This window comes from Macaca fascicularis, chromosome 19, assembly GCF_037993035.2.
Source record: "Macaca fascicularis isolate 582-1 chromosome 19, T2T-MFA8v1.1".
Taxonomy (NCBI): Eukaryota; Metazoa; Chordata; class Mammalia; order Primates; family Cercopithecidae; genus Macaca; species Macaca fascicularis.
The window spans coordinates 16,802,273-17,026,751 of NC_088393.1; the positions used below are offsets into that span (position 1 = coordinate 16,802,273).

The 224,479-nt window shown below is 51.1% G+C and overlaps 7 protein-coding genes across 45 annotated transcripts; 2 read left to right on the forward strand and 5 right to left on the reverse strand.

Moving 5' to 3' along the window:
* Positions 1-10,552: 10,552 nt before the first annotated feature.
* CALR3 (calreticulin 3) lies at positions 10,553-32,025 on the reverse strand. The gene is made up of 9 exons (XM_045379170.3): positions 31,880-32,025; positions 31,592-31,693; positions 25,730-25,933; positions 18,332-18,426; positions 16,791-16,976; positions 14,628-14,735; positions 14,400-14,531; positions 12,244-12,336; positions 10,553-10,769 (listed from the first exon to the last, which is right to left on the reverse strand). Exons 1-9 carry the CDS (start codon positions 31,968-31,970, stop codon positions 10,626-10,628), a joined length of 1,155 nt encoding a protein of 384 aa, XP_045235105.2. The 5' UTR covers positions 31,971-32,025; the 3' UTR covers positions 10,553-10,625.
* Positions 32,026-32,234: 209 nt separating this feature from the next.
* C19H19orf44 (chromosome 19 C19orf44 homolog) lies at positions 32,235-56,047 on the forward strand. Of its 37 annotated transcripts, none has more exons than XR_012428527.1 (9): positions 32,235-32,327; positions 33,772-34,531; positions 36,474-36,789; positions 40,494-40,567; positions 44,225-44,714; positions 47,822-47,917; positions 49,300-49,766; positions 51,818-51,928; positions 54,780-56,047. XR_012428527.1 is itself a non-coding variant. In XM_074026301.1 (9 exons), exons 6-8 carry the CDS (start codon positions 47,830-47,832, stop codon positions 51,887-51,889), a joined length of 327 nt encoding a protein of 108 aa, XP_073882402.1. In that variant the 5' UTR covers positions 32,235-32,327; positions 33,772-34,531; positions 36,474-36,789; positions 40,494-40,567; positions 44,225-44,714; positions 47,818-47,829; the 3' UTR covers positions 51,890-51,928; positions 54,780-56,047. The 37 variants fall into 37 exon arrangements, 22 of the variants coding, with proteins under 22 accessions (XP_073882402.1, XP_073882389.1, XP_073882403.1 ...); XR_012428531.1 differs by having other exon boundaries at positions 32,235-32,306; positions 47,818-48,084; XR_012428523.1 differs by having other exon boundaries at positions 32,235-32,306; positions 47,818-47,917.
* Positions 52,614-78,043, reverse strand: CHERP (calcium homeostasis endoplasmic reticulum protein). Of its 2 annotated transcripts, none has more exons than XM_005588331.4 (17): positions 77,960-78,043; positions 77,476-77,649; positions 70,508-70,692; positions 68,059-68,196; positions 67,751-67,902; positions 65,917-66,028; positions 65,733-65,822; positions 64,784-65,036; positions 63,748-63,923; positions 60,920-61,355; positions 57,396-57,634; positions 56,198-56,331; positions 55,504-55,590; positions 55,053-55,196; positions 54,835-54,951; positions 54,303-54,397; positions 52,614-54,077 (listed from the first exon to the last, which is right to left on the reverse strand). In XM_005588331.4, the coding sequence occupies exons 1-17, from the start codon at positions 77,982-77,984 to the stop codon at positions 53,884-53,886; spliced, it is 2,751 nt and encodes a 916-aa protein (XP_005588388.3). In that variant the 5' UTR covers positions 77,985-78,043; the 3' UTR covers positions 52,614-53,883. The 2 variants fall into 2 exon arrangements, with proteins under 2 accessions (XP_005588388.3, XP_015296096.3); XM_015440610.3 differs by having other exon boundaries at positions 65,917-66,061.
* Positions 78,044-86,449: 8,406 nt separating this feature from the next.
* SLC35E1 (solute carrier family 35 member E1) lies at positions 86,450-106,245 on the reverse strand. Its single transcript, XM_015440617.4, has 6 exons — positions 105,762-106,245; positions 105,328-105,398; positions 101,842-101,979; positions 100,005-100,130; positions 90,657-90,902; positions 86,450-89,450 (listed from the first exon to the last, which is right to left on the reverse strand). The coding sequence occupies exons 1-6, from the start codon at positions 106,180-106,182 to the stop codon at positions 89,220-89,222; spliced, it is 1,233 nt and encodes a 410-aa protein (XP_015296103.2). The 5' UTR covers positions 106,183-106,245; the 3' UTR covers positions 86,450-89,219.
* Positions 106,246-109,014: 2,769 nt separating this feature from the next.
* MED26 (mediator complex subunit 26) lies at positions 109,015-162,662 on the reverse strand. Its single transcript, XM_015440527.4, has 3 exons — positions 162,334-162,662; positions 112,447-112,521; positions 109,015-111,784 (listed from the first exon to the last, which is right to left on the reverse strand). Exons 1-3 carry the CDS (start codon positions 162,403-162,405, stop codon positions 110,129-110,131), a joined length of 1,803 nt encoding a protein of 600 aa, XP_015296013.1. The 5' UTR covers positions 162,406-162,662; the 3' UTR covers positions 109,015-110,128.
* Positions 162,663-181,199: 18,537 nt separating this feature from the next.
* On the reverse strand, positions 181,200-195,188 carry SMIM7 (small integral membrane protein 7). The gene is made up of 5 exons (XM_005588340.5): positions 195,120-195,188; positions 194,994-195,035; positions 194,436-194,488; positions 189,101-189,191; positions 181,200-181,892 (listed from the first exon to the last, which is right to left on the reverse strand). The coding sequence occupies exons 1-5, from the start codon at positions 195,143-195,145 to the stop codon at positions 181,877-181,879; spliced, it is 228 nt and encodes a 75-aa protein (XP_005588397.1). The 5' UTR covers positions 195,146-195,188; the 3' UTR covers positions 181,200-181,876.
* A 968-nt stretch (positions 195,189-196,156) lies between these two features.
* Positions 196,157-221,310, forward strand: TMEM38A (transmembrane protein 38A). 2 transcript variants are annotated; one of them, XM_045379173.2, is made up of 6 exons: positions 196,157-196,355; positions 211,270-211,426; positions 211,683-211,867; positions 213,684-213,771; positions 217,556-217,673; positions 219,452-221,310. In XM_045379173.2, exons 1-6 carry the CDS (start codon positions 196,232-196,234, stop codon positions 219,677-219,679), a joined length of 900 nt encoding a protein of 299 aa, XP_045235108.2. In that variant the 5' UTR covers positions 196,157-196,231; the 3' UTR covers positions 219,680-221,310. The 2 variants fall into 2 exon arrangements, with proteins under 2 accessions (XP_045235108.2, XP_073882406.1); XM_074026305.1 differs by lacking the exon at positions 217,556-217,673.
* Positions 221,311-224,479: the final 3,169 nt, after the last annotated feature.

Here is a 224,479-nt window from a genome sequence, read left to right on the forward strand (position 1 = left end):
ATCCCTCCAGCCCATGCCGAGGCCTGGTTCTCTGTTAGGGAGGCCGTCCCCCTGCCAGTGCGCCTGGGGAGGCGGTTGCCCACCCCGCGGAGCGTCGGGACCGTCACCCTGCCTCGCAAGGCGCCCTGTTCCTAGGATCGCAGTGTGTGTGTTCTAATCTGGGGGACCCGCACCCTGCCCCCCTCACCCTGCCCCGCAAGGCGTCCTGTTCCTAGGATAGCTCTGTGTGTGTGTGTGTGTGTGTGTGTGTGTGTGTGTGTGTGTGTGTGTGTGTGTGTGTGTGTGTGTGTGTGTGTGTTGTAGTCTGGGGAACCCGCACCCTGCCCCGCAAGGCGTCCTATTTCTAGAATAGCTGTTTGTGTAATGTTTTATAATCTGGGTCTGCCCGTTAGGGTTTTGACTAAGCTCAGGCGCAGGACTTCACCTCTCTGTGCCGCTGCAGCACCCACAGTGCCAGGTGCCAGGCATGATTCCCCTGCTGCTCTGTGTGTCCTGGCAAGTGGTTGAATTTGCCTCTCTGGGCCCTTAGGCCCCTCTTCTGAAAAGAGAGAATGGTAATACGTGTTTGTTATTGTTACACATCTATGTCCCTCACTGCCCGGCACAGAGCAGCCGGCACCTGATGCTTGCTGGAGTATGGTTATTAGAGGAAAAGCACTATTCTAGAGGACTTTTTCTTTTATTTTACTTTATTTTGTCTCACTCTGTCAACCAGGCTGGAGTGCAGTGGCACGATCTCGGCTCACTGCAACCTCGCCTCTCAGGTTCAAGTGATTCTCATACCTCAGCCTCCTGAGTAGCGGGTATTACAGGCATGCACCACCATGCCCGGCTAATTTTTGTATTTATATTTTTATTTTATTTTTGAGACGGAGTCTTGCTCTGTCGCCCAGGCTGGAGTGCAATGGCGTGATTTCCACTCACTGCAACCTCTGCTTCCCAGGTTCAAGCAATTCTCCTCTCTCAGCCTCCCTAGTAGCTGGGATTACAGGCACCCGCCAACATGCTTGGCTAACTTTTGTATTTTTAGTAGAGACGGTTTCACCATGTTGGCCAGGCTGGTCTCAAACTCCTGACCTCAGGTGATCCGCCTGCCTTAGCCTCCCAAAGTGCTGGGATTACAGGTGTGAGCCACTGCGCCTGGCCATATTTTTGTGTTTGTAATAGAGATGGGGTTTCACCATGTTGGCCAGGCTGGTCTTGAACTCCTGACCTCAAGCAGTCTGCCTGCCTCGGCCTTCCAAAGTGCTGGAATTACAGGGCATTTATTTATTCAAATGCTCCAGCCTGGGTGACAGAGCAAGACCCTGTCTCAAAAAATAAAATAAATAAAATAAAGATACATTACCTTCCATTGGCTGTGGGCACCCAGCACATACACCTCCAGGGCCAATTTCTACATACAGAGTGAAGAAGGAAGTCCGATTAGGCAACTTGACCACAGCAGCACGGGGTTTCTTCAGGGAAGATTGGCCTCTCCTTATCAGGCATCCTATGATGGTGGCACAGTGTGTCTGGCCTGGCACCAGTTCCCAGCAAGCAAGGCAGAAGGCCGGCAATCTCAGGGGTGAGGACGCAGCCTTCTGTCCATCTCCTCCTGTCTGGTGTTTCACAAGCAGCTGCTCCAGCATCTTCAATGATTCAGGGTAACTCCTGCCACTCAGATGAGCACTGCACGCTTTATGATTCATTCAACAACCATTCACCTGCCAAACACGTGTTGAGCACTCTACCTTGGGCCAGACCCGTGGCCTAGACACAGGTGAACTAATTGTGCATCAGGTCAACACACTCTGTACCCCCAGTTGACAGTCTAGAGCAGGGAGCTGTCTCATCCTGAAACTGTGTTAGAACCACCCTATAAGGGCTTGTTAAACACAAACTGGGGTTCTTAGGCTAATTGGTAGCTCTAGGTGAGACTTGAGATGTTTACTTCATTTTTTTGTTGTTGTTTGTTTTTGAGACAGAGTCTCGCTATGTCACCCAGGCTGAAGTGCAATGCCATGATCTTGGCTCACTGCAACCTCCGCCTCCCAGGTTCAAGTGATTCTCGTGCCTCAGCCTCCCAAGTAGCTGGAATTACAGGCATGTACCACCATGCCTGGCTAATTTTTGTGTTTTTAGTAGAATGGGGTTTCACCATGTTGGCCAGACTGGTCTCCATCTCCTGACCTCAAGTGATCCACCCGCCTTGGCTTCCCAAAGTGCTGGGATTACAGGCGTGAGCCACTGCGCCTGGCCACGTGATTTGTTAGAAATCTAAACATCGTGGCCAGGCCCGGTGGCTCACGCCTGTAATCCCAGCACCTTGGGAGGCCGGGCAGGCGGATCATGAGGTCAGGATATCAAGACCATCCTGGCTAACACGGTGAAACCCCCTCTCTACTAAAAAATACAAAAAATTAACCGAGCATGGTGGTGGGCACCTGTAGTCCCAGCTATTCGGGAGGCTGAGGCAGAAGAATGGCATGAACCCGGGAGGCGGAGCCTGCAGTGAACCGAGATCAGGTGACAGAGTGAGACTCCATCTCAAAAAAAAAAAAGAACAATGTATAGCCAATCAACAGCTTAGGTTATTGCATATAAATCCTCAATAAACACTTTAGGAACTGCCACTTCTTTTTCCTTTAAGAACCCACTTGTGGGCCAGGCACAGTGGCTCATACCTGTAACCCCAGCACTTTGGGAGACCAAGGTGGGCAGATCACCTGAGGTCAGAAGTTCCAGACCAGCCTGGCCAACATGGCGAAACCCCATCTCTACTGAAAGTACAAAAATTAGCCAGGCGTGGTGGCAGGCGCCTGTAATCCCAGCTACTCAGGAGGCTGAGGCAGGAAAAGCTTGAACTCAGGTGGCAGAGGTTGCAGTGAACCGAGTTTGCAACACTGCACTCCAGCCTGGGCAACAAGAGTGAGACTCTGTCTCGAAAAATAAATACATAAATAAATAAATAAAATAAGATGGCCAGGCACAGTAGCTCACACTTGTAATCCCAGCACTTTGGGAGGCTGAGGTGGGTGGATCATTTGAAGACCAGCCTGGCCAACATGGTGAAACCCTGTCTCTACTAAAAATACAAAACAATTAGCTGGGTATGGTGGTGGGTGCCTGTAATCCCAGCTACTCAAGAGGCTGAGGCAGGAGAATCGCTCGAGTCCAGGAGGCAGAGGTTTCAGTGAGCCGAGATCACACAATCCAGCCTGGGCAACAAAAGTGAAACTCTGTCTCAAAAATAAATAAATAAATAAATAAGACACAAACCCACTTGTGGCCAGGTGCAGTGGCTTACACCTGTAATCCCAGCACTTTGGGAGGCCGAGGGGAATTATGAGTTCAGGAGTTGGAGACCAGCCTGGCCAATATGGTGAAACATCAATATGGTGAAACCCCATCTCTACAAAAAAAAATACAAACATTGGCCAAGTGTGGTGGTGCACGCCTGTAGTCCCAGTTACTTGGGAGGCTGAGGTCAGAAAATCACTTGAACTCGGGAGGTGGAGGTTGCAGTGAGCTGAGATTGCGCCACTGCATTCCAGCCTGGGTCAAAGAGTGAGACTCTGTCTCAAAACAAAGTCAAAAACAAAAAGAACCCACTTGTAACTTGCTAATCAAAGCATATATTCAGGGCAACTTGAATCTATGTCTCCTGGGCTGCAATCCTCAACCTTGGCCCAAACTCTCTACTTATATTAACTTTGCCTCAGCTTCTTTTGTTACATCAACAGAGTAATGAAGGTTTTTAACTGTCTTGAGTGCTTTATCAGTACGTATTCCATAAGGAAAAGAGAAGTACTTCTAAGTACTTCAAACAGAGGATATTGAATACAGGGGATTGAGCCAAGCTCTGTGGCTCACGCCTATAATCCCAGCCCTTTGGGAGGCTGAGACAGGTGGATTGAGACCAGCCTGGCCAACATGGAGAAACCCCACCTCTACTAAAAATACAAAAATTAACCCAGTGTGGTGGCGGGGGCCTGTAATTACACCTGTAATCCCAGTTTCTCAGGAGGCTGAAGCAAGAGAATTGCTTGAACCTGGGAGGGGAAGGTTGCAGTGAGCTGAGAAATCACCGTTGCACTCCAGCCTAGGTGACAGAGTGAGACTCTGTCTCTAAAAAATAAATAAAGAAAAATAAATGAATACACAAACGAATACAGGGTATAAAAGTGTTGGAAGTACTGGAAGAACAAATATAGTATAAAAGTGTTGGAATACTGGAAAAACAAAAGGGGAAGTAAGTTTACCTAAAGATTCGTAACTATATGAGGCTGCTAGCCCCTCTAGGGCTGAAAGATTAAAGCAGGGGAGGTGGCTGGGCATGGTGGCTCACGCCTGTAATCCCAGCACTTTGGGAGGCCAAGGCGGGTGGATCACCTGAGGTCAGAAGTTCGAGACCAGCCTGGCCAACGTAGTGAAACCCCGTGTCTACTAAGAATACAAAAATTAGACAGTCGTGGTGGTGGGCGCCTGTAATCCCAGCTACTTGGGAGGCTGAGGCATGAGAATCACTTGAACCTGAGAGGCGGAGGTTACAGTGAGCTGAGGTCACGCCATTGCACTCCAGCTTGGATGACAAGAGCGAAGCTCCGTCTCAATAAATAATAAATAAATAAAGCACAGGAGGACCCATAACCCACAATCACTGTGCCTCCAGAAGGAACCCAGATGTGTTCACCCTTCCTAACCACAGTTGCTTCCACCATGATTGCTAAAGTCACAGCTGTTGTTGTCACCACCACCTAAGCCACTGGCAGAAGTCTGAAAAAAATGGTTTCTCCTCTCTTTCTGCCTTCCAACTTTGTTCTGATAAAGCATGATAGGAACGTTGCCAATCGGCAACAGCATCCAGGAAATGTAGCATTCAGGCTTGAAGCGCCAGTATCAGAGAGTCTAGAAGGGTGGTGGCCATAGAAACTCTCCAGCATCATCTTGTAAAAATAACCCACACTTGGCCAGGCGCAGAGGCTCACACCTGTAATTCCAGCACTTTGGAAGACCGAGGCAGGCAGTTCATGAGGTCGGGAATTCGAGACCAGCCTGGCCAACATGGTGAAACCCCATCTCTACTAAAAATACAAAAATTAGCCGGGCGTGGTGGCGGGCACCTGTAATCCCAGCTACTCGGGACGTTGAGGCAGGAGAATCGCTTGAACCTGGGAGGGGGAGGTTGCAGTGAGCCAAGATCGCACCATTGCACTCCAGCCTGGGCAACAAGAGCAAAACTCCATCTCAGAAGAAAAAAAAATTTAAAAAAAAAGGCCAGGAGGCCGGGCGCGGTGGCTCAAGCCTGTAATCCCAGCACTTTGGGAGGCCGAGATGGGCGGATCACGAGGCCAGGAGATCGAGACCATCCTGGCTAACACAGTGAAACCCCGTCTCTACTAAAAAAATACAAAAAACTAGCCGGGCGAGGTGGCGGGCGCCTATAGTCCCAGCTACTCGGGAGGCTGAGGCAGGAGAATGACGTAAACCCGGGAGGCGGAGCTTGCAGTGAGCTGAGATCCGGCCACTGTACTCCAGCCCGGGCGACAGAGTGAGACTCTGTCTCAAAAAAAAAAAAAAAAAAAAAAAAAGGCCAGGAGTGGTGACTCATGCCTGTAATCCCAGCACTTTGGGAGGCCGAGGCAGGCAGATCATGAGGTCAGGAGATCGAGACCATCATGGCTAACATGGTGAAACCCCATCTCTACTAAAAATACAAAAAATTAGCCAGGCATGGCAGTGGGCACCTGTAGTCCCAGCTACTTGGGAGGCTGAGGCAGGAGAGTGGCGTGAACCCGGGAGGCGGAGCTAGCAGTGAGTCAAGATCACGCCACTGCACTCCAGCCTAGGCAACAGAGAGAGACTCCGTCTCAAAAACAAAAAAAAACAAAAATCCAAACTTAATCATACACTTTTGAACCCTAAGAATTACGTTGAGTCTTGAAGAAAATGGGACTGTGTGATCTGAGCCATGCAGCATGTAACTACAACTTCTGCTTATAGATTATAGATAAACTCTCCTGTTCTTGCTCTGTAAATTGATTTAAAAAGACTAAATGGCATCAGCATTAAGATCTCCCTTTTAGATTGCTGACCTTTCCTCTATTATAATCTTGCACCTAAATCAGACCAGATAGTGCAAAAGACCCCGTGACTGTTACGTCCTCTATGTGAATGTTAAATACACCCTTCCCAAAAAGACTACTGCCTTGACTAATCAGATTACTGTTAACCATGTACTCGCATTGTGTGAAATATGTGGAAACTCTGTCAAGCTTCCCAAACCTTACCTGTATAAATGATCCCCCAACTTCCTCACTTTGGAGTGCTGATTTCCATTCTTTGGAATCTGTGTTTCAGGGTGGCCGTCCTCAAACTTTGGGCTAAACTAAACTCGACATTTAACCATATTTCCTGAATTTATTTATTTAGGGTTGACATTTTGATGATCCAGATGGGATCTGAAATGGAGTTCCAGTGACCTTGCCACTTTTGACAATCAGAGCCTTTGTACTGTAACCGCAAAGGGGTCTTGATCCAGACCCTGAGAGGGTTCTTGGATCTCACTCAAGAAAGAAGTAAAGCAGGCAAGTCCATACAGTAGAGTGAAAGCCAGTTTATTAGGAAAGTAAAGGAATAATGGAATGCCTACTTCATAGAGCAGCCCCAAGGGCTGCTGGGTTTTTTGTTGTTGTTGTTGTTTTTGAGATGGACTTTCACTCTTGTTGCCCAGGCTGGAGTACAATGGTGGGATCTCGGCTCATCACAACCTCTGCCTCCCGGGTTCAAGCGATTCTCCTGCCTCAGCCTCCTGAATAGCTGGGATTACAGGCATGCACCACCACGCCCGGATAATTTTGTATTTTTAGTAGAGATGGGGTTTCCCCATATTGGTCAGGCTGGTCTTGAACTCCCAACCCCAGGTGATCCACCCGCCTCGGCCTCCCAAAGTGCTGGAATTACAGGCTTGAGCCACTGCGCCTGGCCACGTTTCTCATTTTTATGGTTATTTCTTGATGATAAGGTAAACAAGAGGTGGATTATTCATACCTTCCCTTTTTATTTATTTATTTTTATTTTTATTTTTTGAGACGGAGTCTCTCTCTGTTGCTCAGGCTGCGGTACAGTGGCGCGATCTCGGCTCACTGCAAGCTCCGCCTCCCGGGTTCATGCCATTCTCTTGCCTCAGCCTCCCGAGTAGCTGGGACTACAGGTGCCTGCCACCATGCCCAGCTAATTTTTTGTATTTTTAGTACAGATGGGGTTTCACCGTGTTAGCCAGGATCGTCTTGATCTTCTGACCTCATGATCCGCCCACCTCAACCTCCCAAAGTGCTGGGATTACAGACGTCAGCCACCGCGCCTGGCCCATGCCTTCCCTGTTTAGACTGCCATATATGGTAACTTCCTGATGTTGCCATGATCTTTGTAAGCTGTCATGGCGCTGGTGGCAGTGTAGCAGTGAGGACCACCAGAGGTCACTCCCATCACCGTCTTGGTTTTGGTGGGTTTTAGCCGGCTTCTTTACTGCAACCTGTTTTATCAGCAAGGTCTTTAGTGCTGACCTCCTATCTCATCATGTGACTAAGAATGCCTTAATCGCCTGGGAATGCAGCCCAGTAGGTCTCAGCCTTATTTTACTCAGCCCCTATTCAAGATGGAGTTGCTCTGGCAGCTACCTGATTTATGAATTGTTCTTTGCTCAATTACACGCCATGAAATTTAATATGTCCAGAGTTCTCCCTTTAACAAAGTTTAAAGTGAAGAAACTTTAGAATGAAATAAGATTAAAAAGTCATTTCTTGGTCCCACCAGCCACATTTCAAGGGCTCAACAGCAGCAGGTGACCAGGCATGGTAGCTCACGCCTGTGATCCCAACACTTTGGGTGGCCAAGGCAGGTGGATCACCTGAGGTCAGGAGTTCCAGATCAGCCTGGCCAACATGGCGAAACCCCGTCTCTCCTAAAAATACAAAATTCAGCCGGGCGTGGTGGCGCATGCCCGTACTCCCAGCTGCTTGGGAGGCTAAGACATGAGAATCGCTTGAACCCGGGAGGCAGAGGTTGCAGTGAGCCGTAATTGCACCACTGCACTCCAGCCTGGGTGACAGAGCAAGACTCTGTTTCAAAAAAAAAAAAAAAAAAAAGGCTGGGCGCGGTGGCTCAAGCCTGTAATCCCAGCACTTTGGGAGGCCGAGATGGGCGGATCACGAGGTCAGGAGATCGAGACCATCCTGGCTAACACGGTGAAACCCTATCTTTACTAAAAAAAAAAATACAAAAAACTAGCCGGGCGAGGTGGCGGGCGCCTGTAGTCCCAGCTACTCGGGAGGCTGAGGCAGGAGAATGGCGTAAACCCGGGAGGCGGAGCTTGCAGTGAGCTGAGATCTGGCCACTGCACTCCAGCCTGGGCGACAGAGCGAGACTCTGTCTCAAAAAAAAAAAAAAAAAAGCAACAAGTGAGAAATTCTCTTGGACACTCAGACAACTCTGCTCCCAATGAATCTTCAGAGGCTGAGCCAGTCTCACTCATTGTTTTTTGTCTTTTTAGCTCCATTTGATTTTATTTTTAGAGACAGGGTCTCTCTCTGTCACTCAGGCTGGAGTGCAGTGGCACAATCATAGCCCACTGCAGCTTTGACCCCCTGGACTCAAGTGATCCTCCCATCTCAGCCTCCCAAGTAGCTGGGATCACAGTCATGTGCCTCCATGCCCAGCTAATTACAAATTTTTTTTTTTTTTAGAGACGAGGTCTCTATGTTGCCCATGCTGGTCTCAAACTCCTGTTCTGAAGTGATCCTCCCTCCTTGGCCTCCCAAATAGCTGGGATTAAAGGCACAGGCCACCACACCTGGCCTGACTCATCTTTGTACAGTAATTGGTGCCAGCACTTTCTCTCTAGGCCTGCTTCTGATTCTTTTCACACTAACTTCTCACCCTGTTCAGAGATGTAAGAGGTAGGCAGTGTTTGCCACCCTTGCATTAGGAGGGAGTCTTTAGTTTCTCAGGGTAATACTCTATCCCTAATAATTGGTGAAGGTTGATGTAGCCATCATCAGAAAAAATCCAGGCACAAAGGTCTGCCAACATTGACCACAGTGAAAGCAAAACTGCAGAACTTCACTTCTCAGGCAGGCTTTTGAAACTGATCAACTTTCTTTTTTTTTCTTTCTTTCTTTTTTTTTCTTTTTTTCTTAGGTAGGGTCTCATTCCGTCACCCAGGCTGCAGTGCAGTGGCGCAATCTCAGCTCACTGCAATCTCCACCTCCCAAGCTCAGGTGATCCTCCCATCTCGGCCTCCTGAATAGCTGGGACCACAGGTGTGCACCACCAAACCCAGCTAATTTTTAGTATTTTTTGTAGAGGCAGAATTTTGCCACATTGCCCAGGCTGGTCTTGAACTCCTGGATTCAAGCAATTTACACACCTCTGTCTCCCAAAGTGTTGGGAGTACAGGTGTGAGCTACTGCACCCGGCCCACACTGGTCAACTCTCAATATTCTGCATATAAATTACAATTTATCTGGCTTATTCATAACATCACTAGATTCCAAATTTCTGGTGTCATAAATTTGATTACTTTCATCACGAGTTTCAGCATGATTCTGGGTCTCTTCCAGAAGAAGACTGGGCCAGAAGCAGCGGCTCACACCTGTAAGCCCAGAGCTTTGCGACGCCAAGGTGGGAGCATGGCTTGAGTCCAGGAGTTCAGGACCAGCCTGGGCAACATGTGAGACTCCCATTCCTATAAAAATTAAATTAAAAAACAAAAAATATGGCTGGCTGCAGTGGCTCATGCCTATAATCCCAGCACTTTGGGAGGCCAAGGTAGGCAGATCACGAGGTCAGAAGATCGATACCATCCTGGCTAATACCATGAAACCCCATCTCTACTAAAAATACAAAAAATTAGCCGGGTGTGGTGGCGCACGCCACCAGGCTGGTTCACCATGTTGGCCAGGCTGGTCTTGAACTCTGAGCTCAAGTGATCCGCCCATCTCAGTCTCCCAAAGTGATGGGATTATAGGTGTGAGGCACACTTCCTGGTCAACTTTTATTTTCTAAAAAGACTACGGGAGTTAAGAAAAGGGAATCGCCGGGCGCAGTGGCTCACGCCTGTCATCCCAGCACTTTGGGAGGCCGAGGCAGGTGGATCACCTGAGGTCGGGAGTTCAAGACCAGCCTGACCAACATGGAGAAACCCCGTCTCTACTAAAAATACAAAATTAGCCGGGGTGGTGGCGCGTGCCTGTAATCCCAGCTACTCAGGAGGCTGAGGCAGGAGAATGGCTTGAACCCAGGAGGCGGAGGTTGCGGTGAGTTGAGATCGCGCCATTGCACTCCAGCCTGGGCAAAAAGAGTGAAACTCTGTCTCAAAAAAAAAAAAAGAAAAGAAAAAAAGAAAAGGGAATCATGGTTTTGGCCAGACCCTTGCTGGCCTCTGGTTTTTAGCGCGTAAAATTGTCAAGAGGAAACTTCTCAGTGCAACGGTGTCACCGAGGAGATGCAACCAACCCCACCAAGAAGCGTGAAACACTTTTCAAAGAAAATTGGACAAAGTGCCATGTAGACATTTGAGTTTGAAACATAGATTAAAGTAGCAATGAGGTTTTACCAGTCATCCTTATATCCAATGGGGATGACTAAAGTTCATTCCTTCTGTGAAATCGATTGAAGTAATGTTCGCGCCCGTTCATTTTTCCCGACAGCAGCTCTTCCTCCTCTTCCTCGCGGGCCTTCTTCATTTCCTCCTTGGCCTGTATGGCATCCATCTCCCTTTCTGGACCCTGGAGAAAGAAACAAAAAACATAAGCCCCACCGGGCATGGTGGCTCAGGCCTGTAATCCCAGCACTTTGGGAGGCCAAGGCGGATGGATCACGAGGTCAGGAGTTCGAGATCAGCCTGGCCAAGATGGTGAAACCCTGTCTCTATTAAAAGTACAAAAATTGGCCGGGTGCGGTGGCTCAAGCCTGTAATCCCAGCACTTTGGGAGGCCGAGACGGGCGGATCACGAGGTCAGGAGATCGAGACCATCCTGGCTAACACGGTGAAACCCCGTCTCTACTAAAAAAAATACAAAAAACTAGCCGGGCGAGGTGGCGGGCGCCTGTAGTCCCAGCTACTCGGGAGGCTGAGGCAGGAGAATGGCGTAAACCCGGGAGGCGGAGCTTACAGTGAGCCGAGATCGCGCCACTGCACTCCAGCCTGGGTGACAGAGCCAGACTCTGTCTCAAAAAAAAAAAAAAAAAAAAAAAAAAAGTACAAAAATTAGCTGGGCATGGTGGTGTGTAGCTGTGGTCCCAGCTGCTCGGGAGGCTGAGGTGAGAGGATCACTTGAACCCAGGAGGCAGAGGTTGCAGTGAGCCAAGATCGCGCCACTGTACTCCAGCCTGAGTGACAGAGCAAGACTAAGTCTTGGGGAAAAAAAAAAAAAAAGCCCCAGAGATTATGCTTCCATGTGGCCAAATGCATGTCAGTACTCAGGCGGTCCCTGCCTTCTAGAAGCTGCCTCACCACCTGGGATAGGCTGAATAAGAACAGCCTGTAAAGATTTCATGTCCTGGCCGGGTATGGTGGCTCAAGCCTGTAATCCCAGGACTTTGGGAGACTGAGGCAGGCGGATCACGAGGTCAAGAGATCGAGACCATCCTGGCCAATATGGTGAAACCCCATCTCTACTAAAAATACAAAAAGTAGTTGGGTGTGGTGGTGCGTGCCTATAGTCCCAGCTACTCATGAGGCTGAGGCAGGAGAATTGCTTGAACCCAGGAGGGGGAGGTTGCAGTAAGCCAAGATCACGCCACTGTACTTCAGCCTGGAAACAGAGCGAGACTCCGTCTCAAAAAAAAAAAAAAGATTTCATGTCCTAATCCCTGGAACCTGTCAATATTAACCTTATATGGGGCCAGGCGCGGTGGCTCACACCTGTAATCCCAGCACTTTGGAAGGCCAAGGCAGGTGGACCACCTGAGGTCAGGACTTCGAGACCAGCCTGAGCAATATGGTGAAACCCCCTCTCTACTAAAAATATACAAATTAGCCAGACGTGGTGGCATGTGCTTGTAGTCCCAGCTACTCGGGAGTCTGAGGCAGGAGAATCGCTTGAACCCGGGAGGTGGAGGTTGCAGTGAGCCAAGATCACGCCACTGCACTACGTACAGCCTGGGTGACAGAGCTGGACTTCATCCCAAAAAAACAAGAAAAAAAAGTTTACACAAATAAATTAGTGATGTAGGAAGAGTTAATCACATGCTTCATACCTTGGTTTCGCCCCAGGTGGCCTTGCCAAAATTATCTGCATACTCTTCATCATCTGTGATCAGAAAGTTATCGAAAATAGTTCCAGATCTCACCTGCAGATGAAAATAAGGCCTTCATTTTTATGCTTTTACTCTTTATTATTTGTTTATTTTTCATTTCTTTTTTCCTTTGGAAATATATGAAGCTCAGGTGACATTTTTTATTTTTTAGAGATGGGGTCTTGCTATGTTGCCTAGGCTGGATTTGAACTTCTGGGCTTGGCCAGGCGTAGTGGCTCACACCTGTAATCCCAGCACTTTGGGAGGCTGAGGCAGGTGAATCAGTTGAGGTCAGGAGTTCAAGACCAGCCTGGCCAACATGGTGAACCCTGTCTCTACTAAAAATACAAAAATTACCAGGTGTGGCGGTGCATGCCTGTAGTCCCAGCTACTCGGGAGGCTGAGGTGGGAGGATCACTTGAACCTGGGAGGCAGGGGCTGCGGTGATCTGAGATCGTGCCACTGTACTCCCACCTGGGTGACAGAGTGAGACTCTGTCTCAAAGAAAAAAAAAAAAGAACTTCCGGGCTCATGTGATCATCCCATCTCAGCCTCCCCAGTAGCTGTGACTACTACAGGCGTGAGCCATACTGTCCCTGGCTACTAGGCCTTTATTATTGATGTGACAAAAAGAAACAGATGTATTTTGTTCAGTACAGTGTACCGTAACAGCAATTAGAATAGTAGATAGTGCTGGCCGGGCGCGGTGGCTCAAGCCTGTAATCCCAGCACTTTGGGAGGCTGAGGCGGGTGGATCACGAGGTCAGGAGATCGAGACTATCCTGGCTAACATGGTGAAACCCCGTCTCTACTAAAAATACAAAAAAAACTAGCCGGGCGTGGTGGCGGGCGCCTGTAGTCTCAGCTACTTGGGAGGCTGAGGCGGGAGAATGGCGTGAACCCGGGAGGCGGAGCTTGCAGTGAGCCGAGATCACGCCACTGCACTCCAGCCTGGGAGACACAGCGAGACCCCGTCTCAAAAAAAAAAAAAAAAAAAAAAATAAGAATAGTAGGTGGTGCTTAAATCTATTTCTAGAATATCCTTTCCCTCTAGGGCACTGGTTCCTCAAACTTGGCTACACATTAGGATCACTAAAACTTTTTTTTTTTTTTTGAGACTTAGTGTCGCTGTTCTTTTTTTTTTTTTTTTTTTTTTTTTGAGATGGAGTCTCGTTCTGTTGCCCAGGCTGGAGTGCAGTGGCACGATCTCAGCTCACTGTAAGCTCCGCCTCCCGGGTTCACACCATTCTCCTGCCTCAGCCTCCTGAGTAGCTGGGACTACAGGCACCCGCCACCACGCCCAGCTAATTTTTTGCATTTTTAGTAGAGACAGGGTTTCACCGTGTTAGGATGGTCTCGATCTCCTGACCTCATGATCCGCCCGCCTCGGCCTCCCAAAGTGCTGGGATTACAGGCATGAGCCACCGCGCCCGGCCCTTTTTTTTTTTTTTTTTTTTAAAAACAAAGTCTCGCTCTGTTGCACAGGCTGGAGTGCTGTGGCGCGATCTTGGCTCACTGCAACCTCCACTTCCTGGGTTCAAGTGATTCCTCCCAGGTTCAAGTGATTCTCATGCCTCAGTCTCCTGAGTAGCTGGGACTACAAGCACGCGCCACCACACCCGGCTAATTTTTGTATTTTTAGTAGAGATGGACTTTCACTATGTTGCCCAGGCTGGTCTCAAATACCTGAGCTCAGGCAGTCTGCCCGCCTCGGCCTCCCATAGTGCTGGGATTACAGGCGTGAGCCACCATGCCTGGCTGGGATCACCAAAGCATTTAAAAACAACAACAACAACAACAACAACAACTCTCAGCACTTTGGGAGGCTGAGGTGGAAGGATTACTTGAGCCTAGAAGTTCCAAACCAGCCTGGACAACACAGTGAGACCCCCATCTCTTAAAAAAAACTCTGGGTATGGTGGCTTGTGTCTGTAGTCCTAGCTACTTGGGAGGCTGAGGTGGGAGGATTGCTTGGGCCCAGTTTGAGGCTCCAGTGAGCTAGAATCGTGCCTAGGTGACAGAATAAGACCCTGTCTCAAAAAAACAAAACAAAACAAAACACACACACACACACACACACACACACACACACTAAAGTAAATTTAAAACCAAATGACCTGCCAAAGCTCCAGGCCAATGGCACCAATGTTCTCAAATTCCGAGAGGTCATACTGTGTCAAATAGTTGGTATTCTTCATTTTATGGTGGAGCCAGATGTCTTTATCAATACCTTCTGGTTTCAGGCCATCCTGCATCAGAAAAACCATATGAGGTGGTCTCAATGACATGGGCAGGGGAGGGGCATCCCTGGGGCATCCCTGGCATCATGCAAAGAGGCCACACACCTGGTACGGGGGCTTCTGGAGCATCGACGCCGGCCAGTCCCCATCCAGTTCACCATTCCAGTCGCTCTGCTTGCTGGCACTGGTGTCCAGAAAATGCTTCTCCCAGTCCTTCAAAGACATGTAAGGAAAAAGTAAAATCATTCAGATGCTCATATATTTGCTGTTGTTGCTTCTGTTTTTGTTTCTTGAGACTAGGTTTTGCTCTTGCCCAGACTGGAGTGAGGTAGCGCAATCATGGCTCACTGCAGCCTCAATCTCCTGGGCTCCAGTGATCCTCCTGCCTCAGCCTCCCAAGTAGCTGAGACTACAGGTGCTCGCCATCATACCTCGCTACTATTTTTTTTTTTTTTTGAGATGGAGTCTCGCTCTGTAGCCCAGGCTGGAGTGCAGTGGCCAGATCTCAGCTCACTGCAAGCTCCACCCCCCGGGTTTACGCCATTCTCCTGCCTCAGCCTCCCGAGTAGCTGGGACTACAGGCACCCACCACCTCGCCCGGCTAGTTTTTGTATTTTATTTTTAGTAGAGACGGGGTTTCACTGTATTAGCCAGGATGGTCTCGATCTCCTGACCTCGTGATCCGCCCGTCTCAGCCTCCCAAAGTGCTGGGATTACAGGCTTGAGCCACCGCGCCCAGCCCCTGGCTACTATTTTTATGTTTTGTACAGTCAGGGTCTCCCTCTGTTGCCCAGGCTGGTCTCGAACTCCTGGGCTCAAGTTATCCTCCTGCCTTGACCTCCGAACTGCTGGTATTACAGGCATGAGCCACCGCACCCAACCAGATGCTCAGATTTGAGAAAGGAAATTATTAGATGCCAAGTGGCAGGCACAGGCTGGTGACCCCTGTCCCAGTGTCCCTTTCCCTTCTTCAATTTGGTCGTCAGGAGGCCAAGTGCTTGGTGCTTCCAATGCCACTGAGGACTTCAGGGCAATACCACACTGCCTAGATTTTTCTCCCTAACCTGCCATATGACTTTAGCCCTTTCCTCCATGCTATGGAGAGGAGCAGTGGTGTGGAAAACTTCAAGTAGTGGCTAGAGTGAAAATGATGGTGCAAAAAGCGATGACAATGGCCAGATGTGGTGGCTCACGCCTGTCATCCCAGCACTTTGGGAGGCCGAAGTGGGCAGATGACTTGAGGTCGGGAGTTTGAGACCAGCCTGGCCAACATGGTGAAACCCCGTCTCTACTAAAAATACAAAAATTAGCCAGGGGTGGTGGCGGGTGCCTGTAATCCCAGCTACTCAGGAGGCTGAGGCAGGAGAATCACTTCAACCTGGGAGGCAGATGTTGCCGTGAACTGAGATTGTGCCACTGTACTCCAGCCTGGGCAACAAGAGTGAAGCTCCGTCTCAAATAAATAAATAAATAAATACTCTTTTTTTTTTTTTTTTTTTTTTTTTGAGACGGAGTCTTGGTCTGTCGCCCAGGCTGGGGTGCAGTGGCACAATCTCGGCTCACTGCAACCTCCACCTCCTGGGTTCACGCCATTCTCCTGCCTCAGCCTCCCGAGCAGCTGGGACTATAGGCGCTTGCCACTACGCCCGGCTAATTTTTTGTATTCTTTAGTAGAGACGGGGTTTCACTGTGTTAGCCAGGATGGTCTCGATGTCCTGACCTTGTGATCCGCCCGCCTCCGGCCTCCCAAAGTGCTGGGATTACAGGCGTGAGCCACCGCGCCCAGCCAACTCTTTTTTTTTTTTTTTTTGAGACAGAGTTTCGCTCTGTCGCTCAGGCTGGAGTGCAGTGGCGCGATCTCGGCTCACTGCAAGCTCCGCCTCCCGGGTTCACACCATTCTCCTGCCTCAGCCTCCTGAGTAGCTGGGACTACAGGCGCCCGCCACTGCGCCCGGCTAATTTTTTGTATTTTTAGTAGAGACAGGGTTTCACCGTGGTCTCGATCTCCTGACCTTGTGATCTGCCCGCCTCGGCCTCCCAAAGTGCTGGGATTACAGGCGTGAGCCACTGCGCCCGGCAATAAATACCCTTTTACGATACCTTCAGATGTGTAGCAATGTGGCTGGTCTGCAGTGTGTGCTCTGGGGAGGCCATTTGGTGCTACAATATTGCCATCGTGGCTACCAGCCATGCAGCAATGGTCCAGTAACTGGGTACTTACAAACTATATTTGTGCACTTTCTAGAGTTGCCCAGGAAAAATTCACACCTGGGCTTTGTTGTCTTTAGTCTGCTCCCAATCCTTCGATTCTGCCGGGGATGTTTCCTTCTTCAGTGATGTTAAGTTCCAGTCGTACTCTATGCTGCCGGATTCAATTGACTGACCATCAATTTTCACGTCGTAAGAAAGATCTGGTCTTAAAATTAGAGTGTAGAGGTGTGTGAAGCCATCAACCTGCACATTTTAGGGGGAAAAGTGTAAGAATTAAACCCTCAATTTCTTTTTTTTTTTTTTTTTGAGATGGAGTTTCACTCTGTTGCCCAGGTTGGAGTGCAGTGGCTCAATCTCAGCTCATTACAACCTCCACCTCCTGAGTTCAAGCGATTCTACTACCTCAGTCTCCTGAGAAGCTGGGATTACAGGCACCCACCACCATACCCCACTAATTTTTGTATTTTTAGTAGAGATGGTTTCACCATGTTAGCTAGGCTGGTCTCAAACTCCTGATCTCAGGTGATCCACCCGCCTCGGCCTCCCAAAGTGCTGGGATTACAGGCATGAGCCACCGCGCCTGACCAACCCTCCATGCTTTAATGCAAGTCTAAATATGCAGCTTATTTTTATTTGTTTATGTATGTATGTATGTATTTATTTATTTATTTTTGAGACGGAGTCTCGCTCTATCACCCAGGCTGGAGTGCAGTGGCTTGATCTCGGCTCACTGCAAGCTCCACCTCCCGGGTTCACGCCATTCTCCTGCCTCAGCCTCCCAAGTAGCTGGGACTACAGGCGCCCACCACCGCGCCCGGCTAATTTTTTGTATTTTTAGTAGAGGTGGGGTTTCACTGGGTTAGCCAGGATGGTCTCGATCTCCTGACCTCGTGATCCACCTGCCTCGGCCTCCCAAAGTGCTGGGATTACAGGCATGAGCCACCACACCCAGCCTATTTATTTTTTTGAGACAGGGTCTTGCTCTGTCACCCAGGCTGGAGTGCAGTGGTACAATCATAGCTCACTGCAGCCTTGACCTCCTGGGCTCAATTGATCCTCCCACCTCAGCCTTCCAAGTAGCTGGGACCACAGGTTTCTGGCACTTTACCTGGCTAATTTTTGTATCCTTTGTAGTGACAGGGTTTTGCCATGTTGCCCAGGCTGGTCTTGAACTCCTTGGCTCAAGCAATCCTCTTGCCTCAGCCTCCCAAAGTGCTGGGATTACAGGTGTGAGCCTCTGCACCCAGCCATTTCTCCAGAATGTTTTCTCCATCCTGAATATTTCATTCATTAATGAGGATGGATGTGGTTGAAATGTGACTGTACTATTGTAACCCTCATAGGGCAAATGATGACATGTCATAGTTCACAGAAAAAATGAGAGTGCCCTTCTGATGGGGTAAAAACTTCAGGAAACCAGTTAAAGGAGACAAGTCTCTCCGATGGCCCCCTACACTGGAAACCGGAAACAGGAGGTATGTTTACAAAGACCCATCCTTGGCTCAGTTAAGTATTTTACTATCAAAACTAATTTCTCTAAACTTAATTATCATCAGGCAAGAGTTAACACTCATTTATTTGAATACAAGAGCAGTTACCTTACACCTGATCAGTTTCTTGTTTTCGTGATACTGATTCTTGAAATGTAAAATAACATGAACTTTCTTGATATCAAATCCACAAATATCGGGTCCTACAAAAAAAAAAAAAAGAAATTAGCCGCTCTCAATTTCTTTCCATAATGCATCACCATAGAATAACCAACCCACAACCATTCTTTTTTTTTTTTTTTTTGAGACACCCACCCAGGCGGGAGTGCAGTGATGTGATCTTGGCTCACAGCAACCTCTGCCTCCCGGGTTAAAGCGATTCTCCTGCCTCAGCCTCCCGAGTAGCTGGGACTACAGGCGCACACCACCATGCCCAGCTAATGTTTGTATTTTTAGTAGAGATGGAGTTTCACCATGCTGGCCAGGCTGGTCTCAAACTCCTGACCTTGTGATCCACCCGCCTCAGCCTCCCAAAGTGCTAGGATTACGGGCTTGAACCACTGTGCACGGCCCATTCTTCTTAAATATAATCAGATACAATCTGATAATCAGATATTCACACTAAGTTATTTATTTATTTATTTGAGACAGAGTCTCGCTCTGTCGCCCAGGCTGGAGTGCAGTGGTGGGATCTTGGCTCACTGCAATCTCCGCCTCCCGGGTTTAAGTGATTCTTCTGCGTCAAGCTTCTGAGTAGCGTAGCTGCGATTACAGTTATGCACCACCAGGCCCAGCCAATTTTTGTGTTTTTAGTAGAGACGGGGTTTTGCCATGTTGGCTAGGCTGGTCTCGAACTCCTGACCTCAGGTGATTTGCCCGCCTTGGCCTCCCAAAGGGCTGAGATTATAGGTGTGAGCCACCACATCTGGTCACATGTGTGAATATCTTATTACGATTAAAGGACAATGTCCTGGCTTTCCACTCACTTTTTGAGTGTGTTCTGTAGCTTATTTAAATATTCAAAGTGGCCTGCTAATCCTAGCACTTTGGGAGGCCAAGGTAGGGGGAAGACTTGAGGCCAGGAGTTTGAGATCAGCCTGGCCAACATGGTAAAACCCATCTCTACTAAAAATACAAAAATTAACCAGGAGTGGTGGCATGTGCCTGTAGTCCCAGGTACTTGGGAGGCTGAGGTGAAAGGATCACTTGAACCTGGGAGGTTGAGGTTGCAGTGAGCTGAGACTGGGCCACTGCACTGCAGCCTGGGTGACCAAGCAAGACTACGTCTCAATTAAAAAAAAAAAAAAAAAAAGTAGGCTGGGCGTGGTGGCTTACGGCTGTAATCCCAGAACTTTAGGAGGCCGAGGTGGGTGGATCACGAGGTCAGGAGTTCGAGACCAGCCTGACCAAGATGGTGAAACCCCATCTCTACTAAAAATACAAAAATTAGCCAGGCATGGTGGCACGTGCCTGTAATCTCAGCTACTCAGGAGGCTGAGGCAAGAGAATGCCTTGAACCTGGGAGACGGAGGTTGCGGTGAGCCGAGATCACACCAGTGCACTCCAGCCTGGGTGACAGAGTGAGACTCCATCTCAAAAAATAAAAATAAAATGCTATGGAATGTGAAATATTTGTATGAAAGTCAACTTGTGGCCGGGCGCGGTGGCTCAAGCCTGTAATCCCAGCACTTTGGGAGGCCGAGACGGGCGGATCACGAGGTCAGGAGATCGAGACCATCCTGGCTAACACGGTGAAACCCCGTCTCTACTAAAAAATACAAAAAACTAGCCGGGCGAGGTGGCGGGCGCCTGTAGTCCCGGCTACTCGGGAGGCTGAGGCAGGAGAATGGCGTAAAAACCCGGGAGGCAGAGCTTGCAGTGAGCTGAGATCCAGCCACTGCACTCCAGCCTGGGCGACACAGCGAGACTCCGTCTCAAAAAAAAAAAAAAAAAAAAAAAGAAAGTCAACTTGTTCAAAATTGAGACATGCAATTTATTTTTCTTCAACATTGGTCAGAGTTTTCGTCTCGATTCGTAAGTACCTACGCACTTTGAATTTTTTTTTTTTTTTTTGAGACAGTCTCACTGTCACCCAGGCTAGAGTGCAGTGGTGTGATCTCAGCTCACTGCAACCTCTGCATCCCAGGTTCAAGTGATTCTTGCGCCTCAGCCTCCCAAGTAGCTGGGATCACAGGTATGCGCCACCATACTTGAAACCGCCTTTGCAAAATTAAGACTGAGACAGTGAAAGAGATCTCACTTAACTGACTCCATCTTGCTTCTAACCTCCAGGCTGTCCATGTTCATTCCTGGGCGTAGGCTGAACTAACTCTGAGAGAAACTTAGTTTATAGTTTAAACGAAGACAGTAACAGTCCTTTCCCAAAGCAGACCTCCTTCTTGCCTGGGGGCTAGATTGCCTTTTTCTTTTTTCTTTTCTTTTCTTTCTTTTTTTTTTTTTTTTTTTTTTTTTTTTTTTTTTTTTTTTTTTTTTTTGAGACGGAGTCTCGCTCTGTCGCCCAGGCTGGAGTGCAGTGGCCGGATCTCAGCTCACTGCAAGCTCCGCCTCCCGGGTTCGGGCCATTCTCCTGTCTCAGCCTCCTGAGTAGCTGGGACTACAGGCGCCCGCCACCTCGCCCGGCTAGTTTTTTGTATTTTTTAGTAGAGACGGGGTTTCACCGTGTTAGCCAGGATGGTCTCGATCTCCTGACCTAGTGATCCACCCGTCTCGGCCTCCCAAAGTGCTGGGATTACAGGCTTGAGCCACCGCGCCCGGCCTTTTCTTTCTTTTTCTTTTCTTTTCTTTCTTTTTCTTTTCTTTTCTTTCTTTTTTTCTTTTTGAGATGGAGTCTTGCTCTGTCACCTAGGCTGGAGTGCAGTGGCACGATCTTGGCTTACTACAACATCTGCCTCCCAGGTTCAAGCGATTCTCCTGTCTCAGTCTCCTGAGTAGTTGGGATTACAGGCGCTGCCAGCACGTCCACCTGATTTTTGTATTTTTAGTAGAGATGAGGGTTTCACCGTGTTGTCCAGGCTAGTCTTGAACTCCTGGCCTCAAGTGATTCTCCGACCTCGGCCTCCCAGTATGAGCCACTGCACCGGCCACTTTGAATATTTAATTAAGCTTCAGAACACACTCAGAAGCAAGTGGAAAGTCCAAACATTGTCCTTTAACAGCAATAATAAGATACACATGTGGCCGGGCGCAGTGGCTCGCGCCTGTAATAGCATTTTGGGGGGCCGAGGCAGGTGGATCACCTGAGGTCGGGATTTTGAGATCAGCCTGACCAACACGGTGAAACCCTGCCTCTACTAAAAATACAAAAATTAGCCAAGTGTGGTGGCACGCAGCTGTAATCCCAGCTACTGGGGAGGCTGAGGCAGGAGAATCACTTGAACCTGGGAGATAGAGGTTGCAGTGAGCCAAGATTGCACCTTTGCACTCCAGCCTGGGTGACAGAGCAATACTCCATCTCAGAAAAAAAAAAGGTATTTACGCATGTAATGGATGTTCATAAGGAAATATAGACAGATGGGCTCTGTGTTGCCTGTCTGGGGTTTTATGCATAACTTATGCATAGGAATTTATGCAAATATCAAGACTCTGACAATAACTGTGCTTCTCTTCTCTTCCTCCTTAACCCCTCACCCTCAGCAAGCTCCCCTCACACTAATGGCTGGCGCTGACTCATTATAACAAAGCGTTCCAATAGTAAGAGTGGATTTGAGTAAAATGAAACTGTTGAATTCAAAACTGAAATACCAAGAAAAGTTTATTTTAATCTTTTTTTTGACCCCAAATTATGCTGCTTGGCAATTCAGATGTAGTAGACATATGCTATACAGGGTTTTTCTCTTCCTTATTTATTTATTTATTTTCGGACAGGGTCTTATTCTGTCATCCAGGCTGGAGTGCAGTTGTGTGATCACAGCCCACTGCATCCTCAAACTCCTCAGCTCAGGAGATTCTCCTACTTCAGCCTCCTGAGTAGCTAGAACCACTGGTGTGTGCAACCTCACTGGGTTAATTTTTTTTTTTTTTTTTTTTTTTGAGACGGAGTCTCGCTCTGTAGCCCAGGCTGGAGTGCTGTTGTGGCCGGATCTCAGCTCACTGCAAGCTCCGCCTCCCGGGTTCCCGCCATTCTCCTGCCTCAGCCTCCCGAGTAACTGGGACTACAGGCGCCTGCCACCTCGCCCGGCTAGTTTTTTGTATTTTTTAGTAGAGACAGGGTTTCACCGTGTTAGCCAGGATGGTCTCGATTTCCTGACCTCGTGATCCGCCCGTCTCGGCCTCCCAAAGTGCTGGGATTACAGGCTTGAGCCACCGCGCCCGGCCTAATTTTTAAAATTGTTGTAGAGATGGGGCCAAGCACGGTGGCTCACGCCTGTAATTCCAGCACTTTGGGAGTCCAAGGTGGGTGGATCACCTGAGGTCAGTAGGTCGAGACCAACCTGTCCAACATGGTGAAACCCTGTCTCTACAAAAATACAAAAAAATTAACTGGGCGTGGTGGCGGGGCACCTCTAACCCCAGCTACTTGGGAGGTTGAGGCAGGAGAATTGCTTGAAGCTGGGAGGCAGAGGTTGCAGTGAGCCGGGATCTTGCCATTGCACTCTAGCCTGGGCGACAAGAACAAAACTCTGTCTCAAAAAAAAAAAAAAAAAAAAAATTTAGAGATGGGGTCTTGCTATATTGCCCAGGCTGATCTCAAACTCCTGGGCTCAAGGGATCCTCCCTCGGCAGATGTTTAGGATATCTGGGGTTTTTTTTAGTTCTATTTTTATTTTTATTTATTTTTAGTTTTTATTTATTTATATTTATTTATTTATTTTGAGATGGAGTTTTGCTCTTGTTACCCAGGTTGGAGTGCAATGGCACGATCTCGACTAACTGTAACCTCTGCCTCCCGGGTTCAAGCAATTCTTCTGCCTCAGCTTCCCGAGTAGCTGGGATTATTACAAGCATGTGCCACCATGCCCAGCTAATTTTTTATTTTTAGTAGAAATGGGATTTCTCCATGTTGGTCAGGCTGGTCTCGAACTCCTGACCTCAGGTGATCCGCCCGCCTCGGGCTCCCAAAGTGCTGGGATTACAGGCATGAGCCACTGCACCCAGCCCTAATTTTTATTTTTTGTAGAGACAGGGTCTCACTATGTTGGCCAAACTGGTCTCGAACTCCTGGACTCAAGTAATCCTCCTGCCTGGCCTCCCAAAGTGCTGGAATTACAGGCATGAGCCACTGTGCCCAGCTAAGGATGAATATTTTAGAAGCACATTCATTCTTTTTTTTTTTTTTTTTTTTTTTTTTGAGACGGAGTCTCGCTCTGTCACCCAGGCTGGAGTGCAGTGGCCGGATCTCAGCTCACTGCAAGCTCTGCCTCCCGGGTTCACGCCATTCTCCGGCCTCAGCCTCCCCAGTAGCTGGGACTACAGGCGCCCGCCACCTCGCCCGGCTAGTTTTTTGTATTTCTTAATAGAGACGGGGTTTCACCGTGTTAGCCAGGATGGTCTCAATCTCCTGACCTCGTGATCCGCCTGTCTCGGCCTCCCAAAGTGCTGGGATTACAGGCTTGAGCCACCGCGCCTGGCCACATTCATTCTTTTTTTGGAGACAGAGTCTCGTTCTGTCACCCAGGCTGGAGTGCAGTGGTGAGATCTCGGCTCACTGCAACCTCTGCCTCTCAGGTTCAAGCAATTCTCTTGCCTCAGCCTCCCGACTACAGGCATGCACCACCACGCCCGGCTAATTTTTTTGTATTTCTAGTAGAGACAAGGTTTCACCATGTTGGCCAGGCTGGTCTTGAACTCCTGACCTCAAGTGATCCGCCCACCTCAGCCTCCCAAAATGCTGAGATTACAGGTGTGAGCCACCACACCTGGCCTGAGGTACATTTGTTCTTAAAGTTTTAAGTTATGCTATACTTGTGTCTATTTCCTGTGGCCCAGTATGATCCCTTCCTAGTTCTAGCACAAATTTTAATCTCCTGGTGTCAGGAGACATTTAATATTTTCCAGAGGTTTGCAGGCTTTTTCTATAAAGGCCAGATGGTAAAATATTGTTGGCTTTGTAAGCCTAATGATCTCTGTCATGACAACTTAACTCTGCCACTGGTACTGGCAAGCAGCCACAGACAACATGTAAATGAACAGAGTGAGGCTGCATTCCAGTAAGACTTCATTTCTGGACACTGAAATCTAAATTTCATACAATTTTCATGTATCACAAAATATCATCCTTGTATTGATTTTTTTTTGAACCAGTTAAAAATGTAAAAAACATTTTTAGTTCATGGGTCATATAAACACAGGCAGTGGGCCAATTTGGCCCATGGCCAAGGTTTACTGAGTCCTAAAGGATTCAAAACATAGGTTGAGGCCAGGCGTGGTGGCTCACGCCTGTAATCCCAGCACTTTGGAAAGCCAAGGCAGGTGGATCACCTGAGGTCAGGAGTTCGATACCAGCCAGGAGTTTGAGACCAGCCTGACCAACATGGTGAAACCCCATCTCAGCCAGGCGCAGTGGCTCACGCGTGTAATCCCAGCACTTTGGGAGGCTGAGGTGGGCGGATCACCTGAGGTCAGGAGTCTGAGACCCGCATGACTAACATGGTGAAACCCTATCTCTATTAAAAATACAAAAATTAACTGGGCGTGCTGGTGCACACCTGTAATCCCAGCTACTTGGGAGGCTGAGGCAGGAGAATCCCTTGAACCCGGGAGGAGGAGGTTGCAATGAGCCGACATTATGCCATTCCATACCAGCCTGGGCAACAAGAGCGAAACTCCATCTCAAAAAAAAAAAAAAAAAAAAAGGAACCCCATATCTACTAAAATGCAGAAAAAAAAAAAAAAAAAAAAAAAATTAGCCAGGTATGGTGGCACATGCCTATAATCCCAGCAACTCAAGAGGTTGAGGCAGGAGAATCACTTGAACCCAGGAGGCAGAGACTGCAGGGAGGTGAGATCGGGCCACTGCCATTGCACTCCAGCCTGGGCCACAAGAGTGACAACTCTGGCTCAAACCAAAACCAAAAAAACTGCACAGGTTGAGCAACCCAAATCAAAAAATCACAAATCTGAAGTGTTCCAAAACCCAAACTTTTAGACTCAACATGATGTTCAAAGGAAATGCTCCTTGGAGCTTTGTGGATTTCAGATTTTTCAAATCAGCGATGCTCAACCGGTAAGGATAATGCAAACAATCCAAAACTCCCCCGAAAATTCCAAAATCCAAAACACTTCTGCTTCCAAACATTTCAGATAAGGTATCCTTACCCTGCATGAGGGCAAGATTTATGGTGAATAAATAACTTCTTCAGGAACACAACAGACTGGCACCGTTGCCTTTTTATGTTAATTAGGTTTAATAGTGCTATAAACCTTGGATCCAATATACTCAATACTACTACCTTAACTACATGAGCCAAGTCTTAGTCTAAAGATCCCGTGAAGTGGGAGGGTTTTCAAAGTCGCTAGAAGTGGTTGTGTTGTACCACCAAAACTCACCAAACATAATATAGTACTGCGATTTTCCATTCAGGTTCTTCTGGTCAACATCTGCAGGAAAGACCTTAATGTAGCCCCCTCCACAGTCCATCTTCTGCTCATGTTTCACTGTGTACTGAATGACCAGAGTTTTCCCTTTATTGCTGAATGGTTTGAAGCGTGCAGAGATGGCATAGAATCGGCCATTCTGAGTGGTCTGCAGACCTTTGAACAAAAAATACTCATGAAGGTTTGGGAATGATGCTGTGCTCAGTAATGCAGAAAGTTAAATGGATGTCCTTCCCTTACTCCCAATCACAAATGTCCCAACCGTTAACAGTGATCCACAGTGCCAACAGAGCATTATACAATAATGCATAATGAGTATACCACTAGCAGGCACTCTGCTTCCATACAACTTTTTTTTTTTTTTTTTTTTTAGATGGAGTCTCGCTGTGTCACCAAGGCTGGAGTGCAATGGCGCGGTCTTGGTGCACTGCAACCTCTGCCTCCCGGGTTGAAGTGATTCTCTTGCCTCAGCCTCCCGAGTAGTTGGGATTACAGGCATCTGCCACCACATCTGGCTAATTTTTGTATTTCTAGTAGAGACGGGGTTTCACCATGTTGGTCAGGCTGGTCTCGAACTCCTGACCTCAGGTGATTGCCCGCCTCAACCTCCCAAAGTGCTGGGATTACAGGTGTAAGCCACCGTGCCTGGCCCATACAACTTTTACTTCACACACCTGGAAGTTTTTGTTCTTAATATACCTCTGTTATTTATTTATTTATTTATTTATTTATTTATTTATGTATTTATTGAGACAGAGTCTTGCTCTGTCACCCAGGCTGGAGTGCAGTGGCGCAATCTCGGCTTACTGCAAGCTCTGCCTCTTGGGTTCAAGTCATTCTCCTGGTTCAGCTTCCCGAGTAGCTGGGATTACAGGCGCCCGCCACCATACCTGGCTAATTTCTTGTATTTTTAGTAGAGACAGGGTTTCACCATGTTAGTCAGGATGGTCTCGATCTCCTGACCTCGTGATCCACCCACCGTGGCCTCCCAAAGTGCTGGGATTACAGGTGTGAGCCACCACGCCTGGCTATTTATTTTTTAGACAGAGTCTCATTCTGTTACCCAGGCTGGAGTGCAGTGGCACAATCTTGGCTTACTGCAACCTTTGCCTCCTGGGTTTAAGAGATTCTCCTGCCTCAGCCTCCCAAGTAGCTGCTGGGATTACAGGCACCTGCCACCATGCCCAGCTAATTTTTGTATTTTGAGTAGAGAGGAGAGAGGGTTTCACCATGCTGGCCAGGCTGGTCTCGAACTCCTAACCTCAGGTGATCTACCTGCCTTGGCCTCCCAAAGTGCTGGGATTATAGGCATGTGCCACTGCACCTGGCCATACTGTTATGCTTTAAGTTACAAAAGTACTTCAACTCTAAATGTCAAATCTAATTATGAATCTAATTATGAATACCATGGGTTAATTTAGCTTCTGTTCATCTTCCTAGGGTTGGGATGATTCAATGAAACCTGCGTAGCAAATGAATAAAAAAATAGACTGTTAAATGTTTCCTGAATTCTCATTCTGAAACAGCTACTGGACTGACAGAACAGGTGGTGATGAGAGTGCGTTCCACGGCACGCTGATTTGTAATGTAACACTTCATAGCACTGGGTGGGCTGCCCTGTACGTGTCAACTGTGTCACTCTTTCATGGAGAAAACATCCTGTCACTCATATTTATGTGTTCACTTCAAAACCAACCCTTTCTTTCCTAGTAGCCCCTAGGCACAGTCTCAAATCTCGTTCTTTTATGAGAGTATGTCAGACAAACCTGAAGGTGGAGGCATTCTTTTTTTTTTTTTTTTTAATTCTTTTTTTGAGATGGGGTTTTGCTCTTGTCACCCAAGCTGGAGTCCAGTGGCGCAATCTTGCTCACTCTGACTCCTGAGCTCAAGCGATTCTCCTGCCTTAACCTCCTGAGTAGCTGGGACTACAGGCATGCGACGCCGCGCCTGGCTAATTTTTGTATTTTTAGTAGAGACAGGGTTTCACCATGTTGCCCAGGCTGGTCTTGAACTCTTGGCCTCAAATGATCCACTCACCTTGACCTCCCAGGGTACTAAGATTACAGGTGTAAGTCACTGCGCCCAGCCTAAACTTTCACATATGTGAAAGCAAATACAATTTAAAAGCCTTGAGAGGCCAGGTATGGTGGCTCACATCTGTAATCTCAGCACTTTGGGAGGCTGAGCCAGGTATATCATTTGAGGTCAGAAGTTTGAGACCAGCCTGGCCAACGTGGGGAAACCCCATTTCTACTAAAAATACAAAATTAGCCAGGCGCAGTGGCGCGTGCCTGTGGTCCCAGCTACTCGGGAAGCTGAGGCAGCCGAATCGTTTAAACGTGGGAGGTGGAGGAGCCCATATTGCCCCATTGCACCCCAGCCTGGGCGGCAGGGCGAGACTCCGTTTAAAAACATAAATAAAATAGGTTGGACACGGTGGCTCCTGCCCCTAATTCCAACACTTTGGGAGGCCGAGACAGGTGGATCACCTGAGGTCAGGAGTTGGAGACCAGCCTGACCAAAATGGAGAAACCCCATCTCTACTAAAAATACAAAATTAGGCCAGGCGCAGTGGCTCACGCCTGTAATTCCAGCACTTTGGGAAGCTGAGGCAGGCAGATCACGAGGTCAGGAGATCAAGACCATCCTGGCTAACGTGGTGAAACTCCACCTCTACTAAAAAAAAAAAAAATACAAAAAATTAGCCAGGTGTGGTGGTGGGCACCTGTAGTCCCAGCTACTCGGGAGGCTGAGTCAGGAGAATGGCATGAATCTGGGAGGCGGAGCCGAGCTGAAATTGGGCCACTGCACTCTAGCCTGGGTGACACAGCGAGACTCGGTCTCAAAAAAAAAAAAAAAGAAAAAAAAATAGCCAGGTGTGGTGGCACACGTCTGTAATCCTAGCTACTTGGGAGGCTGAGGCAGAAGAATCACTTGAACCTGGGAGGCAGATGTGGTGAGCAGAGATCGCACCATTGCACTCCAGCCTGGGTAACAAAAGTGAAACTCCCTCTCAAAAAAAATAAATAAATAAAATAAATAAAAGCCTTGAGCAATAGGTGTCATCTAAGTCATGTTGCATGCAGGTGTAACCTCTGTTTCTTAAGTCATAGATAAACCTTCTTCCTCATTGTTCTTGTTCTGCAAATGACTAGGACAGACCAGAGACCAGGCCTCCTCCATTTGTGACCACTGACCTTGGTTACAGATTGACTGCCTCCAGTACTGAACTGTACCTAACTCGGACCAGATGGCACAAAAGATGCTGTGTGACTGCTACATCTTCAGGGTGAAATGTTAAATACACCTTCTCAAAAGAAAAAGACCACCTTGACTAATGGGATCACGGTCATTACGTATTAAGCCTTGCCTAGAAAGATGCTGAAATTCTGTTAAGCTTTCCTAAACTTTGTCTATACAAATGATCCCAAACTTCTACACTTCAGAACACTGACTTCTATTCTTTGGAATCTGTGTTTTCCATACAGTTGTCCTCAAACTTTGAGCTTGAATTAGCTCTCTTTAAGCTAGATTTTTTTTTTTTTTTTGGAGACAGAGTCTTGCTCTGTTGCCCAGGCTATAGTGGCAAGATCTTGACTCACTGTAACCTCTGCCTCTCGGGTTCATGTGATTCTCCTGCCTCACCCTTCCAAGTAGCTGGGATTACAGGTGTGCGCCACCACGCTTGGCTAATGTTTTTGTATTTTTGTAGAGACACGGTTTCACCATGTTGGCCAGGCTGGTCTCAAGCTCCCGACCTCAAGTAATCCACCCGCCTTGGCCTCCCAACGTGCTGGGATTACAGGCATGAGCCACCGTGCCTGACCATATTTTTCTTTTTTTTTTTTTTAGATGGAGTCTCACTCTGTCACTGAGGCTGGAGCACAGTGGCATGATCTCTACTCACTGCAACCTCTGCCTCCCGGGTTCAAGCGATTCTTCTGCCTCAGCCTCCCGAGTAGCTGGGACTACAGGCATGCACCACCACACCCAGCTAATTTTTGTATTTTTAGTAGAGATGGGGTGTCACCATATTGGCCAGACTGGTTTGGAACTCCTGACCTCATGATCCTCCCGCCTAAGGCCTCCCAAAGTGCTGAGATTAAGGTGTGAGCCACCGTGCCCGGCCTATTTTTTTAAATGCAAAAATTAAAATGAGAAAAAGCACCCACTAACCTTTTCCTTCTGAGGGGCGTGGCCCTTGATCCTCAAATGCACTTGACTAGTGTTTATTAAGAGGGACAACTTTGGTAATGCCTACTAATAACACATTCATATAAATATAATCCAAAGAAGGTTAAATACCATTGCATATTTGACAGTGCTTCAGGTATGATTTTATTATACCAAATAAGCTGAATATGTCTCCTTGGACTTCAGAGGACCTAATACCAACTCACGCCTATAATCCCAGCACTTTAGGAGGCCGAGGCAGGTGGATTACTTGAGGCCAGGAGTTTGAGACCAGCCAGAGCAACGTGGTGAAACTCTGTCTCTAAAAAAATTAGCAGAGCGTAGTGGCACGCGCTTGTAATCGCAGCTTCTCGGAAGCCTGAAGCAAGAGAATCGCTTGAATCCGGGAGGCGGCGGTTTGAGTGAGCCAAGATCGTGCCATTGGCCGGGCGCGGTGGCTCAAGCCTGTAATCCTAGCACTTTGGGAGGCCGAGACAGGCGGATCACGAGGTCAGGAGATCGAAACCATCCTGGCTAACACGGTGAAACCCCGTCTCTACTAAAAAGTACAAAAAACTAGCCGGGCGAGGTAGCGGGAGGGCCGGTAGTCCCAGCTACTCGGGAGGCTGAGGCAGGAGAACGGCGTAAACCCGGGAGGCGGAGCTTGCAGTGAGCTGAGATCCGGCCAGCCTGGGTGACAGAGCAAGACTCCGTCTCAAAAAAAAAAAAAAAAAAAAAAAAAAGATCGTGCCACTGCACTCTAGCTGGGTGACAGAGTGAGACTCCTACTCAAAAAAAAAAAAAAAAAAAAAAAAAGGCCGGGCGCGGTGGCTCACGCCTGTAATCCCAGCACTTTGGGAGGCCGAGGCGGACGGATCACAAGGTCAGGAGATCGAGGCCACGGTGAAACCCCGTCTCTACTAAAAATACAAAAAATTAGCCGGGCGCGGTTGCGGGCGCCTGTAGTCCCAGCTATTCGGGAGGCTGAGGCAGGAGAATGGCGGGAACCCGGGAGGCGGAGCTTGCAGTGAGACGAGATCGCGCCACTGCACTCCAGCCACGGGGACAGAGCGAGACTCCGTCTCAAAAAAAAAAAAGTAATCTTCGGCAATAAAGAAAGGAGAGAGGAGGCTGGGTGCAGTGGCTCATGCCTGTAATCTCAGCACTTTGGGTGGCCAAGGCGGGTGGATCACGAGGTCAGGAGTTCGAGACCAGCCTGGCCAACGTGGACCCTGTCTCTACTAATAAGTACAAAAATTAGCTGGTCACAGTGGCGCGCGCCTGTAGTCTCAGCTACTCGGGAGGCCGAGGCAGGAGAATTGCTTGAACCCGGGAAGTGGAAGTTGCAGTGAGCTGAGATCGCACCAGTGCACTCCAGCCTGGGCAACAGAGCAAGGCCCCATCTCAAAAAAAAAAAAAAAAAAAAAAAAAAAAAAAAAAAAGAAAGAAAGAAAGAAAGAAAGAAAAGAGAGAGGAAACAAAAAACAAGGGTAAGGAGCCCTTTGCCTTAAGTTCTACCTTTGCCTTAAGGTCTTCATCTGTAAATCGGGAATAAAAGCGTTTGGCTGTGCCACAACTACCTTGAGAGGGTGCTATGGAGATGTAACATTAGGCTCAATTTGGTCCTGATTCTACACTAACCTTTATCTTTCTCTTTATGACCATAAAACTTCCCCGACGAAAGTCTAAAATGCCCAAATCGGGAGTCATTGGTGGACTGCACCCATCGGTTTCTCCAATGCTCTGTGGGGAGGGGGAAATAACACCGGTTAGAGGTGATAATGGTTAATTTGGCCTAAGGGAAGGGTGAGGAGGACCCTCGAGGATTCGAGAGTTCGCTGCCGTCGACCTCGCGACGACTCTGCCCAGCCTTGGGGGGCGCAGATGGGGGAGCTTACACCTCTGCCACTACGGGCGTGGCCCCTTCACCTCCGTCTAGAAATTCCTCTTGGAAATAGACGGTAGCCAGCGCCACTCGCAGCATGCAGATACCCCAGAGGGGCACCCGAACCCCGGCCATGGGGGTTTGCACTGCGCTTCCGGTCGCCGCCGCCCCTTAGCTCCCGGCGCTCTCTGCGGCTCTTCAGGCGAGTCCTGAAACTACAACTCCCGTCACAACTCGCGATTATGACCTGAGGGTCCCATTGGTAGCTGCGACGCTGGGCACGTCGGGTCCGCCAGGGAACTACCGCTCCCATGATGCCTCGCGATTGTGATTCGGGACGCCATTGGTCTGCGGGACGCGGTGCTTGCCGGGAGATGTAGTCTCTTCTGCTCTGGCTCTGTTGCTGAGGGCAACCGGTCCCTCAGGCCTGAATGTGGCGGCTGCCTCTGCGAATGGACGGCGTGGGAGGAGGTCGGCAGCGCTGGTGGGGAGGTGACCTGGCTGGGCGTCCGGGCTCGCGAGGGGGATACGGGGAAATGGGGCCTTCTCCGTGGCTGAGCTGGTTGGGCAGCTGCAGGATGGTCCCGCGCCTCAGTCTCCCTGCCTGGAGTCTATTGGAGCGTGGTCCTGGGCGGGTCGCTTCATAGCTGGGGAGAAGAGCAGGATGGTCTGAGGGGCGCCAGGGTTTTCAAATTTTGGTTTGTTGGTTTTTAACGACTTTGTTGAGCCTTTATTTACATACCATAGTGTTCGCCACTTTTAAGCTGACGACTCCGTTATTTTTAGTAAATCTACAAAGCTGTGAAGTCGTCGCCATCATCCAGTTCATCCAGCTTTAGAACTTCGCGTCAGGCGGGGTGTGGTGGCTCACGCCTGGAATCCCAGCACTTTGGGAGGCAGAGGCGGGAGGATCACTTGAGGCCAGGAGATCCAGACCAGCCTGGGCAACATGGCGACACCCCATCTCTCAAAAAGATAAAAATAAAAAATTAGCCAGGTGTAGTGGCTCGCGTCTACAGTCCTAGCTACTCGGGATGTTGAGGCGGGAGCAGGATTGCTTGTGTCTGGAAGGTCAAAGCTGCTGTGAGCTGTGATCATGCCACTGCACTCTGGCTAATTTTTTGTATTTTTAGTAGAGATGGGGTTTCACCATGTTTGCTACATTGATCTTGAGCTCCTGACCTCACGTGATCTGCCAGCCTTGGCCTCCCAAAGTGCTGGGATTATAGGCGTGAGCCACAGCACCCGCCTGATCTGCTTTCTGAGTTTATTGGTTTGCATTTTCTTGACAGTTCTTATAGATGAAATGATAGGGTGTGTGGAGTTTAGTGTCTGGCTCCTTTTTTTAAATTTTTTTTTGAGACAGAGTCGCGCTCTGTCACCCAGGCTGGAGTGCAATGGCGTGATCTCAGCTCACTGCAAACTCCTCCTCCCACGTTCAAGCAATTCTCCTGCCTCAGCGTCCTGAGTAGCTGGGATTACAGGCGCACGCCACCATGCCCCGCTAATTTTTGTATTTTTAGTAGAGACGGGGTTTCACCATGTGGGTCAGGCTGGTCTCGAACTCCTGACATCGTGATGCACCTGCCTCGGTCTCCCAAAGTGCTGGGATTACAGGCGTGAGCCACCGGGCCCGGCTTGGCTACTTTCCCTTCATATGATGTATTTGAGATTCCTGCATGCTATTATATTAGTATTTGTTTTTTAAATTGCTGAACAGTATTCCACTGTATGGATGGACCATAGTTTGTAATCCATTCACTAATTAATGGATAGTTACATTGTTTCAGCATGTTAGCCAGGATGGTCTCAATCTCCTGACCTCATGATCCACCCGCCTGGGCCTCCCAAAGTGCTGGGATTATAGGCGTGAGCCACAGCGCCCGGCCCAAACAGCAGGTACTCTTATGCAAAATTGTCTCCCCTTCCCCCACAGAATGGCTTCTGCAAGGAAAGCCAGCTGTCCCATACGCGATGTTTTTGGTGACTTCAGTGACACTTCCTTAGAAGATTCAACAATGGAAGAAATCAGAAACTTCCAGATCAGTAGAAATCTTACCAAAATAGCACCTGGTCATAGCAGATTTCTAAAAAGAAACCAAACTCTAGGTGAGAAACACTTACTCCTAAAAGAGAACCCTGTACTGGGGAGTGGACCCAGCCTTGCCTCAAGTAGACCGCCCACCACTGACTCCAGGATCCAAGCCAATGCCGCACTCAGGAAGCTGGCCCAGCTGGAAACCCGGATCATGAATCGGAAGCTGCAGAGGAATTTGTCTGACACAGAATCTGACTCAATGACCACCAATGCCAGTCTTCCAAAGAGAGCAGACAGAATCCTCTCCGGGGGTGCAATCGAACTTGCGTCCCAGAACACAGACAAAACTTCCCAGAATCAAGCCCGTGAACTTCCTGTCACCGAAAATAATGCACAGAACCCAAAGGTTAGTAGGTTTCTAAAGAAGAAACAACCATCTGTTGAAAACATATCCCCTGAAGCACCTGTTGGGAAAGAGAGGACTTTGCAAACCCCCAAACAGAAAGAACCTGCTAGAACATTTGATTCTCCAGACAGTGACGAAGAAGAAATGAAAGTATTGCTAGGAAGCTTGATGGACTCTTCTAGAGAAAAAAAGACGAGTCAAGGCTTCAGCAGTGTTAACGTCAGTGAGGAAGAAGAAAGAAAACTATTTTCGGTAAGTTTTTTTTTTTTGGTAAATTTATTTTTATTTATTTAATTTAATTTAAATTTTTTTTTTTTTTTTTTTTTGAGACGGAGTTTTGCTCTTGTTGCCCAGGCTGGAGTGCAATGGCGCAACCTCTGCTCACCACAACCTCCGCCTCCCGGATTCAAGCGATTCTCCTGCCTCAGCCTCCCAAGTAGCTGGAATTATAGGCATGCGCCACCACGCCCTGCTAATTTTGTATGCTTAGTAGGGATGTGGGTTCTTCATGTTGGTCAGGCTGGTGTCGAACTTCTGACCTCAGGTGATCTGCCCGCCTTGGCCTCCCAAAGTGCTGGGATTACAGGCATGAGCTACTATGCCCAGCCGGTGACTGGCTAATTTTATATATATATATATATATTTTTTTTTTTTTGAGACCAAGTTTCACTCTTGTTACCCAGGCTAGAGTGCAGTGGCGTGATCTTGGCTCACCGCAACCTCCACCTCCTGGGTTCAAGCAATTCTCCTGCCTCAGCCTTCCTGAGTTTGGGATTACAGGAATGTACCACCATGCCCAGCTAATTTTGTATTTTTAGTAGAGATGGGGTTTATCTGTGTTGGTCAGGCTGGTCTCCAACTCCTGACCTCAGATGATCCACCCGCCTTGGCCTCCTAAAGTGCTGGGATTACAGGCGTGAGGCACCATACCCAGCTTTTTTTTTTTTTGAGACAGGTTCTTGCTCTGTCACGCAGGCTGGAGGGTGCAGTGGTGCAATCTCAGCTCACTGCAACCTCTGCCTCCCAGGCTCTAGTGATCCTCCCACCTCTGCCTTTCAAGTAGCTGCGATGCTTTGTCACCAGGCTGGAGTGCAGTGGCCCGATCTCGGCTCACTGCAACTTCTGCCTCCCTGGTTCAAGCAATTCTTCTGCCTCAGCCTCCCGAGTAGCTGGGATTACAGGTGCACGCCACCACACCCGGCTAATTTTTGTATTTTTAGTAGAGATGAGGTTTCACCATGTTGGCCACGATGGTCTCGATCTCTTGACATCGTGATCTGCCCTCCTCAGCCTCCCAAACTGCGGGGATTACAGGCGTGAGCCACCACGCCCAGCCTTGCGGAATATTTTCTACTCCCAACATTATCTTACCTAAATATTGTACCGTGACTTTCAGAAATGAAGAGAGAAAGGGGATGCAGTAAGAGAAAAATGTGATACCTGCGGTGTTGGTCTCATGCTCCCCGCTAATTGCACTGTCTGTCGAACCATAAGAATTTAGGTATCGGCCAGATATGGTGGCTCACACCTGTAATCCCAGGGCTTTGGGAAGCTTAGGTGGGTAGATGCTTCAGCTGTGGTCAAGGCCAGTCTGGGCAACATGGCAAAACCTATTCCTACAGAAAAAAAAAAAAAAAAAAAAAAAAAAAATTGCCAGGTGTGGTGGTCCATGCTTGTAGTCCTAGCTGCTTGGAAGGCTGAGGTGAGAGGATCGCTTGAGCCCAGGATGTGGAGGCTGCAGTGAGCTATGATTGAGCCACTGCCCTCCAGCCTGGGCAACAGAGTGAGACCCTGTCTGAAAAAACAAACAAACAAACAAACAAACCAACCCCACAAAAACCTTAGTTGTCGTAAGTTTGTTAATTTCAAGTGTTTTTTTTTTTTTTTTTGAGACGGAGTCTCGCTCTGTCGCCCAGGCTGGAGTGCAGTGGCCGGATCTCAGCTCACTGCAAGCTCTGCCTCCCGAGTTTACGCCATTCTCCGGCCTCAGCCTCCCGAGTAGCTGGGACTACAGGCGCCCGCCACCGCGCCCGGCTAGTTTTTTGTATTTCTTAGTAGAGACGGGGTTTCACCGTGTTACCCAGGATGGTCTCGATCTCCTGACCTCGTGATCCGCCCGTCTTGGCCTCCCAAAGTGCTGGGATTACAGGCTTGAGCCACCGCGCCCGGCCTAATTTCAAGTGTTTTATATCAGGTCCCATCTCAGCCGAGAGCATTTACTGTGCCCAGTGTGGAACTCTCCAGCGCAAAGCCGTCTCAGACATCACACCTGCCAACCTCCCTGGCAGCAGAGAGAACCGTTCACAGCGCTCACTCAAGAGCAGACTCCCCACAGAGTCACGTGTCCGGTGACACCACCTCGCACACGCCGTCAGTTTCCATCACAGGCGCCTTTTCAAAATCAGCGTCTTTAAGAATGGGGCACGTCAAGCTTGCGTCCTCCCCTGGAAGGAGTGAGGCGGAGCCTGGGGATGAGCCGGTCTCAGAAGGTGCTGATAACAGCCTCGACGGTAATCCCGGTCCTGGTGCAAAGCCAGTACCTTGGGCAGGAAGGGTGGGGCCACCTTTAGAGCCCCCGATGCAGTGGTCACAGGGCATTGCTACAGGCAGGGTATTTGGAGTCACATCACACACTCAGCTTTCCAACTTTCTTGTCTGGTTGAGGGGCCAAGTCAGATTTTTGTGCTATCTTTATTTATTTATTTATTTATTTAATTCTCAGACAGGGTCTTGCTCTGTTGCTCAGGCTGGAATGCAGTGGGCATGATCATGGGTCACTACAGCCTCTACCTCCCAGGCTCAAGCAATCCGCCTGCCTCAGCCTCCTGACCAGCTAGGACCACCGGCGTGTGCCACCACACTGGGCTAATTTTTGTATTCTGTGGAGACCAGGTTTCACTGTGTTGTCCAGGCTGATCTTGAACTCCTGGCCTCAGGTGATCTGCCTGCCTTGGCCTCCCAAAATGCTGTGATTACAAGTGTGAACCACCACACCTGGCTTACCAGCTCATCTCTGGAGTCAATTTAAACCTGTTGGAAGCTGTTGGAGGCTAGGCCTGGTGGCTCATGCCTGCAATCCCAGTGCTTTGGAAAGCTTAGGCAGGAGGAGTTTGAGACCAGCCTGGGCAACATGGTGAAACCCTGTCTTTACAAAAAATACAAAAATTAACTGGGTGTGGTTGTGCACACCTGTAGTCCCAGCTACGCGGGAGGCTGTGGCAGGAGGATCGTTTGAGCCGGAGAATTGGAGCCTGCCTGGGAATTGGAGGCTGCGGTGAGCTGTGAACACACGACTGTGCTCCAGCCTGGGTGACAGAGCAAGACTCCATCTCTAAAAAAAAACTTTTTTAAACCCAAAAACCTGTTGGAACACCAGAATCTCCACAGAGAACCCCATACTCCTGGGTGCCGGCACACGCTTGGTTCAGACACTGGCCTCCACCCTAAGGTTCTGCAGTGCCTTTCACTTGCTGTACTACATATATATATATAATTTAGGACTCTTTTTTTCAGAACTCACAGTCTATTAACTTGCTGTAAATGACAACATAGGATGCTTTGGGGCCATGTCTCAGGTCTGCCCCTGCTCCACAGTCTTCCCCCGTTTCCCCCCAGCTGGCTGGGTGCCCTGCCACCTCCCACCCCTTACACCACATGCATACTTCTCAGCAACTTCCAACAGTGCACTCTGATCAGCTGCTAATCTGTCTGGACCAGGGGCTAGTAGGCCTATTTTCTGTCTTTTTTTTTTTTTTTGAGATAGGGTCTCGTTCCGTCACCCAGGCTGGAGTGCAGTGGCGCGATCTTGGCTCACTGTAATCTCCGCCTCCCAGGTTCAAGCGATGCTCCTGCCTCAGCCTCCCGAGTAGCTGGGACTACAGGTGCGCACCACCACGCCTGGCTAATTCTTTGTATTTTTAGTAGAGACGGGGTTTCACCATGTTGGTCAGGCTGGTCTTGAAATCCTGACCTCGTGATCTGCCTGCCTTGGCCTCTCAAAGTGCTGGGATTATAGGTGTGAGCCGCGGCGCCTGGCCCTGTCTTCTGTTTTGTTTTTTTTTTTTGACAGAGTTTTGCTCTTGTTGCCCAGGCTGGAGTGCAATGGCATATCTTGGCTCCCTGCAACCTCCGCCTCCTGGATTCAAGCAATTCTCCTGCCTCAGCCTCCTGAGTAGCTGGGATTACAGGCGCCTGCCACTGCACCCGGCTAATTTTTCTATTTTTAGTAGAGATGGGATTTCAACACGTTGGCCAGGTTGGTCTTCAACTCCTGACCTCAGGTGATCCGCCCGCCTTGGCCTCCCAAAGTGCTGGGATTACAGGCGTGAGCCACTGCGCCCAGACTGTCTTCTGTCTTTATAAAGCTTTCTCAGAAGGCAGCCACGCTCCTTCCTTTACACATTGTCTATGGCTGCTTTCACACTGTGATAGTGGAGCTGAGTAGTCACAACAGATAGTCTATCCCCAAAAGCTGGAAATTTCCCAGCTAGCCTTTTATTTTGTATCATTGTTATTATTATTATTTATTATGATTGTTATTTTTGAGATGGAGCCTTGCTCTGTCACCCAGACTAGAGTGCAGTGGCGTGATCTTCGCTCACTGCAACCTCCAACTCCAGGTTCAAGCGATTCTCCTGCCTCAGCCTCCTGAGTGGCTTGGACTACAGGTGCGCACCACCAAACTTGTCTAATTTTTGTATTTTTTTTTGAGACGGAGTCTCGCTCTGCCGCCCAGGCTGGAGTGCAGTGGCTAGATCTCAGCTCACTGCAAGCTCTGCCTCCCAGGTTCACGCTATTCTCCTGCCTCAGCCTACCGAGTAGCTGAGATTACAGGCGCCGCCACCTCACCCGGCTAGTTTTTTGTAGTTTTTAGTAGAGACGGGGTTTCACCGTGTTAGCCAGGATGGTCTCTATCTCCTGACCTCGTGATCCACCCGTCTCGGCCTCCCAAAGTGCTGGGATTACAGGCTTGAGCCACCACGCCCGGCCAATTTTTGTATTTTTAATAGAGACCAGGTTTCACCATGTCGGCCAGGCTGGTGTTGAACTCTTGGCCTCAGTTGATCCGCCTATCTCTGCCTCCCAAAGTGTGGGATTACAGGCGTGAGCCACCATGCCCGATGATGGGGATGATGATGATGATGATGATGATGATGATTTTTTGAGACAGAGTCTTGCTCTGTCGCCTAGGCTGGAGTGCAGTGGTGTGATCTCGGCTCACTGCAAGCTCCGCCCCCCCGGGTTCACACCATTCTCCTGCCTCAGCCTCCCGAGTAGCTGGGACTACAGGCACCCGCCACCACGCCCAGCTAATTTTTTTGTATTTTTAGTAGAGACGGGGTTTCACCGTGTTAGCCAGGATGGTCTTGATCCCCTGACCTCGTGATCCACCCGCCTCGGCCTCCCAAAGTGCTGGGAGTACAGGTGTGAGGCAACGCGCCGGGCGGATTATTATTATTTTTTAGAGACAGGGTCTCTCTGTGCTCCAGGCTGGAGTGCGGTGGTGTGATCATTGTTCACTGCAGCTTTGAACTCCTGGTCTCAAGAGATTTTCTGACCTCAGCCTCCTGAGTAGCTGGGGCTACAGGTGCATGTCACCATGCCAGGGTAATGTTTTAATTTTTTTGTAGAGATGGGGTCTCACTATGTTGCCCAGGCTGGTCTCAAACTCTTGGGCTCAAGCGATCATTGTGCTTCAGCCTCCCAAAATGCTGTGATTATAGGTGTGAACCACTGCCCTGCCTTGTCCTATGGAGAAAAGGTGTGTGGACCCTTGGGCTGGTTTTTTGAGGACAGGGACTGCATGTCTTCATATCTTTCTAAACATTTGTGGGATATTAGGCCAGCCGCGCTCACACCTGTAATCCCAGCACTTTGGGAGGCCGAGGCAGGCAAATCACTTGAGGCCAGGAATTTGAGACCAGCCTGGCCAATTGGTGAAATCCTGTCTGTACTAAATATAGAAAAATTAGCTGGGCAAGGTGTCAGGCACCTGTAATCCCAGCCACCCAGGAGGCTGAGGTGAGAGAATCACTTGAACTTGGGAGATGGAGGTTGTGGTGAGCCAAGATCGTGCCACTGCACTCCAGCCTGGGTGACAGAGTGAGACTCTATCTCAAAAAAAAAAAAAAGAAAGAAATTTGTAAGATTTAAAAATAATTATGGAGTAAATAAAGAAGTAAATTCAAATGCTATACTAATTCTTTAATTACAGAGTTTAGAATAAATATTTTATCGCTTGGCGATCTGTCTCCAGCTGTCAGTGAGAACTCCGATTTGGAACAGGAAGTAAGTACAACAAAGTCATTTTTCATTGTCGATTGTTTTTGGCTTTAAAATTTTTTAAAAAAAATTTTTAAAAATTTAAAAATTGGGGAAGGGTTCACTTTGTTGCCCAGGCTGTCCTCAAACTGGGCTCAAGCAATCCTCCCTACTCGGCCTCCCAAAGTGCTGGGATTACAGGTGTGAGCGACCATGCCTGGCCCAATGTCGATTCTTATGTGGAAAAGCAAGTCATGTTTCATTTAGGCCTATGGTTTCCAACTCTGCCCCCCAGGGGACATTGGCAATGTCTGGTGACGTTTTGGCTGTCATGACTGGGGGTGGGTGACAGGTGCAACTGGTATTGTGAGTGGGTGGAGGCCAGGAACCCTGCTCCATATTCTCCATATTATGGAATGCACTGGGTGGCCTCCAACTGCAAAGAATGCTGTGGCCCCTGATGTCAAGAGTGCAGTAGGTGAGCGACCCTGATTTAGGTGCTAACAGGATGAAGCCACCTTGGTTAGCCGGTGATTAAAGCACATCCCACCTAAGCCGCCCGTGACAACATCTGCGCGGAGGCAGCACTTCACCCGCTGTATCCAGTCACACTCCCTGTTGTGATTTTTGTGCTGGTGGCCACCGGCACTATCAGATACATGTGTTGTGATGCATAGTGATGACATTTTAATTTAAAAATTTTTATTATTATTATTATTATTTTTTATTTTAAACTTTTTTTTTTTTTTTGAGAAAGTCTCACTCTTATCCCCCAGGTTTGAGTGCAATGGCTCGATCTCAGCTCACTGCAACCTCCGCCTCCCAGGTTCAAATGATTCTCCTGCTTCTGCCTCCCAAGTAGCTGGGATTAAGTCGCCTGCCACCATGCCTGGCTAATTTTTGTATATTTTAATAGAGCCGGAGTTTCACCATGTTGGCCAGGCTGGTTTCGAACTCCTGACCGCGAGTGATCTGCCCACCTTGGCCTCCCAAAGTGCTGGGATTACAGGTGGGAGCCACTGCACCTGGCCTGTTATTATTATTATTATTACTATTTTTTGAGACCAGAGTCTCGCTCTGTCGCCCAGGCTGGAGTGCAGTGGCGCAATCTCAACTGACCGCAAGCTCCGCCTCCCGGGTTCACACCATTCTCCTGCCTCAGCCTCCTGAGTAGCTGGGACTACAGGCGCCCGCCACCATGCCTGGATAATTTTTTAACTATTTTTAGTAGAGACGGGGTTTCACCGTGTCAGGATGGTCTCGATCTCCTGACCTCATGATCCGCCTGCCTCGGTCTCCCAGAGTGCTGGGATTACAGGCTTGAGCCACCACCCCCGGCCTTATTATTATTTTTTTGAGATGGAGTCTCGCTCTGTTGCCCAGGCTGGGACTACAGTGGCACAGTCTCAGCTCACTGCAACCTCCACCTCCTGGGTTCAAGCAATTTTCATGCCTCAGCCTCCTGAGTAGCTGAGATTACAGGCACCCGTCACCATACCCCACTAATTTTTGTATTTTTAGTGGAGATGGTTTCACCATGTTGGCCAGGCTGGTCTCAAACTCCTGACCTCAGGTGATTCACCCACCTCAGCTTCCCAAAGTGCTGAGATTACAGGCATGTGCCACCCTGCCTAGCCCAATTTATTTATTTTTGAGACAGGTCTCACTCTGTCATTCAGACTGGAATGCAGTTGGGGGATCATGGCTCACTTCATCCTCAATGTCCTAGGCTCAAGCAGTCCTCCTACCCAGCCTTCTGAGTAGCTGAGACTACAGGCATGCACCCATGCCTGGCTAATTTTTTATTTTTTGTAGAGATAGAGACCGGCTAGGTTGTCCAGGCTGGTCTTGAACTCCTAGCTTCAAGCATTCCTCCTGCCTCAGCCTTTCAAAGTGCTGAGATTGCAAGTGTAAGCCATTGCCCCCAGGCATGATGAAACTTAATTTTTAAATTATTTTTTTCTTTTCTTTTTTTTTTTTTGAGATGGTGTCTCGCTTTGTCGCCCAGGCTGGAATACAGTGGCGCGATCTCACTGCAAGCTCCGCCTCCCGGGTTCACGCCATTCTCCTGCCTCAGCCTCCCGTGTAGCTTGGACTGCAGGCGCCTGCCACCGCGCCCGGCTGATTTTTTGTATTTTTAGTAGAGACGGGGTTTCACTGTGTTAGCCAGGATGGTCTCGATCTCCTGACCTCGTGATCTGCCCGCCTCGGCCTCCCAAAGTGCTGGGATTACAGGCATGAGCCACCGCGCCCAGCCTAATTATTTTTATTTATTTATTTATTTATTTTTTTTGAGACGGAGTCTCGCTCTGTCACCCAGGCTGGAGTGCAGTGGCCGGATCTCAGCTCACTGCAAACTCCGCCTCCTGGGGTTACGCCATTCTCCTGCCTCAGCCTCCTGAGTAGCTGGGACTACAGGTGCCCGCCACTGCGCCCGGCTAGTTTTTTGTATTTTTTAGTAGAGATGGGGTTTCACCGTGTTAGCCAGGATGGTCTCGATCTTCTGACCTCATGATCCGCCCGTCTCGGCCTCCCAAAGTGCTGGGATTACAGGCTTGAGCCACCGCACCCGGCCTATTTTTTTTCTTATAGAGATAGAGTCTTGCTATGTTGCACAGGCAGGTCTTGAACTCCTGAGCTCAAAGGATCCTACTGCCTCAGCCACCTAACATTTCATCGGTCTATGATGAAATGTTTTTTTTTTTTGAGCTGGAGTTTCACTCTTGTTGCCCAGGCTGGAGTGCAATGGCGTGATCTCGGCTCACCACAACCTCTGCCTCCTGGGTTCAAGTGATTCTTCTGCCTCAGCCTCCCGAGTAGCTGGGATTACAGACATGTGCCACCACGCCTGGCTCATTTTGTATTTTTGGTAGAGATGGGGTTTCTCCATGTTGGTCAGGCTGGTTTCAAACTCCCGACCTCAGGTGATCTGCCCGCCTTGGCCTCCCAAAGTGCTGGGATTACAGGCATGAGCCACTGTGCCTGGCCGAAACTTAATTTTTTAATTTTTATTTTTTTTTCTTATAGAGATAGGGTCTTCCTATGTTGCCCAGGCAGGTCTTGAACTCCTGAGCTCAAAGGATCCTACCGCCTCAGCCACCTAAAGTCCTTAAGTCCATGATGAAATGTTAAATGCCATCCATGTGCCACCTAAGCATGCGTCACCCCATCAGGCTTCCCAGCCCCATAGGCATCCCGTGCTGAAGACGCCACAGTTCTGTTTAGAATACTCCATGCCCACACCTGATGAGGAGCTGGTATGTCCCCCTTGCCTGCGGGAGTGCCGGAGGTCCCCAGCTCCTAGGAGTACGGTGTTCCTAGCATGTTGATCTTTCCAAAACACTTCTAGCTGGGCGCAGTGGCTCACACCTGTAATCCCAGCATTTTGGGAGGCTGAGGCGGGCAGATCACAAGGTCAGGAGATCGAGACCATCCTGGCTAACATGGTGAAACCCCGTCTCTACTAAAAATACAAAAAACTAGCCGGGCGTGGTGGTAGGCACCTGTAGTCCCAGCTACTGGAGAGGCTGAGGCAGGAGAATGGCATGAATTCAGGAGGCGGAGCTTGCAGTGAGCCGAGATCGCGCCACTGCACTCCAGCCTGGGGGACACAGTGAGACTCCGTCTCAAAAAAAAAAAAAAAAAAACTCGCTTCCCAGCCACTTCTGCCATTCCTCATTTTAGGAGGAAAGTGCTCAGAGAGAGAAAACGGCTGGCAAAATCTTCAGAGCCGAGGTGTCTGCTGGGCCGGATGCCCCCAGGCAGGCCCAGGCGAGGAGCTGGGCATCACAGGGAAAGGCCGCCTCTGCAGAGGGGGATGAGAGCGAGGTCTCGGAGCATCTCAGTGCCAGCTCGGCCTCTGCCATCCAGCAGGACAGCATTTCCAGCATGCAGCCACCATCTGAAGCCCCCATGGTGAACACAGTCAGCTCAGCTTATTCTGAGGATTTTGAAAACTCTCCAAGTCTGACGGCATCTGAGCCAATGGCCCGTTCCAAGGAGTCTCTTGACAGAACACTGGACGCTCTGTCTGAATCCTCTTCAAGTGCGAAGACAGACTTTCCACAAACAGCCGAGGCTAGGAAAAAGTCGGGCAGGCACGTGACAAGGGTGCTTGTGAAGGACACAGCTGTGCAGACCCCGGACCCCACCTTCACCTACGAGTGGACCAAAGGTAAGCACTGGGGCCCGCGGGGGCCGGGGCAGCCCGGACAGGAGCTCAGCGTGTGGTTTACAGCATCCTGGGAGACACGTGGGAGAGCTCAGGTTCCCGAGATCTGGACTCTTGTTATTAATCACCTGGAGGGGTTGGCCAGGCAAGGTGGCTCACACCTGGAATCCCAGCACTTTGGGAGGCCGAGGCAGGAGGATCACCTGAGGTCAGGAGTTCAAGATCAGTCTGGCCAACATGGGGAAACCCCATCTCTACTAAAAATACAAAAATGAGCTGGCTGTCGTGGTGTGTTCCTGTCATCCCAGCTACTCAGGAAGCTGAGGCATGAGAAGAACCCGGGAGGCAGAGGTTGCACTGAGCTGAGATGATGCCACTGCACTCCAGCCTGGGTGATAGAATGAGACTCTGTCTCAAAAAAAAAAAAAAAAAAATCACCCAGGGACCTTGGCTCACCATTTCCTCTTCCACGGATGAGGGGCTGCTGCCCTGGTGTGTCCCGATGTCTTCCTAGCCCTGAAGCGTTCAGAAGGATCAGAACCAAGGACTAGGGTAGCAGCTCCCACAGGATGATTCTGTCATGGGGGGCCTCCAGCAGGGTCTGGAGACATTATTGGTTGTGACAACTCGGGGTGGGGAATGCTATTGGCATCTGCTGGGCGGAGGCCAGGGGTGCTATTCCACACCCTGCAGTGCACAGGATGCCTTTGTCCTGGAGAATGAACACCCTGGGTGACTTTCCAGACATGTCTCTCTCTCACTCTGTTTTTAGAGATGGGGTCTTGCTGTGTTGCCCAGGCTGGAGTGCTGTGACCTAGTCACAGCTCATTGCAGCCTCAACCTCCCCAGGCTCAGGTGATCCTCCTACCTCAGCCTCCCGAGTAGTTAGGATGACAAGCATGCACCCCCATGCCTGCCTAATTTTTGTATTTTTTTGTAGAGACAGGATCTTGCCATATTGCCCAGGCTGGTCTCAAACTCCTGGGCTCAAGCAATCTGTCAGCCTCAGCCTCCCAAAGTGTTGGGATAACAGGCATGAGCCACTGTGCCCGGCCCTGTATCTTTTTTTTTTTTTTTGAGATGGAGTCTTGCTCTCTTGCCCAGGCTGGAATGCAGTGGTGCAATCTCGGCTCACTGCAACCTCCGCCTCCCGGGTTCAAGCGATTCTCCTGCCTCAGCCTCCTGAATAGCTGGGATTACAGGTATGCGCCACCGTGCCCGGCTAATTTTTATAGTTTTAGTAGAGATGGGGTTTCACCGTGCTGGCCAGGCTCGTCTTGAGTTCCTGACCTCGTGATCTGCCTGCCTCAGCCTCTCAAAGTGCTGGGATTACAGGTGTGAGCCACCACACTCAGCCCCCTGTATCATTTTAAAATGTTTTTTGTAGAGACAGGGTCTCCCTATGTTCCCCAGTCTGGTCTTGAACTCCTGGGGTCAAGCGATCCTTCCACCTGCCCATGTTGACCCCGCAAAGTGCTGAGGCTACAGGCGTGAGCCACCATGCCTGGCCTTCAGGCATTTCTTTCATTCCCGGCTTCAGTCTCGGCTCTTGCTGGTAGAAAGGCCCCATTCTTTTAAACATTCCCGTGATGTGATGTGATGTGATGTGATGTGATGTGATGTGATGTGATGTGATGTGATGTGATGTGATGTGATGTGATGTGATGTTACGTTACGTTACGTTACGTTATGAGATGGGGTCTTGCTCTGTTGCCCAGGCTGGAGCGCAGTGGTGCACACGTGGCCCACAGCCTCCTCCCCCTCCCGGGTTTCAGCAGTTCTCCCACCTCAGCCTCCCCAGTAGCTGGGACTAGAGGTGCCTGGCTAATAAACATTCCCTTTCAATCTCTCTTTTCTCATCCATATGGCTCTTGACAAAGTAGACTGGATGTGAAAAATGATGTAATTCCCAGCCTGGCCAATGTGGTGAAACCCCGTCTCTTCTAAAAATACAAAAATTAACCGGGTGTGGCAGCGCACATCTGTAGTCCCAACTACTCGGGGGGCCGAGGCACAAGAATCGCTTGAAACCAGGAGGTGGAGGTTGCAGTGAGCCAAGATCGTGCCATTACACTCCAGCCTGGGCGACAGAGTAAGACTGTCTCAAAAAAAAAAAAAAAAAAAGAAAAGAAAAGCGACGTAATTCTCACTGGATCTATTTGTTTTGATTTGGGGGTTTCACCGAACATCAGCCTGACCGACCCCTCCCCCGAGGAGAGGGGTGACTGGTGTCTGTTTCTCAGGAAGGAAAGTCAGTCACATTGACTGAGTAAAATCACCTGGAGGTGTTAAATGGTATTTTCAACCTGGGATCTGGGCTCAGAATTGTTTGTGTCTGTCTGCGTTTCTGTCCGTATTTTTGGCAATTTAGGGCTGCTTTCCTGAAACACTGGCGAGGCTGTTCTCCTAGACTAGGCCTGACAGGGAAAGGAGAGAGAAAAAACAGCAGCCATAAGCATGCTGGCCTCAGAGCCCAGGGGACACACAAAATCCCAAGGTCAACAGTGACCCTTAGAAGAAAGGCTGGGAAAGCACATTTTCCACTGCTCTCGACTCCAGCCACCATGAGCTGGAGCCACCACTGCACCCAGCTGGGATGACTGTGCCTTGAGCCAAGAAAACCTAACAGAAAAATGGAGGCAGCCGTGGGAAATATTTGAAAGGGGAAGAGGGTAAAAAAAGCAAAGAAGGGCTGGGCATGGTGGCTCACGCCTGTGATCCCAGCACTTTTGGAGGCTGAGGCAGGAGGATTGCTTGAGCCCAGGAGTTCAAGACCAGCCTGGGCAACATAAGGAGACCCTGTCTCTACAAAAAATTTAAAAATTAGCCAGGCGTGGTGGCGCAGCTGTAGTCCCAGCTACTTGGGAGACAGATGGGAGGATTACATGAGCCCAGGAGGCTGCAGTGAGCTGTGATCATGCCGCTGTACTTCAGACTGGGCAATAGAGCAAGACCCTGTCTCAAACCAAAAAAAAAATGCAAGGGTGGCGATCACCTTCAGAAAGAGGAAAAAACAAGCTCACGTAGTTTATTCCAGGGTCGTATCTGTGGACCTGAAAGTCATTTCTCTGTGTCCTGTCTGCTTACCCCTCTCTTTGTCCCCGAGATAGTGGCCGGTATGGCAGCCATGGGGCCTGCCCTGGGAGGTGCCTACGTGGACCCGACACCCATCGCCAATCATGTTATCAGCGCGGATGCAATAGAAGGTAACAGCCCGGCTTGGGGGATCCTTCCTGTCACATTTTACAGGACTCATTTCACCTGCAGGTTCACACCCACTCTGGAGGGGTGGCACCCCTTGCATACTGGCTTCCAGGGCTCCATTGGACAGGGATTACCGCAGCCATGGGCACCTGCCATGGGGAGAGAAAAGGTGTGGATGCCCTTGAACCTTCTGTCTCTTGCAGAGGGACACCAATGTCCCATAAAACAAGAGGGTGAACAGTGATGCTTGTGTGCCCTGCACCCCAACAAGGCCACTTTTTTTGTTCGTTTTGAGACAGAGTTTTGCTCTGTTGCCCAGGCTGGAGTGCAGTGGTGTGATCTCCACTCACTGTGACCTCCACCTCCTGGGTTCAAGTGATTCTCCTGCCTCAGCCTCCCGAGTAGCTGGGATTACAGGCATGCGCCACCACGCCTGGCTGGTTTTTGTATTTTTAGTAGAGACAGGGTTTCTCCATGTTGGCCAGGCTGGTCTCGAACTCCTGACCTCAAATGATCTGCCCACCTCAGTCTCCCAAAGTTCTGGGATTACAGCCATGAGCCACCCCACCTGGCACAAGGCCACTTTTGTGTGTTCCCCTTGGTGGCATTACATCAATAAGCCATAGTTTATTTCCCGTGAAGACATTTATTGGACTGATACTGAGTTGCACAGCCTGGGTAGACATGCCCCTTGCCTCCTGGGTTGAGTCTGTGTGGCCCTCAGAAGGGCTCCAGTCCAGCCTGAGGCATGAGGAAGGAGCCCCAACAACCAACTTAGAGAATTTAGTCTCTGCCGAGTCCAGTGGAGCCACCAAAGGCTTATGATACACGTAGGAGTCCATCTGGTACCTACTATTTTTTTCCCTTTTCAATTTTAATTTTTTTTTTTTTTTGAGGCGGAGTCTTGATCTGTCAACCCAGGCTGGAGTGCGGTGGCCGGATCTCAGCTCACTGCAAGCTCCGCCTCCCGGGTTCACGCCCTTCTCCTGCCTCAGCCTCCCGAGTAGCTGGGACTATAGGCGCCTGCCACCTCGCCCGGCTAGTTTTTTGTATTTTTTAGTAGAGACGGGGTTTCACCGTGTTAGTCAGGATGGTCTCGATCTCCTGACGTCGTGATCCGCCCGTCTCGGCCTCTCAAAGTGCTGGGATTACAGGCTTGAGCCACCGCGCCCGGCCTTTTTTTCCCTTTTCAATTTTAATTTTTTTTTTTTTTTTTGAGGCGGAGTCTTGATCTGTCAACCCAGGCTGGAGTGCAGTGGTGTGATCTTGGCTCACTGCAACCTCAGTCTTCTCGATTCAAGCAATTCTCCTGCCTCAGCCTCCCAAGTAGCTGGGACTACAGGTGCCTGCCACCACGCCTGGCTAATTTTTTTTGTATTTTTAGCAGAGACCGGGTTTCACTATGTTGTCCAGGCTGGTCTCAAACTCCTGAGCTGGTGATCCGCCTGCCTCGGCCTTCCGAAGTGCTGGGATTACAGGCGTGAGCCACCGTTGCTTAAACCCAGGAGTTGGAGGCTGCAGTGCGCTGTGATGGCACCATTGACTCCAGCCTGGGTGGCAGAGCAAGACCCTGTCTCCAGAAAAAAACAAATAGATTTCAGAAGGTAGCCTGACACCTGAGCGGGGGGGCTGCAGAATTTGTGGGGCCCTGGTGAAGCCACCGAGTGACGCGGAGCTGGGGTAGCCCTGACCGCCTACAGCCCGGCCACGCTGGCGCTCCATGATGTGCTGAAGCAGCAGCTGAGCCTGACGCAGCAGTTCATCCAGGCCAGCCGGCACCTGCACGCCTCCCTCCTGCGCTCCCTGGACGCCGACTCCTTCCAATACCACACCCTGGAGGAAGCCAAAGAGGTGAGTGCAGCTTCCCACAGGCAGGGGCAGGGCGGTAGGGGAGCGGCAGCTCTCAGATGCCGGCCGAGGGGATGTGGGCAGGGAACTGGGCTCCAGCGCTCAGCCCAGGGCTGCAGGGATGCAGTGGGGCCATCGCCTTCTGTCCCTGTGGAGGGGCCTCATTTCTTTCTTTTTTTTTTTTTTTTTGAGACGGAGTCTCGCTCTGTCGCCCAGGTTGGAGTGCAGTGGCCGGATCTCTGCTCACTGCAAGCTCCGCCTCCCAGGCGTGAGCCACCGCGCCTGTGTAACGCCATTTCTATAAAGAAATTTGCGGCCAGGTATGGTGGCTTGCGCCTGTAATCCTAGCACTTTTTGGGAGGCTGAGGCGGGTGGATCATCTTAGATCAGGAGTTCGAGACCAGCCTAACATGGTGAAACCCCGTCTCTACTGAAAATACAAAAAACTAGCCGGGCGAGGTGGCGGGCGCCTGTAGTCCCAGCTACTCGGGAGGCTGAGGCAGGAGAATGGCGTGAACCCGGGAGGCGGAGCTTGCAGTGAGCCGAGATCACGCCACTGTACTCCAGCCTGGGCGACACAGCAAGACACCATCTCAAAAAAAAAAAAAGAAAAAGAAAAAGGCGTTATACTATACACAGTCCTTTATGGTGATCTATTTATAAAGTTTATGAATTTTTTTTGTTTGAGACTGAGTTTCGCTCGTTGCCCAGGCTGGAGTGCAATGGTACGATCTTGCTTCACCACAACCTCCCCCTCCTGGGTTCAAGTGAATCACCCTCCCGAGTAGCTGTGATTACAGGTGTGCATCACCATGCCCAGCTAATTTTTCATATTTTTAGTAGAGACAGGGTTTCTTCATGATGGTCAGACTGGTCTTGAACTCCACACCTCAGGTGATCCACCCGCCTCAGCCTCCCAAAGTGCTGGGATTATAGGCGTGAGCCACTGCCCCCTGCTTTAAACATTTTATATACAAATTTTTCAATGTTTATTTCTAACAAGTGATGTTCAAGGCCAGGCATGGTGGCTCACTCCTGTAATCCCAGCACTTTGGGAAGCTGAGGCAGGGTGGGTCGCTTGAACCCAGGAGTTCGTGACCAGCCTGGGCAACATAGCAAGACTCCATCTCTACAAAAAATACAAAAACACTAGCCGAGCATAGTGGTGTGTGCCTGCAGTCTCAGCTCTTTGGGAGGCTGAGGTGGGAGGATCACTTGAGCTGGGGAGGTTGAGGCTGTAGTGAGCAACATAGCAAGACTCTGTCTCAAATAACCAATCATAATGCGATGATAATACACAAACCAAATTTACCAAGTATCAAGGAATGTCCAGTGTTGAGATTTCTGCTTGTCTCATTTAAAGTTGTGTGTTTTGTTCTAATTTTGTAATCCAGATCCAAAGTCCATACTACCTGATGTGTCCTTTGAGCCTCTTAAGTCTAGAGCAGCGACCAGTTCTCAGCATTGAGTGGTTGGGGATCCTCAGGAAGCCCCATGAAAGCGATGCTGGGCCTGCAAGCAGGCTGGGCGTTTCTCCCATGTGCCTCGGGGACGCCGTTTTGGAACTGCGCCCTCGGGGTCCCCTGCACGCCAGGCCTCTCGTTTCCCTGTGGTTTATCTGCTGAAGAGGGCAGGCTGTGAGTCCCATGGGTCTCTACAGTCTCAGCTTTGCTCATTGCACCCCTCTGGGGGCTTTGAACTATGCCTCTGTTGGGCGTCCATCAGCCAATCCGATGCAGGCAGAAGCCAGCTGACTGTGCCACCTGGCTGCAGCCCACCATAGCTCCCAGCTGCCTGCTCCAGGCGCTTCTCCCTGATCTCAGCCACTCCAAGGGCACCCACAGGCACCCCTCCCTTTCTGTCAGGGCTCCCCACTCGCAGGGCTGACCTGGGTGTCCCCCTACCCTCAGTGTTCCCGCAGCCCCGTGTGCCAACCTGTCACACACATCCTGTGGTTTTACGGACAGGTGCCGGCTCCACTCCCTCCTCCAGCACCCTGTCTCAGAGTGCTGAGGTGACGATGGTGACGGTGTGGTCTGTCCTCTGCCTGACAGTACATAAGGCGCCACAGACCTGCCCCGCTGACCATGGAGGACGCGCTGGAGGAGGTGAACAAGGAGCTGTGAGCACCAGCAGGTGGAGCTTGATGTGACATCTAACAAAAGGTACTCTGTCCTGTGTACTCAGGGTGCACACACACAAACACAGAGCTCATCAGTGTCCAAGTGTGACGTTCCGTGGTGGGGTAGGCAGTGCCGGGATGAGGGACACACACACAATCAGCATCCAGGTGTGACATTCCGTGGTGGGGCAGGCGGTGCCGGGATGAGGGACACACACACACACACACACACACAATCAGCATCCAGGTGTGACATTCCGTGGTGGGGCAGGCAGTGCCGGGATGAGGGACACACACACATCAGCATCCAGGTGTGACGTTCCGTGGTGGGGCAGGCAGTGCTGGGGGTGAGGGCCCCAGACTCCTCTGAGCCAAATCCCAGCTCAGTGACAGCTCTCCCGGCAGCATGCCCAGCTCCATGACACCACAGGCCAGGGGAAATAGTTTCAGTGGAGCTGTCCCTACTCACAGCAGGACAGGGGCCACCAGCCTCTGCAGAGCAGCTCCACCCAGGCAGGTCCTGGCACCCCAGCGAGCCAGAGGAAGGTGGGGTGGACGGCAGAAGCCCTGCTCGAGGATATCGGCATGGGACCAGGTCAGCACGCTGGGGACATCACGTGAGCCCCTGGGCGAAGCCTGTGACCCCAGGATGCACAGCTCAAACCAGGACATGCGTCTCCTCAGTCAGCCCGAGCACACCTCTGACTTACACACGTGTGGGAGAAAGGTCTTTAAAAAAAGGCTTTATTTGAAGGCAAAACAATGAAATCCACAAGAAATTACTAACAGCACGTGTTTACGTCTTATCCTGAATCATACATTTTAACAATTCACAGCTACAGGAAATCTAGAACAAAATCAAATATTCATCACGTTGGGTTGAAAAGTTGGAGGATTTCGCATCTTATTGAAAATTTTTCAAAAATGTTTTTGTACAAATGAATGGCATTGCGCCAGGCTGCCCACGAACACCACGTGTGGCCGATTCCCAGCAGTTGCCCACCAGCTTCCACAGGGGCAGCTCCCTCCTGGCCTCCCCTCCCTTCACGGGTGTGAAATGAAATGACGGAGCGGGAGGTGCTGGCTGGGGTCGGGCTCCACGCTCTGGATGGGATGGGGCCACAGCACACGCCAGCCGGTGCAGGATTCTTCCAAGTGCGAAACTCAAGCAGGGGATGCGACGGGCACGGACTCCAAGGGAGCGCTCGACCTGAAGTGTCTTAGGCTGGTTTCCTGTTGAATCTTCTGTTTCCCAGATAACAGCAAATGGCTACATTCCAGAAAAAAAATATCAACTTAAACAACTAAAATAACTGAACTAAGGGCCAGTACGCCTTCGAAGAATTGGGTTTCAGAATCTCACTGGGCCCCCTCTCAGGTCAATATTCTTTCTAAAACTAAACCAAGGGGAGTAAAAATGAAAACCCTGCTTCACTTTGCAAGTCAAGTCAAAAACGTTGTGTTTCTGTTTTTCAATCTGCGGGCAGTCATGGCACTGGGCCTCAGCTTTGTCCCTACACAGCCGCGGGGAAACCGGGTCAGGGTTGGTGGGCGCTGGGAGCTGGAGGACGGAGCTGGGGCGCCGGCTCTGGCCCAGCCCAGGCCGACCCCTCCCGCACATGCTCCTCCTGGAGCCTAAGAGGAGGCTTCAATCTGACGTAGGGCAGATGCACATCCATCCCTTCATGGGTGAAGAATTCTTACTCGGGGCGGAGGGTCTTGTGTTTCTTGCTTCACTGTACAAGGAAATGAGCCTGGGGCCCTGGTGGCTGTAGCGCCTCCTGGTGTGGTCTGTGGGTGGCGCCCGTGCCCTCCACGCCATGGAGCATGGTGTTCCCATTGGGCATGCGCTGGTCTTCCTTCTCTTCCTGTGGCTCTCCACAAGTGGAGACGGTGTGAGAACTGAACTGTCACCGTGATCTTCCACTGCCAGTCAGCCAGGAAGGTCCCACGGCCGGCACTGCTGGCCACCGGCGCGGCGCTTCCCGGCATGGGCGCCTACTTACACTCGTCCCTGGCCTTCATGCGGGCAATGAAGGAGTAGCTCTTGTTCCTGCGGTAGTTCTCGTAGGGGTCGTCCAGGGCCACGCCCACGCCTTTATACTGGTCCCACTTATCCCGGACGTCCCCGCCCTTGATGGGGTCCTGGATCCCTTGCTCCTTCGCGCCGAGGCCGCCAGAGCCACTCCAGCCTGGAAACAGAGACGCACAGTCACAACCACGACAGGATGGAGGCAGATGGGGGTGCACATGGGGGACTGAATGTCCAGACACGCAGTGTAGACATGGGAAATGGGTAGAGAACTGGCCTGACTCCATCCATCCCCACATGCACTGAGGGAGAGAAAGCGCTGGCGACTCCCAGGTCCAGCACGCTTGAGGACCCTTCCCGTGCCCTCCCCATTCCCCCGCCTTACCCATCTTCACCAGCATCTGATGGCCTTTGTTCTCTTCTCCGAGTCTTGAGTCAGGGATGGGAGGTGCCGAATTAGAACCCAGACCAGCAGAGGAACTAAAATCGAGACAGGTTATTCTTTTAAGAAGTAACTGAGACATTTATTGGAATGACAGCGATGAGGGCCTCACAGCTGCAGCTTGCGTGCATGCTCACTGTCGCCAGGTGACACTGTATGCAGATTTTGCGTCTCTACCCGTTCATCCTGTCTCAGCTAGACAAGGGGGCTCCAGACGCTGGCCCCCACCCCACGCTCAGCATTGAGAGCAGGGCACCTCGAACCCCGATGGTGGTTAGAAAGCAGACCCCAGCTACCGCCTCAGGCTTTGCCAAGTGACTACTGTGGTGAGGGTGAGGGTGCCACTGTCCCTGGGCTAATGCTGGCGGCCTCCTAACTCCTAACATAGTCTCCTAACCACCAGTGTTTCCACATTCACAGCAAAGCACTGCAGCATCCCAGCGTTACCAGCGCGGCAGTTAAGACAGGATCTTACGGCGGGGTGGGGCTCCTGGACCGTGACCGGCGTCTTCTTCCTGGGGAGTACGACTTGGACCGGGACCGTGACTGGGACCGGGAGCGGCTTCTGGAGGAGCGTGACCTGCTCCGACTTCTGCAGGGAAGGGTGCCCAACGGTCAGCAGCAGCCAGGCGTCGTGGGGAGGCCACAGGAAGAGGCCTCGGGCACTGCCCTCCTGCAGCAGCCTCTGCCTACCTGGATCTGGAGCGGGAGTAGGAGCGGGAGCAGGAGCGAGACCTTGACCTTGAGTACGAGCCTGAAGACTTGGAGGATCTTGAGTTGGAGCGGGAGGAAGAACGCCCTCGACTCTTGGATCTGCTCCGAGACCTCGAGGGTCCACTGTGGGGAGAGGCCTGATGATCGCGTGCCCCTGTGGCAGCCCACCCTGGCCCTCAGGTTCCCGGACGACCCCAGATGCAGGGTGTGGCTGTGGATGTGGCGCCATGGCCACACAGTGGTATCAAGTTCCTAAACAGTGTGGCCGAGCCTGCTGCTGTGCGAATTCAGGCCGTGTGGAAAACACCGCCCCACAGGCACAGGCTGTGTGAGGGTGGACGTGCTGAGCGTGTCTGGAGTCTACTCTAAACCCTCCCATCGCACGTGGTGGGCTCTGGCCGCCCGGCCACTACAGACGTCTGCGCTTTACCTGTTCCTCTTCTCCTGGCCTTTCCTCCGCCGGGCCCGCATTTTTGCTCGGAAGAACTCATAGAGGCCGTTCTGCTCCCAGCCTTCACTGTAAGACACGGCATTCCCTGTGTGACCACGTGACGCCCACCCACAAGGAACTCGTGGAAAAGTCATCAGGAGTTAATCCACAGAACCTTGGAGAGTACATGGCCCTGTGGCTGTGGGCTCTGAGCATGGGTGCAGCAGACCTTGGCTCAGGGTTCCCACGGGGCTGTCTTCCTGCAGCCCAGTGGCTCCTCTGGTGCCCATGCCCTTGCCACCCTGCTGTTCCACTGAGGTGGTGGGGACTGATGGTCTGTGGAACTGGGGAACAGGAACACTGACTCATGGGTAGACAGGCCTGCAGCCCGGCACGGGAAGAAGGGGTGACCACTGGGAAGGGTGGGCTGAGGGCCCTGTGGCAGCCGGCTGCTTGAGACGTGCCGCCATACCACACCTTCCCTAAGTTCTTCTGATGTGTCTCCATTAAAATGCCCTCCACTGAGGGCCACGTGTGTGCTGTGCCTGTGACACACACACTTGTCACTCGGGCAGGGGGGCAGTTTCTCCTGAGGGACAGCCACATTTTCTAGCCTGGGCAGAAGGTGTGGCTGTTGGGAGCTGGGAGAGGGGATAGAGGCCTCCTGCCCGCCCCACCGACCTGGGCCCCTTACCTGTTCCTGGGTCTGTCGTGGGATGGGGGGCTGTAGAAGGCCTCCACCGCAGCCAGCAGCCTCTCGCTGGGCGGCATGGGGGGTGGAAGGCGGATGTCTTTAGGGTCCAAAGGCTTGTACTCGTGATCTTCCAGCTAGAGCAGAGAACCCGGCTGTCACCATGCCTGGGCAGAGCCCTCTCAGGCCCACCCAGGGTCTGCAGGGAGTGGGGTCAGGGCAGGGCCCAGGTTCAGTGTCAAGGGTGCCCTGGGCACCAGAGCTCCTCATCCTTCCCTCTTGGGGAACCCACACCAACCATGGTGGGTCACAGCTGCTCTGAGGCTGATGACAATCACAGGGTTTTCTCTTCAGAAAATCACCCACAGGGGACATGGTCTCCAAACTCAGGTGACAGGAATACTCGCTGGTTTATTCACAGGCATGCGGCGGGCCCCTCACGTCACCCTTTGCTCACAATGCCTACCCTGGGCCCCTCCCTCAGAACAGCCTCAGCCCCAGCCCTGGAGCCCACTGGCCTGTCTCCTTCTGCTCCGTCTCTGTCCTCCCGTTGAGGCCCTGCCCTGCCTAGCTCGCCTGGGCCCCCCCGCCCGCAGCTCTCCCTGCTGCTCATGGCTCCATGAAGTCCGCCTGGACTTCAGATGGACGGGTCTGAGGGAGGATGGGAAGTGGCAGTGGCTAGCACGCCCTTGGAGCCCCAGAGCCCCAGCCCTGGCCCTTTCTTGCCTCACCTCCTCTTGCCCTATGCTCCGGCCACCCCACACTGGTACCAGCTGCTGCCAGCCCTGCCTGGCTCCTCCAGGACCACCCCCTCCCTGTGTGCTTGGCAGGCACAGCTCACAGGTGGCTCCTTCTAAGACATTCCCTTCATCAGCAGCCCTGGGACAAGGTGCTTCTGAGGGCCTAGACCGAGAAGGATGAAGGAAGGAGTCCAGCCTCAGAGCCCAGCCGGCCCGGCAAGGCTGAAGCTCCCCGCAGCGGGAGGGATACGAGGGGCAGGGCAGACATGGCGTCGCTCATGGCCACACCATGCAACTCCACTTCAGACGCCTCCCACTGATGGATCAGGGTCCCTAGGGGGTGGGAGATGAGGAAGGGGCGCCCCAGGAGGCACCCAATCCTGTGTGTTCACTTTTCACCAGGAGAAATGGGGGCCAGCGTGGTGAGCATGCTCAGCTTGGAGCCCACCGCGGGGCGTTACCTTCACGAGGGGGGCCATCAGCCCGGCAGGGAGATCGAAATAGGGCACGTTGGGGACCAGGCTGGGGTCATCGTGGTTGATGTGGGGCGGGCCCTGTCGCCGCATGTGTGGGGGCTGCCCGTTGAAGCCGTGGGGGGGAGGGCCGAAGTCGGGGTGCTGGGGTCCAGCCCAGGGCGGGTGCTCGTTGATACCAGGATGAGGCATGCGATGGCCAGGGTGGTGGTGAGGGGGGCCCATTTCTGCAAAACAGAGACTTGTCTCAGGTCCACAGGCCAGTCAGGATGTCCTAGGTGACAAGTGCTGGAGGGGAGGGCCTCAGTGAGGGGCCAGGAGGCCAGCCCTCCCGGGAGCCTGCCCAGCACCTTCTCTCACTGCTCTAGACCAGGCAGCCAGGCAGGGAGGAGCCAGGCTCTGAGGGGCCTGTCCCGCACCCATAGGCACAGCCGAGAGAGCTTGAGGCTGAGGGAAGAGAACCACAAAACCCCCAAACTGCAACGTGAGGGCTAAGTTGTGACCCTCCGAATCCATACGCCGAAGTCCCAGCCCCCATAGCTTAGCTCAGGACGGAACTGTATTTGGAGACAGGGCCTTTAAAGACACAAATGAGTTAAAATGAAGCCATGGTGGCCCTAATCCAATGTGACGGGTGCCCTTATAAAGAGAGATTAGGACACAAACATGTAGAGAGAAGACGGTCACCTATGAGCCAAGGAGACAGGCCTCCAAGACACTAACCCGAATCTGCCACACCTTCACCTCAGACCTCCAGCCCCGAGATCCTTAAGACAAATACATTCCAGCTGTTTAAGCCATCCAGGCTGTGGGACTTTATCATGTCAGCCCAAGCCAAAAAGTAAAAGCAATAAATGTGCCTAGCGGTCTCCAAACTGCATTTATAATCAGGAATGTCTTTAAACATACAATGCTGGGCACGGTGGCTCACGCCTGTAATCCCAGCACTTTGGGAGGCCAAGGCGGGTGGATCACTTGAGGCCCAGAGTTTGAGACCAGCCTGGCCAACATGGCGAAACCCCGTCTACTAAAAATACAAATATTAGCTGGGCATAGTCGCTGGTGCCTGTAATCCCAGCTACTGAGGAGGCTGAGGTGGGAGAATCACTTGAACCTGAAAGGAGGCTGCAGTGAGCCAAGACTGTGCCACTGCACTCCAGCCTGGGTGACAGAGTGAGACTCAGTCTCAAAAAAACAAACAACAACAACAAAAGGCCAAGTGTGGTGGCTCACACTTGTAACCCCAGCACCTTGGGAGGCTGAGGTGGGAGGATCACCTGAGGTCAGGAGTTCGAGACCAGCCAGGCCAACATGGTGAAACCCTGTCTCTACTAAAGGTACAAAAAATTAGCCAGGTGTGGTGGTGGGTGCCTGTAATCCCAGCTACTCGGGAGGCTGAGGCAGGAGAATCACTTGAACCTGGGAGGCAGAGGTTGCAATGAGCTGAGATTCCACCACTGCACTCCAGCATGGGCAACAGGGTGACGCTCTGTCTCAAAGAAAAAGAAAAAGGAAAAAAAAAAAAAAAAAGGAAGCACTAAAAGATTAGAAATAAATTGAATGAGCCGGGCGCGGTGGCTCAAGCCTGTAATCCCAGCACTTTGGGAGGCCGAGACGGGCGGATCACGAGGTCAGGAGATCGAGACCATCCTGGCTAACACGGTGAAACCCCGTCTCTACTAAAAATACAAAACATTAGCCGGGCGAGGTGGCAGGCGCCTGTAGTTCCAGCTACTCGGGAGGCTGAGGCAGGAGAATGGCGTGAACCCGGGAGGCGGAGCTTGCAGTGAGCTGAGATCCGGCCATTGCACTCCAGCCTGGGCGGCAGAGCCAGACTCTGTCTCAAAAAAAAAAAAAAAAAAAAAAAAAAAAAGAAATAAATTGAATGAAAAAGATACTGGGCATGGTGCCTCACATCTGTGGACCCAGCCACTCCAGAGGCTGAGGTGGGATGACTGAGAGTAGCCTGGCCAACATAGCAAGACCCCATCTCTATTTAAACTAAAAGATAAAAAATTTTTTAAGGCCGGGCGCGGTGGCTCAAGCCTGTAATCCCAGCACTTTGGGAGGCCGAGACGGGCGGATCACGAGGTCAGGAGATCGAGACCATCCTGGCTAACACGGTGAAACCCCGTCTCCACTAAAAAAAAAAACTAGCCGGGCGAGGTGGCGGGCGCCTGTAGTCCCAGCTGCTCGGGAGGCTGAGGCAGGAGAATGGCGTGAACCCGGGAGGCGGAGCTTGCAGTGAGCGGAGATCGCGCCACTGCACTCCAGCCTGGGCGATAGAGCGAGACTCCGTCTAAAAAAAAAAAAAAAAAAAAAAAAAAAAAAAAATTCTTTAAAAAGAAAACTTTTTTTTTTTTTTTGAGACAGGGTCTGTTGCCCAGGGTGGAGTACAGTGGTGCGAGCATAGCTCACTGCAACCTCAGCCTTCTCTGAACAGCTAGGACCACAGGTACCCGATACCACTCCGAGTGTTGATTTTTAAAACGACCTAATAAAACGGGAAAATGGGGCGGGGCACGGTGGCTCACGCCTGTAATCCCAACACTTTGGGAGGTCGAGACGGGTAGATCATGAGGTCACGAGATTGAGACCATCTCGGCTAACACGGTGAAACCCCGTCTCTACTAAAAACACAAAATAAAATTAGCCAGGCGTGGTGGCGGGCGTCTGTAGTCCCACCTACTCAGGAGGCTGAGGCAGGAGAATGGTGTGAACCCGGGAGGCGGAGCTTGCAGTGAGCCTCTGCCACTGCACTCCAGCCTAGGCAACAGAGCGAGACTCCGTCTCAAAAGTAAATAAAATAGGCCGGGCGCGGTGGCTCAAGCCTGTAATCCCAGCACTTTGGGAGGCCGAGACGGGCGGATCACGAGGTCAGGAGATCGAGACCATCCTGGCGAACACGGTGAAACCCCGTCTCTACTAAAAAATACAAAAAACTAGCCGAGCGAGGTGGCGGGCGCCTGTAGTCCCAGCTACTCCGGAGGCTGAGGCAGGAGAATGGCGTGAACCCGGAAGGTGGAGCTTGCAGTGAGCTGAGATCCGGCCACTGCACTCCAGCCCGGCGACAGAGCCAGACTCCGTCTCAAAAAAAAAAAAAAAAAAAAAGTAAATAAACACACAAATGGGAAAACTGATGCAAAAAGCAAGCAGCAGCAGTAAAAAGAATGAGGCCCCGCCCTGCACTAGCCACGGCCACCCACAGCGGAAAGCTTTTCCTACTGGATCTGCCTCATCTGCAGACAGTGCACACAGCTCCTGGGGCGGCTGGGAGGAGGGGACGGAGTTGCATCTCTGCAGCCAGCCTGGCCTAATCAGGGCGGCAAGGCACAGTCTGTGTCCCCACTTCCTGAGAACCCGGGCCGGGCTCTTCGGACGTTCCATGACCCTGTGCCTGTGTCACTGTGCACTCGGGAGCATACCAGGACCACAAGCAGTGCTACCAGCCTGCTCGGCAGGCCAGCCGTGGGTGCCTCCGCCAGGCCCTACCCGGGCGCCCGCACACTCACCGGCAGGGAAGTCCCCCTGGGGGTAGTCGAAGCGGTGGGGATAGGGCGGCCGCTCGAAGGGGTGCCGTGGCGGGAAGTCGTCCTGCATGAAGCGGGGCGGGAAGCGGTTGAAGTTGTGGGGGTGTGGAGGCTGGTTGAACTGCGGGTGCTGCTGGTGGGGCGGGAAGGGCCCCCGGAAGTGTGGGGGCCGCTGCATGCGGAAGGGCGGCTCGCGCTGGCCCCCGCCCCAGGGCGGCTGCTCGTGCTGGCTGTTCCAGGGGCCCTCGAACTGGCTGTTCCAGGCCGGGTCAGGCTGGTTGTTCCAGGGCGCGTCGCGCTGGCCGTTCCAGCCAGGGTCACCACGCTGCTCGCCCCACATGCCTTCGTGGCTGTTGTTCCAGGGGGGGCAGTGGGGTGGGCCGCCCTGGTGGTGCGGGTAGGGCGGCTGCTCTGGCGGCTGCAAGGGAAGGGACAGGCGTGAGCCCTGCGTGGTCTGGGCCCAGCGCTTCACAGCATCACAGCGCTGGCTCAGACCATGGAGGCGCTGCCCTGGCCACGTCGGGGATCCTCCTAGGCTGATGCCTGCGGCGATGCTGGGCACCAGCCCTCAACCCGGACCACATGCTGCTGCGAAAGGACCAGACCCCCAACCGCTGCACCTGCATCTCAGTCCCGGGGCTGCTTCTGCCGCTGGGGCCTGCTGCACCCGCATACAGGCCCCGCACGCCAGGAGGCGCTCCCCACTACCACTGCCAGACAAACGCAGCTCCCTCGCCCCTTGGGGGCAATGGGGCGGAGGCACAGACGGTATTGCTTCTCAGAGCACCCCAGGCACCCACGGGGTGGGGCTCACTCTGACACCACCTGCCCTGCCTCACTCCCCCTCTCCCCAAAAGCCATCTGCTGGGGTCAGCTCCCAGACACACTGGGGCGCACACATCCTTGTCTCGGGGTCTGCTTCTGAGGACCCTCCACCCAAGCCAGCATCTTCCTGTGGACTGAAGTCAGGAGGCTCTTCCCTCACCAGCTCCTGCTCTGGAGACTTAAAGCCAGGAGGGCAAACTCCAGCTTGGGCTGGGGAGGGGAGGCGTGCAGAGGCCAAAGAGAAGGCCCGTGTCTGGGGTCACAGCTGGGTAACTGTGCTGATGACCCCTACGAAGGGGAGGCTGGTCCAGGCCGCCACATTCTCCAGGCTTCCAAGAGAAGCCAGAGGGCCAGATATTAAATATGTTTAGTATCTGTTTTTCTTTTTCTTAGTTTGAGACAATCTCGCTCTGTTGGACAGGCTGGAGTGCAGTGGCGTGATCTTGGCTCCCTGCAAGCTCCACCTCCCGGGTTCAGGTGATTCTCCTGCCTCAGCCCCTCGAGTAGCTGGGATTACAGAGGCCTGCCACCATGCCTGGCTATTTTTTTAATCTTTAGTAGAGGCGAGGTTTCACCATGTTGGCCAGGCCGGTCTCGAACTCCTGACCTCAAATGATCTGCCCACCTCAGCCTCCCAAACTGCTGGGATTACAGGCGTGAGCCACCACGCCCAGCCTTGTTTTTCTGTTTTAGAGACAGGGTCTCACTCTGTCACCCAGGCTGGAGTGCAGTGGCATGACCATAGCTCAACGAAGCCTGAAGTCCTGGCTGAACCAATCCTGCCTCAGACCGCTGTGTAGCTGGGACTACAGGGGTGCACCACCATGCCAGCTTATTTTTATTCTTTGTAGAGATGGAGTTTTGCTTTGTTGCCCAGGCTGGTCCCAAACTCCAAACTCCTGGCCTCAAGCAATCTTCCTACCTTGAGAAATTACTTCTAAACATGTTAAGACCCCACGTGGCCAAGTCAGGCAGGGCAAGCTGCTGTTTCTCAGTGTGGACTGCAGGACGCACTGCTGGCCTAGCGGGGACCCTCAGTGAGAGGCATGCCCATTGTCTTGAGCCCAATCCTCTGGTCTGCAAAAAGACTGAGGCTAGAGACACTAAGGGCCTCTGTTTCCACACCTACAAAACAGGGACAAGAACTGCTCTCCCCGCAGTGGGTACCTGCAAAATGTCCACCACCATCTGACTCCCGGCCAGCACTCGGAGGCGGGAGCTGTCTTTATGGGGGTGTCCAATCTTTAGTGAGGTTCAATTTCATGTCCTGAAGCTGGAGGTGGGAGGCTTAAAGCCACAACCACCGAGTCTCAGTCCAGAGCTAGTCTCCTTGCCATCCTTACACCTGTCCTTGTGGACAGGGAGTCACCTGGAAAGGTCACGCCGCAAAGCCAACCAAGCCCCATGGTCAAGGGGGAAGTCACGTCTGGGAAGGCCAGGGGCTGTGCCTCAGTGCTCTAAGTGGAACCAGCACACTCCAGGGCATTTCCCAGCCATGCTGTGCCAGACGAGGTGGCCCCTGCCTTGGCCCAGGGGTATATGACCCATAGCAAAGCTGCTGAGGTCTCCCAGGGGCAACATGCCTGACATTTCTGACACCTCCTTTCCTTGCAAAAGCACCTTGTTCTTTCCAGGATGACAAAACACTGACACTCAGCTGGCTGACCCTGTTTCAGAAGGACAGGAAACAGAACACCCTGGTGTGCCTCGCGGCGTTCAACTCCCTGCACCCGCAGGAAAATGGGGATCTATACCACACAGAAGCCCCAGCCATCAAAGCTCGGGCAAGGGACATGAAGACCTGTCACTCCACCTGTCCCGGTGCCACAGGAAGACAGGGCTGTCACTAACCCAGCATAAGCTCTGCCACAGAGTATCCCTTGTGTTTCCCAGTGAGCCACTCAACGCCCACCCCACTGCACAGGGGAGGCCGCCCCGTCAGGCCAAGGGTCCCCATCTGCTCCCACCCCAGGTTCCATCAATACCTGCTGCTGGCCCCAAGGAGCCACGGGGTGAGGCTGGTCAAACCAAGGGGGCTTGTTCGGTGGGATCTGGTCGTGCGGCCCAGGGCCCCGGGGGCCAGCGGCTGCGGGATCCTGGACCCCTCCTGGGGCTTCGTACTCTGAAGAGCCGGGCATCTGGATGGGAGGCTTGCTGTCATCTAAATCCAAGTGACAGGCTGTTAGAGCGGGACTGGCAGCAGGAAGTGCTGTCTCCTCTCCACACTACCCCAGAGCAAACCAGGCTACGACTTTTAGCGCCCAATGGATGACTGCTTCAGGACCCCACTAAAACCATGACCATTACCGGCCTCCAGGAAGGCGACGGGGAAGAGGGGAGGTTTCGACCTTGAATATGACATACATCTGTCCTTTTCAAATCTTTACGAGAAACATGCCTCACTTCTGCCCTCTTGGTTTGCTGAAGAATTTCTGTCCACACTGAATTTGATTAGATATTTTTCCTCTATCTAATTAAAAGACCATTTCCTCACAATCTCTAATTAAAAGATCATTTTCCCACAATCTGTTATGTTCTATCCTATACAATCCTCATGTTCCTGGAACAAATCTTCTTTGATCAGAATGTAATTTTAAAATCCTTTACTAGATTCTGCTAAGATTTTCCTCAGTATTTATGTGTCTTTTTCAGAAGCGACCCTAGACTGCATTTTCTTTTTGAGACAGGGTCTCGCTTTGTTACCCAGGCTGGAGCGCAGTGGTGTAAATACGGCTCACTGCAGCCTCAATCTCATGGGCGATCTGGGTACCTTTCCTCTATTTTTCTCTTCTCTGGGAACAGAAAACACATCTTTTGCTGTTCAGGAATGGAACAGTTGGAGTTCTACTCTAATGTCACCGGGCTCATGTTTGTAAATGGATGAAAACCTGGGTCTAGGAGCGGGCCTGGGACGATGGAACCAGAGCTGTGTCTGAGGGTGGCAAACTGCTTTCTGACTACACTCGGTGCCCAGCCTCTGGGGGCTGCTTCCTGGGGGCGGGGGCTGAGGGAGCCCCATACCGGGCTGGGTGGTGGGCGGGATGGCAGGGGCAGGTGCTGGGGCCGGGGGCGGGGCAGGCGGTGGAGGCGTGGCCTTGACTTCAGCCTCCATCTGCGGCATCTGGAGCTGCTGCTGCTGCTGTTGCTGCTGCTGCTGCTGCTGGGCCAGGCTGGTGACGAACTCCTCGTGCTGCGTCTTGAGGGTCTGGATCTGCTGCTGGAAGGCCAGCTGCACCGGCTGGACCACCGAGGAGTACTCGTTGATGAGGGTGGCCTGGAAGAGAGAAGAGCACCCACTGCTCAGTACACGGCCTTGGGGCTTGCTGTCTGGCGCCAGAGGACAAACACCTGGAAAGCAGCAGAGCCTGGGGGACCTGGGGCAGGTGGACAGGGAACCGTCATGTGAAACAGCCAACACAGTCTGGGCAATCAGAGCGTGTGCTGGGATCTGGCCAGAGATCTGGGGACGAGGATGTTCGCTGCAGCCTGGTTGACAATTCCCTGACCACAGGAATGAGCAATGACAGCTGTGTCCTGGCTGCTGTGTGGCTGCTCAGAGAACGCTGCCCATCAACATTCTGGGACACGCTCACGGGCTCTGCCTCCCACTCGCCGTGTGGTTCTCAGCAAGAGGGGCTGCCAGAGCCTAAGCCACGTCTGGGCTTCCTCACGCTTCCATCACGCAGGAACATGCTTGACCACCAGAGCAAATGGGCCACATGCAGGGACTCCGAAAGGCCGCCTGGTTCTAGTGTGCCAGGAAAGTCAGGGAGACACACCCGAGGCCTGGGAATGTCACCTGGGACTCTCCAGTCAACACCCACTGGATACTCCTAGCACAAGCAGGGTACACGGGCTCTCCGGCTTCCAGAACCTGCTAGGGTGGCAACTGCTGTCCCCACACTCCCAAGCCTTCCTGAGGCATCTGCCCCAGCTACAGGGTGAGGCATGGGTGGGCAGGGACACTCACCTGGTACTGACCAAGCCCCAGGGCCGGGCTCTGTAGCTGCTGAATGATGGAGTCATCGAAGTAGCCGTTTTTCTCCCAGAGCTGCAGGAGCTGGGGGTGCGAGGAGAGAGAGGCTGGGTCAGCGGGGAGCGGGAAGGCCTGCATATCCCGGTCTCGCCCAACCCCCGGCCCAGGGCCCACGCACCCGGGCGATCTTCTGCTGCTTATCTTCCTCCACGGCCAGGAAGCTGGTGCAGTAGATGGGCACCACGACTTTCTGCAGGGCGGCCAGCAGCTCCCGGGCCTGCTTGCGCTGGCTGTGAGGGAGAGACTTTCCGCGCGTCAGGGCCCTGGGGCGGGACCCGGCCACGCGCCCGTTACCATCGCGGCTCCAGCCTCAGCGCCCTCTGCCTTCTCGGGAATCGGGTCCCCAACCCAGTCGGGGCAATGGCTGGGCTCCCACGAGACCTGTGCTGGTGTCTGGGCTCGAGGAAGGGGACAGACAGAAAAACAGCAAGCAGGGGAGGGAAGAGAATGTGGCCTGGGGCCGTTCTGAGCAAGGCCTTTCGGTCCAGTCCCCTTGAGAGGAAATAACCTTCCCTCCTTCCTTCTTGGGTGGCGCTGTGGATGAAGGGACATGGGGTCCGCAGGAGCCCCTGCCTGTGTGCAATGGGCGGGATGGGACTGCTGTGGAGTGGGGGTCTTGCCCTTGTCACTTGCTATGCACAAGGAAACCTCGGCCCAGGCCAGGCCTCTCGGGAGGAGGAGGGGACTCAGTCCTTCGGGCACCTACAACGCTTTAGAAGAGCGACTGGAGGCCCAGTCGGGGGAGGCACTGGGGCCATGTCCTCTCAGGGCAGCACTGCACTGGACACTGTGCGTAGCTGGCCTGGGAGGCCCCTGCAGCTGCGCAGGGAGATGGTTGCCCCCACGGAGGGACGTGGGACAGGAGGGGAGCAGCTCGAAGTCCCTCAACCCCCAGCTTGCCGCAGGGAGCTCAGGGGAGCAAGGGCCTGGGCCGGGCAGCCGGGAGGACGGACGAGCAGCACATGGCTTCGGACAGAGTGGAGCTAGAGAGGCGCATAGCTGGAGAATGTAGGAAACGGTGCATCCATGCAAGGTGCCCCTGATTCAAAGGCAGGCAGAAGTGGAGGCAGGAGCAGAAGGGCAGAGGTGGTGCGGAGCCGCAGCTCACTTCCCAGCAGGAGAGAAACAGGGACTGAGGTGGGGACAGAAGAGGGACTCAGGCAGTGCTGCACGTGGCAGATGGGGCGAGATGGGTGCTGGCAGCTTGGACCAGTGCAGAGGCGCATGAGGCGCCTGGCCAAGACTGCTGCCTGCTAGGCTCAGTAGCAGTGCTTATCTCCTCCTGTGTGCGCAGACCTTTGGCCTGGGGTTCCATTGGTTTTTTTTTTTTTTTGCTAATTTTTGTGAGAAGTGCCCCAGTGACCCTGTAGAAGGAAATACTCAACCAACCTTGGGAAGGGTGGAGACAGCAACAGTGGGAAGGGGTGAGGGCTGGGTGGGGACAGAGGGTCGGCAGAGGTGTCTCTGTTGAAGTCTGAGAGTCGGATCAGGGCTGGAGAAGGGGACCCCAAAGGAGGGTCCTGATGGCTGAGAAGAGGCAGGTGCACACGTGTGCACGCGTGCAAATCAGTGATGAGGGCTGGAGACAGACATAGAGGCCAAGGAGGCCGTGGCCGAGAAGGCAATAAGGAGACGCCAAGAAGCTGCCCCAGGAGAGCAAGGAGTGCAGGGGACAGTGGCCCCGAGGAGGCAGCAATGTGACAGGTGAGGCTGGGGTCTAGGGGAGAGGACAGGGCATGCGGCGAAGGTGCACAGGATGCCTAGACCCTGCAGTCCTGTAGACAGAAGCCTGGCGGCTCACAGAGACCACCCGGCCCGGGCTCCCTGGACAAGTGCCCCCTAGTCTTGGGACAGGCCAAGCCAAGCTACTGATTGGAGCAAGCGGCCACCCAGGAGGGGTTGAGGAGGAGCGCAAGGAAGCGGCGCTTTGGACACAGGGCAACGGCGCTCACCAGTGGTGCAGCACGTCGTTGATCAGGTAGATGAGGTGCAGCCGCAGCTCAAAGTGTGCCCCGTCAGCCGTGATGCGGTTCCGGAGGTGGCCGGCCATCAGCTCACAGTGCGGTGGGGACTTGGCATTGCTGAACATCCAGTTCTTCCCGGCCTGCAACGATCGAGCCGATGACAAGTGAGCAGGGTGCTCACGGCGGGAGGGAAAGGTACCTATCGTAACAGCCCTTAGCCCAGACTGGCTGCGGCAGGTCCTGCCTCAGGGCGAGACCAGGGGGAAGCTGCGCTCTGGGAAGCCCCGGCCCCTCACCGAGATGGCGTCCTTGGTGCACGTGTCGATGATGGGCTGCAGCAGGTTGTCAAACTCGTTCATGTCTAGTTGGGTCTCCTCCAGAAGCTTCTGCATCTGCTGTTCCACCGCGTGGGCCACAGCTGCTGTCACTTGCTCCTGGGTGGGGGGTCAGTGGGGCCAAGAGCACATGAGGAGGGACCCACAGCCCGAGCCCTCCGGCCTGGCCCAGCAGGGGCGGGGTGGGGACCTGGTGGGGATGCCCCGACGCTGGGCTGCTCTGGCCATCAGCTCCCTTGCTTGTCCCCAAGCATGAGGAGATTCTGTCTCTCGTGCCTGCCGTGAATCTGTGACAGTCCCTCCCAGAGTGGGCAGGGCATTGACAGGACATACCAGGAGAGAACACCTGCCCTCCAGGTAGCCAAGGAAAATACTGCAGCCCAGAGGAACAAACAACCTCTGCAAACCAATTTAACAAAAAACAAAGGCAGGGCGCAGTGGCTCATGCCTGTAATCTCAACACTTTGGGAGGCTGAGGCAGGAGGATCGCTTGAGCCCAGGAGCTCCAGACCACCTGGGCAACATAGCGAGACCTCATCTCTACAACAAATAAAATACAAATTAGTTGAGCATGGTAGCGTGTGCCTGTGCTCCCAACTACTTGGGAGGCTGAGGCGGAAGGATCGCTGGAACCTAGAAGTTCAAAGTTACAGTGAGCTTTGACTGTACCCGGCACTCCAGCCTGAGTGCCACAGCAAGACCTTGTCAACAACAACAACAACAACAACAACAACAACAACAACAACAAAAAAAAAAGAAAAGAAAAGAAAAGAAAAGAAAAAGGAGGGATGGTGTGAACAGGCAATAGAGGGAGAGGACACACCCATGGCCTCTAGTGAAACAAGAAGGGAGCAATCTCATTCCTCAATAGGAAACGCAGGTTCAAGTGCAACTGGTAAAAACAGAGCTGCCATGGGGACCAGCAGTCAGTCAGGGCTGGTCAAGGCCAGCCTCCCACTCCATGATGAACTCTGGCAAAAGCTGAGGGTGAGCATTCTGGAACTTTCTTTTTTTTTGAGACAGAGTCTTGCTCTGTTGCCCAGGCTGGAGTGCAATGGCACAATCTTGGCTCACTGCAACCACCTCTGCCTCCCGCGTTCAAGCAATTCTCCTGCCTCAGTCTCCCGAGTAGCTGAGACTACAGACACCTGTCACTGCGCCCGGCTAATTTTTGTGTTTTTTAGTAGAGATGGGGTTTCACCATATTGGCCAGGCTGGTCTCAAACTCCTGACCTTGTGATCCACCTGCCTTCGCCTCCCAGAGTGCTGGGATTACAGGCTGAGCCACCACATCCAGCTGGAACTTTCTGAGAGCAATATGACAGTGTGATTTTACACCCTGAACCTAGTACGAAGAATGAGGCTGGTGTTTTGGAGGTTTGGTATTCTATTCCTCTCGTTTTTCTGGCAATGCACCTGTATTCTTTTATTTATTTTTCCAAGACTGAGTCTTGCTCTGTCACCTAGGCTAGAGTGCAGTGGTGTGATCTCAGCTCATGCAACCTTTTCCTCCCAGGTTCAAGCAATTCTCCTGCCTCAGCCTCCGAAGTAGCTGGGATTACAGGCATGCACCACCGTACCCAGCTAGTTTTTGTATTTTTCATAGAGACGGGGTTTCATCATGTTGGCCAGGCTAGCCTTGAACTCCTGACCTCATGATCTGCCCATCTCAGCCTCCCAAAGTACTGGGATTACAGGTGTGAGCCACCACGCCCAGCCAATGCACCTGTATTCTATCTGGCAAAAGTTATCAAACTGTTGGACCAGGAAGGACAAAAGGGTCCTTCTGGCCAGGTGGATCACCTGAGGTCAGGAGTTTGAGACTAGCCTGGCCAACCTGGTGAAACCCCGTCTCTACTAAAAATACAAAAATTAGGCGGGTGTAGTGGTGCATGCCTGTAATACCAGCTACTCCGGAGGCTGAGGCAGGAGAATCGTTTGAACTCAGGAGGCGGGGGCTGCAGAGAGCCGAGATTGCGCCACTGCACACCAGCCTGGGCGACAGAACAAGACTCCATCTCAAAAACAATAATAATTTAAAAAAAGGGTCCTTCCCCAACCAACAGCTCCAGGTGACCTAGCTACTGTGTGGTGGGGCCCATGGTAGGCACCAGAGACTGTCTAGCCACAGCTGTTAGGGAGCTTCAAGGGGCACACATCTCCCACAGTCCCACTTGGGGGGTCCACTCCAGGGTGATGGGTGCACGCATGTCCACAGGCTTCACTGAGATGAGAAGCAGCCTCCGTGTCTGGCATCAGGGCTGGGGGAGACAGTGGCTGACATGCACCAAGCCCTGGGTGGCAGGGTGGGCCCTGTCCTCACTGATACCTGTTATTCATTCTGGTGAACAGACGTAAAAACAGGCACAGGGGAGTTGCCGGTGCCTGGCTGAGGAGGGTGGGCCCGTACCTGTCTGAGCGCCAGCAAGTGCTGCTCCTGCTGCTGGAGGTTCCACTGGCTCTGCTGGATGAGCTCGTCCATGGACGGTGCGCCCTGGGCCGGCGGGATGGGCGCGGCGGGGGCCAGCGGGGGCTGTGGCAGGGGCGGCATGGCGGCAGCTGGCTCCAGCTCTGGGGTCTGCTGCTTGCAGATGACTGGAGGGAGAGGAGGGGTGTCCCGTGAGAATGCAGATGGCGGTCTAGGTGTCCCCTTGGCCACCTCTCAGTCACAGGAGCCTCCCTCTCCCCAGGGACTCACCATCCACAAGGGCCTGTGCACAGCCTCGTGCCCACACAAACCCAGCTCCTCCTACTCTTGGGCCCTGCCCTCCCTCTCACAGGATCCCAGCCTCGGCCTTCCATCTTCGGGCTGTCCCCTCCTTGGAGAACCTAGGAAGTCCCCTGGCCACTCTTGCCAGCACCATCCAGTCCTCGCACAGTGTCCTTCCGGCGCAAGTTAAGCCTGAGCCTGCCCACCTCCTCACCCACCTAGGCCCCACTTGGCAGAATCCACGCCTTGGCACCTCTCATCCCCTGACCTCCTCAGGCACTCGCAGGCCTCTGCCACTGTCTCCTAAGCTACCATCCTAAGATGTCGCGGCCACCGGGCCTCTGCACATGTGGCCAGAAAGGCATGGAGCTGCACCTCCCGAACGCACACTGCAGCCTCCCCTACGCCTGCCCTGTCCTTCTACTGACTCTCCTTGCTTTTCCAGCCCTTGGGGACAGAGACTCCTCTGCAATCAGGGGTGCATCAAGTTTGAGGCAGCAGTGAGACACTCATTCTGCTGGCAGAAGCCGGGGTCAGGGTGGGCGCAGGTCCCCACTCTGGTCAGATGGGGCAGGTGGTGAGGTCTCTGAGAAAGGACCCTGCTCATAAGGAGGCCCTGGACAAGAGGACCCGCTTCTCTCTCCGTCTTGGGGCCGCCTGGTCTGAATGTGACTATGTACCCCTGGAGCCCTCCAGACCCCCACTCCAAGGGACCAGGACCAAAGACAAGGGAGGTGGGGTGTCAGGTGGAAGGTGTCGCCCCTCACTGGGTGCTCAAGTCAAGTCTCGGGGCTGACTGTGCCTTCCAGTTTGTGCACCCAAGGGCACCCTATAGGATGACCCCCAACTTCTGCACCGAATCCCACCCCTCCCACCGTCTGAGGGACACTGCTTCATGATATTTCTTCTCTCTCTTATTTCCCCAACTCCTCCCTCTTTACCCACCCCCTCCCCAGCAGCATCTAAACACATCGGGCTGGGAGTGGTGGCTCACACCTATAATCCCAGCACTTTGGGAGGCTGAGGCGGGTGGATCACCTGAGGTCAGGAGTTCAAGCCAGCCCAGCCAACATGGGGAAACCCTGTCTCTACTGAAAATGCAAAAAATTAGCCGGGTGTGGTGGCAGGCACCTGTAATCCCAGCTACTTGAGAGAGACTGAGGCAGGAGAATTGCTTGAGCCCACAAGGTGGAGGTTGCAGTGAGCTGAGATGGCGCCACTGCACTCCAATGTGGGTGACAGAGGGAGATTCCGTCTCAAAAAAAAAAAAAAAAAAAAAAAAAAAAATTAACACATCAGAACATTCTGGGTTGGAAACCTCTCCCTTCACCCCATGATCCTCTCTAAACGATTTCTCAGCCAAGACTCACTCCAGATCTTCACCTCCCCTTTATCTCAGCCTGGCGCCTGCCTGCCACTCCCCGTCACCCCCCCACCTTCCCCCAGGCAGCTGAGGACACCCTTGCTCAACTCAGCCCCATGGGCCTGTCGCAGATGCTTGCCTCCCTTGGCCTCCATGTGCTGCCCCCTCAGTCCCTTTCTCCCCCTTTACCAACCCCTCTCCTGTCGGACCCTCAGATGCTGGGGTGCGCAGCCTGTGTTCTGAGCCCCGTCCTCTGCTCTATGCAACTCCAGGGAACATGAGCTCTTCATTCCTGCCGCTGTGACTGTCAGCTGCACGCTGTGATTCCTAAATCCATCATTTCCATTCTGGATTCCCTGAGCTTTGGCCCTAACCACCGACTGCACGGCCCACTGTGTTTCCAATGGACCTGCGTTTCCTCTCGCCCCCTACACCGATGTCCCCTCCTGTGCTCCCCGCACCATGGCTGGCACCACTATCTGCCCAGAAACCCAGGTCAGAAGGTACATGTGCCTCCCACTGACGAGCCACATGGTGTCAAGGCATCCTCCTAGACATCACTCCAATCAGTCTATGTCCCTGCTGTCACCACCATGGATCTGCTGTCACCTGCATCACCCCAGAGCCAGTCTTCCTGCGTCAGGTCCCACCCCTCTACCTCTTTTCAACATGGCAGTCATGGTACTGTCACTTAAGGAGTGGTCCCCGGGCTACCCAGGGGTAACAGTCGGTTATGGAACCAGGAAGTGAGCATTTCAAAACCTTTCTAGCCACGTGATAGTTCACGGTCCACACTGTTACTGTGCTTTGCAAAAGTTTTGGTCCACAACAGGTTAGAAACTTAAAAAAACAAAAACCAAAAATGGTCCTTCACCACAGAGTTCATGAAGCTCCATTCTAGAACAGCTGAGGCCAGGCTTTAAGGAGCGCGGTGCAGAACTGGCTGTACTGTGGCTAACCCGGCTCTAGAACATGGACCGAAGCCTTCCACGAGTCTCTCCCACGCTTCCAGGATACACTCCTCACCCCTCCCCAAGCCAGGCCCCTGACTCCTCCCCACGCCAGGCCCCTGACTCCTCCCCACGCCAGGCCCCACACACTCCTCACTCCTCCTCAAGCCAGGCCCCCAACTCCTCCCCAAGCCAGGCCCCCAACTCTGCACCCCCACCTCTGGTCACTCCAAGAACCCCTCCTACTCTGGGCTTCAGCCGCCCTAAGCTCTGGTCCCCTATTCCCTCCAAGGGCTCCGTCTTCTACCCGGAACACTTTTCTCCCCTTGTTTTCACCTGGCCAACCCCAAGACACCCTTTAGATCTAGCCAAGATATCATCACCCACAGAAAGCACTTCTTGACCGGGCACAATGGCTCACGCCTGTAATCCCAGCACTTTGGAGGCCAAGGTGGGCGGATCATAAGGTCAAGAGATTGAGACCATCCTGGCCAACATGGTGAAACTGCGTCTCTACTAAAAATACAAAAATTAGCTGGGTGTGGTGGCAGGCACCTGTAGTCCCAGCTACTCGGGAGGTTGAGGCAGGAGAATCGCTGGAACCTGGTAGGCGGAGGCTGCAGTGAGCCGAGATCGTGCCACTGCACTCCAGCTTGGCGACAGAGCAAGATTCCATCTCCAAAAAAAAAAAAAAAAAAGGGCCAGGCGTGGTGGCTCACGCCTGTAATCCCAGCACTTTGGGAGGTCAAGGCAGGCAAATCATGAGGTCAAGTGATCGAGACCATCCTGGCTAACATGGTGAAACCCCGTCTCTACTAAAATTACAAAAATTAGCCAGGCGTGGTGGCGGGTGCCTGTAATCCCAGCTACTCAGGAGGCTGGGGCAGGAGAATGGCTTGAACCTGGGAGGCGGAGGTTGCAGTGAGCTGAGATCATGCCACTGCACTCCAGCCCGGGAGACAGAACGAGACTCCATCTCAAAAAAAAAAAAAAAAAAAAAAAAGACTTAAGTGATGTTAACCTTGATCACTTGGTTAGGTGGTTGATCTGCCAGGTTTCTCCTGTCAAGTTACTGTTTTCACGTTCCACAATTAGTCACTAAGTCCAGCCAACTCAAGGGGAAGACCACAAAGCTCCATTGTCTGAAGGGGGATGGTAGTATCTATGCATACTATTTGCAATTCTTTTTTAAGATTGGTTTCTTCTCCTTATTTATGGGTGAGCCTTATTAATGACTGGTTTTAATTTTTGAAAAATCAAGTAAGTGCTCACCTTAGCAGTGCATATATTAAAAACCAAATAAATATAAGTGCTTCTATGTGTGTTTTGTGAATCCCATCTTGTACACATAAGGTAAGGGAAATGCTAAGATTTGGAAATAGTTCATTTCCACCAAAACTCATGTTGAAATTTGATTTCCAAGCTGGGCATGGTGGTGTGCACCTGTTGTCCCAGCTACTTGGGAGGCTGAGGCCGAAGGATCACTTGAGCCCAGGCGTTCACAGACAGCCTGGGTAACATAGTGAGACCCCATATGATATGGTTGAGGCTGTATCTCAAAAAAAAAAAAAAAAAAAAAAAAGGAAAGCACTTATTGGCTTTAATCTTCCTGGGCTGTAATATAAGCACCCTCTCCTTCCCTATAACAGCACCAGCTTCGAAGTGGCCCCCCCCGAGAACGCGAAAGCAGCCCTCAGCTCAGTCACCCAAGCCAAAGCACCGTCTGAGGTGTCTTCCTCCCCTGCTCATTACACCATCAGGTCGTCAATAACCAACTGGCGCCCAGGTTCATGGGTTCTACCCCTTCAGCCCACCTGCCCCCCACCCTCCCTCCCTCAGGCTCAACACACTGACTTAATTCAGACCCCACCATCTCTCACCTGAACAACTGCCCTGTTCGCTCCCCTGCAGGCCTCACTGCTCCCCAGGGCTGGTCCCTCTAGCTTGTCCTACACCACTGGCCACACAACCCAAGCCACTCTGTCCCTTGTTTAAAACTCTTGTGGCTTCCCGCTGCCTTTAGAAACGGTTTTAAACTTGGTGTGCTGGGGCTAAGGGAGGATCGCTCTAGAAATGCATAAGCACATACAATATTTTCCTTATGATTTCAGGCAGCTGATCGCTCCCTGCCCACCCCGCCCCCCATCTCGAACCCAAATAGGCATCAGAAAAATCCCTGGATTGAGTGAGAAAACACGAACTTTTCCCCTGGCATTTAACACTCCAGATCAAACTCTTCCCTCATACAAGCACATTCTTTTCTTAAAGACAGGCCACGTCGCCCAGGCTGGAGTGCAGTGGCTATTTACAGGCACGATGCCACTACTGATCAGCACGGGAGTTTCGACCTGCTCTATTTCTGACCTGGGCCAGTTCACCACCGCTTAGACAGTCTAGTGGTCCTCAGCTCCCAGAAGGTCACCATACTGATGCTGAACTTAGTGCAAACACTCAATCGACACAGTGCACTACAGCCCTGAACTCCCGGGCTCAAGCAACTCTCCAGCCTGTCTCCTGAGTAGCTGGGGGCACAGTTGTGTGCCACTGTGCCTGCCAATACGCACACAAACTCTCCCCCTCTCTCAGTCTCTTATTCAAGAAACTGCACCTTTGCAACATCCTACTCTCTCAGCCTTTCAAGTTTTTTTTTTTTCTTTTTTTTGAGACAGAGCCTCACTCAGTCTCGCAGGCTGGAGTGCAGTGGCATGATCTTGGCTCACTGCAACCTCCACCTCCCAGGTTCAAGCGATTCTCCTGCCTCAGTCTCCTGAGTAGCTGGGACTACAGGTGCCCACCATGCCCGGCTAATATTTTTTGTATTTTTAGTGGAGATGGGGTTTTACCGTGTTGGCCAGGTTGGTCTTGAACTCCTGACCTCAAGTAATCTGCCTGACTCAGCCTCCCAAAGTGCTGGGATTTCAGGCACAAGACACTGTGCCTGGCCTCCTTTCAAGCGTTTTTTCTTTTTTTTTTTTTTTTTTTTTTAGATAGAGTCTTCACTCTGTCACCCAGGCTGGAGTGCAATGGCGTGGTCTCGGCTCATTGCAACCTTCACCTCCCAGGTTCAAGCAATTCTCCTGCCTCAGCCTCTCCAGTAGCTGGGACTACAGGCGTGTGCCACCACACCCGGCTAATTTTTGTAATTTTAGTAGAGACAGGGTTTCACTATGTTAGCCAGGCTGGTCTCAGACTTCTAACCTCAAGTGATCTGCCCACCTCAGCCTCCCAAAGTGCTGGGATTACAGGCATGAACCACTACGCCTGGCCACCTTTCAAGCTTTTTCTTTTTCTTTGAGATGGAGTCTCACTCTGTCACCCAGACTGGAGTGCAATAGTGTGGTCTTGGCTCACTGCAACCTCCACCTCCCGGGTTCAAACGATTCTCCCACCTCAGCCTCCCGAGTAGCTGGGACAACAGACACGGGCCACCATAGCCAGCTAACTTTTGTATTTTTAGTAGAGACAGGGTTTCACTGTGTTGGCCAGGCTAGTCTCAGACTCCTAACCTCAAGTGATCTGCCTGCCTTGGCCTCCCAAAGTGCTGGGATTACCGTATGAGCCACTACAACCAGCCTCCTTTCAAACTGTTTAATCGAACACCAACTGTGTGTTACATATTAAGGTACAATGACCGAAACAAGGTCTCTCTGCCCTCGGCGAGCATGCAGTTCAGGGGACAACCACCTCTCAATGTCCACCTACCTGGCAAACTCCTAGTTATTCATTCAAACAATCTAGAGACTGGGGGTTGGGTACTGAACATGACAGATGTGATACCTGCCCTGAGCAGCCGCACCACCTGGTGACTATCCATTATTCAAAGGCCACTTCTGCTTCCTAACCTTAACCTTCTTGAGAGCAGGACTGGAATCCCGTTGCTCAACTGAACGAACATTGATAAACATTTGCCAAGAACTAAAACTCAGAGGGATAATTCTTTTTGATTTGTGCTGCAGGCACCTGAAACGCACAAAAGCCTTGCTGGACCCACAGGGAGACCGCAAAAGGGGCGGGGCAGTGCCTGTCCCATGGGCTCCCATCCGGCCTCTATCACTTCCTCCCTAGAAAACACTAAAACAATCACGCTACTCCTGCTCATCTCCGTTATCAGTCTGAAAAACAGCAGCAAAGTCCCTGATCCAGAGCCCAGGAGGAGTATCGAAAACCTCGTTGTTTTCCATTACAGTGGCACCCTGCAGCCGCTCTGTGCAAGGCCGTGGGAACAGCGGAACAGGGATCGTGTGGACCGAGCTGCTCCACTCCAGACAGTAAACGACCCAAAAGAAAGAGGTTTGTGGCAGAGTCCGAGAAAGGAAGCGCTCGATGGGGCGGCCTGAGTGCCGGAGGGAACTCACGCTGCTGCTGCTCCAGCGCCAGCTTGCACTTGTAGTAACTGTAGAATTCGCCTCCGAACAGAAACGAGAATTTGGGGTTGTCTTTCTGCTTCTCCATAGTCATCTTCTCAAACTCGGGCCCATTGCGAGCCACGAACTGGGCGAGCTTGTCGATGACATTTCGAAGCTCCTGGTCTGGAGGACGGAGAAAAGGCCACGCGGGGCGTCAGCGACGACCGCCCAAAGCCGGGGAACTCGGCGCCCCAGCCCCCGTCCGCCGTGCCGGGGACCCCAAGGGGGTGGGCCCCAAAGAGGCCGCCCTTGTACGGGTCCCGATAGGGGCCACACGCTCGCTGGGAATGCGGGGACCCACGGGAGAGGCCGCAGGCGAAGCCGCGAGGCCGAGCCCCGCCCCCTCCCAGACCCGGGGACTCCGGGAGGCGGGGCCGGCCAACAGGAGGTTCCAGGGAGAGAGAAACGGTCTCTCGGTCGGTTTGGGTCTCACCATCTGGGGGCAGCGGCATCTCCATGGCTCCGGCCGCGGGGAACGTCCTCCGGCGCCACACGATCGACCACCAGCGCCGTCTGCAGAAGCCGGCCGGAAGTGGCGCGAGGGAGCCGTTTACGGCGGGCTTCTAGGGCCGCTTCCGCCCGCCACTTACGGCCGTCGCTGGGAAACTACGGAAGTGAGAGCGGGAGGCAGGCGGGAAGAAGCCGCGCGAGGCCTGGCGCGCGGGAGGGGCTGGCGAGGCGCACGCGCAGAAGTTTCTTGACACTTGGGCAGACTGGGTCTCCGTCGCGCGCCGCCGCGTAAAGGCCGGAACGGCGCGAGTGGCTGTTAGCCGAGACCGGGGGGTGGGGGGCGTGCCCCCTGGTCGGCGTCGCAGCCCGACGGCTGCCCGGTTGCTACCTCCGGGGGACCAGGGGCCTGGGGAGTTCGTGCCTGGGCCAGGGTCACTGTTTCCTTTCGCGGGCACAGTGAGGAGCCTACGAGGTGAGGTGCGGTGCGTCCGGGTGGATCCCGGGCTGCGGCGACTGTCACATTCTCCCCGGCCGGACCGGAGGTGGAGCAGAACTGGGGGCGACGAGCTTGACAGGGATTGGAGCTGGACTTTTTTAGGTTCAAAACATCCTCCTGCTCGCTTTCTTCCTCTCCGCTCTTTGGTCAGGAAGACTTTGGGGGTACCCCCCAACCCACACTCTCAAATTGCTGGCCTAGAGGGCACAGCACCTTTTTTTTTTTTTTTGAGACGGAGTCTCGCTCTGTCGCCCAGGCTGGAATGCAGTGGCGCGATCTCGGCTCACTGCAAGGTCCGCCTCCCGGGTTTACGCCATTCTCCTGCCTCAGCCTCCCGAGTAGCTGGGACTACAGGCGCCCACCACCGCGCCCGCCTAATTTTTTGAAGTTTTAGTATAGACAGGGTTTCACCGTGTTAGCCAGGATGGTCTCGATCTCCTGACCTCGTGATCCGCCCGCGTCGGCTTCCCAAAGTGCTGGGATTACAGGCATGAGCCACCGCGCCCGGCCCACAGCGCCTTTCTAAAAGATGCAGTTGGGCTGCTTCTAAAATAATGAAGCCAACCCTTGCTAATTGTGGGGAAAAGATAGCCAGAAGCAGCAAACTTCTGCTGTGGACGTCCGATATAAACTGATCCTCTTGAAATGGATAATGCTTAGTTGGCTATACCTCCCGCCCCCCCCTTTTTTTTTCTTCCTTTTTCCTTTTTTCTTTTTTCTTGAGACAAGGTCTCGCTCTGTGGCCCACGCTGGAGTGCAGTGTCATGATCATAGCTCACTAGCCCTGAACTCCTGTGCTCAAGTAATCCTCCCGCCTTGGCCTCCCAAAGTGCTAGGATTATGGGCATGAGCTACTCTACCCAGCCTGTTTTTTTTCTGTGCAAATAAATGCACATGTATTTTAGATTCCTTTCATTTTTATTGTTACAGCATTTTTCCACCAGACGCTTATGGATTGACAACTACATCAAGTGTTGCTGTAGACCAGGAATCAACATTTTGTATAAAAAGGACAGAAAGCAAATATTTTAGACTCTGCAGGTCAGGAGGCAAGATCAAGGATTTTTTTTTCCTTTTTTTCTAAATGTCCTCTGGTTCATATTTTCTCATGAAGATCGAGGATCTTATTTAAGTGTTTGGTTTTTTTTTTTTGAGACACAATCTTGCTCTCTCGCCCAAGCTGGAGTGCAGTGGTGTGATCTCGGCTCACTGCAACCTCTGCCTCCTGTGCTCAAGCAATTCTCCTGCCTCAGCCTCCAGGGGAGCTGGGACTACAGGTGCGCACCACCACGCCGGGCTAATTTTTGCATTTTTAATAGAGTCGGGGTTTCACCAGGTTGGCCATACTGGTCTTTAACTCCTGACCTCAAATCATCTTCCTGCCTTGGCCTCCCAAAGTGCTGGGATTACAGGTGTGAGCCACCCTACCCAGCCTTACTTATTTCTATAACCAGAAAGAAAAGTTCGTAAAATTTTTGTTCGTGAAAATCAAAATATGATAACTGAGTAGTTTCTTTTTTTTTTTTTTTTTTTGAGACGGAGTCTTGCTCTGTCGCCCAGGCTGGAGTGCAGTGGCCGGATCTCAGCTCACTGCAAGCTCCGCCTCCCGGGTTCGGGCCATTCTCCTGCCTCAACCTCCTGAGTAGCTGGGACTACAGGCGCCCGCCACCTCGCCCGGCTAGTTTTTTGTATTTTTTAGTAGAGACGGGGTTTCACCGTGTTAGCCAGGATGGTCTCGATCTTCTGACCTAGTGATCCACCCGTCTCGGCCTCCCAAAGTACTGGGATTACAGGCTTGAGCCACCGCGCCCGGCCCTGAGTAGTTTCTTAAATACAAGTTGCTACAGTTGGAATGTTTGTTCCTAATCACCAGTGAAACAGTATTAACAGGTGGGGCCTCTAAGAGGTGATTGGGTTATGAGGTCCTGCCATTCATGTGTTAATGGCTAATAGCTTATGGGAGTGGGACTGGTTGCTTTATAAAAAGGAAGAAAGGCCAGGCTCAGTGGCTTATGCCTGTAATTCCAGCACTTTGGGAGGCCAAGGCCTGCAGATCACCTGAGTATCAGGAGTTCGAGGCCAGCCTGGCCAACCTGGGGAAATCTTGTCTCTACTGAAAATTAGCCAGGCGTGGTGGTGGGTGCCTGTAATTCCAGCTACTTGGGAGGCTGAGGCACGAGAATCACTTGGACCTGGGAGGCAACGATTGAGGTGGAGGTTGCAGTGAGCCGAAATCGTGCCACTGCACTCCAGCCTGGGCAACAGCAGGATTCCGTTTCAAAAAAAAAAAAAAAGAAAAGGAAGAGAGACCTGAGCTTGCACACACAGCCTGCTTGCCATGTGATACCCTTTGCTACCTCAAGACTCTGCAGAGTCCCCACCAGCAAGAAGGCCCTCAGCTTGGGATATCTCAGCCTCCAGAACTGTAAGAAATAAATTTCTGTTCTTTAAAAATTGCCCAGTCTCAGGTATTCTTTTATAGCAGTGCAAAATGGACTAAGACCCAAGTCTATTCGTAAGAGTGGAATTCTTTTGGGATATAACATTTCACTTAATTGGGGCTCCCAGGTTGTATTGTCTGTCGTCAATTGATTGCACATGTTCTCCTTTGAAAACCCTTCCTGGCTCACAAAAACAGGCGGCCAGCGCTGGATGTGGCTTATAGATTGAGTCATGCGCAACTCAGATCTCAGCTCTGCTCTCAGGGAACTCAGTCTATGGCGGGGAAGAATCCCAAAGTCAGTAAACAAATATATCATTTCAAAGGTGTTATTAAGGAGGAGAGGATGCTGAGACTATGATACAAGGAGGGTGGGGCCCAGGCTGATAGGGTTGTCAGGAAAGGCTCTTGAGGTGAGGTCTGTACTAAGATCTGAACAAGGGGTCAGCTCTAAATACCCTAAATACACAGAACAGTGTGGGATCATACTATTTATTTAGGTTTTTTATTTTTACTTTTTTGAGATGGAGTTTCGCTCTTGTTGTCCAGGCTGGAGTGCAACAGCACGATCTCGGCTCACCGCAACCTCCACCTCCCAAGCGATTCTCCTGCCTCAGCCTCTCGAGTAGCTGGGATTACAGGCATGCGCCACCACACCCAGCTACTTTTTTATTTTCAGTAGAGACGGGGTTTCTCCCTGTTGATCAGGCTGGCCTCAAACTCCCAACCTCAGGTGATCCGCCCGCCTCAGCCTCCCAAAATGCTAGGATTACAGGCGTGAGCCACCACATCCGGCCCTAAATTTTTAAATTTTTTTTGAGACGGAGTCTTGTCTGTTGCCCAGCCTAGAGTGCAGTGGTGCGATCTCGGCCCACTGCACCCTCCGCCTCCAGGTTGAAGTGATTCTTCCACCTCAGCCTCCTGAGTAGATGGGATTACAGGCGCCTACCATCACACCCGGCTAATCTTTGTATTTTTAGTAAAAATGGGCTTTCACCATGTTGGCCAGGCTGGTCTCCAACTCCTGACCTCAACTGATTTGCCTGCCCTGGATTCCTAAAGTGCTGGGATTACAGGCGTGAGCCACCGTGCCCAGCCCATACTGTTTATAGAATAGTCAGTAATCCACAGTGTGGACACTTTTTGATGCCAAGTAAGATCTACATTAAGAAGTTGTTTTTTTTTTTTTTTTTTTGAGACAGTCTTGCTCTGTCACCCAGGCTGGAGTGCAGTGGTGTGACCTCTGCTCACTGAAACCTCTGCTTCCCGGGTTCAAGCAATTCTTCTGCCTCAGCCTCCCGAGTAGCTGGGACTACAGGTGCACACCACCACACCCAGCTAGGGTTTCACCATGTTGGCCAGGCTGGTCTCAGGCTCCTGACCTCAGGTGATCCACCTGCCTCAGCCTCTGGGCAGTGCTGGGATTACAGACGTGAACCACTGCTGCGCCCGGGCAGTAGTGTGATTTTTGAGGCTGCATAGGATGCCATGGTGTGGACTCACCACAGCTTATTGAAGTGAGACTCTGTTGTCTGCTGGCTTGGCTCCATTTTTAGGCCACTGTATCTTAGTGTATATCTTAGTGTATATAGGGTTGGATGTGGAAGTTCACGCCTGTAATCCCAGCACTTTCGGAGGCCAAGGCAGGCAGATCACTCGAGGCCAGGAGTTCCAGACCAGCCTGGCTAACATGGAGAAACCCCATCTCTACTAAAAAATAAATAGTTGGGCATGGTGGCACGTACCTGTAATCCCAGCTACTCGGGAGGCTGAGGCAGGAGAATCGCTTGAGTCTGGAGGTGGAGGCTGTAGTGAGATGAGATTGCACCACTGCACTCTAGCCTGGGCGACAGTGACTCTGTCTCAAAAAAAAAGTGTCTTAATAGATATGAATCTTGTATTGAGTCAGAGGGTGTGCAAATTCAATACTGATACTGCTCAGCTACCTTCTAGAAAGATAGTACACCCACGGTCACTACTTTCAGACATTTGTTTCAGATTGTTTAAAATGCTGCTGGGCGTGGTGGCTCATGCCTGTAATCCCAGCACTTGGGAGGCTAAGGCAGGTGGATCACTTAAGTCAGGATTTCAAGACCAGCCTGGCCAACGTGGTGAAACCCTGTCTCTACTAAAAATACAAAAATTAGCTGGGCGTGGTGGAAGGCGCCTTTAATTCCAGCTAATCAGAGGCTGAGGCAGGATAATCACTTGAACCTGGGAGGGGGAGGTTGCAGCAAACTGAGATCTCGTCACTGCCCTCTAGCCTGGGCGGCAGAGCGAGACTGTGTCTCAAAAAAACAAAAACAAGGCCGGGCGCGGTGGCCCACGCCTGTAATCCCAGCACTTTGGGAGGCCGACGCGGGCGGATCACAAGGTCAGGAGATCGAGACCATCCTGGCTAACACGGTGAAACCTCGTCTCTACTAAAAATACAAAAAAATTAGCTGGGCATGGTGGCGGGTGCCTGTAGTCCCAGCTACTCGGGAGGCTGAGGCAGGAGAATGGCGTGAACCCGTGAGGTGGAGCTTGCAGTGAGCCGAGATCGCACCACTGCACTCCAGCCTGGGCGCCAGAGGGAGACTCCGTCTCAAAAAAAAAAAAAAAAAGCCATATATCTGAGACTGAAAATATAAGCATGACAGGCGCCTCTACCAAGCTCATTTCAAAGGCTGAAACCAGAACCCACTGGTCAAAACAAAGCAGTAGAAAGAGCTGGTAGACCACTACTGCAGATACTCTTCAGCAAGTCAAGTGGACACCCTGAGTGAGATGAGCCTTGTGAACAGACTCACCTAAGCAGCAATGTGGAGGGCCAGGTGCACTGAGGGAGTTCTGTGGCCCAGATGTCTGCTGGTTGTGATTTCTTGACTCTGACCCCTTCATCGGAATGGTCTCACTGTGGTCAGGGTCAGATGGTAACTACAGTTTTGTGGGGTTTTATTGAGACAGGGTCTCGCTCTGTCGCTCAGGCTGGAGTGCAGTGGTGCGATCTCGGCTCACTGCAACCTCTGCCTCCCAGGTTCAAGCGATTCTCCTGCCTCAGCCTCCCAAGTAGCTAGTATTACAGGAGCGTGCCACCACGCCTGGCTAGTTTTTGCATTTTTAGTCGAGACAGGCTTTCACTATGTTGGCCAGGCTGGTTTTGCACTCCTGACCTCAGGTGACCCGCCCACCTTGGCCTCCCAAAATGCTGGAATTGCAGGCATGAGCCCTGCCGCCTCCCCAGTCCTCCATCCCCGTCTTAGCATTTCTAAGTAGTTCCCATGTGCTCCTTAGTTACATACCTGTCATGTAGGCTGAGTGCTTTGAGGGTAGGAGGCTTACATATCTGTTTCCTGCTGCTTGACACAGTAGGTGCTTAGTAAATCACTAAACAAAAAGATTATGAATGAAAAGGACATGGGCAATAGTTTCAGCAGAAACTCAAACCCTTTCTGTTTGAAAGAAATCCTTTGCTGGGGATGGTTTGAGTAATGGGGAAAAATGGGTTCTGGAGCCAGATTTAAGCAGCTGTGTAATCCCAGATGAGTGACTTGACCCCGTTAGGCCTCATTTTCACCTGAAAAACAAGGTTAATAAAGCTCACAAAGGTATCGTGTGTGAAAAGCTCACCACTGAGCTGGGCATGTCACAGGTACAGTCTTGGCTGTCAATACACAAAAATGGCTTCAGGCTGGGCACGGTGGCTCACACCTGTAATCCCAGTACTTTGGGAGGCCAAGGCAGGTGGATCACTTCAGCCCAGGAGTTCCAGACCAGCCTGGGCACCATAGAGCCCCATCTCTAAAAATATTTTAAAAATTAGCTGGGTGTGGTAGTGTGCACCTGTCTCAGCTACTTGGGAGGCTGAGGCAGGGGACTGACTTGAGTTTAGCGGTTTGATGCTGCAGTAAGCTATGGCTGTGCCACTGCAGTCCAGCTTGGGCAATAAAGTGAGACCCTGTCTCTTAAACCAAAAACATAACAGGCCAGATCGCTTGAGCCCAAACGTTTGAGACTAGCCTGGGCAACAAGGTGAAACTCCATCTTTACAAAAGATACAAAAATTAGCCAGGTTTGGTGGCACGTGCCTGTATTGCAACTACTTGGGAGGCTGAGGTGGAAAGAACCGTTGAGTCTGGGAGGTTGCGGCTGCTGAGAGCCGGGATTGCGTCACCGCACTCCAGCCTGGGCGACAGAATGACATCCTGTCTCAAAAAACATGAAACAAACATACCAAAAAAAAGTTTCATAAGCACAGCTGCCACAACGTTCCTGGACTTCCCATGTTATTCTGTTCAATAAAGTCACGTCATTAATTTAGCTGTGCTCCTATTTTCATTGTATCATCTAATCGATTCACAAATCGCACGTCCTTATTTTTGGCTCAGGAGAAAAAACAAAGGTTGCAGTAAGTCCAGACATGACAGCCAAGCTGGCTTGCTCTTTCTCCTCCTTCTACATTTTGTTGCTGGGCACACTGAACACAGGGTCACTCAAAAAGAGACCCTTGCTGACAAATCGGGACCAATTTTGATTCCCTGGAAACCATTTATTTTTGGTAAATGCCAGTGATGAATACACACGTCATTCCCGAAGAAAAGTCTATAGCATTTAAGTCTTGAAAACAGGTGACAATTGAAAAAAAAGTTATAATATTTTCAGGTCTTTTAATAACTTAATGTTCTGTGTCCTTCAGGCTGTGAGACCTTAAGGTATTGGGGTCTGGTAACGTCCCACCTATAGCAAAGGGCCTGTTGGGTGACGTAGGACAAATACACAGCAAAATTCAGAAACTGCAAGTGCTTCCTCACTTGAACGGATGTGGCTTGACCCCTTTGTGATTGGGGCTTGACTGTTCCTAGAATGAATGACTTAAAATAAGGTGGTTAAAAATTCTCCTGTGAGTCTCGCCATAGTGAACAAACATGATTCAGAAATGCCTCCTTCTGTAAAATGAAGGAGCTGGGTTGGAGTCAGTGTTACCAGCCAGACCACACCTTGGATGGGTAAAGGAAATTCCCTACCGCAGAGCTCAGCAGCGAGGAGGCTGACAGGAAGGCAGGCCTGCAGATGAAAGCATGTGAGTGGGGCATGTGGTGCGGGCACTGGCTGGGAAACCAGCCTTCCAGAGGTCAATGTCAGTCTGGCTGGGCAAGGTGGCTCATGCTTGTCATCCTAGCACTTTGGGAGGCCACGGCGGACAGATCATTTGAGGCCAGGAGTTCGAGACCGGCCTCGCCAACACGGTGAAACCCTGTCTCTCCTAAAAATACAAAAAATTAGCCAGGTGTGGTGGTGCATGCCTGTAATCCCAGCTACACGGGAGGCTGAAGCACGAGAATCACTTCAACCCGGAGGATGGAGGTTGTAGTGAGTTGAGATTGCGCCACTGCACTCCAGCCTGGGCAACAGAGCAAGAATTCATCTCGTGGGGGGAGGTGGGGGGTGTGGCAGGGAAAGTGGACCTCCAAGTCTCAGAAATATTTGTCTTTTGATCTGCTGATTTGGTGTAATGTGACTGCCTCATTCATTCCAGTGTACGTACTTGCTGTAAATTTATATACAGAATTAAATAGCCCATTTATTAATTTATAAACCATAATAAAACCAAACAGTCATTTCCCCTCACCAGCAGATCTTGCATTGGAAAAGGAAAATAATATACAAATTTCAGCAACATCAGAGATTTCATGAAGCCTGAATGGAGGTCAAATTAATTTTGGAGTTCGATGACATGTTCAAAGATTCAGGTACTATAATCACAGACAACTCCCGTAATCTCTCTCTGCAGTGCAAAATGATCCCTGTTTCTTGTCATTCACCAGTGAGAAAAATCCAACTGCAGACTTGACTGCCTTCGGCGAAGGCACGCGGCAAGTTCTTCTGACAAATAACAGCCTTCACGTCTTACACAGCAGTTGTCTCAGCTTTGGGACCAAAGTATATACAAAGCAAGCGAACAAGAGACGAAGGAAGAGGGACACTTCTGAGGCCGGTGGTGCGGAAACTCACCACCAAAAGCAGGGTGGTCCAGGAGTGTCTCATGTGTCAGCTGACACAACATCTTAAATACAGAGTTCCAAATGAAAGAAAAACAAAAAGAACAGGAGTCAAGCATAAGCGATGTTACTTCCTCTCTGAACGGGGAAAACATTTCACTCGCTGGGAGATAAAAGGTGAACCTCTCATTTGCTGCTCTCTCCCCTCAAGTGCCAGCAAGAAGCTGGGTGTGAAGAAGAAAGAAGGCAGCCATCACCTAAGACCCCACACAGGCCAAGCCGTGGTCCCCTCCATGAGGGCACGGTCCTTGCAAGAAGCTGTAAAAGACAGACCACAGCTCAGACCTGAGCACTCAGGGTTACCTACTGGGGTCTTGTCATATTCCTTATGTTGATTTCTGCCAAGACCCAACTGATTTTTTTTTTTTTTTTTTTTTTGAGACAGACTCTCACTCTGTCACCAAGGCTGGAGTGCTGTGGTGTGATCTCAGCTCACCGAAACATGCACCTCCTGGGCTCAAGTGATTCTCCTGCCCCAGCCTCCCAAGTAGCTGGCATTACAGGTGGGTGCCATGATGCCTGGCTAATTTTTGTATTTTTAATAGAGACGGGGTTTCACGACATTGGCCAGGCTGGTCTCAAACTCTAGTAATCCGCCGACCTCAGCCTCCCAAAGTGCTGAGAGTACAGGCAGGAGCCACCACGTCTGGCCCCAGACTGACTCTTGACCAAAGAATCTGATTTGGCAAACCAAATCTTAGCGCAGTGTTAGCTCCTCGTCCCCTTACCCAGAACATGATTCAGATCCTAACATAAACACAAAAACAGGTCAGGGAACCAAAACACTGTGGTCTTGTCTATTACTATTTGAGATAATGTTCATGATTCATTCTGTTTTCAGCAATTGTGACAATTTTGAAGCTTCTCCTGAAGCTTCAAAACACATTATTTCCTACTAAATACCAAAATGTGTCACACAGGCATCACCAGTGGGAACTTTTTTTTTTTTGAGATGGAGTCTCGCTGTTACCCAGGCTGGAGTGCAGTCTCGGCTCACCACAACCTCCGCCTCCCAGGTTCAAGCGATTCGCCCGCCTCAACAGCCTGAGTAGCTGGGACTACAGGCGCACAGCACCACACCCGGCTAATGTTTGTATTTTTAGTAGAGACGGGGTTTCACTATGTTGGCCAGGCTGGTCTCGAACTCCCGACCTCGTGATCCGCCCATCTTGGCCTCCCAAAGTGCTGGGATTACAGGTGTGAGCCACCGCGCCTGGCCGGGGAACTTTGTTTTTAAACTTTTAGAAACAAAACGGTTTTCAATCCATAAGCCAGTCCTAATGCATCCCATAATGGGGAGCAAGGCAAAAACAGACACACACAACTACAAAATATTCCCTAGAAAAATGCAAGAGCCTCAGAAAATCAAGCTCTCTCTACCAAACAACCTACCAAGTCATCACAGAAGAGGTGAAGACTCTCTCAAAAGACAAGTGCCACAGAAACAGAGCTTGAAATACTGAACATGATTTCCCGAAGATCCTTCTCACCACCCCGAGAGAAGCACCCTGCTCTGTCGAGGGAAGAAGAGGCGGAGGAGAGCCAGCCGTTTCCCTTCCATCTGGATCTGGGTGGATGCCAACCCTGACGTGCAGGGCACAGCACCAGGCGGCAGGAACTGGATGCTAACTGCAACCGCTTTTTGCTTTGGAACATTTGCCAGGAACTTGCAAACTGCTAAAGGGATGACCAGGAAACTGGATCCATCTCTGTGGCTGGGGATGTTTTGAATGATTCTCGCAGGCTCCCTGTCTGCTTGGTGACCCTGTTGGTCCTATGCGTATCTGCGCCAGGGAATTAAAGTAGCCAGTCTGACGTTCTCAAGCACTGCCCTGGACACCCCCACTGCCAGCTCATGGTCTACAGCCACAGTGACCCCAGCTTTTCACACAGGGTCCTGAATGTTAATCTGGAACGCAGACACAAGTGCTCTGAGCTACACTGCTTGGGGAATAATTCCACATGGAAAGGTCCAACGTGGCCAAGATCTCCACAGGGACACGGCCCTCAGATGCCAGACTCCAGAATGAAAGAGCATGAGACACCGGTCTCTGTTTAGGTTTGCCCAGAGCTCACGGCCGTCTGCACTGCAGGCAACAGATCCTCCTGCGGCTCACGGGAGGCCAGGAACCCCAGGTCTTCTGATGGAGACTTATGCACTGTCCCCTCGGCTGGGTTGTACATTCACTGATTGTCAGAAGTTTCTGATACTGCTGTGGGAGCCGGGGAAGGAGTCACAGAACAGTCTGATCCTGTCCTCTGGACTCTACACATCATAGCGGTTCAAACTGTATGAGTTTGGGTAGCTCTGCCGGCTGTACTGGAAGTGGTCTGTTAAGATGTTGTTGCGGCCATACTGATAGTCCCCGTGCTGGGGGAAGAGGAGGCCGTTGTGGGGCTTCTCCAGTGGGCTCCGGTGACGCTCCTTGCTGCTCAGGTCTGCTGTGGTGACGGGGAGGAGGTGCTTCCTGGCTTGCTGGTTTGCATCGTACTTGGTCTGTGCCAGAAAGAGAGCAATGAAACAGGACATAAGGAAGAGCTCATAATTCACAGTCAATCAAATGGCTGGCCGTGGTGGCTCACACCTGTAATCTCAGCACTTTGGGAGGCCGAGGCAGGAGGATCACCTGAGCTCAGGAGTTTGAGACCAGCCTGAGCAACATGGCAAAACCCCGTCTCTACTAAAAATACAAAAAATTAACCGGGTGTGGTGGCGCATGCTGTAGTCCCAGCTATTCAGGAGTTCTGAGGCATGAGAATTGCTTGAACCCAGGTGGAGGAGGTTGCAGTGAGCTGGGATCATACCACTGCACTCTAGCCTGGGAGACAGAACAAGATGCTGTCTCAAAAAAAAAAAAAGTCAGTTAACCTCTGGGGCCAGCATAAGTCACAGGGCTTGAGTAAGGAAAGCAGACATGAATGGACCAGACCACAATGTGTGGACAGACTCAGGAGGAAAGTCCTTGGCCAGGCGCAGTGGCTCACGTCTGTAATCCCAGTGCTTTGGGAGGCCCAGGCGGGAGGATCACTTGAGACCAGGAGTTGGAGACCAGACTGGGGCAAAACAGAGAGACCCCATATCTACATGTGTTAAGAAACAAATGAAGAGGTCAGGTGCGGTGGCTCACGCCTGTAATCCCAACACTTTGGGAGGCCAAGGCGGGTGGATCACCTGAGGTCAGGAGTTAGAGACTGGCCTGGCCAACATGGTGAAACCCCATCTCTACTAAAAACACAAAAATTAGCTGGGTGTGGTGGCAGGCGCCTGTAGTCCCACCTACTCAGGAGGCTGAGGCAGGAGAATTGCTTGAACCCAGGAGGTGGAGGTTGCAGTGAGCTGGGATGGAGCGCCACTGCAATCCAGTCTGGGTAACAGAGCGAGACTCCGTAAAAGGAAGGCAAGCCCTCTCTGTTGTCTGTTTGCCATCCCATGTACTTAACACTGCACTAAACAGAGCCTTTGAGAGGAGGGATGGAAATCTCCAGCTGAGACGCAGCCGGAGTGACTGGAGGACCTCAGGTTGCCTATGCAGGAAAAAGGAAGCCAGGGTGGGATGGGGCTACACCAAAATCATAAACCAGTCAGTGGCAAAGCTTCGACCTACAGCCCCAGCCTCCAGCGCCCGGGAGGCCCTTCCTTTTCTGACTTCCTGGGTGCTGAGGGGCCGGCTTCCTTCCCTGCCCAGCCTTCCCCAACTCTCACCTTGTTATAGAGGAAGACCCCCAGGATGGCGGTCATCATGCCCAGGACGTTGGTGCTGGTGACTGGGTTGCGCAGCATGATCAGGGACACCGTGATGACCATGATTCTCTTGGTGGCATTGGCTACCGAGTAGCTCAGGGGGCTGACGAGGTTGAGGATGCTGAAGGCGATGACATTCTGGGCAAAGTTACAGAAGCCGCTGACAGCCAGGAGCAGGAGTGTCCAGGGCCACTGGTAGACGTAGGTCTGCAGAGACCGCAAGGCAAAGACAGCACTTCAGTGGGCGGCAGTGACCCCGCCTCCCTGTATCTACCTGGCAGGGTTAGGGGAAGGGATGCGGAGGGGCTCGTGTGGAGCCTCATGGTCCACAGGCAGCCAGCCCAGGCATGTCACCAAGAGACACCAGGTGCTTTAGGTCCATGACCTCAGCACCTCATGACACCACACAGCACGGGAAATCACCCGCCATCTCCTGCCAAGGAAACAGGTGAAGCCAGGTCCCCAAAGGGTACCAAGCAAGACGTAAGCCAAAGCCTTCCCTGGCCGTGAACAGCCAGGAACTCTGGGTTTAGCAAAGTAGCGGTCTGCTTGCTGGCCACAATGCATTCTACAGGCTGGGAGGTCCTGGGAAGGTGGCCCTGAGCCTGCGAAGTACCCGGTAATATGAAAGCCACAGATCTGCACCCATTGCTGTGAGGATGAAACAGAATCATAGCTTTGGAGGTACTTTACAAGAATCTCAAGCTAAACAAACACAAGAGGTGATGTTATCATCAACAGTTGAGGCCAGGTGCAGTGGCTCACGTCTGTAATCCCAGCACTTTGGGAGGCCGAGGTGAGTGGATCACCTGAGGTCAGAAGTTCGAGACCAGCCTGACCAACATGGTAAAACTGTGTCTCTACTAAAAATACAAAATTAGTCAGGTGTGGTGGCGCATGCCTGTTAATTCCAGCTACTCAGTAGGCTGCAGCAGGAGAATCCCTTAAACCTGGGAGGCGGAAGGTCCAGTGAGCTGAGATTGCACCATTGTACTCCAGCTTGGATAACATGAGTGAAACTCCGTCTCAAAAAACAAACAAACAAACAAAAAACAGTTTAGGTTGGGCGTGATGGCTCACGCCTGTAATCCTAGCACTCTGGGAGGCTAAGGAAGGAAAATCATTTGAGGGCAGCCTGGGCAACACAGTGAGACCCTGTCTCTACAGAAAAATAAAAAATTAGCCAGGCATGGTGGTGCACACCTGTAGTCCCAGCTACTTGGGAGGCTGAGGTGGGAGGATCGCTTGAGCCCAGGAGTTCAAGATTGCAGTGAAATACGGTGGTGCCACAGCACTTCAGCCTAGGCAACAGTGTAAGACATTGTCTCAAAAAAATCCCACAAAACTTTACCATCTGACCCTGAACAAAACGAGGCCATTCTGAATAAGGGATCCAGAAATCAAGAAGTCACAACTAGGAGACATCAGGGTCATGGAACCCCCCAAAGAATCTAGGCTGGTCCTAGGACAGGCACACAGGTGAGAATCAGGTAGGCACCGCCCTGTAGGCCAATTTCCAGGCCACGCTGACCTTGGCCACAGTAGGACAGAGCTGGCTCAGCCCAGGGCGACTGGTTGGCGGCCCCGCTGGAGCTGCAGGATGTCCGCCTGACTCCATCTCCACTGCACTCCAAGAGAGAAGGATCCCATGGTCCTCTCCAACGCAAGGAAGACACGTTTAGGCGACCAGCTCAATGTCAACCAAGTCAAGACTCGAACTCCCAAATGCAAGTCCATTTACCTGTGCCATACACCCTGCAGCTTCTGCAGGCAACCTCACTGGAGGAATAGCCCCTGTAATATATACGAGCCCACCAGGATGCCTCCAGGGTGGGCCAGCCTGTTCTCCCAGGGTCGCTCCCTAAGGTGATTGGGTTAGGACTTCCAAGCTATTTTCTTCCTGCTTGCATAGGTATCTGTCTTCCGGGAAAGGAACCCAACCAATCTGGCTTAAAACAAAAAAAGATACATTAATAAGATGGACTGATGTGTCCACGCGGTGCACAATTCCAGGCATTTTAACAAATGCATCAATTCATGGAACCACCACGACCATCGGGGATTAGGACACTCCTGGGGGGCTTCTCTTTTGTCCTAACCCCCTCCTCCTACACCTGGCAACCATCCATGTTTTCTGTCATGATCCGTGTGTCCTTGGGACATTGTCACAGAACTAGAATCACATGGCTCGGAACTTTCAGAGACAGGCTGCTTTCACTCAGGGTAGCATATCTGCCATTCATCCAGGTTGTGAGGGACAAGAGTTGGCACCTTTTCACTGCTGAGTAATGTTCCACTGTATGTAACATTCCATGTACTAAAGTTTCTTCTCTCTTTTTTTTTTTTGAGATGGAGATTTGCTCTTGTCACCCTGGTTGGAGTGCAATGGTGCAATCTCAGCTCACTGCAACCTCTGCCTCCCGGGTTCAAGTGATTCTCCTGTCTCCGCCTCCTGAGCAGCTGGGATAATCACTGCTTTAAAGTCTTTGTCTGATAATCCCAACATCTTTGTCATTGTACTGTTGGCCCGTGTTGTCTTTTCCCAACCACCTGGAATTTCCTGGTTCTTCATAAACTATGTAATTTTGGCTGGAATCCCGGGCATTGAGCATATTATAAAAGTCCGGGTCTTATTCACATCCTATGAAGAATGTTGATGTTTTTTTTAGCAGGCAATTGATGATGCTGGGTTCAGGCTGCAGGCTTGACCAGCCTTCTGTGGGGTCGTGGTTCCAATGTCAGTTATGTTTTCAAAGCCTTTCCAGTGGTATTTGGCTCTGTCCTGAGTCTGTGCTGCCCGTGGTCAGTCTGAAAGCTGAGCGGTGGTCTCTCCCACAGTTCTGTTCTCAGTCTTTGGTATGCAGTTTAGGATCTGATCCTCACAACGTGTGACGCTCGGGGCGAGCCTGGGATTCTGTCAGCGACTTTATGAGGTCGCTGTCCTCAGCTCCTCCCTCCACACGATCTCCTGAGTACTTTCCAGTTTCCTAGTCCCTCCCTTTCATGGCCCTCCAGCCAGAAAGCTGGGGTTTAATCACCGCACTTGGCTGTTTACTTCCTGTGATTACAGCCCCATTTGAGGGTCAAGCAGTGACAGTACGGAGCAAGAACAAGCTGCAGAAGGGCTCTTCCCATGCTCCGAGGACCAAGTTTCCTAAAACTGCAGAGGAAGGGTCCCCTCTCTCAGGGTTTTAGGTGGCTATGGAAACTGCTGCTGCTGACAGAGGATTGTTGGGGGCCTGGGACACAAGAGATGAAGGCAAAAAAGAAAACACAAAAAAAACCTAACAGACAGCTGGGCGTGCCAGCTGGCGCCTGTAATCCCAGCACTTTGGGAGGCTGAGGTGGGGAGATGATCTGAGGTCAGGAGTTCGAGACCAGGCTGGCCAACATGGTGAAACCTCATCTCTACTAAAAATACAAAAATTAGCTGGGAGTGGTGGTGCGTGCCTATAATTCCAGCTACTCAGGAAGCTGAGGTGGGAGAATCGCTTGAACCTGGGAGGTGGAGGTTACAGTAAGCTAAGATTATACCACTGCACTCCAGTCTGGGTGACAGAGCGAGACTCCATCTCAAAACAAAACAAAACAAAACTGAAAAAAACAACAAAAATGAGAAAAAGTCTAACAGGCATCCAGGTGTGGTGGCTAGCGCCTGTAATCCTATCTCTTTGGGAGTTGAGGTGGGCAGATCACCTGAGGTCAGGAGTTCAAGACCAGCCTGGTCAACATGGTAAAACCCATCTCTACTAAAAAAAAAAAAAAAAAGAAAAGAAAAGAAAAAAAAAATACATAAAAATTAGCTGGGCGTGATGGCACGTGCCTGTAATCCCAGCTATATGGGAGGCTGGAGCAGGACAATCTCTTGAACCCTGGAGGCAGAGGTTGCAGCGAGCTGAGATCGCGCCACCGCACTCCAGCCTGGGTAACAGATCAAGACTCCAACTCAAAAAAAAAAAAAAAAAAAAAAAGGAAAAAGCCTAATAGGGGATTTCCTCCATTCTCTCTGAGGGTTAGGAGTCTCCTTTCCCACTCTCCAAACTCCAAACAGAGAACATCTCTGTTCTCATTCAGGGCCTGCATCTACCTTCTGAGCTGCCTCGTATCCAGGCTGAAGACGCAGGAGGAACAAGAATGATGAACTCACCGCTGGCTCCAAGGCACCTTGAATTCTGGTCCTTCCCCGCGGCCATCTGCGGGCTACCATTTACTTCTTGGTTCTCAAGTAGCTGTTTCGTGCATTCTGTCCAAGTTTTGAAACCAGGCCGCCTGCTCCAGAGTCTAGGAATCCCCGCCTGTCTTTTGCCAAGCCATCTGGCAACTGGGCCAGGCATCTCTGGGAACTGCCCACTCCAGCCTTTGATTCTTGGTAGACGGGAGAGCAGCAGATACCAGCTGACATTCTCCCATTTCATCCTCCTCCCGCCTGTTCTGCAGCACGGGCCTGCGACGACGCTGACTAACCTGCCATCTGTGTAGTCTACATGGAAGATGCAAGACAAAGAGGAACCCAGACATGTGGGAACCCCATCTTCAGACTGCAACATTAGTGAATACGGTGTGTGCCTAGGGCTGCTATTAAAATACACAAGGTCATGCTCATGTTACAAAACATATGGGCCAGGTGTGGTGGCTCACAGCTGTAATCCCAGCACTTTGAGAGGCCAAGGTGGGAGGAAGGCTTGAGGCCAGGAGTTCAAGACCGACCTGGGCAACAGTGGGAGACCCTGTCTCTACAAAAAGAAAACAAAACAAAACACCACAAACATAACATACATAGCCTCAACTAAAAAAAAGGAGGTTACTCAATGTATTACAACAACAACAAAAGATAATCACTAGAACAACAATAACAACACAAAATGTCCTGAGTGCAAGAAAAGCAAAGACAAAAGACCATAGCAAAAGCCTGTATGTTCCTGTCCATGTGTGGACACATACATACCCTAATGAGCTGTAACACACAACAGCAGAGGAACCGGTGGGAAACCCACTGACAATATTACACAGCCCTACAAGAAATGAGAAAGGCCTTCTGTGTCGTTATGAAGAGCTCTCCAGGACGATGAGATGAAATGAACAAAGCGCGGAAGAGTTCAGCTCCCCTTCAGTATCCACGGAGGACTGGTTCTAGGTACCCCTGTGGATCCCAACATCTATAGATGTTCAAGTCCCTTTTATAAAATAGTTTAGTATTTGCATGTAATCCATGCACATCCTCCCATTTACTTGAAATCATCGCTAGATTACTTATAATACCTAATGCAAATGCTATACAAATAATTGTTATACTGTATTATTTAAAAATATGTATTATTCTTTATTGTAGTATTGTAATTGTTTTTCTACCATATATTCTCAATTCGCAGTTGGTTGAATCCACTAGTATAGAACCCACAGATATGGACAGATGACTGTCTATTAATATTTATTTTTGAGACAGGGCCTGACTCTGTCATGCTGGCTGGGGTGCAGTGGCTCAATCATGGCTCACTGCAGCTTTGACCTTCCTGGGCTCAAGTGATCTTCCCATCTCAGGCTCCCAAGTAGCTGGGACTACAGGCATGTGCCACTATGCCGGGTGAATTTTTGGTTTTGTTTTACATAGAGATGAGGTTTTGCCACGTTGCCCAGGCTGGTCTCAAACTCCTGAGGCTAAAGCAATCTGCCTGCCTCTGCCTTCCAAAATACTGGGATCACAGGTGTGAGGCACTGTGCCTGCCCTGTATATTTAAAAAGCTACTTTTTGGGCTGGGCATGGTCGCTCACGCCTATAATTCCAGTACTTTGGGAGGCCGAAGTGGGTGGATCACCTAACGTCAGGAGTTCGAGACCAGCCTGGCCAAAATGGTGAAACCCCGTCTCTACTAAAAATACAAAAAAAATTAGCTAGGCGTGGTGGTGGCTGTCTGTAGTCCCAGCTACTCGGGAGGCTGAGGCAGGAGAATTGCTTGAATCCGGGAGGCGGAGGCTGCAGTGAGCTGAGATCACACCATTGCGAGCGAAACTCTGGCTCAAAAAATAAAATAAAATAAAATAATAAAATAAAAAGTTACTCTGTGTGTAAGAAGGACAGAGGGTGATTATACATGCAAATTTGCTTGTATTTGCAAAAATATGGAACAGGTGAACCAGGAGCCTAAGAAATGTTATCCATGGTCGGGGAGGGGACAGGGTGGACGGGACAGGAATCATGGCCAGACTTCTTCATTTTTTTTCATTTTTATGAGACATAGTCTCGCTGTGTCACCCGGGTTGGAGCGCAATGTCGTGATCTCGGCTCACTGCAAGCGCCGCCTATCTAGTAGCTAGGATTGTAGGTGTACGCCACCATGCCGGCTAATTTTTATATTTTTTCTAGAGATGAGGTTTCCCCATGTTGGCCAGGCTGGTTTTGAACTCCTGGCCTCAAGGGATCCACCCACCTCGGTCTCCGACAGTGCTGGGATTCCAGGTGTGACCCACTGCACCCGGCCTGCAAAGAAATACTAACCTTCTCTCAGCACTCTAGTTCCGGTTGTGCCATGGGAATGTTCACTCTGAAGCGATTATATGAGTGAGTATACAGTAGAATAACATCAGTGAATAACTGGGGTAGAATAAGCAACTAAGAAAACGAGGAGAGGAACCAAGCATACCAGCAACAAGAACTAAATACGAAATTCAACACGGCAAAGATCTGGACTATTCAACTGAAAGTGAAACTAACTGCTAGGAACTCTTTGCTGCTGCCCCAGGTATGTACTTCCTAATTTTTCACAGCAAAGGCTGAATAACAATGACCCAGCAGCAAAAAACACCCACGGCGCCTGGATCGTGTCTTTAAACACTGCTCCCCACTAACGGCACCTGGAGCCCTGAAGGAGGGGCTGACTACAGCTCTGGGATGGGAAGTACACAAGGTGAAGGCAGGCATCCTGCTGGGCGATAAATGCTCACCCACAGGGCTATAAGGGCAGGGAACCAATCAGAAGGGCTCCAGTGGCTAAGACAGGACAATTTTTTTTCATTTTCTTTTCTTTTTTTTTTTTTTTTTTTAAGATGGAGCCTTGCCCTGTCGCCCAGGCTGGAGTATGGTAACGCAATCTCGGCTCACCGCAACCTCCGCCTTCCAGGTTCAAGCGATTCTCCTGCCTCAGCTTCCGGAGTAGCTGGGATTACAGGCAGGCGCCACCATGCCTGGCTAATTTTTGTATTTTCTGTAGAGATGGGGTTTCACCAGGTTGGCCAGGCTGGTCTTGAACTCCTGACCTCAAGTGATCTGCCCACCTCGGCCTCCCAAAGTGCTGAGATTACAGGCTTCAGCCACTGCGCCTGGCCAAGACAGGACAATTTGACTAGGAAAACAAGTAATTCATGCAACTGACAAATACATAAAGTTCACAATGATGCTGGAGAAAAAAAGAGAACCCCTTCCCTACCCCCAAACAAACCCTCAACTCTGGTCAACATTTGGAGTAAGCTCCAACTCTCTATCCTGAAAATCAGTCATCAAAAGGAACAGTTAAGCATTAAACTGCCTTTCTCGTACCATACTTCAAGGTAACAAACTAGTCCTGGCAGATGGGAAGTTCTTCATAGAGGAATTACAGCTCATCAATGTGAAAGGAAAGTGAGAAAAGTGAGCCATGGTTTACTGACTGGGAAAATAGAGGTAATATCCACTACTTCAGCAGGTGGAGCCAAGGATTAAAGATAAGAAATGTCACAAATCCAGCTAGACCACATTAAGACCTCAATAAATATTTACTTTTTCTTTCTAGCTCGAGTCTGGAAGAATCACACTGGCCTCCTCCTCACTGCAGGCACCTGCATTCATTTATAACACATTCTCTGAAGGCAGACCCTGTAGGTGGCAGAAAGATTCAACGTGGAGTAAATGCAAATAGAGACCAGGGGAGGAACTGAGCTGCACGCAGTTGTCCTGTCCTGTCTTGTCTTCTTTTCTTTTTCCTTTCCCCTTTTTCTTTTCTTTTATATTCTTTCTTTCTTTTTTTTTTTTTTGAGATGGAGTTTCACTCTTGTGGCCCAGGCTGGATTGCAGTGGTGCAATTGCAGTTGCAATCTCTGCCTCCCGGGTTCAAGCAATTCTCCCACCTCAGCCTCCCAAGTGGCTGGGATTACAGGTGTGCACCACCATGCCTGGCTAATGTTGTATTTTTAGTAGAGACGGGTTTTCACCATATTGGTCAGGCTGGTCTCGAACTCCTGACCTCAAGTGATTCACATACCTTCGCCTCCCAAAGTGCTGGGATTATAGGCGTGAGCCACCACACCTAGGCAGCGCACAATTTTCTTTTCTCTTTCTTATTTATTTATTTTTTGAGACAGAGTCTCGCTCTGTCACCCAGGATGAAGGGCAGTGGCACCATCTCAGCTCACTATAACTGCCACATCCTGGGTTCAAGTGATTCTTCTGCCTCAGCCTCCCGAGTAGCTGGGACTACAGGTGCGAGCCACCATGTCCGGCCAATTTTTGTATTTTTGGTAGAGATGGGGTGTCACCATATTGGCCAGGCTGGTCTCAAACTCCTGACCTCATATGAGATCCACCCGCCTCAGGCTCCCAAAGTGCTGGAATTACAGGCGTGAGCCACCGTGCTCGACCTTTTTTTTTTTTTTTTTTTTTTTTTTTTGGCCAGCGCACAGTTTTCAAAGTTCCAGGGCTGGCAAGGCACAGCGGCTCACATCTGTACTCCCAGCACTTTGGGAGGCCGAGGCAGATCTCTTAAGACCAGGAGTTCAGGACCAAACTGGGCAACACAGTGAGACCCTGTCTCTCCAAAAACAGTAAAAGAAATGAGCCAGGCATGGTGGTACTCGCCTGTAGTCCCAGTTACTTGGGGGGCTGAGGTGGGAGGATCGCTTGAGCCCCGGGTTAAGGTCAAGGCTGCAGTGAGTCATGATTGTACCACTGCACTCCAGTCCTGGCAACAGAGCAAGGTTCTGTCTCTAAAAAAAAACATTTAAATTAAAAAATGAGGAAAAATAAAAAGTCAGTGTGCTCTCTGGACCATACTGTCAGGACATGAAAGGGTCACCTTCTCTTCCTTGATGCTACTGGCGCCCACACAGCAGCTATCAGCACCTGGGATCAAGCACACCAGAGAAGGAAACGCATGGAAACCCACTTCCTCGACGGTGTGCACCGCCACTGTGAGTCATTACAGAGGGCTGACGGCTGAAAGGGCTGGCTGCCAGGTGCCCAAAAAACACCCCAATGTTAACATGCAGCTACAGCTCCTCAGCAAAGCACCTATTTTGGAACTAGCCAAGAAAATGGCGTGTTCTTGGTGCTGTCCAACTCACCAAGTCGCTGCTGACCAGGAAAGCCGAGAGGTCCACCAGAACCCAGGTGGGGATCATAAAGAAGACGGCGTGGCAGCCCAGGATGTTGAGCAGCCGGAGATGGTGGATCCGTGAATCTCGCAAGACCTGGAAAAGGAAAGCCTCTTTAGAGGGTGATTAAAACTATAAGTGGCAAAAAGGGCTCCAGTGACTCAGGCCCCAAACACAGTGGCTGGACATTAACCCCGACATCTGAGCTTGAACACCAAACCTGCAAGTGCATTTGTGAGGACATACACAGCACAGGCCTGAAACAAGCACCATGTTCCACGCATAAACGACTGAGAAAAGAAAACAAAAATAAAGCAGTAAGTCAGTGCTGGTGAGGACGAACTGAAGTAGGCACTCTGAAATTCCACTGGTTTGAGGCAAAATTGGTATAACCTTTCTAGAATATGACCAGACAAATTATATTAAGAGTGATAGGCCGGGCGCGGTGGCTCAAGCCTGTAATACCAGCACTTTGGGAGGCCGAGACGGGCGGATCACGAGGTCAGGAGATCGAAACCATCCTGGCTAACACAGTGAAACCCCGTCTCTACTAAAAAAATACAAAAAAACTAGCCGGGCGAGGTGGCGGGCGCCTGTAGTCCCAGCTACTCGGGAGGCTGAGGCAGGAGAATGGCGTGAACCCGGGCGGCGGAGCTTGCAGTGAGCCGAGATCACGCCACTGCACTCCAGCCTGGACGACAGAGCGAGACTCTGTCTCAAAAAAAAAAAAAAAAAAAAAGAGTGATAAACGTTTCATACCCTCTAACCTGAGAACTGTAAGCCTATCATAATGAAATAACTGAGACAGGAAAACATCACACACATAATTGTATCTACATTACAATGAAAAGTTAGAAATAACTGGTATTTCCAATACGGAAACTGCATTAACCATGGTACCTGAAAAGTGTGTGATTATCACAGGAGTTAAGAGCAATAATTTTTTTTTTTTTTTTTTTTTTTTTGAGACAGGGTCTCACTATTTGTATTGCCCGGCTGGTCTCAAACTCCTGGCCTCAAGTGATCCTCCTGTCTTGGCCTCCCAAAGTGCTGGGATTATAGATGTAAGCCACTGCACTAGGCTTCAACAAGTTTTGAAACTTTGTTTTAAATTGAACTTTTCAGCTAGGCCTGGTGGCTAATGCCTGTAATCCCAGTGCTTTGCGAGGCTGAGGTGTGAGGATCATTTGAGCCTCGAAGATTGAGGCTGCAGTATGCTATGATTGTGCCACTGCACTCCAGCCTGGGCGACAGTGAGCTCTGGTCTCAGTAAAAGAGCTTTTCTCTATTTTTTTCTTATTGAGCACATTAACTTTATAATAGAATTTTTTTTTTTTTTTTTTTTTTTTGAGATGGAGACTCACTCTTGCCCAGGTTGGAGTGCAGTGGTGCAATCTTAGCTCACTGCAACCCCTGCTTCCTGGGTTCAAGCAATTCTTGTGCCTCAGTGTCTGGAGTAGCTGGGATTACAGGTGCATGCCACAATGCCTGGCTAATTTTTGTGTTTTTAGTAGAGATGGGGTTTTGCCATGTTGGTCAGGCTGCTGTTGAACTCCTGGCCTCAAGTGAATCGCCCGCCTTGGCCTCCCAAAGTGCTGGGATTATAGGTGTGAGCCACTGCGCCCGGCCAAAAAATCAAAACGATTTAAAAAGCAAAATGACAAACAGAAAATCAGCAGATGGCAATCAAGATTTTTCTGCTCCAATAGCAAAGAAATTTCGACTCAGCCTGTTTTTCCAATGCCACCAGCTTGCCGCCCGCACACCCCTGAAACCCCATGCACGTCCGCTGATGGTACCCAAATACCTTTTTGGAGAAAATGTTCTGAAGCGAGAAGCACAGCGTGGCGGCGAGGGCGCTGACGAGCCCCCACATGTCGAAAGACAACTCGGTGACGGTGGCCAGCAGGACGCCGCTGATGATGGGGATGAGTGACAAGTACACCTGCAGGAAGAGGCCATCAAGAATTGCCCACAGGCCAGACTAGAGCTGGGCCGCCCACCACAGAGGCCCAGGGAAAGGCCTCTCTCCTCCCTCAGCAAAGGGATACTACCTAACACTTTGAAAATGGTGTTTGCTGTGACAGTGATGCTCCGGGGGGTGGCTCGGGGCAGGTGGTTATTAGAGCGCCAGAGGCAGGGCTTATTTGTGGGTAGCCCTATTCCCATACGGTCACCCTCATTAAGAGCCTCTGCTTAGGGCCACAGCCCAGGGCTGGTCCTAACTCCACAGATCTATTCAGCTGCCACTGACACACCAGGGTCTGAAGCCCTGATCCTCTGTAAGGCTCCCCCTTCCCTCTTTTTAAAAAATAGTTTTTTTGAGACTGACTCTCACTCTGTCACCCAGGCTAGAGTGTAGCGGCACGATCTTGGCTCACTGCAACCTCCGCTTCCTGGGTTCAAGCAATTCTCCTGCCTCAGACTCCCGAGTAGCTGGGATTACAGGCATGTGCCACCATGCCTGGCCAATTTTTTTTGTACTTTTAGTAGAGGCAGGATTTCGCCATGTTGGCCAGGTTAGTCTTGTAGTCCTGACCCACAGGATCCATCCACCTCGGACTCCCAAAGTACTGGGATTACAGGTGTGAGCCACCGCGCCCAGCTCCCATTCCCTCTTACTTCAGGCTCTTCCAGTATGGTTACTCCTGGCTGGGACACTCCACTGATGCCTTCTCCTCCCGCTGACCTCCTGCCTTCACAAGGAAAGCTTTCTCCAACCCACCTCCACCTTGGGAGGCTTCTGTGCTGTGTTCCCAGGGCCACTGCCTGGGCTTCCCCAGCAGAGAGCTCTCCACCCACTCTTTTTTTTTTTTTGAGACGGAGTCTCACTGTGTCGTCAGGCTGGAGTGCAGTGGTACAATCTCTGGCTCACTGCAACCTCTGCCTCCTAGGTTCAAGTGATTCTCCTGCCTCAGCTTTCCGAGCAGCTGGGACTACAGGTGCCTACCACCATGCCCGGCTAATTTTTGTATTTTTAGTAGAGATGGGTTTTACCATGTTGGCCAGCATGGTCTTGATCTCTTGACCTCGTGATCTGCCCACTTCGGCCTCCAAAAGTGCTGGGATTACAGGCGTGGGCCACCGCGCCCGGCCTCTCCACCCACTCTGTTACATCATCCAGTTCCATTAGTGTACAACCTTAGGGCAGGTCCTTGTTCGCTGCTTTATCCTGGTGCCTAGCACACAGTAGGCACTCAATAGCCGCTAGCTGAATGAACGAGTAGCAAACATAGTGACAGAAAGCCTTCAACAAGGTCTGGCATGTGGGGCTAAACGACTCCCAACTGCCAGGATCCACCGGGATCCATTCCCGCATGTCCAGCTCTTCTGACTCTTGGCTCAACCCTGTCCTACCAAGAACACTCTTCACTTTGGGAGGCCGAGGAGGGCAGATCACTTGAAGTCAGGAGTTTGAGACCAGCCTGACCAACATGATGAAACCCTGTCTCTGTTGAAAACACAAAAATTAGCCAGGAGTGATGGTAAGCGCCTGCAATCCCGGCCACTCAGGAGGCTGAGGCAAGAGTTGCTTGAACCCAGGAGGCGGAGCTTGCAGTGAGCTGAGATCCACCACTGCCCTCCAACCTGGGCAATAGAGCGAGACTCTGTCTCAGAAAAACAAACAAACAAACAAACACTCTTAAGGAGAGGTAGGAGAGGTGGAGATCTTAGGACGGAGTGGTCATGCCACAAGGAGGGCAGAGTGGGGGCTGTGGACCTGAATTCCAGCTTCCCCAATACTGGGCTGTGGCCCTCAGGCACATGATTCTCCCCTCTCAGTCCATCTCAGGAAAACCTGAGATCAGGAATGATGACTACCAGCCTTATCTGCCTTGCAGGGCAGGTTCCAAAAGTTATGATGTCATTATAATTAGTCTGGCTGTCTAACCGGGTCAATTCCCAGTCTTTCCTCACTGTGTGAAGTTTCTGGCTCCTTGCCCAAGCTGGGTACAATGTCCCGTACAACGGGGAAACCTGATAAACACGATGATATCCGGTGATGCAGCTACACACCTCTGGGAAAACTTTGACTTCCCAGGAGCCAAGTCACAGTCTGACATCACCCTGGGGGAGCGAGACTGCAGAGCACACACAGGTCTTGCTGGGACAAAGACAGGCGGGAATTAAAAAAAAAAAAAAAAAAATCAGCCATAGGTGGCCCAATTTCTATAAGCTGATCCAGGGCACTGCCTCTCTGAGTTACATAAAACACAAGATGCCAGAAACCAACCACTTGGAAAAGAGGCACGGTGTCCAGCATGAAATGGATTCCAGCTGGGACGACAGGCACCCAACTTCCACTTGAGGATACCGGACAAAGCTGTCTCTGGCTAAAGCCATGGCTATTCTTGCCCCAAGCCAGGAAATACCCTGGTTTGGCATCTTGGACCGAATTTGGACTGCGCCCAAAGCATCCTCCTTCTGCAGCCCCGAGTCCTGTGTGCTGCTTTCGCTTCTGTTCCCAGACCATCACAACTTCTGGCTGTTTTAATTTCTAAGACTTTGCTGGATTCTGCCAAGATCAAACTCCTTTGATCGTATCTGGCTTCGGATCCCGGAGGTCCCCCGACGGCTCTCTCTTGTAAAGAAGTGAAAATCTAGCCAAGTGCAGTGGCTCACGCCTGTAATCCCAGCACTTTGGGAGGCTGAGGCAGACTGATCACTTGAGGTCAGGAGTTTGAGACCAGCCTGGCAACATAGTGAAACCCTGTCTCTATTAAAAATACAAAAAAAAAAAAAAAAAAAATTAGCCAGGTGTGGTGTTGCATGTCTGTAGTCCCAGCTACTCGGGTGGCTGAGGCAGGATAATTGCTTGAACCTAGGAGGCAGAGGTTGCAGTGAGCTGAGATTGTGTCACTACACTCCAGGATGGGCAACAGAGTAAAACTCCGTCTCAAAAAAAGTGTAAACCTATCCCACAGCGTTCTGATCCGTCCCTAGTCCCACTGGAAAGGCCACACATGGGGTGTACGGCCAAAATGTGACCAACCCGTTACCTACCAGCAAACCCAGGTAGGGTATGGGAGGAAAATTGTATCTGAAAGGGACAACAGTGTTCCTAAGACCACACAGCAGAGATCACAGAGGTACACATACTCCACACACCATTGCTCACAGCGTGATTCTAGAACTTGAGTAGTAAAAGGCCACTGGAGGCCTCTACACTGACTTCCCTATTTGACAGGAAGCCAGGCAGCCTGCAGACCAGGATCCTGACCACGTCACCAGTTGGCAACAGGGAGGAACCCCCTGGAGCTCCCACCTGCCCAGAGTCCCTGCCCGGGGTTACCTTGGTGCTCTGCTTCTCCTTCATAATGATCCGGGACAGGAGGACCACCCAGATGGGCATGGTGGCCTTGACTGCAAAGAGAGGGAAGGGCACTCAAGGGGCTGCCTGTGTTCCAGGGCCCAACCTGTTCCACCTCCACGGCTGGATGGGAGGGCTTGGCAGCCCCTCAGACCTCTTCACCCCTTCTCTGTCGGTAGGGCTTCCTCCCACCACGGCAGTTGTGGTCTGTCTTGCTTACCTCCCAGCTCTCTTCTCAGCCCCTTTTCTCCCTAAGAATCCTGTGCGTGTCCCTCCCCTACCAAAAGCCTTGGTAGCCCCTCTGCTGACTTCTCAGTCCGGCGGGACGCGCCCCGGGCGGCGCACTCCTTTCCATGCGCCCAAGACCCAAGCTGCGCGCCCCGGCCGCCGCCCCCTAGGCCGGGCGCGGAACCTACCGGTGTGTGCATAAGACACCGGCACCTTCCAGATGCTGACGTGCGCTGACACGGACGCGAAGTACTTGCCGAAGGCGAGCGGCAGCACGTAGCGCGGGTAGAAGCGCGGCGGCAGCAGCGGGCCGGACGACGGATGCGGACTGGGTCCGGGGCCCGAGACGGGCGGCGCGGGGGGCACGCGCCAGGCGCGCAGCAGTGGCGGGAGCCCAGCGCACAGAGCTAGGATGTGGCACAGCGACACGGTCACCGGGAACGGGAAGGCGCTCAGGATCACTTTGTTGACCACGTTGCCGCCCGCGCTCAGCGCGTACCACAACAGGCACAGCGCCGCCACCCGCGCGCCCTCGCGCGCCCCGCTACTGCTGCTTGCTGCGCCCGGGCCCCCCGCGCCAGGGCCCGCGCCCACCGCAGCCGCCGCCATCCTGCCCCAGCGGCCGCCCCTTCCCGCCCGTCCGACGGCCCGACGCCGGGCGGGGGCGGGGCTGGGCGGGGGCGGGCGCTCCGGCCTAAGCCGTTTCCCATTGGTCGCTGCCTCTGTGCGTCATCCCACCGCGCCGGCCGACGCGCCAGCCACCACGTCTCGAGTGCAGGCCCAGTCCGCTGTAGATGCGCTTCCGGCGAGGGCGGAGCCGAGGCCGGAAGCGGAAGAAGGGGACGGAGACCTGCATCCAAGCTGTACCACCTGAGACGTGGGCGGTCCCAGTGACCGGGAGCCAGAACTCGAGCGGAACAGGCGAGCAGGAGCGCGGAGGGCTTTGCAGCGTCGGCGTCTGTGCGTGGGCTAAATATCAGGGCCTCTACCAGGGGTACATGGGCAGCCCCTAACTAGATTCCTGTTGGCTGGCGGCGGCTGACACCGAAGGTAAAAGACCTTTTGGGGAAAGAAACCAGTTGTGAAAAGCTCTTGAGCTAAACTTCCTCCGCAAACTGGGGCGCACGCGCGTGGCCAAACTCTGGCAGTGGGACTATCCCGGAGCACTCGGTCCCTGGAATCATGTTCTGGAAACCGCCGCGACGTGCGCAGTTCTCGGGCCTGGCCCTCGTATCATCGCACTGAATCCTAGGAACGTCGTGCCATTCCCATTTCACAGACCGAAGTCCAGAATGGGGAAGCGACTTGTCTTAGGCTTCCTGGCCACTCTGGGGACCGTGGCCGTGGCAGCGTCCTTAGACACCTGTCTCCAAGGCTCGGCAGAAGGGGGAGGTACCGGGCCCTGACGGCTGATGTCCAAGCACCAGCCGGGATGAACCAGCCCCAGGCCCCAGTGAAGGAAAACAAGACGAAGTTTTCAGTAAGATGATCTTATACTAATTCAAGGACTATAATCTGTTCCTCAAATCGTGTACCTCCAATTTTTTCGAGGAAAGGGTGTTAAAATTCCGTTACAGTGTTTCTTTTCTTTTTTTTTTGAGACGGAGTTTCGCTCTGTCGCCCAGGCTGGAGTGCAGTGGCCAGATCTCAGCTCACTGCAAGCTCCGCCTCCCGGGTTTACGCCCTTCTCCTGCCTCAGCCTCCCGAGTAGCTGGGACTACAGGCGCCCGCCACCTCGCCCGGCTAGTTTTTTGTATTTTTTTCGTAGAGACGGGGTTTCACCGGTTTAGCCGATGGTCTCGATCTCCTGACCTCGTGATCCGCCCGTCTCGGCCTCCCAAAGTGCTGGGATTACAGGCTTGAGCCACCGCGCCCGGCCCCCGTTACAGTGTTTCTACTTGTTAAATTAGAAGCAGCAACCGGCTGGGTGCGGTGACTCAAGCTTGTAATCCCAGGACTTTGGGAGGCCAAGGCGGGCGGATTGTTTGAGCTCCGGAGTTGGAAATCAGCCTGGGCAACATGGCAAAACCTCGTCTTTGCAAAAAATACAAAAATTAGCCAGGTGTGGTGGCGCACGCCTGTGGTCCCCACTACTAGGGAGGCTGAGGTAGGAGGATCGGCTTGAGCCCAGGTCAAGGCTGCAGTGAGCTATGATGGCGCCACTGCACTCCAGCCTGGGTGACAGAGCAAGACCCAGTCCCAAAGAAGAGTAGAAAGCAGCAACCCAACTTGGTCCCCCAAATGTTGGAAGGTATCTTTGCTTATCCTTGCATTCTCAAAGGCAGGTAACATTAGTGCCCTAGGTCCTCCTGGATACATGGACACAGGCATGGTAGTCCCTGCAGGCAGGGGTAGGGGGGAGCTGCAGCCTGTCCCAAAGTTCTAGAGATGCTGATAGGAGGCCAAGCTCTGCACCCTAATATCCTCCAGCTGTGTCCTGTGTGTATCAGAGTAAAGTCACATCCTTGAGACACCACATATCAGCAGAGCTGTTAAACATAGGCACAGTGAACTTGGGAAAATGTAACTATAGGCACCCTACAGCACAGCTGAGTGTCAGATACTTCCACTGACATGCTGTGTGTTTTAGTTTTCAAAACTCTGGGGTAGGTATTTTCACCCCCCAAATGGGGACATGTGCACAGGAGTGAAGAGATGAGCTCAGAGCCACACAGCTGGTGGGTGGCAGGCCTGGGTTCAACCTCATCCTGCCCTCAAAGCCACTTCACCCATGGCCTTTTGTTGGGGAGGGGAGTGTATTCTGCACCAAGCTTTTGCCAGGAATCCCTGCTAGCTCTGAAACTGGCTCTGGACTGACTGTAGTCTTACAGGCTGGAAGGAACCCTTGGTTTGCTCTGTGAGATTGCATGTCTTAAGGTGTAGCTGTTTCTTCATTTGTGAAATTAAGCAGATACGGATAAGATGACCTATTCCAAAGTGAAAAACTAGAAAACCAAAGTCTTAGCCTACAGTTTCAGGGAAGAGGGGGAACTTAAAAGATGATCACTTTATAGTCAAGGGAGAACTATTTTTTTTGGAGTCAGCAACCACCAGCTAGTAAGGCAGCCGGGGGCCAGGGCCACAGGGTGGGCTGCCACACACACACACACACACACACAGCTCTAAGCCTCTGGTATTTTGTTAAGGTGGGGGTAGTCACTGAGACCTATGCTATGGAGCCTCCTACGGAGGGCTGCTCTCTAGGCCAGGTAAAGTCTGGGTGAGACAAGATAACGTTCCTTAATGTGGCCCTGAATGAATAAAATGTGAAGGTCCTCCCAAATGCAGCAGCAGGCTAGCAGGTGGACTTCAAAGCACAGTGCCCTGTCCTGTCTCCCTGCATTGCGGCTGTTGGGGTCTAGGTTTTTCTGGCTAATCTACAATCCAGGAAAGGGCTGATTTGGCTGTGAAGGTCCAAATGAGAAAAGATTCTCAGACTGGTTTGTGCAAATGGTTTTTTTTTTTTTTATTTCCACATTTATATCACAAGGTGTCCACTTACTGGACCAAATAGCAAAGTTGCTCCCTTCTGCGTCCTGAGAACACAGAAGTCTAGGTACTGTACATTCACTAAGGCTCCTTGTTTTTGCAAATCGCGTTTATGACAAATAACCATAAGGCAAACGAATCTAAAGGAATGGTTATGAGTGTTTCCAGCGTACAGACAGGTCTCCCCCTCGCCCCACAGTACAGCATAAAACCAGTAGCACCCACAGTCACTTTTGTGTTGTTTTGGGAGGACTCTAGAAAGGTGAAGTTTTCTAGATGTGTACAGGAAGGGAAAAAAGAAAGGGAGGAAGAAAGGAAAGGTTTTTTTTTTGTCTGGTGGTCTGATGGAAGGAGTTGTTAAAATAAACATGAAAAAACTTAAATTTTTGCAGCATTTCTTTAAAAACGGGGTTATAACTGAAACCAGATATAAACAGGTGGCTGCCCATGGAGTGTGGGTCACCCTGGCTGGCCAGCTGGCCCGCCTGCCCGATGCCAGTGGCTCACCACAGCTGAGAAGCTTCTGGCACATGACGGACAACACTGACCTGACAGTGGCTGGGTAGGGAGCAAACAGAGGCAGCATGGCCCACTGTCTCACAGACACTCAGGGCCAAATTAAAGAACAGAAAATGCAAGAGAGATGAGATGCGTGCTTCTGTTGCTGTGTTAAAGGTAACCTCTCCACAGGTTTTCTGTGCCTGCCTGCAACTGAGGTCCCAGCTTTCAGGTGCTGGAAAGTGTCCGCACCTCTTCAGGGGTGAGGGACTAACGCTTTTTATAGCTGGTTTGCTATAGAGTTCTGAACTCACTTTGCCGTCCTTCCTTCCACGCGGTCCTTCCTTCGCAATTTTGTTAGTAAACTGGTAGCAGCATTTCACAAAAGGAGAGTTTTGAGGGAAGAGTGCAGAGAGACCGCGTGACTCCCGCCCCCTCCCTCCTGCCCGGGCCGGACTCCCCGAGTTCCCAGCGCAGGAGGCAGCTGGGCCCCGGCCACCCACCCACCTGCCTGCCCGCCCGCCCGGCTTCTGCAAGATGGGAATGCACTTCGTGGCTGACGGGCCGGTCAGTCCAAACAGACATAAGGCAGAATGTTCAAGCGCCCGTCATCGCCGTGCGGATCAAGCGATATGCACTGCGTCCAGTCATACCAGTTACCCTGTGTGTCCTGACACCCGTTCACCCCCGGCCACTGGCTGGCCTGGATTCTGTCGAGATCGTCCTGTGTGATATCCCGGGTCAGCCCGGGGAGGTCTGTGGGCGGGCTTTGAGGCACCAGCACGTGCAACTGCCTGGCCCCTTGCCGGGTGCTCTCCTCCTGCTTCAGGTACTCAGACATGAAGTGGTGAGCCCCCGGGGTCTGCGCGCCCGACGATGAGAGCAGGCTGCTCTGCCGGCTCAGGTAGGACTGGATGATCTCGTTGCGTGACAGCTCCTTCCAGTTCGTCTGTTCAAAGGGGCTCTGGAGGCTGGCCTTGGCCTCCTGCTTGTCCAGCTCTGTCCTGGACTGCTGCTCCATGTGCACAGGGCTGTCTGCCCGCACTGGCTCTTTCTGGGTCAGAGGTTTGATCTGTCTTGTCATGGGGTCAAAGGTGAGCTTCCGCTCTTTTAACCGGACAGGCTTGACGCCCGCCTCAGCCACCTGCCCGTCCAAGTTAACCGTGTAATCTCGAGGCCGGTACCTCTTCTTCTTTTTACTGTCCGAGCCCCCTGAGGAGGCAGCGTCACTGTCCGCCTTGGAGGAGTCTGGGGAGAAGCCCGCCCGGGACAGGAGGGGCTCGGCTGGGGACAGCCCTGCCTTGCAGCCCGGCCCCGCCAGCCGCTGGTGGCTTTCCGGCTGCTCAAGCCAGCGCACTGGGCTTTCCGCACTGGGCAGCAGCTCAAGCCGCCGTACAGGGGGTGTGGACGGCTGTGCCAGTGGAAGCGGTGACGGCACCTGTGTGGCATCGAGCGCCTGGGGCCGCGGTGAGGGGCTGGGCACGGAGCCCTTGGGTGCATACAAGCTCTGCTGCCGGGCAAAGGAGCCCTCATGCCGTGAGTTCCGAGGACTGAAAGAGCAGCGAGGGGGCCCCTTGGGGTGGGGAGGCCCCGGAGTCTCATCCACCCTGTCCAACTGCTGCAGCACCGAAGCCTTTGGCTGCAAGCAGGGTCCAGGGGGCTTGCCCAGGCCTGGGGAGCTGGTGTGCGGCCGCACAGCGTTGATGGGGATCTTGCCACTGTGCTTGTCGTTCTCGCCACGCTCCAGGCGGCCGCCCTCTGGGCCTGCATGCCCACTGCCATCCAGGGAGCCAGGGAAGCTCTCTGGACTCCCACTGATGCCATTGGTAGGGAGGGGGGATGAGTTGGGGACAAGGGGGTCGTGGCTAGCTTTGGAGACCTTAGGTGGTGGCCCTGGGTGGCCGAGGTCACGCTGGTCACCCCTGCGCTTGCGGCTGCCCAGCCTGTCCAGCCGCTGCCCGGGCAGCCTCTGGAGGTCATTGCGGCTCTTCAGGTCATGGATGCTCCTGGGCGGGCCAGCCGCCCCCACCTCCGGCCGGCAGTTGTGTGCACCCCCGTTGGCAGAGCCAGCGGCCCCCGCCAGCCCCCGCAGCGCTGCCTCATGCTGGTGCGCTGGCTCGATGAGCTTCTGCCAGCTCCGCAGCAGCTTCTTGGCCCGCTTGGCGAGCTCCTCGTTCTTGGTTTTCTTGCGGACGTCGTTGATGAGCTTCCCAAGTCGTGTTTCCTACAACCAGAAAGAGAGATGATGACATACTTTCGGGACAGGGACTTCCCCATGAGCTGAGCCAGAAATGGTGGGAAATGGCCCTGACAATGAAATGACCTGGTTCCCACTGAGCCCTAAACTGCCAGCCTCCCTGGCACAAAACTCCTGGGGATTTCCAGTCCTTTGTGACAATATAAATTCTCAAACCTAGTCCCCAGACCTTCAGAGTCCCAGGTGGCTTCTCAGCAGTGCTGTCCCGCAGGCTCCTGGTGCCAGGGGGCTGTCAAGGCCACTGTAAGGACACTGCCAGGGAGGCTTTCTGGATGAGAGGGTGCTGTGGCCAAGGCGGCAGCACAGAGGGTCTGCTTCAAGTGGAGGGTTGGGGACGGCGCCTCTCATTGGAGCCTCCCCCAAGCACACCTCTCCTGATGTCCCCATGTCCCCACATGCCCACGTGCCCATGAAGTGTGCTGGGCAGGTAGGATGGGATTAATGCCACTTGGTCACTGCAGTGGCCACAGGAGAGCAAGATCACGGGGCACAAGCTGTGAGGGCACACCGCCTCTCTTGGTCCTCTGAAGCAAAGACACACGCTCCTAGAAGCTGGGGAAGGAACTGGGTTGGTGCCGTCCCCTGTCCCCCATTCTGCACTCCCAAATGCTGGGGTCTGGGATACTCACCTCAAGTGCCTCTTTGGTAATGGGGTATTTCTCCAGGCTGGAGATGACTTCCAGCACCGCCACCATGTTCCGGATCTGTGGAAATAAAGAAAAAGCCATTTGTCAGGTTCCTGCCCTTCTCCCCTGGGAGGCAGGGACACGCTACCCCAGCCTGCTCCAGTCTCTCCCCAACCCCAGAGCAAGAGGAGCTGGCAGCACTGAAGCCCCCACTCCATGTAGTCTCCTAGCTGCTCCCCAGGCCAACCTGGCGCCCAGTGCTCATCCTCACCCGCTGTCCGACCTCCTCCAGTGTGTGGTGTGCGGTCTGCTCCAAACCCTCCAGTGTACATGGTACATATCCACCCACCTGCTGAAACCCAGGATGCTTGTGAAACAAGAGCTGCTCCTGATACTTAAAATGACCTCTACTCTGCCATCTGATGGGAGTGGGAGAGGAGACACTGAAGAATTCATCGAATAAAATCCACAAAGCTTAAAAGATCAATACATAGGCTGGGCGCGGGTGGCTCACGCCTGTGAATCCCAGCACTTTGGGAGGCCGACGAGGGCGGATCACGAGATCAGGAGTTTTGAGACCAGCCTGGCGAACACAGTGAAACCCCATCTGTACTAAAAATAAAAAAATTAGCTGGGTGTGCTGGCATGCGCCTGTAGTCCCAGCTACTCGGGAGGCTGAGGCATGAGAACTGCTTGAACCCGGGAGGCAGAGGTTGCAGTGAGCCAAGACCACGCCACTGCACTCCAGACTGGGTGACAGAGCGAGACTCCGTTAAAAAAAAAAAAATTCAATACATAATAAACCAGTCGATTTGAATCCAAAGACACCATAAAGAGAGCAGAAAGTCACAAAGTGGGAGAAGGCATAGACCACAAGCCCCAAGGAGCTGTATCTGGAACACACAGAGAATGCCTGTGCAGCAGTGCAGGTGACCAGGAACCCAGCGCACAGTGGCTACAAGACAGGAACAGGCACTGTGCAATGAAATGTCAGCGCTAATGCTCAGCTTCTCAGCTTTATCAATAATTAGGAAAACTCAAACTGAACCCACAAATGGATATATGATACACGCACCCCACTGACAATACTAGGTACTTCTGGGGGTACAGCCGACTTTGGGAACGGCTGGACTTTGTCTGGCAGAGTGAAACATGAACACAGCCTATGACCGAGTAATCCCACCCTTTTAGGATCTTGCTAGGAGCCACACCTTGTTCTAAGCACTTCCCACACATTACTAACTCCTTTAATTGTTAAAACAAGAATTCCTACCGCTCAACCGCCACCTCCAGCAGCTACAGGTTTCTGGTGGGCTGGCTGGCAGGCGGGAACCCAGGGGCCCTGAGGAAACCACAGTGAGTAGATTACACAACTCCCCCCCACCCCCACCCCAACATGATAAAGGAGTTAAGCAGGCACATGATACAAATTAAAACAGCGTAAAAGGGCACACAAGGAAATGGGCATCTCTGACCCAGCCACTGTAGCATTACCTTGCATTTTTTTCCAAAAATATCCCTTGTGTATGCAGGCGTATACATCTACACTTGTCACATATTTCAAAACCAAACTGACCGTGGTTCTTGCCTTTTCTGACTTAACATCAGCAATGTCCAGCCTCAAACAGAGCCCCTCATTTGGCTCACCATCCCTTCCAGAGTGGGGAAGGCCCGACTTGAATGTTGTGGGACACTTAGGCACTTTCTGTTCGCCATTACAAAACAAGGCTGCAACTGACGGCAGTGACAGACTTGACTCTGGGCTAATGCACAGACAGCCGCGGGTGAGCCGGGGCTTCACATCCATGCAGGGTGGTCACCTCGCCCCCAGGGAGGCTGCTCCATTCCATTCCCACCAGGCCACATCCTTGCCAAGACTGCGTGGCATGAGTTTCCATAACACGTGATTGTAAACTCAGCATCTTACACAGCACACATTTATCATCTCAGGCTCTAGGGCTCAGAAGTCAGGTCTCGGTCTCACTGGGCTGGGATCCTCTCTGGAGGATCCATTTCCTGCTCCTTCAGGTGTTAGCAGAGTTCAGCTCTTACTTATTTTTTTGAGACGAAGTTTTCCTCTTGTCGCCCAGGCTGGAGTGCAATGGCATGATCTCAGCTCACTGCAACCTCCGCCTCCTGGGTTCAAGCAATTCTCCTGCCTCAGCCTCCCGAGTAGCTGGGATTATAGGCACCCGCTACCACGCCCAGCTAATTTTTGTATTTTTTTAGTAGGGATGGGGGTTTCACCATGTTGAAGGCTGGTCTGGAACTCCTGACCTCAGGTGGTCCACCCTCCTCGGCCTCCCAAAGTGCTGGGATTACAGGCGTGAGCCACCGCGTCTGGCCGAGTTCAGCTCTTTACACTGCAGGAATGAGGCCCATTTTCTTGCTGGTTGTCATCCGAAGCCATTCCCAGCTTCTGGAGGGCACTGCATCCAGCTCACAGCCCCTCCCCTTATGCCAGCTACAGGCCGAGTTCTCGCCCGGCATCTCTCTGACCCAGCCAAGATAGGTGCCATCTCTAAGGACTCCCTGACTAGGCAGGGCCTGCTCAGATGATCTCGGATCATCCCCCCCATCTCCAGACTGTTCCCTTAGTCACATCTGTCATGTTCAGTACCACATGCCTGGGCTCCAGGACTAGAATGTGGACGTCCTTGAGGGCTGTTAATTCTGCTGGCCTCATGGATTCTGGCTTTTCTACTCTTCTGCCCCACTTCCAGGGCAAGGCAGCCACTGCCCCTCCCTCCCTTCCCCTGTGTTGTCTCCTCTGGGTGTAAAGTTGCAGAGTGACCACAGAGCCACGACAGCAGTCCCTGCAGAGCTCCCACAAAGCTGCCCCTCTGCCAATGGGCCCATTTGCTCCTTGGCAACAATGGCCTTGCCTTGCAATGTTCTCATTCAGGGCTCCAAATGACCCTGAAAACCCTGCTTCAAGCTGCATCATGGTGGGGGTGGGTGGGTGATGAGAGAGGAGATGCAGTCCTGTCCGCACTCCTCATGCAATGGGCAGGGATCAGTGCAGGGGAGGACTGCGCCGTTAGGAGGCCAGTCCCAGACAGATAGCAAGGCCAACCACACCCTGGCCCAGGCACTCCAGCACCGACTCAGTCCCTGGGCTTGCCACATGGCTTCACCTCCACCCTGCTGACCTCACCCTGGTATATTTGGAGCCTTGGTTCCCCACATACTCCTGAAGCAGCAGTCCTTGCAGAGCAGAACACTGCCCAGGCCCAGCTAGCCTAGTGGCACAAAGTGTCCTTGTCCTTGGGCAGACACCATCCTGCTGCCAGAAAGGAGGGAGGAGACAGAACACCTGGGCAACCCCAGGGTCTGGCACTGAGCTGGTGCCCCAGAAATCACTGCTGAACCAACAGCCAGCCCCAAGAGTCTCCTGGAAGCTGTGTGGGAGCTGGGGACACCAGGCGAAGGTCTGAGGGCCCTGTGACTGGGTATCCTCACCCCTGGCCCCTCCCCTGCCTCATGAACCATGCTTAAGTGTGTGCAGAGAGGCCTTGAGCCTCTAGGAGCCCCAAGGGAAATGCTACATCCTTGGCAGTCCCCTTTCTGTCCCCAGCATGTGAGCCGCTCACCTGAGGAGTAGAGGAGCCCGTCTGCTGTACCTGTAAGGTGCTAGAAACCTACAATCCTACGCCGTAAACAGATGAACTCTGCCAACACCTGGCAGGGCAGGAAACGGATCCTCCAGAGAGGAGCACAGCCCGCTGCTGCCTGGATCCCAGCCCAATGAGACTGGACCTGACTTCTGAGCCCTAGAGCCTGAGATATTAAATGTATGTTGTGTCAGACACAGAGAGAGGGTGAGTGCCCAATGCGGCCACTCCCTGGAGCCAGCAGAAGGCAGTCAGTGATGTCAGCAGAGCTAAGGATGGAGGCAAGATGAGACTGTCCTGCCCTGCGACCTCTGGGGTCTTGATGTCAAGCAGCCTGAGCACTGTGTAGGGAGAGCCACCTGGGCATTCCAGACATAGGCCTCCCAGGCCCAGGAGGCAGACACTGAGCAATGCAGCGAGGAATCCCTGCAAAGGGACTGGCCCGGACCCCTTGCCCTCGAGCCCAGGCACACTGAGCCAGAATGCTCCACAGAGCCTCCTTATAGATGGCCACGGTCTGTCCCAAGGAACACTTAGCACCCAATTGGTGTTGGTCCCATAGGAGCAAAACATGAGCTGGCTTCTGACCCTGGCCCTGGGGACCCTGCCTTAACAAGCAACTCACCCCCTACCCAGGAGTGGCAGGTCTCCCACTCTCACGGAGGTGGCCCTGTGGGTGGCAGAGGCGCCAGGACTTGTATGTGGCTGAGGGGAGGCTCCCGCTCTGACTTCAGGCCTGAGAAGTCCAGCATGAACCCTCAGGGCAGGGAGGCAGGCCACAGGGTGAGGGCAGCACCTAAGGTGGCCTCCCAGGGAGGTCAAAAAAGGATGTAGCAGAACAAGCTGTGTCCACCTGGGCTGGAGACTGACCTCCATGCTGAAAAGCAGAAAAGAGCTGGAGAAGAATGGGCAGGGAGCTGGCCAGACAGCATCAAAGCCTTACGGCAGGGGAGGGGCCAGGGGTAAGGACATCGGGAGGAAAAGCAGACCAAAAAGACCCAAGGCGGCTCCTTCACAAGCTGTCTTCTATCCCCCTTAGCCACTGCCCCCACAGACCACCTGCCCTTGCCCTGTTTCTGGGATGCCCTTGGCACCTGTCCATCTATCTGGGGAAGTACACTACATCCTAATCTCAGCACAGACAGTTTTGACTCCACGTGGGGAGCCACTCCAGATGACAGCCTCAAAGGATGGCTTTAGGGCAGCTCTTCGGGCTTGCCAGGGCCACATCTGTGGCCCGATGGCCAATTGCAGCCTCTTGCTGTCAGGAATAGCCTGGCACATCTGAGGCCCCCTCATCCTTTGGATTCCCCCTTGGAATTTGTTCCCAGTCGGAAAAAACCTCTCAAAACACCTGCCAAGTGGCTTTCCCAAAGCGGCAGGAATCCCATCAGGAAGTGCAGCCTCTCACTTCTCCACTAGGGACCCCTCAACAGATGCAGATGGGTCTGACCTTCCTTAACCACCAGCGAAGACAGGCGTTGCCTCCCCTTTCTACCAACACAACTGCCCCTGCCCACTTCACTTGCTTCAGTTTGGCCTCTTCATTGCTGCGGGAAGTGCCTGTGAAGGACGAGGGTGTTGGGTGGGGGTGGGGGGTGTCGACAGCAGAACCTCCATGCAGCTACTAGGAGAAGGGCAGGGGTAAATGCAGCAGGGAGCACTCTGGAAGCAGGTGGGACCTCCCTGAGGTGCCTGCTCCAAAGGCAGGCAGGGCAGGAAGTTAGCAGGTGGGACCAGGTGTGGCACAGGTATACATGTAGGTCCAGCCCAGCCGCTGGGGACATGAATGTTGATGGAACTGACTCCACTGTCACACCGAACATTTTCAGGTCTTAGAATGGAAATCCATGAGGCATGATCAGGTACACATAGGCCAATAGGAATGTGAATGTTAATCTCGTCCTTCTGGAATCTCAGAGAAACGAAGCGGGGAGGCCTGGTGTCAGGCCACAGGCATCACAGCTAGCATAGATACCGAGGAAGAATGGTTTGCATCCAGGCAGAGGGTGAACCGGGGACCACCAGCACAGCCCTCAGCACACAGGTGCCCCACACCTCAGGGATGCCCCAGGAACACACGGATGGGGGCGTGGAGGGGACAACTTCTCACCCAAGACCACAGGAGGTCTGGCTGTCCCAGGGCTCTTTTGTGGTCATCCTTCCATATGAGAACTTAGAAAGGCTTCCACGGGCGTGGTAATGTGTACCTGTAGTTCCAGCTACTCGGGAGGCTGAGGCAGGAGAATTGCTCAAACCCGGGAGGCGGAGGTTGCAGTGAGCCGAGATCACGCCACTGCACTCCAGCCTGGGCGACAGAGCAAGACTCCATCTCAAAAAACAAACAAATGACAAAAAAAAAAAAAAAAAAAAACACCCAAAAACCCAAAACAAAAAACAAAAAACAGGCTTCCAGAAAGGCTGGCACCTTTGTCCCTTGAGAGCCCCACAGCCTGTGCTAAGCCACAATTCCAGCCGGCCTAACTGGTGACATGTGCTGTTCAGCTCACAGGAAATGTGAGGAAGGAGGTGGGGCTGGACACGCACAGAGACAGCCTGAGGGAGGGGCCGGCACCCCTCAGAAGCAGCCTGGGTCAGACGCCTGGAGCTGCATGAGACACCTCATTCTCCCACACCCTGGGAGCAGTGGGGAACCCTGTGTGCGACTTCGCAGCACGCCACGCTCTGTGTGAGCTATTAAAGACCCACCACGCAGCCTCGTCTTTCAGTGACATGTTCCTGAAGAAATAATACAATCTGGAATTTGCTACAGAATCATCCCGTAGGGTGAGCGACAGGAGGGGGACAGGTGAAACAAAGTCACATGGCTGTAAGCAGCTATCTACTGAAGCAGGATGGTTACCTTTCTCTACTTTTATGCTTGAAATTTGTTACAAATAAAGATGAGAAAATACATCTATTTCCTAGCATTTGTTTGGGAGAGTTCACCGATCTAGAAGGACTGGCAGCCATCTAAAGGGGAAGTGAGCAAATAGCTGTTTCCACCTCCTCATAGTGGCTTCGCTGTCCACTGTCTGGCCCCTGAGTGAGGCAGAAAGGACCAAGGGCTAGGTAGGATGCCACCTCCCTCCACGTGAGCCTGCCTCAAGTCTTGAGCCTCCTAACTGATTCGAACTGCACAACACCAGCTATCTGGTGAGACCTGAGGAGCCCCCCACCAAGCTCCCCTACCCTGGTACTGGGCTGCTGCTTAACAGACTTGGTACGGAAACAGCAGGCACCCCTGGGGCTGGAGAGGGGAGCTCTGAGTGCCCGTGCCAGCTGTCCACCCCGGTCCAACTCTCAGGTATCCTCATGCCTCTCTTCTAAAGGAAGCCACAGAGAGCCTGAACCAGGGGTACGCACTAGGTCGACAGTTCCTTCCTGCAGGGAGAGGGCTGACCTGCACCAGGAAGGAGCCCAGGACAGCCACCACCACAGAGAAGACAGACCCTCAAGTGGCCCAGACCAGGAGGGAGGAGTCGGCAAGAAGGGGCGGGGGCTAGGTCACTCTCTCCCAGAAGGGGAGAAACATAACAATGAGCCAACAGTAACCCAGGGAAGGGACAGCCGTCACTCCACGCCCTGCCCAGCCCCAGTCAGCACTGCCTCCCTCCCATCTGTGGTCCACATCCTAAGGCTCTGGGCACAGCTGAGTCATACATAGGACATGGCCACTCAGAACTTTCTTTCCATGGTTTCCCCCAAAGGCCAGCCGGCAGCACTCCTCTGTGGCCCTGTGAAACCCAGTGATACCTCTGACCTCTCCAGAGTCCAGAAGACTAGACTCTTCTGAAAACCTACCTACGACAGGGCACGTGGAATCACCTTTCAAACCAAACTCCTGTTGGCAAATATTTTAATTGGGCTGCGGCATGTGTCCGAGTTTTTCTTCTGTGAAGAGGATCACTGGGTCTGAGTACAAAGCTGGGGCCTGCTCAGTGGAGTGGACCTGCTACTGACCAGCCTCTTCCTTGCTTTATTACAGGGATGCGTAGGTAAAACCCCCAGGCCTTGAGTAATTACTGCTGGGGATTTCCAGCCCTGGTCTGAAACAAGGAACTGAGACTGAGTTTTGAGTACCAGCAGCCCCTCGGCTTGCCTCTCCATTTTCTCCACATCTGAGCTATTCCCACCCCGCCTGAGATCCCCAGCCTCTTGGGAGTGCAGCTGTGGTGGCAAAGGGGAAACCCTGTGCTGCCCGAGGTCTGACCAACCCATAGACCCAAGGGTGCCGAGCATGGACAGGCCCAAAGGGGCACAACTTGCACAGGACCATCACTGGTGGGTTGCCCTTGGGCCAAGTTCTTTCACTTCGTCCTCATGAGCGCGCTCTACAGATAAGGCAACTGAGGGCCAGGAAGGTAATGGAGGTCCCCAGTAGACCACACAGTTAGAAGATGGTGAGGCCTGGCCTTCCACTAGCCTGACATGGCTACGAAACACACAGGGCCCATCTGGTGCTTTGAGTGGGGTGGGGTGAAGGGTACCAGGTGCCACTAGCCTGTGGTGATGTCGGCACTCTGCAAAGACTCTCCTGGGGTGCCCCTGCAGTGAAATGCACAGGTTACAAACAGTTCCTTGAACCCACACGGGGCCACCTCCAAGGCATCTGTGTTGTATCTGCCTTGCCCCCAGGATGCCTGAGAGGCAGGGCCAGGGTGACCCAGGCACGCAAGGGCCACCACAGCAGGACTTCAGATGGCAATGGAGCCCGCTCCCCACCGGGCTGGCCCCGGGAACAGCGCACATGGAGCACGGACTGCAGCAGTTCTGTACTCCCCCACCTCAGTGTCCGGCCAGCCTTCCTGACCACCCTGGACAGTGGGCAGCACTGCCCTGGCAGCCTGTGGGCCCGCACCCGTGCCCCAGAGCCCACATAACCTGCTCCTCGGGTTCAAAACAGCCCCTGCTGAGGCCTCAGTGGCAAAGCACCTGTAAAAAATGGTTCACTTTTAAAACCAACAATGGGGAAGTTGTCGGTTTTTTTTTTTTTAATGCAGAATGGTCTAGACAGTAATTTACAAAAACTACTTAGCTCAAAAGACTGTGGAAGTGTTCATCAGCAAGCAAGCTGTCCTTCCAAACCCAAACACGCCACAGATGGCACCCAGAAGCAGACAGTCTGCCTTCAATGTGCTAAGCATTCTAATGCCGTCCGCGGCTGAGTCACCTCGCCCACCCCCCAACCCCCAACACACAGTCGTGTCTGCTGAGGACACACGGGTGAATCAAACAGGGCTTTGCTGGGAGAGTGTGTGTCTGTGATTTGGTTCCCGCCACACCAAGTCTTCCTGCTTCTGACAAATTCTGCACATGTTCCCAGGCAACTGGGAGCCAAACTGCCTCTAGTGCAAGTCAGTGCAAGAGGCGGCACCTGTATCCCCTGAGGGGTGCTGCTGTGCTCCCCCTCGGGCAGTCGTCACCCTGCACTCTCCGCTCAGTCTCTTGGGGCTGGTGCAGGTCCACCAGGCTCTGCCTGGTGAAGGCACCTTCCTCTGAGGGGACCTCATGGGAGCCTCAAACCCCAGGGGCAAAGCCTCAAGTTCACAGCTTCTCAGAGGAAGAATGACACTGGGAGGAACAATGATGGGAGGGTGCATGTCTCAGCCACAGTCACCAAGTTCACCACTTGAAAAACACTTCCTGCTGGGGCCCTCCTGCTACTCCCAGGAGCAGCCGGCCACCTGAGTGGTCTGTCACGTCCATGTGGCCCTCCCTGTCCTGCAGCCAAAGCTCCTGTAATGCTTGCTTGAGTATGCAACTGCACGCTACAACTTGGCCCAGGGGACGGGAAATGCTACCTGAGCACAGGCAGCATGCGGAGCCCTGACTGAACCCCACGAGCAACTCAGAAAGAGGAAGCCCAGGGCTTGGGGCAGAAGTGGGAGCTCCATCAGTAGGCATGCCTGACCTCTGCAGCAAGAGAAACCTGCAGAGGAAGCCAGGAGGCAGGCAGCGCTGCTCTCCACAGCCACTGCCCCCACAGCATCCTTCCCTCCCACTTTCTGTTTTAGCAGCTCTTCCCAACAAAACTACCAACCTAGACTCTCCTGACCTCTGCTTCAGGTCTGCAGAACTTACAATTCTTACTGCCATTTGGCCCTTTGTGAAGGCACAAGAGCTCTCAAAGTTCATCTGTAAATTGATTCGTTGCTACGCGGATAGAACTGGAGCAGTGGGAAGCCAAGTGGAGCCCTGGTGATAGCACGCTGGGTGGGGGCTTCTCCCTCCCAGCCTCTCTCTTCTAGGAGCAGCCGATAAGAATGCCAGCTGCAGAAGACTGGAAATGACCCAACATCCTCGGGGGAAACACACACACAGTGCTCGGCCCATATATGTTCTGCCAAAGACAGAGCCCAAATAAGAACGAGCCAGCTTTTCAGGAATCAACAGGGAACAACCTTCAAGAGACTGCCAAGCACAGAGATGCACACAACAGCACACCCTGTGCCGCCGCCTGGAAGAACCTAGCTGAGGCTGGGCAGACAAGGACCTGACGGTGGAGCCGTGCTTAGCTGTAGCAGGGACTGCACCTGGCATCCAGCACTGATGCAAGACCCATCACTGAGTGAGCCCAGTTCCTCCTCTGAGAGCATGAGAAAACCACAAGATGATATCTGTAGATCATGAATGGTGTGCTGGAGACCACGCCCCAAGGGGCCAGGCCATGAGGGCCGGCACACTGCACTTTCTGCTGGGCTGCTCTGTGGTCTGTAAGATCTGTTCAGGCAGGGCAGTGCCCAGCACGGCACCTGGAGGCAGCCTCAGAGGCCCATTGAGAGAGGAAGCCGAAGGAGAGCAGCCCCTCACCTGCCTGTCCCACTGGGCTGCTGTAAGATCCTGAGAACTAATGACATTCTAGAATTCCCGGAGACAAGTCATCAAATGCTCTCTGAGCACCAATTACACACAGGTGCTCCACCAAACTCCAGGCCCGCTGGATGCTGGGAGGGGGCGTTAGGATCCCTGCGTACTGACCCAGAGGAATAGACAGACAGCCAAGGTCAAGAACAGAAGCAACAGATACAATGCCACTGAGGCTCTCACCCAGGCTGCCAGGAAACCCCAGGGGAGGACTACACTTCGCTCAGGTCCAGGGCCACCCCTTTCTCCACAGCTCCTGGGCTCTGTGTGGAGCTGGAGGGACAGAAGTGGGCACTGGGGCCTTCTCGGTGGGTATTCCTGCAACAAGGGCCATGATGGAGAGAACCAAGGACACTGAAACCCATGGAACAGGCTGGTGACTCTGTGGATCCCATGTTAACCGCCATTTAAGGATGGACACTCACGCTATGATCCAGCAATTCCACTCCAGGCAGCATCAACAGAAATGCACTCAGAGCAGCTGTATTCAGAACAGCCCCAACTGAAAACAGCCCACGCGGCCACCAACAGAACGCTGAATAAATAAATCACGGTCTGTCCGTTCAATGTCGGATGAACAAACTGCTGCTACACATAACCTCAAAGACAAATCTTAAAACAATGTCGAGTCAAACAGCCAAACACAAAAAAACACATTTTTTTTTTTTTTTTTGTGTGCTGGATTAAAAGGTCAAAAGCAGGCAACACTTCTGGATGGTGAGAGCAGTCAGGGTAGTGGCAGGCAGAAAGTGACTAGGAGAGGACGTTGAGGATGGCTTCAGGGGAAAGGCTCTGTTCCTTGACCTGGGTGGACTGGGGTTCTCAAATGTGTTCATAAATGTTCATTCAACTGTAAAACTTGGGACTTGTACACTTTTCTACATGTATATTTTCTAGACTATATTTGTAAAGGTTGTTAAAAATAACCTACTGTGTGTGAATTCCATGATCTTAGAGACCACCTCATCCTACAGAAACAGATGGCGAAGCTGTCAGGGTTGTGGAGGAGGGGGAGGGGTTGGCAAAGCAGCCCCTTGCTCCCCACAGCCCAGACCCTCTGAGAGCCCCACAAAACAAGGTCTGAAAACAGCTTCAACATGAGCCCCAGCCACCTCTACAACACACAGTGATGCAATGTGCACTGTGCTTCACTGCTCACTGAGAAGCGTGTCTGTACTCTCCTGCCCTGGATGGGGCTGGGGAGGACAAGGGCACTCTGAAGCTTCCCCAGCAGGAGTACTCAGTTGATGAGTCTCGCTACTGAAAAGAGGCAGACAGGCAGCACCCACTGCCTGGGCATGGTGCCAGCACCCTGCATGGCACTGGGGTCTTGCCACACCATGGTCTCCCCTGAGACCACAGATACCCCCCCACCCCCAACAGGTACTAAGCCACTTTCCCATCCAAGAAGCCAGGGTGCCAGCTGGCCACAGATTAATTACTAACCTAACCTGCTACCCCATGCAGCCAGCACACACCTGCCTCCCTGCTCCACTGTGACACAGGAGACTTTAGGATGAGGCAAATCTGCATATCTACACAGTGGAAAAGGCCAGTGAAGAAATTCCTCTTCTATTCCTAGTTTGCTGAGAGGTTTCATCAGGAATGGATGTCCGATTTTGTCAAATGCTTTTCCTGCATGTACTGGGATGATTATAAGGCTTTTCATTTCTGGCCTTGTAACATGGTTAATTACACAGATTTTCAAATGTTATCTGCCTCCCCTGCTTTAATTCGACTTCCTTTCTTTGCTACCCTCATTGTGGTGATGGTGTTACTGATGTACTTACAAGTTAAAATTTATCAAATTGTATACTTCTGATATGCGCAATTTATTGTATGTCAATTATACCTCAATAAAGCTATTAATGTCAGGCGCAGCAGCTCACGCCTGTAATCCCAGCACTTTGGGAGGCAGAGGCGGGTGGATCACCTGAGGCCAGGAATTTGAGACCAGCTTGGGCAACATGGTGAAACCCTGTCTCTACTAAAAATACAAAAAAATTAGCCAGGCGTGGTGGCAGGTGCCTGTAATCCCAGCTACTTGGGAGGCTGAGGCATGAGAATCACTTGAACCCGGGAGGTGGAGGTTGCAGTGAGCTGAGATTGCACCACTGCACTCCAGCCTGGGCCACAGAGCAAGACTTTCTCAAAATAAAAAGTAAGTAAGTAAATACATAAAGCTATTAAAAAAACAAACAAACCCATGGAGGCAGACAGATGCAACAGGTCCTAAAAAAGTAGGAGGGATGGCAGGCGGAGAGAAGGACTGCTTCTTTGTTAGAGAGAGGGGAACCAGACGCCACCTGGGTTTGTCCTCCCTGGAGAGGGAGGGTGGGCCCTTTGCGGAGGCTCCTTCTCTCCTCAGTAGAAGAAGAATGACTATCATGCCTAGGATCTCAGAGGGACTGTAAGGACTGAAAGACACACTTGAGAATGCACACAAGGTACTCCCCATCTCAGACCAGACTCCTGCAGGCATCAGTAGGCACCTGCTTTTTCCTTCTGGGACACTCTGCATGCCCCCACAAACACCTGTGCACTGCATGGATTAGGCATCCTAATTGTAGCTTTGGAAAAAAGCTGTAGCTGAAGCTGGGTCACAGTGTCCTATGAGCTGTGAAATAAAATGCCAAACAGCCACCAAGCCACTTCCTAAGGCTGAATTTACACACAAACACCCTTGTATGCCTACCTGTAGGGTTTGGTCATACTGGAGACCAACTTCCTACACTCCAGAGAAGGCCAGCGACTGCATACATCTGCAAAGTCTTGGGCAAACAACAGTCTGCTCTCCTGAAAACACGGTGCAAGCACGATGCTGGATGCATCCTCCTGACCTGAAAGCAGCCATGCTGCGTCTGACAGATTCTTTTCCCTCCTAACTCAGCATGGTTTTCTCCTATGGGAATTAAGCTCCTACAGTGAGGAATCTGTCTGAAATCCTGACTTTTCCCCCTAGACAGCTGATCTAGATCCATCCTATTCAAGTGTGGCCTAGGGGTCAATAGCACTGGCATCACCGGGGAGCTGCTTCGAAACGCACAATCCTCACCTCCCCACCGGCCCCGCCGACCTCCTGCATCAGAAGCTGCATTCCAACAAGCCCTCAAGGGGGCCCAGTCCCACAGGGATGATGGGCAGAGGTACCAAGGCTCTGCTTGGCACCAGCTGCCAAGCTTGTGCCTAGCTGCAGCTCTGACCCCTACTTCTGTGGCCAGCCAATCAGAGGTTCCCCGGTAACACTCCTGGCACCACCTGCACCTTGCTTTACAGAGCTCCTCCCAGGTGTGACGTCATCCAGTCCCTCTGATAACTGTAAACCCCAAGGCGGTGTGATGTGCCCAAGTTCCGTCTGCAGGAGGGGACTGCAGAGTCCACACCACGACCCCACAGAGCCCACCAGACACAGCTGTGGGGCCCTGTCCTGTCCTATGCCAATCTGAGAAGGCCCCTCCCAACAGTGGTGTGACAGGGTCCAGACAAATCACAACAGGATGAAAGGACAGGAAATACCAGGCTGGTGGGGGACGTACCGCCACCAACCAGCAATGCCCATTGTCAGGGACAATGGTACCTGGAAGAGGCTGGGGAGCTCCCAGAGGATGTTAGCAAATCAGGCCACACGTGTCCCTTCCAAATAGAAGTTCAGCAGCAGGTCTCACTTGCTCACCTAGGAATGACATGTGGAGCCTATCACCAGCTCCATAACCAGTGTCCCCACCTTCATCCACTTGGCTCCCAGAGCTCCTGGCCAAAACGGCACCTCCCTTCTTCTAAACCCCAAAGCCGGTGTTTCTAAGATAATTCTACTTCAGCTCCAACAAGGACTTGAGTAGCTTCTGCGGGCTGGACCGATGACCAGTTATTGCACTGTGGACATTTTCTAAGGGCAGATGATGGCTGTCTTGGTTCCAATCAACTGCCTTACAAACCACTGCCCTGGAATGCAACTTTTCCAAAGGTGGCATCACTCAACCCTCTGTTTTAAAAACACAAGTCAACAAAAATAACAAGTTGCACACCACCCCCTCCCCCCAACTCACAGCCGAACCTCCCACAGGACTGGCCGAATTCTGTAGGTGGACCACGCAGGCAACTGACGCCCACCAATCCAAACACCAGCACCTGGCCCCCAGGAGGGCCACCAGCCCATAGCCTGCAAGGAGAAAAGAACAAATCCTCCTACGGCCCTCAATGACATCTCACAGACCCAGCAACCTGATGCCAAGGTGCCTATCTGAAGTCACTGCATGTTTCATCGACACCCTCTGTCCCATACTGTGCAGAGGGCAGGGCTAAATCACCACCTCACCATTCACCAGGTCTGGAAAGCAAGCCCTTTCCAGCAAGGGAGAGGTGGGGAGGGACAAGAGAGCTCCTCCCCTGGTCATCTGGCTCACAGAATTCCTCCCCCCACCTGCCCACACATCTGCTCAGACTTTCTTTAGCCCTCACTATCTGCAACACACCCGCTTTCTCACCTGTGGTCCAGCCTCCACCTACAGGTCTGCGCCTCAGGTGCAGGGACCTTGGTTTTGTTCACTGTTGCCTCCTAAGTGCCTAGAACAGTGCCTGGCAAGTAGCAGGTACTTGATAAATGCAAATGATGGGAGGATGAAGTCCCTCATTCACAGCTGCTGGCCACCATGTTTACTCCAATATCACAAACATCTCAGGGGTCTCCCTCTGTGGCAAGTCAACACCTAGAGAGCAAATACGCTTCGTCCCATTGTCAGCTGTCACCTGCACTGGCCATCCCAGAGGATCACGAGAACACAGTGACTCTCGGTGGTCCTCACAAAGCTCCATCAAAGTCCAGGCCAAGGGTGCCATCTCTGAGTGGGTCCTGGAGATGCTGCTAGACAGAAGGCCACCTCTCCTGTCCCTCCAAAGCTGTGGTCAGTGGTGGCACTGGCTCTGCTACTCTCTCAGGCAAACATGTTTGCTCAGCAGGGCTCAACACGTTTTGAGAGAGCCTTCGTTTTCAATGCAGAGGTCCTGGAAGTTAATATGACCACAAAAATTTTCTCCAGTTTACCTTCTTGGCAACCCTAAAGCTATTCCAAATGGTTATATAAGGAAGGAGAAGGGAAGCCACGTGAGATTTTTGCAAAGCCACGAATTAAAGCAATGTGGAAATTAAACATAACAATCCACTGTGGTAACTCAGTGATGGGATTATCCATACAGTGGCGGCACAGTGTGGCAAGGCAGGGAGAGTGGAAGCTTGCTGGTAGAAGCCTGTGTTATCTGCTGGCTACAGTGAAGGCACACGCAAGGGCCACCAGGGCTCCTGAGGCCACTTGCCACCGAGAACCAAATCAACCACTTCCTTCCTTTTCCACTAAGGGCTAGGCAGCCCCTGGTGGCTCTGGGGAAAGTCCAGCCACACAGCAGTGGCCCTAGTCAAGCCCCAAGTGGGGTGGAGCAGATCTCACCAGTACTTCCTGCTGTGGACCTGAACCACACACATCTCACAAGTGCGGAAGGGGCAGCGAAACCAACCTGAGAGGCCATGATTTGGTCTGGGCTAAATGCCAGAGGACACCCTGCAGCGAGACTCGTGCTCCCTGTCACGACATGTCCAAGGCAAGGTTGGGTCTGAGCTGGGTTCTAGGAGAGGCACTGAAGTGGCCTGGAGAGGTGGCAGACCACTGGACATGGAGAAGGTTCATTTTTCACCATGGTGAAGATGAAGAGGGGGGAAAAAAACCAGAACTTTCCTCATTTGCTAACAGCAGCACCTCGTCAACATTTTAAACTTTTTTTTTAACTTAAAAAAAAAATTTCTGGTTTCCCTCACCTTCATCTTCACCACACAAGTGCTGACAGTCAACCACAGTCACAGAAAATCCAACAGTGCAATTAAGAGCAGGAATGCATGTTTTTACTACACCCTATGGCAGCATTAAAAAGTGCTGGCTCTGAACCCTACCTGTCACCACACCAAAACGGCTCTGCCCAGGGAACCTGTCACCAAAGCCAGGGACCCATCAGCCTGCCTCGGCCTCACCTCTCAGAGCAGTTCCTCGAACCCAGGGCTGCTCCTTCCTCCTGAACTCTGCTCCTGCCGATGGCCCCTCTACAGTCTCAACTTCCTCCACTTGGGGATCCTCAGGCCCCAACCCCAGATCCTTCCTCCCTCACTGCGAATTCACGCTCCAGGAGCAGAGGCAGCACCCCTGTGTAGGAAAGCCTGCAGTCCAGGAGTCACCTCCGGTAGGTGCCACTGCGTTGGACCCCAGTTTCAAAGCCCTGAGATGGTGGACCCCAGCCCTCCTCAAACCCAACTTGTGACACGCGCGCACCTCTTTCCAGCTCTGTGACTGTCTAGACAGTCTCACCACATTGGGCCTAATGCTGTGCTGACCGAGCACACCGAGGGAAGCAAGAAGGGACCTGGTGACCTGATGGTGCCCGTGCTCCTCGCCCTCGATATTGGAGGTCTCGCCCTGCCCCTGTGGTCTTCCTCTCCTCTGAGAGCATCTACTGAGCCATGGCTGTTGTCAGATGTGTGCCGTCGTGAACCCCAGCAGCCTCAGGAGGTGAGATGAGCATTATCATTGCACAAATGCACATCTGGAGACTCAGGAAGGGATGACGTCCTGTGGTGGCTTCAGGCTCAGAGTGTCCAGCAGACCCAAGAATGGAGACCAGTGCTCAGGTCTGACCCCAGAGGCCAAGCTCTGCACAGAACAAAGTGCAGAGCCAACTCACGCCCTTCACTCCCCCAACAGCAATGCTTTCCTGGGTGACTTTCCCATCTTAGTCCAGTGCCAGTAACAATTACGTAACTGCATCACAGATACTGCATTCTTTTTTCATTTAACACTTCTTGTTGCTACATAATCTTCAAGCTCATGTCTAACAGCTAAATGTTCTATTAATGTATCATAATTCCCTTAACCTTCTCTGATTGCTGGGCAGTTCATTTCTTTCTAAGTTCTCCTACTGCAACCAGTATTGGAATGAACATCTTCAAACATGCTTCCTTCTCTCATTTTTTCCTTAGGAATCAATTCCCAGGTGTTAAACTTTACTCCAAGAGAGTTCAGATACTTGCATGGCAACTGGTACTGCCTCAACTGTTTTCTTTTTGTTTTTCTTGAGACAGGGTCTTGCTCTCTTGCCCAGATTGGAGTGCAGTGGCACCACTGCGGCTCACTGCAGCTTTGACCTCCTGGGCTCAAGTGATCCTCCCGCCTCAGCTTCCCCAACTGCTGATTACAGGCAAGCCACTGTGCCCAGCCATGCTTCAACTGTTTTTGGCTCTTGGCTACAGTGAATGACCCCATCACAAAAGGGAGGGAGAAAGCAGCTCAATCTGCTGTGCCCTGCCAAGGGTCCTAGAAAGCAGCCCCACGTGGCATCAGAGCTGTTATCCTGCCCTCCTTACGTTTCCCTTGCCTCTGCACAGGTATGGCAGAGTCAGGCGAGTCTGACTCTGAAGGCCAGTCAGGCGAGAGAGAGGATCTGGCACAGACATTCATAAATAATTTCCTAGGACTGGCACTGAAGCCATACTGCCCACAACTGCTGATCACAGCCTCAGCCAACAAGCGCACGCGTGGGCCACCTCCTTGCATGGAGAGATGCAGAGAACTCGGTTGTATGCCGCCACACCCAGCTCTAACTCAGACAGGCATGTGTCAATGCTACTGTTGATCTACCTGGAGCAGGTTACATTCCTTCAGGAACATGCTGGCACAGGGTGGGGATGTTCCTGGGATGTTGGGCAGGATGTGGGGTTGAAGTGGAAGAGGCAAGAGCAGATCTAGCCCCTCTTCCACACTGCTCCCTTCCCCTCTTCACAAAGGAACAGGAGTGACAGGACCTGGAGTAAGGTCTTCCAAAACTCCTCCAGGTGGCTTGGGCAAAGTGAGGCCCTGGACAGGGTTCCACAGCCTAGCTGCTTCCCATCTGCTGGCTTCCCAGCCTGTGGCCCTCACACGGCACACTGTGCCACAGCCCCAAAGTTGCAAACAAATGGCCAAGAATGAGGTGGGCCATCTTGCAGCAGTTCATATTCCAATCTCACAAGAAGACCACCACTCCATCACAAAGTCCTATATCTCATAGACTGCGCCCACATGGTCAGAAGGTGACAGATGCCAGAGGGTAACAATGCCCCCAGGCTCATGAGAACACTGAGCCTGAGCCCGAACATGTCGACCAGACATGGCCAAGATGGTGGCAGAGCCTAGATCCTTCTCTAGGAGCTGTGGGTTCTTCTAGGACACAGGTACAGTACAGAAGCCGTAGCCTGAGAAGACAACCTCAGCTGTCTGTCCCATGTCCCTGTGCCCAGCACTGCCAGCTGATAACAATCTCAATTCAGAACAGCCTCAAAAGCAAGTTAAGTTTCCCCCGCTTCACAGGCAGTGCAGGACCCACTCAGGGCTCTCCTGCTGCTGTTATACACCAAATCTCAGAATGACACGTTCTCTAACCTTCCCACTTTCCTAGTTTATTTCAGTAGCACCTCTAGAGACAAGAAGTCAACTTACCACTGTTGTTTCAGACTGCACTTCCTAAACAGGTAACATTTAAGGTTCGACATCAGAAACAACACACCAAGACAATCACACCTGGGTGAGCATCGGGTTAAGCTTGTTTGCAAAGTTTGCCATCGGAAAACACGAAAGGAGGCAAACGCAAGCACGGTCCCGAGTTTACCCTCTCTCTCCTGGTTCCCAGTAGCACACAGAGGTACGTCTGGCTCTGTGGGCTGCTTGTTGAAGCCTTCGTTTACCTTTTGTTCCCACCACATCAGAGCCAGCCACTTTCTAAGGCTGGTTGTTTGTTTGTTTGTTTGTTTTTGAGACAGGGTCTTACTCTGTCACCCAGTATGGAGTGCAGTGGCATGTGATCTCAGCTCACTGCAACCTCCGCGTCCCGGGCTCAAGCCATCTTCCGACCTCAGCCTCACAAGCAGCTGGGATTACAGGTGTACACTACCTTGCCCGGCTAATGCTTTTGTATTTTTAGTAGAGACAGGGTTTCACCATGTTGGCCAGGCTGGCCTTGAACTCCTGACCTCAGGTGATTGGCCCAACTTGTCCTCCCAAAGTGCTGGGATTACAGGCACAAGCCATTAATGCCCTGGTCTGCCTCCAGATGCATCCCATCATTCTCCTTAACCCAGCAGCACTTGCTAGTGGCATGAACTGCCCCACCTGGCATCCAGTACTGTTCCCTCCCAGCAACACAGCAAAAAAAATCCACTGCTTTTGCTACAGTTGAGAAGTTGCGTCAACAACTGCTGTTCTCCTGCATACCCTCTGACAAGTTCCACCGCCAGCACTGACAGTTCCAGTCCTGCCACCCCACAGGTCCACAGACCCCAGGCCACTGAAGACCTCACTTCTGACACTGGTGTATTAGGCCTGCTGTGCTGTACCCTTCATCTGTAATAGGCTTTAGGACAAACTGTAAGGGAGAAAATGTGCTATAATGACATCAAAGTTCACCGGCTGCTGAAAACCGGGAGAATGTTGCTGAAAAATTTAATGGCTACAATAAATAAAACAAAAGTAATAAAAAATACAGTACATGTACCGGGGAAACAACTGAGATCAAGTACCAAGTCCCACCAGTCAAACTTCTTGAGCCTCCCTGCCCCTCCCCGCTTAGGGACACATGTCCTCCACTGGACAGCTCCTGGAGGGCCTCATGTGTCCTGGTGCTGGTGCGGGAGGAAGCCTGGCGGAGAGACTGCTGTCAGGCAGGGCTCCAGATGCCATCGAATCGTTTTGATTGCCCTTTCCTTTCTTTTTCTATTTCACTCTTGTCTTAAGCAATAATACCTGGACTTGGGCGATATTTGGTGGGTTATACTTTTTCCTAGTACCCATGAAAATAAATGCATAGCTATCAAAATAAAACATGCTCACCTACAAGGCCATAAAGTCCTTTTCCACGGTGGGAAACATGGATCCTCTAACCCACAGGCTTTGCTTTATTTATCAGCAGCGCCTTCAAATCAGAGATGAGCTGTAGACTCTGGCCATCCTAAACAAATGCTAGGCCTCTCACAGACACAGAGTAAATGTGATGTGTGGTGTCTTGGGACCTGCAGGAAGCCGATGTGCAGGACGCAGGAATAGCTGCAGGAAAGAGCCTGTCCACCCTCCCTTAAATATTAGCTTTTGTCACCCAGAATCCCTTTTTAAAAGGGGGTGATATTTGGTGGGAGAGGCCAGGGAAGAAGCCCTAAGGCTCTGATGCATTACTGCCCTCTGACTCCTGATCACCCTCACTGCTGCGCCCCTCCCTGCAGGAGCAGCCCAGGCTTAGCGGATTCCCTCAGAAACCCTAGTTCCAGTCCCTGCCAAACTGCTCCCCTACCCTGCTGGCCTGGGGCTGGAACTGGGGTTCCTCTGTAGCACCCTGCAGCGCAGCTGGGCAAGCCACTTCTCTGTGCACCACAGGACACACCTGTACAGGGGACAGTGCCATTGAGCCCACAGATGCTCTGAAGACAGGAGAGAGGCTATGTGCAAAGCATCTGCCCTGGGGCCAATGTGGCACTAACTACTTGCCACAGAAGCCTCAAAAGTTAGACCTAGATGGATGTAAATTCTACCCTCTGCCCCTCCGGTGCCTGAGATGGGGTGAGGACACACTTGCCAAGCACCCACCTGTGAGAGGGGGACAGGCTATCACAGGCAGTCAGCAGGCAGCCAGCCTAGGCCCAGGCCCACCATGGGCGCCTTCCCTGGCTGTGGTGCACCCTCCCTAGATCCCCCCCTCCTCCCACCCCGGGCCTTCCTGCCACAGGTCCCTGCAGCAGCCACCTCCTGCTCCGCACAGCCTTGCATGGGTTGTACTTCCACCTCCCCTTGGCACAGCTCTGGAATTGCGCCAGGCTGAGGAAAAGAGAGCAGATACCACCCCCTCTAGTGATGCATCAACACCGATCAATGTCTGGGACCCCGGGCCCTGAAGCTGGATCTGGCCTCAAAATCCACTTTGACCCGAAGCTTCACTGATCGCTGGGGTGCAGGGGGGCCTGCCTTCTCCTTTTCAGGCATGCCTAGCAATCCCCCCATCCAACTGCACATCTACTAATACTGCCAGAATTTCACACCCCTGCCCCTCCCCACAGACCCCAGAGGCCCTGTGAGGAAGCCTCACTTTCTAAGCCCCTATCAGCTCCCCGGGTTCTCAGCCTCCTGCCGGTGGCCTCCAAGACTGCCTTGAACTGCACCTCCCCCACTGACCCCAAGTGTAAGATGAGGCCTCTGGGATCCTCCTCCCCAACCTGTTACTCCCAAAGAAGATCCCACAGGCCCTCCTGCTTGCTGTAGGAACTTTGCTGAAGATGGACTAGGAGGAGCTGGTTCTTCGCAGCCTCAGTGAGGCCGATCAGGCACTATTTTATTTATTAAGAAATTCTTGGCCGGGAACAGTGGCTGACGCCTGTAATCCCAACACTTTGGGAGGCCAGGTGGGTGAATCACTTGAGGCCAGGAGCTCAAGGCCAGCCTGGCCAACATGGAAAAACCCTGCCTCTGCTAAAAACACAAAAATTAGCCAGGTGTGGTGGCGCACGCCTGTAGACATGGCTACTGGGGAGGTTGAGGCACAAAAATTGTTTGAACCCAGGAGGTTGAGGTAGCAGTGAGCTCAGACTGCGTTACTGCACTTCAGCCCTTTTACAAGCAGCTAAGGCACAGAGAGCTCAGCTAATCTACCTGAGGTCACACAGCTGGATTTGGGGCCCAGGCAGCCTGATTACAAGCACTGACTCTTTTTTTTTTTTTGCACTCCAGGCTGGAGTGCAATGGCATGAACTTGGCTCACCACAACCTCTGCTTACCGGGTTCAAGCGATTCTCCTGCCTCAGTCTCCCGAGTAGCTGGGATTACAGGCATGTGCCACCATGCCCGGCTAATTTTGCATTTTTAGTAGAGATAGAGTTTCTCCATGTTGGTCAGGCTGGTCTCAAACTCCCAACCTCAGATGATCTGCCCGCCTCGGCCTCCCAAAGTGTTGGGATTACAGGTGGGTGCCACTGCACCTGACCTACGCACTGGCTCTTTTACCACACTCTCAGCTGCCACTCACAGCAACACACAGATAGAGCATGCCTGTGGCCTTGAAGGTGCTCTTGGCCTGGCCAGGCAAGCAGACACGTGATGAGAGAGCTTCAAAGGGTGTAGCAGGCAGGGCTGTGACACTCAGGATGCTCTGGGGCCCCTAGGAGGATGACAGAGGGAGTCTGCGAGGATGCCTGGAGAGTAAGCAGGAGTCCTCTGGGCAAGCTGGGGAGGCAAGGACCCAGGAGCAGCAGAAGTAAAGGGCTGGGCAGAGAGCAGAGCAGCGTGCGCAGAGTGCCAGACAAGGTGAGGACACCTCCCAGCAGGCCACCCCAGGCCACGCTCAGCTCAGAGTGACAGGGTCAGACTGTCGTTTTAAATAGCTCATTCTGCTGTGCAGAAATGAACACACAGCTGAGGCAGGGAGACAGCTCTGTGGGCGCTGGCCAGCCTCAGGCAGCGACATGGTGAGGGGCAGGAAGAGATGTGGCTGTGGGAAGCAGCGGGGCTGAGACAGGGAGGACTCAGGGCAGGCCGGGAAGCTCACCACTCGGCTGGTGGGAGAGGAAGGCTGTGTGCCTGCTGGGGTGCCACGGGATGGATGGGGGGACACCAGTAGCCAGACACCAGAGAGCCGCCGTCAGCCTGTCCTACTGACGCGCACCTGCTGGTTCATTCATTCCCTATGGGAAGTTCTGAGCACAGACTTCCCGCAGATCACACTGCACCCATTCTGGGACACCAGTACATCACTGACCATGAGGGAAAAAATGGTGCCGAATGGAAGACACAGCTTCTCCTCAAAGACACAGAAATGCGACTGAAATGGGCATGTCATTCCTTCTCAGAGCAACCCTGAGCACTTGGAGGTAGGCCCAGGTGGGAGGTCTTCCTCACACCCTGCACACAGCCTGGAACCATAAGCCATCCCCACTACCCTCTCCCCTCAACCGTCATGAATGGGACCCTGAATGCCACACCCCTACCACCTTTCTAGACTTAACTCAGAAACAACCGCTATGGGCAATTCCACTTCTGGGTATGTACCCAAAAGAACCGAAAGTGGTGACGTGGACAGACATTTACACACCCATGTCCACAGGAGCATTATTTGCCATGGCTAAAACATGGTGGATACAACCCAAGTGTCCAGGAACAGATGAATGAATAAGCCAAGTGTGATATATCTAAACAATAGGAGAGTATTCAGCCTTAAAAAGGAAGGGAATCCTGACACATGCAACAACACAGACGAAGACTGAAGACATTATGCTGAGGGAAAGAAGCCAGTCGCACAAACACTGCACAATTTCACTCATACTCAGAAGCCAGTAATCAGAGAGGCGGCAAGTCGAACAGTGTGTGTGCCCAGGGCTCGGGGAGGGGAGGGAGGTGAGTGCTGAATGGGAACAGAGCTCAGTTTTGTAAGACGAAGAGTCCTGGAGACAGAGCATCATGACCACACAACCATGTATGTGTGTAAGACCACTGAAATGCACAGTTAAAAATGGTTAAGATGGTTAAGTTTTATGGGATGTATATTTTACAATGAAAAAAACAAAAACAAAAACACCGACGGGACCCTGGCAGAGCCTCTGCTGCCTGAGTTCCAAAGAGGTCCTCCTGAGGACCACTCTCCCTCAGGCGTCCTTTGGGTGGCTCCTGGGCCCTCTGCTTCTCCTGCAAAGGCCACTGAGGCTAACGGGAGCCTCATGTGTAAATAAATGGACAGGGCAGCCAAAGAAGTGAGGGGCTGGGCTTGGAACTGAGACCAGGAAAACCTCCTGAGGTTGTGGAGCAAGTTGTATGTCCAAGATAAGCATGAACATCGCTCCCTTGTGGGACTGTGGGAGGGATGAGATGGCCATGTGGCAGAACTTGCAAGGCACATAGTCAAGTGCCAGCCTGCTGGAGGTGGGTCTCGATCTGTGCAATGGGAAGCATGGAAACCATCACCTCTAGGGCCACTGTTAAGCCATGAGTGCTCATGAGTGCTTGAGGGCTTTAAAAAAAAAAATTCTTCCCTTGTTTTCCTTTTAACTTCCCACGCTATGCTGATGTATCAAGAGCCTTTCTGAATGCTAATAGCACATCTGCAGGAGCTATAGGAAGATCCTGGGGAACAGATCTCAGCCCCTGAGCTTCAGTCTCCCTATTGGTCAATAGCAGGGCCCCAACACTGCCTATCTCGGTATGTGGGGGACAGATGTAAACAAGTACTCTCCCCAGGCTCACTCTGGCAGGCCTCTTGGAGCCCACACCAGCTCACACACCTGACCTCAGCTGTTCAAGTAACGCAGTGGGGGACCAGGGGAGCTAGGGCATCAGGGAAGGGTCTCTGGCTCCGTAAGGCTCCAGGCAGTGGTGAGAGGACCCCGAGGTTGGAAGGCACATCCTGTGAGTACAGGCTCTGGGCAGAGCCATGGAAGAGGTACCCATGGAAAGGTGCCTCTGCCTGCAAGGGGCACCCACAGAAGATTCCTCTCCATTATTTGCCACTGTGAAAACTACCACCCAGCACTTTCACTGCCTGGCAGACCTAAGCACAAGTAGAGGCTCCCCTGGGTGCACAGGGAGACATTCACAGGAATATCTGCAAAACACCGTTTCATTAGCAAAACTCTGGAAGCCAGCTCCATGATCATGAAGTGGCTGCTAGCAGGGAATGCAATGCCGCAGTTAAAGGAGTGAGCTAGACCCACGTGTAACCAAGCACAGAAAGCTGGGACACACTGTGGAGGGAGGTGAGCTAGGTGTAGAGTGACTGCCCTGTGTGCCAGCACTGAATGAAAAGCCACATGCACAGTATGGCCCAGTGCTCTGGGCTGTGCCTGCACAGTGCAGGAAAATGGACTCTACACTAGTGACATGGGTCCTCTCCAGAGGGACAGAAGAACTGCATCAGGGACAGGGGTCAAAGGGGGCCTTTAGCTGTAACTCAAACATTTTACTTTTTAAAGGAAGATGTATTTATTGCATGTGTACTGAAAAGTCAACGAGAAAAAAGGGAAAAAGAAACATATTAAGGCGAACGATTAAGCTCAGGAATGCCCAGGAGTGCGGGGCCATGCCTGGATGTGTAGGCTGAGGCTGGGTCCCAGGACGCTTCGAAGACCATGAGCCACCTAGATTCCATTCTGCACGGGGAAGGCTGGTTCTAAGGACTGTACACAAGGATATCAGAGACAATGGGTTACAGAAGGCCACCTCAGGCCAGGTTTGCTGGGCGACACCTGTTACTCACTGTCATTCTTAATAGCACCTCATTCATGTGAAAGTGTCCTGGTCTGGATAAGATACACAGTCACCCTAGCTACAGGGGGCAGGGAGTGGCTCACAGTGATGCTGCCACCCCTACCCCTGGGAGCCACAGTCAGCGCCACCGCTATAAAGACACAGCCCTACAGAGTCCTAGAGCTGGACTCGGGTGGAGGGAGGGGCATTTTACAGATGCACATACTCAGAGAAATTGGATGCTGGCCCAAGGTGACACATGCCCACACAGCTAGGTTGGGGACCACAAAAATATGTCTGTCCCAAGCTTCTGTGAGCCTCATCTGTTCACATGGGTGCTGTTATCCCATTTTCCCATCACGGGTGAGAAAATCAGTACCTACCTGCAGTACTCGAAGGTACCCACCAGCAGTGCCAATGTGGTGCCGATGGTGGGGTGAACTGGGGATTGGTGGTAGCCCCTCAGTCGGGGGAGGGAGAACTTTTTAAGTGACGGAAATATTCTACACCTCAACTGGGGTAGTTACACAGGTATATGAATTTGTCAAAATGCATCAAAATGTAGCATAGAGCTAAATAAAAAGGCAAATGTGAAAGCAAGACAGACATCAGTGTTTAATGAGGGACTTCCACTGCCAAACGTACACCTGAAATAGGCACATCGTACTGTATGTAAATTAGACCTCATTAAAGGCAATTTTTAAATTGTTGGAGGTAGAATCAGAAAGACAGCTGAGAGGAAAGTCCCTAAATATGGTTTTTAATGCCTGAAGTTTGAGACACCAGTGTGGGCAGGACACTGACACTGATGAGGCCAAAGGGGCTCCTCGGACTGAGATGAGAGCTGAAGGCCATGAGTGACCAGGTGGATGAACAAAGCCCATGAAAAGAAGTGGATAGAACACAGAGACAGTGGCAGCAGCACCTGGGGCCACCATCCAATTGAGACAGGTAGGGTGGGCCAGGCTGCCCCACCCACTGCACACACACAGAGAAAGCAGCAGCAAAGGGGACGGGCACAGGGCACCCTGCCAGGAGCAGTGTTTCTGCATTGTCCCAGCCAGGCGGCACTAGAGGAAAGGAGAGGAGAGGAGAGGCTCCAGTGAACAGGGTGGGAGACATGGCTTGGTGAAGGCATAGGGGAACAAGGAGGCAGGCAGGAGATGCTAGGCAAGGAGGGGACTGTCAAGCAGACTCCATGGCACTGGAAGGAAGAGGTTTGAGCATTCATCCTATAAATGGATGACCCTTGGAAATGAACAGCTGAGGCTGCATGGTACCCTGCCAGTCACAAAGTGCTTTTTCAAAGTTGTCTTCTTATCGAACTCCTGGTTACAAAGAGCCGAAGCTCTGCATCACTGTGTGCGGATATTCGTGCATGGCAAATCTACCATCCAGACAGGCCAGTTTTCCCTTTCCTCCTTCACTCAAAACTCAGGCCTGGCAAGGGATAGAGCATCGGATCACTACCACACCAGGCAGCCAGACAGAGCCAACCTGTAGCTCCACCTCGCCCTTAGTGGGTCATCTGGAATCCACACACCCGGGCCCACTGGCAGCAGGTGAGGTCAGGAGACAGGCACTGTTGCCAGCAGGAGAGGCTGCGGTGACTCTTGACTCTCAGGAGACTGTATGGCCCCATACATGCGGCCAGCACAGTCAGCACAGAGCAGCCTGAAGACACAATGGGGCTGGGTGCGGTGGCTCACGCCTGTAATCCCAGCACTTTAGGAGGCTGAAGTGGGCAGATGACCTGAGGTCGGGAGTTCGAGACCAGCCCGGCCAACATGGTGAAACCCCCGTCTCTACTAAAAATACAAAAATAAGCTGGATGTGGTGGCGCATGCCTGTAATCCCAGCTACTCAGGAGGCTAAGGCAGAATTGCTTGAATCTGGGAGGCAGAGGTTGCAGTGAACCAAGATCACATGCCAGTGCACTCAGCCTGGGTGACAGAGCGAGACAAGGTCTCAAAAATAAACAAATAAAAACAAAAACAAAAGACACAATGAGGGAGGGTTTCCTTTTTTTGGACGGGAGCGGGCTATAAGAAGCAAATGCGGCATTAGCCATGCTGAAACCTAGAGAGATTGTTGATGGCCCAGTGATGAAGTCAGCAACAGTGACTGCCACCATTTGGGAAGGGAGCAGGCTGAGACAGGGCTGCTTGTCTCCCAGGGGAGGGGTGCCTGGCACACACCAGGAAGCAATGTTGGTGTCTGGCATCAGGAGCACCTTTGTAGGTTTGGTGGGAACCCAAACCCACCTGGGATGCACAATGGAACTGCTGCAAACACGAGAGTTCATTCAGTCACCTTTTCACAGACAGACTCTCCCTGTGTTGGTCAGTCTGGTCTCAAACTTCTGGGCTCAAATGATCCTCTTGTCTCAGACTTCTAAAGTGTCGGGATTACAGGTGTGAGCCACTGTATCTGGCCTCAGCTGCTATTTATCTCCTGGAAAAATGAGAACGTTGGCCAGGCATGATGGCATGCACCTGTAATCCCAGCTAATCAGGTAACTGAGGTGGGAGAATCGCTTAAAGCCAGGAGTTTAAGACCAGCCTGGGCAACATATTGAGACCCTGTCTCTAAAAAATAAATAGATAAATAAAAATAAAAATTTAAAAATTTAAAAGTTAGCCAGGTACGGCGGCATATACCTGCAGTCCCAGCTACTCAGGATGCTGAAGTGGGAGGATCACTTGAGCCCAGAAACCCAAGGCTACAATGAGCTATGGCCATGCCATTGCACTCACACCTGGGTGACAGAGACTGTCTTCTTTTGTTTAAAAAAAAAAAAAAAAAAAAAAAAAAAAAAAAAAGCGTGCCCATATTGTGTGTGCCTTATGCCTTCTGAGGAGGAACTCAGGGAGCAGACAGAAGGCTCACATTCATGCTGGGGAAGGCAGGCAACAAAGGCCACAGGCCACACTAAAAGCCATGAAGAAAATAAACAGTGTGATTGATGTGAGTCAAAGGCTTCCCTTGCAACCACTGGGCCAGACGAGGTAGTCACCTCAGCCCTGAAGCCCTGAGAGAACCTGGGGAGGTGATACATCTGGACCAAGAAGCAGCGCAAGTTTGTCCAACCCATGGCCCTTGGGCCACATGCAGCCCCACACAAATTCGTAAACTTTCTTAAAACATTATGAGATTTTTTTTTTTTTTTTTTTTTTTTTAGACGGAGTCTCGCTCTGTTGCCCAGGCTAGAGCGCGGTGGCCGGATCCCAGCTCACTGCAAGCTCCGCCTCCCGGGTTTACGTCATTCTCCTGCCTCAGCCTCCCAAGTAGTTGGGACTACAGGCGCCCGTCACCTCACCTGGCTAGTTTTTTGTATGTTTTTTAGTCGAGATGGGGTTTCACCGTGTTAGCCAGGATGGTCTCGATCTCCTGACCTTGTAATCCGCCCGACTCGGCCTCCCAAAGTGCTGGGATTACAGGCTTGAGCCACCGCGCCCGGCCGAGATTTTTTTTTTTTTTAAGCTCATCAGCTATCATCAGTATTAGTGTATTTTATGAGCAGCCCAAGACATTTCTTCTTCCAATGTGGCTCAGAGAAGCCAAAAGATTGGATACCCTGATCTAGAGCAAGTTGCGTGATGACCCCGCCTCCCCTTCAGGGCAGCTGGCTCCTCGTGAACCAATGAGGGGTGCTAGACAGGGCCAATGGGAAACTACGATCACGAGAACTGTCCCAGCAGCCAGCTGCAAAGGTGCAGACACCATCTGGACAAGAAGCCTGTCTGTGGTCTGAAGCCCGGCAAGCAGGCCAAGGGGCACCAAGTCCCTGGTGGGCAAGGCTCCAGGCCCAGGCCAGATCTCCGTCTGCACACATTCCAATACATCTCCTCTTCTGGGGCCGCAAGCCCTCAGCATCCAAGCCAGCTAAGGGGCAGGGACTCTACCCAGGCGTGTGCTGGAGCCAGCTCATGCCAGCTTTACTGAGAGAGCAAGCCCGTGGTGACACTTTCAGGAATCAAAGGAGTCATTACTAACAATTACATTATATAAGCTTACAATAAGTTGTGATAAGAACAAAGGAGGAAGTTTTCAGTACTGTGTACTCAAAACTCATCACTTCCTACTTATTTTACCAAACTTAGTACTATCTAGGTTTCTGAGGTTATTCATGACTACTGTATGGGCATGGAGGACATGGTGTGCTACTCAGTCTCTTTCCCAACCTCACATTCAGTGACCTCATGTTAGTGGCTTGAAGCCAGGCATGGTGGGAGTATTTCCACCACAGAAATCAGTAAACACTATAAATCAGGGCTTGATTTTATGGGCTCCAAACTAGAAATTTGCAAACTTCTGGGCCATTCCGTAACACTGTCTGTTTTTGTAAATAAAGGTTTTACTTTTTTCATTTTATATGTTGTTTACTGAGGTAAAATTCACATTGACATAAATTAACCACATCAAGTTTTACTGGAACAGAGTCACGCTCATTCACTCACAAACTGTCTCCGGCTGCTTTTGTGCTACAAAGGTAGCAGTACAACAGAGACTCTACGGCCATACGGCCTGCGAAGATGAAAATATTTACTATCTGGCCCTTTACAAAAAGTTTGCCAATTCCTGGCGTTTAGACTTAAGAAAGTGATGGAGAAAATGTTAATAACGCAATTAAAAAGTGTGTCATGCCTGAAATCATTACATTGGGAACTGGACAACTGAGAAAGTATTCTTATAGTACAGGTATTTGAAAACTATTATCCAATTCAGCAAAGACATCACTTGACTCATTAACACAAAGATATCCATCAAGCTGGTGCAGTGGCTCATGCCTGTGATCCCAGCACTTTGGGAGGCTGAGGCGGGTGGGTCACTTGAGGCCAGGAGTTCAAGACCAGCCTGGCCAAAATGCAGAAACCCTGTCTCTACTAAAGATACAAAAATTAGCTGGGTATGATGGTGCACACCTGTAGTCACAGCTGCTTAGGAGGCTGAGGCATCAGAATCACTTGAATCCAGGAGGTGGAGGTTGCAGTGAGCAGAGATTGCACCACCACACTCCAGTCTTGAGTGACAGAACGAGACTCTGTCTCAAATAAAAAAAAAAAAAAAACAAAAATAAAAAGAATAAAGACATCAACCAAAGTCATGTCAAAACCAATCATAAGTTGATACAAAAGCTCAGCAAAAATCAATGGAAGCAGCTGGTGAGAAGCACTTGGCTATGTGGAACTGACAATAGTGTTGTATATTTCATTATTATTTGCAAATGCCACCCATCCTTTATACCAGTAAAACTCATAAACTTACATGCATATTTACATATGTATATATATGAATTTTTTTTTCCTAAGCTGGTTGTCAAATTTTCACCAGCACACCACTGTCTATACCTTAGTATATGCCTTGTGTATATTAGAGCTTCATTATTTTGAAGTGCTTGAAATAGAGTCTGAATGAAACTAAAGTCCATTTGCATTATTGTATTTCAACATTCCATATAAATGAAAGGACTAAAGAATCTGGATTTTTTAGAAATGCCAACTCATAAATTTTTCAATGTTTACTAAAAAAAATGCTTCTAAGTTTTATCACCTTCTTGTGCAAACAAAATTTCTCCACAATTATAAAAGTCAAGCAAAACAGAAACAAAAATAAAACAAAACCCACACCCTAACATATAAAAGTGATGTTCTTGGACACAAGTACTCTTTAAAAAAAAAAAAAAAGGCAATGTTATTTCAGTGATGTTATTCAAGTTGGGTGTGGTCGCTCACACATGTAATCCCAACCCTTTGGGAGGCCAAGGAAGAAAGATCACTTGAGGCCAGGAGTTCAAGACCAGCCTGGGCAACACAGCGAGACTATCTCTATAAAAAATACAAAAATTAGTGAGGGGTAGTCGCTAGCACTTGTAGTCCCAGCTACTTGGGAGGCTGAGGCAGGAGGATCCCTTGAGCCCCAGCAGCTCAAGACTGTAGTGACCTATGATTGCACTACTGTGCTCCAGCCCAGACAACCAAATCTTTTAGAGCAAGACTCTGTCTCTAAAAAATAAGCAAGACCTTGTCTCTAATAATAATAATAATCATAATGTTATTCAACACAAGTTCAGCATTGACTATGTTCCCTAAAACCCTGTATTTTATTTTCCTTATAATTTCTTTTGTTCTTTTTGAGACAGAGTCTCGCTCTGTTGCCCAGGCTGGAGTGCAGTGGCGCAGATCGATCTCTGCTTACTGCAAACTCCACCCCCCCGGGTTCATGCCATTCTCCTGCCTCAGCCTCCCAAGCAGCTGGGACTACAGGCGCCCGTCACCACGCCTGGCTAATTTTTTTGTATTTTTAGTAGAGACAGGCTCTCACAGTGTTCACCAAGATAGTCTCGATCTCCTGACCTCATGATCCGCCCACCTTGGCCTCCCGAAGTGCTGGGATTACAGGTGTGAGCCACTGCACCCGGCCTGTAATTTCTTTTTTTTTTTTTTTTTTTTCCGAGACGGAGTTTTGCTCTTGTTGCCCAGGCTGGAGTGCAATGGTGTGATCTCAGCTCACCACAACCTCCACCTCCTGGGTTCAAGTGATTCTCCTGCCTCAGCCTCCTGGTAGCTGGGATTACGAGCATGCGTCACCACACCTGGCTAACTGTGTATTTTTAGTAAAGGTGGGAATTCTCCATGTTGGTCAGGCTGGTCTCAAACTCACGAACTCAGGTGATCCGCCTGCCTCGGCCTCCCAAAGTGCTGGGATTACAGGCGTGAGCCACCATCCTTATAATTTCTATGGAAGAAACAGCATGTGCACTTTCCCCTAGTCTCACCTCCAATTTACCCACTGCACCCTGTGGATGCCACTGTTTCCTACGTGTGCCATGACATGGAAGGCTGAAAGCAGTGCGACAGCAGGAGGGCATGGGCTCTATATAACGGGTGGCCAAGAGAGGCCTGAAGAAGTCCGACTGTCACAAGAACTGGAGGAGGGAGAAGGTTCTCCCACAAGAATGAGGGCAAGGGTTCAAGTTGAGCTGAGAAAGGAAAGAAGGGCCCAAGGCCTGTAGCATGTGTAGATCATGACAATAAGGAGTGTAGGCGTCTATTCGAAGGGTGATGGAAAACCACTGAAGGATGTGAAGTGACAGTGGTGTCATCTGCTTATCAGTGTGGAAGGGGCAGGACCAAGAGGGAAATGGCCAGGGTTGGACTCAGATAGAGGGCAGAGGAGGGCTGCAGAACATGCAACCTGGCAGTAGCCCCCGGGTCTCACAGGTGGAGTAGGTGACTAAGGTGAGAGGAAGGCAGAGGCACAGATCACTTCAGGGTGTTGAGCAGAGCCATGGGGTGTGGCTTCACTGACCGTGTGGAGAAAACCAGGTGTTGTCCAGTCAGTCCTGGTGGGATGGACCCCAGGCTTCTAGGAACATGACTGGTGGCCTTGACTGGAGTGTCGTGTTGCACACTAGTGCTCTGAACCTTCCGGAAACACATGAGAGGGGAAATAATCCTCTCCACTGATTGCAGTACATAGAGGCCCGCAATCCACTCCAGAGCCGATTGCTCTCAATAGTGCTCAAGTGCTCTTCAGGCTAGAGCAGTCTACTTTTATTTTCATTTTTTTTACAGTTTAATTGAAAAGACAATGGAGCACAGGGGAAAACAAACTAACCCATTTCCCCTGCCCCAACCAACACAAGTGCTTCCATTTTACCCCAGATTCTAGTTCTTCAGGCATCCAGCCTATCCAGATGCCTGAGTGACAAAACCACTCCTTTCCCCCTCATGGCAAGGCCTACCCATTTTTCTATAGAGCCTCCAGAATCACGCTTTCGGCTATAGGCTATTTGACTCTGTGGATGCACCATGATTCTGAAGCTTCTCCTATGCTGTTTAAAAATAAACTTCATTAAAAAAAAAAAAAAAAAAAAAAAGAATTAAATGGAGACAAGATCTTGCTATATTGGTCAGTTTGGTCTTCAACTCCTTGCCTCAAGTGATCCTCCCACCTTGGCCTCCCAAAGTGTTGCGATTACAGGCATGAGCCACCAAGCTCCGCCTGTAAATAAACTTCCAAGAGTAAAATTACTGGGTCACAGGACATGAGCAAGTCCATGGCTCTTGCTACATAAATAGTTTCCAGGAGGGTGACAGTGGCTCTGAGCTCCTGCCAGCAGGGTGATGCAGGTTGTTGGGGGTGGGGTAGGAGATAGGCCAGGAGAGATAAAACCGCAACAGGCTGGCTTAACGTCCAGTCTTGATTACCTGCCAAGGCCATTCTGCCCACATGTTTTTGTGCAAGGTATATGTTCCAGGCATCAAATACGTCAACATTTTTCCATCCAGTAAAATCTTGGAGATCTTATGATTTATGATTACTTTTTGTTTGTTTTTTTTCTCGAGACAGGGTCTCATTCTGTCGCCCAAGCTGGAGTACAGTAGCGTGATCTTGGCTCACCGCAGCCTCAGCCTACACAGCTCAAGCAATCCTCCCATCTCAGCCTCCCGAGTAGCTGGGACCACAGGCACATGCCACCACCCCCAGCTAATGTTTGTGATTTCTAGTACAGACAAGGTCTCACTACGTTGCCAAGGCTGGTCTCAAACTCCTCGCCTCAAGCAATCCTCCACCTCGGTCTCCCAGAGTGCTGGGATTACAGGCTGGAGCCACCATGCCTAGCCACAATTGTTAATTCTAAAGTAAGTCTCTACACAGGAAGGATATTGGCTATTGCTTCTGAAAGGTAGTTTCATGTGCACAAAGTTGTATTTTGATCACCCTACCTGCAACTGCAGCACAGAGAGATTTGGGAAAGTATAGGCAGCTTTTTCTTTTTGAGACGGAGTCTCGCTCTGTCGCCCAGGCTGGGGTGCAGTGGTACGATCTCCACTCACTGCAAGCTCCGCCTCCCAGGTTCACACCATTCTCCTGCCTCAGCCTCCCGAGTAGCTGGGACTACAGGCGCCTGCCACCACGCCCGGCTAATTTTTGTATTTTTAGTAGAGACGGGGTTTCACCATGTTAGCCAGGATGGTCTCGATCTCCTGACCTTGTGATCCACCTGTCTTGGGCCTCCCAAAGTATATGCAGCTTTTAAACCTGATTGTGAATTTCAGCCTAAGCACCTCTTCCAAGGAAGAGGCTCTGGACCCTGATGTCTGGGATTTTGTTCTACAACAAATTTCTTCCTGTTTTCCCCCGAGGGAGCATTTAGAAATGTGTAAATTATGCAATGTTGTCTTGTAACTGCTCGTTGCTGACACTAAAGGAAAGACTATCCTTGAAAAAGAACGGCATTTGTGAAAATCGAAGTCCAGTATCTACAAACTCATCTAGGGGAATAATACCCCCTAGCTCCTGAAAAGTCAAGAAGGGGCTTATACATGTTTAGTACCTAGTAGGTACTAAATTTCCTTTCAGGCACTGTTTACCTTTAGTAGGACAGGGACGTCTTCACTTTATAGAGTATTAATAGCAGTGATAAATATTTGATGTGATTTGTCCAAGAACATACAACTTGGAGATAGAGCTGTAGAGATTCGAATCCAGGTCTAATTCCCAAACTCTTACATATTAAATACTTTTCTTTCTTTCCTTCTTTCTTTCTTTGGGAGGAGGGGAGAGGAGGCTTAGAGGATTTCTAGTTGACTGTTAAACCTATTCATCATCCTACCCATAAGAAATGAAAAGGTTCCCTTCTCCACAAGAAAAGGCCTCATGAACTGGAGCTGACATGGCTCAAAGGCTCTAGAGACATCAGAGGCTGTATCTGGCTGGGGAAGGGACAGGGGATCCCTCTGTACTCCACGACAACTCAGGCACAAACTCCTGCACTTCCGACGTGGAAAAAGACAGCAGAGTCCCCAGCTCTCTACCCAAGGTGCAGGCAAGGCACTTGATGGGCACTGTCCAGGTGGCACTGGCTTCACGTGCATTCCCCTCCCCTCTACAGTGGGCAACAGTGTTATCTCTGGATGAAAGCAAAGGCTCTGAGGGCAGAAGGAGTCGGGTTCACAGCTGTGCAGTGCCAGCGACCTAAACTCACTATGCTTCAGTTTCCTGAATTAGCCCATCTATAAAATGGATGATTCTTAGCACAGAGTGAGCACACAGTAAGAGTTGATGCTGTTGTCCTTGCAACCATTTCTATTATGACCCCAGGATAAAGTCCCTATAGTCCCTTATGAAGATTTACACCAAAGGATGTCAAGCCCTTGGTTTGTGAAGTGGGACAGGTAACCAGATTCAATGAGATCCATGCCCTGGGCTTGGTGACAGAATCATTGATGGAATTAAAATCCTCACTTCCCCCTTGCAACTGCATGGCCTCAGGAAGACAACATCCCAAACTCATCTGTCACAGGAAGACAGTACCAGCATCTTCATGATCAGGGTGACTAAATGGAGGCTAGGCATTATGCCAGGCTCTCAACACACCTCAAACCCCAGAGGACGGTATCAACAGGTGATGGCAATGCCAGCTCCATGTCACAGGTAAAAAGACTGAGGCTTGGAGACATTAAGTGATCTGGTCCAAGGTCACCGAAGTAGAAACAGCTGAGAAGGACCCGAGGCCTTCCAGCTAAGGTCCAGAAGCTGTGCTAAGGGTAGTGTCTGGCCCGGCGCAGGGTCTCACGCCTGTAATTCCAGCACTCTGGGAGGCTGAAGCAAGCAGACCGCTTGAGCTCCAACCATGGGAGGAATCCAAAGGGCTGAAGGTTGGAGAGAGCCAAGTAACCATCACAGGAGGGGGCTTCCTCCAGGGGTCTGGCCAAGTCCAGGCACAGTCACCTCAACCCCAATACTCATGAGCTAAAAGACTACCATGCTCAGGCCCCACTAAGTCTGAATTCTTACCCCAAAACCAACTGGGTCCTCCCAGGTTAGGCAATGCTACTTCTGTAACCTGAAGTCAGAAATGGACCCACATCCATTTGTAAACTGGTTACTGGCCCTAACAGAATGAATGGCTCACTAAATACCAGCAAGAAAACAACCAACCAGTCTTTCCCTTCAAGGGGAATGGGGGTGGGGGAAATGACAGGCACGTCAGACCGGTTACAGGAGGCGCTGTGGGAAAGATCAGACCAGGATGCCTGGAATAGTCAGAAGACAGGGCTGTTTATGGAGGCTCTGGACCCTGAGCCCAGAGAGGCAAGGAGAGAGAGAGGGCAGGTGATCAGGTGGGGTGCACAAAAAGGTCAGGAGCTGACTGATGAGCAGCTGAGCCTGGCTGGAGCAGGAGAGGAATAAGGGCTACCTGACCCAGAGCCTGGGGCATAATGTGCTCAGATGATTCTTTCCTGACTCTCTCAGTTGCAAGTGAGGGAAAAGTCAGCTCAAATGGGTTTAATCAAGAAAGAAAACCATAGGCTCACTTAGCTTAAAAGTTTGGGGGCGGCCGGGCATGGTGGCTCACGCCTGTCATCCATCCCAGCACTTTGGGATGCCAAGGTGGGTGGATTACCTGAGGTCAGGAGTTCGAGACCAGACTGGCCAACATGGCAAAACCCCGTTTCTACTAAAAATACAAAATTAGCTGGGCGTGGTGGCAGGTGCCTGTAATCCCAGCTACTCGGGAGGCTGAAGCAGGAGAACTGCTTGAACCCAGGAGGCAGAGGTTGCAGTGAACTGAGACTATGCCATTGCACTCCAGCCTGGGAGACAGAGCAAGACTCCAACTCCTGGGGAAAAAAAAAAAAAAGAAAAAAAGGTTAGGACAGGCTTTACTTCAGATCAGCCAAGCCACAAGGTCCTAGTCCTCTCTACTCCTCTGACCAGGTCTTACTCCTGGACAGGCTGCCTCCAGGCAGCAAACCTCAGCAGAAAACAGCTCACATCCTCTCCCATTTAAGTCTCCCCAAACTACTCCAGCAAAGTGCTACAACTTTCACAGGCTCTGACTGGGTCACAGGTCTGTCTCTGAACCAATCACTGCCCAGGAAGATGCAGCCCCATGACTGGCCAGTCGTACCTACGTTACTAACCATCCAATGGGCATGGACTGGAGAGAGGAAGGGGCAGCTCTCAGGAAAACGAGGATGCAGAGACCAGGAGGAAGGCAATGGGAGCTAGATGGGCTCTCTACCACCAAGCCTGTGTATTATTAGGTAGCATGCATGTGAGCACCCAGGATGCTTCATGCACAGGGCCATGTCCCATTCTTAAAAGCCTTCCTATGCAGCATTTTTTACATCTTTCTGGAAAAACAAAGGCTGCAAACCTAACCTCGTGGAAGGCTGCAAGGTGAACGGCAGGGTCAATGGTTCCAACTCCACTCTGCTTAAGTCCTCCACCCAGGAGAAAGACTGTCTTCTCTACTATATGCCACCTAAAGAGCTGAGACTCTATCCAGTCAGCAACACGACACCACCAGAGAAGTCAATCATCCCAATCTGTTTTCAGACATACAAAGGCAGGAGACTGACTGGGACACTGCTGCACTAGACCCTCTAAAGGTCCAGCTTGCAGGAAGGAGGACTCCAGGATGGCCCTAAGGTGGTCTACAGAGCAGTAGATCATGGCGCCGCCAACAGACACAGCACAGCATGACAAGAGCAGAGGTGAAGAAGGTGTATCCACTTTGGAGTGGGCTGTCTAGACATCCAGGCACAGGAGATAGCGCTGGAGAGCAAGTATCCAGGTGCCAAGGAAGCCGTGGCTCTGAGACAACCTGGGGAAAGTCTTAAGGGCCAAAGATCATGAGCAGAGCTACACAAAGCCAAAACACCTGGGGGGAGCATGAACCAATGGAAGGGGTTGTGGAGAGAAAAAAAGAGACCAACGCAGCAAGGGGCAAGGGAACCAGGGAGGCACACATCCCCCCACTGTTAGGCCTTGTCATTCATTCCAAGTGCCCATGGTGAGCACAGAGAACAGCATCCTAAGGAGAAGACAACCTGGCGTGACAAACACAACAGGTATCCTTGTGCCCAAGGACAGCTCATCTTCCTAAACAGATGATGCCACTTCCTATTTCCCAACTTGAGGGAGCCCACCACCCGACCAGATAGTAACCCATGTCTGCAGTGCTCTCAACACAGAAGAATCATCACCAGGGTGATGAGGAGGTGCCCACTCGGTCACACCCCTAACTCCTCATTGTGTAGACAGCATGTCCAGAGAGGCAATGCACAAGTCTTCCGCATACTATCCAGCATCAAATACCACCTGCCAACTACACCAGAACACCTAACATGCTCCCTCCCCACTCCAGGCCAGGGTTTTCACCATTTTCCTTCAGGTACACAGGGCTGTAGCAGCCTGGGAGCACATGCTGCTTCCGTCTGCATAAAAGACCCTGCTCCTTCTGGAAAAACTTCCCTGACTTCCTGTGGGCACTGACACTTTTTACAAGGCCCTCCCATGCCACCCTAAGCCAAGCCAGAGTGTGTCTCCTGAAGTTTCCAGAACTGGAAACTAGAAAGTAACTCCTCTCTACGACAGGTCAAACTCAGGAGCTGCTGCCTTTCCCAACACATGAAGCAGCCCATCCACAAGACTTGCGGACACACAGACGGACACACATACAGAGAGACACATATACACACGTAGACATAGTGCCGAGGACCAGAAACAGAAAAGATTCCCTCTCCTTTCTCTCCACTCCAATTTCAATCCCAAACAGCATTTATTTAAGCTCAGCTCAGTGTTTAGAGGGAAAAAGCTGGGCAGCAAATGCAGAAGGAGCTCACAGGAGGGCAGTGCTGAAGCTCTCCTGGGAGAAGACAGGCTCCCCACTCAGGGGCCCCCAAGTTCAGGCACTTGCTTGCCCACCAACCATCAAGGTGAGAAATGAAATGCTTGAGAAACTCCCTTAAGGCAGAAGTGAAGGTGGAATACCCATTCACAAATCTTTCCCTCACAAGGCCGGTCGCGGTGGCTCAGGCCTGTAATCCCAGCACTTCGGGAGGCCTAGGCGGGCAGATCACAAGGTCCGGAGATCGAGACCAACCTGGCTAACACGGTGAAACCCCGTCTCTACTAAAAATACAAAAAAATTGGCCGGGCGCGGTGGCGGGGGCCTGTAGTCCCAGCTACTCGGGAGGCTGAGGCAGGAGAATGGCGCGAACCCGGGAGGCGGAGCTTGCAGTGAGGCGAGATCCCGCCACTGCATTCCAGTGGGGGGCGGGGGAGACAGAGTGAGACTCCATCTCAAAAAAAAAAAAAAAAACCAAAAAAAAAAAAACCTTTCCCTCACAGACGAGCCTGAGACTTACTTAACATGTAGCCCACTTTCGTCACTGCCAGGCAAAAGGGGGAGCAGACACCAACTTCAGGGGCTTACTGAGAGCCCCCCCAGAAACACAAGGTGGGGTTGGGGAAATGGAGGCTGCAAAAGAAAGATCACTTGAGTCCACCCCTCTCCGTTAACCGAAGGGGAAGAAGCCAGGCCAGGAAACACAGGTACGAGTTTCCAGTTAACCGGGGGAAGAACAGATGAGAGGAAACAAGCAGGACAATCAGACCCAACAGATCTCCCAGCCTCTGCCCAGGGTCCACAAGTTCAGAGAAGCTACAGGAGAGGCCACAGCTCTTGCCTGGGTCACAGCACAGTTTCCTCATGACCGCAGGAGGCCTGGGGGGGTTCAGATCACCTGGACTGCACCACCTCCCCCAGCATGGGCTCCATTCCAGGCAGTGACTGAAGCACCAGGAGACACTGTCAAGACAGGGAGGAAAAAAACAGCACCATGCAAGACTCTCTCCAGCCCAGGACGGGATCTGAAGCTGCAGCTGGCCAGCACCTGCACTAGGACAGTGTGACAGCGAGGTCCCCAAGGGTGACTACAGGCAAATGCAATCTGCGGTTCAACCAGAACGAGAAGGTACTTACAACTTTCCACGCAGTGACCTCACACCAGCCAAACCACCTTGTTGCTACTCTGGACCTTACACTTCAGTTACTCCCATTTTGCCTTCTGGAGCCAAGGCCCAACTATGTGACGGTCACCTCAGGAGAGGTGATGACATCAGTGCATATCCACGGACACTGGATCCACTACTCTTCTCCCGTTAACAGGACCTTGATGTCTCCCGGGAACATCCCCTCTATTGTGGGACTGTTTGGGTGGAACTCACACCAGATTCAGGGGTAAACCAATCAACCAATTCAATCAAACTGCTGATTCAATCAAAGCTCAGAAAAGGCATTAGGAAATGTTTGGTGGGGATTCCGGCAGAGTCGGGAGTTCGGTGAGGGAAAATCCTGAAACTGCTGGGACCCTACTGTGTGAAGGCAACACTGCAAAAGAGGGAGAGAGAAAAACCAGGTCCTCACCTGACCGCAGACTTGCCTTTGGGCCTGCGTGACCGTCAGCCCCTTTGTGTCTAAGCTCCTGCCACCAGTACAGCACTAACCTCCCTCTAGGGCTGGCCAGGCCACAGAATTAGTATAGGAAGTAAAGACAGGTGCTGTGCAGGCAACCAGTTAAGTGAACACAGAAGGAAACAATGTGAACCAATGACCACACAAAAGGATAAAGCTGTTCTTATTTTATACCCCTTCACATCAGTATTATGGGTCTCCCACTGACAGCACTGAAAAGCCAGCTTGAGGACTGCTAGCCTAGGCACCATGCAAGATGCACCCGGGAGGTGAATGGAGTTGGCAGCATCTATAAAGGGTTCTAGAGGGCTGGCCTGCAGAACAGGAGGGCTGTTAGCTACCATGGTAACTACCACATCACCCTGGTGGGAAAGAGGATGTGGCCACCTCTCCGCGTCTATCTCAAGCTGGGCCAGGAACCTGATGACTAGAAGGGGGGACATCAAAACAAGTCATCAAGGGGATAAGAAGAACCTAAACCCAGTGTGTGGAGGTGGCTGCCCAGAGAGCCAATGTGACCAGGAGTGTGGGTGGGAAACAGAAGAATGCACTGCCGTGCTGAAGGCACACTCCCGCCAGGGCCTGGGAGTGCTGCCAGCCCACTGGGCTCTCGGTGTGGGCCACGGGTCACACGCACCTGAGTCCTCCCAGTAACTCGCCACTGCTGACGCCTGCACCACAGAACCCCCACCAGAGTCAAGGCCAGCCACAGCCAACACCCTACAAAACCATGCTGTGCACCCAGCACACCAGTACCCGAGTCTCCACAGCAGCCACGAGGCTGAACCCCCACAGGGTGTGGCCTGGAAAAAGCAGCACCCCACTTTCTGGCCATAACAAATGAAAATCTGGGGGGATGTGTGTCCAGGAATGCCATATGTTTTGTCACATGACCAAAAAAGGCCAAAGGATCGCTGGGGACCCAGCCTTCACAGACGAAGTGACATTTGAACAGTGTCTAGGGAACACAGACAGGCAGAAATCTAAGATCAAGTGCCACCTTCTCTATTAGAGTGAAAAATACCAGATGAGAAAGAAAGAGGAAAACACACCTTACACCCCTTCCTCAGCCAGTTCCAGAGAAAGCACAGAGCATTTCAGGGACCACTGTCCTCCCAGTCTGGCATAAAAGCAGCGCACAGATGAATCCAGCATAAAGAGCTGGACCCAGGCAAGAAAGGGGAGTGCCTGCGCAGCACGTGCCCACTGGCCTCTCACAGATGACATGGAAGACAGCCAGCAGGTGGGTGTGTTCCAACCCCAGCCTCATCCCACCTAGCCTTCTTCCAGCTGTGTCCACTGAACCTCAGTTTCCTCACCAGCACCTGCCTCCTGTTTAATCTACACCTGCTATGAAGATTAAATGTGTTTTGAATGCAGGTGAAGTGCTGAAAACTGGTGGCACCTAGGACCTGCTCAGTAACGCTGACAGCCATTCCCAAAACTGGCCCTGTTCACAGTAAGAGCACCAAGCATTTGGGCACCCACGTGCTGTGGCAGTTCGAGATACTAAGGGAGAAACTCCTGCTCTCCTACTTGGGCACTTCACAGTCACATGGAAAATGTAACCAACAAGACCTGTTATCAGCAGGAATACACAGTGTTAAAACGATGAACGGTTCCCGAGAGAGATGGTCTTGGATTAAACCAGGCAAGGTTTCAGAAAAGGCAGGCAGCAGGGATGACAGGAGGTTCCCAACTGGAGGCAGCACAAAGGTCAAATTCCAGGTGTCACAGACAGGTAAGGCCTGCTCTCAGAGTTACACTGATGCTGTTTTGACGACAAGACAGAACTTCACTTCGAAGCACAACTGGATTAGGAGTAGGTTCTGGCCTCGAATTTTCTTTAAAACAGTTACTCAAAGCACACCTGTTGTTATGTGAAGGTTCCAGAAGGTTTCTGATGATAAAAATGAATCCTCATATTCAAAAAGGTTTGGAGCCACTAGGCTAGAGGAATTTAAAGGGGGAAAAGTTGTAGGAACTGGGAAGGAATGGAATTAAAAATGTAACATTTGAAAACACTTCATGTTTGCAAGGGTATACCTTAGAAGACGCAACGCAGTTCAGCTTCCATGCCTGGCACCACTGATGTGGGAAGCGGAAGACTCTCATGGTTAAGCCCTCTGACATCAGAACCACCCAGTGATAGATTCAGACCCAAGGCTTCTGGTTCCCTTGTCTGCAATACCACACAAATCGGTGAATCTCTCCTAGTCCCTAAAATGAAGATGAAGCACCTACCCTAGAAGTAATTCAAAGAAGCAATGAGACGCTCCACATAGTAGCGTCTGGCACTGTGTAAGTGCTCAGTAAACAGAGGCTGTTCATCTTGCAGCCTCTGCTGCCCAACAGAGACTACTGCTGGCACACAGGAGACTGAGCCTAACTCTGCATGCAGGGGAAACCTGATGAGTCCCCTGAGGATTTCCAAGATTTATTTTCCTGCAGTGGATGAACCCAGGAAACTTTGCTGCAGTCCCAGTAACATCCAAAGGCCTTTAACCCCAACTGCCTGGCAATCCTTGGGATATGAGTTCCCAGAGGGCAGCTGGTACTTCACCTGACATGACCCATCTCCTTTTGAATAGGCTCCATAGAGAATCGCAACCTCCCGGTACTTGGCTGGTCACAGAATCCAACGGCCTATACACAGAATCCAAGGGCCTGGGCATGTCCACATAGCCACCTCACAGTGCCCCCAGACTGTGTTAAGCTCTGACAATAATCCACCACTCCCCTAAGCACATCACAGAACTCTCACCTTCCCTACCCCTAGGCTTGCCTCCAAAAGCCACACAGAGCAAATCTAATGCAGAGGGTACAACAACACCCCAAATGCTGAAAATCAGTGCCACGTACAGGCTACCCCAAGACCCTTTCCGTTTTCTCAAGCCCAGACACCCCGACCATACCCACAGACACAGCTCGACATCTGCCTGTGCCCCATCCCACAGCACAGAGGGAAAACTGTGCAATAATTTGCCGACTATTCCTTCCAGCTCTGTTCCACTTATGCCAGAGACAACGCAAGAAAAGCCTGCCTGCCTGACTACAGAACTTATTCTGAAAAACTGGATGACAGAATATACTTAAGAAAGCCATCTCATATTCTTAAGAATTCTCAACTGTTTTCAAATAAGGCACAGGGAGAACTGTTCCATTTGGACTTGAGACCTGCAGCACCATCAGGCCATCTGACTGCCGAGCCCACATGCCATGGCACCCCCAACCCAGCTCATTCATGACCATGCTCTATCTGCCCTCCTCCCTGTGAGGCGCCAGGCCCCTTTGGCACAGGAGCTGGGCATCTTCAGGTCTGTATCCTCTACACTCAGCACACGAGCACTTGCTAATCAGTTAGTGACTGAAACGTAACTGCAATGCCTCCCAAGGCATAGAATCCATTCAGAGAAGACCTTTAAATAGAGCATGCAGAATTATCGGTGTGTCTTTCTCACTCAGGAAATGCTTCCCGGTTCAGGGAATCCCTATGGCAAATCCACACCCTGCTCTGAGAGTGAAAAGCAGCTGTTTTGGAAGGTGCTCCCAGCATGGGTGCTAGCGAGACCACACTGGAATGAAATGCGCTGCCTCTCCTGTACTCACTGGGCCACAAACTCGGCCACCCATTCTGACAACCAGCTACCGGTCCCCAAAGGGACCAGGCAGACGTGGGGCAGCCTACCACCAGAAATACAAAGGAAAAGCACAACGTGCAGTGACAAAGCACCCAGTTTCCAGAAGGAGATGATAGTGGGGGAGTGGCCAGGGGACCCCTCCCACTGTAGTCACCTGGAGTCAGTCTGGTTAAACTGGAGCTCAGTCTGAGAAGATGTTCGCAGACCCCAAAATCAAGAAAAGGCAAGCCCAAGTGTCCTCCCTCACCTAAGAGAGCTTGGCGCCCTTAAGGTACATGTCCTATCTTACACAGTTGCCCAGGGGCTGACGTGACCATGGTGCCTTTTTACATCTGTATGCAGGACAAAGCCATTGCCACACGCTGGTCTTGGACAGTCCTCCAGGGCTTGGGGACCTCCAACCAGGACAGCACAGTCTGAGGACCACACAGAAACCTCAGTGAGGACAGACTGTAAAGTCCACTTTCTCCTGAGGGACAGAATGAGTCAAAGACAAGGACATACACCTGTGTCACAGGTGACACTTGCTACCTTTCTGTTTCCCAAAGTCAGAGAACACCACGCTGCTCCTCTGCTGTGTCCTGGCCACAACAGACAAGAGTAAAGACAGAAGAGTCCCTGAATCTGGGCAATTGTGGAGCAGTGGGCATTTACATGTTTGGGTTTAGGGTCCCCTATTTTGGATAGGGTCAGAATCAAAAGTCCTTCATTTTGCAATTTATACTATTCTGCTTTTCTGCAGAATAAATGGCATTTTAAGTTAATATCAAAAGTGCTGTAATGTTGAAGTAGAGAGCAAACTGGTCACACAGACTCATGAAAAGTTCCATATTAGTTGCTAGTTGCCACACTGTGGTCTGGCCCAGGTTTCTGTCCGTGACAGAGACCTTAAGATGTTCACGGGACAGGCTGTCTCATATCATCACCCTGTTAGATCTAACATAGGTAGATCCAGCCCCAGGCTGTAATCTCACATAAACTCATAGGGGACGTTACAGGATCCCCACAAGTTTTCTTATCAGCTCAAAAACGCTGCCCCCTCGTGCCTCTTCTGGAGCCATCTCTCCATCTTTCAAGACAGCGTGGTGGTGTTCAGAGTTGGAAGGACTCTAAGGACTGTCACTTAATGACTCTGGGTAAGTCCCTAACTTTGGTTCCACCACCTCCCATTAAGTCAGTAAGAAACAAAAGCATTTTGTCCTCTGCTTGCCCCAGGAGACACCACTGAGCAGCACCTACTACCTGATGCTGCTGGCTTCTGCACCTGCGAAAGGGGAGACTGGCTCTCCCACTCACAAGGCTGTTGGGAGGAAGCAGAACTCTCTGACGGGTGCCACACAAACTAACAAAGCATACACCTTGGTTTAGAATTTTGTTAGCTGAGAAACTTCAAACAATGTACCTTGCAAAGATATATTAAAAACAAAACAAAACAAAACAAAAAACCCTTCTAGAACAATTGACATTAGACTCTGCTGTCCCTTCCAGGATCTGAACTTAGATCTGGAAGGAGGTTTATGGGGTGCATACACCCGTTCCCAATCCCACCCTGTGGACAAGAAATCTGCAGGAAAGTCAAGGTAAGCAACATCCAACCTTCCAATTCTTAGGTGGGAAAATTATCTTTCTTGCTGGGTCTCTCTGCAGCGTGCCTTGGTCACCTCCCCCTTGGTCTCTGTTGCCTGAAGAGCTGTAAGAAAGCAAGCAGCTCCCAAGGACGTTTCCCACTCAGAGCCTGACAGCTGGAGGCACTGACACAAGCAGCCAGGGCTAGTTCAAGTCCCTCTTTGCTGCAGGACCTTCTCAGGCCTCTCCCTGCTCTGAACACAGGACATTCACCTGCAGTTAGCAAGCCCTGCCCTGTGCTGTTATTTTATTTGTCATGAGGATGCAGTACACCGTCTACTATCTGTTGGACCTTTCCTCTAAAAGCTAAGTTTGTTAATCATCACTTAACATCCATATTCCTCACAGTTCTACTGAGTAGCGTCTCAAGTCACCTGTGACTCCTTCCCTCTCCAAAGTTCTGCATTAGAATATTCCACGACTGTACTTTTGGGCATAAAGCAGTTACAAAGGCTTCCTAGTAAAATGGGGTTCACATGTAGCTCCTCAGGCACAGGTCCAAGATGGATGCTAGGGTTCAGTCAGTTTAAGCAGCAGATAGAAAGTGTGCCAAATGCTTCTGCTCTAGAGGGAGAAGACAAGACATGAAACATCCCAAGAAGCTTGTGTGCCGCACAGGAAGATAAAGCTCGTACCTCCACAAAACAAAGAGTGTCCCAGGCAGATGGGAACCGAATCACCTGCTGAGGAGACTGCTCACTACGACTGCTGTGCGAGAGTAAGACACAGTCCTTCACTTTACCCACAATGCAGCGAGAGTAAGCTGGAACAATCATGCACACACTGCGCTTCGGAGAGATTTTCAACACCCTGGGCTGAAAGGGTGCACAACGAAAAGAAAAGCTCCGACTGCTCTGAAAAACCGTTAGTAGCCTTTTGAAAAGGAGAGTAGAGGATTTACTTTATTACTGAATTGGCAGAAATTATTAACTCTGAGCCTGCTGCTATAGGAATTCAAATGCATACTCCAGGGGCTAAAAGAGCACAGAAACAACTTTCCTCGTAAGAATTTCTTTGTCAAGGAGATGGTTGGTAAACACGACTTCGTCACTTCCCTAACTTTCCAGATACTTTTGGATATTAGGTCAGTTCCTGACACTGATTTTGCAAGCAATAGCTAAGTTTGTTAACCATAATTGCATGCCCATAAAGGTAAGCATTACATGACACAATTCTCTGCCGCTTCTCTCAGAAGAGGTTTAATTTTAGTGTTGGCTCTTCAACACTGTCCCCGTTTTTTTTTTTTTTTTCCACGAGCATCTTAAATATGTGTCAACTAAATATCCAGTAGTGGAATTCATCATTGGGCAGGGCAGAGAGGAGAGACCGGCACACCGGCAGCACCTGTGCTGGAGCCACCTGCTCTCACCTGAGCCCACATTGATCCGAGAGAAACTGCAGACACACTGACATGCCCAGCTCTCACCACCACCTCCGCCAGCAAACCCCGTCCACTGCAGCTCTGTTTCTGCATGGTGTTTGCTCAAAGCGAACGGTCCTGTCAAACGGCCCATAACAGCGCTCAGAGGATCAATCACAAAGGAGGCACTTTCCTCATTGCTCATAATCAAGAAGATAATTTCCCAAATCCATCCACCCCATGTTAGTAGGACTCTGCCCAAGATCATCACCAAAGTCCTTGAAAATAAGCGATATGAAATGCAAATTCCATGTCAGGTAACATAACCAGGGACCTATATAACATTTCTGCATGAGCTGAGACACACAAAACTAAGATTTGTTCCGTCCTCTTTTCTTCTGCCTCAAGGAACCCTTTTGATTAGAGCCTTACACAATACTGGAAACTGTGAGGTCACTGGAGTGACCTAATCTACAACACTGTGATCGCCTGTCAAAGTGCCGCCTGATCCCAAAGCTCTCTGAGGTGGCATTAAGGATCAGTGCTAATATCTCAGCAACCTCTCAGACTCTCCAGAAGGAAAGCGAGTGCGTGAAATTCAAAAAATTACCTTCTGGCTCCACAAAAGATGTACAAGTCACCAAGGCTATTTTTTTCATGTCACTAGTTTTATCCTCTAATATTTCAATCTTAAAATTGCAGTGGCACCAGTTACTGCAAAAAGGACATTCGAGAAGGTTTTATATAGCTTGTGCCCACTCCACCCCCAAAGTCATAACAAAAATGTATAATATAACATTTGTTAAAGACAATTACCATCAAGTCAATGTTAATGGGACCTGAATACCAGGGATAAGAGAAGTACTTATATCACAGCAAAAACAGGGCCTTAGAAAAAAACTCATAACCCTTCAATCTTACCAAAAATTGTATAAGTCAACGTGAATTATTCCAAAAACATCATCAGAGTTAAGCATACTGCTAAGAGTAATCAGCCAAGCTCATGTAAAACTACAAGTAAAAACCCCTACGGTGAGAGAAACCTGAGTTACCTGGCCAAGCCAAAGATGATTTTTTTCTTCCATTCACAGCATATTAAAAAGTGATCTCAATGGCCACTTCCTGGGAAGCAGGGCCTCACTTCATACCTGGATGCTACTGCATCTTCCCACCGCCCTGCTCCTGCCGCGGGAAGTATGACCCCTACTGCCAAGAAACTCTTGGAGAAAATATGAGAATAGATCAGTCTTCCCACCCCCACCCCACCCCCGCAACAACACACATACACACACACAGATACACAGCCACACATACGGAGGGGGAAGGGGCGGTCCCTCCGCCAACAGTAGCCTCAGCAAAGGGGCACCCGAGGAAGCGACACCCTGGAGTTAACCCTGACAGTCTGGGTCAATAGCCACCAGGCTGAGACCCCCAGGTGAGGGAAAGAGCCTACTGAAACAGGGCTCTTGGGTAAACGGGAGAGAAAAGTCCTCTTTAATTCACTACCCAAAAAAATGGAGCTCTGGCTTGGTCAGAGACGCAATGGGTACTGAGGCCCAGAAAGGCAACAGGAAGGATCCCACCCTCCCCGAAATCATCTGTCGCTGGCAGCGACCCCAAGAGGGTTTTGGCGAAGGCGTGTCCAGTCACAGAAGGGAGACAGACTCTCCACGTACCCTGGGTACCCGGCCAGGGGCAAAACACACTGGGGGTTCTCTCCGAAGCCAGGAAGGTGCTGCCAGCCGGGAGGAGGGGGAAGGACTTCTCTCATAACCCAGAAGGCTAAGACATGGGAGACACAGGCTCCCCGAGTCATACCCCGGACACCAGTTGCTTCACAGCCCTTCTCCCTCCCCTCCCCCGCTCCGGGAGGGCTTCCCGGGGGTCTCAGGTCCCGGAGGGAGGGCGATGCAGGGCAGCTTCGTCCAGAGCAGTGAGGGTCATAGAGCTGGAGCAGAAAGGGGAGATAAACTCTACCCTTAGCCCCCCGTCTGCTTCCTCCGCCCAGGCCGCACGGAAGCCTCGGCCTCACGTACCAAGCGCTGCCGGGCTGCCCGACCTGCCCCCGGCCCGGGCCCGAGGAGTGAGAGGCAGAGATGGCAGCGGCCCTCGAGGGGAGGTGGGCGCCAGACGGGTCCCCCGAAGCCCGGTGGGCGAGGGGGACAGGAGAGGGGGAGGGTCCCAGGCCCATGCGGCCTCCGTCCCAGCTCGCGCGGCGGGTACTTACGTTGCTCTGGGGGTCGATGGCCTGCAGCAGCCGGTCCCTGATCTGCTGCGGAGACGCCGGAGCCGCTGTCATTGCCTGGGCGAGGCGGGGGTTGCGGCCGGGCCAGCGGGCGGGCGGGCTGAGGCGGGGGACGGGGGTCACTCACTCGCCGGCCTCCGGGAGCCGGAGCCGCATGTTCCCCGCGGCGCCGGAGGGTTAGGTGCGCGCGGGGTGGCGGAGAGGGGAGCCGGGGCCGGGTCTCGGTCCCGGGCCGCCGCCGCCACCGGAGGAGGAGGAGCCGCCGGAGCCGCCGCCGCTTGCTGCCGCCGCCTCGAGAACCAAACTCCAGTGAGCTGCCCCCGCGCGGAGTACTCTGGGTAGTCCGCGCCGCACGCAGCGTCGGCGCCACGCTGAGGAGGTTGGGAGATGGGACGGGCGGAGACGCCAGGCATGGGCGGGGCTGCCCGTGCGCCCCGCCCCGCGCCTCCGCGCACGCGCGCGCAGGCGCACTCACCCGCCTGTGCCGCCCCGCCCCGCCGCCCGGCCTAGGCAGCCGTTGGGAGGAGGTTGGGCGGGGCAACGGTCGCTGCCTGGAGACCCCGCCCCCGCCCGGGTCGCGGGGCGGGGCTTTCTGACGGAAGCGCGCGCGCAAAGAGTCCTTGAACCCGGACGCTCGCGGCGGCTACCTCAGGGCAGGGAGGGCGGCGGGAAAATCCTTCCTCTAGGAGAGCCTTCCCGGCGCGTGACTGGGGGATGAGAGTCGCAGGCTGAGCAGCTGCCGAAGTTTTTGTGAGGGCGAGGGAAGCAGACGTCCACGTTGTGATTCTGCGCACGGAAGGGTCATCGGAGGAGTCCAGGGGTGTCGCCGCGGCCGCCCCCGCCCCTTAGAGAGTGTGGGAATGGGTGTGGTGACGGGCGGGGGTCTGCATCGCCACGCGCGACCCCGATCGCGAAAACGTGAGGCGGCAAAGAAGCCGCCCCCCGTAGCTGGGAACGCTGGAAAGCCGGAGGTTGCAAATCTGCGTCTACGCCGCGGCTTCTCCACCTCGGCGCCACTGGCATTTGGGCGATATTGCTCTGTCGTTGGGGCGGGTCCCGCGATCTGTCGAAAGTTGAGCGGCATTTCTGGCCTCAGAAGCGCCCCCTCCCCCAGTCTGCAGTCATTGCCGCCATCCCTTGTTGGGGCACAGTCCCCCCGCCCCGCTACCGGCAGAAAACCCCGTGATTGAAAGACCCTTCTACCCGCCTCTGCCTGGAGGTGCTGTAAAACTGAGATGCTCATTCTCTTAACCAAACACGTCACAGGAGGAAACGGAGGCCCAAGGTCACCTAGACTTCGGGGTTAAGCCCAGAACCGCAGGTGTCAAGTTTAAGGGCGCCCCTCCTCCCTCCACCCTACTTATTGCCTTCTGTAATTGCTCCCCTCTCTCTGGGAACTCTGTTGGAAATGCTGTTGTGAGACGGGGTGGAAAGGCAAGCTCGGCGGCCTCGGGAGAAATCTTTTTTTTCCCCACTGTTACAGGAAGACCTAGATTTAAAACAGGAGGAAGACGGCTGATGAGAACCACATGTGTGCCTTGGCGCTGCCTGGCACCTGTTAGTCTTGTATTTGTTGTGCTTCTGGGAAATGTTTTCATTTGCAAAAACGGCTGCTTCTGCACGTGGCTATAGTTGCGTGCTTCTGCACATGTGAAAAGTTTTACATCCACTTGGAGGAGAAAAGAAACACGGGCAAAACACTTGTCATTTACTGCTCCCAACCTCACCCCTCCCAGAATGCGGAGCATTGTGTATATGGTGTACATGGTCCAAGTTGGAAACTGGCCCATTCGGAGATAATTCTTTATCTCATTTCTGATAAGCAAAATAAACAAAGCCTTCCTCAGGCATATTCTGGTCTTGCCTTTCAATTTCTAACTCGGATGTACAGTATCTTTTTTTTTTTTTTTTTTTTAAATAAAGGATTACATAGGAGACAATTTATTTTGCATGGGTCAAGTTATTTTAAGAAACATTTGGGCGGGAGTGGTGGCTCAAGCCTGTAATCCCTGCACTTCAGCAGGCTGACGCGGGTGGATCACTTGAGCTCAGGAGTTCGAGACTAGCCTGGCCAACATGGTGAAACCCCATCTCTACAAAAAATACAAAAATTAGCTGGGCGTGGTGGCGCGCACCTGTAATCTTGGCTACTAGAGGGGGCTGAGGCAGGAGAATTGCTTGAACCCGGGAGGCAGAGGTTGCAGTGAGCCAAGATTGCACCACTGCACTCCGGGCTGGGCAACAGACTCTGTCTCAAATGAACAAAAACAAACAAAATGTGGGGCCAGCCATGGTGGCTTATGCCTGGTAGCTCATGCCTGTAATCCCAGCACTTTGGGAGGCCGAGGTGGGCAGATCACTTGCAGTCAGGAGTTCAAGACCTGCGTGGCCAGAATGGTGAAACCCCTTCTCTACCAAAAAATCAAAAATTAGCCGGGCATGGTGGCACCTGTAATCCCAGCTACTTGGAAGGCTGAGGCAAAAGAATTGTTTGAACCCAGGAGGCAGAGGCTTCAGTGAGCTGAGATCATGCCGCTGTACTCCAACCTGGGTGACAGAGCAAGACTGTCTTGAAAAATAAACATTGGAAAGTACTCAACTTACCTGTTTTTTAAAAACTAAGAAGCATTGACATGACTGAGTTCCTCAAGGGCACTGGCTCTTTTTGGTATCCCCAGTAGACAGAAAAATAATATTTGTGGAGTAAGTCAATGAAAGTTTCATCAAATACACGGTAGTGTTACACACACCCCCAGACACATGAATGCATTTCAGTTTCTACAGATCTGGTACACCATGGGTCTCAACAGCTATTTCCAGAATGAATGAAATACTTCATAAAATATAATACTATATACACCAGGATACACAAAACACACACGGATAGTTTTATTCCACATTTAATATATGTAAAAGGGTGCTTTTGTAAATGCAAAGATTGAATCAGATAACCACTGAACAGCAGTCTTGAAAACATTAGCAAGTTCTCTTAGGTCCAGGGTGGATACTGCAGTTCACTTAGCCAACTTTCTGCATTGAGACATCCTTGCCAGGAATCCTGTCAGTTATGCAAAGATGCGGCACAAGATAACTACTCTTGCTGTGATGGTTCGTCCTCAATGACAGGTCCCTTATAGTATTTAGGTACAACAAGGTCTTTTGTGCTTGGAATGCCCTTGAAAAAGCTGCCTCACCTGTTAGTGAGGGGAATCCCAAAGAGAAAGGGAGAGGAAGGGCTGGGTGCAGTGGCTCACACCTATAATCCCAGCACTTTGGGAGGCCGAGGTGAGCAGATCATTTGAGGTGAGGAGTTAAGAGACCAGCCTGGCAAACATGGTGAAACCCCACCTCTACTAAGAATACAAAAATTAGCTGGGCGTGATGGTGGGCACTTGTATTCCCAGCTACTTGGGAGGCAGAGGCAGAAGAATTGCTTGAACCCAGGAGGCGGAGGTTGCAGTGAGCCAAGAGCACACCACCTCACTCCAGCCTGGGTGACAGGGTGAGATTCCATCTCAAAAATAAAATAAAATAAAATAAATAGTAGAAAGGGAGAGGAAGTAGCTCAGAGTCCATGATTTGCTCTTGCCACGGGAAGAGGCAAAGAAGTTAGTGTCAGGAGGTCAAGTGCAGAGTATCTTCAGTCCAGCTGGATGGTAAGGGAGTAGGAGGATGTTTCTCCCTGGACTCACTGCTGTGGCCTAAGCAGGAACGGAATACTCAAGAGCACTGCAGAGGAAGCCTTGACCAGGCAGGTTCACACAGCTCTACAGGACCAGTCTTCCACAGCGACACCTTGTGATAGCCAGGAGCAACAGCAGGAATGCGCTCATCACAATGATAGAAGCAAGCCCCTGATAGGCCATTTAAAGCACAGGGTTACTAAACTTACCCTAATGAGGGATGTGAGGGCTCCAGGGATTAACAGAAAAAGCCAGTGTGACAAAAACCACCACCCCACTTCAACCCCTATGTTTGCTTTGGGTTTAACAGGCTGGCAGAATCTTTTTTTTTTTTGAGACAGAGTCTCACTCTGTTGCCAGGCTGGAGTGCAGTGGTATGATCTTGGTTCACTGCAGTCTCCGCCTTTTGGGTTCAAGCGTTTCTCCCTCCTCAGCCTCCCACGTAGTTGGGACTATAGGCACGTGCCACCACACCTAGCTAATTTTTACATTTTTAGTAGAGACGGGGTTTCACCATGTTCGCCAGGATGGTCTCAAACTCCTGATCTCGTGATCCGCCTGCCTTGGCCTCCCAAAGTGCTGGGATTACAGGCGTGAGCCACCGCGCCCAGCTGCTGGTGGAAATTTTTAAAACCCTTTCTCAAATATGAACTCATTCAACCGTATCAGTTATCTCAGAAGTACCTAGAGATGAGTTTCATAGTTCTGCTTGGCTTTGCACTAAGTCTTGTTTACTCTAAAAGTGAAACCAATTTAAATTGGCTTTGACTAACCTTGACATGTCAAAGGTAGCTAGAAGAACTCAATTTTTTAATCACATCTTCGGATGGGGATACACAAAGGATACCTGCTCCTGAGAATCCAGTTTTGAAGCCAAGCCCTGGAACTGGTAGGGGGGGATTCACGAACACAATAATTGCGTTGTACAAACACAACACAGCTGGGACGCCAAGGAAGGAAAAAAGTCATTAACTGCGAGCATTTCTTTTTTTTTTTTTTTTTGAGGCAGAGTCTCACTTTGTTGTCCAGGCTGGAGTGAAGTGGTGCCATCTGGGCTCACCTCTACCTCTTCGGTTCAAGTGATTATCGTGCCTCAGCCTCCTGAGTAGTTGGAATTACAGGTGTGCACCACCAAGCCCAGCTAATTTTTGTATTTTTAGTAGAGATGTGGTTTCGTCATGTGGGTCAGGCTGGTCTGGAACTCCTGACTTCAGGTGATCCACCCGCCTCAGCCTCCCGAAGTGCTGGGATTACAGGCACGAGCCAACATGCCTGGCCAACTGGGAGCACTTCAATAAGTTCATACCCTCTGACCCTGTAGGTGTGAGCATACTGAAATTCACAACTTCTAGAAATTTATCTGAAGGAGGCAATCAGATGTAGACAAATATGTATGTATAAGGAAGTTCACTGAAGCACTATTTGCAAGAGTGAAAGATTGGAAGCAATGTAAGCCTAGCAATAGGGGAGTACGTCAATAAATTGTGATCAATTCCCCACAATGGGAAGGTTATGAATTAGAAGGCTCCACAGGGAGCTTTGTGGGGGCTACAACAAATCTAAGCCACAATGTGAGTGGTGACCTCACTGGTGTATGTACATGTAGAAATTCACCAAGCTGGCCAGGTGCGGTGGCTCATGCTTGTAATCCCAGCACTTTGGGAGGCAGAAGCGGGTGGATCACCTGAGGTCAGGAGTTCGAGACCAGCCTGGCCAACATGATGAAACCCTGTCTCTACTAAAAATACAAAAATTAGCTAGGCAGGTGGCACGCGCCTATAATCCCAGCTGCTCGGGAGGCTGAGGCAAAAGAATCACTTGAACCCACGAGACAGAGGTTGCAGTGAGCTGAGATGGCACCATTACACTCCAGCCTGGACAACAGAGACTCTGTCTCAAAAAAAAAAAAAAAAAAAAAAATTCACCAAGCTGTACACTGCTATAAACTTCCAAAGTAAATTGTGTGCACGTGTGCGTGCATGTGTGTGTGATGTTGTCACTAAGAAAACCTGTATTGGGTTGGGCACAGTGGCTCACGCCTGCAGTCCTAACTAGTGGGAGGCTGAGATGGTTGAACCCAGGAGTTTGAGGCTGCAGTGAGCTACAACTGCGCCACTACACTCTGGCCTGGGTGACAGAGCAAGATCCCGTCTCTTACAACAAAAAAAAAACCCACTATTGATGGAGAAACGCTCCCAATAAATAATAAAATGCAGCATATAAACTATATACATTGTGATCTTAATTATACTTTTATTAAAATATACATACTTATGCACAGAGTGCATAGAAAAACTACTGGAAAGGAACCAAAATATTGACAGCAGTTCTGATAGATAGAATGACAGATGATGTTTATTTTCTTTTTACACTTTTTTCCTAGATTAGTTCCGCATTTTCCGGCATTCACGTGTTGTTTCCCAGCCATCCTGTCAAGTGCTGGGATTGTTCTGATCTCTGGGAGCCTCCAGGGCTGATTCCAGTATGGCTAATCTAAAGTGAGCTTGTAATCTCCAAAATCCTGATGGTGGCTTTTCTATTAGACAGACTAATAGATTCAGATCTAAGTCCCAACAGTTTGTGTTTTCCTTTCTGTCCCAGTTTTATCATTATTCTTAGTACTAAACAGAGTGACAACGGGGAGTGACATTTGTTGAGGACCTACGATGTGTCAGGGTCCATGCTGGGGACTTCACATGAGGACTCCATGAAGCCCCCTTGGACACTCAGGTCCTCGTGTCATCCCCAATTCCCGCCTGCCGCTGACTCTCGGGTGAACCTGCAACTCACTGTGGCTAAGAGAATGCAGTGGAAACCACATTCTACCCAGTCTGGGCTAAAGCTTTAACGAGGCCTGGAAGTTACCACACAGCCCAGCAATTCTACTCCTAGGAATCTCCCCCAAGAAAACTGAAAACATGGCTGCATGCAGTGGCTCACGCCTGTAATCCCAGCACTTTGAAAGGCTAAGATGGGCGCATCACTTGAGCTCAGGAGTTTGAGACCAGCGTAGCCAGTATGGCAAAACCCTGTCTGTACTAAAAATACAAAAAATTAGGGAGGTATGGTGGGGGGCACCTGTAGTCTCAGCTATTTGGGAGGCTGAGGTAGGAGAACCTCTTGAATCCGGGAGGTAGAGGTTGCAGTAAGCCGAGATCACGCCACTGCACTCCAGCCTGGGTAACAGAGTGAGACTATGTTTAAAAAAAAAAAAAAAAAAAAAAGGGCAAGAAAACTGAAAACATACACTCATAGAAAGAAATGTACAGGTAAATGTCCATAGCAGCATTGCTCATAATAGCCACAAAGTGCAGACAACCTGCCCCACGTGGGTTCCTAGCCAGCCTTCTTTCTCACCATTCTTGAGTGGGTCTTCTCATACCTGTCCCACTGGGCACCCAAGCATGCAACCAAGTGACATGGTCTTTGTGCCTCAAAGGAGTAACCCAGGCAAAGTCATGTGGCTGGATTTGGGCCTGGCTAAAGAGTCTGGCCCGTGGCCGGGCATGGTGGTTCATGCCTGTAATCCTAGCACTTTGGGAGGCTGAGGCAGGTGGATCACTTGAGGCCAGGAGTTCGAGACCAGCCTGGCCAACATGGCGAAACCTCATCCCTACTAAAAAAAAAAAAAAAAAAAAAAAAAATTAGGCACGGTGGTGCATGCCTATAATCCCAGCTACTCAGGAGGCTGAGGCAGGAGAATCACTCGAACCTGGGAGGCGGACGTTGCAGTGAGCTGACAAGACGGTATGGCACTCCAGCCTGGGTGACAGAGTGAGACCCCATCTCAAAAAGAAAAAAAAAAAAAAAAGTCCAGCCCAGAGCTCAGGGTTCCCAGACTCTGAATCAAATCAAGCATAAGCCATTTCCCCAAAGAGCAGACAGGAGAGAAGGACCAAGGTGCTGATGTCCAAAGCCAAGTAGGAGGGTGGACCTGACAGAAACAACAACAAACTCACCCTAGCCAATGGAGCTTCCCAGAAACAAAGGTGCAGAGTTGTACCCCAACACAGAAGGCAACATCAAGAGAGTAGCTGGGTGCAGTGGCTCACGCCCGTAATCCTAGCACTGTAGGGAGGCTGAGGTGGGCGGATCACTTGAGGTCAGGAGTTTGAGACCAGCCTGGCCACCATGGTGAAATCCCATCTCTAGGAGAACAAAAAAATTAGCTGGGCGTAGTGGCAACCGCCTGTAATCCCAACTACTCGGGAGGCTGAGGCGGGAGAATTGCTTAAACCTAGGAGGCAGAGATTGCAATGGGCCGAGATTGTACCACTGCAATCCAGCAAGACCCTATCTCAAAAAATAAAAAAATAAAAAAAAAAAAATTATATATATATATATTTACAATTTGACCCTGTGTTAGCAGAGTACCTCCCCCTGCTCCCCTAAATGTCCCCATCCTAATCCCCAGAACCTGTAAATATATCATGGCAAGAGATAACTAAGGGTACAGGTGAAATTAACATAACTCATCAACTGACTGCTGGATTCTCCCGGTGGCCCCAGTGGAGTCACAAGGGTCCTTAAATGGGGAAGAAAGAGGTAGAGGAGTCAGAATGAAGAGACAGGGTGTCATGAGAAAGACTCGACAGGCTATTGGTTGCCTGGAAGATGGAAGAAGAGGCTGTGAACCATGGATGTGGGCAGCCTCTAGAAGCTGGAGAAGGCAAGGAAAGTTTCTTCCCGAGAGCCTCTAGAAGGAACCAGCTATGTGGACACACTGATGCTAGCCTACAGAGACCCATTCTGTACTTCTGACTTCCAGAATTATAAAGAATAAATTGGTGGAATTTTGTTTTTGAGACAGAGTCTCGCTCTGTCACCCAGGCTGGAGTGCAATGGTATGATCTCGGCTCACTGCAACCTCTGCCTCCCGGGTTCAAGCGATTCTCCTGCCTCAGCTTCCCATGTAGCTGGAATTACAGGCATGCGCCACCACGCCCAGCTAAGTTTTTGTTTTAGTAGAGACAGGGTCTCACCATGTTGGCCAGGCTATATTTGTTTTGTCTGACACCATGAAGTTTGTGGTTATTTTTTACAGTGGCAAGAGGAAACTAACACGGCTTTAAACAAAAAGCTGGCCAGGCACAGTGGCCCACGCCTGTAATCCTGGCACTTTGGGAGGCTGAGGTGGCAGGACTGCTTGAGCCCGGGAGTTCAAGACCGCCTTGGGCAACATAGTGAGACCCCATCTCCACAAAAACAAAAAAAATTAGCTGGGGGTGGTGGCACGTGCCTGTAGTCTCAGCTACTCTGGAGGCTGACGTGGGAGGATAGCTTGAGCTCAGGAGGTTTAGGCTGCAGTGCGCTAAGACAGTGCCACTGCACTCCAGCTTGGGCTACAGAGCAAGACCCTGTCTCTAAAAATATAAAGAAAGAAAATTTAAAAGTAAAGAAAAAGTGGATCATTCGGTCTTTTAAGATGTGGCACTGCTCAATTAGAACGTTCCTCGATGCAATGCAATTACAGTCACTGAGGCACTGGATTTTCTAGTTTTCTTTAACTAAGACGGAGACTGAAACAGTCACACGTGGTTCCTGGCTACTGTGCTGCTGAGCACAGGCCCTTATGACTCAAAAGTGTGGCCTATGGACCAGCAGTATTAGCATCACCAGGGAGCTCCTCAGGAACATAGGTCCTTGACCAGGTGTGGTGGCTCACACCTATAAACCCCAGCACTTTGGGAGGCCAAGGCAAGAGGATCACTTGAGCCCAGAAGCTCAAGACCAGCAACACAGTGAAACCTCATCTCTACAAAAAAAATACATTAGCTGGCTGTGGTGTTATGCGCCTGTTGTCCCAGGATGCTGAGGTGGGAGGACTGCTTGAGCCTGGGGGAGGTCGAGGCTACAGTGAGCCATGATCACCTCACCTGGGTGACAAAGTGAGACTGTGTCTCGAAAGAAGAGAAAAGAAAAGAGAAAAGAAAAGAAAAGAAGGAAGAAACGTAGGCCCTTAGCCTGCACCTCCCCAGCCTGTTAGGCAGAATCTGAATTCCACGAAGACACCCCCAGGGGATTTAGGGGAATGTTAAAATCTGAGACCCACCCATGGTTGAGGCCACCATTGACTTACACACAAATGCCTTCCTCTGTAGCACCAGGAGATAAAACCCATCACAGAACTTCTCAGGGTGCCTCCTACACCACACCAGCTTTGTGTGTTTGTTCTTTAATGCCTCAAGGCATACTATTAGCCAAGGAGAGTAACTAACAGCAGCTGTTGAATACTATGGGTCAGACTTTGACCATCTGTTATGGACTGAATTGTGTCACCTACCCACGCCTAAATTCATATGCTGAAGCTCTGACCTCCAAGGGGGACTGTATCTGGACACAGGGCCTTTTGGAGATAATTAAGGTTAAATGAGGTCATAAGGGTCAGGCGATAAGCCAACAGGACTAGTGTCCTTATAAGAAAAAGGAGGCTGGTTGCGGTGGCTCATGCCTGTAATCCTAGCACTTTGGGAGGCAGAGGCAGGTGGATCACTTGAGGTCAGGAGTTCCAGACCAACCTGGCCAACATGGTGAAACCCCACCTCTACTAAAAAGAAATACAAAAGTTAGCCAGGTGTGGTGGTGTGCACCTGTAACCCCAGCTACTCAGGAGGCTGAAGCAAGAAGAATCACTTAAACCAGGAAGGCAGAGGTTGCAGTGAGTTGAGATCGCGCCACTGCACTCCAGCCTGGGTGACAGAGCAAGATTCTGTCTCAAAAGAACTGTGAGGCCATTAAACCTCTTTTCTTTTCTTTTCTTTTTTTTTTTTTTTCCGAGATGGAGTTTCACTCTTGTTGCACAGGCTGGAGTGCAATGGCGTGATCTTGGCTCACTGCAACCTCCGTCTCCCAGGTTCAGGTGATTCTCCTGCCTCAGACTCCTGAGTAGCTGGATTTACAGGTGCCCGCCACCATGCCCAGCTAATTTTTGTATTTTTTTTTAATAGAGACAGGGTTTCACCACGTTGGCCAGGCTGATCTTGAACTCCTGATCTCAGGTGATCCGCCTACCTGAGCCTCCCAAAGTGGTTGGGGTTACAGGCGTGAGCCACCGCACCTGGCTGTTAACCTCTTTTCTTATAAATTACCCATTTCTTTACAGCAATACAAGATGGCCTAATACACAGCTCTAGCTGACTAATATACCATCTCACCAAAGCCTTGCAAACCCAGTTGAGAAAGCAACAATATTAATAAAAACAGAGACGATTACTGAGTGCCTGCCCAGCATCAGGCAGGTTATAGACCCATGTCGAGGCTCTCTCCTTCACTGTACCCATGTCACAGTTGAAGATGTAGAGGTGCAGAAGGGCCAAGACATACAGCCCAGGTCAGAGCCACACCTCCAACTTGCTTTCTGCTACAACCATCCTTTCACCTTTTTTCTCATGCACACAATGCACTCTAATTAGATGTAAAGCTTCATTTCCCCTAAAATTTCCACAATTCCCTCAGCACGGTCCACACTCTTTTGCCTAGGTTTACCACCAACTGCCAAGATAATAATGTAGACACCAATGAACAGGATCCACTAGTAAGATGTCATCTTTTTTTTTTTTTTTTTTGAGGCGGGGTCTTGCTCTGTTGCCCAGGCTGGAGTGCAGTGGCGCGATCTCGGCTCACTGCAAGCTCTGCTCGCCTTCTTGAGTTTGCGCCATTCTCCTGCCTCAGCCTCCCGAGTAGCTGGGATTACAGGCGCCCACCACCACGCCCGGCTAAGTTTTTGTATTTTTAGTAGAGACGGGGTTCCACCATGTTAGCCAGGATGGTCTCCATCTCCTGACCTCAGGAGATGTTCCGCCTGCCTCGGCCTCCCAAAGTGCTGGCATTACAGGCGTGAGCCACCACGCCCGGCCATAAGATGTCATTTTTTAAAAACCGTCTAGTCCAGAGATCGGTAAACTTTTCCAAAAAGGGTCGGAGAGTAAATAGGTTCAGCTTTGCAGGCTGAATGGTCTCTGCTGCAAGGACTCAATCCTGCCCTTGTAGTGCTAAAGGAGCCACAGATGATACACAAACTAATGAGCGTGACAGCTGATACAGTTTGCCTGTATCCCCACCCAAATCTCATCTTGAGTTGTAGTTCCCATAATTCCCATGTGTGGTGGCAGAGACCTGGAGAGAGGTAACTGAATCATGGTGTGCTTCCCCCATGCTCTTCTAGTGATAGTAAGCTCTCACGAGATCTGATGTTTTTATAAGGGGCAACCACTTCACTCAGCTCTCATTCTTCTCCTTCCTGCCACTATGGGCAGAAGGACACGTGTTTCCTCATCTGCCATGATTGTAAGTTTCCTGGGGGTCTCCCCAACCGTGCATAACTGTGAGTCAATTAAACCTCTTTTGTTTATAAATTACCCAGTCTCGGCTAAGCTAGGCGCGGTGGCTCATGCCTGTAATCCCAGCACTTTGGGAGGCCGAGGCGAGCGGATCACGAGGTCAGGAGATTGAGACCATCCTGGCTAACACGGTGAAACCCCGTCTCTACTGAAAATAAAAAAAAAAAAAAATTAGCTGGGTGTGGTGGCAGGTGCCTGTAGTCCCAGCTACTTGGGAGGCTGAGGCAGGAGAATGGCGTGAACCCAGGAGGCGGAGCTTGCAGTGAGTCGAGATCACGCCACTCTACTCCAGCCTGGGCGACAGAGTGAGACTCTGTCTCAAAAAACAAAAACAAAAACAAAAAATTACCCAGTCTCAGGCAGTCTTTTTTTTTTTTTTTTTTTTTTTTTTGAGACAGAGTTTCACTCTTGTTGCCCAGGCTGGAGTGCAATGGTGTGATCTCGGCCCAATGCAACCTCCGCCTCCCGGGTTCAAGCGATTCTCCTGCCTCAGCCTCCTGAGTATCTGGGATTACAGGCACCCGTAACCACGCCCAGCTAATTTTTGTGTTTTTTAGCAGCGGCATGATCTCCACTCACTGCAGCCTCTGCCTCCCAGGTTCAAGGAATTCTCCTGTCTCAGCCTTCCAAGTAGCTGGGATTACAGGTGTGTGCTACCACGCCTGGCTAATTTTTGTATTTTTAGTAGAGATGGAGTTTCGCCATGTTGGCCAGGCTGGCCTCGAACTTCTGGGATTACAGGCATGAGCCTCCCTGCCTCGCCCTTCTTATCCTTCTTTTTCTTTTTATAGCATGCCTTTTCCTTTTACACAAACAGCATCTGTCTTTCATCAACACAGGAAAACATCAGGAGGCTTGTCAAATATTTCATAAACGCAAATTTGGTAAAGAAGGAGATAATGAAATGGTTGAAATGAAAAGAAAATGCCTTGCTAATGACAGCTTTGCTGGCGTTTCAAATCCAACCACTTCAGAGGAGAGCGGATCTCATTATCCAATCGCACTGCTGCTGTTCTGAGGAGTCTCTGGGAGCCTCAGATGGGTCTTTCCTCTAACTGTCAAGAGAAAGAGGCCAGTCACAGCAGCTCACGCCTGTAATCCCAGAACTTCGGGAGGCTGAGGTGGGCGGATCACCTGAGGTCAGGAGTTCGAGACCAGCCTGGCCAACATGGAGAAACCCCATCTCTACTAAAAATACCAACATTATCCAGGCGTGGTGGTGGGTGCCTGTAATCCCAGCTACTTGGGAGGCTGAGGCAAGAAAATCACTTGAACCCGGGAGGCGGAGGCTGCAGTGAGCTGAGATCGTGCCACTGCACTCCAGCCTGGGTGACAGTCTCAAAAAAAAAAAAACAAAGAAAGACAAGAAAGACAAGAAAGACAGAAAGAAAGAAAGAAAAAAAGAAAAAGACAGACAGACAGAAAGAAAGAAAGAAAACTGGGTTTTCTTTCGATTGATTAACCACCACACTTGAAAATGGGAGGGAAGATTTCCAGCAAATTTAAAAAACGTGTTTGTGTATATCTTCGTTAAAATGCAGGCCACAAGGGTACAGATGATTCCCCAAGTGGCTTTGAGAAGGAAGGGACACCTTGGGATTCTCCATCACACCCTAGCTCAGCAGTTGGCAAATTTTTCTGGTAAGGTGCCAAATAGGTGACATTTTCCATTCTGCAGGCCATACGGTTTCTGTGCCACTACTCCACTTTGCAGTTGTAGTATGGAGGTTGCTAAAGCAATTGTAGGTAATACACACACAAAGGGGTGTGGCCAGATTCCAATACAATTTTTTTTTTTTTGAGATGGAGTTTCACTATTGTGGCCCAGGCTACAGTGCAATGGCACGATCTCAGCTCACCGCAACCTCCACTTCCCAGGTTCAAGCGATTCTCCTGCCTCAGCCTCCCTGGTAGCTGGGATTACAGGCATGTGCCACCACACTTGGCTAATTTTGCATTTTTAGTAGACTGGGTTTCTCCATGTTGGTCAGGCTGGTCTCGAGCTTCCAACCTCAGGTGATCCACCCAGCTTGGCCTCCCAGAGTGCTGCGACTGCAGGCGTAAGCCACTGCACCCAGTCCTAACACAACTTTTTTTTTTTGGAGACAGTCTAGCTCTGTCGCCCAGGCTGGAGTGCAGCAGAAAAATCTCGGCTCACTGCAACCTCTACGTCCCAGGTTCAAACAATTCTCCTGCCTCAGCCTCCTGAGTAGCTTGGACTACACGTGTGCACTACCACACCCGGCTAATTTTTGTATTTTTAGTAGAGAAAGGATTTTTACCACAGCAGTCAGGCTAATCTTGAACTCCTGACCTCAAGGGATCCACCTGGCTCAGCTTCCCAAAGTGCAGGGATTACAGTTGTGAGCCACTGTGCCCGGCCCCAATAAAACTTTATTTACAAAAACAAGCCGTGGGCCAGATGTGCCCTCTGGGCTGTACTTTGCTGACTCCTGCCCTAGAGCAGATGTACATGAAGGGCAATGAGGAAACCCATGCAAAAATACGTTCTCCTTCAACGTGCGATGGTGGAGGAAGCAAAATGGGTTCCAACATGAACCAAGTGAACTCTCCCAGAGTAGGTGCTGTACACTGTGGCCTTCTCTGCACTCATCACCCACAGCTTATCACTTCGGCAGTGACTCCCAGCCTGTAGTCTTGTTTTCTAATACACAAAATCTGAACACAAACCAGGTGCCCATCAACTGGGGACTGGTTAAATTAATCACGGTATGTCTTTACAATGGCATATTTGCAGTTATTAAGAATCATATTGTGATTGAGCGTGGTGGCTCACACCTGTAATCCCAGCACTTTGGGAGGCTGAGGTGGGTGGATCACTTGAGGGCAGAGGTTCGAGACCCGCCTGGCCAACATGGTGTAACCCCATCTCCATTAAAAATACAAAAATTAGCTGGGCAGGCACCTGTAATCCCGGCTACTCAGGAGGCTGAGGCATGAGACTTGCTTGAACCTGGGAGGTGAAGGTTGCATTGAGCCCAGATCACTCCACTGCACTCCAGCCTGGGCGGGAATAAGACTGTCTCAAAAAAATAAATAAATAAAAATTTTAAAAAAGAATGATATTGTGGTTCATGCCTGTAATCCCAGAAATTTTGGAGGCCAAGGTGGGAGATGTGTTGAGTTCACAAGTTTGACAGCAGTTTAAGCAGCATAGGGACACCCTGTCTTTACAAAAAAAAAAAAAAAAAAAAAAAATTAGCCTGTGGTACGTGCCTGTGGTCCCAGCTACTTGGGAGACTGAGGTGGGAAGATCGCGGCTGCAGTGAGCTCTCATCACGCCACTACACTCCAGCCTTGGCAACAGAGTGAGATCCTGTCTTTCTGTTTTGAGACGGAGTCTCCCTCTATCACCCAGGCTGGAGTGCAGTAGTGCAATCGTGGCTCACTGCAACCTCCACCTCCCAAGTTCAAGAGATTCTCCTGCCTTGCCCTCCTGAGTAGCAGGGATTACAGGCACGTGCCACCACACCCGGCTAATTTTTGTATTTTTAGTAGAAAAGGGGGTTCATCGAACTCCTGACCTCGTGATCCGCCCACCTCGGCCTCCCAAAGTGCTGGGATTATAGGCGTGAGCCACTGTACCCAGTCGAGTGAGACCCTGGCTTTAAAAAAAGAAAAAAAAAGGCCCAGTTTTCTTCAATGAATATGCATTAGTAGTTAAAAAAAAAATTTTTTTTTTTGAGACAGGGGTCTCACTGCATCACTCAGGCTGAAGTGCACCATCTCGGCTCACTGCAACCTCTGCCTCCCGAGTTCAAGCGATTCCTCTACCTCAGTCTCCTAAGTAGCTGGGACTACAGGCACGTGCCACTATGCCCGGCTAATATTTGTATGTTTAGTGAAGAGAGAGTTTCACCACATTGGCCAGGCTGCTAATGAACTCCTGGCCTCAAGTGATCCGCCCACCTCAGCCTCCTAAAGTGCTGGGATTACATGCATAAGCCACCCTATCACACCTAACAAATTTTTTCAAACAAAGTAAAACAAACAAAAGCCACTTAAAGCCACTCCAGTGGTATTTAAGGATATTATGGACCCCTCCAGGGTTATCTGCCCCAAGGAAGCTAATGTCCTAATAGAAGCCAATGAAGATCACAACACTGGTGTCAGGGGCAGCCTTGATCACAGTGGACAAAATATAAACCAAGTCCAGCAAGAAGGTGGCTAAGGACTGATTTACTGACACTGCACCATAAGTAAAAACGAGACCTGTAACACCTCCCAGCAACACGGCAAGTGTAAAGAAAATAATGCTGAAATGAAAACAGCAGAACTCATCCTTCCTTATCCACTCTCAAAACATACATACAGGAATAGGGAAAATGCTGCATGGGGATGGTGAAGAGAGGAAAAGGTGTACCAGGTTGGACATTGTTTGCATTTTTTTTTTTTGAGATGGAGTTTCGCTCTTGTCGCCTAGGCTGGAGTGCAGTGGTGTGATCTCGGCTTACTGCAACCTCCGCCTCCCGGGTTCAAGTGATTCTCCTGCCTCAGCCTTTTGAGTAGCTGGGATTACAGGCCCACGCCACCACGCCTGGCTAATTTTTGTATTTTTTAGTAGAGACAGGGTTTTGTCATGTTGGCCAGGTTGGTCTCGAACTCCTGACCTCAGGTGAAATGCCCACTTCGGCCTCCCAAAATGCTAGGATTACAGGGTGTGAGTCACCCACCGCACCCAGCCTGTTTGTAATGTATATATATTTTTGAGACAGAGGATCTTGCTCTGTCACCCAGGCTGGAGTGCAGTGGCATGATTTCAGCTCACTGCAACCTCCACCTCCCAGGCTTTTAAGCAATTCTCTGCCTCAGCCTCCTGAGTAGCTGGGATTACAGGGGCATGCCAGCATATCCAGCTAATTTTTGCATTTTTAGTAGAGATGGGGTTTCACCATCTTGGCCAGGCTGGTCTCGAACTCCTGACCTCGTGATCCACCTGCCTCGGCCTCCCAAAGTGCTGGAAGCCGCCGCGCTGGCCTCTGTGTGCAATTTTTTTAAATGCTGTCATCAGCCTTTAATGGTGCGTGTGCAGACTGCACAAAGAAAAGTGGATGAGAAGACAGAAAACGCACACAGTGATGATACCCACAGCAACAGGCGCTCTCAGGCACTCAGCCGCATTCGAGTTCATCGAAACTTACAACAACCTTAGGCACACACAACTTGCAGGCCCATTTTAGAGATGTGGAAGCTGAGGCTTGGAGAGGGGAAAGCAATTAGCCAAGGTCCCACTCAGAATGAGCTGAGATGGGATTTGAACTCACACCTCACTGACCCAGAACATTAGTGCTTAAATGCTACGAGACACTAGGTACCCCAACTTCAAACTCTGATAACCTCTGGTGGCAGTGAAGGTTCTTGAAAAGCTTCCTTAAGAGACACAACCATGAGATTCCATTTTTAAAAGCTACAGCAGCCACCAACTAGCATCTGAAAAAGCCACGCTGCTATTATTAACAATGAGATGACAGTTCTCTGGAGAAAAAGAGGACTATTGAAACAAAACCTCAATGACAGGATTCTCTTCTGAGAGCACGATTCATCCCCATAATGGACAAACGCCTCGCCTCATTGAGACCTCCACACCAGTCTGAATAGGGCAGGAAGGTTTCTTCACACCATTCATCTGGCTTGCGAGGGACTCAGCCAAGATCTTGGCATGCCTGTTCTGAGAAGGACACCGACCTCAGCAAAGCCAGACCCAGCAGCTCCGACCTCTGCTACTTACAGACCATGGGGTGATGCTTGGCTGGGATACGGCAAGCAAATGAATTACAGAAGTGATCAAGGAGAATTCTACAACCTGAGAGGCAGCAAAAGTGGACTTGACCCTGGTCTAGCAACAGCCCACCATTGGCAATGACTCTTTCAATACTTTTAGGAGCAGCTCCAGTCAAAATTCCACCTGCTCAATTCTTTTCATTTTTGAGACAGAATCTCACTGTGTCACCCAGGCTGAAGTGCAGTGGCTCAATCTCAGCGCCACCTCCCAGGTTCAAGTAATTCTCATGCCTCAGCCTCCCAAGTAGCTGGGATTATAGGCGCACGCCACCGTATCTGGCTAATTTTTCTATTTTTTTAAGTACAGATAGGTTTTCACCATGTTGGCCAGGCTAGTTTCGAACTCCTGACCTCAAGTGATCCACCTGCCTTGGCCTCCCAAGTGCTGGGATTACAGGTATGGGCCACTGCGCCGAGCCCCATTTGCCCAATTATTGACCATCATTTATTGAGCTAAATCCAAAAAGGAAACTCTACCACTGACCCTTTTCTTTTTCACAGTCTCCAAAATGAATCCTAGGTTTTTCCCACAGGGTAATTCAAAAGGAGTCAGGTTGGAAACTGACTTCTTGCTTTAAAAAAAAAAAAGTATAAACAAAAGGTCCTTTTTAGAAATGAGGTTTATTTTCAAGGCTACTCAGGCCTAAAAGCCTGCATATTTACTTTTTTTCCTTCTTCCAGGTTTACCTCCAAGTCAGGATTTCAAAAACCACCAACATTCGGGCTCATTCTTACTGGTATAAACAAACCAACAAACAAAAGCAGACAACAAAAAACTCAACGAGCAAATCACACAGCTGTGAGATTCAGCGCCAACCCCGGGCGTTTCATTTTGGCAACGAAACCAGGATTCCCTTTCAAAGAAGCTTCTGGAAAACGCTCTATTTCCTAGATGCAGGCCCCTGGTTTTTCAACCTCAAAATCACCTACTCAAAAAGCAGACTCAGAAACCCAAGGTTTTAGAACACGGTCCCAATGTCACCACATCATAAAATCACTCTCATTCTTGCAACTGTACAATGAATGGCTCCCAAAGTCATTTTATTTAACAAAGGGGTCAAGGCAGAGAAAAACTCCCCTTAACATTCCCACAACTGCTCCACATGTCTTCTGTGGAAACACTGCACCAGGAACTAGCTCAACGCTCTTGCTAACAATTTAGTTTCTATACCGGAAGGCTGGTGTCCCTATTACAGGTGGCCCGTTCCTTAAAGCTTTAGGGTTAATCGCAGCTGTACTGAGTGGCCAAGCAGACCCTGTTGGGATGTGAAAAGAATTTGTTAACAGGACCCTGGCTGGGCCCAAAGGCTGTCAGACTCAGCAAGTAACACTGAAATGTCCAAAAACACAGCTGTGTTAAACTTACAAGCCAATCCTTCTGCTCAGATCTCTGGATAGAAATGACTTTTCTTTTATCTATGGGGAATGCAATTTCATCACAGTCCCTTATATAAACCCTCCTGAAACCCCTTCAGTAGACAGCATTCCAATTCAGAGACTAAAGTGAAACTATCTTTGAAAACAGGGACGTGGCTGGGAAGCCATGCCTATCTCGGCGAACACTTTTCCACGCACCACGAGCTTGGGCTTTCTGGGAAGGTTGTCGGTTCTCTGGTCAAAAACATTCTTGAAGTCATCAGGAATGGAGGAATGGAGACTCGGCATCCTGGGAAAGTGAGTTCCTGGTTTCATCGCTGGGATTCAAGAGCCGAACAGCCTGGAGAAGTCAGAGGGCAGAAATGTCTGTGAGGATTTTGAAATGACGTGATCGTTTTAAAAATATTGTCAGAGATTATTTTACATGACTATTAGTTAGATGATTTTACATGATTGCCTGATTTTTTCAAGTAACCTGTGATCCACCTGTGAATATAATGAACAATATTGAACGACACAGTTAAAAGACGTATATACTCTTTTTTTTTTTAGAGTCGTGCTCTGCCGCCCAGGCTGGAGTATAGTGGTGCGATCTCGGCTCACTGCAACCTCTGTATCCCAGGTTCAAGCGATTCTCCTGCCTCAACCTGCTGACTAGCTGCAATTACAGGCACCTGCCACCAAGCCAGGTTAATTTTTGTATTTTCAGTAGAAACGGGGTTTCACCATGTTGGCTGGGCTGGTTTCGAACTCCTGACCTCAAGTGATCCCCCTGCCTCAGCCCCACAAAGTGCTGGGATTACAGGCGTGAGCCACTGCACCCAGCCAACACCATCACCCTATAAGGGAAGGTGGTACACCTGTTAAACAAAAGATACATACAAGAACTTTCGGTATATTCTTTGCAACATTTCCACAAATCTAAACTCATTCCAAAATAAAAAGGTTATCTGAAAAAAATAAGAGAGCAGAAACAGCTGGATTTCCACATGCAAAAGAATAAAGATGGACCCCTGCTTAATGCCATATGAAAAAATTTACTCAAAACAGATCACAGACCTACCTACCCACCAGAATCCAAACTACAAAACTCTTCGAAGAAAACTTACACGTACATCTTTGTAACCTTGGGTTAGGCAATGATTTCTTACTACAATACGCAAAGCACAAGTGACAAAAAGAAAAAAACATAAATTCAACTTCATCACAATAAAAAACTTTTTTTTTTGAGATGGATTCTCGCTCTGTTGCTCAGGGTGGAGTGCCGTCGGGCAATCTCGGCTCACTACAACCTCCGACTCCTGGGTTCAAGCAATTCTTCTGCCTCAGCCTCCAGAGTAGCTAGGATTACAGGCGACCGCCACCACGCCTGGCTAATTTTTGTACTTTTAGTAGGGATGGGGTTTCACCATGTTGGTCAGGCTGGTCTCAAGCTCCTGACCTCAAGTGATCCAACTGCCTCATCCTCCCAAAGTGCTGGGATTACAGGCAGGAGCCACTGTGCCTGGCCATTCACAATAAAAAACTTTTGTGCTTAAAATGACACCATCAAGAAAGTGAAAAGACAACATATGAAACAGGAGACAATGCTTGCAAAATACGCATGTGATAATGAACTGATAATGAGAATACACAAAGAACCCTTATGGATCAGCAATAACCCAATTTTCAAAAATGGCAGAGAATCTTAAGAAGCCATTTCCTCAAAGGAGACGGACAAATGGCCAATAGGTACATGAAAATATGTTCAATATCGGCCGGGCGCGGTGGCTCACGCCTGTGATCCCAGCACTTTGGGAGGCCGAGGCGGGTGGATCACGAGGTCAGGAGTTCGAGACCAGCCTGGCCAAGATGGTGAAACCCCATCTCTACTAAAAACACAAAAATTAGCCGGGCGTGGTGGCACATGCCTGTAATCCCGGCTACTCGGGAGGCTGAGGCAGGAGAATCGCTTGAACCCAGGAGGTGGAGCTTGCAGTGAGCCAGGATCACACCACTGCACTCCAGCCTGGTGACAGAGAGAGACTCTGTCTCAAAAAAAAAAAAAAAGAAAGAAAAAAAAAGAAAATATGTTCAATATCATTAACTATCAGGGAAACGCAAATCAAAACCTTCAAACTGGCTGGGCACAGTGGCTCATGCCTGTAATTCCAGCACTTTAGGAAGCTGAGGTGGGTGGATCACTTTAGTCCAGGAGTTCTGGACCAGCCTGGGCAACAGGGCGAAACCTAGTCTCTATAAAAAAAATACAAAAATTAGCCAGGTGTGGTGCTGCACACCCGTAGTCCCAGCTACTTAGGATGCGGAGGCCAAAGGATCACTTGAGCCCAGGAAGCAAAGGTTGCAGTCAGTCGAGATTTTGCCACTGTACTCCAGCTCCAGCCTGTGCAACAGAGTGAGACTCTGCTTCAAAAACAAAAAACTTTCATACCTACTAGGATGACTGTAGTCAAAAGATTAACAGTAACAGAGCTGGCAAGGATATGGAGAAAGTGTAATCCTCAAGTGTAATCCTCATAGGTTGCAGGCAGGAATGTAAAATGTTGTAGCTATTTAGAACATTCTGGTGTTTTCTCAAAAGGATAAATGCAGGCTGGGTGCAGTGGCTCATACCTTTAATCTCAGCACCTTGGGAGGCTGAGGTGGGTGGATCACTTGAGGTCAGGAGTTTGAGACCAGCCTGGCCAACATGGTAAAACCCCATTTCAGCCAGGGTGGTAGCTCATGCCTGTAATCCCAGCACTTTGGGAGGCCGAGGCGGGTGGATCATGAGGTCAGGAGTTCAAGACCAGCCTGGACAACATGGTGAAACCCCGTCTCTACTAAAAATACAAAAAATTAGTCAGGTGTCGTGGTGCATGCCTGTAATCCCAGCTACTCGGGAGGCTGAGGCAGGAGAATCGCTTGAACCTGGGAGGTGGAGGTTTCAGTGAGCCGAGAACGTGCCACTGCACTCCAGCCTTGGCAACAGAGTGAGACTGTCTCCAAAAAAAACAAAGAAAATTATAAACGTAGAGTGATCATATAACCCAGCAATTTCACTCCTATATAGCTAATAACTAAAAACATAAATCTGCACAAAAACTTGTACATGAATGTTCTTGTCACCATTATTCATAATAGGTAAAAAATACAAACATCCCAACTATCCACCAACTGATAGATGGAAAACTGGGGTACAGTCATACAAAGGAATATGATTCTGCCATGAAAGGGAATGAAGCACCGCTCCACGCTACAACATGGATGAACCTCAAAAACATGATGCTGAGCGAGAGACGCCAGGCACAAAAGGCCATGCAGTGTATGACTCCATTTATATAAACTGTCCACATGAGGCAAATCCAGAGACAGGAAGCCGATGAGTTGTTGCCAGGGGCTAGGGAAGGGGGAATGGGGAGTGACTGCTAGTGGGCACGCGATTTCTTTCTGTGTTGATGAAAACGTTCTGAAATTGGATCGAGATGGTGGCTGCACAATCCTGTGAATATTCTATAAAATACTGGATTGAGAAGACAGACTTCCGCGTTTTACTTGTAAACTCTCTCCATGGTTCATTTTCTCCCTAACTTTTCCTGTTATTTTATGAAAATTTCAACACATAGAAGAGTTATGTTGAAACACACTGCCACCACCTACATTCCGCAATTAACACTTTGCTGTACCACGTACCTATCCATGTATCTATTCATTTATCCGTATTTTTGATGTGTTTCAATGTAAGTTATAGATGACGTGCTACCGATCCCTAAATACTCAGGGACGTTTCTCCCCTTATTTCAGACTTTTCATAACTTCTTAAAATTTCCAAAGCTCGACCAGGCACGGTGGCTCATGCCTGTAATCCCAGCACCTAAGGAGGCCGAGGCAGGCAGATCACAAGGTCAGGAGATCAAGAGCATCCTGGCTAACATGGTGAAACCCCATCTCTACTAAAAATACAAAAAATTAGCCAGGCGTGGCGGCGTGCAAGTGTAGTCCCAGCTACTTGGGAGGCTGAGGCAGGAGAATGGCGTGAACCCAGGAGGCGGAGCTTACAGTGAGTCAAGATTGCGCCACTGCACTACAGCCTGGGAGATAGAGCAAGACTCCATCTCAAAAAAAAAAAAAAAAGTTTCCAAAGCTCAAACAACACAGAAGTGGGCACAGGAAGGTTGGGCGCAGTGGCTCACGTCTGTAATTCCAGCACTTTGGGAGGCTGAGGCAGGCAAATAATTTGAGGTCAGGAGTTCGAGACCAGCCTGGTCAACAGGATGAAATCCCATCTCTACCAAAAGTAGAAAAATTAGCCAAGTGTGCTGGTGCGTGCCTGTAGTCTCAGCTCCCTGGGAGGCTGAGGCAGGAGAATCACTTGAACCCGGGAGGTGGAGGATGCAGTGAGCCGAGACGGTGCCACCGCACTCACAGTCTGGGTGACACAGCAAGACTCCATCTCAAAAAATAAGAATAAAAATAAATGGGCACAGGGAATATTGAACCATGCCCAGGGTCTGCCAATTTCCTCAGCAACTGCTGCAGGGTCCCCTCTCTACCCCATCTGGAGTGGATCCTTCCAACTCCCTCGCTAAACAGTGTTTCATTTCACTCCCATACTTAAGGCACTCATTTAGGGTTTATCCATGGTTACTGCATGCATGTTACACAGCTGAAGTCAGGCTGCACAGATGAGTACCCTCCGGCCTTCTTCACTTTCAGAACGTTTCATTTCCCCATGCAGACAGAACCTTCTGGCACATCATCAGTGACGGTATCATGACAGCTGGTCACATGGGCATCCTTCAAGTTACCTGATCCTTCTCCTGTTCTTGGACACTTAGGTGATTTCCAGGTTTTAAATGTCCTGGGAAAGCCAGTCACTCCCTCCCTGAGACAGCCCTTTCTTGAGAGAATCTTCTCTCACCCATGGCCCCCAGTGAAAGAGCTGGCCTGGGTCAGGGGTTGGCTCATTTTCTCTGTAACGGGCGACCGTTTACTAACAGTTTTGGCTCTGCGAGCCATGTGGTCTCTATCACACAACTCAACTCCACCGCTGTGACACAGAAGCAGCCACACACATGAACTTTTGTGAAGTTCATTCACAAAAACAGGCAGTGGGGAGATGTGGCCTGTGGTCTGATGACCCTTGACCTAAGTGGTTATAGCAGAATCAAGAACCCCCACCCCAAATGGACCTGAGTGACGCCAAGGTGAGTCAACCAGACTCTGCCCCAGGAAACAAAATCAGGACCCTGGGATACTGACTACACTGATCTTGGAAAGTTGAGCTGGGAGGACGCCCGAGGCTGCTGTTCTGGTCATAGGCTGGCGGATGAGGGAGTGAAGATGTTGGTCAAACAGGAGAGGATGATGAAGCAGGTGCACAGGAAAGATGAGAATGAGAACCATGCTGACTTCTTCCCTACCCCAGGACCTTTGCAAAGACGAGAATGAGAGAAGCAGGCTGACTTCTTCCCTGCCCCAAGACCTTTGCGAAGACGAGAATGAGGGAAGCATAGTGACTTCTTCCCTGCCCCAGGACCTTTGCAAAGACGAGAATGAGAGAAGCATGCTGACTTCTTCCCTACCCCAGGACCTCTGCAAAGACGAGAATAAGGGAAGAATGCTGACTTCTTCCCTGCCCCAGGACCTTTGAACATGCTACTTCCTGTGCCACCATGCTTTTCTCCAGCTCTGCAAATGGCAAACGTCTTCTTGTCCTTTAGGTCTTGATTATTTATTATTTGTTTGGAGACAGGGTCTTCTTCTGTTGCCCAGGCTGGAGTGCAGTGGCAGGATCTCAGCTCACTGCAACCTCTGCCTCTAGGGCTCAAGTGATCCTCCCACCTCAGCTTCCCAAGGAGCTGGAACTACAGGCAGGCACCACTACACTCGGCTAATTTTTAAATTTTTGGTAAACATGGAGTTTCACCATGCTGCCCAGGCTGGTTTCAAACTCCTGGGCTCAAGCAATTCTCCCACCTCAGCCTTCCAAAGTGCTGGGATTACAGGCCTGAGCCACCGCGCCTGGCCATTCCTACACTTTCATGCAAGTTCCTTAACCTCTTCACAAGCTTTCTCTGTTCCTAGGCAAGCCTCATACGTGCTCTCAGATCCTCTCTGCCAGGTAGGATACCTTGGCAAGGGCCTTTCTGGGAATACATCATGGTCCTTGTGATGAGGGTGAAATGCCATCCTCCCCAGATCTCCTATGTCCTGGAAGCATCTCCGCAAACAGCCACTGGGGTGGCATGTGGACTGCACAGCAACCCTACACTCGGAGTCTCAGTCGCTCAGGACAGCTAACTTTTTGTCCTCTTTCTTTCTGGGAGAAGTATGCAGGGATGGACCCACAGAGGCCAAGAACACCAGATTCTCCCATTGTGTCTTTTCCCAAATCCATTTACAGCAAATCTCACAATTCGTTAACAGCAGTATCAGAGTTACGGACCCAATGCTAGATGGAAAGGCAATCTGCTTGAGTTTTCTCAGTCTAATGAGAAAATGAAAAGCCAGAATTTAAAACAATAAAGTCTGAATACATTTCTGCTGGCTTCCAGCCCAGCTAGAGCAGGTTCTGGCAGCATGCTGGACATTTAAACCACATTTTCCACCTCGGCAGATGCAGCAGAGCTGGTGAGAGGTGACAGGGCCATGGGCTCAGGAAAGGCATCTCCTGGCAGCCCCTGCAGAGGTGCCAGGCATAGCCGGGGGCTGGAGAACTCCATGTTCCAATCAAAGTTCCAGCCTGGTTCGGTGGGGACGCAGGGACAGAGTTTAACCCTTTCAGGTACTGGTTCCCTCACTTACTCATTTTGAAGAGAGAAAGCAGGGCCAGGCGTGGTGGCTCACACCTGTAATTTTGGGAGGCCGAAGCAGGTGGATCACGTGAGGTCAGGAGTTCGAGACCAGCCTGACCAACATGGTGAAACCCTGTCTCTTATAAAAATACAAAAATTACCCAGGTGTGGTGGTGGGCACCTGTAATCCCAGCTACTTGGGAGGCTGAGGCAGGAGAATTGCTTGAAGCAGGGAGGCGCAGGTTGCAGCGAGCCGAGATCATGCCACTGCACTCCAGCCTGGGCAACAGAGCAAGACTCTGTCTCAAAAACAACAACAACAACAACAACAACAAAAAAAAAAACAGGGCCGGGCACAGTGGCTCACTCCTGGAATCCCAGCACTTTGGGAGCCTGAAGTGGGTGACTCACGAGGTCAGGAGATCAAGACCATCCTGGCTAATATGATGGAACCCCGTCTCTACTAAAAATACAAAAAATCAGCCGGGCGTGGTGGCATGCACCTGTAGTCCCAGTTACTGGGGAGGCTGAGGCAGGAGAATCGCTTGAACCTGGGAGGCAGAGGTTGCAGTGAGCCCAGATCGCACCACTGCACTCTAGTCTGGGCGACAGAGTAAGACTCCATCTCAAACAAAACAAAAAATAAACAAACAAAACAGAAAGCAGGATACAAGAGTGATGACTGAAAGAACAGAGAATGACCATCAGGTAGGTCATCCTGGAGAAGGAGACTAAGAGATGACACTGAAAGGAAAGGGCAGGTCGGACTCACACGATCATGCAGAACATCATGAAGATGTTCCACAGGGCGATGAAGATTCGAAAGTATCTGAGGCTCAGCAAGAATTCCCGGATGTTGTCACCTGGAAGAATCAGAAAGCACTTTTATGGCACAGCTAACATCCCACCCCTACTGCCACCTCTGCAGTGGGCTTTTGTGACTTCCACCCACCCGGCACTCACTGCCTCCAACTTCGGCAACAGTGTGGCTTTTCCTTCGGGTTTCTCCCTCTTCCCCACTCTCAGCACTCAGGCTGTGTCTACCACTGACCAATCTCCTGAAAGCACCAAGTCCCTCTGCCTCTGACTGGCTCAAGAAGGGGCATGTGACCCAAGTCTGTCCAATGAGAGTCTGCCCTGGGACTTTTCCCCCAACTACTGGCAAACAGACACTTTCTACCAGGCTTGCTGAGCTGGGAAGATGTAACCTCAGTGCCCACAGGCCAAATCCAGCAGCCTCTTCCACCTGTTTTTGGATGGCCTGTGAGCTAATAGTTTTTTTTTTTAATATAAAGATGGGGTTTTGCTATGTTCCCCAGGTGGGTCTTGAACTCCTGGCTTCAAGTGATCCTCCTGCCTAAGCCTCTCAAACTGTTGAGATTACAGGCATGAGTCTCCATACCCGGCTGGTTTTTACATGAAAAAAAAAAAAAGAAGAATATTTTGGGAGACAAAAAAATTACAAGAATTTCAAATCTCAGTGTCAATGAATAAAGTTTGATTGGCCCACAGCCATACCTATTCATTTACATATCATGTCCTGCTGCTTTTGTACTACAACGGCAGAGCTGAGTCATATTGTTGTGCCAGACACACACCATATGGCCCACAAAGCCTCAAATATTTACTATATGGCCCTTTACAGGAAAACATGCCAGCCCCTGCTCTGGGGTCATCTTTGCCAACCCTGACCAGTCTCACAGTAAAACCAACACAAAAGAAAGGGGTACTGAGAGCTGCAGAGAGTCAGATACTGACTCTAACCCTAACCCTAACCCTAACCCCAACCCCAACCCTAATCTTGGAGGACTGGTTTGACACCTAAACCCAGGGTGTCTGAAGACAATTCCATCCTTGGACGTTTCAATTTGCTTTAACCACTTTGAGCTGGGTTTGCAGTGTTTACAACTAAAAGCATCCTAATTCAGGCAAGGGAAAGGGAAGGTGTGTCTTGGTGAGACTTATTCTGGTCCCCTTGAAGGCCAAGGAACAGCCACCCCTCTGAGGGAAGGCAATTTAGTATGTGAAGACTCCAGAGACCTGGGTTCCAAACCCTTCCTCCAGGGTTTCCAGTCAGTCATTCTCCCTCTCTGGACCTCCAGAATGAAAAGAATGGGTCCAGATTAGGCCAGGCACGGAGGCTCACACCTGTAATCCCAGCACTTTGGGAGGCCGAGGCAGGCGGATCACCTGAGGTCGGGAGTTGGAGACCAGCCTGGCCAACACAGTGAAACCCTGTCTCTACTAAAAATGCAAAAGTTAGCCGGGTGTGGTGGCGCATGCCTGTAATCCCAGCTACTCAGGAGGCTGAGGCAGGAGAATCACTTGAACCCGGGAGGCAAAGGTTGCAGTGAGCTGAGATCGTGTCAATGCAGAGCAAGACTCTGTCTCAAAATAAATAAATAAATAAATAAATAAATAAAAGAATGGGTCTAGATTAGGTGATCTACAAAGGTGCTACCCGAAGCATCTATAGACTGGGGCTGCTTGGTAAGTACAGCACACAGAACACAAGCCCAGAAATTTCTATTTTTCAGGGATGACAACCTGACAACCTGACATTCCTGCTCCATCCGAGCCTGTGCTGAACACACCATCTTGCTGAACACGGTTTAGACGAGCCTGGTATTATCCAAACGACGGGGTTAGTTACATGCAGCACAACCTGTATACACGGCTGATCCAGCACAGACTAGAAACATTAAGCGCTTGGTCTGTTTCCAGGAAGTCTGAGAGGCGCTGCTCAGCAAGACCCTTCCCCTAGCAAAGGATCGTGAAAACAGGCCCTCCCACCATCAATAGATGCCAATCAAACGTTACTCACTGCAGGCCACGCACAGTGGTTCACACCTGTAATCCCAGCACTTTGGGAGGCTGAGGCAGGTGGATCACCTGAGGTCGGGAGTTTGAGACCAGCCTGGCCAACATGGTGAAACCACGTTTCTACTAAAAGTATGAAAAAATTAGCCAGGCATGGTGGCGCGCACCTGTAATTCTAGCTACTCAGGAGGCTGAGGCACGAGAATCACTTGAACCCAGGAGGTGGAGGTTGCAGTGAGCTGAGATCACGCCACTGCACACCTGGGCAACAGAGCGAGACTCTGTCTCAAAACACAAAAAAAGGTTACTCATTCCAGGCAGCAGCAGTGTACAGGGGATACAGGAAGAAACGAAGACCAGTGGCTCTGCCCCAACGAGCATATGGGGAGGAGAAATACTAAACAAATATTCCCACGTGACTGCTCTGGTGGGAAAGTTTAGGTGTCCCGGGAACACACACTGCAGAGACCCAACATGGCATGTGCATGGGGAAGGGTGGGAGATCAGAAAAAGCCTTTCCAGCCGGGCGTGGTGGCTCAAGTCTGTAATTCCAGCACTTTGGGAGGCCAAGGCAGGCGGATCAGCTGATGTCAGGAGTTCAAGACCAGCCTGGTCAACATGGTAAAACTCCATCTCTACTAAAAACACAAAAATTAGCTGGGCATGGTGGTGGGTCCCTGTAGTCCTAGCTAATAGGGAAGCTGAGGCAGGAGAACTGCTTGAACCCAGGAGGCGGAGATTGCAGGGGGCTAAGATGGCGCCACTGCACTCCAGCCTGGGCAACAGAGCGAGACTCCACCTCAAAAAAAAAAAAAAAAAAAAAAAAAAAAAAAGCCTTTCTGAGGAAGTGCCAGAGCTCCAAGTTCTGACCTCAAACATGGTCAGTTTAACAAACATGAGCTCAAATCCTGCCTCTGTCCTTCTGCACAAGTGACCTGGGCCCATCCCTGCACTATCTATGCTCATTCCCTCTTATGTCAATAGGGGTGTCAGGCAGCTAGGAAGACGTCAGCACACTGCCTGGCACACATGACGCTCTCAATAAATGCAGCCACTATGGTATTACAGTTAAGCCAGGCAAAGAGGATGGAGAGCAAGGAGCAGCTCCCACAGCGGGTGTAGCATCTGGGCCGGAAGGAGACTGGAGAGAGAGCAAAGCAGGAAGCTCCTGATAGAGCCCTGGTGTCCTCCCTGGCATCCCTGTCACTGATGCTCCCGCCACTTTGTGCCAAATCTCCCGCCCACCAGAGCTCTGATTCGGATCTGTACAGTGCAACCCCAGGGCCTGGTAGTGCCTTCCACGTGGTGGGTAACACATGGCTGCTGAGTCAATGTATGAATGGATGGATAAATGAACAGATGGACAGATGGTCTAGTGATTGAGTGCACAACTGCTAGAGGCAGAAAAACCCAGGTTCTAATCCTGATTCTCTCACTGATTTGCTATGTGGCCACAAAAAAGTTGAGCCACGTCTCTGACCCTCAGTTTCCTGATCTGCTTCCAGTTTCCAGTTCCGGGAACTGGAAAGTGACTATTACCTTTTAGGAATGGAGGTAGAATGCAACACTAACAGGAAGCACCTAACTAGGTCAGCACCCAGGGGCAGGCCCCCAAAAAGGAGAGCTGCTGGAGGGTCTTCAAAATCTCAGCTCAGCCACGCATGGTGGCTCACGGCTGTGATCTCAGCACTTTGGGAGGCTAAGGTGGGAGGATCGTTTGAGGCCAAGAGTTGGACACCAGCCTGGTTAACACAGCGAGATGCCTATCTTTACAAAAAAATTTAGAAAATTAGCCAGGGGTGGTATTAACTGCCTGTAGTCCCAGCTAGTTGGGAGCCTGAGGCAAGAGGATCTTTTGAACCCAGGAGTTCAAGGCTGCAGTGAGCTATGACTGTGCCACTGCACTCCAGCCTGGGCGACAGAGCAAGACCCTGTCTCTAAAAGAAGAAAACCTCTGTTCCTCAGGGTTCCCCCATCCTTGGGTAGTGCTCCATCATGGCATCCACCGCCTTGACTGTGACGCCACCTCCTCAAATGGCCTTCCCTTCCACACCCCAGCAGGAGAGCAACCCCATCACCATCCTGTGACTCCCTGTTACCTAACATCACCTCTGTCACCATCTATTCCCCGCTTGGAAACCATGTGTCCCACCCCACGGTAAGTTCCACTCCATCTGTCTTACTCCCACTGTATCCCAGCACCTAGCACAGTAGCCAGCACGTGTTAGGTGCTCAAATACCTGGTGAATGAAAGAATTAACGAATGGATACGACAGTCATGTACAGATCCCCTTAAGACTCCAAATAGCTACACAATTACATTCAGTAGGAAGTATAAATTCTGGGGCCTCTAGGGCCCAGGCAGACGATAGACATATGAAGAGGTTAGGGCTGGGATGAGGCAGAGTCGACAGGCTCCATCTCCTCAGAGTCCTCAACTACACTCAACAGTTGTCAAGAGCTCTTCTGAATCTTGAGTTGCAGAATGTTCCAGTTTTTCAAGAAAAATCAGACATCTGAATTTTTATATAAAATCGCCTGATTAAAAATCGAATGTTGGCATCTAATTTTAAACGTGGCAGGTCTGCAGCACTCTGAAAGCAACAGCTATGTGTAAGGTTGTTCATTCACTCATTCACAGGCATCAGACGCCTGGTATGGCAAGGACAAAGCATGGGACAAGCCAAGCTAGGGTCTCTTCTCTGAAGTTTATGGTCAAATGTGAGGGGCAGACATTAGCCAGATGACAGCAAACATACAGAAAATTATAACGGTAGGAAGTGATGTGAGTGCTCACATCAGGGAGGTCTGGTGGAAGAAAGAAGTAGATGACAGAGGTAGGCAGAAAGGACAGCACATTATCAGAGTCATCTCCCACTCACACACACACGCTCAATTAAAGAGAAAACTCGTGGCTCACGCCTGTAATCCCAGCCCTTCAGGAGGCCAAGGCGGGGGGGATCACTTGAACCCAGGAGTTTGAGACTGGCTTGGGCAAGGTGAAGAAACCCCATCTCTACAAAAAAATACAAAATTTAGCCTGGCATGGTGGCACACGCCTGTAATCCCAGTTACTAAGGGGGCTGAGATGGAAGGATCACTTTAGCCCAGGAGGTCGAAGCTGCAGTGAACCATGATCGCACCACTGCACTCCAACCTGGACAACAGAGCGAGACCTTGTGTTAAAAAACGAAAGAAAAGGAAAGAAAACGAGGGTAGAACTTGGCGAAACAAAACTGTCCTCTCTGAAGTGGACCATGCAATTCAAGGGTCCAGGAAGACCTTACCTGTGCTGGGCTCCCTCGACTCCTCCCCAAAGCCCTGCGTGTCCTTCTTTTTCCTACAAAGAGGAGTAGACAGTGTCCACTTTCAATGGGACATACAGGCCTCAGCCCCCTGACCCCCAGCTCAGAAGGCCACAAACACTAAGTTTCAGCCCTGGCCCTGCCGCTGACTTGCTGTGTGACCTCGGACGGTTCAATGTCCCTCTCTGGGCCACCACTGCCCGGACAATGACAGCCAGGTCAGCAGCCACCGACAGTTTACAAAGCGGCCCGACAGTGCGGGTGCAATGCTGAGGGTCCGGGGTTGGGCTATTTCTTGGAGGATGGGTCTTGAGCTCTTCAGGAAGGTGAACAGAGGGACACCCAAGGAAAAGAGAGTATGGGTTTAAGGTCGCTCGGGGGCGAGGAAGATTAAACCATGCTGGAGGCGTGGACAGAGGGCGGATAGGGCGGGGCCTGCGGCTTGGGGGCGGGGCCTGAGAAGTGCGCCGAGATCACGCTTATGAGGGCGGGGTTACGGGTTCCCCGGATGGAGCCACAGTCCGGCCGCGACCTACTCACAGCTTAAAGTTCAGCACTGCCCCGGCATTCATCAGCAACGTCCTGCAGAGGGAGAATTACAGTTACTAGGGGCGCCCCCGCGTCCTGCCTGGCCCTCTCTTCCCAGCCTCTGGTCCCCCTAATTACCCGAACAGCAGGATGTCTCCGATCATCGTTACGGCCAAAGCGTCCGTCAGAACCGGAAGCGGAAGCCCCAGGGAGGGAGGGGAGAGGAGCAGAAGCCGACCAATCCTAAAGCAACACTGGCGAGGGCTGGGCCAATCGAAGATCAAGGTCCCACCCTCTGCAGGCCAGGCGCCCTTAGGGGAGCGCGAGCGCCCCACCTTGCTGGGGAGGCCCGGAGAGCCAGAATGGAAAGGGCAGGGTCTCCTGGGGTTGGGATTGGGTCACGCGTTCGAAGCGTGCCGCGCATGCGTAAGGTCTTGAGTGCCGTAGGGTTTGCTGGGCAGCAATTCCTGTTCACTTTATGGGGTCTCAAATTGGGCTTCTGGAGAAAAGGAATCCTTTGACTCCTGAGCTGCACAGAGTGCGGGGTCCTGACGCAGTGGGGTCCTTAGAAACGGGTGCCCTAACCAACTGGGCTCTAAAATGAGATCCTCCTGGGCCCCATGGGGAACGGGGGTCCCCACTGAGCTGCTCCCAACAAGACACGGGGGTCCTGATTTGCAGAGCCCCACCGAGGACGGGGTTCCTGATCGAACGGACCCTATGGGGCAGGAAAGTCTTGACGGGGCTCCACAGAGGACTGAGGTCCTAACCGATCTCCACGGGGAGCAGGGGTTCTGATTCATGGGGTCCCACCAGGGCGTAGGGGTCCTCATTGGGCTCCACCGAAGATCGGGGTCCTAATTGAGCCCACGGAGACAAAGTCCTGGCTGATCCGGCCCCCTGGGAACGGGCGTCCCGCGTGCGTGGGATGCCCAGAATGGGGAGCCCCCCAGCCTCCCTCGCCTTGCAGGGGTGCCCCGCACCCCGCCTCGCTGGGCGGAACGGGGTCGCGATGTCAGTAGGGTCAGCGCCTGGGACGTCCGACTGTCCAGCTCCGTCCGTGGTGCTGGGCGTCCCCACAACCTGTCCCGATGTAGGCCGTCGCCCCTCCTCTCCCGCGGGGGCCGGGCCTGGGGTGGCGCCTGGCGGGCGGGGGCGGGCCCAGCTGCGGGGGCGCAGTCGCCGGGCCTCGGGCGGCGGGACGGACGAGACCGGGGCCCCGGGTGGCACCCGGCGGGCGGGCGGGCGCCATGGAGCTGCTCTCGGCGCTGAGCTTGGGCGAGCTGGCGCTCAGCTTCTCACGGGTGCCGCTCTTCCCCGTCTTCGACCTCAGTTACTTCATCGTCTCCATCCTCTACCTCAAGTATGAACCAGGTGAGCCGGGGCGGGGGGCTGAGGGGGCCGGCAGCCGGGGGCGCGGGCCGGGGCAGCTGGGGGTCGCGGAGAGGGGGAAGCCCGTGCGTGGTGGAGGGAGCGGGGGACAGGTTCAAGGATTGCATCGTGGGAGTAGTCAGGCGCGAGAATCATGGGGTTCTCCCACGCCGGGGTGAGCCCGGGGGAGAAGCTTCCAGGACGATGAAGCTGGGGGAAGGGAAGGAGAGGCGTGAGCCCGTTTAGAGGAGGGGGAACAGGTGCTTGGGGGAGGGGTGGAGGAAAGGTCGGGGCTCCTTGTTGGGTCAGAGCTGCAGAAACTTGGGCAAGGGGCGCCGGCTGTGGCGAGGGTGCAGGTGGGGGTCGGTGCAGCTGTTCTGGCCGCGCGCAGGTGTGACCTCCCTCCTTGACCTTGGCACGCGGAGTGGGAGCGCCAGTGGGGTGTCTATATAAGGGCCGCCGCGCCGCCGGGGGCTGCGGTCAGGTTCAGCGAAAGTGACACCGGTTCTCCTCCCCGCTGCAACTGTCCAGCACCCTCCACTCCTCTCCCTTCCCCCACGGTGCTGAATCTCCGAGTCCCCACGGGAATTCTTCCAGCCCTGGCTCCAGATCCTTTCCACTTACGGAGCAGAACTGGTCCCAGGGCTGGGTGACTTGGGGTCAGCGTCCTCCCTCTCAGCTCCAGACCCCAGGCTGGGGAGGTCACAGGAGGGTACACCCTGCTTCTTAGATTTTTTAAAAAGTCATTTTTAAAATGAGGATGAATGGCTTCCTTAGAACGTGTTCTATTTTTATAAAAGGTTCATGAACAAATGTTTCTTGTTCATCGTTATTCTAGCACACCAGCAACTTACTAGATAATAGATTTTAGACTTAGAAAAATAAAAGAACCCCAAACTTCATGAGCCTTCCTCCCACTTAGATGTAAATTACCACTGTAGCTCAAAAAGGAAATAGCTTTATTCTCAGATGATAAAAATAAGTAATTCTATTTACTAAAAACTCAAACTGAAAAGGGCAAAGGAAAAAAAGAGAATTACTGTCAACATAGTGGTGGCCAGCCACCCTTCCTGATCTCTCTTCTATTCATTTATACTTATGTAGTTATAGACATAAATGCACACTCTTTTTTTTTGTTATTGCTGTTGTTGTTGTTTGAGATGGAGTTTCGCTCTGTCGCCCAGGCTGGAGTGCAGTGGAGTGATCACTGCACTCCACCTCCGGGGTTCAAGCGATTCTCCTGCCTCAGCCTCCTGAGTAGCTGGGAGTACAGGCGCCCGCCACTACCCCTGGCTAATTTTTGTATTTTTGGTGGAGACGGGGCTTCACCATGTTGGCCAGGATGGTCTCGATCTCCTGACCTTGTGATCCGCCCACCCAGGGCTCCCAAAGTGTTGGGATTACAGGCGTGAGCCACTGAGCCCAGCCAATGCACGGTCTTATGCTAACAGGATTACACTGTACTTGCTAGGAATTTTTATTCTATTTTTGCCTATCCACATGCCAGAGCCTATTTTCTTAAAAGCTATCCTGAAGAACAGTTACAGTGCAAAACAAAATAGGCTTTTGTGTTGTCCTAGCATGAACATGGGCTGTCTTTCCTTTCTGGGGAAGAATTCTTGGTGGTTCAGGCCAGTTCCTTGGGCAGTTGCAGAACCTTAGAAAATCTGAAACTGGCTGGGCACAGTGGCTCACGCCTGTAATCCCAGCAGTTGGGGAGGCCAAGTTGGGCGGATCACCTGAGGTCAGGAGTTCGAGACCAGCCTGGCCAACATAGTGAAACCCCATCTCTATTAAAACTACAAAAATTAGCCGAGCGTGGTGGCATGCACCTGTAGTCCTAGCTACTTGAGAGGCTGAGATGGGAGAATCACTTGAACCTGGGAGGTGGAGGTTGCAGTGAGCCGAGATCACTCCATTGCACTCCAGCCTGGGCAACAGAGGAAGACTCTGTCTTGGAAAAAAATATAAAAAGAAAAGATAATCTGAAACTGAGGAGGGTTGGAGCCCTGTGGGGATGTAGGACACAAATGTCTTGAGAAAAGAGGTCTCCAAGCTGCCTGGGAACTTGCAGGAAGGTTCAAGATATTTCTGCAGAAGTCCTAGAATAAGCTATCCAAGCTCTAAGTGCCAGAGCCTGAAGGTTCCTGAAGGCTGAGAAGTGGTTCCAAACCCTGGCTTTTCATGAGATGCTCCTGGGAGCTTTCAAACCCCCCAGCTCCACCCCACACCAATTGATTCAGAATATTAATCTCCCCTCCCTCAGTGACTGATGTATGTTATCAGGGCTAAGGATACCCCACCCAGTTCAACCTCCTCCTTTCATAACTGGGGAAACAGGAAATAGTGGCTAAGCTATCTTAAATACACAGTGAGCCTGTGGTCCCATGGCTGGTCAGTTGCAGCCTCGGGACTCAGCCCAGGTCTGCTTGACTCTAAGAATCAGTACAATTAATGTGAGATACTTGGTTTCCTTAGAAAAGTAAGGTGTTGGAGGCCAGACGTGGTGGCTCATGCCTGTAATCCCAGCATTTTGGGAGGCAAGGCGGGTGGATCACTTGAGCCCAGGACTTTGAAACCAGCCTGGGCAACATGACAAAACCCCGTCTCTACTAAAAATGCAAAAATTAGCCAGGTGTGGTGGCACACGCCTGTAATCCCAGCTACTCGGGAGGTTGAAATGAGAATCGCTTGAACCCGAGAGATGGAGGTTGCAGTGAGCCGAAATCTTGCAGCTGCACTCCAGCCTGGGTGACAGAGCCTGGTTGAGACTCTGTCTTGGAAAAAAAAAAAAGAAAAGTTAAGTAAGGTGTTGGATTGAACTGTTAGTCCCAGTTTGGTATGCATGCTGGATATCTGTAAATTTTCTTCTCAGAATTTGTGTGCTAGACCAGCTACAGAATTTGCCAGGCCCAATACAAAGTATTAGTGTAGGGCCTTTTGTTGAGAAATTAAGAATTTCATAGCCAGGCATGGTGGTGTGTGTCTGTAGTCTCAGCTACTTGGGAAGCTGAGGCTGGAAGATCACTTGAGCCCAGGAGTTGGAGCTTAACTGTGCCTGGCTGGGTCGGGCTTTCTTGAGAATCCTGAGAGCGGATGAAGTTCAGAATGCCGTTCTCAACTGAGCAGCATCAGTGCCGCCTGGGAGCTACAGTGAGCTATGATCACCCCACCGCCCTCCAGCCTGGGCAACAGAGCAAGACCGTATCTCCTTAAAAAAATGTCAGCATAGGTCAGATAATCTCAGCATTTGGGGAGGCCGAAGTTGGAAGACTGCTTGAGGCCAGGAGTTCATGGCCAGCCTGGGCAACATTGTGAAAACCCTTCTCTATAAAAAATACAAAAATGGCCAGGTGCGGTGGCTCATACCTGTAATCTCAGCACTTTGGGAGGCCGAGGTGGGCGGATCACCTGAGGTCGGGAGTTCAGCGGACCTCAGGTGATCTCCATGTAGCCTGACCTACATGGAGAAACCCCATCTCCACTAAAAATACAAAATTAGCCAGGTGTGGTGGCACATGTCTGTAATCCCAGCTACTAGGGAGGATGAGGCAGGATAATCGCTTGAACCTGGGAGGCAGAGGTTGCGGTGAGTCGAGATTGTGCCATTGCACTCCAGCCTAGGCAACAAGAGTGAAACTCTGTCTCAATGAATAAATAAATATAAAAATACAAAATACAAAAATACTAGCCAGGCATGGTGGCATGTGCCTGTACTCCTAGCTACTAGGGAGGCTGAGGTCAGAGGATTACCTGAACCCTGCAAGGTGAAGGCTGCAGTGAGCCATGATCATGCCATTGCACTCCACCCTGGGCAACAGAGTGAGACCCCGTCTCAAAAAAAAAGAAAAAAGAAAGAAACTAAACGTCTCTGAATCATGGGAGTCAGTTCTACCACTAGCACTGAGTAAATACCACACTGGTTATTTCACCACCATGAGCTTCAGTTTATTTGTCTGTGAAATGGGATCACTGGTAAGAGAACCCCTGACTCCCTTTCCTAGCTATTATAAAGATCTATTGAGAATTTTGTCAGGAATAAGGTCTAATGCATTTGTGAGGGGTGGTGATGTTTATTTGGAAGTCTATGGAGGAATGTATTACTTGGGATACTGGCATTTTCTGGATCAGGCTTGCTTGCTTTTCTTTTCTTTTCTTTTTTGAGATGAAATCTTGTTTTCTTGCCCAGGCTGGAGTGCAGTGGCATGATCTCAGCTCACTGCAACCTCCACCTCCCAGATTTAAGTGATTCTCCTGCCTTAACCTCCCAAGTACCTGGGATTACAGGCACCCGCCACCACACCCAGCTAATTTTTTGTTTTGTTTTGTCTTGTTTTTGGAGATGGAGTCTCGCTGTGTTGCCAGGCTGGAGTGCAGTGGCGCGATCTCGGCTCACTACAACCTCTTCCTCCCGGGTTCAAGCGATTCTCCTGCCTCAGCCTCCCGAGAAGCTGGGATTACACACATGCGCCACCACGCCCAGCTAATTTTTGTGTTTTTGGTAGAAATGCGGGTTCACCACGTTGGCCAAGATGGTCTCAATCTCTTCACTTCGTGATCTGATAGTCTCCATCTCTTGACCTTGTGATCCACCCACCTTGGCCTCCCAAAGTGCTGGGATTACAGGCGTCAGCCACTGCGCCCGGCCTTTTTTTTTTTTTTTTTTTTTTTTTTTTTTGTATTTTTAGTACAGATGAGTTTTCACCATGTTGGCCAGGGTGGTCTCGAATTCCTGAACTCAAGTTATTCACCCGCCTCAGCCTCCCAAAGTGCTGAGATTACAGGTGTAACCCACTGCTCCCAGCCAAATTAACTTTAAATTTTTTTTTTTTTTTTGAGACAGGGTGTTGCTCTGTCTCCCAAGCTGGAGTGCAGTAGTGCAGTTGTAGCTCACTGTGGCCTCCAACTCCTGGGCTCAAGCAATCCTCCCACCTCAGCTTCCCATGAGCAACTGTGCCTGGCTGGGTCGGGCTTTCTTGAGAATCCTGAGAAAGGATGAAGCTCAGAGTGTGGTCCTCAACTGAGCAGTGTCAATGTCACCTGGGAGCTGGTTAGAAATGCAGAGCCCCCACAGTGGCTCATGCCTATAATCCCAGCACTTTGGGAAGCCAAGGTGGCCGGATCACAAGGTCAGGAGTTCGAGACCAGCAGGGCCAACATAGTGAAACCCTGCCTCTACTAAAAATACAAAAACTAGCCAGGCATGGTGGCAGGCTCCTGTAATCCCAGCTATTTGGGAGGCTGAGAAAGGAGAATCGCTTGAACCCAGGAGGCGAAGGTTGCAGTGAGCCGAGATCATGCCACTGCACTCCAGCCTGGGCGACAGAGCGAGACTCCATCTCAAAAAAAAGAAAAGAAAAGAAAAGAAAAAATACAAAAATTAGCCAGGCATGGTGGTGCACACCTGTAATCTCAGCTACTTGGGAGGCTGAGGCACAAGTATTGCTTGAACCCGAGAGGCGGAGGTTTGCATTGAGCCAAGATCTCGCCACTGCACTCCAGTCTGGGTGACAGAGTGAGACTCCGTCTCAAAAAAAAAGAAAAAATAAATCCGTTTGTCCTGATTGCTACCCCTCTTTCATTTAAATCAGAATTGTAGGCCAGACGTGGTGGCTCATGCCTATAATCCCAGCATTTTGGGAGGCTGAGGCTGGCGGATCACCTGAGGTCAGGTGTTTGAGACCAGCGTGATTAACATGGTGAAACCCTGTCTCTACTAAAAATACAAAAATTAGCTGGGCATGGTGGCAGGTGCCTGTAGTCCTGGATACTTGGTAGGCTGAGGTGGGAGAATCGCTTGAACCCAGGAGGCGGAGGTTGCAGTCAGCAGAAATCATGCCATTGCACTCCAGCCTGGGTAACAGAGCAAGACTCCGTCTCAGAAAAATTAATTAATTAATTAATTAGTTAACTCAGAATCATGGGGCTGGAGGAGGTGGCTCACGTCTGTAATCCCAGCACGTTGGGAGACCAAGGCAGGCAGATCGCTTGAAGCCAGGCGTTGGAGACCAGCCTGGCCAACACAGTCCCTGTCTCTACTAAAAATACAAAAATTAGCCAGGAGTGGTGGCACAAGCCTATAATCCCAGCTACTCTGGAGGCTGAGGCACGAGAATCGCTTGAACCTGGGAGGTGGAGGTTGCAGTGAGCCGCGATAGTGCCACTGCACTCCAGCCTGGGCAACAGAGGCAGACTCCGTCTAAAAAAAATAATAATAATTTAAAAATTCAGAATTACTGGGGTTGGCACCAAGCATTGGTGTTTTATGAAGTTCCACAGATGAGAATTGGTTCCCTGCATCGGGGTATCCCAGCCTTGTGCTGGTGACAGGGCATTAGGTGCCCTGTGCATTTCAGGAGGTTTTGTAGTATCCTCCACCCTCTGAGGCTAGTAGCACCTCCACCCTGCCCCACACCATCCAATAATGACAACCAAAAATGCCCCAGACATTGCCAGTGTTCCTGGGGGCACAGTCTCTCCCAGCTGAGAACCATTGATCTGGTGCATAAATCTCAAACTCCCATGCCTCCAGGGGCAAGTCAGTTGATGTATACTACACAGAGCCTAGCCAGATGGGGACCGTCTGTCCCTAGGTGAGAACCAAGCAGGCACATCTCTACCTGGTTGGGGCTGGAACCCCCAGGACTGATTTTTCCTGTGTGTCTGTGTTGGCTGTTCAAACATTTCTCTTTCTTTTCCTTTTTTAAATTAATACACTTGGCCAGGCGTGGTGGCTCACATCTGTAATCCCAGCACTTTGGGAGAGCGAGGCAGGTGGATCACCTGAAGTCAGGAGTTCAAGACCAGCCTGGCCAATATGGAAAAACCCTGTCTCTACTAAAAATGCAAAATATTAGCCGGGCATGGTGACGGGCACCTGTAATCCCAGCTACTCGGGAGGCTGAGGCAGGAGAACCACTTGAACCTGGGAGGCAGAGGTTGCAGTGAGCCAAGATTGTGCCAGTGTGCTCCAGCCTGGGCGATAGAATGAGATTCTGTCTCAAAAAAAAAAAAAAAAAAAAAAGATGGGGGTTCTGCTGTGTTGCCCAGGGTGGTCGTGAACTCCTGGGCTCAGGAGATCCACCTGCCTTGGCTTCCCAAAGTGTTGAGATTACAGGCATGAGCCACTGCCCCTGGCCAACCACTGATCTTTCTACTATCTCCAGAGTTTTGCTTTTTCCAGAATATCCTGTGGTTGGAATCGTGCAGTATGTACCCCTTTCAGACTGGCTTCTTTCACTTAGGAATATGCATTTAAGGTTCCTCCATGTCTTTTCATGTCTTGATAGTTCACTGAATAATATTTCTTTTTTTCTTTTTCTTTCTTTTCTTTTTTTGAGACAGACTTTTGCTCATTACCCAGGCTGGAGTGCAATGGCGCGATCTTGGCTCACTGCAACCTCTGCCTCCCAGGTTCAAGTGATTCTCCTGCCTCAGCCTCCCAAGTAGCTAGGATTACAGGCACGTGCCACCACGCCTAATATTTTGTATTTTTGGTAGAGACGGGGTTTCACCATGTTGGCCAGACCGGTCTCGAACTCCTGACCTCAGGTGATCCTCCCACCTTGGCCTCCCAAAGTACTTGGATTACAGGCGTGAGCCACCGCACCCGGCCAAATAATATTTCATAGTAAGGATGTTTCATGTTTTGTTTATCTACTCACTTCCTGCAGGACATCTTGGTTGCAGTTTTAACTTTTTAAAATTTTTTTGAGAAGGAGTCTCGCTCTGTCGCCAGGCTGAAGTGCAGTGATGTGATCTCGGCTCACTGCAACCTTAGGTTCACTGGTTCAAGCAATTCTCCTGCCTCAGCCTCCTGAGTAGCTGAGATTACAGGTGCCCGCCACCATGCCCAGCTAATTTTTGTGTTTTTAGTAGAAACAGGGTTTCACCATGTTGGCCAGGCTAGTCTTGAACTCCTGACCTCAAGTGATCCACACGCCTCGGCCTCCCAACGTGCTGGGATTACAGGTGTGAGCCACTACACCCAGACAAGTTTTAACATTTTTCATATGCTGTTAGGACCAAAGAAAACTTTTATTTGATTCCTGATTTGAGATCTCTGGTTTGAACTACAAGCTTTTTGAGGGCAAGAGGCTGTTGACCCCTGCTCCACCTTGTGAGGCAGAGGCTGCTATCTCTATTTTACAGGGGAGGAAACTGAGGCAGAATGCTGAGCTCAAAGGCTCAGGAGGAAAAGACTGGTCCTAGAGTCACTGAGAGACTCAGTCAGTACCCCAGGCTTCATACACCTCCGACTAAATAGCACGGTGCTAGAGTGCCCTGGGGACCCTTCTAGCACCACCCAGCCATCTGCAAATGAGGCATTGACCCCTGGAGAGGGAAAGTCACAGAGTCCATTACAGACCAGACTTAGGGACCCAAAGCTTCTTCCTCTCTTTTGAGGCAGAGCTGATTTTTTCTGTTTTATTGACTTATTTTTTAATTTTTAATTTTTTTTTTTTGAGACGGAGTTTGCTCTTATTGCCCAGGTTGGAGTGCAGTAGTGCAATCTCGGCTCACCGCAACCTCCGCCTCCTGGGTTCAAGCGATTCTGCTACCTCAGCCTCCTGAGTAGCTGGGACTATAGGCATCTGCCACCACGCCCAGCTTATTTTTGTATTTTTAGTAGAGACAGGGTCTCACTATATTGGCCAGGCTGGTCTCGAACTCCTGACCTCATGATCCACCCGCCTCGGTCTCCCAAAGTGCTGAGATTACAGGCGTAAGCCACTGCACCTGGCCTGTTTTTGTTCTCTTTTCTTTTTTTTTTTTTGAAATGGAGTTTTGCCCTTATCGCCCAGGTTGGAGTGCAGTGGCATGATCTCGACTCACTGCAACTTCTACCTCCCAGGTTCAAGCGATACTCCTGCCTCAGCTGCCGGAGTAGCTGGGATTACAGGCATAAGCTACCATGCCCCGCTGAGGCAGAGCTGATTTTTAAAAAAATCCATCTACTGAAATTTCCACCCACAGGTACTTTCCATTTCCACACAGTTCCAGAAATACCTCTTGCGTCGTTGCTAGGCGCTAAGCATCTCTTTTTCACCCTCATAGTCAGCGTCTTTGGAAATGACTGATATAGATCTGGGGTGGTCACCTTGTCCAGGCTTTCCCAAGATGAGCATTGAAAGTCCCATGTCCAGCCGGGTGCAGGGGCTCACGCCTGTAATCCCAGCACTCTGGGAGGCCGAGGTAGGTGGATCACCTGAGGTCAGGAGTTCGAGACCAGCCTGGCCAACATGGAGAAATCCCATCTCTACTAAAAATACAAAAGTTAGCCGGGCCTAGTGGCGGGTGTCTGTAATCCCAGGTACTCAGGAAGCTGAGGCAGAAGAATCACTTGCACTCCAGCCTGGGCGACAGAGCAAGACCCCATCTCAAAAAAGAATAAAAGAAAGTCCAGCTGGGTGCAGTGGCTCACACCTGTAATCCCAGCACTTTGGGAGGCCAAGGCGGGCGGATCACGAGGTCAGGAGATCAAGACCATCCTGGCTAACACGGTGAAACCCTGACCCTACTGAAAATACAAAAAATTAGCCGGGCATGGTGGCAGGCGCCTGTAGTCCCAGCTACTCGGGAGGCTGAGGCAGGAGAATGGCGTGAACCCGGGAGGCGGAGCTTGCAGTGAGCCGAGATCGCACCACTGCACTCCAGCCTGGGCAACAGAGTAAGACTCCATCTCAAAAAAAAAAAAAAAAAGTCCCATGTTCCAGGAAACCCCTGGGACCCAGGCAAAGGGGTATAGTTGGTCACCCTAGACAGCCTCCCCATTCTACACGTGGGCAAACTGAGGCCCAGGGAAGGGAGGGACTAGCCTAAGCTCACCCAGTGAGAGGGGAATGTGTTTGTGGCATGCGGCAGTTGAAAAACCTATTGACTTCATGGGACTGCCCCAAAACCCATCAAGAGAAACCAAGGAGTTTGGAAAGGGGAAAGGACCTAGACTTTGTTTTTTATTTTTATTTTTATTTATTTATTTATTTTGAAGCGGAGTCTCGCTCTGTCACTCAGGCTGGAGTGCAATGGCACAATCTTGGGTCACTATAACTTCCGCCTTCTGGGTTCATGCCATTCTCTTGCCTCAGCCTCCTGAGTAGCTGAGATTATAGCCACCTGCCACCATACTCAGCTAATTTTTGTATTTTTAGTGGAGACAGGGTTTCACCATGTTGGCCAGGCTGGTCTCAAACTCAAACTCCTGACCTCAAGTGATCCACCTGCCTCAGCCTCCCAAAGTGCTGGGATTACAGGCATGAGCCACTGCGCCTGGCCGTCATCTTGGTCTTTGGACAGTGAAGCAAACTGAGGCTTGGCGGGGGGCAGGCAGTCACTTGTCCAAGGCCATGCCAGAGTGAGTGGCAGAGCCAGAAGCTAGGCATGTGACGACGTTTTGCCATGTTGCCCAGGCTGGTCTTGAACTCTTGAGCTCAAGTGATCTGCTTGCCTCAGTCTCCCAAAGTGCTGGGATTACAGGCGTGAGCCACCGCGCCCAGCCGACATGTGACTTTTATAGCAGGGCACACACATGCTGCAAACATGGGCATCTGCCCGGCATATCATAACTCATGCAAACCCGAGGTCCCCACCCCCATTCCCCAACCTCAGTCCCTGGGATGATCCCAGAGGGCACAAGAAAGATCCTGGAAAGAATTCAGTCCCTGGGAGTTATTTTTAGATGCAGAGGTATCCATTTCTGCAAAACATGGGTGCCTCACCCGACCTGGCCTCTGCACAGGCCACCAGCTGCTCTGAGGGATTAACTCTCAACCAGTTGTGTTTTAAATAGACCCTAGGAGAGGAGCTGAAGCATTTTACCTCATACCCTAGGACCCTGGTCAATGTTGAGACGTAGGACAACCTTAAGTGCAGGGAGACGCTGCATTTTGGGCTCATAACTCCAAGGTGATATTAGAGGAGGGAAAAGCTCATTCCAGTCCTCAACAGAGTTAGACAAAGAAGCAATGTTCTGCTTTATTTTTTTAAAAAAAGAGATGTGGAAATAAAAAAGTGGCTTGTTCAAGATCACATGGTGAGTTGGTGGGGATGTCGAGGAGAGGGGCAAGTGTATTGATTACTTACTGTAAAACAGGTGTGTCCAATCTTTTGGCTTCCCTGGGCCATGTTTGAAGAAAGAATTGTCTTGGGCCTCGCATAAAATACACTTACACTAACGATAGCTGATGAGCTTTAAAAAAAAAAAATCACAAAAAAACTCATAATTTTTTTTTTTTTGAGGCAGAGTCTTGCTCTGTGGCTCAGGCTGGACCTTGGCTCGCTGCAACCTCCACCTCCTGAGTTCAAGAGATTCTCATGCCTCAGCCTCCCATATAGCTGAGATTACAGGTGCGCACCACCACGCCCAGCTAATTTTTGTATTTTTAGTAGAGACGGTTTGCTAGGCTGATCTCGAACTCCTGACCTCAAGTGATCCACCTGCCTTGGCCTCCTAAAGTGTTGGGATTACAGGCATGAGCCACTGAGCCCGGTCATAAGTGTATCATATTGCAGCCCAACATTTTCACTCAGTGGTATGCTTATGGGGCTTGTCTTTGTTGATACACCTAAAACAGAGATTCTCAACCAGAAGGGATTTTGTTCCCGAGGATAAATTTGGCAATATCTGGAGACATTCTTGGTTGTCACAGCTGTGGGGGAGGGTGCCACTGTCATCTAGTAGGTGGAAGCCAGGGATGCTGCTTAACATGCTATAATGCCAGGATGCCCCCATAGCAAAACATGATCTGATCCCAAATGTCAATAGGGCTGAGGCTGGAAAACCCTAATCAAGGTCTAGTTCACTTTTCTTTTTTTTTTTTCTTTCCTAGATTGTATTAAGAAATTAATATAGCTGAACCACATCATATTTAGTTTCTAGGTTAATATGAAAAGTCGATAATTTTTCTTTGAAACTTACAAGTACAATCTGCAAATACATAATTTTGAGAATAATTTAATATGTTGACTTCAAGATACAACTATATTCTATGTAAGATACAACTCTATATGTCAATATTTTATTTTTTTTTATCTTTTATTTTTGAGACGGAGTCTGGCTCTGCCGCCCAGGCTGGGGTGCAGTGGCCGGATCTCAGCTCACTGCAAGCTCCGCCTCCCGGGTTTACGCCATTCTCCTGCCTCAGCCTCCCGAGTAGCTGGGACTACAGGCGCCCGCCACCTCGCCCGGCTAGTTTTTTGTATTTTTTTGGTAGAGACGGGGTTTCACCGTGTTAGCCAGGATGGTCTCGATCTCCCGACCTCGTGATCCGCCCGTCTCGGCCTCCCAAAGTGCTGGGATTACAGGCTTGAGCCACCGCGCCCGGCCTATTTATTATTTTTGAGACAGAGTCTCACTCTATCACCCAGGCTGGAGTGCAGTGGTGCGATCATGGCGTACTGCAGCCTCAAACTCTTGAGTTCAAGCAATCCTCCCACCTCAACCTCTTGAGTAGCTGGAATTACAGGTGCATGCCACCATGCCCAGCTAATTAAAAAAAAATTTTTTTTTAGAGATGGGGTCTCACTGTGTTGCCCAGGCTGGCCTCCCCTCCCTTCCCCTTCCCTCCCCTCTCAACAGGGTCTTGCTCTGGAGTGTAGTGGCGTGCTTATGACCCACTGCAGCCTCCACAACACCAGCTCAGGTGATCTTCCTACCTCAGCTTCCTGAGTAGCTGGGACTACAGGAGCATGCCACCACGCCCAGCTAATTTTTAAAATTTTTTGGAGAGATGGGGGTCTCACTATGTTGCCCATGTTGGTCTCGAACACCCAGGCTCAAGTGATCCACCTGGCTCAGCCTCCCAGAGTGTTGGGATTACAAGTGTGAGCCACCGTGCCCAGCCCGGAAACAAAATATTAATACATGCTACAATGGGGATGAAGCTCGAGGACATTATGCTCAATAAGCCACACAAAACAACAAAGTCTGTATGATTTCACTTATATGAGATGCCTAAAGTCATCAATTTCATAGAGACAGAAAGTAGAATGGTGGGTGCCAGGGGCTAGGTGACGGGAGATCGGGAGTGAGTGTTTAATAGGTTTCAGTTTGGGAAGATGAAAGAGTTTTGGAGATGGTCGATGGTGATGATGGCAAAACAATGTGAGTATAATGCCATTGAACCACACACTTGGTCAGGTGCAGTGGCTCATGCCTGTAATCCCAGCACTTTGGGAGGCCGAGGTGGGCAGATCACAAGGTCAAGAGATAGAGACTATCGTGGCCAACATGGTGAAACCCCATCTTCACTAAAAATACAAAAATTAGCTGGGCGTGGTGGCGCATGCCTGTAATCCCAGCTACTCGGGAGGCTGAGGTAGGAGAATCACTTGAACCCGGGAGGAGGAGGTTGCAGTGAGCCGAGATCACGCCACTGTGCTCCAAACTGGGCAAAAGAGCGAGACTCTGTCTCAAAAAAAAAAAGAACTACACACTTAAAAATGTTTAAAATGGGCCAGCATGGTGTCTCATGTCTATAATCCCCACTCTTTGGGAAGCCAAACCAGGTGGGTGGCTTGAGCCCAGGAGTTTGAGACCAGCCTGGGCAACATGGCGACACCCCATGTCTACTTTAAATATACAAAAAATTAGCCTGGCATGGTGGTGCGCGTGCCTGTAGTCCCAAATACTTGGCTGAGGTGGGAGAAGTGTCTGAGCCCAGGAAGTCAAGGCTGCAGTGAGTCATGATTGCACCACTGCACTCTAGCCTGGGTGATGGGAGTGAAACCCTGTCTCAAAAAAAAAGAAATGTTTTTTTTTTTTTTTTTTTTTTTTTTAAACAGCAGGGATAAGAATACCAGCATAAGTCTGGGTACGGTGACTCATGCCTGTAATCCCAGCACTTTGGGAGGCTGAGGTGGGAGGTTCACTTGAGTCTAAGAGTTAGAGACCACCTTAACCAACATGGTGAAACCCCTTCGCTACTAAAAAAACAAAAATTAGCCAGGCATCCTGGTGGGCGCCTGTGATCCCAGCTACTTGGGAGTCTGAGGCAGGAGAATCGCTTGAACCTGGGAGGCGGAAGTTGCAGTGAGCTGAGATTGCACCGCTGCACTCCAGCCTGGTTGACAGAGTGAGACTCTGTCTCAAACAAACAAAAAAAGTTTAAAAAAAAAAAAAAAATACCAGCATAAGCTCATAGGGATCTTCGGATCAGCTGAGGTCAGAATAGCCATTTCTTTTCTTTTCTTTCGTGTGTGTGCGTGCGTGTGTGTGTGTGTGTGTGTGTGTGTTTGTTTTAGATGGAGTCTTGCTCTGTTGCCCAGGCTGGAGTGCAGTGCAGTGGTGCAATCTCGGCTCACTGCAACCTCTACCTCCCGGGTTCAAGCGATTCTCCTGTCTCAGCCTCCTGAGTAGCTGGGATTACAGGCATGCACTACCGTTCCCGGCTAATTTTTGTATTTTTAGGGACGGGGTTTCACCATGTTAGCCAGGCTGGTCTTGAACTCCTGACCTCAAGTGATTTGCCCACCTTGGACTCCCAAAGTGCTGGGATTACAGGTGTGAGCCAGCACGCCCGGCCCAGAGTAGCAATTTCAAAGTACTCCCAGGTGCAAGCTGGCCCATCTCTCTAAGCCTCAGCCTCCTCAGGACAATTAGGAGACTCCTGTAATAATAAAGCCATCCCTTGGCTGGGGCACTGATGAGGATTTAATAAGTCCTAAATGTGAGCTAGTGTAATCATCATTGCCACCTCTCTGGGCGTGGAGGAAAGGACTCCCACTCGGCTCTCTATTTTCTCTGTGCAACCTCAGGCATGCGTGCAGCCTCTCTGAACCTTGGTTCCTCCTCTGAAACTTACGAACTGCTCAGGGTTGGGTGGGCGGTCTGGATTAGGATAGGCTGACCGGAGCATATGGGAGGGAAGCCTGTCCTTGGCATGCTGGTGATGATGGGGGACACTCCTGTGCCTCCCAGGAGCGGTCGAGCTGTCCCGGCGCCACCCCGTCGCATCCTGGCTGTGCGCCATGCTGCATTGCTTCGGGAGCTACATCCTGGCTGACCTGCTCCTTGGGGAGCCACTGATCGATTACTTCAGCAACAACTCCAGCATCCTGCTGGCCTCAGCTGTCTGGTAAGCCGTGCTGGGCATGGAAGAGCAGAGCCAGGTGGGGGAAGGAACAACCTGGGCACCAGGGAGGAGAGAGGTTGGAGGAATTAGAACGCACCAGCAACAGCCCTCATGATGGCCCTGAACATGCTGCCCTCCATGCTCAGCTCTGGTCTAGGCTCAGCACGCTGGGGAGGGGGGTCTGACACAACCACAGCTCCCTACCCCAATCCTTCACAGTCTGCCCATCCCCTGGCACTCAGCGTTCTCTCCCCAAAAGGTACTTGATTTTCTTCTGCCCCCTGGACCTCTTCTACAAGTGTGTCTGCTTCCTGCCTGTGAAACTCATCTTCGTGGCCATGAAGGAGGTGGTGCGAGTCCGCAAGATCGCGGTGGGCATCCATCATGCCCATCACCACTACCACCACGGGTGGTTCGTCATGATTGCAACTGGGTGGGTCAAAGGTAAATAGGATGATGACAATGAAAAATCATCCCAGTGGAGAACTTTTGGTCCAGCGGTACTACGAGGCACGCCAGTTGGGAAAGCCATTGCTCCAGGCAAAGGGGTGTAAAGACGGGAGTAGGTGTTCAAACCTCCCTAAAGGTATCAGCCGATACCTTTAGAGATGTTTATTGTCAGGGGTACCTAAGACAGTGATGATGACGACGAAAGCTAGCGTTGCCAGAGCAGGGTTTCTCACTTGCAGCCCTACTGACGTGGGGCTGGATCATTCTTTGTGGTGGGGGCTGCCCTGTGCATTGTAGAATGTTGAACAGCACCCCTGGCCTCTACCCACGAGATGCCAGTAGCACACTTGTCCCCAGCTGTGACAAAGGAAATTGTTTCCAGACATTGCTAAACACCTCCTACAGAGCAAAAATTGCTGCAGGTGAGAACCCCTTCTTCTCCAGAGCTCTAGCTATAGGAGCTCTTAACTTTTGGGGACCATGGCCCTTTTGCCAGTGAAACCTACAGACCATTTCGTATGAAGAAAATAGAGCTAGACATGGTGGTTCATGCCTGTAGTTCTAGCTATTCAGGAGGCTGCGGTGGAAGGATCACTTGAGCCTAGGAGTTCAAGGTTACAGTGAGCTATGATTTTGCCACTGCACTCCAACTGGGCAACAGAGCAAGAGTCTGTCTCTAAAAAATTAAAATTAAAAAATAAAGTAATAATGAAAATGTTACTAGAAATAAAGAACGTTTTATAATGATAAAAGGGTCAATCCACTAGGAAGGTATAACAACTATAAACATATATGCACCTAGAAACAGAGCACCAAAATGCATAAAGCAAAAATGGACAGAAGTTCGGGGAGAAAGAGATAATTCAACATTATAAGTTGGAGAAGTGGGCCAAGGAGTAACAGGGAAAGCAGGGAAAGAAGGCCTGAGCAAGTGCCAAAAACCACTGGGTACTTTATCCTCACTTCCTGCCCACCAGATATGGGTACCCACAGTGCCAAGGCCTAGAATCACCCTCCACTGAGCCATGGTGTCCTCAGTTATTCCTTGCTATGGGGGTCAACCTGTGCATTATACAATGGTGAGCCACCTCCCTGGCCTTGACTCACTAAACACCAGTAGTGCTCCCTCCCCAACTGTGACAACTCAAAGTGTTTCTCAACATTGCCAGATGCTTCCTTGGGGACAAAATGGCCCCAGATGCGATTGCCTGGTCCAGTAGTACATCTCAGGCACCCCAGTTGGTGCAGCAGTTCCTGGAGTGAATGTCCAAGTCTCTTTAACCAATACATTTAGGGTAAATGGAAAGATTCTTCCAGAAATTTAACCATTACCTCCATTTGAGTCTCCTTATTGTCTCTCCAGGAAGCTTTTACTACTGAGCAGATTCCCCAGGGGTATAGCATCTCCCCCAGAGGATGGGTGGCTTGAGAAAGATTGAGAACTTGGAGCCTTGAGGAGGAGAGAGACTGGGGGTGGGGGCTGCCTTGGAAGCCTCATGCACAGCTTGGGGTCCTGGATTAGGGGCATCAGGACAGACAACTCCAGATTGAAGACCTGCCTTGCAGGTGGGGACATAACTGATTCCTTTAGGCGACTTTTGCTCTGAATTTGCCATATGACCCTCAGCAAGGCTGTTGTCCTCTCTGAGCCTCAGTTTCCCCACCTGCAGCTGATGATCATACACCCCCAGGCTCAGTGTCCCTCTAGAGAAGACCCCGGGAGTGGAGAGACTGCTTCCTTGGGAATTCTAACAAGAGGAAAAGGAGACCTGGGGGTGGCGGGCTTGTTCAGAAGCACCCTGTCCTGTAGGGTCTGGTGTCGCCCTCATGTCCAACTTTGAGCAGCTGCTCCGAGGGGTCTGGAAGCCAGAGACCAACGAGATCCTGCACATGTCTTTGTAAGTATCCCCCTCCACCTCTGCCTCCATCTCTCCTGTATGTCTGGGTGCCTGACCCTGAGTTGGATGCTGCTGATAACTTAGAGAGGCCTCAACCCTTGACTCTGCCTTTCAGGAGCTTTCAGAGGCTATGACTGGGGAAGCTCAAAGCAGAGCCATAGCTCTGCTTGGTGTGGAGGTTGGGGAGGGTAAGCTGCAGGAAGGAGGCAATACCTGATTGGGGTTTTGAAGGGTGAGCAGGAGTTCAATGGCCAAGAAGGAGCCTCCCAACAGAGGCAGCATCTCTGCCAACTGTCAAATCACAGAAGAGCAGCAATGCTGCTGGGTGTGCAGGGTCAGGGTACAGGGTATGCATGGGGTATGGAGTGTGCATTGGGAGCATATCTGGAGCTAAGTGGACAAGGCCAGGTAGCAGCATCCAAGACCCAATGCAGGATCCCATGTTGCATTTAGCTTAATGCTTTTTTCTTTTTTTTGAGACAGAGTCTTTCTCTGTCGCCCTGGCTTGAGTATACTGGCGTGATCTCGGCTCACTGCAATCTCCACCTCCCAGGTTCAAGAGATTCTCATGCCTCGGCCTCCCGAGTACCTGGGATTACAGGCACACGCCACCATGCCCAGCTAATTTTTGTATTTTGAGTAGAGATGGGGTTTCACCATGTTGGTCAGGCTGGTCTGGAACTCCTGACCTCAAGTGATCTGCCCATCTCAGCCTCCCAAAGTGCTAGGATTACAGGCATGAGCTACCCTGCCCCGGTCAGTTTAGTGCATTTTTAAAAGACCTTGTTGGGGGACTGGGCGTGGTGGCTCACACATATAATCCCTGCACTTTGGGAGGCCAAGGGTGGAGGATTGCTTGAGCCCAGGAGTTCAAGACCAGCCTGGGCAACATAGTGAGACCTCTTCTCTAAAGAAAAAAAGGTTATATTAGCTAGGCATGGTGGGATGCACTTGTGGTCCTAGCTACTCAGGAGACTGAAGCAGGAGGATTACTTGAGCCCAGGAGTTCGAGGCTTCAGTAAGCTAGGATCATGCCACTGTACTCCAGCTTGGGTAGCAGAGCAAGACCTTGTCTCAAAAAAAAAAAAAAAAAAAAGGAATCATGCATATAAATCAAGTGGCCCTGGAACCTGGTGAGTGCTTTGGAAATATTAGGTAGAATTATCATCATTAGTCCGGGCATGGTGGCTCACGCCTGTAATCCCAGCACTTTGGGAGGCTGAGGTGGGGGGATCACCTGAGGTTGGGGTTTGAGACCAGCCTGACCAACATGGAGAAACCCCGTCACTACTAAAAATACAAAATTAGCCGGGTATGGTGGCGCATGCCTGTAATCCCAGCCACTCGGGAGGCTGAGGCAGGAGAATGGCTTGAACCCAGGAGGCAGAGGTTGCAGTGAGCCGAGATTGCACTATTGCACTCCAGCCTGGGCAACAAGAGCGAAATTCCATCTCAAAAAAAAAAAATACAAAAATTAGCTGGGTGTGGTGGTGTGCATCTGTAGTCCCAGGTACTTGGGAGGATGAGTCAGGGAATCGCTTGAACCTGGGAGGCGGAGGTTGCTATGATCCGAGATCGTGCCACTGTACTTCAGCCTGGGCAACAGAGCAAGACTCCATCTCAAAAAAAAAAAAAAAAGAAAGAAAAAGAAAGAAAGAAACAAAGAATTATTAAATACATGCAGTGAAGCTGGGCATGGTGGCTCACCCCTATAATCCCAGCTACTCAGGAAGCTGAGGTAGGAGGATTTCTTGAAACCAGGAATTCAAGACCAGCCTGGGCAACATTACAACAACCCATCTCTAAAAAAAAAAAGAAAAGAAAAAATTAGCGAGGTGTGGTGGTGCGTGCCTGTAGTCCCAGCTACTCAGGATGCTGAGGCAGGAAGATTGCTTGATCTCAGAAGGTTGAGGCTGGAGTGAGCTGTGATCACCCAAGTGCACTCCAGCCTGGGCAACAGAGCAAGAACTTGTCTCAAAAAAAAAAAAAAAAAAAAAAAAAAGCAACGAGAGACAGACATCAGGAATAGAAGTCACAGGTCTGTCTCTTTTGCAACAAATAAAAACATCTTAAACCTATTTTGCCAGGAAAAAAATAAAAGTTAAGGAAAACTCTGCATGTTGTAATCACATTTTCTGGGGGAATGAGCTGATGAGGGATCTCCAAGATCATCCTGATGTTCCATGATTTGCTAGAAGGACTCAGAGAACTTAGCAAAGCCATTAAATTCAGGGTTATGATTTGTTACAGTGACAAGATATAGAATAAAATCAGCAGAGGCAGCTCACACCTGTAATCCCAGCACTGTGGGAGGCCGAAATAGGAGGATTGTTCAAGGCCAGGAGTTCAAGACCAGCCTATGCAACATAGCAAGACTCCATCTCTACAAAAAAAAAAAAAATCTTAAAAATTAAGCAGGCACAGTGGCATATAACTCTAGTCCTAGCAACTTGAGGGACTGAGGTGGGAGAATCACTTGTGCCTCAGAGTTTGAAGTTACAATGAGCCATGATTAGACCTCTGCACTCTAGCCTGGGTGACAGAGCGAGACCCTGTCTCTATAAATAAATAAATAAAGTCAGCAGGGGTTGGCTGGGTGCATAGCTCACACCTGTAATCTCAGCACTTTGGGAGGCTGAGGCAGGTGGATCACTTGAGGTCAGGAGTTCAAAACCAGCCTGGCCAACATGGAGAAACCCATCTCCAGTAAAAATACAAAAATCAGCTGGCGTGGTGGCAGGCACCTGTAATCCCAGGTATTTGGGAGGCTGAGGCAGGAGAATCACTTGAACCCAGGAGGTGGAGGTTGCAGGGAGCTGAGATCATAGCACTGCATTCCAGCCTGGGTGACAGAGTGAGACTCTGACTCATACACAAATGAGAAATCAGCAGGGGCAAAATGTGCATGAGGCAGAGTACAGGAGAGAAAAGGTGCAAACATCCAGTTTTCCTCTCCCAGTGGAATCATGTGGACAGGGCTTCATTCTCCCAGCAGCAATGTGTGACAACATGCATGGTGTACTGCCAACCAGGGAAACTCTTCTGAGCCTAGGTATCCAGGGTTTTTATTGTGGCTCAGACCTAGCTAACCACCTGTGTGGCTGACCTCAGTCTTCAGCCCCTCTAGAGGTCCAGCTGATGCTGCATGGCCCAAGACCCCCACCATAAATTATACTGTTACTACCTGGTGTGGCCCAAGACCCTCAGGCAAACAAAGACAGTCTTATCAAGGCAGGACACTCCAAGGGCTTAGAGGGCATATTCCAGGAGCTGGACAAAGGCCAGGCCTTTCCTTGGACCAGGTTAACCCATCATGCATAGGATGATACCACCTCACCCTCCCAACTTACAATCAGGAGAAGCTGTGACTGGGCGCAATGGCTCACACCTATAATCCCAGCACTTTGGGAGGCCGAGCAGATCACTTGAGGCCAGGAGTTCAAGACCAGCCTGGCCAACATGGTGAAACCCTGTCTCTACTAAAAATACAAAATACTGAAAATACAAAAATTAGCCAGGCATGGTGGCATATGCCTGTAATCCCAGCTACCTGGGAGGCTGAGGTGGGAGAAACATTTGAAACCAGGAGGCGGAGGTTGCAGTGAGCCGAGATTGCACCACTGCACTCCAGCCTGGGCAACAGAGTGAGACTCCATCTCAAAAGGAAAAGAAAAGAGAGAAGCTGGGATGGGAGCTGGTGCCAGGGCAGGGGGTTGTCTGGGCCAGAGTTACAAAGACTTGAGCCATGCAGGCACCTCCCGGTAATGACAGCTGCTCCCTCCAGCCCTACCAAGGCCAGCCTGTATGGAGCCATCCTCTTCACCCTCCAGCAGACCCGCTGGCTCCCAGTGTCCAAAGCCAGTCTCATCTTCATCTTCACCATGTTCATGGTGTCCTGTAAGGTAAGCCTTTCTCTTCCTGCAGCGTTCTTGCCTTGACCAATGCCACCCTGTCACCTCCAGGCTGGAAGTGGGGAAATTGGACACTCCCAGCCTTATGTGGCTGGGACAGGGCAGCCCAGAGAGGGGAGATGCTTGCCAGTAGGTCGCTGGGAAGAGTCTTTAAAAAGGCAGTGTCCAGCAGCCAGGACACAGGTAAGGGGAACAGGCCTTCTGTGCAAAGGGCCCAGCTTGAACCAAGGTCAAGGTGGGCCCAGTCCCTTGGGTACAGAGACCAGAGGGACAAGAAGCTGAAATGGCAGCATCAGGGAGCCGGGAACTCATTTGGACCAGGAATAGTTCTAGTCTGACAGTTGTGCCTTGAGCTGACATCACCCCACCCAGGAGGGGTCTTCAGGGGCTGGACTCTCTCCCTCTGCATGAAGACCTCAGCTCAGGGCTGTGTCTTCCCTGGGCGAGGACTGCAGGGCTGTCAAAAGGAAGTAAGCACGAGTCTCCCTGCATTAGGGGAGAAGGGAGAGGCAAGCAGATGGCTGGGATCCTGTTCTGCTATGTTTGTAGCTCCAACCCAGGCCCAATGTCTTAGTCCATTCAGGCTGCTGTATAACAGAATGCAGTGCCATAGACTGTGTGGCTTAGAAACAACAGAAATTTATTCTTTGGCCGGGCATGGGGGCTCATACCTGCAATCCCAGCACTTCGGGAGGCCAAGGTAGGCAGATCACTTGAGGCCAGGAGTTCAAGACCAGCCTGGGCAACATGGCAAAACCCCATCTCTCCTAAAAACACAAAAATTAGCCAGGCATGGTGGTGCATGCTTGTAATCCCAGCTACTTGGGAGGCTGAGGCAGGAGAATTGCTTAAACCCTGGAGGTGGACTTTGCAGTGAGCCAAGATCATACCATCGCACTCCAGCCTGGGCAACAGAGTGAGACTCTGTCTCAAAAACAAACATATAGACAAACAAAACACAAATGCAAAAATTAACCAGGCATGGTGGCGCATGCCTGTAATCCCAGCTACTTGGATGACTGAGGCATGAGAATTGCTTGAACCCAGGAGGCGGAGGCTGCAGTGACCTGAGATCATGCCATGGCACTCCAGTTTGGGCAACAGAGTGAGACCCTGTCTCCAAAAAAAGGAAAAGGAAGAAATGTATTTCTTACAGTTCTGGAGGCTGGGAAGTCCAAGATCAGGGTACTAGCCTGGTCGGGTTCTGGTGAGGACCCTCTTTCCTGGTTGCAGACAGGCAACATCTCACTGTGTCCTCACGTGGTGGAAGGGACTGGTTAGCTCTCCTGGACCTCTTTATAAGCGCACTAATATCATTCCTGAAGCCTCCACCCTCATGATCCAATCACCCCTCCAAAGGCCTCACCTCTTAATATCATCACCTTGGTGATAGGTTTCAACATATGAATTTGGGAGGACACAGACCTTCAGACCTGCACTTAGCACAGCTTTTCTCTGAGCCCAGGTGTCATGGGGAATTCTGGGGGGATGGGTGACCAGCAGTTCCAGTGTGCTTGGAACTTTCCAGGGGTCAACACTTGAAGTCTGGCATCCTGGGAAACCTGGGATGGTTGCCTATCATCCTGGGGGTGCATGCAGCCAGAGGGTTGGGTCGGGGCTACCTCCAGAGGGCTGGGTCGGGGCTACCTCCAACCTTGACTTTGATGACGCTCTCTCCCCTCTTCTCCCTACCCTGCTATCCCCTACTTTTCTTTCCACCTTGGTCTCCCTCTGTCTCTCTTGCTGTCCCCCTGGCCACCCCACCTCAGGTGTTTCTGACGGCCACCCACTCACACACCTCCCCCTTTGATGCCCTGGAGGGGTACATCTGCCCTGTGCTGTTTGGTTCGGCCTGCGGGGGTGACCATCACCATGACAACCACGGTGGGTCCCACGGCGGTGGTGGGCCAGGAGCTCAGCATTCGGCCATGCCTGCCAAGTCCAAGGAGGAGTTGAGCGAGGGCTCCAGGAAGAAGAAGACCAAGAAGGCGGATTAGGGGGTGGCCCAAGGGGCACCGGAGAGAGGACCCGGACCCAGGACCCTCTGAGCTGGGAGGCTTCCTGCGCTCAGATCTATCCTTCCCTGGCCTTGACTTCCCCATCTGCACATCAGGGTCATTGGCTCACCCTCCAGGGCTGATGTGAGGGTTGAGATCTGGGGATGAGGATGAAGAACTTTTGTAGAAATTGGGGTTCCCTCTTTCTTTCTGCCAGGACCCCATAGAGTCACAGGTTTTGGAGGGGTTCACGGAATCCTGGCAGCAGCTCCAGCCAAGAATATCACTGGTTGGCACTTATATTCTTAGTTCTATTTTTCCTTCTTTAAAATTGCATCTTGACTGGGTGCAGTGGCTCATGCCTATAATCCTAGCGCTTTGGGAGGCCGAGGTGGGCGGGTCACCTGAGGTCAGAAGTTCAAGACCAGCCTGGCCAACATGGTGAAACCCCATCTCTACTAAAAATACAAAAATCAGCCAGGCGCGATGGTGCACGCCTGTAATCCCAGCTACTCGGGAGGCTGAGGCAGGAAAATCACGTGAATCCGGGAGGTGGAGGTTGCAGTGAGCCAAGATCTTCCCACTGCACTCCAGCCTGGGCAATAGAGCAAGACCCTGTCTCAAAAAAAAAAAAAAATTGCATATTGACTCCTGAAGAACTTCTAGCCATGTTGTGATCCATTCATTTGATGGACATTTTTTAAGTACCTATGAGCCAGGTGCTGCCGTTTCAAAGTCTCTTCTTACCCACGCTTCTCAGTGGCTAGACCTTTTCCCGTACCCAGAAAGTCCCGACTCTTGCTGGGTGTCCCTGGACAAGTTGCCTTCCTCCTCTGAGCTTGGCGCTGCCCATCTGTATAGTGGCGACCCTTGGCCCCCTCACTGTACGGAAGGGCTGATGTGAAGCTGTGGTTGAAAAAGGCTCACGTGCTCCTGAGCCTCATGCAGTCAGGAGGGGAGAACAGGACGGTTGGAAATTATGATTGCAAATGGCTTTGCATTTTAGATCATTCGTGTGTGTGGATCAGGGAAACACAAGTTCCCTGGCACAAAGGAAGCCCTCGGTAGACACGTCTAGGGCAGGCTTGAGAGATCAGATGGTGTGAAAGGCTTGTGATCTGTTCGTCTCAGGCTCCCCCTAAACCAAGGAAATGGAGCCAGCTGGATGGGGTTCCACGATCCAGCTCTACTGAGGGGCTGTGAGTGTGCACAGTTGGGACTTGGAAGTATCAGGTCTCCCTCAGGCTGGAGTCCGTTGTCACTCATTCAGCCATTGAACAAACATACGGATGCTTCCCTGCTCTGTGCTCAGCCTTGTGCTGCTGCTGGGCGGGCCAGGAACCTGCTTCGGTGTGAGCGAGGTGGATGATATTATAGCTTCCTGGCCACCCTCGTCTCAGCCTAGGTCACCAGGATGTCTGAGGGGGGTGGGTGCATGGGACAGGCATGGCCAGTCTCAGGTGAGGTTTGGGCCCAGACCTCGTTGGAGTCCCAGATGTTGCCAGGCTGTTGGAAAAGTGCCTTGTTCCTGTGACGCCTGGGAGTTAGGTGGGTCCTGGGGAAGTTTCATCCTCTTGCTTGTCCACCTCAGCTCGGCGTGGAGGAGCAGCCAATAAATCATTGTGAATGAACCCTCATGGCTTGTCTGATTTATGCCTGGGATTTTGTTTTTTGTTTTTGGTTGAAACAGAGTCTCACTCTGTTGCCCAGGCTGGAGTGCAGTGGCGTGATCTCGGCTCACTGCAACCTCCACCTCCCGGGTTCAAGCAATTCTCCTGCCTCAGCCTCCCGAGTAGCTGGGATAACAGGCGCCCGCCACCACGCCCGGCTAATTTTTGTATTTTTAGTAAAGGCGGGGTTTCAGCATGTTGCCATGCTGGTCTTGAACTCCTGACCTCCAATGATCCACCCACCTCGGCCTCCCAAAGTGCTGGGATTACAGGCATGAACCACCAAGCCCGGCCACATGCCTGGGATTTTGGCCTCAAGATGTGGGGATGGCTGGGCATGGTGGCTGATCCCTTTAATCCCAGAACTTTGGAGGGCCGAAGCGAGTAGAGCACCTGAGGTCAGGAGTTCGAGACCAGCCTGGGCAACATGGTGAAACCCCACCTCTACTAAAACTACAAAAATTAGCCAGGCGTGGTGGCGGGTGTCTGTAATCCCAGCTACTCAGGAGGCTGAGGCAGGAGAATCGCTTGAACCCGGGAGGCGGTGGTTGCAGCGAGCCGAGATTGTGCCATTGCACTCCAGCCTGGACAACAAGAGCGAAACTCATTCTTTAAAAAAAAAAAAAAAAAAAAAAAGACTGTATGCATCCATTATATGAAATCCTAGGAAAAGCAAACTAATGTATAGTAACAGAAAGCTGATCAATGGGTGCTTGGTGAAAGGTGGGTAGGGTGGGGTGGGCAGGAGGGATTTTGAAGGGGCAAAGGGACATGGGTGATGAATCTGTTAATTGCTTTGACTGTGCTAGTTTCTCGGGTCTATACACATGTCAGAACCTATTACATTGTACATTGCAAATATACATAGTACATCATTTGTCAGTGATGCCTCAGTAAAGCTGAGAAAAAGAACCCTTCAATTATAAGGGAAAAAGCCTGAGCTTGGTGGCTCGCACCTGTAATCCCAGCACTTTGGGAGGCTGAGGCAGGAGGATCACTGGAGCCCAGGAGTTGGTGATCAGCCTGCACAACATAGTGAGACTCCATCTCTACAAAAAATTTTTAAAAATTAGTTGGGTGTGGTGACTCGTGCCTGTAGAACCAGCCACTCTGGAGGCTGAGTGGGGAGAATCACTTGAGCCCAGGAGGTTGAGGCTGCAGCGAGCTAAGATTGGGCCACTGCACTTCAGCCTGGGTGGAACAGTGAGACCCTGTCAGAGAGAAAGAGAGAGAGAGAGAGAGTGAGGAAGAGAGAGAGAGAGCGAGGAAGAGAGAGAGAGAGAGACAGAAAGAAAGGAAGGAAAGAAAGAAAAGGAAGGAAGGAAGGAAGAAAGAAAGAAAGAAAGAAAAAGAAAGAAAGAAAGGAAGAGAAAGAAAGAAAGAAAGAAAGAAAGAAAGAAAGAAAGAAAGAAAGAAAGAAAGAAAGAAAGAAGGAAAGAAAGAAAGAAACTCCACACCAAATCAGGCAAAAGAAGTTGGACATGGTGACTCACACCTGTAGTCCTAGCTACTCCGGAGACCAAGGCAGGAGGATCACTTGAGCCGGTTAGGTTGTGTCCAACCTGGGCAACTTAGCAAGACCCTGTCTCAAAAAAAAATTGGGCAAAAGATTTCAATAGACACCACCAACGAAATTATATGGTTGGCAGATATCATATAAATTGCACATTAAAGCCATAAGCATATGCCACTGCATACCTGTTATTAATTGAATTGGGTTCCTCTCAAATTGATTTGTTGAAGTCTTAACCTCTAAGGTATTAGGGGGTGGGACCCTTGGGAGGTAATTAGGTCATGAGGGTGGGGTTCTCATAATGGGATTAGTGCCCTTACAGAAGAGACCCCAAATAAACACTTTGCGGCCAGGCACAGTGGCTCACACCTGTAATCCTAGCATTTTGGGAGGCCGAGGCAGGAGGATTTTGAGCCCAAGAGTTCAAGGCCAGTCTGGGCAACAGAGCACGACTCTGACTCTACAAAAAATACAAAAATTAGCCAGGCATGGTGACACGCACCTGTAGTCCCAGTCAGATACACATTTTCAGCCATGAGAAGAATGCAAATCAAAACCACAATGAGCTGTCAGTTCACATCCAATGGCTAAAATTAAAATGACAGTATGGTAATTTTAGTGCTGGAGAGGATGTGGAGCAATAGGAACTCTCATATGCTTTGGTAGGAAGGTAAAAAGGTGCAACCACTTTGGAAGACAATTTGGCAGGTTTTTTTTTTTTTTTGAGATGGAGTCTTGCTCTGTCGCCCAGGCTGGAGTGCAGTGGCGCGATCTCTGCTCACTGCAAGCTCTGCCTCTGGGTTCACTCCATTCTCCTGCCTCAGCCTCCCGAGTAGCTGGGACTACAGGTGCCCGCCACCACGCCCGGCTAATTTTTGGTATTTTTAGTAGAGACGGGGTTTCACTGTGTTAGCCAGGATGGTCTTGATCTCCTGACCTCGTGATCCACCCGCCTCGGCCTCCCAAAGTGCTGGGATTACAGGCATGAGCCACCATGCCTGGCCTCTGTTTATTTTTTAAAACTGCATGTGAGCCTTCAGTTATTTCAAATTAAAAATTAACTTTTTAAAAAAATAAGTTAAACATAGGGGCCAGGTGCAATGGCTCACGCCTGTAATCCCAGCACTTTGGGAGGCCGAGGTGGGCAGATCACTTGAGTTCAGGAGTTCGAGACCAGCCTGGTCAATGTGATGAAACCCTGTCTCTACTACAAATACAAAAAGTTAGCCAAGCGTGGTGATGTGCACCTGTAATCCCAGCTACTCGAAGGCTGAGGCAGGAGGATCCCTTGAACCTGGGAGGGAGAGGTTGCAGTGAGCTGAGATCACGCCACTGTACTCCAGCCTGGGTGACAGAGCAAGATTCTGTCTCAAAAAAAACAAAACAAAACAAAAAAACCCCAACCAAACCAAACCAAACAAACAAAAAAATAAGTTAGCTGGACGCAGTGGCTCACCCCTGTAATCCCAGCACTTTGGGAGGCCAAGGTGGGTGGATCACTTGAGATCAGGAGTTCGAGAACAGCTTGACCAACATGGTGAAACCCCAACATGGTATAATTTTGTAAAACTACAAAAAGTAGCCAGGCCTGGTGGCACGTGCCTGTAATCCTAGCTA

Excerpts from the sequence above, each read along its gene's own strand:
- CHERP (XM_015440610.3), bottom strand. The coding sequence starts at position 77,984 with ATGGAGATGCCGCTGCCCCCAGATG. Across the intron at positions 70,693-77,475 it reads GGCGCTGGAGCAGCAGCAGC|TCATCTGCAAGCAGCAGACC; the intron begins GTGAGTTCCCTC and ends CTCTCCCTCCAG. Across the intron at positions 67,903-68,058 it reads GCACCAAGGACGCCATCTCG|GCCGGGAAGAACTGGATGTT; the intron begins GTGAGGGGCCGG and ends CGATCGTTGCAG.
- MED26 (XM_015440527.4), bottom strand. The coding sequence starts at position 162,405 with ATGACAGCGGCTCCGGCGTCTCCGCAGCAGATCAGGGACCGGCTGCTG. Across the intron at positions 112,522-162,333 it reads CCATCGACCCCCAGAGCAAC|ATCCGGAACATGGTGGCGGT; the intron begins GTAAGTACCCGC and ends TTATTTCCACAG. Across the intron at positions 111,785-112,446 it reads TTACCAAAGAGGCACTTGAG|GAAACACGACTTGGGAAGCT; the intron begins GTGAGTATCCCA and ends TTCTGGTTGTAG.
- TMEM38A (XM_045379173.2), top strand. The coding sequence starts at position 196,232 with ATGGAGCTGCTCTCGGCGCTGAGCTTGGGCGAGCTGGCGCTCAGCTTC. Across the intron at positions 213,772-217,555 it reads GAGATCCTGCACATGTCTTT|CCCTACCAAGGCCAGCCTGT; the intron begins GTAAGTATCCCC and ends TGCTCCCTCCAG. Across the intron at positions 217,674-219,451 it reads TGTTCATGGTGTCCTGTAAG|GTGTTTCTGACGGCCACCCA; the intron begins GTAAGCCTTTCT and ends ACCCCACCTCAG.
- SMIM7 (XM_005588340.5), bottom strand. The coding sequence starts at position 195,145 with ATGATCGGAGACATCCTGCTGTTCGG. Across the intron at positions 194,489-194,993 it reads GCAGTGCTGAACTTTAAGCT|GAAAAAGAAGGACACGCAGG; the intron begins GTGAGTAGGTCG and ends TCCTCTTTGTAG. Across the intron at positions 189,192-194,435 it reads GTCGAGGGAGCCCAGCACAG|GTGACAACATCCGGGAATTC; the intron begins GTAAGGTCTTCC and ends TGATTCTTCCAG.
- CALR3 (XM_045379170.3), bottom strand. The coding sequence starts at position 31,970 with ATGGCCGGGGTTCGGGTGCCCCTCTGGGGTATCTGCATGCTGCGAGTG. Across the intron at positions 25,934-31,591 it reads TCATAAAGAGAAAGATAAAG|GTCTGCAGACCACTCAGAAT; the intron begins GTTAGTGTAGAA and ends TTTTGTTCAAAG. Across the intron at positions 14,532-14,627 it reads TCCAGAAGCCCCCGTACCAG|GATGGCCTGAAACCAGAAGG; the intron begins GTGTGTGGCCTC and ends TTTCTGATGCAG.
- SLC35E1 (XM_015440617.4), bottom strand. The coding sequence starts at position 106,182 with ATGGCGGCGGCTGCGGTGGGCGCGGGCCCTGGCGCGGGGGGCCCGGGC. Across the intron at positions 90,903-100,004 it reads TCCTGGTCAGCAGCGACTTG|ACCTACGTCTACCAGTGGCC; the intron begins GTGAGTTGGACA and ends CGGTCTCTGCAG. Across the intron at positions 89,451-90,656 it reads GGGTCTTCCTCTATAACAAG|ACCAAGTACGATGCAAACCA; the intron begins GTGAGAGTTGGG and ends TTTCTGGCACAG.
- C19H19orf44 (XM_015440612.4), top strand. The coding sequence starts at position 33,773 with ATGGCTTCTGCAAGGAAAGCCAGCTGTCCCATACGCGATGTTTTTGGT. Across the intron at positions 34,532-36,473 it reads AAGAAAGAAAACTATTTTCG|GTCCCATCTCAGCCGAGAGC; the intron begins GTAAGTTTTTTT and ends GTTTTATATCAG. Across the intron at positions 44,715-47,821 it reads CACCTACGAGTGGACCAAAG|TGGCCGGTATGGCAGCCATG; the intron begins GTAAGCACTGGG and ends TCCCCGAGATAG.